Source organism: Zosterops lateralis (assembly GCF_965231275.1).
Source record: "Zosterops lateralis genome assembly, chromosome: 4".
Taxonomy (NCBI): Eukaryota; Metazoa; Chordata; class Aves; order Passeriformes; family Zosteropidae; genus Zosterops; species Zosterops lateralis.
Window position 1 is genome coordinate 17435201 of NC_139765.1, and position 243793 is coordinate 17678993.

The 243793-nt window shown below is 41.5% G+C and overlaps 5 protein-coding genes across 13 annotated transcripts; 1 reads left to right on the forward strand and 4 right to left on the reverse strand.

The window, feature by feature from the left end:
• Positions 1 to 11280: 11280 nt before the first annotated feature.
• Positions 11281 to 29787, reverse strand: SVOPL (SVOP like; the record flags this gene model as incomplete). Its single annotated transcript, XM_083860134.1, has 15 exons — positions 11281 to 11292; positions 12188 to 12301; positions 12578 to 12667; positions 18040 to 18121; positions 18521 to 18632; positions 19178 to 19380; positions 21380 to 21453; positions 23042 to 23170; positions 24491 to 24616; positions 26011 to 26074; positions 27212 to 27336; positions 27441 to 27512; positions 27974 to 28072; positions 29082 to 29173; positions 29709 to 29787. The coding sequence occupies 15 exons, from the start codon at positions 29785 to 29787 to the stop codon at positions 11281 to 11283; spliced, it is 1473 nt and encodes a 490-aa protein (XP_083716260.1).
• Positions 29788 to 36633: 6846 nt separating this feature from the next.
• ATP6V0A4 (ATPase H+ transporting V0 subunit a4) lies at positions 36634 to 63452 on the reverse strand. 3 transcript variants are annotated; one of them, XM_083859494.1, is made up of 21 exons: positions 62951 to 63452; positions 60891 to 61100; positions 60326 to 60404; positions 59431 to 59525; positions 58265 to 58390; positions 57798 to 57892; positions 56919 to 57045; positions 56253 to 56335; positions 51504 to 51597; positions 50647 to 50859; positions 50218 to 50368; positions 49325 to 49464; positions 48897 to 49054; positions 48356 to 48449; positions 45807 to 45925; positions 44620 to 44836; positions 42955 to 43062; positions 40904 to 41038; positions 39783 to 39900; positions 38610 to 38781; positions 36634 to 37553 (listed from the first exon to the last, which is right to left on the reverse strand). In XM_083859494.1, the coding sequence occupies exons 2-21, from the start codon at positions 61080 to 61082 to the stop codon at positions 37460 to 37462; spliced, it is 2610 nt and encodes an 869-aa protein (XP_083715620.1). In that variant the 5' UTR covers positions 61083 to 61100; positions 62951 to 63452; the 3' UTR covers positions 36634 to 37459. The 3 variants fall into 3 exon arrangements, with proteins under 3 accessions (XP_083715620.1, XP_083715619.1, XP_083715621.1); XM_083859493.1 differs by lacking the exon at positions 62951 to 63452 and adding an exon at positions 62832 to 62943; XM_083859495.1 differs by lacking the exon at positions 62951 to 63452 and adding an exon at positions 62667 to 62793.
• A 4630-nt stretch (positions 63453 to 68082) lies between these two features.
• TMEM213 (transmembrane protein 213) lies at positions 68083 to 72065 on the forward strand. 2 transcript variants are annotated; one of them, XM_083859889.1, is made up of 3 exons: positions 68083 to 68377; positions 70585 to 70632; positions 71132 to 72065. In XM_083859889.1, exons 1-3 carry the CDS (start codon positions 68299 to 68301, stop codon positions 71299 to 71301), a joined length of 297 nt encoding a protein of 98 aa, XP_083716015.1. In that variant the 5' UTR covers positions 68083 to 68298; the 3' UTR covers positions 71302 to 72065. The 2 variants fall into 2 exon arrangements, with proteins under 2 accessions (XP_083716015.1, XP_083716014.1); XM_083859888.1 differs by having other exon boundaries at positions 68097 to 68377; positions 70582 to 70632.
• A 5072-nt stretch (positions 72066 to 77137) lies between these two features.
• On the reverse strand, positions 77138 to 237654 carry KIAA1549 (the record flags this gene model as incomplete). Of its 5 annotated transcripts, XR_014589924.1 has the most annotated exons (21): positions 82751 to 82851; positions 83403 to 83489; positions 87698 to 87852; positions 89713 to 89858; positions 93225 to 93277; positions 94142 to 94375; positions 95961 to 96105; positions 97219 to 97442; positions 99233 to 99438; positions 103898 to 104022; positions 107356 to 107558; positions 121664 to 121848; positions 123954 to 124131; positions 131123 to 131268; positions 133879 to 133938; positions 140663 to 140846; positions 142223 to 142350; positions 143822 to 143999; positions 149692 to 149780; positions 151257 to 153935; positions 237543 to 237654. XR_014589924.1 is itself a non-coding variant. In XM_083859885.1 (20 exons), the coding sequence occupies 20 exons, from the start codon at positions 237652 to 237654 to the stop codon at positions 82597 to 82599; spliced, it is 5685 nt and encodes a 1894-aa protein (XP_083716011.1). In that variant the 3' UTR covers positions 77138 to 82596. The 5 variants fall into 5 exon arrangements, 4 of the variants coding, with proteins under 4 accessions (XP_083716011.1, XP_083716013.1, XP_083716010.1 ...); XM_083859885.1 differs by lacking the exon at positions 83403 to 83489 and having other exon boundaries at positions 77138 to 82851; XM_083859887.1 differs by lacking the exons at positions 83403 to 83489; positions 87698 to 87852 and having other exon boundaries at positions 82572 to 82851.
• Positions 158903 to 218275, reverse strand: LOC310908478 (uncharacterized protein). Of its 2 annotated transcripts, none has more exons than XR_014589861.1 (2): positions 208377 to 218275; positions 158903 to 159351 (listed from the first exon to the last, which is right to left on the reverse strand). XR_014589861.1 is itself a non-coding variant. In XM_083859552.1 (2 exons), exon 2 carries the CDS (start codon positions 212926 to 212928, stop codon positions 211594 to 211596), a length of 1335 nt encoding a protein of 444 aa, XP_083715678.1. In that variant the 5' UTR covers positions 212929 to 214688; positions 215846 to 218275; the 3' UTR covers positions 207821 to 211593. The 2 variants fall into 2 exon arrangements, 1 of the variants encoding a protein (XP_083715678.1); XM_083859552.1 differs by lacking the exon at positions 158903 to 159351 and having other exon boundaries at positions 207821 to 214688; positions 215846 to 218275.
• Positions 237655 to 243793: the final 6139 nt, after the last annotated feature.

Sequence of the window (243793 nt, forward strand, 5' to 3'; positions counted from 1 at the left end):
ATGCAATTGTGTTTTGGGTATTCAATACTCCTGTACATAAAAAGACCCTGTAATCATCTGTAAATTGCGGTGTGTATTTGGGAGCCATCCTGCTCACTGCCCAGCGTCATAATAAACATACATTTTCTAACTTTAAACTGTTAGAGAGTCTTTGTCCATCATAGTTGGATATTGGTATTAGATCAATATCCATATTTTTTTAATAAATCACTCGGTCCCTTTTCCTAAAAAGACAGGATATCTCTTTTTCTTAAAAAAAACCGCCTCAAACCACCCAGCTTCCTGTGAGTAGTTTCCCCCAAGCCTGCTGGGAGTAGGAGGTACTCGCATCCTCAAGGCTGCTAAATGCATTTCTGTGAGAGCTGCAGTTAAGTCTGGGTTGTGACTGCTGCTAACACATTCCATGGAGCACTAAGTATTGTGTGTGGCAAAATACTTCTTCATACTAGATTTTCTAGTGCTTTTAAATTGCTTTAGAGTATCACTTTGACTTTGTTATTAGTAGAAAAGGAGTGAATGAGGTGTTTGAGCATTTTTCTTGAAGACTTGTTTACAATTCTTTTAATCCTAACTACACTGTAATTTGTACAAAGAGGGGCCTGCCAAAGAGTGGCAACAGTCTTCCACCTCTACATTTATCTGAAGAGTTTGGCTTAGGAATAGTAAGACAGAGCTCTTACCACTGATGTGATGTTCTGAGAACCAGCCAACCCAGCCCACTAAATTTGCAAATGTCACACGATTTCTTCCAGACCAAAGCTGTCAGTAGCCAGGACTCTGGCTGCCCTTGGAGCCCCAGATGCCACCTTTGAGTTGACCCCGAGACACTGGGGGAATGGGTATTGTTTCCTGTGGAAAAGAGCCAGGCACCTGTGGCCTAACATGGGACTGCAGCCAAACCAAACCCCATAATCTCACTTCCTGGGGCTCCTGTGTGGGACAGGAAGTGGTGTAGGAGCTGCCACTCCTAGCTCTGAGCCCTGATCAATGCCACAGGTAGAAGAGCCATGTCCCATGCCAGGGTTTTATTGGAGGGTCATCAAGTCCTTGGGAATTGCTTGTGGGTAGGATTGAACTTGTTTCTGCACTGCCTCTCTGTTTCCCACATGAGCCAAAATGTTGGGTGTGGGCTGTTCAGCTGGGGAAAAGAAGCAATTAAATAGTTTTTTCTGTCTGATATGTCACAGGCTGGTTTAAACTTTAACAGAAACCTCAGGCAACTCCTCCTGCCTGAAACTGGGTTAAGGGAAGATTCCTACCCACAGACACATTTTTGCAGCACTTTATTAGGAATCCTGGCCAGCCACAGGATTTGAACTGCCTTAGACTTGGAAGTAAGTCCCTGTTTTAAAAGCTTTCAGCAAATTACTGAACTTTTCCCCGAGATCCAGCTTGTTAGTAGCAGCTTCCCATCCACCCTGGGAAACTGGGCACAGTTTTTTCCCTGGAGAGATGCTCAAGCAACACTCAGTAGAGAATGTTGAGGATGGGTCTTGGGTAGGGCACAGCAATTGGCTGTTTAGGAAGAGGAGCCACTGCTTCCCAGTGAGGTATGGGAAAGGGTGCCCAGAGGACATGGCTTGGGAAGGAACTGCAAGCTGAGAACTGGGAAGTGACTCAAAACCACCTTAAACTCCTGAAATTATCTGTGTTGGAAATGACCTTACAGATGATCCTGTTCCAACCATCTGCCATGGTCAGAGACACCTTCCTAGGATGTCCATGGAATGCACTCTGTGCCAGGCTGGTGGAACAGGTCCTGGAGCCCAGTCCCAGGCAAGATTGGGATTTCCATGAGAAGAAGCCCATGAGCTGCATTTCCAGAGCTGGGAGGCTCCATGCCTGGAAATATTTCCAGTCCTGCTCTTTGTTTATTTTCCAGAACTGGGTATTACGTTTCTCCCCAGAGCAAGGTGGTTTTCCCTGGATTGTTGGGATTACACACTGGGTGTTTAAGGGCTCTGTTGTCTCTTTCTCCTGAATGGAAAAGTGAGGAAACAGGGATAATTCCTGTACCAGAGGTGTGGGAACAGCCCAGTTCTAGTGAGGAATGTGATACCCAGCTCATGGTGTGTGCCCTGAGATGGTCTTTCTTCTTGTTTATTCTTTAGAGCCCATTGGAGTGCTGGTCTGGATTTGGGAGAAGCCAAACAGCCTGAAGATGTGAGGTTTTTCCTGTCAGAAATCCATGACATGTTTTTCCTGGCTGTTCCAAAGGGAAGGAACAGCTTTGAATTTGTTGCAGCCGCATCCTCTGAAAACCAGTTCAGGATTGTTCATCTGACTCTGCCCCTGACCTGTGGCTTCCAGGGAGCCTCCTGGTGTTCTGGATATTCCCAGGAGAAGATATTCCAACACCTGCTTTTTAAGCCAGGAATTCCAAGCCTGGTAAGTCAGTCACATTCTATGTGAGCTGTCGCAATAGTGGGATGGGAGAGAGAGCATCCCATACTGCTGTTTGAGACATTAATGCCTGGGAATTGGGGCTCACTGGGCATTTTAGAGCAGTGAAGCCACAAGGTCAGCCTTGAACTGCATCTCCAGGGACTGCTGTGGCATCCCATGCCTGTGACGCTTGGCAACACATCCCTGATGTGGAGCAAAAAGAGGAGGGGGGAAATTTTGGGTTAATGGGAGGAATGGAATTGGGATTTCTGGAATGGAATTGGGATAGGTGCTGATCATATGGAATCATGGGGTGGTTTGGCTTGGAAGGGATCACAAAGACCCTCTGGACTTTGTTATCCTATCCCATGGCAAAGGACACACCCAAAACCACTCCTCACCTTTATGGAATGGCAATGGCTGTTGGCAGCTCTGGCAGGAGCACTTGGAGACCAGGTAAAAATAGCAATGGGATTGTTTTGGCTGCTGTTGGGTGTCGTTTTCTCTTTTCAAGATGTTCCTCTGATGTTTTCACAGTAGTTTTCTAGGCCTTGTTTGAGAGTTATTCCAAGTATTTGGAAGTAGTTGCAAAAGACTGAGGAAAAAGTTGAACCCGATCCATTTATAGGAATTCCAAACTTCTCCCACAACACCATTCTGGGGGAAAGCTGGTTAAATGATAAAGACACAGAGGAACAGGTGTTGCAAACCCTCCTGGCTCTCTGACAGAGCAAACCTTCCAGTAATCCTAGTAGATCTCTCAGAAAAACTATGGGATCATGAGGTTTTCCGGGAAAGGAAAGAGATGAGGGAATAGGCTTCTAGTTAATAATGATTTGATGGGTGTAGGAATTATTCTTGTATGTTTGATGCCTCCTTTTATATTCCTGTAATAATTTAAAATTATTCCTTTAAAAAGAATTTAAATTTGGGAATTCAAATTGAAAGGGAATGGTGCAAAATAGATGCAGGGAGAGATTATGGAATCGTCTTGAAATTGTGGAATGGTTTGGGTGGGAAGGGACCTTAAGGATCACTTCATTTCATCCCCTGCCATTCCATCCACTAGCTCAGGAAGCTCCAAGCCCCATCTGGCCTGGCCTTGGACATTTCCAGGAATGGGGCAGCCATGATTTCTCAGCGTTTATGGGCACAAGGGGAACATATTTAGTAGGAACTTAGATGTTTTCATTGCTCTGTCCAGCCCCAGCAGGGCTTTGGAAGGCAGAGGGTATGGGAACAGGAGCTTTGCCCACTGCCTCAGGGTAGTCTCTGATGTCCCAAACCCCAGCAGAGTAAACATTTGTGGTTCAACATCCCATTTAAAGAAGATGTCAGTCCAGGAAGGGGAATGGACTGTGGAGCAGGGATTGTGCCCAGCATAGGGGTGACTATCCAGAGGGTGCCATCAGTCTGTCTCTGCTGCCCAGGTTTGGGATGAGCAGGCTGGCGACTGTCCCTGTGTTTGCTCCACAGAATGAAGAAGCCAACCCTGCCAAGGAGGGAGATGAGGAGGTGTGGGATTATGGAGACAGTGGCCACCAAAAGCTGGGGAAGACACAGGTCCAGGTAGGAGACGTTGCCTTCCAAGGAGAGGGATATGTCCATCCTGTTGGAATTTGGGGTGTGACACCAAAGGAAAAAAAGGTTAGATTTGAATTTCTTACTTGGTTTCTAATGTGTATTAAAGAGATTTGTAAAAAGCTCATTATCCCTGATGGAACCTCTGAAAAACAGGAATTGAAGCTAAGTGGCCCGAACCTGCCTTCACGTATCTACATGCAGATGCCAATTCAGGTTTTTGAATAGATTTGGGATAAGGCCACATGGAACTGGATGGGAATGGTGGCCTTTTTCCATGGGGAAAAAACCAATTTAATCCTCCAATGAAAAAGGCTCAGCTCAGAGGTGGCATTTGGGGCTCCAAGGGCAGACAGAGTCCTAGTTGCTGGCAGCTTTGTTCTGGGAGAAATCCTGCAACATTTGTAACTTTAGGAGGCTGTACCCAACTTTGGCCAGAGCGACTGGATGCGAACGGTGGCCATTTTCCATGGGAAAAGAACTTATTTCCCCAGTGTCTTGGAGTCAGGTAAGAGATGTCTTTGAAGTTCCAAGGGTAGTGAGAGTCTTAGTTGCTGGCAGGTTTGGTTTCAGAGAAATCCTGTGAAGTTGGCAACTTCAGGAGGCAGCATCCCACTGTCAGCCAGTACAACTGAACCTGAAGAGTGTGCATTTTCCATGGGAAAAACCTCATTCCCTCAGTGTCTCAGGGTCAGCTCAGCAGTGGCATTTGAGGCTCCAAGGACAGTCAGAGGCCTAGTTGCTAGCAGCCTTTGTCTTGGAGAAATCCCGTGATGTTTGTGATTTTAGGAGGCTTCACCCCACTGTTCCAAGGTGCGACAGGATGCAAACAATGGTCATTTTCCTTAGGAAAAATAACTCCTTCCCCTCAGTGTCCTGGGGTCAGGTCAGAGGCTCCAAGAGCAGAGTCCTATTTGCTGGCAGCTTTGCTCTGAGAGATCTCCTGTGAAGTTTATGAATTTAGGAGTGATTTAAATCCATGTGAATGTGATGCTTGGGGACATGGGACAGTGGTGGCTTTGGCATCACTAGGGAATGATTTGGCACCATGGTCACAGAGGGCTCCTCCAACCTGAATGATTCTGTGATTCCAAGGACACTGTATTTGGCCAGAACAGACACACCTGTGCCTGCTGCAAATGTCATTTACTTCCTCTTTCACTTGGCTCCCAAGTATTCCCTGGTGCCAGGGAACATGGGAGCAGTCCTTGCAGCTGGAGAAGCCAGCAGAATTAGATCAAATTCCCTTCAGAAAGAGCTGACAGAATCCATCCAGTCCTGTCCCCAGCTGCTTGGGAAGCTCCCAGTCCCTTCCATTAGCAAAAGAGAGAGACATCACCTCATGCAGAGGGACAATGACATGAAAGCTGTAAGGGAAAGTGGCAGAGGCAGGAGAGGAACGACAACACCAAAGCTTTCCAAAGGGAACACCTTCCAAATAAACCTCCAGGACTTATGGAAAATGTTTTCCAGATGAGTTGTCAGTCCATCTATTCCTGTCTTCCACTCACTGACCTTTCAGTCATGGCCAGGAGCAGCTCTAGATGGAAGGACCCCTCTGTGTCCATGGATGTGGCTTTTCTCTCACTACCCCTGCAGTCCATGGGCAGCTAAAGGAGAAGGAAAGGAATGACCAGGGAATAAAGTATCCATAGATACAGCAGATACTGCCACATGCCCTCACCAAGGTCATACAAGAGATAATATCCTAAGACTTTAATGTGATTAAAGTCCCATTTAGCTGGAAAAACCAAGAGGAAAGATTCCTGGTCCTCACCTCTAACATCTTCCTTTTGTAGTACCTGTCACCATGGAGTGCCAGGACAAGGGGGTATGGCTTTCCACTGACACAAGGTAGGGATAGATGGAATATTGGAAAGAAATTCTTCTCTGAGAGAGTGCTGAGGTCCTGGCACAAGTTGCCCAGAGAAGTTGTGGCTGCTCCTGGATCCCTGCAAGTGTTCAAGGCCATGTCACACAGGGCTTGGAGCAAGCTGTGATAGTGGAAGTTGTCCCTGCCCATGGAACTGTATGGGCTTTAAGGCCCCTTCCCACCTAAACATTCCAGGATTCCATGATTCTACATAAGATGACAGGTGCTCAGCTTTGAGCTGGGAAGTTTAGGGAGTCAACTAAATAATCAAATTAAGTCCAAGCCTCTAATACTTAAGGGAACGGCAACCTCTAGACAGTAATAAACACTTAGAAAGTCAAGGAAAGTACCCAAATTAGCAAACATCCCAAGGCTTTAGTGTCTCAATATTGGATTATAATGAGGTGAACCACCCGCTTGACTGGTGACAGCCTGGCTGTGACACAGCTGCATCTTCCCAGTACGGAATTCCTCAAATGACTCCATTATGGACCCTGTTTCTACTCCTCCTGAAGGGAAAATTACAACAATAATTATTAATAAAAATTAAAAGGTCACATGTTACAAACAGATACCTATGTATCTATCCCACATATAAAATAGAAACTCAGTTAAACAGTCAATTTGGCTGAAAGTTTCAAAACTAAGAGGGAAAACTGCTTCTCATCCTGAGGCTTGTTCATGCTGTGGATAAGAAGTCCAGGTGTGTTTTTGAAAATGCTGAAGGGCTGAAATTACTTGTTTTCAGTTTTGGATTACCGGAGGAATGGGGAGATGGTGATACCTGGTTTTGTTTTCCCCAAATATGTCATGGACGTGAATAAACCAGAAACATTCAAAAATGGACAGCTCTGAGTCCTGCAGCATGACTAAAATGATTAAAAACTATTTCTGCAGCTTTTAAAATAAAAGCAATTATTCAAGACCTGTCCTAAAGGATTTTCATCCAACCAAGACTTGCCTTACGTGGTTCCATGTAAAGATCAGACTCATTATAAAACCCCACCCCAATAACTGAGCTTAAGCAGGAAAGAGAAATAATGAAATGCTGACCTTGAAGCAGCTTGTCCAGTTCTTTGGAGCCAGTGGTGATCTGTATTATCTCTGACCATTATTAGTGGAGTTCTGTGGCTTCGATAAAACCCTGGGAAATAGTTTGGCTACATCAGCCTGAGGCAAAAACCATCTGAGCAGTGCTAGGAGAGCCATTTGTTAACCCCCCCTGTAACTAATATTTCCTGCCTTGTGGAGAGGTGTCTCTATCATTCCATGCATATTTTATAGACCCTGCATAAGTTGGTACTTCTGAACAGAACTGAAATTGAGGAAAAGAGCTCCAACATCCTTTTTGTGTGTTTTACAGAAATATCCACCACTTCATTTCAGTCCTGTCCTTGTGCATTTTGCCTCTTCCCAGCACAAGCCACGTCACACCCCTAATCACCTTTACTGCCCTTTGGAGATGTCAGGACTATCCACAAATGCCAGAGGTTTATGTCCATAAAGGAGACGGGAGAATCCTTCAAAGTTATTCAAATTAAGGGAGAGAGTCCACTGGGGCACAGACATGTGAGGTTTTCTCTCTCGAGGTTTTGGAGGACACTGGCTCCTTTTAGCCTAAACTCCTGGCTGCAAGTTGCCCTTTTCCTTTCCCCACTGGCTGAGGTACAGGGAAGGTAGAGCCTTCCAGAACTGCCTATTACATAACAAGGCCAGATCAATGCTGTGGCACAGCCATGGATCCAGGTGCACCAGTTCTGGAGGTACCACTGTTCTGTGGGCACCTCTGGTGCAGTTCATGGAGCCTCCAGCACACAGAAGGAGTTTTCCTTTCCCTGAACCCCTGATTTTCAGTAGTTCTTGTCTCAACACTCATTTCTGCTGTGCTTTCTGCATGGCAAGCAGATGGAACCTTCCCAAAGGGGATGCTCTCACTAATGTATCCTTCTCTGCCCCTACTCCAGGCAGAGGGAATGCTGACCCTCCAAGCAAGACCCCTGAGAGAAGCCAAGTTCATTGACTGCTTCCAGAAAACCAAACTTGCTTTTAATCTCTTAGTAAGACATGGAGGAGTTTCCATCCCATGCAGGGACAGGGCTTTCCCTGTGAATCCTAGCAGTGAGTGTTTAGAGTAGAATTTGAATGGAAAACACTGCTGAGGAGGGAAAAAGGTGTGAATTCCAGATTCTTCAGAACGCAGGACAAGCATTGTGTCAGGTTTGTGCAGGTTTTCTGGGATAAGCTGTTAAACCAAAACTGGAAGCATGATGTCCAAGATAGGACAGAGCAGCCAGAGGGTTGCAGTGCTTGGGTCTTTTCAGATCCAGGCTAGGAAGCCTCTGCTTGACAGTAACTGAAGTCCCTCATTGCCCTGATATTCCCGGCTCTTCTCTTTCTCCCCTGCCAGACCCTCTGTATTAAGGAAGGGATGAAAAGCAGGAGCATAAAGGTGTTCCCAGCTCTGCTCAGTTAAACACAAGAGACCCAGGAGGGGAAGGAGCCAGCGGGAATTCTGTCAGTTGTGTCCAGCGAACACATCCTACAAGCTCCTTCCTGGGCGGTCATTAATAAGGAAACCTCAGAGATTGTAAACAGCCTTAATGCAGGATACCAAGCTCCAGCCTTTCCCTTTGAGAAGAAAATACAGGCAATTTGTGTCTGCTCAGGATCAGAAAGGGAGGAGCTGATCTGGCAAGAGCCCAGAGTTGAGCATGGAACAGAGCTGGGCCTCTGTGGTGGAGTCCTGCCACATTCCTCCCCACGTGGCCGCCAAGTCCCAGGAAGTGCCTGTTCACCTGGGCCACCTGCCCCCAGCAGTTGTTTCCCACTTCCCACTCCACATTCATGTTTCATCTCCAGCATTTCAAATGCTTTGCACTTCAGTGGGAATTGGGAGCGTGTCTCCCATGGCAGCAGTGCCAGGAGCCCAGGACAGGAGAAGGAACTGAATGAAAGCACAAACTGGAGAGGTTTCTCACCGCAGCTCAGCTGATTGCTGCTACCAAAACCCAGTTCTTGCAGTAAATCAATCCCAAGTGTTTGCTCCTCCATTCTGCCACAGTTCACCTCTAAGACCACTGGATTTGGAGCATTTCAGTGGCCAGGGCAGCTCTAGGTGCCACAGATAAGACCTTGGTGGAGATTTTTCCTTGTCAGCAGTTTGCCAAGGGACCCTCAAAACACCAATCTTGTTGTTTTCATTCATTGAACTAGTGGGATTCTCAGCCCTGCCAGAGGAAGAAGCAACAATAATCCTGGCCCTTCCTCACTAGGACTTTCAGCGTAAGCCAGATTTTTCTGTGTCTGTTTACCTTCAAAGGCACTGTTTTAACAGAGAGGGTATTCCACATCACCTGAAATTCATTGGGAATTGGATACAAAATAAAGATAATGATTCCTATGCCTTACATCACTTACTCTTCTTATCAGTCTGCAACACTGTCCCCAAGTGGCAGAAAAGAGAAGGCACACTCAGGTTAGGGTTAAACTGGATTTCCTTTCTCTTTCCAGGCCAAACTGAGGGAAAGCATCCAGAACCCCCCATACCCTGGAGTTGGTGCATTTCCTATTTGGGCCACTGGGGCTGGTCAATCTTATTCGCAGGTCTCACTAGGAACTCACTTTTTATTTCTAGCTCACACTTACAAGCAGACAGATTGTGCAGAAGGGTTAGAAAACTGCTCATGCTTGTCCACAGCTTTCTCAGGAACTTCCAGAAGTGATGCTGGTTGTTCCTGGCCTCTGATCCAATTTGCAGCTTGAAGTAAATACAGGAACCCCAGCAAATCTGAATCTTTCCACTCAATCAATAAAGCCTTACTGTGAACAAAAGGGGTAACCAGTCAAGTTCCTACTGGGAATCTCATTTTCAGGAAAACACAGAACAGTATTTGCACTGAAAATAGGAAGCATAAATCCCAACATGGAAAAGGAGACAGAAAGCACACAGGAATAGCAAGGCATTTTCCATTTTCTGAAATGTCAGCTTGTGACATCTCTAAAAAAAATTAATTTGTAGATTAGACCTTGATTTGACTCCAATACAAAAAAATTCTCACATTCCCCTGAACTGTCCAGTTTCATTCAAAGACTTAGGCTGATGTTTCTTGAGGTGACTGAACTAATTGAAGGATCAGTTTTGTCTTTGATTTCTGCTCCTCTGTGTGTCCCTAGTTTGACATTTTGACCATTTCCTGCATGTTCTCTCCTGCTTTTGACTAGCTGTGTAGCCCTGGTGTGTTGCTGTCCATAGAGAGAGCATTGAAGAAACTCTGTGCCTCTCTGCTGTGTACGTGTGTAATGAGAAAAAGGCCTGGTTTTGCCTCTCACCTGCTAGCCTACCTGTCTTTGTCATAGGGTGACACTGCACACTGAAATATAGTGGATACTCCCCAAAAAATACTCACTTGTGTTTGCAGCAGGCCTTTGACATAACTTCTGATCATGTGCTGGATTTTTAGGCTGCCCAGAGTCTTGTTTGTTTGTTTGTTTGTTTGTTTGTTTGCTTGCTTGCTTGCTTTTTTATATTGCTGTTGTCATTGTTGTTTGGTTTGGTTTTTTATGGAAAGTTTTTACTATCTGGAGAGAGTTGCTTGTAAGTGATACCATCCCAGAGTACCAGAAAACAGTACAGAGAAGTTAAGGGGCAGAAAAAAATGGTAAGGGAGTCTGTTCTAGCAACATAGGATGTGATCAGTGCATGCTACAGTAGCAGAGAGTTAAAAAAATAAAGAGGCACTGCCACCACACACTTGAAGTCTTAAAGAATCCAACTTTACACTCAAGTTGTTGTCCCAGAGGAAAATGCTGAGGAGAGAAGAGTGGATGCACTCTGCATCCAGTTACTTACCTGTCTGCTGTAAACTGCTTGGAATTCTCTCTCTTTAAATAATCCACTTGAAAAAATCTGACTCACTTTTCATTTTGCAGTCTTAAATACCACCCTAACAATGATCAGAAATCATCACTGCAGTGCAGTTTGAGATCCAGATTTTACTACTTCCACACAGATCGTATTTGCACAAAAGTTGACGAAAGTACATAGTCCTTTCAGGCTGCTATGGCAGAGACTGTATCTACATAGTATTTTTCTAGTTAGTATTTTTCCTGCTCTGCCTCATTTCACCTAATGATTTTCCTTTTTTTTTTTTAATATTATGTATGCAGTGTCACTACTGATGGCACTAGAAATAAAGAGTCTTCATCTCACTTCACAGGAAGGGTAAAAAATATCTGTTTATTGAATCATAAGAAAGGAAAGGTCCTTGAGAAATGTACCATTTGTCTACACAAATTATAGCTCTTACACTGTTCAGTTACATTTTTTTTAATAATGGAAACACTATGGAGAAGCAATCAACATCAAATGCAGCTCACAGGAAGTAACAGATTCCAGGGGTTTATTTTTCTTTCCTACCCAATCCAACATCAAACATTCGCTCTCATTTTACTTGCTAAAAAGGAGGAAAGAAAAAATAATACATGAAATTAATAAAATGCACCTAAAAACCCAACAGGAATGGATACAGTGGAAAATAATGTGTTTGGACATGTCCAAAAGATCTCACTTCTGACAGGCAATCTCTGTGTTTGTAAGGATGGGTGTTTTGAAGTCTGGTTTGGATAAACTAGTTTGATCAAACATCTGCCATGGTCTATGCTGCTAAAGAGTATGGATTATTCTTAGCCTATGGGTTTGTGGCCTATGCAGGTCAGACTGCAGAGTGGTGTGACCATGCTGCTTCATGCCATGAAAATCTCTATGCTGGTACAGATGAATTTATTAGAATTACAGGACTGGTCACCACCTGCTCTAATTTAACTGGTGTGACTTGCACATGGGAGACTGATGAATTTAAACTTTCCCCCTTAACCTTTGGGCTTAGTGTTTTGGCTGATTGCTTTATAGAAAACACTGAGCACAAGGGCTTAGCTGATGGACTGATGAAAATGGGGCTCTTGCCTTGAATTTGATTAAGAAATTACTTTGGTAGTTTAGGTGCTCCATGCATCTACTGTTCTCTCTCCTTGCAGCACAGGCAGAGCAGAGCATGTGCCTGGGAAGCTGCACCTTCAAGTCAGGATTGGAGATAGGTGTAAAGAGGGTCTTGCACAAGCTAAAGCTCACACATTTACATGAGGTGGCAGCCTGGCTTGTTCTTTCACAAGAAAAAAGCTTTTGGCAACTGGGATAACAGTGCTTGAAGCTGCAGCAGCAGCACATTCTGTGAGTACCTATCAGGCTTGTGAAACGTCAGGAGAGTTGGGTTTGGTTTCTGACTGCATCATCAGCTACAAGTCCCTAACACCCTTTAGATACACAGGAGCTCCTGGAGTGGTGGTACCCACCTGCAAGGCCCTGCCCTTGGTCTCAATGGGCAGTGTGACTGCAGAAATGCCACAGATGATGCACACAGAGGAGAAGAGACACAGGGCCCCCATGAAAGAAGCATTCATAAGAACCTGCAGGCCAAAGAACTTTCAGAAAGTACCAAATACTAGTGAGCTGAACTCTGTGATGAGAGTTACTCAAAGCTACATCTGGCAAAGACCACCTGAGTACTCTGTATATGGGACTGGGAGGGAATTGATTACATCCTCCTCCTCCTCTCTGCCTTCTTTTTTTTTTTTTTTTTTTTTTTTTTTTTTTTTTTTTTTAATGAATTTCAGGGACATCTCTCTGTATTTGATGGCAATGTTCAGCACAATATTTACCAACACTATCAAACATGCTCTTACTTGTGATATAAATGGAGCCATCATTGCTCCCACACGGCACAATGACCCACTTGTCCCCATCCCCAGCGCTCGCATTGTGGTGGGATAAACCTAAAACAGGCCAGAAAGAAACTGGATTAGTGTAACAGCAATCCACAACATCTGTACTTTTCTTTTTAATTTTTTTTTTTTTTTTTTTTTTTTTAATGTTAGAGACCCATTGTGTTACCAAGGGCAGCTAGTGGGATAAGATTTAAAAAAACCCAAAAAACCCCCAAAACACAACCACAAACCCAAAACCAAAACAAACAAAAACACCAAAAAGCCTCCAGCTCCCTTAGGCCTCATTTGAACCATTACAAGTCTGTCATTTTTTGCCTCAGGTAAAGTTTTAGGGCAAGTCAGAGCTGGATGTGATTCCCCTTTGTTTAGCATTTGTATAGCACCGCTAAGAGCAGGAACTACGTCCCTTGCTTACTTGGTGCAGAAGAGGTAAGCAACTGGGAAACATAATAACGAGGACTCAAACATTAGGAGACAGGAAATTAATTTTGGACATTTTGTTAACAATGTTTTCGTCACCAATTTCGCAGAAGAAGGGTGCTGGATGCGGAGAGCGAGCGCTATGCACTTTGCTTATCCGGTACGAAAGAAACAGAGTAAGGCTACACACTTTGGCTATTTGCTACGAAAGAAGAGTAAGGCTACGCACTTTTTGCTTATTCGCTACAAGAGATAGAGCGGCGCTACGCACTTTCCTTGTTTGCTACAAAAGAAACAGTAAGGCTACGCACTTTGCTTATTTGGTACAGAGCGAGGCTACGAACTTCGCTTATTTGGTCTGAAGGAGATGGAGCGAAGCTGCGCACAGTGCTTATTTGGTACAAAGGAGTGGCTTGGGAGCAGACACACGAACTGCCTTTTTCATTAAAATGTAGACGGGTTCCAGCCGGGCCTGGGCCGGTGCCGGTTCCCCTGGACCGCTGCTGGTTCCCCGGACCGCCGCTGTGCGCCGTAGGAGCGCCGCGGCCCCCGAGAAGTGCGGGGGAAGGTTTGCTGGGTCGAGCGCTAGAACAAAAACAATGTGGAGCTCCGAGAGGCGGAGTCGGAGCTGCACAGAAAGCACGTAGGAGAGGCTTGCAACAACCAACTAACGCAACAAAAACGGAAAAAAAAAAAAAAAACCCAAAAAACAAACAACAACAACAACAAAACCCAAACCACAAGGAATTGAAGTGGCAACTTTTTTCAGTGCTTTTCCAGACGCTATAAATCTTGACATAAACAGCTTTTGTTAAGCAACTTCACTTTGTTCACAAGACGTGCAGACTAAGTTGGTCTAAAGTATTGCTGGAAGAGAACTGATAATTTGCAGATGGCTGCAGCTCTGCAGGAATAACCTGATACAGAAGGTTTACCTGGAATAAGGCGGGTTCATAAATTTAAAGTCTATTTCTTAGCTCCTTGTTAACTATGTTTTTAGCCATCCCAAGCTGCTGACCAGAAACATGCTGCTCTTCTAACATGTGGTGGGTCAGAGATGCTTTTGATATCTTAATGTTGTCCAGACATGTTCTGGGACACTTAAGAAAATTATTTGCAAAGATGAACAGATTACATTCAGTTTGATAGTGCCTCAAAACTTATGGTTGGATAGGGTGATAATATATTCCAGAGAAACAACAGACGCCTGACCTGAGTTTTATCCTAAAGAAAAAAGGGTGTACATCAAAGCAATGGATGAATGGGAATTTTCCTGATATGCTATGGAGATTAAAGAACAGAATTTTATTTTGTTTGTCATTGAAGATAAACAACATGATCTTCTGCAGATAAAGGTTTACATGACATGGTGTAATTTACTTAGTGTCAAGGCTGTGTTCAGAGTGATGTGCGTTTGTTCCATAAATATTTGCTGTGTGTTTGACAAAGGATTATAACTTGGAATTAGAAAAAGGAAAACGAATAATGTGCTAGATCTTGCAGAGAGTGATCTCATTGAGGAAGCTGTTATAGGTCACTTGTGTCTTCTTCAAAGCTCTAAGTGTGACTTGTATTGCAAATTAATAAATATGTGTCAAGACAGAGTGGAGTATGGCACAATAAGGTTACTTGGAAAAGGTTATGTCAAGCCATTGTATATATTCAGCTATTTTCTTTGCAATCCTGCTCTATTTTACAACCTAATCTGTTCCCCACTAAGATGTGCTAGAGATAAACATTGCAGATGCCTTTGTGTGCAGAAAGGAAGGGGAGAGAATTAAAGGTCTGCATGGTGTGAAGGCTCTGGGTGTCAACAGTGATGGGGCAGGGTAGGATCTGGTATCAGCCTCCATCAAAGACAGGGAAAAGCACAAGAGGACAAGACTGCTGGCCATGGTCTAAATCAAACGGGGATGCTTCCAAGAGTAGCAAGTGAGAGGACTTTTCTTTGTCTTGACTTGCTCCCTCCTACAATATTACTGGGATGAGTAAGGGAAGAATTTTCTTTTGAATAATAATAAATGGGATATTTGGGATTTGAGGTATAGCATGTGACAATGTTTACTTGTTTGAAATTTGATTTAAGCCTAGATTTCTCCCACTGAGCATACAAAAATTAAGTTTTCAAGTCAGTCATGTTTGCAAAACCATTGTTTTGTGGACCTTGTATTGTCTTTTTGGTTCAGAATATTGTATTTCATGTGTAGTTTACCAATTTAGTTGGCAGCCTTCTCAAAAGGAAAATCAGTAACACAAGTAGATTGTAACATTTACTGCAGTTAAACAAAATCAGAACTTGGTGTATGATTACTTCTTGATAGGACAGTGTGTTACAGTGCATTTTGCTAGATTTCTCTTTTCCTAACTTTGGCATATACATATTTATATACATAGCCTTAAAACTAATGCAGAGCTCAGGAACACTGAATGGTGAAAAAGCAACTTATAGTGTCTTGGAACTCAGTACAGTATATGGAAGATGTCTTAGTTGCTGCACCAACTGTAGAACAGCCCACTGTGGCAATGCCTGTAATGCAAGAGGCTTTAACAAGTTATAGTTTGTGTGTTACTCCTGGGAAAGTACAACAGCAAGCTCCCTGGAAGCATTTAGGGATGACAATCTTGGACCAAACTGTTAAACCTCAGACAGTGACTCTTCAGCACTCAATACAAACATTGAATGAATTGCAAAATTATTAAGTACAATTAATTCGATCGTACAATTAATTCGATCAAACAATTGTTGGAATTATTGAATGTGCTGCTGGCACCACTTTTTAAATCATTAAAAGGTAGTCCTTGTTGTCTTCCAGGGGCTTGTCACCAGAAGCACTTGCTACATTAAGGCAAGTAGAATTAAGAGTACAAAAGGGAAAAGCTTGGAGGGTGGTTATCTCCATACCCCTCAGTATGTATATTTTACTATCTCTGGACGATCCTGTGGGCCTCATAGTCCGATGGTGGGACAGTTAGTACAATCCTTTGCATTTCTTACAATGGGTATTTCTATCAGCACAGAAAGACAATTACCACTCACTCACTCACGTTTCTGTGGACACTTATTCTAATGCCTGTTGAGCTTCTGTACATACAGGAGAGAAGGCAAAAAAATGTGATCTTGCATTGACGTGGTGCTTTTGCAGCTTTAGGTGTACCACATATTGTCAAGGTTAATAATGGAACTAGTTATGTAGTTCAGGGCACCCAACAATTCTTATAATCTTGGGGCGTTCAACATGTTACTAGTGTTTTGCATTCTTCAACTAGTCCAGCTATTATAAGACATTTCCATTCTACGCTTAAAGCCTTTCTTAAAAAAAAAAAAAAAAAAAAAAAAAAAAAAAAAGGGGGAATGGTAAGTGAAACCCCACAGGCAAAGAGTTTGGAAAGCTGTGTTTACATTTAATCATCTTACTATTCCTCCCTCCTGTACAATGCCTATTATTCCAACACACTTTTGTTACCAAGTGACAAGTAGCCCTATTCCAGTGTGGGTTCATAATTTGTAGATGCCAGCCTGGGAGGGCCCATGGGATCTTGTTACCTAGGAACGTGGGTATGCCTGTATCTTCACAGATACTGGAGTTTGATGGGTGCCTGCACATTGCATTCCACCTCTGCTGGATAATGCCCTCAAAGCGACAAACCTGTCTGTGGCTCACCTGACTCCTTGGAATAAGCAAAGATGTGTGGGTGATGGGAACACATAGATTCTATCTTATCCTTGTGTGTTACTTTATGGAACTCTATAGTTGTTAAGGTTGTATAGTTATTGATAGAATTACATAGCTGTTGATTTTGTTAATATCCAAACATGCAGCCTTTGGCTTATTCATGTATGTTGCTATTTATATTGTCAATATTCTCTAAATGTAGGTATAAGGATTTTGATTGTCAGTAGTCCATAAGTGTAGGTATAAGGATTTTGATGAGACGTAATGTAGATTTAGGGAATGAATCAAGGTCACATAGACACATTCCAGAGCTAGTGGAACCTACATAAAAATATACTTGTACCATGTTTGCTATTTCTTTTGCAAGGGCCCTGTAGAAGGATGGTAAACATGGCATTTATTTAAAAGAAAAAGAAAGAGGAATTGTAGGCACACAGTTGTGGTGATTGGGAATGAGCCTGTGGCCAAGCCTCATCCCTAATAGGCTACAGCTGTGTAGGACAGGTGAACAATATTGAAGGTAAAGAAACATGGAATGCTGAGGTGTACCTGACCAATCACAGAAAGGTAGATAGGGTCCACAGGTGGAATTCATGTAAGATAAAGGGTATAAAAAGCTGTACTGGAGAGCGGTGTGGTGCTGATTCTTAAAGCCTTCTTTGGTGTCAGTTGTACCTTCTGTGTCAGGGAGCTACTTCTGTTTGCTATGGATCACTTTAGTCAATTAACAAGGAAATCCATTTAACTCCATACAATTGGTTTTTTTTTAAAAAAGAACAACAAAACCCCCCAACAGTTTATACTTAACTTGTGGAACTCATGGCTCCAAAGTTGTATGAAGGAAAAGCTCTTTAAAGGGTCAAAACTTTTTGCAGACAGAACATAGCAATTTCCATTAAGTGAATTGAATCATATATGTAACCCCATATACTACCACTTAACCCCATATACTACCCCTTAAATGGTGGAAAACATTTCTTTTAGTGGTAGTCTGTTTTCTCACTGTGGGGATTAGGTCAGGGAAAGATTGTGGGCTTTGGAAGACGATGGTACCCAACATCCTCAAAAATAGCGTTTTATAGGAGCGGAGCAACAGCTGGCATAATAGGGCACTCTTCTTCCATCTACTCCTGTCATCTCCAGGCTGTTTTTCTGATTCCTTCTCTGATCTTGCAGATAAAAACACTGTTGCCAAGATGCCAGAGATACATAGTTCAAGGAAGATGATTCTTAACTAGTCCATAAACTAGCAGGCAGCATTCTTGGGTATACACAAAGGGTATATGAAGCCCCCAAGCAGCTCAACATACCTCACAGAGAACCCACCTCTGCTGTGTAAATGTAGATGGTGTTGAAGTTTGCTGAAACCAGGGCACGAAGCATGAAGAGAAAGCCAACCATGCCTGCACTAGAGAGAAAGCCATGTGGAGCAGAGTTAATGTCACCCAGCAGCATCAGCAGAGATGCCAGAAAGAGAGAAAGGGGAAAAAAGTGAATGAAAAATATAAGTTCTTTCCAGTGCGTGTTGTCCCCACATTTTTTAATTCTCTGGACTGCGCTAGAAAGCAGCTTGTTGGATGCTTAGGGGAAGCAAGGCGGGCTCAGTAATACAAGTGAGCTCCTCTGCACACTACTGCATCACAGAATCTACTGACACAGCTTTGCCAGGAAAAGGAGAGCCAGTCAGAGGCTTTCCTCAGACCTACAAGAATTACTGGCCTGACACGCTGGTGACCTGAGAATACCAGAAGTCCTGCCCTCAGCACTGCATACCCTTGAACAAGACCCATAGTCTGAGCCAGAGTACCTTGAGGTGCAGATATTAAGGAGAAGAAAGAATAGAGCTGTACATCCCATGGTGATACACAGGCTTAGACGTCTTCCAAGGAGATTGATGCTGAGAATGTTCACAGGATTTACTGGAAATAAAAAGGAAAACCATAAATCATTTGATGATCTAACTGTAATAATTGTCTGCTTGACAGATTTTAAACAGTGTGACTCAAAGATACCTGTCTGCATCCCCTGTGCCTACTAAACATCCTGTAAAATGCAGAAACCATACCATTCTCTTCCTGCACCCAAAGCTTGTGATTTTCCCCTCTGCCCCTTTTTCCACCCTTTCCCTCAGATGATGAAGCCTGTGCTTCTCTGAAACTGGCTGTGCTGAGTCAGGACACCAATGTCTGCCCTGAGCCATGCAAGGAAGGCACGGCTGGGTGAGCAGCGAAGGCCTGGGTGGTTTTGCTCCCTCTAACCACAACCCAGCCAAGCACCAGGCCCTGAGGTGTGCCTCATTAGTGCCCTGCTGAGCCAGGAGCCATAGCTCATGGCCTGTATCCCAGACCTGCCAGCAGCGTGCAGTTCATGTCAGCCCCTGTCACCAAGGGCACGCACAGCTCAAACCTTTGCAGTGAGCACTGTGAGCGGGGGATGGCAGGGCAAGGATGGGGGAAGAGGTTACATGCGATCTCCCCGATGGTGCTGATGATCATGGTCTGGTAGGCAGCAGGCCCAAACAAGTGACAATGGCAGGGGCTGTGGCTCCCCTCAGAGTCATCACTGGAGTCCTGCAGTGGTGAGGCTGCAGAGGCACAGACCAGGTCCCGCTCCAGCAACTCAGCACTGGCCAAGATGACACCGTAATAAGCAAAAGCTATGCCAAGCCTGTTAGGGAGAAATGCTGCAGTGAGGTGCGGCTATGATGGGGAAGATGAGGAAACTAAAATGCAGCAGGTTTTGGGTGCCCTGGAATTTCTGCTGCTGCTTTCACCAGCTCTGCATGATGGAACCCCTTAGCCTGAGCAGAGATGTGGCTCAGGCATCCACCAGGCCACTGGTCACTTGTCCCATGGCACTCCCCTCCTACCTATGTCCAGGCACTGTTCTTTCTCAATAAAACTCACCCAGCTCATAGTTCAGCTTTGTATTTGGCTTGCATGGCCAGATTTTGATAGTAGGTGGGCACTACAGGGAGTGGCTTCTATGGGAAGCTTCTGGAACCTTCCTCCATGTCTGACAGAGCTGATGCCAGCTGAGCCCATCAGCAATACTGGTAGTGCCTTGGGGATAATATTTATTAGAACCGGGAGAAAATTGCAAGAGCAATATCAGCCAGAGAAGGAAGTGAGAACATGTGTGAAAAACATCTCTGCAAACACCCAAGTCAGTTCCAGGTGCTGGAACAGATTCCCCTGCATCCCATGGTGCAAACCCCACCCAGTGAGGCTGCTGTGCCCCTGCAGCCCATGGAGGCCGACAATGGAGCAGAGATCCACCTGCAGCTTTTGGAGATTCTCATGCCAAAACAGGTCGGTGACTGAAGGAGGCTGTGACCCCACGGGAAGCCCATGCTGGAGAAGGCTCCTGACAGGACCTGTGTGTCTGTGCAGAGAGGAGCCCATACTGGACCAGGTTTGCTGGCAGGACTTGTGACCCCCTAAGGGGACCCACACTAGAGCAGCTCATAAAGTGCTGCAGTCCATGGGAAGGACCTACACTGGAGCAATTCATAGAGGACTGTTTCCTATGGGAGGGACCCCACACTGGATAAGTAGAGGAGTGTGAATGTCCTTATCCTTTCTACCCAGGGATTTTCAAGAGGAGTTTTCATTAACCTGCCTGAGAGGCTCACATTGCACCATGGCTGACAGTGAAAAACACAGCATTGGTGGTGGCAGCCTTGTTTTGGTGTTGTTTTTTTTTTTTTTTTTTTTTTTTTTTTTTGTTTGTTTGTTTGTTTGTTTGTTTGTTTGTTTTTTGTTTGTTTTGGGGTTTTTTTTGGTCATTATCAAGTAACTCAGAATATGCCTGATCATAAGCAGGCTGAAAAATAATTTTCACTTTTTTATCTCCCTGGCAGTTTCAGAAATGAGCAGCAGAATTTGGGCCACCTGGGAAGGTAAGGAATGCTGAGGGGGGTTGGGAATGCAGACCTGAGAACATTCCAGGAACTCCTGAGACGACTAGGAGACAAAGAAAGATAAAAAACCAAAAAGATTATTCATAACACTCATAGAAGTTATGGGGAAAAAAACGTTAAAAATTCAAGGCCTGACTTCACAACATTTTAGGTTAATGGGTTCCCACAGACCTATTATTTATACATTTCCATTCCAGACAGCAAAGTCAATGAAACATGTATTACCCTTGCATACAGCTATTGGGAACACTGCATGTGAAACCTATCTCCTCAATGTACATTTCCCCCAGCGATTAGCACTGGTAATGGTGAATGTATCTCTGTCAGAGCCCTGTCTCACTGGTCCTTTGGCTGTCCTTGGGGAGAACAAATCTACCCCGAGCAGGGAAGGAGAAGCTGCAGGCACACGGCTGGTCCTGCTGCAGTCAGGTGTGGGTTCTGCCCCTTGGCTCTCCCTTGGCTCCCAGGAGAGTCCCTGTCCTGAGGAAGGACTCATGTCACCATCCTGGAATGCCCAGCCCTTTTCTGCCCAAGTTAACAGCAGCCAACAGTCAGGGTGCCTGAGGTGTGGTCTGAAACAGGACAAACCTATGGTGATCTATGTCCCTGCAGGTGCCAAGGATCTGCAGCCACCATTGGAGGCAGAGTGTTATCCTGTTAAAGGCAGAGTCAATGGGAGACTTCTGCTCCCGGTACACTGTCAACCAGGAGAATGAGCTAATAAGCAAGAGAAAAAAAAATTACCATATGATCCATATTTGCAAAGTGGTTCTGAGGTATTTGGAGTGGATGAGATCATTGAATCTTCCCCTTCTTTCCTGAAAATCATACAATAGAAATAGAAGTTTCTATAAAGGCATCTTTTATACAGGAGCAAGTGTTCTGTGAGAGCAGTTGGCACTCTGGGCCCTCGTGTGCTCCTCTTGTCCCCAGGCTGCTTGTGGCACAGACAGAGTCACAGATGGTGCAACACAGCACGCACCAAACCTCCAGAGAGCAAAGCCCCACTGCCCAAAAGATACCCACAAGGAAGTTGCACTGCAAAGGATGGAGGAGGAGAGAAGAGAACAAAACATCCTGAGTTCCCCTGGCCCCAAAGGACCTCCAAGATCTGAGCAGTCTAGTCCCATTGTGACTGTGATGGTGCCAGAGGTGGCCCTGGTTGTTGTTGGGGGGCCAGCATTGCTGGGGCTTCTCTCAGCTCCCACTGCCCCATGTGCTGTTCTGCCTGTGAAGCAAACTTCCGGACACCTACATCTTTCTGGGAGGCCTGAAGTGCCAGTGAGCAGAGACTGGCAGGCACTGGGGGCCCTGCCTGGCCTGCTGCTCCCCAGGATCCCACCACCGAGGGGAGACAAGTTCACAGGGATGGTGTGCGTTGACTTTATTTTTATTTTCCTCATCATTGGTTAAGTCTGACAGAGGGCAAAACTAAAAAAAGCCCTTCTCACATCCAATGTGGTCCATTACATAAATTCAATTAAATTACAGGGAAGCTTTAATCCTAATTAATTCCAATACAATAGCACCATCTTGCATGAATTGCTAAGAACAATACTTGATGCCCATGGGATTGAATATGCAGGAAAAAGAGCTGGGGAAAGGATTTATAAGAGCTGGATAATTCTGAGGCCCTGAACAGTGGATTTGTCTAATCTTCCAGTGTTGGGGGTCAAAGGAGCCACCTAAGTCCTCCCACCCATCAGTCAGCAGGGCCCAGACTGGGGGAGACGGGGAGAAGTCTGAAGGGAGACTGCCCCTCTGCAGCACCCACACGTATTTTTGGGCATTTCAGTCCAGCAGCAACCCTCTCCTGAGCTGCTCAGCTGCTTACAGGTAGGGCTTTCTGTGAAATGGTCTCTCCTGCTTTGACTCTCTTCTGCTGGTCTGTGGCTCCACACTCAGGGATCTGGGGTCCTGGGACACAGTGGACAAGCCAGGCCAGGGGCTGGGAGAAGCCTCTGGGTTGACCTCATGGCAGGAACCATTGCAGCCTGCGCAGTCACAGCCCTGAGACAGACCTCAAGGGACAGTTCCCAGATCTCATGGCAGAGGAAACACCTCTGCAGGATGGGCAATAAGGAATAGCATGCTTTGCCAGGAGCCCTTTTTGTGGCACAGGAAACAAATATTTTCTTAGCCCAATATTTTTCTGAGCAAACACAAACTGAGGAGAAAAAAAAAAAAAAGGCAGAAAACTCCATTCCATTTTGAAGGCCAAGATTACTGTTTCTCCAAAAGAAAACCGACATCTTCATCATCCCTTTCTGCAGTTGTTTGGAAAAGAGCTAGGCAAGGAGGACGAGAGAGGCAGAGCAAGATGTGGTTGACCGTCCTGCTCCCTCCCTGAAGCCTAAATGCTGGCAGCCCTGCCTGGGATGGGTGGGCTGGACAGCCTCCACTTACCTTGGCAGGCTCCCTCAGCTGCCCCTCTGGCATGGCCACCCCATTCATGCTGGCTATCCTCTGCAGCGTGACCAGTGCAGCCCCTGTGTTCCCCGTGGACACGTTGTACCGTGCCGACTCTGGGATGAACTGGAAGCAGAGCAGGAAGCCTTTCTGCACCTCTCTTCTCCTGCTCACAGCTTCACATCACGCCCAGGAGCCTGCTCAGGTTGGCACAAGGCACTCCATGAGCTGGAGCAGCCTTTTGCCTGTACTTCTCCCCAGCCATGCCCTGGGATACCCCATGTGCCCCAGCCCCCCATTCCCCATGTTGGGGGGCTCACCCTGCCCAACAAACCCATTTGTTGGTACAGCTCCCAGGGTCTGCCACAAAGCCATCTGTGTCAAGTGCTTATGAAAGGTGAAAGCCAAAGACACAGGTTTAACAAAAGCAATCCTGAATTAATTGACATTTTAAAATGAGATTACTTGCTCAAGCAAAAGTCTTGGAAGGCACAACAAGGCTGTTTTAATAAAAAGGAAGAAGGGGTTGAAATATAACTCATCACTAGCATTTGTTCTCTTTCCAAAATAAAATACTTTTTAAATTAAATGGTGGCTCTATTAAATTATAAAAAATTACATCTGTTTCACTCAGATATGAATTAAAGACTCCCTTTTTAACGGTCTTTTTTTTTTCCCTGGATTACAAACTTTTGCTATCCAATTTTTCTGGCAAAAATAATCAGGGAAACTAAACATTCAGGTTATATGAGTGTATGCTCACAGCAACATTACATTTCCCTGCCCAGGTAGCAGATGGACTTGTGCATTCACTCAGCTGCAGGAAGAGTTTTTACATCTATATAGCCTCCACCAGCCGCAGCTCAGCACTGCAGTGCCCATGAGCACTGTAAGCAGGGATTTTCCACTTCACCCTCCACAAATTAGATGGTTCTCATTTCCAAGGCTTTTTTTTTCTGAAGCAGAAGGAAACCTGGGGAAGCTGTGGTTTACCCTGACACTCTGTGAACCATTTACTGAGGCTACTTTCCTAAGACCTAGAAAATGGAAAGACTGAAGGGCATGTGCTATGCCCAGCATTAGACTGAAGATATTATTTGTCTTTTTTTTCACACACTATCTAGCCTGTCTTCCTCTTGGTGCCTGGCCTGTCATCACAATCCCTGGGTACTGCTGGCAGCCTGGACACTGGAACCTGGGCTGCTGGAAGATGGAGCAGATGAGTAAAGCCAAGCCATCACCAGCAAGGTAGCATCTCCCCAGCAGTTGGTCTGCAGCCCCACCAGGACTTCAGGACCTTACCAAGCCGCTGTATGAGAGGACTGAAGAGGAGAAAGGAGGACACAAGAAGAACCCTAGGATGAAGGGGGTGGGGGGAGATGGTGCCAGGGGAGACATCAGGGCAGTGGCAGTACAGCAGGGACTGGGGAGTGGAGATCTTCCTACCTTGAACACCAGGATAAGGAGGATGCCAGGGTTGGAGGCAATTCTGATCAACCACCGCCAGCTAATGGTTGAGTTCACCACTGATGCCAGGCCAATGATTAACAAGGATCCTGCCAACCAAAACACCTTTTCAAGGGAAAGAAAGGGGTTAGAACATGAACACATGACAATGATTTGTTTATTTTCTTCTCTTCTGGTCCAGTTCTGTGGATGGAGGGGAAATTGTGCTAGGTAAAGCTGAGGTTCAACTGAGCCATCCTGTGGCTGTCTAAGAAGCTGGGCTTGGGTGGCAGGAAAGACGGAAAGACAAGAGTTTGGGGAGGGACAGCAAAGGTAGTCTTAATTAGCTACAGATAAAACCCAGCAGTTTTCTGTGGGTACAGTTGTACTTAAAGCCACTGCTTTTGTCTTTCCAGTCACTTCTCTGCTAATGCTCATGCCCATGCATTTTCCCGTTCTCTAGGTCTCTTCAGGGAAGCAGCAGATTTGCAAGCTCAGAAGGCAAAATCAGGCCAGATTTCCACTGCTGAAAGTTGGTGGCTTTTCAGTGGACGCAATGCCAAGCTATACTAACAGAGAATCTGGCCTCTGATCTGCAAGTACATTCCTTTCTGATGTTCACTTGTTGCCATTAGGAGATACATCCCTTTCCAGGGAACCACCCAAAGGAGTTCAGCCAACACAAATCACAAAAGCTGCAGCAAGTTCATGAATAGCCTGTGGATAGAAATAACAAATTTCTGGGGAGAAATACAAGATTGTTCTTCCATAAATCTTTGTGTTTCTGATGATGCTTTGGTAATGATCCTCTGGAATCAAGGAGGCTGCAGTGAAAAGCAAATTGTCCCTGGCACGAAGCGTTTAGTTCAGCAGAGGGATGAATTTGTGCATTCAGAGGTGTCACCACTGATCATCTGTACCTTCAGCAACTGCCCACTGCAGAAGTCTGCAGTCAGAAATGACCCAGCAAGTGGGCGCAGCCCTCCCAGCACATGTCAGGACAAATTTGGGACTATCTGTACTAACCCTCTGCTGTGCAAAGCCCCTGGTAGAACCTAAGCAGGGAGAGGAGTAGATTAGGACCTGCGAGTCACTGCATAAACCACTTGTTATTTCTGGGCATGCAAAAAGGGGGGATACATGTCAGCTGTGTCAGGGATGGGCTGGGAATGCTGCTAGCTCCAGTGCCTGCCAGTCCATCAGCACTGCCCCCATTAGACCAGGCAGCCCCATTGTCGATAAGATAACAAGAGGCCGGATGTCAGCCATCACTCAAAGTCCCTATACAGTGTTTGGAGCATCAAATCATTTGAGAAGATATTGCCTCTCTCCTGTGTATGTCTTTAATAACACAGATGCCACACTCTGAGATGCAGGAGGCAGCAGACACTCGCTCAGACCCAGAAAAGGGTGATTTGTCTGGGAGAAGTGCTGATGCTGGAGACTTGGCTTCCAAACTCCAGTGGGACAAATCTTCTGGGACTTGGAGCTAGAAGAAATAGTGATGTGCTCACTTTTACCTGAGACAAGGGCAACATGTATCCCCGGTATTTGGTGGGCAAAAATTCCGTTTTTATGATAAGTCTAGACAAAAAAAAAACCAAAACCAAAAACAAAAACAAAAAAAAAAAACACCCAAAAACAAAAACAAACAAACAAAAAAAAAAACACAAAAAAAAAAAAAAAAAAAAAAAAAGAAACAGAAATAGAGCTGCAATGAGAATTTCCATACAATCAAGTAACAGTTCAGCTCAACTTGTAAAATTAATACCTTCCTCCTCCACCTTGAGCACTAGAGACAAAGAATCCCTGTCCAACATATCTCCCACTCCAGCACCAATTAACCTGGGGAGGGTGCTCATGGCACAGGCATCTCTCGAGGTCCCCAGTATGAATTGTGTTTCCTTAGCTGGACAGAGAGAGAGATGGGAAGACATCCTCAGTAGCTCCTTCTATCTCAGCCACTGAAATGTTTTATAAAATGTTCAATTTTCTTCCACCCTCATGAAGGTCATGAGCAGGCTCCATGGCCAGGAAATGGGGGCCCTCCTGTGAGGGAGGCAGTGCCAGCAGCTCAGCAGATGTATGACTGAGGCACAGGTGCCTTCTTCTCCCAATAGCACCTCTATCCTCCATGTCCTTTCCCTCAGCAAAGGACTTTTGAGTTAATGTGACAAGTTTGGGGCTTTCCTTTATGGGCAGCAACCATGTTTTGAGGAACCATGGAAGGCAATGAAATGTTTCATTTGTTTCCATAGGAGAGTCAACAAAAAAAAAAAAATTTTTTCCAGACTCCTAGTAAAGTGGTTGTTAATATTGTGAATTTTTCCTCTCCACATCCTCCTTTCTGCCCCAACAAGACAAAAATTTCATTTCAGTGGGAATGTTTTACATAGTTCAAAAGGAGCTTTCTACTTAAGCAGAATTGTTGTGACTTTTTCCTTTTTTTTAAAGGGGGAAGCAGCCTTTACTCATCTGTTACCTGTGTAATTGCTTTTATATGTGCTTAATAATCCCTCTGTCACCAGTTTAATGTAAACCAGCTGCCCCCTCTATTCCAGGCCTCAGGAGCCCTTGGGAACTGCAAATTAGGTCAATTGACTAGGATTTAGTGAAATTACAGGATAGCTTTTTGTTTCAAGGCGATGTGGGAATTTCGCCACCTTTCCCCTTCCAGCCCCTCCTCTGCCATCTCTGGGAAGGTGGCTTGCACAGCCTTACCCTTGTGCGTGGCCCGACACGCCACCTCCTACCATGGCCCGCAGGAACACAAACCAGATGTAGGATGGGGCAAACGAGGTCAGCAGGGAGAAATAGGCTGCCCAGAGGAAGGAGAGCAGCAGGATCTGCAAAAGGGCAAGAATTAGGGTCATTAAAGCACAGGCTTGGCCAGGCATGTGGCTCCTGTGGAGCACAGGAAAAGGATGTGTGGCTCCCGGCAGTCACTCACCTTCCAGCGGCCATACCTGTCGGCCAGGAGCCCAAGCACTATGCTGAACACCATGTAGCCAAAAAACACCATCTGAGGGGAATTGAAACACAGCTGTGGAGGGCCATTCCCAGCTACATGGGGCAGCTCTGCTCTTTGAGCTGAGCTGTGGGTGAGACGTGTGTTCATGGGCTACCAGGATGAACTACAGTGCCCAGAACCACAAGCAAGCAGCTTTCAGGAGATGGCTTCCTTTGTGTTGGCACTCATTGCTGCAACCCTCAAAGCTGGGAGTGGATGGCAAGATTTTCAAAATAAGGATGTGGAAGTGGGGATTTGCTTTGGCTTTGGCATTACTTGCTCTGGGCATGGACATCTGCTCTCATCAGCTTCATTTCTGATGTGTACAGTTGTGGCACTGTTCTTGTCCCTATAAGGAGGCCCTATGAATTTCTTTGGTTCACTGAGAAATGTGCTTTCCAAAACCTGTGGTGGTGCCCATGACTATGACCACATCATGGATGACCTGTCTGGGGAAAACATGAGTCACTCACTGTTGTCACTAAAGCCACCTGCCAGTCTTGGAGCTGCCACTCGCATTGGATGAGAGGGGACACAACAGCTATCAGCATGATCTCCATGGCTTCAACCACCTTTGGGAACAAGTGTGTACATTAGCAAGAAGGAAACCACAAGAAGCCCACAGGCAAAACCCTCTCAGTCCTACAAGGCCTGCCACCATGTCAAAATAGTCCTGTGAAGCCATGGTGCCTCCACAGTGTTCTGAGCCTTTAGCCTGACCTGGAAGATCTTTGTGACAGGGAGAGGAGGAAAGAAAGGTCCACCTAGAAACCAGGTACAGTTACACTGTATATCTGTGAAGTTTGGAAAGAGTCATCCTTGGCAGAGAAGACTTTTACCCTAATGTGTTAGTAGAAGATCTTCAACAATCTCTGGAAACCAAGCTGCTTGGTTGGGTACCTAACCCAATGGATGCTGTTGGTTCAGGCAACTCACATGAACTCTCAAAACTGTTTTTGGTTAAAAACATCATTGGTCCATTGGCTATTTGCCCCAGCAGCTGTCTTCAGTTAGGAATGAGTTGACTGTTTACACACAGCTTCAGACTTTTTCACCTCAGCTGCAGCAATCTTTATGGATAGACCCTCATTACATCTTTACCCCAGCCTAGCCTCTAGCTTTTGCCCAAGTTCCCAAACCAGATACACAGTTAACCCAAGACCATGAAAGTTAGGAGACTTTTCAAGTAGCCAAGGGTGAGAAGATGCCAGGCCTTCTGAGCCAGGTTGCGCAGGATTTGGGTGCCATGGGGATGACATGAAAAATTCCATTGTGAGGCTGAACCTAACCTTCAGTTACTAACTGAAGACATGCCCTGACAGTGCTCCAGAACAGGGGCCAAACCATAACACTCTGGGCCAACCTACTCAGCTTTGCCCTGAAATAGGTCTGATATCAATGAGGCCAAAATCTACTTTTATTAATGGTGAAAATAGCAGAAATCCTACTTGAGAAAGTATGTAATGGAAAAAATAGGAAAAAAATGGGCTGCCAGCAGTGCTTATGGTTCTTATTGCATGGTAATGAGAAAAATGTGAAGAAAGCTTTTTTAGGCCAGCGTAGATGGTGGCAGATACCTACCCCAGTGCTGCCCATTATGAGGAAAAGCATGATATGGAACCTCCCAAACCCAATGGTTTCTACAGCTTCTTCCACTGTAAATGTCTTCTGGCCTAAACATGAAAAGAAAATTAAGACACAAAAAGTGTCAGCAGTCAGATTGTACCTCGTCTTCATAAAAAATATTTTTCATGCTACTGTGGGACTACACCAGGAAAAAGCCTGAAAACATCTACCAGTGGTATGTCCACTGACCAGCCCCTGGATGTCCTGGTGGCACAACAGGGGCTTGCTGAAACAGCAAACAGTGCAAACCGACTAGGATAGCCTTGTACAATTTTAAATGCTTTTGAAAAAGAGTGAAATTTTAAAAATTATCCCAAGTAAATGAATCCTCAAATTACCAATATAATAAAATGTTTACACAAAGCCTGAGAGGCCCGAGAAAAGCCAAGCCAGCCAGCTCTTCCCACTGCCACAGGCAGCAGTCACCAGCCAGGTAGGTGTGGTGGGAGGGGAGCATAGGATGCTGATGTTGTAACTCCATGTACAGAGGTTTTAAGTAGCTGGAGTGGCACAACTGAGGATCCTCCCTCTAGCTGAGCTAAACAAGGACCCAAATTTCTAGTCCTGTCAATACAAACCCACCTTTTGGTGGTGCTTTTCTCTCTGCATGAATTTCCTCCAAGCCAATAGCATTTTCTGCCTCTTTTGGTGCAGTGACCATCTCAGCTCCTGCTGGGACCCACTGTCACTGTGGGCAAGGCTAGGAGTTACCTGTGAAACTTCACAACAGTCACAAAATCACCTGAGCAAGAGAACAGCAAAGCAGTTTCTCACACTGGAGTGGAAATATTCAGATACAGTGAAATATGAATTTGTTTCATGCAGCTACTGGAATCCCTTCCCATTAGGGTTTTGGTAAAAAAAAATGTAGAAACATCACAGAGTAGGTTAGTTGAACTGAGAGACATCAGTCATCACATCTTGGCACAAAACATGGCTGTTTTTATGGAAAGTCCAGGGATTGCCTTAGGGAAGACTGGAGACCTGCTAAGATGAGAGAAGTGACAACTTCCCCAGCCCAGAGGTCGGTGAAATACAGTGCCAGTCTAAAAGATGCTGCATCTCCAGGAGCCAGGACATGATACAACCAGTAGTTGCCCCTGTTGGAGGCTCCCCAGTTTGAGTGGGCAGTAGAGGTTCTGCACTCAGCAATTGCACAGCCTGGTGGGAGGCCCCCACTGAGGCAGAGCCAGGTGACCCAGCCAGCTCCCTAATCCCAGGATCTTGCGGGTGGCAGGGGTAGCACTGAGCTCCTCACCCAAGCAGCACAGTGCTTCCTGCTGCAAATCAGGGTTTCTGCCTCATCTCTTGCTATGCTAATCCTCATCCTCTCAGGGCATCCATAAACACTGCCATGCATTCTGGATTTCAGCTGGAAGATGGATTCCTCTGCCAGTGTTTCTAGCTTTCAGCACTGGATCTTTTGGCTTCATCACTGTTGCTTTTCCTCATCAGAAAAAACTCATTTTAATCCCAGGGCAGGGATTAAGCACACTGATTGCTTAAACCCACAAGCTTTCCTGCTGTGTGCATGCTCAGGCACTGTGGAGTGGGGCTCAACACATCTGCACTTTGCTGACACCCTCCCTTCAGGAGTGCTGGGCTTGGCCCACACTGCATTCACAGCCAACCAGCAGAGACTGGGGAGGCTGCAGAAGGGCAAGAGCTGGAGGGAATTAATGGCTGAGAGCATCTAGTGAAAAATACAAAATTCCATTTGAGATAGAGGGCAGTGTGAACACAGAAAGCATGGAATTATAGCATGGATACCTTGATCCTGTACTGAGGTACAGTTAGAAGGAGGTCATTAAGGACTAATGGCAGATTAGTCAGTTGGGTCACATACACTGACCTTGCTGTCACAGATCATTACAATCCATCCAAGAAGATGCAAAGTTACATCTGTCTCTCAGCAATGTCCTCAGAGGCAGCTATAGCTGCCAGCAGCACACAGTGCCACCAGCCAGATTGTGATGGGCAGATTGTGATGGCCAACAGCTAGGAACTATTTTCAAGGGGAACTGGCTCAACAGAAACTAAACAAGGTACCTGGAAGATCCCACAGGAAGAGGTAAAGATTTACTGTGTGTTTGAATCTCCAAAGGCTTTGCAATAGCAAAATTTTGGCACCTATTTTTCTCCTCTTCTGTTCTGTTATGACTAGGGATCTGCGAACACATTCTGTCCTAAGCTGCCACATCACACTGCTGTCAGAGTAAACAGACAGTCTCCTCCAAAACATCTGTAGCAGGCACAGCCCATGGAGCTGGCAGGACAAGCATCAAGCCCTGGGCCTTTGTCCACCCTGGGATACCCTGCTACTGTTTGATGAGGGGTGTTGGAGCATTTCACTAGTACCCCCTCTGGGCTACATGCCTGCCTTCTGGGAAGTGCCACCACTCTTCCACCAAAGGGGAGGGAACCCTGATTCCTGGTGCTGCTCTGTAGAACTCATAGCAAGGGTCAGGTGCTCAAGCAGAAGGCTGCAGTGCTGCCTCCAGCACCCCACAGTAGCCAGACACCCTCAGAGGCAGCAGGATGGTGGGTAGTACCTAATGCGAGAACCACACTAGTCTCAAATAGCAGCTGGTAGGCAAGTGGGATACACTCTCCAGCATCTCAAATAACACCAGAAATCTATGCAGGCACAGTAAACCTCTTAACAGTTCCTACCAAACCTGTGTTTTGCTCATCCCAAAACTTTGCATGCCTGTTTGCTGTGATGGAGCAGCTAGTGTCTATCTTCAGGTTGTCACAAATTTCCCTCTACCTGTAAATCCAACTAAATGCCAATTGCATGAGCCAAAAGAACAGCAGTGACAAAGCTGCTGCTGGCAGGGAAAATAAAAATCCTCCAACTGAAGGGAACAACCAAGAGTACAGTGAAACTGCTGCTGGGGCCCATTGGAATGATGTGACCCCCACCAGAGGACTGTGAGGCACAAAGGCCGCACAACATGCAGTGCTGCCTGGGACAATGCCCAGTGACACCATCTGGGAACTTTGTCAGTCAGGTCAGAGACCTTCATTGGCTGAGAATTTTCCCCACAGGTGAGAGTGGGGGTATCTGATCATACAAATGATCTGATGCCTCCAATATTAAGCAAGATTTTACTAATTTATTATTTTTTTTTTAATTTGGTGAAGTTTTCTTACCTCTGTGGTTTCTCAGGCTCAGAGGAGAAGACCTTGTCTCTTTTCTGACCGTTTCACCTCTGCTGTTTACTTTTTACTGTGTTGGCAGTGCTTGGTGTTCATTTGGGATCCAGCTCCCAGGGGTCAGGTTTCCTCCCTGCTGGGCATGGGCAGGTCCCTCTCCGCCAACCTCCATCGCCCTGAGGTAGGTGATGCAGGCAGGGTGCCCAAGTGCTGACCTCTGCTTGTCTCATTGCATCTGCAGGTCCTTCACCAGCACTGCCCACCATGGGTGTTATCCATCTTTTCTTGTGAGGATGACTCCAAGTAGGTGGAAGGAGAGTGCTGGGACACATAATTATTAAAACGCCAGGAAGATTTTAGCTCACAGGTTTCAGGGATGAGTCATGCAGCTGTCAGTTCCCACACAAGGAACCTCTCCCAACCCCTGGCTGGGCACTGCAGACACCAGCTCCTCTTAGGCTAGATGAAGCCAACTCAGGCACCAGCACCGTGAGGAAAAGAAGGTGTGCTTCATCCTTCTAAATTTCTTGACCAGGTAGCAAAGTGCAGGGAGCATTTGTGGCTTTAAACCACCACAGGGATCCCAACCTTGCTGTGCAGCAAATCTCAGTGCCATGATAGGTCTGGGCTCTTGACTAGGAACATATGTGCTGACCTTTACTCCTCAGTGTTGGTATTGGTCTCACAAGGGTTTCCAAAATCCTTCTGTTTGGAATAGAACTGGCAGCAATGGTGCAATAGTTTTATCAAAGTAACTCCCACTCTGAATCTCATGCTTCCAGGCATCTGGAAGATATTTGCTACCAGCCAACATATGCTATCTCACAGCTTTATTTTATATATTCTTAATAACATCTAATATTCAGCCATTATTGGCATCTGCTGAATGAGCTGCATTATCCAAGCTCTGACATCCATACCATTATGTTTTCATTGCAAAAACTCAGATAGCGTGTGTGCAATGACAGGAGGGCACAGATGTCTCAGCATTCCAGCTACTCAGCAAAGAAGGGAAAAAAATTACCAAAATTCCCATGAAGTTCTAAGCCACAAAGGTGACCTTTCAGGCCCAGGTGTTTGGGATTGCACAAAGAGATATTATGTCTATGACACTTTTTCAACCACCTCATGGTATTTTACTTATTTGCCATGGAAAGGCAAAGGCTCCTCAGAGTGAAGAACAAATGGAAATGCCAACATTTACGAAAGGTCCAGGAGAAACAAAAGAGTGGGAGAGAGAAAAGAAAGGTCTCCATTCTGGCAAAGGACATGATGGAGAGCCATCATATAGGTAAAGACTGAGGAAAGTGCTGTTTGCTGGAGGAGCCAGAGGTTGAACCCCAAGAAACTGTTGAATCCTGGAGTTTTTGAAACCTCACTCCATAAGCTAATTTGTTATTACCAGTCCAGAGGACATAAGAGACTGGACAAGAACTTGATACCCAGCTTTCTTCATCTTCCACATGACAAAGTTTTCCTGGTGGGAGGGCATAGACACACACAGCAATGGCTCTCACAAAAAGGAATAAGAAACTTGGGAAAGAATGGCTGTGAGTGACTAAAAACAGTTTGCTTGACTTCCTTTCTACATGGTCATTCACTAAGTTTTGTTTAATGTTTGTTCCCTACAAAATTACTAAACTCATGCCACCAGTCCTCGGAAACAAACTACTCCATAGCAATGGGATGAGCTTTGGATCCAGAAGCACCCATTCCCTCCTAGGCACAAATCCTAAGTCTGCTGCAGAGAGGCATGCTGAGGTCCTGGCTTGGGTCAGGTAATCATAAGTCACACCTCTTCCAGCACTGGGTAAAGTTCAATTAAAGACACTGGTCTGTTGCATCAGGAAGGCCTATTAGTCTCTAACAGTGGTCTCTGATGGACCTGACCATACCTGATGGCCACTCTCAGAACCAGCTAAACAACATGTTCCACTCAGCAGCTGTGCAGGGAACAGGCAGCCATTGCTGTACTCCAAAATCCTCCTCATCTTCTGCAGGAAAACCTTTTAAAAGCAAAGCACTCTCTGGCACGTTTCTGGGTTTTAAAAGAATTCTTAAAATAACCCAGATGAAACCCAGGCCTCTCTTCAAAGTGTATAAGTGCGACCCTGCCTCTCAGCAATCTGAATGCTTCCTGAATATTAGTGGGCTTGGTCTTCTTATGGAGTGGGGAAACATCATTCCCATGTCACAAATGCTCAAGTGAGACACAGGCTGTGCTGTGTCATTTGGTCACACACAGAGAGAACTGAATACAGAATTAAGCCCAATGTTCAAGTTGCTGCTCAGTACAGTAAGCAATCTTGTCACCTGATATATTCACAGGATAACTTGTTTTCCTTGCATAAAATGTAAACCTTAGACAAAGAACAAAACACCAAGAAGCTCTGAAAGGAATGGATAAGCTGTTTCTGGTAATTATCTTCTCAGTTACATTACAATCACATGGAAGGCTGCAATTAAGATAAAATATGTGTTTGTGCAGGAAATTTACCCACTGTTTCATAAAACTAATTGTTTTCTCTGTGTTTGGTAATGCATCAAACTACTCTGGCCTTTCTTTCTGCAAGACAGCTTTTCTCCTGAGTAGGAACAGACAAAACAAGCTGGAGGGAAGAAACAAAGGTGATGTGCATATGCTGAGCAATTGCAGTCGTGTCTGTGTGGCTTTTTCCTGTATTATATTACCCAATTTGAGCATACTGGGCATAGGTAACCCAGTATGAGTTACCTGTGCCTAAAGAACTGGTGACCTGGGATCACACATAGGTCGTGGACACACTCCTGTGCCCATTTCTTCTCTGCTCCAGCTGCTGCTCTGAACCCAAGCTGCTGAAAAGGCCTCGTTATAACTGCTGCCTAATGTCAGTATGGTTCCTGAGGCCACAAGGGAAAAATTGAGACAACTGCTTGGCTTGGGCCTGTATTTTCTCCCCTGTCACTGTAGCTGGAGGCGCCTCTCAAGCCTGACTACTGCAGAAACATTACCTGTGTGACTAGAACACTGTGTGTCCTGCTGGGAACACTCCCATGTGATTTTTTTGGTGGAGCTGGATATCAAAGCAGTGAGTTTTGAAAATAAGAGCTTTTTTGGTCACACTCCTTGGAAGGGAGCACTGTCCACTCCAAATCCCTTGTTGTACTCTGTTTTCTTACATAGTTCAAGGTTAAAAAAAACATAGCTGTTATGATTAACACTGTTCAGTCTGAAGGATTAGTAATTCATGAATATTTCAGAAGATTGCAGTACATCAATACTTCAAATTCATGCCAACTGATTTGATTCCACTTTGCTTTCTGCTCATTAGGTATTAGCATTTCTACACAATCTGCTTTAGCAACCCATCTTGAAAAATACAGCACAAGGGGAGTCATCTTGAGTCTTCAGTGACAAACAAGTCAATAGAGATAAATAGAATGGCTGCCAATGTGGAAACTTTTGTTTACACAGCTCAAAACTAACACTTTCGTTAAGTAATGATGTATGTACATTTCTATAATCCAGTGTTGTCAAGCCCTGGATCAAATCAGATAAAAAGGGAGTTATTCTAGTAAAGCATGTAGAAAATTGCAAGCCTGCAATACGATCTATCTTTGACATGGTTTGCACTGCGAGCGAAATGAAGGGCTGAAATCTTATAAAGGACTGTCCTGGGCTGACAGTGCTCTCTATCCCATATCGTGGACTCCTTTGTTATGTCTAACAGTTGTTCCTTCCCTGTAGCTGGGCGGGCACTGTGGGCTGGCTCTGCTCTCTCGCTCTGGCACGGCTTTTGCTTTGGCTTCCTGGCTTTTAGGCATGCTTCGCTGCCTTGCAATTTCTGCTTATATTCTTGCCCTTACGTTTTTCTTTTCTCTTTCTGCCGCCTCTGTGCTCTGTTTGTTTGGTTTTTTTTCCTTTCCCTCTTCTCCCTTCGCCCCCCCCCCCCCCCTTTAAGATTTAGGACCGGCACCCGGAGCTGATCTGACTGGAGGAGTCCGAAGAGGATCGCCGGGGCTCGTGAAAGAAGCTCTGCGCCCTCCCCCTCACAGTAACCTGAGCTTTTTCTGTTCTTTTTTTTTTCCCTTGTGTCAGCGGGGATGGGGGGGGGGGTGTTTATTCATTTGTTAATAAACCGGTTTTTTCCACTTTGTGTTCAAGAGATTCCTTCCCAAACCCAGGGTTGGGGGAGGGGTGGTAGAGGTTTTGTTATTAGGGGATTCCTTGAAGGTTCTCCCCTAATTCAACCCAAACCAGAACAAGGACTTAGTCACATCATATGATTGACCACAGACAAAACATATTTTCCTTGGAAAGAAATATACCACAACAACAAGGCAGCAAATGGAGCAAAACACATGGGAGTCGATTGTTAATAACCAATTTAATTCCAAAGCTGCATCTCCTATTTTTAACTAAGCAGTAGGCAGCTGACCCCATCAAATACTGAGGTACTTGGCAGACATCAATAGAGTCTCAGCCAAGGGTCCAGCCAGCCCAACCGATATAGGTCAGTATGGTTTCTTCTGAGCTTCTTCCACTGGCTAGGCTTGCTTCCAGAGAATCATATGATGCAATATTTGTGGGTCTGAACCTCAGACAGAAATGTGGTTACGGCTTGAAGGAAGGAGGGCTCACACATGGGGAGTAAGAAGGTTTATTTCAGGCTCTGGCCCACGTGCTGAGTGCCTGGCTCCAGGCTTTTGGCTTCCCCTTAAGAACCAGGGGGACGTCCCCCAGGAGAGGAGAACCCAAAACCAATAGCAGGGGAGAGAGGGTGTGACCCAGAACAGGGGAACTTAACAGAACAAAGGAAAAAGGTGTTGCCCTCTCACCTAACCGAATCCCAGGGCTTTCTTCCCAGAAGTTTCCAGATCTAACAAGGTGATTGACAGGGTACCACAGGGAAGAGACTATCAGGGGGTTTGGGGATAGGGGTGTTAGGAATAAACCATTACAGAAATTAATAACAAAACATACAGAACTTTAGGAAATCCAAAATGCACACTGCAACAAGTCAGCTCTTAGCTGATACAGCAGTATGTTGGAATGTACTAGGACATATTAATCTACAGCTCTTCTTTCAAGGGCCACATCCCATTCTCTTTCATCCCATGTACCCTACTCTGTGGGTGAGCCACCACAAGGAAACAGAGCCTGGTCTGAGGAGGGAAGCAGTGAAGCACTGGTTTTACTCTTCTGCAGTGCCATTGATGATGTGACTGAAGGAGAATGGAGAAAATTTGTACCCAGCTCCCACGTAGAACTTGTTTTGAAATTCCACCCTAGGGAGGAGCAGAGAGAGGCATCAGTGTTGCCTGAAGGCAGGACCTACAGCCAGCCAAGAGGCTGAAACCTGGCACCCATTGGAAAAGGGAGGTCACAAGATGTTAGACTCTAAGCTGTGAATGTAGGCCTTTTATGGGACCAGAAGTGAGACACTGGCAGCCCAGGGAGCAACGTGGCGCATGTCACCTCTAACTTAATATCAAGCTGGACTGGAAATCATCATCACAAGGCCAATCAGCAGGACCTTGCCTGGTAACCTGCTTCTAGTAGCTCTGAGAGCTGGGATAACCTCCTGCTGGTTGCACACTGGTGGGAGACAGACACCTCCTCCTCCCTGCACAAAGCACCTGCACCATGGTTTGCCTTGGCAGTGTTTATGACTTAAGCTGGGACACTACCTGGTGGAAAAGATCATAGCTTGGAGCTCAGGTAGGATGCCTAGTTGTGGTGGTGGGGAAGGGTGTTTTGTCACCTTGTTCTCACTCACATGCTGATGGTGTGTCCGCACTGCTGTCCTTGCCTGCACTGATGATCAGTTAAGACCAACATGGGCTAACTTGGAACTGGTTTGCCACAAAGCCTAAGCAGCCTGAAGCTCAGCTTGTGCTGATGGCACAAGCACAGACCCAAGTTTTCACCAGGTTTTGCACTCCCAGCTGAACTGTTGCTGCCCTTGGAAGCTGTCATGTTAGATCCTTGAGTGAGATACAGAGCCAGTGGAGTGGCTATGCTGCCTTTGGGCCTTGTCATGCAGCTCAAAGAGGCCTCAGTGGCTCTGCATGTTTACTGGGACAGAACTGCAGGTTGCCATTTGCCTCACATGCTGAAAACCACCACAGGTGCAGGAGGACAAGCAGGTTGCTCCAGGGAGCAGGCTGAAGCAGGGATCTCTGAGCTCCCTTTGGAAGAGTCTCCCTCACTTCATTTGCCAAAGGCAACTAATGATCCAATGCACTGTCACTGCATGTCTAACACTGTGCCCACATGTTCCCGCAGCCTATTCCCTCCTAAAGACTGATCTGGGAAAAGCTCTAGAGGACCACTCCATGTACCAGTGCAGGCGCAAGGCGTGTAGGAAGGCTGAGAGCCCCTCCATGACCAGCAGGATGGCCACTGTCAGCACTGCAAATGCTGCAAAGATGATGAAGATGGCAATGAGACCTGCCCAGCCACTGCTGCTGAGCCCGTTGTGCATCACCATGGTCCAAAGAACCTCTGACAGCTCTGCAGAAGGAAATAAAGGGAAAACAGTGCTGAGCAGCAGCTATGGGCATATAGTCTGCCAGCTCAACCATTTTTCATCATTTGTAAAATACATATGCCCTTAGCTAAGCTTTTCAGTTGCTTTATTTTATTTAGGTATCTGTTCTCCATGTAAAGCTAATGTGTATCAGCTTCCACTCAATTCTTACTAAGCTCATTTCTGTGCCAAGGAGTACAGGTCACCCCTGTCAATTCATGGCACACCACACCGTAGGCCCCTCCTTTCTGTTTTCCTTTTTTGTGTGCACAATTCTTTAGGGCAGGTGCAACTCCTAGCCAGAGGCATTACAGCAATATTAATAAAAAACATTTCAGAAAATTTAGAAACATTGAAAATCTAAGTTCCCGCCTGAGGCAATTTCTAGTATTTGAGCATCTGTTTTTATCATGAACGAAGACAAAAGACATTGAAATGCTATACATTTCTCATGGAATGTGATGTTCCACTGAGTGTTTCTGGGAAAAATCCCAGTAAAAATTACAAATTCCAGAAGCTCTTGAGCCAGATCTTTTCTTTTTTGTTTGCTGAACAAAATCAAAATAACCATTTCAAATTATTTTGGCATTTATCTGCATACCCTAAGGCTATAGCAAATGCTTCTTGGGAAAGGCTGCTATGGCTCCCATACTTCCTTCACCTCCATGGACTGGACTGCACAAGTGGACTACACCTCCCACTGTGCCACACACCATGAGGACTATTCCAGAGGAGTGGCTACAGAGCAGCACAGGAAAGGGGCGACAGCCAGTGAATGCAATCAGAACTCCTAGGGATCACCTCTGAAAACTGAGATGTCCGCCATGAAACCCTTGGAGTGATCTAATCAGAAGCAAAACATCCTGATAGATAAATGTCTGCAAGTAGAAACTTGGATTCCATGAAGAAATTTGCAGGAATAGTAAAACACCAGTAGAAGCCATGACCAGCATGGTGAGGGGACCAAAGGGGGACAATCACTCACGTGCGTGGGCCAAGCTCAATGCCCAGAGCCGCAGGTAGGAGGCTGTGTTGGAGATGCAGCCAAGGCAGTACTCAATGGTGTGGATAGCTTGGTGGACAAATATGTCTCCAAAATTGAACTGAAACAACATATAAAACGAAAAAAGTTTTATTCGTTCTCACGTCACAGCTTTCTGGTTAGCAGGGCAACACCCCACCAAAGGCTCTTCATACTCCTTTCCTTGCTACATCCTGATCAACACAAAGGTATTTCCCTGGAAAAGAGCCTGCTCTGAAAAGTGTCAGTTTTGTATGATCTTCCCATACATTCTCACTGGAGAAATACAATTCCAGTGAAAACTAAATGTTTGGGGAACAGCTCATGTCCCACTCTTACGATTCAAATCCTTCAATGTCAATCCAGTAGCTGCCAATCTCTGTGATTTTTTATAGAGACAGAAATTCTTATGTAAAATAAGACCTTTCAGACTATCTGCCTAAGGACATACACATTTTGGGAGATATCACTGAATAACTGTATCTCATAATAATGAATAAGCAAAGCTGTGAAGATTCCCTGTGACTGGGAACAGCCAGCCATATCCACATTCAATATCGTTGATACTCCCAACTGCTACAAATATTTTTGTCACTTTTTCCTGTGTTGCTTCCTACTGTAGAAACTCTTGACAATATCTCCCCAAGGAAGGATTCTCTCCCTAGTCAACATTTCTGGCTGCCAACTTTAAATGCTCCTTTGCAATTTAGAGGAAGGAAAGCTCACTGACTTGGGAAAGGGTTGACCTTCTCTGGGTGCAATGTGAAAGTGAAACAACCTGAGGAACAGTGAAACAATGTGAAAGTGAAATGACACCCTTGAAGAAACAAAAACTTGAGGCTTGTAAAAGCTTGAGGTTTGTGAGAATGCCTGCAACCGCCAGGCAAAACCAAGGGAAAAATTTAGAGGAATTAATTCAATGAAAGTTCAAATCCTAATCTGTTTGAAAACACAAACTCTTACAAGAGTATGTGTTAAAATCTTGTTAGAAAGAAGGGCTGGCAACTCTGCAAAAGCCTTCTGCTTAACTTTGTGTCTTCTACTGTTGTGTTTGTCTGAACAATTTTCTGCCCAGATTTTCTTACCTCTTCATCACCACCGTCATGTCCTTCATGGCCACCGCTGTGGTCTCCATGGGAAACTTTCTTGGAATGATTGGACTCTGGGACATCTACCTCATTTTCACCTTCTGAGTTTTCTGAGATGGCTTGAGAATGGATCTTTCAGAAACAAAATGAAGTCTGCTTGATTGATACCAAAATGAAGAAGTCCATAGAACAGAACTCCCTCAATAATCTCATGATGAAGGATTATATCATGAACATGAAGACAGTTTCAACAATAGTCATCGTGGGCCACAGAAATTGAATATTCCCACCAAATGGCTAATAATACCTAAATATTTTCCATTCTAGAGCATTTTCCAGTGATTCCAACTATTTTGTAGCTAGTTTCTAGTGTTACAATACACTCTTTGTTCCCACCATGAGAAGATCCATCACTTCTGGCAAATGAGAAAACTGAGGTACTTTTAAAGCTGATGATCCCAATTAAATGGGTGCAAATCAAAGGAATTAATGTCAAGGGAAAGAGCAACAAAGCCTGAGAGGATCATACGACTTGATGAAGGTCACACAATTCTTGGATACAGGCAGAAATAAAATTCAAAGCTCTTGATTTACTTTAAATTGACAAAAACCTTGTGGCAAGCTCTCTGCAATTATTATTTACAGGACTTTTCTAGAGGCCTGAACAACCTGATTTAATACTCCTATTACACAGCATAACCAAATAGAGACCTCACGGCTTCTGTCAGGTTCTGCCTTGTCACCCTTTATATCCTCCAGCAGGTCTCATGGGAAAGGTCGCCTGACAACATATTGTTTCCTATTGCAGCAGTTATGATTGTCACACCTGCTTTATCTTTGCTTTACCTGAATGTCAGCATAGAAAACAGACTTTGCTGCAAACATATAAATCTAGGGGAATGTAGGATGTGATCAGACAGCTAACATATGAAGATTAGGAACAGAAATATGGGGGCACAATAGGAGGTGGGTAAAACCTGTCAGATGTTCCTGGCATAAGAGCAGGAGATGGAGACAGCCATGTCAAGCCTTCATCCAAATCCCAGAAGAGAAAGACAAAATAAGAAATTACAGTGCAGAGGCAGGGCTGAAAACATCTCTCAGGGACCTGGCTTTCAATTATAGGTGAGAAGTGACTGGGTTGGAAAAGGTCAAGCAGCAAAACCAGCATCTCTTTCTTCAAATGGAAGCATCTGTGCCCTATAAAAGGCACTCCAGGCACTAACTATGTTTATAAAGAGAAGTAAATCTTGGATGACAAGTAAAGTCCTGTTAGTGTAATAAAAGAGAGAATTAATGATCAACTGGGAAACTGCAGCTGCTGCAGTTGTATGTTGAGCAGCTGCTGCAGTTGTGTGTTGTGGGCAAACCACAGAGCCCATGGGAAGGAGGGCTCTGTTAATGTGAAGGCAATCACTTAAGGAAGAAAGAACTAATAGAAAGCAGGCAACAGCTTTTAAATCAAGCCTCTCCTTCAAGCACTGTTGCTCTCTCCAAGGCCAGGACTTTCACATGTCCCATTTCTACAGAGCAGCCAGCTAATGGTTAGTGGAGATTGTGGACTGACAACTGAGGTCTCTTCCCTGTCTTGCCTTTACCAGCACTTCAATCTTTGAATCTTCTTTGATTTTGGATACAGCAGGTGAAAGAGCTTGGTGTCAGCTTAACAAATAGGGTATGTCCTTGCCAGCAAAGCTCCTGCTTCCAGGGAAACGTTTCCTTCACTGGAGATATTCAAAAGCTGTCTGGACACAAACTGGAGTAATGAGCTCTAGGAGACGCTGTTTGAGCAGGGAGTTTGGACCAGATGACCTTCAGTGATCCCTTCTCCAAGTTTAGCCATTCTCTGATTCTAGTCTAGATGGTTTAGACATGTCCATACACATGTCCTAGGCATATATGGCATAAAAGCACACTTTAAAATTGTCAGAGAAAGCCTGAGGTCAGAGAAATGCCTAATTACATCACTACAAAGAGTTTTCAGGGTCTGTCTCCCCAGCTTTGTCTTTGCTGTACTGAATCCCCCCCATCTGATCCACATCCCTTACCATGTGCTGCGCTTTCTGGTGGTTGGCTCGGAGGATGAAAGGTTTAATTAGGAGCATCCAGGGAACAGCAATCAGAGCAAATATGACCAAGAAACTCTGCACTTCTTTCTAAAAGACAAAACAACAAGAGCAAGAAGTTGCTTTACTTCCTTTAGCCAACTACATTTATGGTTAGAAACCTGAGTCTATATGATGGTATTTTTTTAAATACAACAAATACAACTCCCTGCTGTATTTGGCTGTGTATTCTCTGCTTGTGAGAACATAAAAATAAATGTATAGTGCTTAAGGCTCAGAAAGCACATTCAGCTAGAGATGGTTGGAGACCTGGAGATGAAAAGCTTTCATGCTGAAAACGGTTAATTTACCAAAATCCCGTGCTACTGACTTGAACCTGGCTGCTCAGTGTCCCAAGTGAATGTCCTAACTCTGTGTGAGTCAGTCAATCTGCCTTGCTTTGATCCGTGTAGAATGGCTGCAGCAAGAGCCAAGTCATTCAAGTCTTGCCCTGGATTTACTCCACATTTGCAATTCCAGAAGGAATTGAACCCCATAGCTTAGGCTTGGTAACAGATTGTTACCACAATATAAGGTGTTCTTATATTGCAGAATAGCACCCCTATTGCTGTCCTGTCATCACTGTCTGTACTTCCAGAAAACAACAAAACAAACAAAGAAAACCTTAAACCACAACTTCTGCAATTTTTTTAAAGCTGGCTCAGATGTCTGATCACCTTATGATTGGGCTCATACAATATTTTCATTCAGACTACCCAGGCAGATAGCACATCCTGTTCCTGGTGGGGCAGGGGGATAGGAATATGAGAAAAAAATTGCCACCTTGGGAAAGCTTTGGGTTGTTACAAAGCACAATGTTATCTAAAGAATGTTTGAAGGCTAGGAAGACTGTGTTTTTCCAAATTCGCCTGAATCCTTAACACAGTTACTTGGAGCTGATCAGGGCTCTCTACTGACTCACCAGCTGCCCCTAAAACTGAGCTCATGTGGGAGTACCCAGTGTGCAACTTATAGATGTGGGTGTACACATGTGGCTGGATGCAGTACTTGCTTGCAGATTCTTCACTGATGCTGCTGATGTAAAATCAATTAAAAAAAAAAAAATCATGTTCTGAGAATATAAATTGAGATGACTTTAGAACAAGTTTTTTCTTAGGGGAGATTTTTTTGCTTGCTCTTTATTTTTTTTAAAGTGAACTCCCAAGATGAGTTATTCCTGAAAAAAAGCTGCCAGAAAATCCTCTAGCTACTTCTACTTTTTTTAGGTGAAAATGTAAAGCTTTCCAAAGATGAAATAGGAACTTATCAAGAAAGGAAGATATCTCTAGCATTGTGGCCAGACTGCAGGACAGCATGCCTGCAATACACAGCTTTATATCTCTAGTCTTTGATTCTTTTCCCCCAACAATATCTTCAACTGCATCATTATTCTTGTAAGAATGACACTATAAAAGAGATTTCCTTTGCAACTCTGCTGATCTGTCCTCCCCATTGACAAGGCCAACACAAATACCAGAAAAGTAAACTTTACTTCTGTGACTTTCACTTGTGTTCAAGCTTCTGAGCCTATATCTTTATGCCCACTCACCAAAACACCCATTACAAATACAAAACTACAGTGGATTCATGATCATGCTTGATCCATACCTGATGCAGATACAATGGAGCATTTGAAGTGTCACTATAATTGAACAGAAACATGTTGATGAAGTGGATGAGGATACTTGGTGCACTCTGGGATGAATGGACATCAAAATGACACCATTTGAAAATAATCATGAAGACCAGGTAGCCAAAAAGAGATATAATAAAAATCATCTCTGGAATGAACTGTAGGATAATGTTTATGTATTTCCTGAAGTAGCTGGGAAGAATCAGGAAAGAAAACTACAGTTAATACATTAGATATTAATACAACTTTGCACCCAAATCTGGCAGTACTTAGTTTCTGGAAAACAGCCTAACAAATTTACAACTATCACTAGCCAAGAAAGAAGTCCCTTATAAGCTTTATCAAAGAAAGCCATTGTTTAAATACAAAAGCTTTGTTATACTGACTATCTTCAGATTTTTGTATTTGACCTACCAGTATCTCAGCACCTCAAAAAATTATTACATTGAAATAAAATCCAATTTTCAAAAAATGTCTTATTCACAAAGTTGAGCATTATATGCTGAGAAAGGTCAAAATGAGGTGTAGTATCAATCCTGTAGGGTCCTCTCAAACACTTTCTGTCCTTGAAGGTCGATACACATATTGCAGCTTTGGAGAGTCTTTCAACACTACAGTGTCAGCCCCTTCACTCTATCACAATTTTTTATTTGTTGTTGCAAAACATAGAGGCAGAGATATAGACAAGTTCACCCACAAATCCTGACCAAGGGCTGCTAAGCTAGGTGAAATGCACATGCACATGCTCTGTAAGATTTCAGTGTGTTTTGGTTTAGGGCAAAAGAGCTTGTCTTTCAAAAGGAAATATGTCAAATAGTAGGAGGTGCTACACCTTTTTAATTTAGTGTGCTTCAATATTTCTGTGGAATTGAAAATATAAGAATGTGATAAGAAAGCAAGTTAAATATAAGAAAATATAAGAAAGTAAGTTAAAAAGAGAGTTTATTGAAGAAAATACCTGCAATGTTATGGCTGTCCTTTGGACTTAGCACTACATATCAGCCGTTGTGTGAGTCTGTCAGTGTATGGGACATTTCTACTCACACCGGGGAAAGGTCAAAGTTCAAATCATCAGTCCAAAAAATGAGGTTTTCTCTGAATGAATTACAGTGATGAGGACTTGTGTGCTGCTGCAGCAACAGGTTTGGTGAAATAAACTTACATGTGGTTGAAGAGACTGAGTATCACTCCAAAAATCATGTGCACAATCCCTATGACAACCGACATCTTCATTTTGTAGGAGTTCAGGAAAGTCAGCTTGTTTGATGCAACATTCCAGATCTTTGGGTAAAGGAACAGGGAGAGGGAAGAACAAGATTTTCAGGTGTTTAATTAATGGAAGGTTTGTGGAAGTTGCTGCTTTGACACCATCAATTTACGCCTACCAGTTCTAGTAAGAGGGTAACAAGGCACAGAAATCTAGATGTTTCTTTTATTACTTTTCACTCTGCCAAGATATTATTCTAAAATGTATAAGTTATTAAACTTGTTTAACACAGGAAATAACAGGGATTTTAAATTATCCTATGGCTTTGCTACAGTCCTCCAGGAACCACTGCAAAGGCTGGTAGCAGAACCTATATCTTTTCTTTGTCATTTCCCATCCTTAGGCTGGGTCATCTTTAGCAAGAGTGGAAAGGCATGAGAAAACCCCTCCGGCTTGCAACCAAAATTAGTTCCACCCTCACCACAGAAGTACATTTTCAGACAGAGCATTTTCAAACTTTTTGAAACTTTCTGTTTGAACAGAAAAAACTCTTTTCAACTCTTTGGCCATGGAGATCAGCTTATTGCCTTCCTCTCTGCACTAACTATTTAGTTATGTTAGCACATACAGCTCTTCTCAGTCCTGCCTTTTTTTATGCTACAGAGCTTCAGGGTTGCTTCTCCTTTCTTCTCAAACTTCCTAGACCCCAAAGTCTTCTGTCCTCAGAGACAGTGAGTAGACACCACTTTTCAGACACTAAGTATAGTGCCTGAAGAGAAAGGAGGAGGACAGGATTGTTTGGAGGGTGAAACATTGGCCTTTGTGTGTTTGTTTGACATGCTTTGCCTCTTCACTGGATATCCAAGAGACTGCCTAGCTTCTTCATCTCAGACCTCAGTCATCCCAGCAGGATTTGCAAATTGCAAAGTGCGATCCATCCTTCAGAGCAGGTAACACAGATAATCTCCTCAGAGAGGGCCACAAAAGGGCTGGTACTTCCAGTTCACCCCTTCCCTGCCAGCACTTGTTCAGCCATTCTTCTCTCCCAGCCAGGACTTTTATGCTCTTGAACAGGGAGAAGCCAGGTTCTCCCTGGAATAGGTGGTCTAGGTCAACCTAAATTAGAGATGTATCAGGAAAAGATGCAGAAAACTCAGCTGCTTCTGACGTGATTTTCTGAACCAGACTGCCCACATACTGGGCAGAGCTTTAAAGATGAGTTTATAAAAAACTGACTACAAGGTCAATGTCTCTGAAAACCAGAGAGAATAGAGTTTCTTTGGATGACCAATTGAAATGAGTGTGCAACCAGCAGGGATGGGGGTTATTTGACTAATAGGAAGATTGAAACGGGAAAGCTTGATGTTAAGAAGTACATTTCAATACATGATAAAGGCAAAACAACAAGAAAAAGGGAAACAGGACACAGAGAAGAAAATGTGACAAAGTTAATACTGGCATTTACTTCACATTTCATGCAACAAATAGGCTGCATGAAATTTGGAAGTCTGCCTTCAAACTGGTGATGTCTCTCTGGAATGGGTTATGTACTCAGGTAAGGAAACAGAGTCCAGCAGATGTGTGGTAGAAAAGAGACTGTAGCACAAGACCATTCTCCTGGAAAATCAAACTTCCTTCCTGCTTACCATTTTGCTGCTGCCTGGTACAGAACTGTTAGCAATATTATTAATTGCTAATTGCTAAAGGAAAGCCTCACAAGGAGTGATGAATGGGAGGGGGAGTGGTGGCACCTGAACACGATGTAAATAGTATGGAATAAGGGGTGGACTGTGCTGATTTTGCCTGGGTTGGAGATATTTTTCTTCATAGTGGCTGGTGTCGGGCTGTATTTTGTGCTGAACACTGGCTTGATAGTGTAGAGATGTTTTTGTTATTGCTGAGCAGGGCTTACACAGAGCCAAGGCCCTTGCTGCTTTCTGTACTGCCTGGCTGGTGAGGAACTTGGGGGTGGACGGGAGGTTGGGAGGAAACACAGCCAGGACAGGTGACCCAAACTGACCAAAGGAATATTCCAGACCATATGACATCATGCTCAGTGTATAAAGTGGAGGGAAGAGGGAGGAAGGGGGGATGTTTGGAGTGAGGGTGTTTGTCTTCCCAAGTCATCCTTGGATGTGATAGGCCCCTGCTCTCCTGGAGATGGCTGAACTCCTCCCTGCCCAGGGAAGAGATGGCCTAATTCTTTACTTTGCTTGTGTGCACAGCTCTTGCTTATCCTGTTAAACTACCTGTATCTCCACCCATGAGTTTTCCAGCTTTCACCCTTCCAATTCTCTCCCTGATCCCACTGGTGGGGCAGTGAGCGAGGGGCTGTGTGAGGCTTGGCTGCTGGCTGGGGCTAAACCACAACAACTATGTAAGGAACAAAGGGCAAGAAATGAAAAGCAAAGTTTCAGGAGAGAGTGCAGGGAGCCACTGATGTGCCTGATATGTAAAAACAGGATTTAAATACAAATTATCTTAGAGCAATTTAATTTAATTACCGGATCTATTCCAAATGGATATGGATTTCCAGAATAGACTCCTGGGACTGCTGGATCCAACTGCAGCACTGTGTTGTCTAGAAGCACATCCTTACTACAAGAGAAAAGGGAATGACCTTTGAAGCTTAATGTCACCATTGAAGCCCACAGTATATTTATGTGAGGTGTGCTGAAGACTACCACAGGATATCTGTAGCTGACTCCAGCCTTTCTGTGACCTGTTATGCTACACTTGTGTGCATGTAAATGGGCCCCACACAATGGCAGCCTCCCTCACAGAGATAATTCTCTATGCATCAGTCCTAGACACCTGCAGATTTTTATGCACATCAGTGCCTGAACAAACAGGCGTGTTCCTGGGGACTCTGCATTTCCATTTCAATAGCGAGTTAATCTGTGTGTATCAGACAAAAGCTCTGATTCATTCATGACTGCATCCACAGTAGAGAGTCCTTCCCTTCCTCACACAGGATGCCTTTCTTTCCAAGCCTACATGCTCCATTTGGTGTGTTTCTACTTCCTTCCTATATTTAGCACTTACTTCCAAGTGTTATTTTTAAACATGGGGATGATATGCCAGGAAGAACCAAAGAAGTTGAATGATTTGGAGAAGCAGTCATTGTAGATTAAGCCAGTGTACATGGAGAATATGCCCATGAGCAGGATCAGGTAGCGCCCGCTAAAAAAGGTGTTCCAGATCTGCAGGGAGAGAAGGCAGAGCCAGTGACCAAAGTACCTGCAGGCCCATCAATTAGTGGGCCTTAACTAACAGTAGACATGATTATACTAATCTGTGTATATACAATTATTCATAGAAAATTTTGGGTCCCTTAGGCCCTCTGTGTATAAGTAGGTAGAATTACCAAACCTCTGCCTCACGGGTATCTTTGAACCATCTCCACACAGCCTTTGAGGGGCTGATGAGCCTTTCCCTATGCTGTTAGGGTGCACCAGTTCCCTGGTACTCACCTCATTAGTGCTTTTCTGGGCCAGAAGGCTCTTCTCATTAATGACCATCCAGAGTGCGAAGCCCAGCATGACAGCGCCATGGCCACAGTCCCCAAACATCACCGCAAACAAGAAGGGGAAAGTAATGATAGTGTAGGGAGCTGCAGGAGGGAACGGCCAAGAAGCTCAGCTCTCTCTGAACAAAAAGGCCTCATTAAAGAAGCAGTCTACTCCATCAGCTCATTCCTTACAGGTACTTCCCTTAAAAGCCTCCTCAATCCCTCCTCTACACACCAGGCAGTCAGATCTAGTGCAGAACTAGCTTTAGCATCACAAAGAATGTTCAGTTGTATGACCTGTTTTATCCTTGCAGTTTTATCCTTTGTTTCTCGCCTCACCATAATAAACACCACCTGTAGATAACTGCATTCTGTTTTGCAACACAAAAATGTATTTGAAGGTTACTATCATGTTTCTCAACTGCTCAGCCTCAACAATCTGAGTTAATCTCTCACATAGGTCCCAATTTCTAGGTTTCTATTAATTCTCAGTGGTCTGTCTGAGATTCTCTACCCTTGTTTCAGACTTTTGTCATCCTTTTCATCTTCTTTGTCTCAACACAGGGAGCTTAATTTACATTTCCCTTATGACCTTAATTCTTTTCCTCAGAACAGCTACCTCACCATTTGTTCTCCATCCTGTATTTGTATAATTCCTAATTTTCATCACAATCATTCACTGAAGACCAAGAGGCAAATTATTTGCCTGAGAAAATCCATGACTACACTAAAGAGTTCCAATATGGTTCAGATTTCTCAATCAGCAGCAAGAACATTTTTTTAGGATAGCGGGAGAGCTCAAAGGCTTTACTTTGGCTTATACAAACCAGATGCACATAGGAGAGTGATTCTCACCTGGGTTCATCTCCTTGTAGTTGCCCACACCATATGCATCCACAATGTTCTGAAATCCAGCTGTGAACTTGTTGGTCCTGTTGAAGGTGGGCGGTGCCATCTTGGTGTGTATGACAGTGAGGATGGGGGCAATCGTGGAGCCACTGCGTTCCTGCAAATCCAGTGACAAAGGCAGACACAGAGTGGATAGAAGAATTGGCCCCACAACACCACTTCTAGCTCAAGGGTCTGTCACAAACCTGCTAACATTTAATGTTGACCTTAAGATCTGTCAAAAGATGAAAGGTCAAATGACATTGGAACAGCCTCAACTTAAAACAGAAAAGGGAGCCCCACATTACAGTAACAGACCTGTCCGAATGTATGCTCAACATATAAACAATTCAGTGCATGTGAGAATTTCAAGGACCCAAAATGTTGCTCTCTTACCATTCCTTGATGGAGAGCTCTTTTTATCCGGTCAGCATCAGCCACTGGGAACCAGATCTCTGCAATGACACACTGCTGGGTGACGTCGATGTTACAGCAATTCAGGATGTGGTAGATGGCCTTGATCTTCTTCACCTTGATCTCCCAGGACCACAAGTTGGCTGCTGCCTCATGCAGCAGTCGTTGGCGGTGGGACTCGGTTTGTGTTATCACCTGAAAGCACAGCATAGGGCAAGACTCAGGGTGGTTGGCTCGGAGGATGAAAGGTTTAATTAGGAGCATCCAGGGAACAGCAATTAGAGCGAATATGACTCAGGTTAGGGAAGCACAGGGGGCATGATCTACTCAGTTAATTGGAGAGGGCAGGTGGAAGAAGGTTGATGAAAAGGAACTATTTGTATGAGTGCATGGGAGAGCAGTGTATGCAAGTGTGGACACAGGATCACTCAACACCAGGTGCACAGTGCTGCTCACGAAGGACTCTCCCTGAATGGTCCTGAGTCACTGTAAGTGTAGAGGAGACCACTGGGGGTTACTGAGCTGTGGAATTGGCTCCCTCCCCAGTTGTTTACAGACTGGCCTCATCTCACCATGTGCTCCCAAGCTGCCATCTCTTGCAGGCAGCTCTGTGCCACGAACTTGGGGCATATCACACCCAGAGTAGAACTACAGTTCATGGTCTTGGGACTTGACCATGTGGCCACCACAGTGCTGCTGCATAAATGAACGATGGAGATAATGAGATAAGGTGTCGGGAAGACAACCTGTGTGGTCTGCAACATGGTTTCAGACAGGACAAATATCTGGGCAGGTCCTACTTGTAGGGTTCAGTCCTCAGTAAAGCCATTGCCACTTACTGTGTTTAAATCCTCAATCCTTGTGTTGACTCCATCAAGCATTTCTCGGCGCTCAGTGGCAGACTCTGGACAAGGATAGACTGTGGCACGAAATCTAGCCTCAGTAAGAGAGAGTTGAGAAACACCCATTATTTGACTGAGTTTTCTTCCTCTGTACTCTTCTCAGCTCAAAAGCAGGGAAACTGGACTTCATTCCTGACACAGCAGGATGCTCTTCTCACATACCACAAAGCTATACTTGGTCTCACAAAAATATGCAAATAGGTACCTTTATCCCTTAATGAGAATAAGGATCCTTTTGTCTGTTCTACCTGAAAAAAATCTCCTTGTCTTAGGTGATACGCAGGACCTGATGTCATACAGAGGTCAGGGCTAACATGCAGGCATCTCCCTTCTGTCCACAAGCTGCTTGAATTGCAACAAGACTCAACAAAAACCATTCTGGCAAAGGCAGCCTCACTAACACAGCAGCCAACAGATGTCCCTCTTGCACTGAGGCTGGAAAAATACCCTGTCCCTGTCTGCACTATCCTCCTGCAGGCACTGGGAAAAGGCATCAGCTGAGCTAGTGCTGCACTGCAAGCAAATGCCCTTTGTGCGGGCAGGCTGCATAAGTAAATAACCCTGTAAAAAAAAACAAGCAAGTGAACAAACAAAGGGACTGTATTTCCAGGATAAACCAGGAGAATGGCTGTATGCTTCTGGTTCACCTATTTGGCTAGACACCTTGGGAGCAAAAGAAACATGGGTGAAAAGTTTTAAGCACCTGAGAGCGGTATCTGCTACATTGGCTTAGATAAACCAGTAAAAGAGCTTTTATAAATTCACCTCCAAAGTTCTGTTTGGAAGATTCAGTGGGTTTCTTTAGTGTGGTATAAGAAGGACTAATGTGGGATTTTAATGTGAGTGAAAGTCTTGGCTCCATGCAGGTACTGCTTCAGCTATGGCACAGGACTCGACCTGCTCTAGTTCAGCTGCAGGTCGCTCTGGTGTAAGGGTGCTTCCACCAGCATAGCACATTGCAGTGTTGTACAGCTGCTATATGATCCCATCACAGACAATTAGAAATGGGTTGCATGTCTCTCTGAGAAGTGTGCAGCTAGCTGTCCTGCCTGCAAAGCAAGTCCCAGAGTACTTGTCATGCACAACAGTAGGCACAAGGAGTTCCCTCTGGGACCTTACAGGCCACAGGGTGCACTGCTGCTGCTCTCTGCCTGCAAGCTTGAACTGAACAGAGCTGCTGCAGTAACTAAAATAGCAGACATCCTTCCTTTTTTTCCTGCTTGGCTAGTTCAGTGATATCTAATGCATGTGCCACCCTTGCCACTTTGAGAGTGCCCACGAGATTTACAGGAAAAGATCCCTCCTCTCTGCAGAGCAGAGATCTCCTGGTCCTGACCTAAGGCAACACATTTCCACCATCCTGTCATGGATACACTGAGTTAGGGTTGCTAAAGGGCTGTCTTTCTGCATGTGAGATGAATTAAAAGATGTAACAGGGTCATAGGGGTCTATCCCTGTTTAAGAGACAAAAGTGTGCAGGCTCTTTGTACAGATAAGCATCATATTCTGGCTTTGTCTGAGCGCAGGATATTTCACCACCTGCTGTGCAAAACCAGTTCCATCACACATCCAAGTGAGGACAGTTGCAAATGGAACAAAACATGCTGCAGTTTCCTAGAGATCAGCCCAGAGCTGTTTGTAATGACAGCACATGCTCTTCAGCTAAACTTCCCTCTCCAGAATTGAATTTCTCCTCACTCAACACCTGGTATTTGTTTCCAAAGGTTTCCACCCTACCTAATTATTTCCATCTTCTTATTCTTCACAGATCTTAGTTCATCTTCAATAAGGATTTTTAATCAAACTTGAAAGCTTATTCCTCTATGCTGCACCATCCCCCCATTCCTAATAACGTTATTGCAGCAGTGCTGCTTTGATCTTTTAACAGCCATTTTGCATACGGAGTATCAGCTTTGCCCTAATGGCACAGACATCTCTGAAAGCTTCAGGAGAATTCAGCAGGGAATCCTTCCATTGATAAACCCAGTTTAGTATTCACATTAGTACTGAGACAGCTGCAAGAAAAGGAGAAAAATTCTTACGTTTTCCTCCTTCCTGCTCCCTCTACACCTTTCACTAATAAATTTGTGCACGGACTTAATGCTCATGAAATTGGCAGACTAATGTTACCATTTAGAGTCAAGCAGGGACTACAAGCATAACCTGAGGCACACAGCTCTGCAAACAAATCTTAGCCTGTCTTGTAGGAGGTTGGCTTAGACTAGTGCCATGACTTTTGCAGGATATTTATTTGTCATGAATGATGACTTAGTGTTAAGCAAAAATATCCTGCTGAGGCTGGAATGACACTGCCATCTGCTTCAGGTATAATCAGCCCTGCCTTAAAGGTGGATCAGACTAAGATGCCTTGGCCTGGGTACCAGGGATGGCTGATGGCCCACAGAGCACAAAAAGTGTCAGAGAATTAATACATTTAGAAATCTGCCACACAGGAAAACATCCATGCATATGGAACCAAAATTTTGAAAGGAAGAAGGAACATAAAAGATTAGTTCATTAGCATTGCAAGGAGTGTCCTATGGATTTGTCTTTAGTAGGTGTATTTTCCTTCAGTTACAAGGGCCTGAGAGAAACCAGTCTAAACTCCTTTCTACAAACCTACCACCACATACATCTGCAACACTAGCTCCTAGAAATTTTGCACATCACAACCTCCCTGCAGGGATCTGCTCACATTTCCAGCGGTGCCTGACACCTAGCTGAAGAAGATTGTGCCTATAGTTTGGGTGATTTTGGTGTCAATCAACAATAATTATGTTGACAGGCATTGCATTGCTTGCTCCTTTAATCCCATCCCAGAAAAAGAGTCTTTGGCTTTTGACTGCAGGGAATTTTAAATGCTGCAGGGGGAAAAAAATTACATCCAAAATTAAGAACTTTCAGCACTCTGTGGGCAACCCTAGCCAGTTCTAACAGTATGACCTGGTGACTTGCAAGGCCATCAGCACAGAGGAAAATCCAATGGGAAGCATTCACCACCAGCAACTGCCCATGCAGAAAGGGGAGAAGGGTTCTGAACAGCATTTAAAAAGCAGGCAAAGAAATGAGACATAAGAGGGACATGGGCCTGATGAAGCAAGTCCAAAGGAGGGCCATGAAGATGATCAGTGGGATGAAGCACCTCTGCTATGAGGAAAGGTTGAGAAAATTTGGATTGTTAGCCTGGAGAAGGAAAGGCTTCAGGGAGACCTTACCACAGCTTTCCAGTACCTGAAGAGGCCTACAAGAAAGCTGGAGAGGGACTTTTTACAAGGGCATATAGTGACAGGACGTAGGGGGAATGGCTTTAAACTGAAAGAGAGTAAGTTTAGGTTGACTATTAGGAAGAAATTCTTTACTGTGAGAGTGGCAAGGCCCTGGCACAGCGTGCCCCAGAGAGGTTGTGGCTGCCCCATCCCTGGCAGTATTCAAGGCCAGGTTGGATGGGACTTTGAGCAACCTGGTCTGGTGGAAGGTGTCCCAGCCTATGGCAGAAGAGTTGGAATGAAATTATCTTTAAAGCTCCTTCCAAGCCAAACTTATTCTATGGTTCTATTATATTGCAGGAAATTGTAATCCAGAAAGAGAAAGAGGCTTGCTGAAAGCTCAAAGACCACTGGCAGCAGCAGACTGATCCTGCTGCCTGACAATGGCTATAGGAGAACTCTCTGTATGTCTGACCTTCAGGATCAGAAATCAGTGACGGAGAGCTGGGAGTCTTCCCTTCCATGACTGCTTTATAGACAGATGCTCACCTTAGGAGGGGGGAATTTCTCTCTGGATGGGCACTGCCCTCCATTGCTCATAGGAGGTATCTTGAAGGACCCCATTTCGAATGCAGGAATTGCTAACAGACCTCAGGGTTCTGCCACCTCTTGGGACTGAAGTCAGTCATGCCACCTGGATGATCTGATGATGAACTGATCTGGATCTCCCTTCTGATTAAAGGGAGGATGTAAGGAAAGACTTGCCTTGAATGCAGATGTCAGGGAAGAACAATTGCTCAACCTCTCCCTGCAGGCTCTTGGCTGGCTCTGGCTGGCTGAGGGGCTATACCTGAAATGGGTTTGGTGACAGCAGACAGATCCTCTCATCAAATCTGATTTACACTGCAATGAAGCTCATTGGTCATCAGCATTATGAAAGAGTAACAAAATATTCAACCTGAATTATCTTTTCAAGATGCTTAACAGGGTGGAAACAAATCAGGTTGTATGAAGCTTTCATTTCTCTCCTGGGCTCTGTCTCTGATTACACAGATATTGCTCAAAGGCCTTGGGAAAGGGTTGAATAAACTACAGCATCATCTTTTTATGAAGAAATGCAGGAAGGCTAGAGAGCAAGCTGAGGATTACCATGTTTCCAGTGCTCAAGTTAGGGCCCCTGATTTTCAGGGAAAGAGCACTGAGTATTTTTAAAAAACAGTCCCCTTTTAGATGTCCCAAGTTAAAAACCTAACAAGTGAAGCTCTCAAGAGTTGTATGCCACTTTGGACAATGTAGGATCTCGAGTTCCAAGTACCAAGGTGATGGATTCCTTCATGATTAGGAGTGGAAGGGAGGTTGATTGCAGAGCTGACAGCTGGAGAGCTGGAGATCTGATATCAAGCTCCAAATTCAGCCAGCTTGGACTGCCAGTAACCACCTCTATGGGAGTCATTGTGGCTTGCCCAGAGGCCTGCCTTACCCATCACAAATCTTCTTGATTTTTAGTTTAAGCTGCTCTCCTTGATAGAAGATAATGAATACATTCTTCTTCACTTCTTCTCTCTGCAACACACAATTCAAGCAGAATTTAACACACCCAGAGTCCAGTGCAGATAAGCTGATATCTTTTCTTGGGAGCCTCTCTACTGGTTGCTTTTATCCCCCATTCCCAGTTTCCCATCAGCAGTGTTTTCTCCAGATGCTCTTTCAGGAAACAGGCATGGGCAGCAGCTCTTGGTTAGGGGGAAGGAGCAGTGTGGAACAGAGGGGACAGAGTTCCACTGGGACACGGGGTTCACCCAGAGACACCAAGGGAAACTGACCCTCCATGGCTAATTCCAGGTGGGGACAGACACAGTCCACTTCCATGGTGGTCTCTGTAAAACAGCTGCACTGTGAGGCCTCATGTGCATCTTGACAGGCAGGAAAAGGAACCCACTTCAACAGTAGCAAGAGGGGAAAACAATGTCAGAGAAACTTCTCCTACCCTCAAACTCTCCCACCTTTCCCCTACAGGCTGCCCTCAGACCCCAAGCTCTGGAGAGGCAGCACAGTGCTGCAGCACAGTCCAGATCACCAGTGTTGTGTCTGCAGGTCACAAGCATCCACACAGGGCAGAGGAGAGCAAAACCAGCTTGGTACCTACTGTCACAGGGTCCTCCATGGGGGTGTCCATTTCTGTGTACCTCAGGTAGATGTTTCCCCTGCAGACTCGCCACAGTAAACGCTCAAAGGGAATCATCCTTTCCCTCTTTATTACCCCTGCTGTGAATCTGAGCAGAGTTACAAGATAAATAAATTACAAGGCCATTCTATGTATTTTAGAACCTGTAGCACATATGATTTCATGACCTCTTGCATTCTAGTCTAGGGCTAGCCAGGGCTCTGCTGCTGCTGCAGGCACTTCTAGGAAAACTTTCCCTGCTCAAGCCTAGCTTTTATCTCGATCTACTGACTTTACCCTATGGTTCTTTCTTTAAAGAAAAGCTTTCCTAGATCAACAAGTGAAGGTCAAGAGACAATTCTCACTAGAAATGGAAGAATGAAGAGATGCCTAAAGTCACACAAATGACAGTGCCTGAATGGCAGAGGCAGGAGGAATTTTGAAGTGGTGGTTTATCTTCATCTCTTGTTTTCGTTTTCTGAGAAAGCATTAGATTGCAGCCCAGTGCAATACCATGGCTTTTTCTGTGGTTAGACATCCATCCACAAGGACTGGTAGCCAGATACCTGAGCCCATGGGTGAGATGCCCTAAGATAGCAATTTTCAGTCAATATGTATTAAGGGATCACTGGAATTGGTGGCCTGCAAGTAGAAGTCCATTTATCCCACTGACCCATAACCTGACCCTAGTTTTGATGATAATTTCTGAGGGCAGTCACTCTCTTATCTTCATAAAGCAGCTGTGCAGAGGAGGCTGGTGAGCACCCTCTGGTAAGAAGCTGAAGGAAGCTGTGCCAGTGTCACAGCAATGCAGAACAGGTGGGAAATCTGGCCAAGCTGGAGGCCATCACCAATACATACCCCAGCTTGGCAGCTGCAGCAGCAGGAGTGCTCCTCAGCTCCAGCAGTCCAGATGTGTCTTCACTGAAGAAATCATCTGGCAGATTGGTTTCTGCCTGGAAAACATTAATTTTAAAAAACACTCTTCAGCATTGCCAGTTTGAAAACTATTTTCACATTTTTCTCTTAACAGTTTTTTCCCAAAGGTAGCTTTCCATAGAGATTTGGGCTGAAGGAAAAACAATAAAAGTAAGCTATATCTTAGCAATGGAAAAGCATAAATGCTCTTTTCAAAGAGATGTGTGAGCTGTTTTTTGAGCCCCACTGACTCATGGAGCAATGCAGGCTCCAAAGTGACTGAGGTGTTTTTGCAAACCTCATAATGGCTTGTTGTAAAGACCTCTAAAAGCAACATACACCAGATGAAAAATGCAAGTATCTTTAAGAACCTTCCACATCTCTGTTGGAAGAGCAAAGATGCCTCTCACCTCGAAGAAGTCCTGAGTTTTCTTCAGCAGATGTTTGAGCTCCGTCAACTCAAGGAAGTTTTGCTTCAGTGTTTGCTGGTTCTGGTTGGCTTCCAGCAGCTCAGCTTCAAGTTTCTCCAGCACTGTCTGTTTAGGATCCAAGCACATCCAGAAAAACTCTGAAGCAAATCAATGGCTCATTCCAAAGCTGATCCCAAATCTTAAACAACAGTTCCATTTGGTTTTTTGCCCAAGGGAGAATACAAAAATATTCAACAAACACTTTGATAAACACTTTTTCTACGAAGATATTCATCAATGCCAATGCATTATTTTTCCATTGCAAACATTCCCTGATGGGTGTGTTGTCTTCTTGTGGCATTGGAGTTCTGATGGTCCTGACCCAAGCACAGGCTAGTAGTAGGTGTGTGTGTGGTGTGGGTGTCTCAGCCTGTCTGGGTATCTCTGTGGTTCCTCACAGACATCTCAGATCCCAGGCTGACTGGCTGTCAGTTTACTGACTACAAAAGCAACCTACATTGGTTTAAGTTCATTAGCTATGGGCCAAAAATTAGGTGATGATGTGGGGCCAGGAACACACCAGGAAACCAAATTTCTTGTTAAGCTGAAGCTCTTGGAAAGCTTGAATTTTCCTTTCTATTCACCTATGTATGCAGCATTTTAAAATCACCCTGCCAATAAACTTTGCTTCTAGCTGGACTAGAATAAAGCATCCCTTGCACATCCAAAAGTGAGGCTCAAGTATTTGTGTCAGGCCCCAGCATCAAAAACATACTCCCAGCAGGACAGGCAGTCCTGGGTTTTTTATTTAGTGAAGTGAGTTCTAACATCAGGTCTCTTGGTAAATCAACAAACCCTTTTTATTGTCTCCTATAGGATGATGGGGGCATTCTGTGAAAGCAATACTTTTTTCATTAATATGTGGGACCAGAGGGATGTTTCACAGGGGATGGTAAAAAGACTGGGCTCCTTTAGGAACCTGCAGCAGGATCAGCCTCAGCCTAAGTGCTGAGGCAGCAACTTAGGGAGCACCTCCTTGGGCAGGGAGAGTTGTGCCAGCCTCAGGCACCAGATTCTTCCTTGCAGGGAGGGTTCTATTGAGCACATTACACAGAGAACTTGGTGCACAGCCCTTCTTTCTCCTGGGTCCATTCCAAATTCTGTACCTCCATATCAATCATTTCCCGAGGCAGAGGGGTCTCTGGGTACTTTTCTCCTTTGACTATCTCAACATTTTCTTCCATCTCATTTTCCAGAAAACCTGCAAGGAAAGAGCACAGAAGTCTCAACACAGAATCATCCCCGGTGCATCATCCTGGTCACCAGCTTGTTGCTCAGCCAAGACCAAGGCATCCCATGGTGGTGTGACCAGATTAAGTGATATACAAAGGCCATCACACCAGTTGCATTCACATAGTCACCAAGGAATTAACACCCCCAGCCTCCTTTCTCAGTGTAGATGCTGTTTCTTCTGAACTCACAGTACCCACTTCCATGCGGGCAGCCCTCAGCCCTGGCATAGGTGGCCACCATGGCCCCCTTTATTTGGGGCAGTGAGTAAGGCACACAGAAAGCTCAGGTTCCACTGCTTTGCCCAACAAGTGCTGCCACCATGACTACTGTGGGCACCGGCATTGTGGTGGGAAGAGTGCAGAGCTCCCACAACACATATCCACAGGACAGTGGGAATCACAAGCTCTGCTGCTTGGGTTTTAAGGATTTATTCCAAGGCAGAAGCCCTTGGCCACAAGAAGTGTGTGCCAACAGCTGGTGCACTGATGTAAGTCAGGTTATCTGGACCAGTCTCCTGCCCAGCCCCAGATTTACCTTGTGATTTTATAAAAGCTTGTTAAACTCCTTTCGGTTTGCTTCAAAACAGGAGCAACAATTTATTGCTCATATGGGGTGAAGTGGTAATTAGCTGACGTATGGAAAACGTTTCCAGGGGCTCAGATGAATTTTGCCACTAATTCTGCTCCCCAGTGTGAGGGCACTTAAAGAACTAAATCCCACACCACCAGTTGGCAGGAAGCCAATTGCATTTGACAAGCATTTACTTACGCAGGATTCTCTCCAAGGATTCACACCTTCTCACTTCATTCACAAACCTTCTCTGGAAGCTGTTCACATTCACATTCAGCTGAAAATAGGAGGGAAAACAAGCCTGGGGCTGAAGGCTGCACAGTGCTGCACACATTTTTAACATCAGCAGAGAACAAGTGCCTTTGGTGCAGACAGCAAACACCACTGTGTCTGAGAGGGTCCTACTGGCAGGGCAATACCATGGGATTCCTCATGGCCTAGGACCTGTGGCTTTCCACACAACTTGGCTGTGAGAGCAGCAGTCACAGAGGGGCCTTCATGGAGAAACTTCCTGCATCTTAGTGATGCTATAGATTGCTCTACGGTTGTGCAGAGGACATGCGGAGCACTGGATGGGGCTCAAGGATGGGTGGGGCCTTGTCATGATGCATGGGTTTCAGAGCAGCCTTGGGGAAATCCAGCTCTCACCATGAACTTTTTGGCTTCCCTATAGGTGCATCTTTCCCAAGTGCTTTGAGGAAAGGACAAGCACACACTGGGACACATCTCCAACAGCTCAGCATGCCAGCCAGGCACTACTCACATCTCTGAACTGGACGAGCCCCAGCTCCCCGAGCTCAGCCACGCAGCAGTAGGCAGCCTCCACCTGCAGGAAGAGCTGCCTCAGGCTCATCTCCTCACTCCGGAAGACAGAGGCCATATCATCCGTTCTTCTCTGACCTGGAAGGCCCTGGGAGTCTCTGTGGTAGCAGCACACTCTTCCTTGCCCAAGCATGCAAGAAGGTGCCAAGCTCTGCAGGAACATTGGGGTCACTGAGTAAAAGTGCTGGATGATAACCCAGTGCTGCCCACTGCACCCCCCAAAAGGGTTTCTTCACCTTCTAAGAGCCTCCTTGAACCCACATGAGGCTTCATCCCACCAGAGCAGTGATAGATGCTAAGGAGTATGTGTGTGCCACAGGGAAAGGGGAGAGTCACCAGTCTCCTGTGATAAATGATGAGCAAATACCCTGCCTTGTCCTCTGCTGGACCTAAGCACTTCAGACGACTGCACTCAGGCTCTGTATTTTGGTTTTGAATGCTGTGATTGGAAAGAACTTGATTTCTCTTTGCCTTAAACATGCAGACAAAAAATAACCAAAACAAAACAAATGCCAATAATTTCAACTTGCAATTAAACAAGTGGAAGAGGCCTGACTGTTTTTTTACCACTTTCATTGATAGTATGAACATTGCAAACCCATCCGGAGCATATTATATGGGCATGGGGAGAAGACCAGTCTATTTTCTTTAAGTTAAAACAACCTATAAGATTTCAAAAGAATTTTCTCCTTATAAAGGACTGTTTTCAAAAGAAGAGATATGAAATAACATGCATTTGCACAAAATCTCTATGCTTACTATTATTTACTTTGAATAACATGAACATAGAAATTATCTTTAGTTGTTCTCACAAAAAATTAACTGACTGGCATGCACAAACACAGTAATTATCTTTTTCCAGCGAAAAACCTGCAAGTAGAGACACTTCTTGCATGCATTTAATTCTGTACCAAGCCTATGTTTTATAAATAGCAAGACAAAATCCCTTTGTAACCTCACTTCTACTTGCTTACAAGGGTAGCAAGTCAACTGTCTTTAGCCCCTTCTGTCTCTATCAACTTTGTCTTTCAGCATTATTTAAACAAATTGTGGATTCTATGAATTCTCTTTATAACATACAAAAGATTAATCTTAAATAGAAGAGAAGCATTTCACAAGATATTAAATGCTTGTTTAACAGGAGCATGATAGTCACGGGTCTGTATTTGCTCAAATGTCCTGGGAATTTTCCTTCTCTTATTCTCCATACCTATTCACTCAAAAATTTAAGATATTGAAAATACAGTATATGATAACTAATACCTTGTTAAAAGAAAACATCATGTGCCAGCTTAAATGGGTTGAGTATGCACATTTTAAATTTGTTTGGACATTTTTCAGCAAACTGTATTTTTCACAGGAGAAACAGACAAAAGCTGCAAGAGACTCACTATTCATGCAAAGTAAATCTGCAGGAAGTAAATCAAAATTTTAAGAGCCCATCAAAGTGTCCAATCTTAATTTCTTTAGACTAAAAAGTGTGAAGAAATGATAATCTAAAGCAGTTTGTATTTCTAAACCTGCAGTTAACGTCCATTTAAAAAGTGCTAAATCCTTAGAAGTAATAGAAAAAATCCTCAAATAAAATATTTAGAAATATCTTAATTAAGCTGCTTCAAACCATCCAAAACCAGGGTTCTAATCTTCTTTGGTAATCTATCAGGGAAAACTCCAAAAGCCCACTTTCATTTTGATTTGGAATGAGAGAAATACCTACTCCACGGAAGGCAGAGCTGTCACCCCTCCATTATACCTATAAATGCAGGAGGCTCTCCCAAAACACCTGCTGGCCAGCAATACTTCTGTCAAAATCACCCTCCCCCCTTCCCTCACCCCCAGTTTTTGCTTCGGCAGAAAAAGAGTTAAGTGAGAAAATCCTCACGTTTCCCCCCGCCGCTATTTCCATTAAAAAGCTTTAAAACGCGCCGGGTTTGGGCAGGGCAGATCGCGGTGCTGTGAGCTGCTGGGCAGAAGGTGCAGAAGGCGCCAGTGGGGGTTTACCTGTCAGCCACCACGCTCCTTTCCGTCAGCTCCTCTCCTCGGGGCAGGGGCGAGCTGTCCCCTGGCTCACCCGGTGTCCGTGCGCCAGGTGACAATGACAGCAGGGCTCTGCAGTGCCGCTGGGAGGGGAGGGTAGCCCTGGCCGAATGTCCCGTCCCACAAAAGGCACGGCAAACTTTTGCTTTTAAGGTCAGAACTGGTCTGGACCAGAGAAGGGAAACCCCTTCTGTCCCAAAACAGCCCCTAGGTGGACGGGACAGAACGATTTCTGGCACGGTCACCACGCCTGTGCCAGGTGCCAGGCGTGTTGTGACAGCACGCGGCTTGTTGGGACTGACAACAGGTAGGATAACCTGGCTGTCACCGCTCCGGTCACCCGAAGGGAGCGAGAGACCTTGCAACCTGCGTGTGCGGAGCGCTAACACCTCATTTGGGAGCTCTGGGAGGAGGATGACTGGCCAGGGAGGTGGAAAAAACTGCTGCGCTGTTTCTCGCTGTTTTTTCCTCGCTGAAGGCAGTCTGGGAAAGGACAGGGAAACAATGGGAGATTAATGATTTTCCTGGCGCGGGGGGACGGGCAGAGCGATAGAGCAGGGAGAGAGGGCTGGGAGGGCAGCGGGCTCTGTAAACCAGGGGCAGCGCTGACAGGGAACTTGATTCCCACCCCTTGACATAACAAATGCCAGGGGGGAAATGGGCTCTATAGACTTTGCCACTTCAGCTGCTAAAGCAAAGGCCCCAGAGAGATATTTAGCCCTTCGTAAAACCAGTGGCTTATCTCCCACTGATGAGGCAGGGCTTCTCCCTGATGAAAACAGCTGGCTGGGACACTACTAAGTCTAGCACCCAGAAGAAAAATTTCCTCTCAAAAGAAGAACTAATGGTCATGCATGGCGATATGCAAATTGTAAAGTACCGTTAAAGAAAAGCTTTCTCAGACTTGTTCTTTTAGAGGTACCCAGTAACCCTGACCCAACAAGCCAAAGGGTTTAGTTAGTCCGTGGAACACTGCCAAAAAACAAGCAACAGCAGAGGGCTTCCCAGCACAGGAGTTTTCTATTCAAAAGCAACAAAGAGTTGCCCCATTTCACAAGGTCAGCTTGGTGAGAAGGGTCCTGCCACTTGCTCAAGTCCAGCTGTTTTAAGTTATGTGACCCAAAAAGGAGATATTAAAAATGACAAGGTCATTTTCACAGGTGGGCCTAAAACATGCATTTTGCTCTGGAAACCACCCAGCTGAACTGGCTGTGTGTCTCTCACCCGCTTTGGCTGCACTGTTCTTCTTCTGGGCCAGCCACTGCACATGGTCAGCTCTGCTTTTTATATCAGTGCTACCAAAGCAAGGGATCAAAGGCTGATGAAAGTCAGCACCTTTGGCTGGGAAATTTGAAATTTTGATAAGGCAGATGTGAAGTCACTGCCTTTGACCACATAAATGCCATGCAGGGCTGTGGAGAAGCTGGTGTGGCAAAGGAAGGACTTTGCCTTCTAGCCCATGCTGGAAGTGATACTAGTGCTACTAAAAAACAGGAGTAATCATTCAGTTCCAAACTGGTGCATATTGACACAACTAAATGAAACAGCTTCTCAGGCTACTCCCAACCACCTCTGAACCACAGCACATTCTTCCTCCTGTGTTCATTTGATGACACCAGGCTTTGCTTCCTCTTTGCTCCTTTGCTGCTCTTACTCGGCCCCCCAGTCACAGTCAGTTCTCTCCAAAAAGCTGTTGGGGCTGGGGGAGCAAAAAGGACCCCCAAAGCACACTTCATCGTCAAGGCAAGCTGCACTAAGCTGGCTGCTCCATCCTGTTAGCCAAGGAGTGAGCAAGGAGGGATAAAGCCATCTCTGCTGCCCTCCTCCCATACTTTCTGGGTGAGAAGCAGAGAGAAGAAAGCATATCCTATTTCATGCCTCTGGCATATGGAAGTAAGAACATTATTTTATAATAATCCTATTAATGCACATGAGATGATGATGGTGGGCCATGAGGCAGTATTTGGAGAAGCCCCATCAGTGGGCTCTTTGTTGATGCAGAAAGGTCTGCCTGGGTGAGCTGAAGGCAGGGTTTCACTGCCTGGCTGATCTTGAGCCCTCTGATTGGGGTCTCCAAATGAGCAGCATGGGGTTGCAGTAGGGCCACAGGCTCAACATTTGTCTAATACCAATCCCAGCCTGGACTGGAAAACACAAAAGGCAGGGTTGTGCAGTTTTCCAAAATGCTACACTTGCTTTCCTGTGTGTGACAGAAAGCACAGCCCCTCTCCCCTTCTTTCATTTAAAGAGTAAAATCTTTGTGATTTTAACATTTTTTCCTCTGAGTTTTAAAAATCAACCCCCTTGTCACAGGTAGCTTTATCTTAGACAGCTTTTTTGCTTTTTTTTTCACATCCATGAAGACAGCAAACAAATTGGCCCCCTTCCTGACGGACACATTACTGGCAGCAAGTTTAACATCTTAAGCTTTTTTTTTTTTTTTTTTTTTTTTTTTTTTTGCAACAGCAATCAGATTTCATTTGGAATGAAAACTATAAACCAGTTGCCTAAACAGAAAATAAATATATATATATATATATATACACACACAGAGTGTATATGTGCGTGATAACAGTAATAACTTTCTGAGAGCCACACCTGGTGATGCGTCAAGGGCAGTACTTCAGTCACCAGAGAATCTTAGCCATGAAGCTCTCTGTGGCACAAAATCTACTAAACAGTAAGTATTACCTCCCTTCATCAGGGAAAGCTGCTCAGCAGCCCTACACACTGTGAAAGGAATCTTCTAGAGGAGAAAAGGGGCAAGTACCTAATTTTAGGGTAAACAGTCTTGTCTTGAGAACTGCACGAAAATGGGAGCCCAAGGAAAGCAAACACCATCTCTGCAGGACCTGAAGTTGTTCCTCACAGGCCAGGGCACCCTCATGGAGGCAGACGGGGGTAGAAATTAGGGGAAGGCTCTGGAGTGTCTTATTGCTCTTTGGGCAGTCACAGCACTGAAATATAAATGTGTTATAAGGAAGAAATGGAACAAATCCAAATCCGTGTCAGGAAATGATTTTGCAGGACTACCATTGTGTCTGAACTTATCAAGCTAAGCCTTCATTTCCAACGCGATCCAAAAATCACTGGAGCCAAGCGCAGCCTATTTGCTGCTTCAGGAGACTTTGGAGCAGCCCTTTCTGAACCACAGCGGGAACACATTTTGGGAAGGAAAAGAAACACATTATGTTAATTGTGCAAATGCATTTTCAGCATCCCTTAGAAATGGGGACATTTGCCTACAAGCTGACAAAGAGTATTTAGTTAATAGCTAAAATTCAAAAGAGATTTTGTTAAAAACTCAATCATTCATGCAATAGCAGAGCAGTTTTGTCTTTTTGTTTCCCTTCAAGCATTTTGTGCTGCACAGAACATTGTTGAATTCATTTACTTTTGCAAAATGAATTGCCAGGTCGATTTTTAGTGGGAATAGAAGGTGAGAAATTCAGAAGAGAAAGGTGAATCTGGCAGACAGCAGAAGGCCTTTCCCATTTAAAGAGTTGAGGTTTTGATGCAACAGGCAGCTCCAAAATTACACAAATTAAAGGCAACCTCCACAAAAGGACTGAGACACTGAAATGAGCCAGAGATGAAGATTATCCCAGAGGCGAATTTCAAGCAGCTCTGAGCATTTCACAGCATCTCTCCTGCTGTGACTCTTGTCTACCAAGACCAAGAGCAGTGACTGCTGGGGTCACACCCCCAGTCCCACTGCCAGTGGAGCACGACTCACCTCGTGCCACACCTCAGGTATCAGGTGAAGGACAGAAGGACAGGGCTGTGTATCCCAGCAGTAGCAGGAGGTGGCTGTCACAGACCAGTCAGCACAGCCCCACCTCTGCCAGCTCTGGTGGCATGTTGACATGAAAACAGAGAGACAAGGTGGGTAAACACGCCCGTCTCAGCTGACTGGCCTTCACTTGTGGCTCAGTGTGCCCTCTGCCCTGATGCATCATGGAAATATTCACAGCTGAGTGGGAGAAGAGTGTTTTTGGTGGTGAGGACAAGTGGGTTCACCCCACAGAAACATGGCAGGGCTAAGCCTATGTGGGTTTTGCTGTCAAGATTTTTCTTAAATGAAGGGAGACCAAATCAACCTCACAGCTTTGCAGAGGTGTTACCCTGGTGTCTGCCATTCATGTGGGAAGCCTGTTTTGTCCTTCCCTGTGGGTTTCAGCCATGTGGAAGGGAAAAGAGAGAAAATTGTTAAATGCTCTCTGTCCTACAAAAAACTGCTGCCCCACATGCCTTGCTCTATGCGTCCCCTAAGATGTCTGCAAATCCACAGCAAGCCCTCAGACAGGTCCCTTCTAACATGAGCACCCAAAGCCACGAGTGACCACTGCAGAAGAGCACCAGCAACCTGCTCCCTGTGGAGCTCAGCTCTTCCAGTGCCTTCCCACCTGATTTTAATGCCTGATGTTTTCTGTAACAAAGATATCACCACATCAAAGATAGGAGCAAGCACAGCCAACAGCCTGGGGAAGAACAGCAATGTGTGATGCTCATCAGACCAGGACAACACCACACACACTTCAACAGTGTCGATTTGCCAGCCAGAATTGCAGAAAAATTCCTGCTCTCCAGCGAGCATCATTTTTCTATCAACTCTCCTGGTCTGCAGACAGAGCTATGCTTGCAGGAAGGCTCAGCTTCTGGCTTTGCATATCTCAAGGAGGAGGTGCAATAATTACCAGAGAAGAAAGAACAGCTTTTCCAAAATCACTTTGCAGAGGGTGATGCAGCCAGGGAGAGAGCTGCACTCACAGGGAAAGAACAGCAGCAGACCTAAGGCTGCTGTTTCTTGGGATTCCACACAGCCATTCCAAAAAAGCATTACTGCAGAAGTCAAGCCAGTGAACATACAAAAAAAAAAAAATAGCCAATCTGGAAGACAGTCTTGGCTCCAATTCTCTATTCCTTTCTGGCTCTATTAAACCATCTTGACAGGACCAAAAAGAGACTCAAAAGGCAGAAGCTGCCTGGGACCCTGTTGGGAAGGGCTGGATCTGGAGGCCTTTCCTTCTTCCAGCTGCAGCATATCCTGGGGAGAAACCTTCAGGCTTAACGTTCAGGGGCCACCTCCTGGTATCCACCTCCCACTGAAGCTGTTTTGGTCAGAGCCCTTCTCTTTCCTCACCTGGTTGTGGCAGGAAAGTTCAAGGTGTCCTGGCAGCAGGAAGCTCCCTTGCTCCACCCTCTGCCCAGCACAGCGGCTCCCTGAGCTCAAAGAGAATTTGCTGCCCCAGAGCTGCCAGTGACAGCAACCTGCTCCGTGTGGACACCCGGGTGGGAGAGGGACCCTCGGCATGAAGCACTTCTCCTGTGAGCCCTGGGCAGCCCTCGCTGTGCTCCTCACCGCTGCCCTCTGGGATTCCTGCTCGGCAGGTATTTCTCTTCTTTTATGCTCCAGTTTTGATACCCTGCCCTTTTCCTCCACTCCTCTCAATACCTACATATATTGCCCAGCGACAGCAATTTGTTCTTTAAAAATGAGGGGGCACTCCCTTGTTTCACCTAAAAGGTATAAAAGAGCTGGAATTAATTAATAAGAATTACTGAACATGACTGATCACAGCATCATTGTAAAGGGATGTTCTTTTGCCAGCTATTTACAGAGCCACTGTAAATGTGACTGAGTTGCAGGTTGCTCCACTGGATGGCAAGGAGACAGGAACCACAGTTACTTGGCCTTCTGCTTGCTGAGGCAAAGGATCACCTGCAATACCACCCATTAGGATCACTGTAGTCCAATTTAGCTTTCATTACAAGCTTTTTGCAGAAAACGTGCCTTTGGTGCCACTTTAATTGTAGCAGTTGCCTGAAACCAAAATGTAAATGAAACCAGCAAGCTGCTCCTTTCCCACCAGGCTACTGCCTGCATTTGTATATCAGCACCAGATGAGATGTGCCAGCTGCTTAAAGATAGGCTGGCTTTGACAACCTGTTCTTTGGGCTGCAAGATCTATAAACACAAACCAGCACTGGACATTCTGCAGTACTTCCTTCCACAGGTCATATGCAGGGTTTAATGATTTTTCCCAGTGCTTCTGTGAGGTACTTATTAACTGAGAAAACAAATTATGGGCTTGGGCAAGGTCATTCTGCAAATCCTATGAGAGTCAGACAGAAGAATGAGGAATACTCAGACCTTTCTCTGAAGCAGGTTGCCCAGGGGCCCACTCTGAGCATGGCAGAGGCCATAGGGAAAGCTCTGGTATTGCTGATGGTGGGTCAGCTCAAAACACAGAGCCGGGCAACACCAGGTGGCCCCAAGGGGAACATGTCCCACAGGACAACCTCAGTTTACTTGCTGTTACTTGGAAAACATCAAACTCAAAGCAAATCTTGGCTCAAATGTCTCATTCTGTTTTGTTTTCCTCACCTGAAGCTAAACCTGAGCTATTATTTTGCAGTCTTTGGTGAAATGAAGCTGGACCTGATTTTCTCTATTACATTCCAATTTCCCAGCTCAGAGTGGCTTGACTGGAAATAGTTCTCTCATAGCTTCTGCTTGGTCTGTGGCAGCGTATTAAACCTTCTCCATGCAGCAGGAGTCCTCACTACTGGAGGCTCCCTAGGCCATTTTTCATCTATTGGTGCAGGGGGTACTCTACCCAGCTGAACTTGAACTGTGCTGCTCATGGCGGCACAGGAAGAGGTATTTCTCTGACTCCCTTCCTTCTGCAGCAGGGGACAGACAGGTGCTGATGCACAGGCATTAGTGCAGCTTGTGCTTTTACCCCTTCAGGCATCCTGCAGTTGTCCTGGTTTGATCCTGCAGTGCTGCAGGGAACATGCTGAGGCTGAGGGGCAAGGCAGTATTAGGAGGACTAAGGAAGGTTTGGCCTGTGACACCAAGTGCAGATTTGGAGAGCTGGATATCAGCCACAGCTGTATCAGAGTGTGTGTGTGTGTGTGTCTGCTGATTCTGGGTAGGAAGCAGGATAAAGAGGCAAAAACCTTCATCAAAACTCCAGGCCTCTCCCTCATTACTTATTTCTGGATGTTGTATTTTCCAACCTGAGCTGGTTACCATGCTGGTATGAACCAGAGTCCAGCCAGAGCAGTTTCAGATGCTCTGACTTGCAGCACAGCCAAAGCTCCCAACTGGTGAACCTGCTGAGGCTCCACAAAGGTGTGCTCAGCCCTCAGCTCTGCCAGACTCCTGTGCACCCTGGGATTTTTCTAAGGGCAGAAGGAGGCAGAGGTACAGCCTGATGGCCATGGATTTCTTCATGCCACTGAATGGTGTCTCCCATTTCTGTGCTTGCTCATTCTGCCCCTGTAGCCTGGGCAAGGACAGTGGTTGATTTGAGCTCAGCCAGGGTCACGCCAAGGCAGAGGTGCAGTGATTCACCTGCTCCTGAGGGATCCTGCTAGAGAAAGTCTCTGGAGCCAGCATTAAAAGCGGTGGGATAAGGAAGCATATCCTAATGCAGCAATGTTCAGGGACAGGAACTTACTTTCTTCAAGTTGTTTCCGTCCTACAGACTTCTACAAGGCCAGTGGCTTTCAGATTTTCCTGCTTGATGACAAACATCACTTTTCTAATCCAACTTACATTTTCTCCTGTGCTTTCCTTCTGGCAGCAGCTGAAGACATCTCCAATGTTTCAACTGAGCATGAACCACCATGTCTTAGTAAGTCTTCATAAATCATTACTACCTCTTAAAGTTAGGTGATGACTCTACACAGTGACTAAAAGGCTATCCTGGAAAGGGATTTATCTCTTTCCAAGCCTTCCACTGTACGTCAACCTCTAGGATGCATTTCTAAGACTCCTCCACTGCCATGGTATGATAGCTTAGGTGACATTGAGACAGACTCATAGCTTTGAACAGACTAATTGAGAGCTAACTTGTGTCCTAAAGCTCCCTGCCAGACTGTTTGCCTATAGGCACTATACAGGTTCCCAAGAGTGCCTCTTTCCCCTGCCCTACCAGATCTTTCCCAAACAATCAGCCCCAAACAACCCGAGATCCCACCACTACTCCAGAGTCATCCACTAGATTAAGAGTCCAGCTTAGGGGACAGATGCCAAGGCACAGTGATAGGGCAGAAGCCACCTGCCTTTTCTAGTAAAGGAATCCTGTTGCACACTTGGCCTCCAATGAGGTCACTTCATTTCTCCCCCACCAGATGTGAACTTCTGCCAACAGGCAGCTGTGTGCTGCCCCTCAGGCATGGATGACTACGGCTGGATCGCAGCTGCCGTTGGCTGGAGCCTCTGGTTTCTGACCCTCATCCTGCTCTGCATGGACAAGATCATCAAACTCCGGCCTGATGAACCCAAATACTTGGTGGCCTGAAGCACAGCAAGCCAGCAAGCAGCAGCACTGGGGAGCAGTGAGGCGCAGGCAGACTGACAGGATTTCAAACGCTTGCTAAGGAACTAAAAAGAAGAGAAAACACCTTCAGCCAAAAAAGGCCAGATCTAAGCAGGGCTGCTTCACCCTCTCTGGCAGGCTGGAGCTGCCAGCCAAGGTGTGGAGCAGGCAAGTCCCTGTAAGCCACCACATATGTGCCACAGTGCAAAAATCCTCATTTTTCCCTGAGCCCTCTCATGCTTGCTGTGAGCACAGCAGCAGGAGGAGAGGCTGAGGGACCAGTTACCAGCCTATAGTACATGGCCTTGAGACAATCTGATGCATGACCTTTGAGTTTGACACAGAAAGTGGGCAAATAAAGCTATTTTCTGGAGCACCAGCATTACCAGAGCCAATACTAAGCTATAGGCCAGGTTACATCAGTAATTCATTGACTTTACTGAGTCCTTCTCACTCACTAACCTGCGATATTTAAAGTCTATTGACTGATACATAGGAAGACTTTCTTATGGAATCTTAGGGATTGTTTGGGGTGGTTTGAAAGCAAAACTAAATTTCCCAGAGCCATTTAGATGTGAACTGTGTCGCAGGAATTGAATGTTGGTTATATTTATTCATCTTCCACTTGCCTGAGAAACTAAGCCAAGCTGAAGTGTGACAAGCAGGTTTAAACCAGCACATCCAATCCATGCACAAAACTGTTCCTATTTATATGAGACAGTAATAAACACTCTTACTGATTGAAAGACTCTCACTGACTGGTTTATATGGATAAAACATATATTGGCAAGGAATTACTCAACCCAAATTGTTAGAAACAGGATTCTAGGAAGACATATTCATGCAGGAGGGCTTGCCTCACTGCAGTCAAACTCTGATTTGATGCAGTTGCACCAGTTTTATTTCTGTTATTAAAACAATAAATCAGAATTAAACCTACCTAGGCCTACACAAGGTTAGCAAACCTGCTAGAGATCAACTGAAATGAGACATAAAAAGCTACTTTTAAATTTAAAAAGCACCATTGGAGACCTTTATCTGCTAGAAATAATTATACTCTCCCATCAGCTCATCAGTTTGTAACATCATGAGTGAGAAAAGACAGAAATCAGTCTAAGACTCTTCCAATTGATTCTGGCACAATTAACACTTCCATCAGGACATTTTGGCCACTTCAAAGCCACGGGCAGTTGTCCCTTATCATCCACCCCCCATCAAGAGGAACAGGGACGAGTTAGACACTGCAGAAAGAAAATACATCCTTCCCTATCACTACTATCACTTAAGACAAAAGTCTTCAGGGTGAAATGTTGAACAGAGATGCTCATATCAGGAAAGTAAGCTTTGAAAGGGAGGGGCTTAATTCTCAACATTTCAACATACAGCAATTAAAAATAATTTTCACACAACAAATCTCAGTGTTGAAGACACTCAACTTCTTTCTACAGAAACCTCAACAACCAAGCAAAACAACAAAGTCCCTCTCATTTATGTACAAACTTACAGAAACAAAGGGCTCTCAGTCAACACCAAAATGTAAAGAGCAGTGAGTTGACTGTTAAACCACTGCAATCACTCATGTACTACAGATCTTCTACCTACATACATAATTTTTCCCTGTTATATTAATTTTAATAACAGAAAATGTTCAGCGGTCTGAAAGCAATGTGAAAGATACTGGGAAAAAATCCACTTACTGCCTTCACGTCTACCTTCTGCAGATCTCTTCCTACAGTTCTCCAGACTTATGGGCATTTTTCTCTCAGCTAGGGACACAGAAGTGCCTGCTGGATATGGCACTGCTCTCCATCTTTGGGGGGATGGGTTTTATAGCTTTGGCATGTCTTTGAGTTTTCAGCATGTAATGCAAATTCTAGATGTCCTACAAAAGTAACAGCCACAAAGGGCTTCATAACAACTGGGAAACTAAAGTCTGCCTTTAGAAGGCACAGCTTGTTCATTCTTCAGTCTCTCAAAAAATGCAGCTACCTTCAAGGATTGTAGTAGACTTAAACCTCAGGTTTTGCTTTTTGCAGTTTCCTTTGAGGATTTCCAACTCAACCAAATGGGGGAGAAAAGGAAAAAAAACGTATTTTGCCGCATAATGTAGTGCCCTCAAGGATTTTGTGTGCCTGTGTTCAAAGGTGATACCCAAGCCTCCACAAAATCAGGTATAAAAATGGAGTACCTTACAGGTAATTTTTGCTGTAAAATGCATACTTTTTCTAGATCAGTGACCTGTAAAACTCTGATCTAATATGACAGGGTTGTTTCTTACTGCATCACCTACTCTGACATCTGACATTGTCAGGTTTGATCCACAGCTGCTTCCTCTCAAGTCATTTGAGGAGTCACTTAGAAAAACTTCGTCCTGTAACCAATCTCATGAAGGAGCTGCTGTTCCTAGTTGTGTCTGAGATCTCTAAACAAGGTGACAGTATTCCACAGGCTCCCAGGCTATCAGTGTAAACATCTGCTTCCACATAATAGAGGGCAAAGCCCCAAAGTACTATTTTAAAGGGACTCTCCAAGGTACACACTATGTGCTGTTCTGATCCTATGGGCAATCACAAGTACAGTGAAAAACAACCCACTCTGCAAACGGAGGAGAAAAGCCCTAATGGTGTTGTCAGTGTTCCAGGGGCTTGTCCAGTTACAGAAAGCACTGAATTAAAAATTTGCATCTGAAAGACTTGAGAAATTGATATAAAGACAGAAATCAGTAGGCAGAAATGGATTATACATATCTGATTTCTAAAATGTAAAGATTATCTGTAGTCTGCTGTTACATTTCCTGGAATGATTTTGGCCAAGGAACACATGGGAGCAGAGGCTATGGGTTATAACTCCTCATTTAAGAGCAACTGAGTCACAGTTGAAGGCTGTGGTCTGGTTTTGATGACAAATTAAACATACAAATGCACAAATTAAATATACATATAGTACAATGCCTTATAAAAGTGGTCCATGAGCAGACTTGCAGACTGATGTTCTCATTTATTGTGTATTATTTCATGCTCTTAATATTATCACTCACAGTTTAATCTAATCTAATCTAGATCCCAACTCGTGCAACGCTGTCCAACCCCTGCTGACTTCAAGGGAGCTACACAAACAAACATCCAGCACATGTCTTGTTTTGTTCTTTGGGATTTTTTTCACTGTAATTCAGGAAGCCTGTCATTCCTGTTCCCACAGGAAACCTTGGAGGCAAAGCATAACCACTGATTTGTCAGCATGCATAAATCATTTTTGTGTTAAGCCTGGGTGCCCCATCAGACTGCTACATATAACCTGATGGCACTGAACGGGTGTAGGCAGTTGCACATCTCCAAACATGTAAAAAGTAAGGTGATAGCTCCAAATGATAATGGAAATGTTAATTGTCCAGTCATTCACAGTTATTGTCTGTCCAGGACCAAAAAATTCCTCACTGATATGAGATGGAGAAAAAACAATCTAATCTGGCTCTTATGATTTAGTACAAAGTAAAACAAAACAAAACAAAAAAATATTGAAACCTGGATGATTGAGGGAAAAAAAAAAAAAAAAAAAAAGTGAATAAAATTCAGAAGTTTGAACGTCAGCACTGCTGACCACATCAGCAGAGTTCTTCCTATTTTCTGCACTAAGTTCCTGAATCTCAGGCATGAAGATACATAGTACCTGGAAAGGGAAGGAAGATGCAGATGGCATCAGGGAAAGCTGCTGGTCTGCAAGTGTTTCAGACAGACAAAAAGAACACTGGGGACATGTAACTGAGCAGCACTTTCAGTAACATAGGAGAGAAACAGCAGCACAGCTTTGCAGGGTAACTGCTTTTATTTGCCTGGAGATAATATCAATCACATCTAACTAGTGATTTTTAAAAAATTCTTAATTCAAGACTAAATGGATTGGTACTTGATGCATGACTCTTCATCTTTTCAGATACCACTGCTCTGGTAATGACTTACATTACTCACTGCCTTGATCCTTGGGGTTTTAGTGAATGAGCTACATATTAAGGAATTGCACTTTACAATGATTACACTTTGCCAAATCACTAGAGGAATGAAAACTGGCAAGCATCTGGGCTCCCTATTCACATGAAACACACAGACAAGACAGAGTTAAATTCATAAGAAAAGGTGCTCTGTACCGGGACTCTCTAGGAAATTTGATAAAGTCATTACAAAAACTGGGATTTCAAAATCTTACTGTCATTAATTACTGCCAAGGAATGGAATACAGGCATTCTTGGGAAGCAACCACCCTCTCTTATCCTTACACTCCAGATTCTGCTAATTTTGTGACATCTGTGGCACCAGTATCTGTTGTGAAATTCAATGCTCACTGCAGGTTTCTGTCCCAGAATCAAACATGTTCAATGAACTAATTTCCAACTCCTAGTTTGCAATAATCATCCAGAAATAAACCACAACATGAACAATGCAGTACTGTCTCCCAAGTCTGCAAAGTGCTTGGGAAAAAAACAGCTCTAAGAGACTTGTGACAGTTCCTGTCCAATTTGACAGAATGACCTTGACAGTATGACTTCTGGAGCAAAAATTGAAGTACTTTCCACAGCTCTGTCTGCTTTGTCTAAATGGGAGAAAGGGAGAAACCTGCAAAGCCCCACCTCCACTAGACTGTTCCCCCTTCATGGCATTCCAACATATTGTGTATGTAAGCCAGATCAGTTCAAAAATATGCAAGTTCTAATGCAGCAACCCTCTGGGCTCAATTACAAGAAGCTCAATTACAAGTTTTAGCTGAGCAATACTAACATGCTATACAGATGTGATAATGTTAGGTAAGAGAGGTTAGCTCGTCCTTAAGAAGAGTAAATAATGCTCATTGCCACTAGTGTTGAGTGCCTTTTCAGCTGCAGGAAAGGCTACTCCCTGCTCCCTTGCAGAGCAAGATTATTGTAGGCAATGTTGTGTCAGTGATGCTGTCTGCTGGAAGTGACAAAAAACTTCTCTTAACTTCACTGCAGTTCTACTCTGCAAAAGCAAGAACATTGTTTCCAGCACTCCAGCAAGTTTTCTTCCACACAAGTAGTGAAGTTATGAGACGGAGAATGTGGCAGTAATGTAAATATATGGCTGCACATCAACGAATCTTCTAAACAGGAGATTCCTGTGCCACCATCAAGCCTGAAGACAAAAATAACTGTCAGGATCAAAATAATCCATGGAAATGTTGACTGGGAGTGTTCCATGCAAAATACAAAGCAACTTACCTGAAACCAATTTATCCAGGACTGCATGGACACAAATCCAGCAATCAGTTCAGAAGTCTGTGGATGCTCCGATTATCTGTACTGCACTGAATTTGAACTATTTCATATTTGGTGACTATCCTGAATTACTACTGACAGTGGCTAATTCACAACTCTTTTTCCTATTTCCTCAAGTCCAAGGATAAAAGCTTTCTGCTTTTTCATTGTCACATATTTTTAGAATTTTTATTTCTTTAGTCAAATTTCTTTAAGATCTGTATTTCAGGACCAAAAGAGCGCTGTGCATTGCCAAATATAACACAGCATTAATTCTCCTTGAATACAAAGAAGTTTTTCCTGAAACACAAACAATTTGCAGCTACTGCTTTTAAATCATGCCCAGCACTAAAACCTTCCAAAAGCCTGGATGAGGAAACCAACTTCCAAGAAACCTTAGTATGGAAATATTTGAAAAGGCCTCCTGGGAGCAGGAGCTCTTAAGAGCTCTTAAGAAGTGTGTATATTTCAATGTACCTGGAAATGTAAACCAATAATTTTCATCTTTCAACTCTACAGTTCTCATTTCACTTCACCTACACTATATGTGGCAATAAGAGGATTTCTGCAAGTGAACCTGAAAACCACCATATCAGGGATCCAAGGAGGTTTAGCATTTGTTTCAAAATATTCCTCAGAGCATTTGTTCAAATGTGCCAATACTTTATTCCAGTTTAGATGTAACAGCCTGAACACAAACTTTCAGTTATGGAGTAAGAACTACTCAAAACTAAACAGGAGTGGGTGGCCATTACAAAGGAAAAAAAAAAAAAAAAAAAAAAAAAAAAAAAAAAAAAAAAAAAAAACAAACCCACACCAAAAAAAACACCAAAACAAGATATGTAAAAGGTACCAAGAAAAAGTAACACAAAATCAAGACAAAATATTCCATCTCTACAACCTATGAAATGCAAAAGAAATGTATATTTTCCTAATGCTAATGTAATTTCTTTTTAAATCTCAGTCTTCAGTGGAATTCATGGGACTGCAGCTCTACTCCAGAAAAGTCTCTTTTAAAAGGCAGTGCAACTCCACGGGATTGTTGCTTCTCAAGTTTCTTACACTGTGTGAGTAAACTCACCCTGGTATGTCAAAGCTAGAACATCTTGCCAAGTGCATCCCAAACTGCACTAAAGAATCTGTAGGATGAATTCTTCCAAAGCATACATGTGACTATATGGTTTTCAGTGGAAGTCATGCAGATGCAGCCAGGGACAACATGCAGAGCAATGTTTGGATCTGAATTGCAATCCTATGTCACAACCTGAGCGTGCTCTGCCCTCGCTGAAACATGAAACTGGTGACAGCAGAATACATCCCCATCCTGTCACCTCCACTTCTAAATAAAATCTAACAGGAAGAGAAAAACATACTCTCCACAAAAGGGAACTGGATTTTTATTCCCTCATTTAAGTGTTTCAAAGCTGCTGCTTGTCTCTAGGCACATCTAAACAGTCCTGGAGAAACTCTACAGCCATGGTGAACTACTTTTGGGAGTCTTGCTGATGAAAGATGTTCCTCACCCACACAAAACAGCACAAGTGGTGAAGGACTGCAAAGAGGGGCTGCCATGGACTCTGCTTGAGTCGAGTCAGGGGGAATCCCTAAGATTTCTTCTCTCTTTGCAGAGCACTGTCACAGGTGGTCTTGGAGATCTGGCTGAGGCCCTCTGCCAATCAGATGCCATCCTTCTTTTTAATCAATTTCCAGTTTTCTGTCCACATTTAGAACACATCGAACTGGTGCTATTTTCAAAAAAAGAATCCATTAATTTCTTTGCATATGCAAAAATATGGCCCACAACACATCCCCACCTCAAAGGTAGAAATGTTCTTTATCCTCCCACTTCAAAGCTCTTAGCCAAAATTAGGAATTTTCAAGGACTGGTACCTATTTACAAGGAACTTCTCGTTAAGGCACGCAAGAGAAAATGCACATTTCTTCCTTGAGTTAAAAACTATGATGGCTGGAAAAGTGAGGAATGTAGTGAGGACAAAAGTTAAAAAAGCGAGTTCAGCTGCCTACTGTCATCCATATCACACAACTGGTGACTTCACTTGGGCTTGAATATACACCCAGCTTCCTTATGTAATCCATCAAATATGCTTTCAAGCCATGAGCTATCAACAACAGTGTGAGCTGTTGTGGTCCTTGGGAAGTTACAATCGCTGCACACAGCCTCTTTCTAAGACAATGCCATAACCTTGCTGTTCATGGTCTAATTTAGAGGCACTGGCTTGGTAGGAACATGCACTTTTGGGTGATCACTCTGTGTATTCACCTGTGTTCATAAATGTGCACCATACTGGTGTAGCCAACACCACACCAACCTTTTGGTGCAGGGTGATACTGACAGACCTTGTCTGACACTGCTGCTCCCCAGCCACTAGATAAGAAGCCTGATCCAAACCACTGCAAGTACAGTATATTGCAAATGGTCACTCAGATTCCACTTACTGCTCCAAAGTGGCCATATTCAACATTACCAGTCCAGCACCTATGCAATTCGTTCCTCCTAAAAGCAAAGTTTTCTTCCCTAAACCAAAAGCCCACAGCCACTGGCAGGACCATGTGTTACATCCTCGTGGAGAATATTTCCTTATACTGAAACACACCCCACCTCCTACATGGCATGTATGAAAAATAACTGTAACATTTCACTTAGCTCCAAAAATAATCAAGAAGCAGGCTGGAGGCCAACATTTTGACCACAAAAAGGAAACCAACCACACTAAATTATGTAGCTCTCATCTCATCAAGTTCTTTTATATGCCAAACTAAATACAGACTAAACACAAATGTCAAGGAAAAATTGTGAAGAAAGGGAAGAGCCCAAGGATCCCATGAACCAGATGGTTTACTCATGGAAATGGATGCAACAGTTGGTAACAGCTTTCTGTGCCTGTACCAACTTTTCATCTGATTGGTGTTTTCAGAAACTGGCAGATTCATTAACAGATACTTAAATACAGGATACTTAAAGTTTCAGGGGAAAAAAAGGTTTGTTGGCTTTCCCCCTCCTGCCTTTTAATAGGGCAATTAAAAAAATTGGCAAAAGAAATCAAGCACATGGGGATACAGAAGCTTACAGATTTTCTCCCTCCAGAATTTCCAAGTGGAACCTCATTCTGGCACTCATTCCACAGAATCCTTTTGTAGCACATGAAAGAAGCCAGCTTTTCCTGTAGCTGCAAAAAGTGTGAGTCTCCCTTGTTAAAGCTGTTCTTGAAACTGGTGGCTGGTAACTGGTGTTACTTTTCCTTCTACATGAAGATGCAGACTAGGCCACACCAATTTTTGGGACACTGAACATAACTTCCAAACACAGCTGTCTGACTTCTTATATTTTACTATACTGTTGAAAGTCTTAAAGAGGGTTTTCTTCATCAGAAAGCCTCTTTTATTTACAAGTACATATTTGTCCTACGTTCTTCATAAGATTAAGGACTGAAAAGAGAAATGATACACATCCAAATATAAAAGATGGAATTTCACAATAGTATCACCATCACTAGCAAAAAGATGAATGAGAAGTGGCTTAAGTACATCTAAATTTCAAAGCTCTTATTTCACAGAGAACATATTGTTCTTAAATAGTTGGAACCAGACAAAATTAATTTACCTCCTAGAAGACCACATTTTCTTGAAATGAAGTCACAGTAATGTCTTAATATTACAAGCATTGGTCTCTGAGCTCACTACAGAAGTAAACTGGAGAAGGATGTGGGGTCTGAAAGAGATGGTTTTAACGGGAACACATAGCAACAGTCAGTCTTCAGCACTGTCAAAATGACCAAATGAACACTGCCTGATACACTCTTTCTTCAAAACCTGGCATTTTGCAGAAGTATTGGCAACATTCATGTTTACAAAGTTGGCAGAAAACAAATGTTTATTTTTATACTAGAATTATCACACAAAAACCTTAAAAAATTCAAATCATAATGACCTTTTGGTACTGCTGTTACAACCGTGCTGGTGTTCTGATTCCTTTCAAACCTCAACTGGTGCCCATGAGGGCTTTACACATAGGCCAGGGAACTGGAAATTAATTTACACTTCTTCATTACTCTAGATCCTTCAAAACAGTTTCATACAGCATTTCATACATCATTTATGATGATCATAGGTAAACAGAAAAATAACTGAGCTTTCTAGTAAAGAGGGAAACATACCACTTTTTTCCCACATCAGCAAGCAACTTTGGCTACAAGCATGATGGACACACTTCACAAATAAGGTACGGAGGCAACTTTTTCCAGCACATCCTCCCAGCTGTTTTCATTTCAGTCTGAGTTAGTCCTGTTGCCGTTACTGAACTGTGCACTGGAGCCAGGAGCAGATGTGACAGCCAAAGACCACCACACCATTACCAGTGTTACACACCTGTACTTCACCACTGCCATTTCTACCCCAGTGAGTGAGGCAAATGCAGCCCCTGCGCCCAGCTACCCAATGTTCTCTCTGGCAGATCTCTGTCCCTTAGACCCTTGACCATTACCATCTGCTCGTGTTTGAAACATCTACACTGTAGCACCTAATTCTTCTGCTGTCCATTGCCTAAGGTAGGGCTCCCAAGCCTCCTCACCAACACTGAGCCTGCCCTCCATCTTGGTGCAAGTTTAGTACCTTTAGTTCACTCTGACCTGAAAATGAAAACACTTCAACCAATTACGACTTAAGCAAAATGCCTGTATGTATTATGTCAGTTACAGTTATGCAGTGGCCAATATTAGTAAATTCGTAGCTAATTTTAAATTAAAACTCTGAAAAAAACAGTGACAAACAGTTCCATGGCATGTACCATTCTTACATGCTTACCCTTTGTCCAATGGGACAGTGGAAACAAGTATAAATATAGAAACTGCCTCAGAACAGCAAATCTAAGCCTATGTTAATGCTCTAATCTGTCACTGACTTCCACTAAAATTATTCAGATCCAAACATAAGCAATGTTTTAGGACATCAATTTATAACATAATGCTGGTGACCCTGTACCAGTCAGGCTGGATTGGTTTCTGTCCACAAAGCAAACTACAGAGTGGCAATAGTTTATCGCTGGTCTTGCAAGAGCATTTGGTATGCAAATAGGTTTTTTAAAAGATATACATACATATTTCCCCAAATTCAACTGTGGCTGAGTATTCCCCTTCCAGTTTTCAATAATTATTAAACAAATTAGATACCAAGCCTTTTCTGTCTGCATGCTTTGCTTTGTTTTTCCAGCCTGAATAAGTCTACAAATATTTTCTTAATTATACAAGGCCAACGTTTCACTTTGCAAACATTGAAGATGAAGGAACACTTGAAGCTTCAGCACCAGAAGGAAAACAAGGAAGAGTGCAGAGGGTAGCTCCATTCCGAACCACGGAGCTGTAACAATTATCATTCCAGTTTGATACAAGTAACTCATAAAGACTTTTATTCTAAGAAGTCTCATTGTTCCTGACAACCAAAGTGATTCTTATGTGAAATCAGACCTTCAAGACCCTTGAGTTGATGCAGTTAGTAATCCTGCAGAACAGCAACACAAACCGGTCCCCATAAGCACTGGAGAGATAAGAATACTTGTAATCTCTTGCAAAATGTCATCTCAGTTCATTCAAAACTTCACCTACTTCTTTAGAAAAAGGAATCTATTATTCTTGGAGATTGTTCCTGTCTTTTTTGTTGTTGTTGTTGTTGTTGTTGTTGCTGGAGTACTGAGTTTGTGACCTAAGGTTTTATTTATGTATTAGCCCAAATGAGGGTAAAGAGAGAAGAGGGGCACCCTAATATTAGCATTAGCAGATTAATTAATATTACTTGTGATGACACCGATGACTTTCCCTGTCTTTCCTCCATCTCTCCTTACTATTCTCATTTTGCTGCTTTTTTTAGACTTTTCCAGAGTGCTGTCAACAGAGTTGTAGAAGTTTCTTCCTTTGTGAGAACAACATTGCTGATTTCCTCTACATCTTTGCTTCCATAGGAAGCAGATACCTGGCAGATTTGCAGTGGAATGGAATGCTAAATCAACTATGGAAGTTCTGCACTGTTGTCTGTTTCTGAGAAAGTCGCAGAAGTTCTTCTCTAATTGCTTTGATAAGAGAGGCTGACGAGTGACCTGGCTGGAGGTCCTCAGTGGAACTGGTGGTGTAGCAAAGGCCCTGGCCCTGAAGGCTGTTGTGTGGAAGCTGAGCAGGAGGTGCTGAGGGCTGCCTGGCTGAAGTCCTCGGCATCTGGAATACTGGTGAGGAGGAATATTCTTGGTGTCCATGCATATACGTCTGGAAAAAGGGAGAAAGCATTATTGTACTTTCTGAATAAACATGATTATCCCAGAAAAGACGAGAAAGCAAAATGGCAAAGAACAGGAGGAAAAGCAACATGGTGATGCTTCTTGTCTGCTGCAACGGTTCTTCTGTTACATAAATGAGTGATGTCTCTTATGGAGCACAAAACAACAAGTGTACACAAAATTGCTGGACTGCCTCAAGTACAGAGACCCCTTTTCCAATCTACAGTATGTTTAAGAACTGAAATGGAAGGAGGAGGGGAAAAACCCCATGGGACCGGAAATCGAAAGAATTGGTTTCTCTTACTATCCACTTCCATCAATTTCCTAAACTTCCTTTCCTGGCTGTCATTTCTCCATTTTATTTATAAGCAGAGATACTACTATTTCCACCTTCCCTTTTTCTGCCTGCTTGACCTGTTCAGACTGTACACTTTTGAGGACCCTGTGACTGACCAGTGCCCAGGAAAACACTGTCAACAGAAGAAGCAGCAGAAGAAAACTACATGGATTTGAAAGATTATATTTTTCTGTACTCAATACCTGATAAATGCTATTCCAGCTTAGGGACAATCATTGTTTCAGGGCAGGAAGGGGTTAATTCTCCCTTTGTTCAGTAACATACATTTTCTAACAAAACAAGAGAGAGAGAACAGAAGTCTGACTTAATGGCTTGTCTTTCTGCAAGACAATCTGCTTACAGTAAAACAAAGCATGGATTTACAGTATACTGGGTGACTGCACCAACTCCCAGTATGGACACAAACAAGGTACATTTTGAAAATCTAGATTCCAGCTGACAACTCTGAAAAAAGTGTTTCCTCTTGCCTGGTATTGCTGAAGGCTGAGAGACAGCCTGAAGAAAACACTGGACACGGAGGACTTTAATGTACAAGTGAGAGCAAAGCAAAGTAATCCCCTTTCAGGGGGAGCAGCAGATTCAGGCCACAGCCATCACAAGTCAGCGAGCACTACCCTTCTCTGGGGATAAGCCTTAAGGAGTAGCAGAGAGGGCAGCCTGATGGGGGAAGAAAGGACAGCAAGGTCAGCTAGAAGAGGATTTGGGAGCCAGGGGAACACATTACAAAGGCAGAGCCTGCAAAGGATATGGGGGACGTAGAGAGACAGTGGCAGTGGTGTGCAGGGAACACAAAAATGCATGGGAGCAAGTTCCTTAACATCTCTCATAATACAAATGAGTAACATTTAAGCCATTTTGTATAAAGTAGAATTAATTATAGATTCTGAGTCTCTTGTGCAGCTCACATACAGCACTCCTTCTTTACACAGTTAATTTTGGGAGACAGATTAAGGGGAAAAGAGGCTTTAATAGAAGACTGACAGGTAAAGGTTCTTCAAGTAACATCCTGTCTTGTTTCTTATAAAAGAGAGGTGATTTCTGTATCAGAAAGGAATGAATGGGTCTCTTGATTTTCAGAATTATTCATTTGGCAGTGAAACCTGAAACTAATTCATATGTGCAGTCTAGAGTTGGCAAACCTGACAAGTACTCTGGGTTTATAGAGAAGTGATGAGATAAAAAAAAATATTAAAAGGAAACACTCCTTGATACATGAGTCTTAAGAGCAACCTAATTATGTTCAGGTTACTTTCACATTAAAATGCACTATGGATTCAGCTCATATCTCACGCTGCACTAAATTACCACCACAAGAATGGCTTCTTAAAGGAAATTAGGGAGTCTGATGACCACAGTGGCTGTTTTTACACTAAGTTTATCAAGGCTTTCTTAGGTACCTCATAAAAAGAAATGGGTGTGTTTCTGTAATTTCACATATAGCATCAGAATTAAACAGGCCTGTAAAATTTCAATACTGCATTGGTTTAGAAAACTAACTTCTATTAATCTACAAGAGCAAAATAACAGGAGCAAAAAGGCTGAAATAATTTCTGCTGGTTTTTTTAAACTTCTTTACTAACAGAAACACACAAAGATATATTATATATCATTATATATGCAAAAAATATATAATTCTATATAGTAGCTATACATTTTATATTTTATCTAGAAACTTCTGGGTAATTAACAGTGCTATGAAACAAGTAACAAAAGTATTTTTATTCAATCTTTCTTCTCAAGGAATGAAGATTTATGAGAAGAAAGTGTAAATTTGTTAATCTCCATTTAATACCAGTTGAACTCTGCCCAATTTCAACTGAACAAGATGTATAAATATATACAAAGATATACACGTGTATATGTGTATGTATGAACAGACACATAAATTTCACAAAACCAGGTAGCTAATTAGACATAACCTGATTTGTTATAACCTTATTTGTTATCACTCAATCTATTTCTGAGTGGCAGAAAGGCCAAGTTAGGGTGTGCTCTGCTGGATCTCTCAGCCAGCACGTATCTCACAGGGCCTATCTTGGGGACTTGAGAGACAACTAAATTTGGTGAGATTTTTTTTAGAGACACTAGAGTGGGAAGTTGAGTAGAAAAACAGAGTGAAAGGGTAAGAGTATCTTTGGGGAAACACTGGAAAGCTGGAGGAAGGCTTGGGAGAACAGTGGAAAGCTACAGGGGACTGTAGATGGGTAGGAGGTGATGCCAGGTGGTGGAGGGAGGTGGAGATAAGCAAGACACTTGAACCCATCTGTAAGAAGCCAGGCTTCATTTGTTCTGCTGCTCAAATGAGCACTTGCTCAGGACTGTATTTTGTGTCAGCTCAGGAAATGCTGTCATTCTCCTGGCTGCCCTGGGCCTTCTGGATGAAGAATTAAGGTGAATTGATGGTACCCTGCACACTGGCTTAGGGCCGGGAGGTACAAGTGAGAGGTCATATTCTATGCAGGAAATCAAGTATTGAGTTCAGGAATAAAGGGAAGCACAAGGAAAAGCACTATTGCAGGAAGACAAATGCAGATCCCTCTCCAGTTTGTGGACAAGAAGAATGCTCTAGATTTCAGTCTTCTTAAATGCAGAATTTAATTCTAGAAGCTTGCTCAGAATGAGGGAACAGTAAACAAAGTTTGCCTAGGATCAGTTGAATAGTGCACCATAAGGAACATGACCATCATTAAGTAAAGCCTCATTGCCAAAATGAGGAAAGACAAATTTAGAGCTCTGTCCTAGTGAAAAAATCCAAACTGTGAAGGTAATTATTTAACTACAGATAGCTACAAGACCAAGTTGTGGGTTTTTTTTGTTGTTGTTGTTTTGTTTTGTTGGGTTTTTTTTGTTTGTTTTAAATGGGAAGAATTCTTTTCAAAAAAAACCCCAACCAAAAAACAACTGCTCACAGGAAAAAGAAAGTTCAGGCAATATGTGATCTCTCCTACAACTGGATGACACCAAATTCAAACAAGTTTTAGCTCATGATCTCCTCCTTTTGCCTGTTTTTTAACAACAAACTGAAAAGGTCATGCTGCACTAACATATGAACTGCAGCAACCAGTGAGCAAGATGTTCTGTCAAAGCCGAGAAAATCTTTAAACTGAGATGAACCAAAAGAAAAAACAGCCTGGATTTAAATTACTTGAATAGGAACACGTCCACAGGTCTAGAAAAGTCATTTTCAGAAAAGAGAGACAAATTTAAAGAAAGGTCAATAAATGGTAATCCAGAGATTTCTCTGAAAACAAAAGTCAAGATGCTAAGATCTCTCATGCAAGTGCTATTTCTGATGTAAACTGGAATTATGATCTTGCATTCAAATGCTAGTTTCAAGCACAGAAAGCACATTAAATTAGGGAAATAGATATTTTGGTTTTGACAGCTGAAGTTTTGAATAGTATCAAACAGTACATCAAGTTCTCAAAAACCTTATATTGCTCCTCTTGAGTTTATTTGGAGTGGAGGCAGCTCAATTTCACCAAAATCTAAAGCTAAGCCCGTCTTGTTGTGTTTCTTTTCTGCAAAGTTATGTCATGATCATGCAATACTGCAAAGCAACTTTAAGTACTGTCAATACACACTTCCTAAATATGCAAAAGGAGGAGATCCTGCCTTCTTTCCTCAAAGCAAAAACCAGAAAAAGATAGTTTAAACTAAGAAGTAAAAGAGGAAGCTTAAAGTTGTCACTCTCGAGAGTACTGCAATAAACCTGTCACAGGTCAGTCTGGTCCAGGACACAAGTACACCAAAGAGGGACTGGTAGCAGGCAAGTGTCTCTCTCCTGGCAAGGCCATACACTATCTTCAACCTCACACATCTGGTTGAATCAGAAATGTCAACCTCTAGAAGCACTCTAGAAGCATGCCAAGAATATGAAATCACCATGGCTGCCTGGGCAACACAGGTGAAGGAGTATGTATTCATTTACCATATTCTGCTGACTTAGGGCAGGAAAGTAACTTGTTTACAGACACCTCTAATGTTATGTGCAAGTATGTACCTTTTTCTGCTTCCACGACTCCTGCTGTTAGCATTGATACAGAAGATAAAAGAACTTTATGCATACAAAATAGGATGGTAGCCTGGGACAACTTAATTCAATATTTTCTAATGACAATGATCTCAAAATACAGAGCTGTATTTCAAAGAAGGAATGGAAAGCAGTATCCACCTCAGAAGCTGGAGCTCAGAAGCAGAACTGGATGAACTGCAATTGATGGGTGAGGGCCTCAAGCGAGGAAAAAAAAAAGGTTAGGGTAAAATGAGAGAAAGCATTTAGAGAAACAAAGGTGACAGAACAGCAAGCAGAAGTCAGAAGAGCTAACAAGGGTTCAAAGAGCAAAGCAAAGAATGTCAGAGAAGCAACTAAAAGTATATTTTCTAGAGGGAAAAAAGTTCCAAACAGTAATGCAAGAAAAAAATACCCAAACATATCACTACTTTGGAAACGATGCAAATGTGTAACAGTACTCACTGCATCTCGCCTAGCACATTCATCCTCTCCACGATACTGGAGCCACCCTGGCCCCCCCGGCTGGCCATGCCCTGCTCTGCCTGAGGGGATCTCCACTGGTTGACCTCCGATCCTGCTAGCAATTCCCACCTGAGTGAGGTGCTGTATCTGAGAACCTTAAAAGCAAATATTGGTTTTTTTCATCTTTATACACATTCAAGTTTGCAGGGCACACACATGATAACATAAAACTTTGTTGGAAGCAGGAGACAAGAATAAAATGAAGCTCTGTTTCTGTGCAATTAACAAAAATCAGCAGAAAGAAGGCTGTCAGTGTGGAATAAAGGCAGAAAAGTTATGTGCATTTTGTGCAGTTCATGTGAGCGTGATGCATTCCATGGCACTGCACTGAAAGAAGAGGTTGAGATACATGCATTTCTGACATGGGCTACTCTTCATCCCAGAACCATGCCAGCCCTTTCCAAATGCTGGTTACTGAAAGCTCTGGCAATGCTTTCACCTCAATTACTCAGCAGCAAAGAGAAGACATTTGCTCCTGTAACACACCTTATTTGCATCACACTGGCAAGCAAGGCCCTAACTCTGCACACTGCCTCCTGTTCCATGGCTCTGAAGAATAAAACACACAATTCTATAAGAGTGCTTCTCTCAGCTTCGCTTTGTGGTTAAATATTAAACCATGCTGTCCTTAACTAGGAAGAAGGTCAGAACACACTGTATCTCCTTCCAGCCTGAAAGCCAACCTCCTCCTTTCTCCTTTTTCTTCCCTTCCCTCCCTCCTGCTGCTTTCAAACATATGCAAGGATGCTGCCACCATTAACTGCAAGAGATATATAACAACATGCCAGCTTTCCTTCTTCATTATTTTTCTCCCACAGGGAAATGTCATTTATATTTTTATTCTTAAAATTACTAATAATACTTTATTACTCATTAGAAATGAAACACATTTAACCCAGAAATACATAAAACTGTGTGTATGTACAGAAGGGGAGGAAAAGACAAAAACAGCAGTGTGATTTACATGATGGACAGTTAGATCACTTTCCTATTTTCTCTCAAAACCCCCCAGTATTTGAGAAGTTCAATATTTACACACAATTATACTGAGGGATAGAAACTAAATATGTGAAGTACCTTCAAACTTTAAAGCAGAATACATATGAACATTTAGACAATAATGTTAATCAGAGAATAAAATAACCATCACTAAGCTTTAATAGTTACTACATTTCTACTATTCTCATTCATCTAACATGTACAGGGAGATGAGAGCAACCATCAAAACTGGGCTTCTGATGTAATTATATGATCATATTTCCAGTCTTTTTCAGGGAGAGAAATATTTATCTGTGAGAAAATAAACTGTAACGTTTGTGTAGCAATAAAATATTTTATTCTTAGAAGTGTTTGCTGCTTAGCTGCCATGTGATGTTACCATCTTATTCATTATAGCATTGGTGACTGCTATGAAAATTACATCAACCAAATCAGGGAAGGTGATTTCATGTGGGAAAGCAAAAATAGACGATCACACAATCTAAAACTAAGAGATACTTGTTTTAATGCATACAATTGTACAAAGAGAAATAAGAAACACAGATGTAGAGGAGTATTAAAAATTTTTTCTATTTAGCCTGCTGATTTGGGATGCATCAATTAGTTCATTTAGCACAAAGGAAGGAGTTTGAAATGGAAAGTTAGCATACATTGTAATCTCTAAAACAAGTAATTTTTCATGCTTAAGGAATAAGGTTTTGTGAAAATATGCTTTGTGATAACCAGTTCTTGTAAGATACTAAAAAACGGGCAAAGCACTTCCTTTTTCTGCAAGGTCCTATGAAAAGTAAAGTTAACCTCACTTTGTGACCATTTTTTTGGGGCACTGAGGACAAGGACCACATATCACATGGAGCAGCTGAAGGAGAATGACACCTTAATGGTGACCTTGGCATAAGAACAGATACAGAAAGGATCAGTTGTTTTTCTGCATATTTAACTTAAGTGAAGCGTACCTGCAGTACTTCCAACTGGTCGTGGCCGTGCCAGTGATGGCATTTCCTCTGAATACATCTCTCTAGAGGAATACTGAACCTCAGGTGGTGGCTGCTCTCCGTGCAGTAACTCTGCAGGCTGAAGAAAACCTGGCCCAAAGTTCTGCCTGTGGAAAAGGACTCAAGATTAAAATAAGTGAAATCCCTAATCAGAAACAGTAACATACCTATGTTACTTGTGTTACTTGTGTTACTATGTGCCTTGTATAGCAGTTCTTTAGGCCTTTTAATGTAATCATAACCTTCAATGTTGAGAAAAAAAAATTACATCTGAAGAATATATTTTAACAAAATTTTACATGAGTATTTTTTACATGTTGCAGTCTCCTCAATGCAAGAAAAAAGTTCATAGATCTTGAGATCCTGTTTTCCCCTTGGGGAAAGAAAGTTTATTAAATGAAAAAAAACAGAAAAGTAAGACTTCAGCAGTGATGTAGCTGATTACCTCAGCAACAAAGCTGACTCTACCCAAAGAGCTTCTAGGCATACACTTTTGGTCTAAGCCAAAACATAAACTGCATTATATGTGTATTTTGTGAACAATTATTACTTTATGAAGTATTCTGATAATTTTTCAGGAAGTTGTCAGAATTGTGCTCTTTAACATTTGTCAAACGACTCAAAGCTGTCATTAGCACATATGAAGAAATACAATGTATATTGAAATTAATGTTTCCTATCAATCAGGCTGGTGTTGGTAGTCATTGTTACATTGTTACATCTAACTTCACTAATTGTGTGAGTGTAAATGAAGCAAAGTGAAACAAGCAGCCAAACTCAGGCACATGGGACTACACAAAGTGAGGGCTAGGGATGAGTTTTCCATGCCTTTTACCACAATGGCATCTTAGCCTTCCTGGGCTACAGTCTGCAGTGTATCCTATTCCTCAAGATCTCAATTTTACACCCCTTTGTTTTACCACAAAATTCTGTGACTGCATCTAATTCAGACTATTCTTGATTTGTATTTTATTTGGAAAACTACCGACCTTCACATGACAGCCAGATAGCAAAGAAAGCTGATATAATAAATTGTCTAATAAAGCACCAAAAGTAATTGTAAATTAAAGTACCAGCTATCTGGCATGCAGTGTTACTAAATGGAGGAGGTTTAAGGGCCTCAAGCTGTAACAATCCCATAGTGGAAGTGCTAGAATCTCCCCAGTTCCCTCATGTACAATCCCCACCTCTCCATTCAGCAGATCCAGAGGAAACCATTTCCAACCACACAAGCTAGTTAAAATAAATGCTTCAATGGGTAGGTAATATTTAACAACATCACTTCTGTTATGTTAATCAGTGTAATCAGTAAAGGATGTGATCATCTGGCCCTTTATGCCTGCAGTGTTGAGCTGGAATTTTGAAGCTGATAAATTACTACAATTTTTTGATGTTGTCTAAAGAAAGTATTTTCTGAACATTACTGCAAATGTATTCTTTTTGTGCCAATTTTTCAGAGGATAGGAAGTAAATTATTTACTGCTGATGTGTTTGCACTTAGAAGGTTCACATTTAATAAGGTTTCACCCTCTCTATCTTTTTATATTAGATAGCTATAGTTTCTCTTCAAAGATCAACTTAGGAGTATAAAACCAGAATACAGCTCTGCATCTGTATCATACAGGCCTTCCAGTGTGCTTTCCTATTTCCAGACTGAAACTCAGCTTTCAATTTTTGCACATCCAAAAAAGTCCCCAAATTATCTCCAGTCATTTAAGTCAGGAGATACCACTCCAAAAATCAATTTTACACCACTAATCCACTAAAGCTCAGTATATCTATCTCTGTTGCATGATTCAATATCCATTTTCTGGCAAAAGCTGTTCATTGTGCCTTTATGACTGCCTAGCTGTTATGTGACCTAGGTCTTTTACATTTAATTTTTTTCCTCAGGTTGGTTCCACCCCATTAAAGATGCTGATGGTGTTATTACAGAGAAGAGAACAGTATGCTCACCCAACTATTATTCCATACACTGGATGTTTAACCCAATAGACTATGACATTGATACATACCACCTAATCACACTATTTTTCCTTCCTCTAACTGGTGCACTGCTTCTATCAATTTGTTTATCATTATCTTCAGATTTTGAGAATAACTCCCACTGCACAACCATGATAACTATTTCTTTGTTTTCTATTGACCAAGCTTTAGGAAGCTTTCTATTTTAATGAGAACTTGGAGGAACTCTTTCTGTCCAGATCAGTGCCTTTGCAGATTGTTAACTTAATCTGTTGACACTGGCAAAGCCAGGACTTGAACTTTTGTGATTTACATAAATTCAGACTGCCTATGCCAAAGAATGAACAAAAAATGCATTGTGAAGACACTATCTTACTCGTGTATTAACATGGACTATGGTACTTTCATGATTAATTTATCACATTTTCTCTGAATATGTAACAGGACAACAAAGGCAAAATCTCCTCAATAACAAACAACTGGTTATGCTTTATACTGGCAGTCTCAAAGCTCATAATCTTCAAGGTAACCTAAATTACAAAGAGTATACCACATGTCATACTGTGTGCCATTTCATGTATGCTCCACTCACACTGAAGCTATCACCTCCAGCCAAGAACTAAGCAACACGTTTAAAAACTCATTTTCTACTTGGTCTTCTCAAAATCAAGTTGCAGAACAATAAAGGAAAGTTCTTCACAGCCATTTTACCATCAAGTTTCCAGGGCAACGAAGACTTTGGTGAAGTCTGATGAATGACATGAGTAGTGGAATTTCACCCCATATGTTGAACTCTAAGAAGGTAATGAGAGAGCAGCACAATGCCACCATTTTATCAGCCTGGCTGCAGCAGCCTGGAGAGGGTGAGACAAGTCTCACCCCAGTGAGTACCAAGACTCAAGTGTCCAATTTCACATGTGGTTAAAACACATGAACCAAATGTGAAATTAACAATCACCAGGACAACTGCTTTCCCCCCTTTACACAATTCTCCCACAGCAAGGGCAGAAGATGGAAAATTTGCTCTTCCTCTGATTTTATAATAATAGGGCTGCAAGGCAGATTTTCTCTGTGAGGGTCACTGTGCTCCAGCATTTATTCTCAACTCAGTTAAAAATAGAATGAATCTGTTAGTCATATGAAAGCTGTTGTGAGTGAGTGTTGCCCTGAGGATACAGAAGCAAGATGAAAGCAAGAGTACCGGGAGAATTACACGCATCTGTGTAACTGTTTCAGGCTTTCCAAAAGCTCAGACTCAGTGGTTTACTGAATATTGGAAGGATATCTCTATAGCTGAGGGGCTAGAAACACATTTCTTTTAAACAGAGGCTTGGATTCCATACAGCATGCATATGTCATTTATGCTTCATAAATAAATAACACAGACTGGATCCGGACTCCTGTGTCATTTATGCAGTACTTTGCATAATAATATACCAGTGCCAGTAAGAAATCTGGAGTAATTGCAAGGAAAACAGTAAATGAAAATTTTATCAGTAAAAAGCTACCTTGGTAAGAGACTTGGTGCTGCTGGTGGAGTCATTCCGAATTCCATGTATCTCTGTCAGAAGAATAAAAAAACCCACCAAATTAAAATCAAAATTCATACCTTTGGAAGTCCACAATCAGCCTTTTAAGGTATGAATGGCATAGATCACTAAGCCTGTATGTAGGACTTGATTGCGGCCATAAGAACTTAAGTTTTACAAAGGACCACAAGAAGATCTGGGAATCACTGCTATTGCAGGCTACAGTCTCTTTTGTGTGATCGGAATCTTAATTTAAAAACCTTTCAGAAATACTTTTTCTCACTTGCAGATATCAAGAGCTGCTCCAATGTCTACTTAGCAAGCTTTGCATTTGGAAATCTCTTTTGACCTCAAACAGCATCAGACTGCAGCAGAGATACCATAGGGCTCAGACTCATCAGGACTTGGGATGACCTACAAAATTATCCATGTGTTTCAGGGCTCCATCAAAAGAAGTAAATGATACACAGAAACAGTGCTTCCCTATCACTCAGTTCCTGAAAGCTTTTGGCTATCCTGCTGAAAATATGACTCATGCCAAATAGAGTCTTTTTTCCACTGTCAAAATAGGAACCACCATACATAAAGGAAAACGCCTATCTTCTCTTGTGGCTGACATGGGAAAAGGGAAAAGAAACCAAACGGCTCAGAAAGCAAGTCCACCATCTTGTGACAGTAATTTCTGAATTCTCCTTTTTCCAGGAATGTTCTGTACTTGTGGTAAGTCTTGACAGCAAGGGCACAACAACAGTGGCGGTGGCTCAATTGGTGCTAACTCCCTGCCCACAGACACTTTCAAACTGCATCATGAATGTGCTGTTTAGTGCCTGAGCTGGCCCATGAAGTGATCCCCACTGCATGCAGTGCTCCTGTCCCTGCCCACAGCAGCTGTTTACCGGCTGTCCCGTGGAGATCCCAGGCGGGGCCACAGCCGTGGAGTTGGCAGCCTGGCTGCTGGGAGCCACCAGGGCGAAGGCATCGTCCAGCAGTGAGTGCATGGTCTGCCGGGCCTCCTCGATGGACGGCTGTGGGGGCACGTACTGCGACACCAGTTGCGAGGGCAGCCCGGGGAACTTCCCCAGATCCACTGAGGATGATGTCTGTGGTTCAGGAGGCAAGTCTGGGTCAGACTGGAGGAAATGGAAAGTGAAGGGCAGTCACAGAGAAGATCTAACCAGCTTCAAAGCCCCTGGCGGCCTTCAGTCTGAGCAACACTGCCTTTGCCAGAACCACAGCACCTGCCCCTTACCCTCCACACTTCTGCATGCACACACACAACACCAGCAGCTCAATTACTTCATTCAGTGTGATCTGAAGGACACTGATCTCAGGTAAGGCAGCAGAGCTTAGTGCAAGAGTTACTCAGCTATAACAGAAATCTTGTGGTTTGCAAGCACGTTATGAAGTCATACAGAGAGCATATCTCCACCCAGAAAAAAACCAATCGGCTCTGCCTACATCTTTGACTTCTTTGCAGCTTTTGCAGTTCTGTGAAACTGACCACATCAGCAGTAACATTAAACAATTATCACCTCCTAGAAAAACACAGAAAGGAAGCTGTTAATGAACTAAGTGGTTATCTGCATGGAAATTGAACTTGGGTGCACCACCTGAATGGAATTCATGTAAGTGCTTCATTGCAGCAATACCTTAGACATGCATCATAATTACTACCTGGGATCTTACCACATGGGCTTATTGTTCATCACTGAGAGGAAATTAAATGAGCTTTACAGCAGCAGACTTATTATCAGAGCTCATTCTTACCACTGCATGCAGACTGCAAAATCAGTCGTCAAGAGGCACAAGCCTCTACTTTATTAGGAACTTAGCATTCTGAGCACTTTCATTGCAGATGCCAAAGGGGCTGAGCCTGCTGTGTGCCATGTCTTAATTAAACAGCTTCAGATGATAATTCATTCTACTGCAGCATGACATTAAAATCATCACACTCATATTTGAAGGCAAAGGGAAACTCCAGAAATTGACATCAGAGTCACCTGACCATGTATGCAGCCAACAGTGAAATTCTTAAAATTATTAAACCATCTTTAAAGGTAAGAACTGTCCACGGGCTTCCAATATTAGCATTTGTCTTCATGAAACCTGCTTGGAAGTGGTTAAAGATGCGTAAATACTGTTTGTGACATGGATATGATTGAACAGAACTATTCCCCAGCGTCCTTCTTTTTTAGATGTGAAACAAAATTAATTTTCAAGACATTGCACTAGAATTGTTTCAAGTTACTGTAGTACAAAGACTTGTTTCTCTATCATTAATAATTAATTCCTGCATTTGAAAGATGAGAAAACTTCTCACAAAAAGACCTGAATCTTCCACTCTATAAGAGCAAAGGATGAATTTTTCTGTAATATATCAATATATAACATCCAGCAAATCGGACTAGAGTGAAACTTATGTTCAAGATACTGTGGAACATGTCAAGCACACTTTTGTGTGCGTAACGCAGTGGCATTAATGAAAACAAGGCTTTGGTTCTTGGCCTCTGTAATATCAAGGAATACTCAGCAGAATTTTTCTGCTTAATAATGACAGACTGTCAATGAAATCCTTATTTCACTTTGATTTGCATGCTAACTACAAGACTGAAACTAACCATATCATATGGACCATAAACAGAAGGCCAAAAACCTGTCAATGTCACAACTGTCATCATTATCAAAACATTCCTGCCATTCAAGAGACATACATACAATATAAGCAGAATTATTGACTCCTGGAGGCCTTTTGTATGTCCCATCACTGTCAGTTGTGATTAACCTGTCCTTTTCGGCATCAACTGGACTCGCATTTATCTGATGGCGACGGCGCTGCTTGGGAGAACGTTTTGCACGAGAACTTAATAGGAAAAAAACAAAGAGAGAGAGAGAGAGAAAGGTAATCACATTTATTTTTGAAATTTCTCTTCTCATCCCACTCAGAGTTGAACTCCTCTGCCCATTTCCTCCAAGTTATCCTTTCCTTAGCCATGTTTCTCTTCCCTTTCCCAGTTTTCCATGCCAGTCCCATTAGGTAGCTCAAATCTCTTTCCTCAAGCTTCTCTTAATAACACTCTTGTTGGCAACTCTCCAAAACACCCCATTCTTCCTTTAAATTCTCTCCAGAGTCACCTCCCTCGTACATTCATCTGTCCAAGCTGCCTGCATTCCAGTTCCCCAGCCCAACGTGTAACACATCTGCAGCCATGGAACAGATCACACTGCCAACAAGGCTTTGTGCTTGCTACAGAGGGTTTAACCCTACCAGGCAAACCAGATGAGGAACCCACACCATGGGAGAAAAGCTATTTTCTATCAGTGCAAAAGCACCCCAGTGCTCCAGGAACAAAGTGCCTGTATTCATAAGCCCGAAACAGAACCCAGGGAAAACTTTCTCGGCAAATACAAGGCCAGGAAAGCAGATCTGTGAGGCTGACAGATGTGCCTTATAATCTTTTATTTATCCCCCTCTGGGTAATCTCATTGATTTCTGAATTTACCTTTAACATTCAGAATCTTCATGCTTTTTAGGTTGCTTAAGATTTTCCTTACTTTACATATTCCCCTCCCCCACTCCTGCTTTCTAAAAATATTATTACTTGCATATATATTACTTGCATGTTTCTTCTCTAGTACTGATATTGCAGTTTTGATCCCTCTATACCACACAAGAATTATTCAAACCAACAGCAGAACAAATACTCAATTGTTTTAAGACTGTATTTATACATTTGGACTTATTTATCAAGAATTCACTACTGAGAACTCGTAAAAAAATAATCTGAAATCAAAACATAGTTGCATATACTGAAATAAATGAAAGTGTTTAGAACAACCCAATCTTTTTCACCTAGATAACTCAAATTCAACTCGTGATCAAAATGATTTTAAGCTCTGAGAGTTAAGAAGTCATGATGTAGTTTGGGCACTGACTCTAAAAGAAAATTATTCATTCCATCTTTGAAATCCCTACCTCTTCCTGGGCTCTATGAAGACAGTAGGCACACTGCCTCCAGGGTCCAAGATCTTGTCAATCTGCATCTGTGCCTTGCGATATATCCTGTGCTGCTCTTTAAAGTCAACCACCACCACGTCATCCACCACTGGAAATTCATAGTGCCCTTTTCGCTTGGCGCGGAGGCGAATCTTATTGCGGTGATGCTCGATCTCAGATTTATGCCTCAGGGCTGTCTGTATCTTAAGGAAGGAGAAGAAGAAGAAGAAAAAAAAAGAGGTATGTTTTTCCAGTTGTATATCTTTCACAGTGGATTTTGCTGCTCTTCTGTAAACCTCTCCTTCCCACCGCTCTGCCTGCCCCTGCCTCCCTCCTCCAAATCTCTGAAGAACTAAAATATGTCACACAATTTATGACACACTTTCCTTCCTGGATATTTTGCAGTCTCCCCATTGTCTCCCCAGGTAGATGTACTATTATATGCAACACAATTGCCAGCACAGCAGGTACAATTAGAGGGAAGTGGCAGTTTGTTAACAAAAAGCAGGAGGAACACAAAAAACTCCTGCTGTCTGCCAGATATAACACCACTCTGAAAAAATAAGACTAACCATAAAAGACTAACCAAAATAAGTCTGTAGTTAGCTATGCTAGGCAAGCAGATAGATATTTGATCAACAGCGTTAAAATCTGCCACCTTTTCCCTTTAAGGACCTTCATCACATAAGAAAGCAAGAACTTCAAGCGCCAACTGAGCTCATAACTCAATGCCTCTGCTGTGCATGAGAAGCTGCCATATGCTATACAGGAGCACAGCAGAAACACAAGGGCCCAGATCCCCAGATGAACATGGCATCACCAGATCTACATCATCTTGGAGGCTGAATTTTCAGGCCTCTCTCCTGCTTTTTTCAAATTTCATGGAGTGCATCTCATTATTTGGGAAAAGCTGTTGTAACACCACACTTTGTAAGTCTGGGCCCAAAACCCACTGAAATAATTCTTGTCACTGGTAAGCACTTGAGCAGCAGATTAGGTAGCAACAAGTGCTCTGCCTGTGCTGGACTAGTTCTGGAACACATCTGCATCAGCAAACTAAGAATCAAATAAAAACTGATTTTTATGTATTCTGTAATGAAAATAATAATAAAAAAGCATATATAGGACACAAGTCAGACTTGCTCTTTATGTTTATAGTTAGAATCATATGTCTTCTGCCTATACAGACAGATTTCTGTTTTATGGCTCCTCTTGCCTCTGTATCCTAGATCTATGTATTTGCTTCTATTCAGTAAGGTACTGAGAAACACAGATTCTTAATGAAGTTCAGTTACAGGTTTGAGTAATCTTCCACTCTAAATTATGAAAAAATGTTATCTTACATCCAGTACCGAACCAGGATGCAGGCAGGTGCTACTGTCAGGCAGGTTTTACAGTGCATCACCTCTCCTCATGCCCCAGACATGCTCATACTCTGCTTACAGTAGCATAAGCTTCAGAGAAAGCAGGAAATTTTGTATGTTAACTGTCAGGTAAACACATTAAAGTTGAAAGCAATTAACTGGGCTGAAAATTCACACCCCAGGATGTTTTGGGATAACTTCTTTTTATAACCAACATCCCGAGTTCTGAAAAGTAAAAGAACAGTGTAGAATGAATACCAAGGCAGGCCATATGTTCCAATTCTCATACATTAATTAGCACAACTCTCTTTAAGTCATGTCCTGCTGACTAACGAAAGGATGCTAACACAAAGGTATCCTAACCATCAAATCCTCTGTGCTTAAATTTTGGTTCAGACATCTCTTTAAAACAGGTTGGATAATTTTTCTGGATGGAAATAGGATTATTCCTGTAACTTGTCAAGTTTTAACTCCTCCGGAATTTATAAGGAACTCCTGATAACAAGAAACTGGATACTTTTCGCTTCCCCTGGGCTAGGCATACAATCCTCCAAAATTCTTTGCATGTGAGAATTATGCCCCCTTGCATATTATTCCTCTAAAAACATTCAAAGCACTTTCAAAAATACCTCTTTATTAATTTTGTTGGTCTCTGCTACTCTATCCGAGAGCACCGAGTTCTGAACAGGAGGTGCTGCCATGGGCTGCATAGCAATCAGCTGGATCTTGCTTGGGACCCGTCTGCTGGCATCTGAGGAATGGGACATCCTGTCCACATGTTCAAAGATAGAGGCTGAGGAGTGCTGCTCGTTTCCACTGCTGGTCTGAGGAGGTCCTAAATCATCAGAACCAATGCAGATTGAAGCAGTGCTGCCAGGGTTATCACAGTCAAATGTTAAACTCTACAGATGCTGTGCTACAAAACTATACCCTGACTTCCATCTGTGTCTAATGTGCCCTACAGGCCTTCCAGCTGACTCGTGTTTAGAGTAGAAGAAGTTTACCCCGTGGTTTGTAAATTATAAACATTTTCCCATTCTATTTCCAGAAGGTGAGCTGTCATTCTTTATTTCTGTAAATCAAGCACTTGGCACTTGCAACCTCCCAAAATCTCAATCTACTTTACTCCATAAAAAGCTGTTTAAGTACATTCTGCTAATGATTCCTCTTATCAATATTTAAGGAGATGCAAATTGCTCAAATGGGGATTCAAAGAGAAATGAAAGATGTCTCAATGCAAAATGCATTTCTTAAGTGATAGGAGTGATACAGGAACTAACAAAAAACCCCCTAGAAATCCCTAGAAAACACAAAGAATTTTATAGACATTTTAGTGATTAAGGCTTTTAAAGTAGGTTTTTTCTCAGTGACAGGATAAATAGTTCACATAATAATAAGTCAGCTGCATAAATACTGTCATGTTGCAATTTGTTGAACGGCTTAAACCAACTCAAATACCATCAGCAAAAGACGTTATGAAAACCAGCATGCATGGAAGTGCACCCCAGGTCCTGCCAACAGTGAATTATTTCAATAGAAATGGGTCATCTCCCTCAAAAGACTTGAAATATACAGGATCACCCCAGTAATTTGCAGCTAAGCACAAATTTAATAATTTTTTTCTGAATTAGACCTAAATCAGAAACTGTTATGCAGATGAGGCTTGCAAAAGCTATTGAAAACTTCCAAAACTTTCTGTCTAATCCACATGATAAAGCCACACATTCTCAAGCTGCTTTTCACCATGAAATACAAGCAATGAGAGATCAAGACTTGTGACTCTCCTTATGAAGGAATACAATAGTGTTGAGGGACATAGTCCCAACTTTCCACAGACTTCTGATAAGTGGATGTGGTTCTCAGTATTCAAATCAGGAGGAAAATCTAATTTGATTCTGATACAGAATCAATTGTTGATCAACATGATCCAACTACAACAGACAGGAAGGGAAATAAAATAGTCACTGCTGTGATCCTGTTGCAGCATGTGCTGGTGACACAGGATAGGGTTCAGAAGAGCAGTGAATTCTATCTTCTGTAGAAGCTTACAGTAAATGACTGGCTACTTTGCTTCCCTCTTCCAGCACAACAAGGGAGCAGGACAAGAATAGAATAGTATGCTTTATTATATTCACAGCATACTACTTTTGGGCTGGAAAGCAGTCCGGCCACAAGTTAAGCCGAAATACCTATTCATATTTCTAAAACTTGATCAAAGCACTGTCAAACATAAACGTTTATAAAAGGCATGCATCATTTATAAACGTGATTTCTCTGTATAAATGCTCTTAAAAAGGAGGTAAACAGCTCCATTCAAGACCTCTGTGTCCCAGTGTTTTGCAAGACACAGGGCCTAAATAAAACATATCTCTCTCTCTTCTGTAGTTATTTGTATCATCTTAACCATTTGTCATCTTCACAGCCCCATCTCCATGCATCTCTCAGAAGCGTGCACACAATTACCTCTCACAGAGAGGGGCACAAGATATATTAAGGAGTTAGCGTGAATCCCTCAGAGCAATTGTGTAGTCAACAGAAATCTGAACTTCGGCATCCATCTTCCCCACACAATCGTCATTTTTTCCTCACCTTTTCACTCTATCAGCCATTCCCAAGCTCATTGACCTCCAACGTAAAATTTTAAGGAATATTTTTGTATTACTTGGTAAGCGAGGCCCAATATTTTCAATTACACTGAGCATTCAGTCTGAATCTTTATCATTTCATCTATAACTTTCCCTTGTACACATATAAACGAGTGCTTGGCAGGGGCCTCTTAGCTGAATGGATTCTTAAATTCATTTTGTAAAACAGAAGTCCCACTGATAAATTTTGATAAGGCTCTACAGTAACATCATATGGTACTCCTTTTTGCAGAAAAGATACACACAAAAAACCCTCATAAGCTGCATCTGACCTTTAAATTCTCTCTGTGCACCTACACTCAATGTGTCCATAAAAACAAACCAAGATGGAAGTATAGAAAAAACAGGTAAAGTCAGGAACAGCATAGCACTGTATAAGTACAACAAAAGGAAAAATGGTTTCTAACTCTACACATGAACAAGGTCCCATAGTAGTTTTAACAGAGAGAATAAGCCTAATTTATTTCAAAGTTCTTCTATTACACTATTATTCACATTTAGAATATCTTCCTTATAAAGCTATCAGATGAATGAAATTTTGATTTCAGAATAGTTCAGCTGAGGCTAAAAAAATAATGGAGAAATACTAAATACCCCAATACTGGTCAAATCATGTTTTAACAACTAGTCCATATAGGTCACATGCCAGGATCAATGTTCATCACTGCTCCCTGAGTTGAAACCATTGACTGAACTGAAATGTCAGGAAGCTATGAGACAGAGAAACACTATTGCTTCCTGCATCCTCAAGAGACACAGTAGTCAAGGTGCATAAGGCCCCATCAAAATCAGATTAAGTCAAGGGGATGCTTCAACTCATCCACTGGTATCTTAACCATGCTAGAGCATGCGATTAGAAATACACTTCACAGAGTTTCTTCGTATCCCAGTGGGTGACATCCCTAGGACTCATTACACCCACCAATGGAAAGCAGCATAGTACAGAAGGATGGACAGAAAGTTGGCTACTATAGGATGGTCAGTGCTATCAGAGGACACAGTCATTATTTTATCACTAGATGTGTTATATATTATCAAAGACAGGATCAGCTTTCTCCTGCCCTATGCTTCCATGTCTCAAACTTGGCAGAGAAGAAAACACTAGTTCACAACAAAATATTTGTGTTTCTTTGCAGGTAGCTCGTGTTTTTCTTGGGCTTCCAGCAAAGATGTTAATTCAAATATTATCTCCAACTTGTTTATAAAAAGCTGGTTTCGGGACCAACAGCTGCCTTAGTTTTGCCTCTTTCAGTGACCTTTTCCTCAATAATTTGAAAGAACTGGGAGGAAAAAAATTAGAAAAATGCGTGGGATTACTGTAATTTGTGTTACTGAGACTCTTTTAAGACTTCAAAAGCTCAAAAGCAATTTTATTTTCTTAGACTCAGAAGACAAACTCTTCCATCTTTAAGACGTAATTGCAGCTACCCCAACAGCTTTATTCATATTGGTACTCAACTACCAGCTCTGGTTACTTACCCACTCTGTTTGCTCCTGACAACATAAAGGAAAAAGAAGAGACAACACAGTAATTATGACAAATAATTAAGCTAGAATGGCAACTGGAAAAAAACCACAGCAGTAAGATGATTGCATTTACTTTTGAATGAAATGCATGAACTTGGATCAAACTGCCAAATCTCAGCTGCACAAAAAGGGAACTGAATCCTCCATTTAGTAGAGAGCTCTCTGCAGACAGTGGCTCCAATTCTGAATGCTAAAAATAGTCCCTATGATTTGCAAACTAGAGGCATCAAATACTGAAAAATAGTGCATTTTACCCAGGAAGGGCATGATAGATAAAAAGGATGCATTTTACAGTCTCTCTGCTGCCTTTACCAGGTAATTCAGATGCAGTAACAGTAACATTTCTACACCAAAAGGAAATGTTTAATGTTACATCAAGTTTTAAGGCAGACAGAAAATGAAGAAATGAATTTGGAGTTCCCAGGTAAGAAGAATGGGATGACACTAAAATAGAGCAACAGAATTCAAGTCAGATAGGTTGGAGGAACTCAAATCCTCCTGAGGTGTTTTCCCATCTTTTCAAATATATAAATATATATATTTTAGAGTACCTCCGAGAATAATAATGGCACTTTATCTGGAAGTAAAGTGGCTCTTTATAAAAAAATACCAGTGTTACTAACATAGTAGCACTGAATTTTGATTGTTCTAATGTACAATCATGCTGGCTTTTTGATAATTGATTTACTTATTTGTAAAACTTTTACCTCTCTGCTGTCATTTTTTTAATAACACTTTTTCAAAGTTACCGTTACAGACACACTCCTGTGGTTGGAAGTCCTGCTGTGACCTCTACTGTCCATGTAACTGCCTGCAATTCTGCTACCATGAGAGACACAATTAGGCCTAGCTGGAAAGAGCTTTGCTGGAGGTGTGTGTGGACCAAAGGTTGGCAAGATTCATTCCTGCTAAGCCTTTTGTTTCAAAAGCTTGCTGGAATGAATGAAATGTACGGCTCTTCAGAAGAACAGAAGAAGCTAAACCAAGTATGAAGGTATTTTCTGTGGGAAGAAGCAGAAAAATCAACAACCAAAGGTGAGTTTAGAAAAGTTACAGCAACAGAGTAACTCAACCAGAGTAAAGCACTAGAGCACACAAGGAGAAAAAAATAAAGTAACAAACCCTTCTTCACTGCTCTGCGTGGCTTCTCCTCGTTTGCAACAGTTGATGGTCTTGTACTTTCTTCTCCTGTCTCTCTCCCGCTGGACTGTTCACTTGCCGTGGATTCAGCATCTGATGGTGAAATTCTGCCACAAACATTACAAAACAAACAAATCAACATGTAACACAAATTTGCAAGGGGGCATAATTCTCACACACAAATTCTCACATATGTGCTAAAATACCTTGTGAAGTCTGCTAAAATTTTGCGCTGTTTGTAAGTAAATTTGTAATACATTATCATAGCTATTCATTGCCACAATGTTACTACTGTTGTGTGTGAAAAATGACTGCAACACAATTCACATGTGACAATATTATTAAGTAATCTTTCCTTTAAAGTACACTACAAGAAAAAGCTCTGCATTTGTAACTAGCAATTTACCTCTCAAAAAGAAAATTATATTATGAATATGAAACCCACATAGGTAACTAGTTAACATTCAGCCTTATTAACTTGTTCTCTTGCTAACAATACAAATCTAAGTAAATATTTTCCTGACAAGTCAAATGTAAGGCCATTCAAAAATGCTTCTTTTATGTATTTATTCCATGCCGTCACAAGATGCTTAAGAACATTTTTTAATCTAAAAATTACAATCTCATTGCTCGCAGCTTTTGTAGGCAATACAGAAAAATAAAAAATACCATGATCTTCTTGAACAACATACTTCATCAGTAAAATTATACTCATAGCATAAAAATAGAAAAAAATACAGGGCCCACTCCACTGCTTGATACCAAAGCCTGTCTCTTCACATGGGATCAGCCTTTGTGATAGTGTCTCTAGTGACCATTTGGTCCTGTGAACACTCCTCTTCTGGCAGGAAGTTAATCATGGAGAGTGTGCACATGTCTGTGCATTAACCTCATTAGTGAATGATTCGCTTGGGCTAGATGGGTATCTGAACTGGTTACTGAAGTTCTTGGCTAAATATCAACCTGTCTAGAGCTCACAAACAAAGATAACTATATGCAGCCTGACAAGTCCATTGACATTAAATTTACTCCTTGCAGCTCTGGATTCAGCTTCCCTTTTTCTCCTCCCTAAACAATGCCCTGATCTGCAGGACTGTAATACTAATGTCACATTCCAATTAAAAAAATAATACCAGGGAAAAGAGAATAAATGGTCCTCAATGAGCTTAGAGATCTGCATCACTGCATCTTTTTCTATGGGGGGGAGGGTGTGCAGAGATATCATCTCCATCACCTTTGTCTTGATTGAGCAGAGTATGAGGCTGGAGTTCTGTGTCCAGATCTCCTACTGACTCTCTGTTTCAACTCATTGTGCTCTGCATTTCCCTTCATGCTCTTTTCTCAGTGTATCCAAATTATCACCAAGTATATTTATAGGAACATAAACACTGTTGAGTCAACGTCAGCCATTTCTTGCAAGTGCAGAGGGGTATGCAGTTGTATGCTCTCAAGTCAAAACAAGAGGTCCAACTCTTAGCTGGAGCCTAGGGATCTTGAGCTTTCTAAACTGAGCCAGTTTTGTTTGTTGTTTCTTACAGACACAGAACGTGCACTCACATCACTGCCAGATTTCCTGGCATGTAACACACAATCCTGAGCTGAACTGTGATGAACTGAGTTCTGTATTTCCTCACAAAATATCCAGCAGCTAAACCCAACACAACACAGTATGATACCATTTCACATTTCAACTTCTTCCTCAGGGAATAAATGTTTCAAGTCACAAGCTGATGTGGGCACCTCAGCATGGGTAGGGAGATGATGGCAACATCTCCAGGCCTAAAGGAAGATTTATTCTTAAGGGAATATGAGGGAGAAGAGATATATTCTCTTTTGAAAACATTTCAAGTGTTTGAACTGCAGGTCAGTCACTCTCACCTCTGTGCCTAGTAAGATCATGGAGCAGACTGTCCGGGAAACTACGCTAAGGCACAAGAAAAATAAGAACGGGCTTGGTGACAGCCACCATGGCTTCATTAAGGGCAAATCACACCTGAATTACTTGGTGGCCTTCTACAATTGCATCACAGCATATTATTAGAATATTGGTTTCTGAAATTTCACCTGCTTAATTTTCTGAATTAATCTAGATGAAATACAGTAGAAACATCAAATTTAAAACTTATTTCTTATGCTTATCTGCATAGAAATATAGATGCCTTCCCTTCCCCCATGTACCATCTCTGTCCTAGGCCACTTCTACACTTTTTAAAAGAAACTTGTCTTTCAGATTTATATTACTTTGTTTCAATTCATGTAAAACTAGTATAGCTCATTTTTCTTCCATTATTTTCCAGTTTTGCCCACCTTCCACTGTACCACTGGCAGTCTTCTACTTACAAGGCCTGTAGGGAGTTAGGAAGACAGGCTTAGCATCTGGAAGGGGGAAACTGAGCTTTATGAAGCCCACATGGGGAAGTTGAAGCAAGATCTTAAGAAAATTGGGGCTTTAGAGGAAGCACAGAGGGCTGAACAGAGGAGCAAGCTGTGTTGCAGAGCCCTGCAGCTCTGTCAGAATCACCATTAGTTTCTTTCTCAGCTCATCCAACCCTTGACTGTTTGCCTTTTTTTTTCCCTCCCACTGTGCAGTATCACATAGGTGTAAGCACAGGGAATGCAGAGCGGGAGACAAAGTCTGAGAGTGAGGGAGAGGAAGAATTACTGGAAAGTGTAGTTCAGAGGGGGTCTTCTCAGAGTTCTATTTTTTTTCGCATGTGTTACTTTCCACATTTTTTGTGCACAGATCCATCCCTAATGCACAGCTTTGTTACATCACGTATCCTACAAACACAATTTTTTCCAGCAAGGGACAGTCACATCATGTGATCATTGGAAAAGGTTACGAAAATTCTGCTGATGGTTGACAGACCCTTTTCCATTTGCACAGCTGTGAATAACCATTCCTTTTTCTGAATAAAGTTCATTTGCTATGAGACCCACCCACCCCAGATACCAATAAAGAGCATTTCTGCATCTTCCCTGAATTTTGGAGCTATGGCTTCGTTTTAGAAATCCCAACTCTCCATACATGTATTAATCACTATTAATGTGATTGAAACACATTACTCTTCATCAGTGGCTTTCATTTGTTTTTAACCATCCACCAGCTTATAGCTAGAGATTACAAAGAGACTGCACTGGAAAACACAGACTTGGTGTTTCCAGTGAACAAGCAATGACTTCACTCCAGTCAGCTCAGAAGTGTCTTAAATACCCCTCTTACCTGGGTATGTTCCCTTTAAAAGAAAAATGAACACTACATTTTCACAACTCTGTACTAATGAGTAGTGTGAGGTGTAACAGTGCTGGCTCACCAGAAAATGCAAGTTCTGGAGCTCTGGAACAGTCCTTTCCACTGAAATTGCCCTAAAAATACAGCAATTACTGGCCGTTAATAAACTGCTGTCTACTACAGTTTGTTTTTATCTCTGTGAACTGACCTCCCTCTGTGTCGAACAGTCTTTGAAGGCTTTGTGGAAGTCTTGGATTTGGGGCTGGGCACATCTCCGTTTTCAGATGGGGTAGTATCCTTAATAGGTCCTGGTAAAGGAGCTGGCTCATGGATAATCAGAACATCATCTTTATTGTGCTGGCCCAGATGCTGCTTAGCAAAATCAAAGCCTTTCACGCTGGGGGCTTGTAGCTGTAAGAAAAGAACAAAGACAAGAAACAGGAACAGTAAGTGACAATGAGTACAAAGGCTTTGGCTCAGATCTGCAAACAAGGGCCTGATGGTCAGGCTATGGTAGTCTCAGGAATGAACACGAGAGCGCCACGGAAAAGAAAAAGAAACTCTCCACAATTCTGTCACCTTACTGAAGTACATGATATGCAGTTTAAAATCCCAAATCAGTAAATCTAGTTAAAAAATAGACTTCTGATGCTGCTGCTATTTTTATTGATATTTCTTTAGATTGAGCTTTTTGTGTACTTTTGAGTGCAAGGCTGTAGACACTGTGTACCGTCTGAAATGGCTACTGTTGCCAGTTCATATTTCCATGTCTTCCAGCCAAAATGGATGCAGGATTTAAAATAATTTGATTAAAGTCACTGTCGATCTTTCTCATTTTGAGCTCCGCAAATCTGGGAGTGCTTGTACAAACACTTAGTTCATCTGATGAAAGATAAACACAGTGCAGATCTGAGTTATACAGCAGACTGGCAATGACTTATCAGCCAGTACTGATGCCGCCAGAAAAAAAACTGAAAATTTCTTAGAAATTTCATATTGAACAGACAGAAGAATATACAAAAGGCTTTGGAGTTTAGATAAATTATCCTAAAGATCTTATTCAATGGGCATTTTGCTTGAGAAAGACACAGAATTCGGCCTTTTAGTTTCGTAACTGTATTTATAAAAAAACCTAGTATCACCTTATCAATGACTTGATTCAGACTTAATCAAGGCTCCAAGTTTCAAGCTCTCTGCTGATTTTTTGGGGGCTCTGGAGTAATTAGAAAATCTGAAGAACTAACTAAGAGCAAGTTTTTCTTCAAACTCCACTCAATTTTATGCAATTTGGAAGTTGAAAGTAGAAAAAAATGTTGACCACTCCAGTTTTCAAAGCACAAGCACACACAACCTGCTGCACACCACACACATAAAATTCTCTGTGGGTTCCTAGAGCTGATTTCCTGCGAAGTGAAGCATGTGTTGGAGTGCATTTATGGGTCCATCAGGTTCCAGATGTTTAAATAAACCCCCTTTCATAAAGCTGGGCACGGCAACATAGCTAACTGCACACAGACTCGTCTAATATCATGCCAAAGATAAGCCTGCCTGAAGAATATTCTGAAACAATCTCTTCAAAATATTTTCTCAGTAAGCAAACATTTTCCAAATGGTTCTTAGAAAGAGTGACACAGTCGAACAAGCTGCCTATTTAAGCCAGTAGATGGCAATAAAAGCTCTTCTGTAAAATCCAACAGCTTATCTGCTGAAGTTTTGGAGTTAATTTCTTACGAAATGAGTAAGTTTATTATTTGAATGGATCTGAATGTTGTCTTCTATGTCCATCTGTCCTGGGCTTTACAAGAGTCCTCTTCAATTCAGCATTATGGGTTATTCAGTTATTGAATTTATGCAAATAACTGCAACCACGGATTCAAAAAGGCACTGGGGAGCTATACTAGGTGAAGAGGTAACTGTGTCTCCATTTTTTTGAGTCACTGTCATCTAGTGAAGCCTTCCTGAAAATTTCCCCCCTTCAGATGTCAAACATTTCAGGATCTTGCTTACTTAATAAAACCCCTCCCCCTAAACCCTCCAAAAATCCCCACCCCCTCCCCCAAATACTTCTGAAGACAAACTTTTCACTTCTGCTGTCAGAATTATAAGGCCAGTTGCACTACTTTGATTACTGAAACTTCTTAGTTACCCTACCTCACCTATGGCCTGTTTGCAGTTATGTCTATTCTCCTAGAAGATATTCCTCTGTATGACACTTTTCATTTGAACCTTCAGGGGCCTCCCTTCTTTAACCCTTTCATATTACCCCCTCCCGCCTGCACAGTCCTGGTGCTGCTTCCTGATAACCACTTCCTCTATTCCCCTCCACAAACTCTAGTCCCCTTAGCTCCAAAGGTGATTTCTTCACCATGTGCTAGGCACAGTTCTTCCACAAAAAATCTGGTGGTGCTCTTTTCTTATCAACCTGCAAAGCTACTACTGCTTTTTGAATAATGTGATGGTTGGGGTGAGGAAGGACAACTGAATAGAAACATTCCAGGAATACTGGAGTACGGTTTTCGTAAGATTGCTGCATGTCGGAAGCATGAACTTCAATCTATCTTGGAATTGCTCTAGCAGACTGAGTTTGTAAACCTGTTTGGGAGTAAAAAACCATACAAAAATATAAAATTTTCATCAGTCACGGGAACAGATATATTTATGCGTACACACATGTGCCATAGCATATGTATCTACAAATGTTTATCTGCAGACAGACCACACAGCAGCTGAATTAAAAGGGTGCTAGTACTGCGAAGACCAGCACTCATACTGTAAGAAATGGTAATTAAGATTATCTGAAATAACCACAACTGGATCCTCTCACACAAAGGCATTGCAATAAAGTCTTGAGTGATAACATCATAAATTCAGTTCTTCCACAGGAACTCTCTTTCTCTCTCCCACCCTGCTGGATCTTTGGCATAGACTGAGCCTTCTGCTATTAGTCAAAGTTGGGCAGAACAGAAGAATGTTATTTGCAAAAGCAGGATCCCAATTTCATTTCGTGCAGAAGTTGGCAATCACACACTAAAAAGAGAAGGGGATGCAAGGTGAGTCTTTTATTCATATAAGTTTACGGCTAGGGTGGCTAAGATTTTAGGGTTTCATGGACACTTGCTGGCAACAGAGGAGTGGCCAATCTCAGCTATCACCACCCCAGGCACCACAGAACCTATAGCTGTATTTTCCTTCAGTTGGAGCCAGGTAAGCTCCTCAGCCGGTCTTACTCTTCCTTGACAGGCAGAACCTGCCCCACTCTCTTGTCTCTCCCTCTTCCTGCCAGCTCCCAGGGCCAGTTTACAGCATCCAAGAACCTGAGGCTCATCAGTCTCTACACTTTCAACACCTGGCATCATAACAAGCCCTGTGTAACACAACAGAGAAAAGCCCTTTTATGGTACAGTTCTACAGACCTTATAAGTGCAGAACTGGCATAATCCTCTGACTATTTAACTGGTAAATCTAACAAGTCTTTGTCAACCCCATGCAAACATTTTCCTAAAGTTTTAAAACTTAAGCCAGAAACTAGCAACTCCCCACAGAATCAGCAAAAGCATTTCCCTCATACCAAACAACCTTCTTGTTCTCTTCCCTTCCACACCCTACAACCCCCTAAGGCTCAGAATGTGCACTAGAACTTCTCCACAACAATTTTTAAAATTTAGACAGAGCATTTTATTTTCTCTTAACCTTGTTCTTTGGAAAACCAACTCTTCTTCTCATCTTAAAAATGTATGAAACTGACACTTGAACAAAAATGGCCTGAATGCTTCAAAGTCTTTCAGAGATCTGTACAGACAAACATTTCTAGGTATCTCCTGCTAAAATACTTAAGTTGGCACTACCGGCTCCAGCCAATACAGAGACTGTATACACATATGTATATGTTTGTGCATATGAATGAAAAATATGATAGAAAAATGTGACAATACATACATATAACACATGCTACATGACGGAATATGAAAAGATGGCCCTTAAAAATGATAAAATCACTTACTGAAAGTAGTATTATTTGAAAAATAGAAATACTAATTGGATTACTACTGTAGAAATAACATTGACATAAGCCTGCTTTGTTTTCTTAAAAACACAATCTATGCTTCTCATACCTCTCCTTGTAGACCATGGCAACATTAACTGAGAGATGACAGCAGCCAAAATCCACATTTTCAGTGAGAAGTGTCTGAAGGACACTGAACCACAACTCTGCTTTCTTCAAGACCAGACAGTCAGATCACTGACTCAGTGAAATGAATGGTGTTGCTCTTGACTGAAGATGTTTCCAACATTTTTTTAGAAAATTCTGTGTGCCACCTGCTGAATTCTTTCTTTTCTTTATATCAAGTTATGTAAGAGGTTGCATCACCTCTGCCCATCTTGCGACTGGTAATGTGGATCAGTCATCTACTACTCATATATATATATATATATATATATATATATATATATATATATATGAGTATATATATATACCACCAAGAAAACAATGCAGTATCTCTGTAAGAGCATTTTAAGTTGTGTTGATATTGTTATTTGTTCAGGTACTGAAAAGGAGCATCTTTTCACCATCCTCAGGTGCCTTTTCCCAGGACTGCACAAAACCAGTCTTGGCAAAGATTTCTTGTTTTAAATATAAGTTGTTAGAGGTTTTGTTTATCTTCAGTATATTTGTGAAAGGGAAAGAGAGAAACTACTCTAAAGCTTACCACCAAAACAAACATGTCTAAATTACTGCATTCATAAGGAATTATATTATTATATAAATGCTCAATCTGCCAAAATCTTAGAGAAAGATGATTTCAATATTGCTAAGTCAAGAGTGTTTTTAATTCTATTGTTACATACTGAACGAAAAAATAAAAACCCAAACCAGTATTTGAAACTCAATTAATAAAAAACCAAATAATTTCTACAGAAGCCTACAAAGTCTGTGCACCTCAGTCAATTCTTATTGCATAAAAGAAGATAATAGTTTCAGTGTTATTCAAGCCACTGAAATATAAAATGGTTGCCAATATATTGTTTTGTTGGATGCAGAGACACATCAGGAATGTCAACAACTGTCATCTCAAGAGAGCAAATGCTTCTCACAGGTCAGTGAGTAATTTCAGCAGAAAGCAGAATAACAGAAATACACTTAACTCAGTATTCTCCCTGTAGTTCCTACAAGCAGAATTTGAATTTGGACATAGCATGAAGAATAATGTATTAAGACCATCTTCTACTGATTTTATACCATGGTCTTACCTTGTTCTTTGTAGAGCCAGCTGAATTGAGCAGAGGCTGTAACATACATTTCTAAGTAAATAAAGGAGTTAAGCATGTACTTTAGTGTCAGTGCATAACCTGTGAACAGGACAAGAATCCCTGTGAAGAAGTCCTGCTGACTTACGACCTTACCATCACGCTAGCATATGGAATGTTACAGGCTGAAGAAACTTTTCAGAAAAAAAAAAGCAAGTCTACAAGCTTAAACATAGCAAGACAATGAGACACACTGTTCTTAAAATTAACGTGGGTTGAAGATGCAAGTCAGTGTGATTTAGGACAGCTTAAAGTTACTACGCATTGCCAACTGACTCTGCAACCTGACATTCACACCACCAAATTCTTGTCCATATCCCCAGGGCACCATTACATGAGTTAGTGTGAATTCACTGTCTTACTTTCATGATTCATCAAAAAAGATAGTAATTTTTAGTTGTTTGTGTGCTTGGTAGCGTCTTCTTAATTTTAACTCTTTTTTCACTATGACTACTGTCTTATCCAAGAAGTCATCTACATCGTCTTCCCACAAAGATCATTCACCATATGGTTTGCAGTCACTGTTCCACAAGATAGTCAAAACACCTACCAGTCTACCAATAAGTAAGACTTTAGAAGTAGTGAGGCATGTTCACCTTTCAGAGTCTCATTTTCTTATTCAGCTCATTTTTATATCATCATTCTTACATACCCTCCCACATAAGTGCAACCTCTGTATTTTTGTTTACATTGCTCTCCTTCATCATAAACTCCTTTGAGATAATGGCCAGGGACTGCCTGTAAAGTATGAATAGAATTTTTACATGTGATTATTTAATAGCAATAATGTATATCTGATTTAAGACACAAAACCCTTTCATTCCTGAAAAAAGCGTATTAGAAGATCACATAGAAGGAGAGTTCTGACTCCACAGCCACCTTCAAAATACTGAAAAAAGACCCACTTGTATCTCCGGAGGTCCTTTTGTGGCATTGTGTCTCTTTTCTGACATGGGATATGATGCAACCTATTTGTACCATAAGCCAAACTTCTTCCAAGTCTACTTTTAAAAAAACCCAACACTAAGCAACACTGAGAAATGTGCAAAGGGGTTCCTTCACTGTTGCTGGTTTAGAAAATATGTTTAGGGACCCAAAAAAAGAAGTCTCTAATTTAAATATCTTCATTTGGTAACGGTGTTTGTATGTAAAAAGAAGTGCATGTGCAATGACAGTTCCCTGTATTTATTACATCTTACTTGGGATGCCATCACCCTCCCACTACAGCAGTGTGACAATCTGTGCCCTCTATGGCAAGCCTCAAACCAGAAACAGGGTTTTGAGACCTGAGGGCCAAAAAAGAGGTTGCATGCACAAAATACCACCCATTTTCTTATCTTGGGACCAAGTATCCATACAAATCTCTTTCCATTTGTCACCACAATAGCACTTTGGTCAAATATTACCATTCTGGGAATAGGTAAAGCAGTTGAGCAAACCTTGGGGAAAAGAAATATACCTAGAGTTGCTTGGGTTTCTCCCATCGAGTTGGGAAAACAGTAACACACTGTATAGCCAACACTGGCACAGAAAATCAGAACAAGCTGGTGTACAGCCTCTGGTTCTCTTTCCCTGTACTGGAAACTCAGAACTGTGTTTCTGCTTACCACCAAAAAAATAGTAAGGAAAGCAGGAATCCTGCAGAAAATACCACCTCAGGAATTTTTCTTCTGGAGTGGAATTAAAAACAAAGAAAACCCTGAACTTTCAAAACTTTATAAAGCCTGAGATTCTCAAGACACCTGTGTCCTGAAATACTTTAAGAAAGATTCTTCTCGTGGATTTTCACCATCCCTCTTCTTCCCCTTTGTGCATTTCTTCCTGCCACACTAATATTACCATGACAGCTCCGTAAATTTCACCAAATACAAAAGGGATCATGGTGTTGAAAGCCCATAACTCTGAATACATATATGCCCACAGGCTGCTGAGATAACTGCTGTAACAGGCAGATTTTTGTTCCTGAATCACACACAGTTTTAGCTTTCCTTCTCAGACAGAAATGCCACTGGGTGGCATTAATCATAGTTTGTGAGGTTTCTTTGCACACTGGTTGGATGGAAGTGCCAGGAGTAAGTCAGAAGAAGATTGGCAACTTTATACAACAGGCAGGTCACTGCTGTCTCAGTTTCATCAGACTTTCGTCCCTATGTTATGTTAAACAATTACTCCTCTACAGCCATGTAAAGAACTCCAACACCAACTGCAAACTCTAAGAGAGATAGTACAACACATAAAACTACAAATTAAGGGAACTCTTTTCTGAACCTGTGAAGCAAACATATACATTCTAACACAGCTTTTACCATCTGCACAGAGCATATAGACAGCACAGTAAAAAACACATCCTCTCTACAAATAATGAGAAAAGTGCTACCACTTTTAATTAAAGACTTCCAAGATAGAGCATAGGTCAGCAATTTTCATTTTTTTTTTATGCTGGTATTTTGTTGGGTTCAATGATTCACACATTTATATACCTAAGAGGAATTTAACATGCACAGAAAGTACATTCCCATATACTGCAGAAATATTCTGCTTACTGAAATGAAACTGTAAGTGTCAACCACAAGTGGGCAGCACATTAAAACCTTATGCAACAATGATTTAATGTTGATGCATTTCCATGCTTCCAAAACATTGGGAGCTAAATTCTACAGTAAATTCTCTATCGTCTTTTGCTAGGAGAGAAAAACTTATTTTCCCAGTATTAATCTCAGAGGTTTATTATGTTTAGGATGGCACAAGATTTAACCTGTATCTTGAAAACAGATTCTTTTTGTTTAACTCCTTTTGAAAAATAACCACTACATAAACATGACTCTATAAATCCATTGATCACCTACATTTTGAATGTCCTATTCAGTTCTACTCTCCCCCTCTCAAAATGGGTGGAACAGAATTAGAAAATGTCCACACTACTCAAAGGTTCAAATGCCAGTTCAGAAGAAGGGATAAGAAAACTGGACCTCCTCTAGTTGGAAAAAGAGATGACAGAGATAGCAATATGACAGAGGTCTATAAAGTTAGGATTGGCAAAGATGAAGTGCCTAGTGCCAGCTATTCCCTGTCCCCTCCAATACAAGGACTAAGGGGCATCACAGAAAACTTAGCAGTAGCAGGATAAAAGCAGGGTGAAACAAGATGATGTGACTCTTCATGTAACATGCTGTGGAAATCCCTGTCAGCAGCTCAGATAAGTTCAGAAGGAGCAAACAAGTTCATGGAAAAGAAGTATGTTGAGGGTTGCTAAGTATCATAGCTTCTAGACACAGTCCTCAAGACACAAATAACTGGAGGCTGAAGAGTTACTCAAGGCAAAGCAATCCATATATCACCCTGTCCTTCTCCACTTCTCTAGGCTTTTCCTTGTGGCATCTGGGCTAGCTGGCCTTTTCATATCTATTTGTATAAGCAGTATAACTAAGTGTAGTATTTTATTTCTACCATTTGTGAATAGTTAATCCTCCTATGGAAGAGTTACAACAAAAGAGCTCTTTTAGAGGAATTGCCATCAGAGAAACGTGTTGAGAAGTAATAAAGATGTTGAATACTACATTCCCTTGTTAGAATCCAGCTATTGACTCTGAAGGAGATCCTGTATGCCTTTCCCAAAAAGACAACAGTTTGGATAGATAGTCAAGGTAGCTATTAGAAATGAATGGTATTTGTTATGCAAACATGAATCTCTTGCATAAACTCATAAACTCAGTTTTCAAGTAGGTTTTATAAAATTGGTGTCAGCTGCCTTTCTTAACATGAGTTTCTTTTGACTGAATTTTTCTGCAGTGCAGAGCTGTTGCCTCAACATTATACAGATGAACAAAAGGATTACAGGATGTTGAAACATCACAAGAATTCTTTGCATCAGAGGCAGAAGCTTAATATTTAGCCTCCAGCAGGGTTGGCCTCTGATCTTAGGAACATCCAAGAGATAGTCTACTGACTATACAATAGTAAGCAAAATTCTCAATTCAGAGTTGTGAAGTTACACCTGACATATGACATTTGGATATTAGATATTCCTGCTTGGAGGTGAGGAATAAAAATCCACACAAGTGCCTCTCAGACATCTTGCAGGAGGCATGACTCATTACCTGTAACCGTGAGCAGATTAGAGCAGACATGTAGGGGCTGGTGACAGCCCCCAGGTGATGATGACACTTCAGCTGAGCTGTGCTGGCACATGAGGCAAACTGGTAGCCCTCCAGCTCTGGCATTACCTGTGCTGCAGCTCCAGGAGAAGGCGCAGTACTTCATCCAAGGCTTTATGGGGACCAACCCACTCCACCTCTGCCATGTATAAACACACACAGGAGGGACACTGAACCAGAAAGGACATACTCAGTCTACAAAAAGCACAGTGGCATGCAGAAGGCTGCAGAGAGGAGTGACATCTCACTGGGTATCCTTCCCCACGGGTTTTAGGATGCACCCTTGGATAAACAAGGAACTGAGCAAGCCATTCAAAGCTATCACTGCAGAAGCAATGACTTCAGCACATCCAACATTTACAGGAGAACATCCAAGACCTTATAAACTGCCAATTAGCTTATCCAGTTCTTGCCATTAGGGCAGGGAGCCTTTCCCTGAATAATTGTCTATAGCTGAAATGATCTCTGAGAAGTCCTAGGAAGGGATCTGACATTTTTCTTCAAATGCTTGTACACAGAGAAGAGAAAGTGAAACCCCTAGAGAGAAGCAGGTTCTATTTTAATTTTTGAATGTCCCCAGAGAAAGAAATAATACTGCTGACGCTGCTTCCATTGTGGAGAACGCATAAAATGGGGTTTTTTTTGCTCTCTGGGGAAGAGAAAAGGAGTCGTTTTGCAAAAAAAAAAAAAAAAATCAGAGGCCGAGTACGAAAGAGTACAGGTACAGAGCAAAATGATGGTTTGGGCATTAAAGAAATTCATTGAGTTTTCCATGAAAGAAAAATAACAAATGGCGAAAATACAGTTGCCCACAAAATACACAGCTTCTTTTCAGGAAAAAAAAAAGCTTGGGACAAGCAAAAGGTTGGGACAATGTTATGGCAGAAATAGGCAATGGGAAAAGAGAAAATCTTGTTATTTAAAAATACCACTTGTGCATCTTTTTACTTCATACGGCAAAGATATCTTAATCCAGTTCAACAACCCAGTCACATCAAAGTGAATTTCCAGTAGGATGCTATGGCTTACAGAACAAGTCATGAATATTTGATGTGCCCTTTAAATATCTTAGTATCATCTCTTTAAAAGAATTTCCTTGCACAGACCAATGAATCTTGCATAGATTCACTGCTCTCCTGTTTCCTTAACTCTCAGTTTAAAAAGCATAAAAATAACTTTGATCTAAGCATGTTTTCCCATTTAATCTCCCCAATAGAAAAAGAAACTCAATATTTTACAGGTATTATTAATCCTGTTTTGACGCAAATGGATGGATGAGCAAATCACAATCTCTTCAAGACACTTTATTTTTTCCTACTTTATGATGGAACCTGGTTTTGCTACCATCAATCACCACAAAAGTTTTCTTTCCCATGTATTTATGTTCATATTCACTGAAGCAGCAGATAAGTAAAAAAATCCCTTAATAATAGGCTCCCTTTCTATACTACTTGCAGGAAGTAACATTGTAAGCCTTTTTAAGCAGGATCTTTGTGCCATCCTGTCTGCAAGACATTGATCCTATAATGAAGCTGGAAGGCCAGATGCAAAGAATACAAACTGGTGGAGTGGTACATCCAATGTGCAGAACAGGCCTTTGCTGTATACAGTCCACCTTGCCTGTGTCATTACCTCAGAAGAAACATTATCCTTGCTATTATCTATACTACTCTTGAGAATGATCAGGCCTTAAGGGTGGGGCCAAGCAGCACAACTGGACTCAAGCCCAGCTTCAAGGCTGTTGTGGCCCATAAATATTGATGCAATCTTGGGTTCTTCTGTGGACTTGTCACCACAGGATCTGGGTATTTTTCAACACAGTCATGTGGGAAAACTCAAGTGGGAAATCTGCTATTACTGACCATCACAAGTGAGGGACTGTGACCCAACCATTCTAAAGAGGTGTGCACAGAGCATTTAAGGGACCAAAGCCAGTTAGTTGTGCTGGCATGATATGCTGGCAGTATGACTGAATTGCTGTGTAGAACATTGACCTTGTGACCCTCACCTCACCAAGGTGTACCCAAGCAGCCATACCCCATAAAACCAAAAGTCATATAGGGTCTAACCAACGGCAGATACTAGTACTGGGTTCCCTCATCAGAAGATAGACAGTTAAGTTAGGAAGCTTATGACTTATGTTTAATGGTGACCAACACAGAAATCACACCAGCTCTGTAGAAGTGAACCTTTACATAAAAAAAATTAAAAATAAAACTTATATTGTCTGAGTGAATACCAAAACACTTCAGGAAAATCCAGGAGTTTCAAAGCAGAATGAAACAATTAAATGAAAAAAGAGAAGAAAGGAAACATGACTGACACATGGGGCTACAGAATCACTAAAATTTGTAGGGTTTAAGAATCTTTCTGAAGAGGATAATGCAACTTTGTAAGAGAGATTCTAACTAAGAATAAATGCTCCTACATGACCTGTGGCTTATTTACGCAATCTGCATTTACAGTATATTTACAGGGTTCTCTCTCTTGATGTTCCAAGGAACTAGTCTTTTAGTCTTGCCTCTGCAGCACGAAGCAAACAGGCTTTTTCCCCTCACTCCCAAACCCATTCCAGGCTTTTAAGCCACAGGTAACATAATTTTCTATCAGCTGCTACTGAAAATTCTAATGGATTATTCTACTGCCCACTGAACTGCTACATTAAAGTGGATAATTGAACACACTGAAGAAAGACTGGTGACACCCCTGGAGCTCCACCAGTAGAGTATATCAGGTATCAGCTGAACAAGAAATAGGTGTCTCAGTTTCTTATCTTCCAATCAACACACATTTTCAAGCACAAAACGTATTACAGACTTATTACAAGGTTGAAAAATATTGTCTTCTATTTCTAGTATGGATATGCCATACATATGCTAATGAAAAACTCTGCATTTAAATGAATTTTTGTTAAGTATTAATAGAAGTGAGAAGAGCTAGTACACTATAAATACATCTTTACAATTTTTACAAATTAAATATAGATTCCAAGAGAAAAAACTCAGATCTCTAACCTAAATATCGTTCTATTTACACATGTAGTGCAGGCTTTCACCTTCCTTCAGTACCAAGGTCAAGCTCTGAAAATAATTGTGGCTGTGGTGAGGAAGAGGAAGCCTGGTCCATTTTTATGGAGTTTATTTGCAGACATAAATTCCTGAACACATGATGACACTCCTTTGATCACTTCTTTGCATTTACTGTAATAAAAAGTATAAAATTTACATGCAATTTCAGAAGGCAGGATCAGGCCAAATGTCCCTAGTAACTTGTATGCTGTTTTGACTGTCTGAGGGTCTTTGGTGGTGGTTAAACACGCCCTATTCTGACCTGGAATTCCAACCCACTGTTTGAAGACATGAAATCCCAATGACACTCTGATAGTAAGGAAGCAAGAGAACTGCTTTTATTCTGAGGAAAGGAGGAAATGGTTTGCAAAGTAGGTTCTTCCAGGTTTGCTTGATGTGCAAAGTGATAAAAATTTAAGACACTTTTTATTGCTTTACCTCCAGTGGCACAAGGATTAAACTAGATGTCCTTACTGGTTCTTTCTAGTTTGCTTACAGCAACTTTCCCAAAGAAGGCAAAGTGACAGGTTCCCTAGGCAATCCAAAATGAGACTAGCATATAAACAAGGTTGAGGCTTCTGATCATTGAATGATTGAGATGAAAAATATTGTGGAAGCTGTGGGGAAAAGCAACTGAACCATTTTCTTAAATGGAAGTTTATTATATGAAATTACACAAAAGATGTTTCTGGCCTTACAGCCAATACAACCCAACTGCTTCCTTACAAAAATGCTTGTGATAGCAGAGAGGTACTGAAAATGTGATCAAACAGTGTACCAAGGGTAATGGTCTTCTCTTGCTTCTTTTGTTTGACCCTTCTCAAAAATTACTCAAAACTACTGTAGGGAACTTCCTTAGTCAAAAATATGTGTTACATATTACCACAGCAGAGGTGAAACAAGGTACTGGGGGTGGCATTCATCAAAGGGTCCCATTGTTGCCAGCCTGGATTCTGACACACAATTTGCAGTTGCAAGACAAGTGCAAGTTGGTACTGATTTGTTCTGACTGCTTTGGAAGTGCAGGCGCTCTCTGTTTCTCTCATATTTCACATCAGTAATTATCTTGAAAAAGTATGGTATACAGACAAGGCTTGTTATGGAGAAAACTGTGTGACTGAACATGAGGTCACAGTGCAGAACATGAATGCAGTACCACAGGATTAGCACAGGCAGATTATTTTGCCTTTATTAATGCCACTGGAGGTATAGTCAGTAACAAGCATTTCTGACACACATAGACTCGCTTTGGCTGTAAAAAGAAAGTAACCTTTCAGGCACTGTATCGTTCTTTTTACTGAATATATCCTTCGTGAAAAACTTGAATCACAATTTTTTTTGATTTACACTCTTGGGCAAGAAAAAGACAAGAGCACTGAATATCTCACTATCCTAACCAACACTGGGCAACAAGCTCACTTATGCAGGCACACACAGATCCACAAATGAATGTTCTAGCACTGCAAAAGGTTCTCACAATTGCAAAAAAAAGAGACCTGGCAGAACACGGAGCAGCCAGGATAGGTTCTAGCAAATTCTAGTTCCAGTATGAAGTATGATGGGTGGTACACTTTAGCTGACAAGATTTGGTTAGCAGAAGCTCTCCAAAGAAAAATTCAGCCTTCTGGGGAAAACAAGGTCAGCAATTCAAGACTCAGTAAATTTCTTCCTATTCAGTCCCATCCACAGCCTTGAAATGAAGTGATAAAGAAAGGTTCATTTCAGCCTCAGTGCCCACATTTCAGAAGGATGGATTTATCTAATGCAGTATCAAGTACCCAGGAGAATAAATAAAACACTATGGGATTCTTCACTTCAACTATCATTAGACTACTTTCCTCTTTCCCTCCTGCTCCCCTCTCTGAACTGGAGTGCTCTGAAAGTGTGTTTACACATGCTAGTTAAGGATGTCAGGTATTCCTCAGAGTCTCACATTTGTTTATTCTCAGAATGCTCAAGCTCTTCTCAGCACAGCTTCCCCTTTTACCTTCTGTCGCTGCTGAATGTTGCTCACTGTGTCTGGCTGAAACTCCAGCTTGTCTGTTCGGCAGAGTTTCCAGTATAAAATAGTAACAATCAGAAGTACTACGGCAACTGGGACTGCCACCCCAACGATAATCCAGAGGTTGCTGTTCTGTGTCTCTGAAGTGGACTCCTTCAGCTTCTCCACAGCTGTAAAGTTAGAAGGAAGACAGCAATATTATGTTGTTATGTTTTAAACTAAGGACACTTCAAGGTTATTTTTATGTTCTTGTAAATGCTAGTTAAGGAATTTATCAGAAACCAGCTGCAGATCACAGGAAATGGCATACCACTGTACATTAAGGTATGTCATGCTCAGGAAGCATGGGGCAGGAGATCAATTGTCCTGGCTCACCTTCTGAAGACCTGTGCTTAAAATAATAATGAAAATGGCACTTCTGCCACATCATCCTGTAACCCAAAACTAAGCTGACATAGTGTAACGGGTCTAAAAAAATTACCACTAGCAAAGGTAAGGGACTTTCCAACACTTCTGCCTGTTTCCAGCTTTAGGCACTATCACCAGGTGCCTCTTTAACATTTTGTTATCAAAACCAATTTGAACCTCCTCCACAAGGTGTATAGTTCTGCACTGGTGATTACTTTTTTCTTCTCTCTGTTTCATTGTCAGTGTATGAGATACTTTAGCCCCAAGCAGAAGACAAAACTGCTGGAAAATGTAATCAAACAAGTCATTCTTGTAAAAGGTAAACTGAAATAAATGACAAAACATTTATTTGATAATTTTTCAAAGTGGTTAATTATGGGACTAAAAACTACAGCAATAATACATTTCTAGTCAAATTGATGCACTTTCTAAAAATGATGTTTTCAAATTAAAAAGAGTATTTCTATTTTTTCAATATATCATTTTACTAGTAGCCATTCCAATGAGGAGTCTAGAACTTAAAGGAATATAGAAGTCTTATATTTTTTATATCTAACAGCTCATTTCTAACATTATGTTTTCTGGTATAAAAATAACCTTTTCTTGGTCTAGTTTCTTTCATTAGAAGCATTTAAAGATTTTTATGACTCTGTGAGTCTGCGAAGAATTTTCTAATACAGGTCAAAGATAACAAGTTTCAACATGCACAATAAGCTATCAACACTTTATGAAGTTTGTTCAACATTTATCATTTTTGTAAAGAGAAACTTTTTTCACTTCTGTCTAACCAGCATTACAGTCCATCAATGGATATTAAGCAGATGTATATGAGCTACTGATCTATGTGTGCACAGCTGTTTTAATGAGGGACAAAATTTAGAAACACATACAGATGGTACAATTATTACTATTTTCTATTTTTTCTTTCTGCAGAGAATTTTAAATATCAGACACATTCCTGTTCTGTTGGCAAAACACCCTGTGGTACCATGTAACTCATGCCTCCATATTGCACAGAAGTGAGAAAAGGCAATTAAACATTCATACCAATGAAGTATTTTGCAGATCATACTTGTCTGTTCCTAAGACACCTTTAAGTTTCTTTTCTGATTGTAACACAGAATTTTGAGTAGGTATTCTGTCTCGCTACTAACTGAAAACTCTTCATATACCAGGTCTCCTGAATAAAGTAATTATATGACTTTGCATGACCTATCCTATCTATTCCGATGTGTATCTAATAAAAAAAATCACATTAATTTCATATTATATTCATTAAAAGATCATATTACTTATATATTCCTGATGGAAAAACAAATAAAACCAAGGTAAATCATATTCAGTGGAAGAAATAAGTGCCCCAACTACCCTCAGTGTACATCTTTCACAGAGAAAATACTTTAGACAAAAAAGCAGTGACTTATGTTAAACTACACTTCAGCTAAAGGAAACACTCATTTCATACCAACACCCTCCCATCACACAACTGTGGGGTTTGTGCAAGCTCCTGGACAAGATAAACTGAAAAGAAATACTGAACTAGCAGGATGAGATGAAAATGGCAGGAAGGTTTTTAATCAGCACAGTACTTTTCCAGCACAAGCACAGAGTAAATGCAGTGAGGCTGGACTTAAGGACCCTGCTGCAACCCTAAGCTCAGCAGGGTTCTCAAAAGGCAAAACAACACTGCTAGCTCACTGCAAGGTTGGTAAAACTGATTTCCTCAGGAGTGTCAAAGCTGTAGCACTCCAAGAAAAAAACATTGCAACAGTGGGCACCATGCAGTGCCACAACCTCCAAAGCTAAAGACACCCTTCTCTCTCCTGTTTGCCTTTGCTGGTACCAGTGTGGATTTGACAGGGCTTACGCTGTGCAACGCTGCCTTCAATGCGGTACCCAAGGATGATGGCAGCCCGCTGGATATCCACTCTGTTCATCAGGTCTGAGCACTTCAGAGCACTCAGTCTCTCCCCATCTTGGTCCTCCACGAAATAGATCAGCTCCACAGGGTTGTCAACACCAACTAAGCGTGACACATTCACAATCTGAAAAGAAATTGCAAAGCTTTTACATTTGAAGTTGTATTTATTTGGAGCTCCCATACATTTGGTCTTACAGTTCATATTCTCTCTCCCCTACTGTAACTGAACGGAAAACTTCAAAAGAAGTGATCCCTTATAAAATACATTTTTATGGCAAACCTTTCCTTTTTCCCTCTCCTACTTGTATCTTAACAATGTACACATCTGGTAAGCAAGAGAACTATCTTCACTCTAAAGATGACAACACTGCCACTCTGGAAGCCTCTACTACCTTTAGCAATTGTTGGTTAGAAGAAGTGTGACTGCACTTTTTCCTTCTCTAAATACCTCCTCTAACTTTGATTTTTTATTCATTACACATACACCTCTCCTCTTTGCTCCAGTTTTTCTAAATGTTAAGCAGCTACACAAGTGAATATTCTGTTAGCATCAAATAACATGTTTGCTCTGTTTCAACTTAAGCACAGTCACCTTCATCCTCCAAACAGATCCCCTTGGCATCCACCTTTCTTCAGGAAGGAATGTATTTGACGCTGTGGGATGCAATTCTTCCTACTTACATCTAAAGATATTAATAATCAAAAGAATGCATGCTATGAGGAAGCCTTGTAGATACTCTCTAGCCACCAAACATCTACATTGCATATGAGAATCACATAACTTTGAATTCCTGTAAAATTACATCTTTTTATATAACAAGTCTTCTCTGTTTAACCATTTACCATGTAACGGTGAGCTCTAATAAGAACTAGGACAAAAATAGTAGGAGGTATTCTTTCTTTTTATTTTTTTTTTTTTTTTAAGACTTTGAAGGGCTCTGGAAGGAGCTGACATAAATAGAGCAATGTACTTTGCTTCCCTCCAAATTATCCTTCTGCTATAAAGTACATATTTAATAAATTATAATCTCAGAAACTGCCCATACTTGCTAAAGTAAAGCAAACACACAAATGTTTGCATGTCTGAGGCTTACCAAAGCAAATCTTCGTATTGTTTTCTTTCCTAGTTTCCAACTAAACAAATCATGTTGAAGGAAACAAGTACAATTTCTAGCTCAATAGGAATGATGCTCTGGTTTTGGGGAACAGCAACTCAACATGTCCTAAAAAAGCATTTCCCAGGAATGGTAACAGCAAGATGTGTGTGTGTATGTGTGTGTATATATATATATATATATATATATATATATATTTTTTTTTTTTTTTTTTTTTTTAAGAGGGGAGAAAAATGAAACAAAAGAAAGCACAACTGACATAGAAGTCTTCTAGGACAAATCAGCTGAAAGCAAAGAATAATGTTCAGTGTCAGCCACATTTGATTCAAGAAACAGTATCTACAAATAGAGCAGAAAAACGTGCAGATCTCTGAAACACATCAAGAGCTGCTAACAGGACCTATTAAATGATGCTGCTGATCACCTGAACACATTCCCTCTTCTACCAGCTAAGGGAAAACAAATCCCTGCCTGAAGATAACAAAACAGCATCAATAAATAAGGTTTCAACACACATATTTGGTGGCTGCAAAGCTAAATTTGGCTTAATGAACCTCAAATATACAATTAGTTAACAAATTCTCACAGCTTTATATTATGTCTGCTTCAGGTGGGTTGCCACAGCCTGGTCTCAGTGCACAGAGCAGCAGAGTGTACAGACTGGTATCTGCTTCCAGCACAGATAAAACCTTCCCAAACAGCATTTAACTCACATGGAGGGTGAGGAAAGGCCATTGGGACTGAAAACAATGGGTTCTTCATTTTAATTTTATGAAGGCCCTCTGTGCATAGCAAAGCCACAGAATCAGAGAAAATTAGAAAATTCTTAAACTGAACTGTGACATATTTTACAGCCTGTGAAGAAGCCAAAGAGGAGTATAATTATGTGTTAAACACACCAGGTAATGGTCCCAAGGTGACTGAATGGGTTAACAAAGGAACTTCTCCACAGCTGCCTTTAGAAAAGGCAGAGGGTAAGAAGGACAATATTCCAGTGCAAGTTGTCACAATTGAAACTGTACAAATTTTAATACAGAATTAAAAACAACAGCATATGGCTCTCAATGCTGAGGAACAGGGACGAGTGAGAACAGTGAGAATGGAGACAGAAAGAAGTAGCTGGAGGTATTTCAACACAGCATAGAGAACATGGGAACAAGCACAAAAAAGTTCCGTGGAGGTGCAGGCTGGTGCTGATGAGCTAAGCTCACTATCGTAAGCTAAGTTTTCTCTGAAATAATTCACTTTGAATACACAGTATTTTAGGACTGCTTACACCACACAGAGAGAGAAGTTTCACAGAGAGAAGCTGCAGACAAAATTTCAAAACCATGGGGAGATAGTTATGGATTTCTAGTCTGGGAAAGCTGATGACTAGCAGGATAGTCTGGAAGCAAATACAAAACAATTAGATTAGTACATAAATGCAGTACCTGTGACAATATCAGTACTTCAGTTTTCATCTCAGCCATACTGAGTCACTAAATTTTACTTACTGATTTTTGTAACTAGCCTAGCCTCTGAGTTTGCTGAAACACAGGTAATGGCATACTGAGTCTGAACTGTTTTATATCTGGTCACAGAATTGAGGTACACAGTCACTGTACCTGTTTTTAATAGAATTTCTGTATTGTAAGTTTTGTGACACATGGTTCGAAATCATACTCTTTGTGTAGCTTCAGACTGGTTTAGTCTATGTCCTTGAGAATGCTAAGAATGCAAGCAGAGACAAATACTATTTGCCAGGCATCCAGCAAAGCAGCCCACATGTAAGGAAGCATTTAAGCATTTTACATTTATACTTTGGCAGTGCGGGATGACATAGGGAGGGAGGAGATTGATTTTTAAATGCAGGAGGCAGAAAGTTGGCGGGGGGGGGGGCGGGGGAGGGAGAAAAGAAAAGAAGACTAATTCAACTTCTGTGTACATAAATTATACCATCTTTGTTGATGCTAGATGTGCATTTAACCTCCACAGAGGAAAGGCTTAACTGTGTTCAGATAACAGAATCTGGTTTGTAAGTTCAAGCATGGAAATTCAAGTGGAGAGGAAGCTTCCAAGACATTCTCAGAGTCCCAGCCAGCCAGTGGGATATCCTGGTCAGCAATCCCCACAGGAGCAAGAAACCCCTGGGTGAACTGCTTCAGAATCTTGAAGGCATGAGCATTACTTAGAAACAAGCAGATATGCACACACAATCTCCAGTGTTTGTGCATGAGGATTATTTTCCTTTTTTCCCTTCCTTCATCACTTTGGGGGAAAAAAAAATATCTTCCTTCTGTCTTATTAAAAGCGTGATTTTAGTGTATGAGCAATTAATTCAAGCTGTACTGTGGTCAGCACACAGGTACAAATAGGCTCTGAGCAACCTGACAAGTTGCTGCCTGGGACAGCAACTGAAGGGGCCAAAAGCCGCAGAGGAAAAGGTGAAGCAGCAGCAGTGTACAAAGGCTTTATTTATAAACCTAAAAACTCACAGCAAGCCAGGCTTTCCTCAGACAGAAGAGACACATAAGCTGCCAGCAGAAATGAATTTTTGCCTTAACAAAAAGTTCAATTCAGTCATTACATTCTCCCAGAAGCTGCTACTTCCTCACACACACTGCAACTAAAATGCTGCCTAACATGTAATTTAAATCAGAACATTCTTCTTCGTTTAATCTGCTAGGATCATCTTTTCACTTTCTATTAGATTTAAAGGACCAAGCACATTGAAATGAAGAAAAAATAAAATTTTTTTATTAGCTGCTGGTGCATTTTTAAACTACAATTAAGCCATTTAATTCCTCATTATATTAATAAAAATATAATTATTACAGTAAACTATTGACAAAATATAGCACAGGCCTCTGTACAGGCAATGCAAACCACAGTAAGCATGTGCCTTCAAATCTGCAGCAACAGAAGATGCATATTGAAAACACTAATACAACATCACAAAAATCAATGGAACTATCAGAAGGGTAACAATCAGGTGTGAGGCTTTAGAGGGTTTTTTGTACAAAATGGTTACAGGCTTTTTTTCTTTTTTGTCGTGGAGTGCCACTTGTTAACAGCACAGACAGTCAAATAGGAGGGGGAAGCCTGCTATTTGAGTACCCTCCAAAGCTCTTTTTCAGACTGTCTAGGTTTAAAGCATAATTTTTAACATTCTTAGGTACTAACACATGCCTTTAGAAATGAAACCTAAATCTCACAAAGTATCACTTCTATTTCCTGAGCATGTGAAAGGAAACTAATATGCCTGCAGTAACATTCACAAATAATTGCTTCACCTCTTGACCTGCAGTCCTGATTTTCCACAGAGCTTAGAAATGTCACACTTCAATACACTATAAATATTTTTCACCTCAGGAAAACTCTGGTCTACAGGCTTGTCCTGGGTTGCAGTGTAGGATGTACACAAAGTATTTATTCTATCACCATCTTCATGAAGTGTTGAAACCAGGTGGGCTAGTGTTTTCCCAAGCCCCCTGCCTCTTCTGCTAATGGCCTTTGGAGTGTCTTCTGCTAATGGCCCATTAACGCCTTTGGGGTGTCTTCTGCTAATGACCTTTGGGGTGTCTTCTGCTAATGGCCCATGACTCACAGGTAACTCCCTCCAGGGGTTATCTCTGTTAATGGGCCATCAAGGACCCATTTCACACTTCTCATGCTATTGTGAGATGCTCTACTCAGGGGGAGGAGCCAAGCATTCTCACCTGGATATAAGCTGGTATGTGGGACAGTGCAAGGGCACTTATCCACTGGATTCCCAGAGGAGCAGGGCTGCCAGACCATTCTACAGGATCACTGCTTCAGGAAGAGCACCTCACCTGGACTGCTTCCACCATCCTGCTCAGGTTGTATTCTGACTCTGTCAGTGATCCTTCATGTTAGTGCATTTATTTTATTTTAATCTTTTTACTATTCTTCATATTAAATTATATCTCTGACTTGGAGCCTCTCATTCGTTTTGCTTTCAAACCATAACAAGGCTCACAACACAAGTGAAATGTGAGTCTAGTCTTTAATGGATATATACATGTTCTGTTAATAAAACTATGCAACACTTTTGGTACTGGCAGCTTTTGTTCTTATCATAGCAGTCACTGATATGTGTGCAAGAAAGATATATTTCTGAATATATATATAAAATATGTATATCTGAATATAAAGCACAAGAAATGTTATTAGCTCTCCCAGAAGACACAGACACACTTCAAACAAAGCTTATAAAACTTGGCTGTGAGGAAGAGAATTAACAGTAGTAAAAGGTTTATAAACAGATGCCTATGGACAAGATCCTCAGCTAACAGGGGAACACCCTTGAAAGAGACTATCCTCCAGTATGGAGCACACTAGGAGGGTGCATCGGCCCAGCAGCACGAAACAGCCTCTCAGGCTGTCTCACCTGCCACACACCTGAACATCCTGCCAAGGAAGCCACCAAGGTGCTGTAGTACCTGCACGTACCCACTGTTGTCATGCAGGAAGGAGGACACCGAGCATGCATCGTATCTCTTCAGCCTCCCTTCATCCACATCTCCTTTATTACAGTTCTAACCCTACTTGAAAGTGTAGGCTGGGAGCAGCTGGAGAAGCCCTGTGATGGTAAAATGTGCTGACTGTAATGAATAGAATCCTCCTCTGCCCAAAGACAGCAGTTGGCAGCTCTTTGCACTAATTAAGTGGCATAAATGAGCAGCACCGCTGTCAGGAACATCACACAAACATGGCACACCTCATCTTATGTCCCAGTACATAATACAAAGTCAAAAGAAAAATGCTGTATTTTCACTTTCCAAAATACTACTCCTTATCTAAAAAGGATGTGCCCATAATTTTGTGCATGAAAAAGATAAATTACCTGAGCTTTATTGTGCAGTCATAAAATTGTAATCTAAACATACACATTTTATAGGCTGTGGTACCTAGCAACATAAGGAATATTTGTTTAATTTATATGCAAAGGGAGGACAAAGGCATAATGAACAAAGTGCAGTAAGAGGTGCCAGGAATAGGAGAACCGAAGCAGACACCTATGTGCAGCAATTCAAAACTGTACAAAAGAAAAATAAAATAAAATCTCTATTACTGAAACAGATGTTTCTGAGACAGGAAAGCAGAAGTAAAAATATCCCAACATTTGGAATTCTAAGTGGTACCAAAAACTGTAGGATTAAATTAAATAAAGACAATAGGTCTGAAATGCAAAAAGGGCACCTGGGAGGTAAACCAGCTGTCAATTAATTAGCTGGAAAAGATAATTTTTAAGAAGATGAGCCATTAAAAAAGTATTTTGGCTTTTACATTGTTGAACTGACTAGAAAGAACCATCAGAATTTAAAACTTTCAATTAAATATCCAAGTCTTCTTGGATTTATGTGAATAAATCCACCTGTGGCAAAATTCTAAAGCAGCACTGGAATCCAGATAACAGATGTTGCTATGTGTGCAAAATTTGGCATGATTATTAATTTTAACCTGAAATCCAATCCTGTGACCAGGACTACTGTGACGAAGTAGTTAAGGGGTAGAATGTACTACTCTACTGCTGCATCAAGTCACACACAATTCTACTCTGTATTTCTACACCACTGGCAAAACATCACAGAGAAGCATGAAGTAGCTGTCCTAGGAGATTATTTTTTTTCAGATGATCATCCTGTCTCCTTTTGCTAGGCACTCCATGAAAGCCAAACAAGATAGAACATTTTTAAAAGAAGATGTTGGTGAAATAATAATTTTCAACGTTGTTTCTAAGAAGCCATCAAAAATTTTTAATAAGCACTTAATCAGTTATTTGCATTTCTTATGTTTAGCTTAAAGGATATATGTGGTGCTTAAAAGAAGAACCGTATTTTAGATGCAAAACACAAGTATCACCAACTAGCTAAAGGTGACACATGCCTTTGAGTTATACTTCTCAACTCAAAACCTGAACACTTTGTTAACACTAACTTATTCAGTAATTTGTTATTCTTTATTTTTCATCCTCTGATTTTGAGCTCTTAATACCTGCACGATGTTGCTGCCTGCAAAACTGGCCCGTCTCCATATCCGACCTCTGACCAAGGCCTCGTTGAACAGGTGAGCGAGTTTCCGCTCCATCTCAGCCTGGAACACTTCCTCCTGAACTCGCTGGTCCACGACGCCCAGGAGAACTGCATTGCACAGAAAGGAAGCCAACAAAACAAAGTCATTGGTAAAACCTTTCTGTTTCTTTGCCACAATTTCTATTACAAGCTTTGAGTCGCCCTGTGACAGTTCAGGGACAATACAAGAGCACCAGTATTTAAATGGGAATTCTGAGCTGTTCAGATGGAGGTTACAAGTTGGAAAAGGGAGACATTTGGTGGGGAAAAAAGTCAAAATAGGTAATTTGGGGAAAAAAAAATAATTCAGGCAGAGGATTTTTTTTGAACCTTACCAGGTTAGACAGACCCAGGATAATAAAGAAAATATTTCAATTCTAAAAATGCCTAAATTCATGAGCCTTCAATGAATTTTTAAAAACTACTAGGAGAGAAAACTTAGTCTAAATTTTCTGCTTCAACTAACTGCAGTCAAAACTGTTGTGTTCAAAAGTGATACAGAACTGGAGATGGGGTAGGCAAGGGTTCAGAGTCATGGAGAAAAAGTAGAACAGCAGCACATGAATGAAGCTGTGTATTCAAGTGCAACTTCCCCTGATAAGATTAACAAGTATGCCAATCACAGCACAAAAAAAATGGTTTGCGGCCCTGCTCACTTGGCAACCAGGTACCCTGAGTCACTGGGGCAGCTAATGCTGAGAGGAATCCCTGAAGGAAAATGAAAAAAAAGAAAAAAAAAGGGTGGACTTTCACTAGGAAGATGGCATCCAGTTAGAGAAATGTGGAGTGAATGGAGCAATAGTCATTCAAATGATCCAACTGAAAAGTCCTCCAGGACGGCAAACCAACTCACTGCTGACTGCATCAAATAAATTCAGTTTTAATTATCCTCCACTAAAAATGCTTGTATTGTTAGAAGCTGCTTTTTCTATGTTTCCACATTTATTTCCTTCTAAGTGTGGTGCTTAATAAAAAGCCACCATAAGATAAAAATTAATTAAATAATGTATATTTTTTTACCTTTTTTAAAAGTTTTTTTTTTTAGGGTTTTTTTTTAGGTTTTAAGCCAAATATATTAAAGCCACTTTTCAATTTTAAGCTTTTCACTGCAGATGTCAGAAAAAGGAAACATTTGCATAATTTCACACTGAGATCAACAATATCTGTCTTCTAAATTCAATCACAGATTAAGTATCTCAGAATTAAATAGCAAAATAGACAGCAACCTAAGGCTATTATATACACCAAGCTGAAAACTGTTCTTGCCTGTGTATTGGATTTCAGTATCAATAAATTATGTTTAATAGCATGAATTTTATTCTACATCAGAGGGAGAACACTGTATATCCCACCTTTTTATGACTACTGGGATACATACACATATATCTGGGTAATTTGATATTAAAGATCTTTACATGCATAGATTCTATCATTTTCCCATGGCATGATTCATTACCCTTATGATACAAAACACTGACTAAAAGCACTAACCCAGCCAAAGTCTACTAGCTCTAACCAGAATCCTGCAAGAACTGAGACTACAAAAAATTCCTCTACAGAAAAAAAAAATAGTTGCTACAAGTGGCTTTCAAAATCTTACAGGCAGGAAGTTTATTAAAACCCAAGGGAATGTGATTTCAGAGCTGGAAGAACCCATTTTTTACTGCAGAAGCTAAGGGAATTTTCAGCAGCAATGGACAAACCTAAGGCTGAGCAGGAGAGGGAGAAGGTGTAGCTAAAAAAAGCCAACATGAATCTCTAAGGAAGGATGCCACTGGTTACGAGACACACATAGGAGCTTCTCTCACATTAGTGAGCATTATCTGAAATTCTACACCTTTCTTCTCTAAAACAAATCAAGCGGGCTTGAGAAATTAAAGTGCAATTTGGTTTCCGGCTTAAAGAGTAAAGTGGTGACCGGTGAGAGGAGACATGAAAACCTGGAAAAAAAAGTCTATACAACAGGTGAACTATAGGTGATAAAAGTTGTAGGAAGGCAAGAGTGTATCCAGTGGGGTACCTGCACCATAAGAACAAGTTTGGGAGGCAAAGCCTCCTCACCAGCCAAGCTTAAAAGCAGCAGGTAAGACCTACAGCAGGTAGGCAACCTCAACAACCTTTGAGCACACAAACATGACAGCTCAACCACATCCGTAAATTACAGAATAAAACATTCAGAAGACTTTGTGGGGAGGAATCTTCTGTGAATGAATCAGAAGAGATCAATGAAATCTGATTAAAGCCTTTCATGTACTCAGAATTCATCTATTTTCACTCTGTTTTATTCTGGGCATGTTTTGGTAGAAAGCGTAACACAAATAAAATTTTAAGTTTCATTTAAAGTAGATACCTAAAAATCAATGTGGCATATTGACAACATGCAGAGTAGACACTTTATGGCTGACAGTCTGAGTTGTTTCACTAAGAATGAACTCCCTTACAGACAAGAAGTGCTTTGTGTGCATTATCATGGAATTTCAGTAGTTAATTCTAGACCAGGGATTTATATTTCCCAGATATTCCAGGTCACTCGGCCTTTGGTTTTAGAATTTATTCAGCTCAGACATGTCATTACCTCATAAAAATGGAGCACCCCTAGGCTATTGATATTTATGCAGGCTAGTTATCCCACAAACACAACTAATTGCACTTTTACTTACTCACAGAAACTCTACATACCTGTTCTCACCCAGGAAGATTTCATCAACTGGGACACATTAAGCTTAGGATAATGAAAGGCTGAAAGAAAAAGAGAATGCAGGAAAAACATCCATAAGAATAGTATTCTGAGCAACATACACAAAACTAGAAGCCACTACATAATTTATACTGTCAGCAAGCATCTTATTTACACAGATGCATTACTGCTCCTGAGGCAATGCAGACACAATGGCAAGGGGAGTACTCCGAATGTACACTGCTGAGTTTGTCTCTAACAAAAAGAAGCTAACTGAAACAGTCAGATTTATAACGTGAAAGACTTCAAGCTGCTGCACTGAGGTCATCGCTCCCAGGAATTTAAAAGCTCACTGTCTGAACTGTGACTCTTACTGAGCTAGCTGCTGGATCAGACTCTTGCTTGAAGGGCAGTGAGGCAACTCATGAGTGTCTCAGGATGAAAATAAGACCTTCTCTGAGGCAGAAACTACAAGGAAACAATAAATGTAAAGCAGAGAAATAAACACGTGAGATTTGTGTTCCAGACTTGTGCAGGGAGAAGCATTTAAAAAAAACACCACCTTGATAATATTTTTTTTACAAAACCCACAAATAACTGCACATGGAAACACTGCTGTAGACAAACCTCATGGCTTTTCTGTTTGATTTGCTGGCTCCAAGCTGTCTTAATTTCTAAATTAAAAAAAACCAAAAATCCTCTGCTCCAGAGGGAAACCCTTGCCCCAGTAAGGAAAAGAGTCTATTTCCACTGACTTCAGTATAGATAAGATTTTTCCCAAGGTTTCCACTGGAGAGCAGTAAAGACATGTTGGGAGAGAAGAGAATGTGGGAGCTGGGCCAACAGTTTCCTCAAGGGAAGTCTTAAGCTTCGCTATGGTAATAAGGAAAAGGAATGGTCTTAACTTTCTCAAAATACTTAATCCAGATGTCGTTTGCTAAGCATTATATAAAGGTTAATTTTTAAACCATTTCATAGTCAGAAAGAATGCAGCACATAACAATTAAATGACCTGGCCCATGCTGGATCAATTTAAAATAAAGATGTCTACAGTTGCGGAATAATTTACCACTACTCCACGTTTCAGAGAAATAGAAAATGAAAGTTTTTCAAATTTAATGATGTAAGCATTTGTAGACAAACTGTTCTCTGTCAGTGTACCAAAAATCTGATTCTTTTGCCTCTCAAAAAGTTTAGGAATTTTTTTGGTTAAGGTAAAAGCAAAAGAATCATTAGTTACATTTTACCTTTTATTTTCACAGATTTAAAACTAACTCCTATTGGAAAAAAAAAAATTTGGTTATTCCACCTTTATTTCAATAACAGCACCACTAGCTTCAAGATGACCATCTGGCTGGTTCTCTGTGACTTAGTATTCAGAAGGCCGCTAGGACATGGTCCTTTCTGAACAGGAAACACTGGCACTCCATGCAAGTTATCAGGATGCACTAAATTTCCAAAATTCTCAGACAAGCAAAAAGCATCTGAGTCCATTTAAACACACCCACTTATTTTTGGCATCCTGCTACTCGATTCTTTTGATTGTAGCTTTTAGATTGAAATTCTATTTACTTTAGTCATGCAATTGTTTACTTCAATTTAGAAATGGAAGCTGAACAAAAAAAGCATAAACTAAACTGAAAACTGATTCTGTTGTCTTCTAATACATGGAAAGAGCATGATAAGGAAATCAAAATCCTTCCAGTGACCATAATGGTTTGAACTCCTAGCAATTTTGAATTTTTTCTTCTTTAACTCAAAATCATGTTTTGCTTCAATACTTTATGTGCTCTTCTCAGTTTTTCTAATTAGTACTTGAAAACTATTTAATTAATGCAAATTGCTGGGTGACTTTTCATTAAACTTTCCACGGAATTCATGCAACTTAAAAACAAACTAACTTGAGTAGAAAATTTTGACATTGAAAATGAATATGTGCTGTGATCATTGCCAACTAAGGCTAGGTTTTAAAACTCGACGACGAATGCTGAAAATTGTCAGAAGTCGTCAAACCCAGGTTCCAATTCTTATACCACAGGTCACTCAAGTGTCTCACTGACACACAGATCTTGAGCTCATCTGGAGTCTCAGCACTGTAGCAAGATCATATTTGCAAGATTTCTAATGTCTTCTGGAACTAAAAATTATTAACAGCACTGACTGATTGTTATTCTGAGGGGGAAGTTGGATAGACAAAATGCAATTATTAGCTAGATTGCAGCTGGTCTGCTAATGACTCTGGATGCATTAATGAAGTAGATGCTGGCATCATTAGAAGATTGTAACACACAGCGCTGGAGCACCATACTGTTGTCGTCCCTGCATTTCTTGGTTTCAAGTGTTTGAGTCCTTGCAGCAGCTTCTCACGCTGCTTCATGTAAACAATGTTATATTCTTGGAATTTATCTGTATGTTTTGCATTCTTGTTCTCTGAGAGAGAACTTGACTGATGGTCATATTGACCAATGGAGTCAGGAGGTTGTAACCTCTTTGGGCCAATCTTGGCCCTCTGTACAAAATGTATATAAGCCCATTGGAGTCAGATAATAAAGAGCTTTCCATGTTTCACCAAGCTGCTGCCTGCTGTCCTCTGTCAAGGTCCACTCCCACGTCACAACTTGTTGCCCCTCAAAAGGCGTGGGGTAACATACTGTGTAACAGCATCAATTTGATGCCGAATGAAAAGGGAAACGGTCACCTGGTCACCCAGAGACCTACTGACAGCAGTCTAAAGCACATCGCTCAGGCAGTATGGCCACTGCCAGATGTTCTAAGGATATCTAACTCCCTCCTACAGATGTGTGGGACCATGCAGGATAGAATTGGTATCGTGCTGATCATTCTTAGCTCTGATAAATGGAGAACAATAGTGGAAAGCGTGGAGGGAATGCAGTATTTCAAATGAGAAGGCATTAAATGAAAAATAAGATTCCATGCAAATACTGGGGTGTGGGCAATAGCAACACAGTGCCTGTTTAAAAATCTGATCCAAAATCCACCCAGAAAAGAATTGCCAAATATTTCTGCAGTCCTTGGACCATATCATACAGTTTTATATTTATGCTATTGGCCTTGTAACATCTCCAAGACAGCCCAAATAGATGACACGCATCAAAGTGCTACTTAGCACTGAATAAATAGCAAGTCCCAAGGCAACTCTCTCTACTTCAAGTCCCAATCAAAACAAAGAGCTTTATTCAGGATAAATTCATGAAGGCAAATATTGCCATCTACTCCACAGCTAGCCTTTACCTGTCCTCCAAGAAATCTGCTAGCCATAAAGAGACACCAAATAGATAGTTTTCTGTAATTTTAATGAACTAGCACCCAAACCCTGTGATTAGACTTGGTTTTCTTTCTTGGTTTTCTGACATGTAGGTCATGACCATCTAACCAATTTACAATCTGAAAAATGAGCCATAAGGCAGACAATGAAAAATAACCATGGGAAAGGTGTTAACTGGACATCTGAATAGAAACATGTGGCTGAAGTCACCTAGAAGCCTTGTGAGGAAAGAAGAAAGTCTGGAAGTTTCCAGGTTTGGCCATTTTCACAGCCCTATTCCTGCAAAGAACAGTCCAAATATGTCAAACTACTTCCACTTCTAATCCTGACTCTACATGAGTGGGGAAAAAACTGACAAAGAATTCCTGGTGTTAATGATGTACTACAGGGGACAAAAGCTACAGTTAAAATCATAAACAGGACATTTTATTTATGTGAATAAAAACCATGAGAGGACAGTGTGCGAAAGGCAATGCAAAACAAGTGGCAAGGAACAAATACATTCTTTGGAACAAGGCTCACATTTGGCATATTGATGTCAAAGTCTCACTTAACAATGCTGACATGCACAAGTAGATTTTCTTGGGTATGATCAAATTCAAGCCCCCAGGTTGGGGGTTGAGCCTGGGCACACAGCTCACCCACATACAATTTCTTCAGATGCAACTATAGAACTTAAAAGATCATGCACAGAGTCCTTAAAGGAAAAAAGAAAGTCACCACCAAGAGTATTAATTGTTAGCATGCCTGATAAACTAAGGCACAAATGGCACAGAATAGTATGGCATGGAACATTTCATATTTACATATAAACACTAACATGCATAAACTGTTTACATGTAAATATCCAACTTTTCTAGAAAAGGTCACACTGAAAGCCGAGGTTTGCATAATTATTTGCACAGACCAAAGCAGCTATATCTAAGGTGTTGTAACACCTCCCCTGCTGCAGTTGCTCTGCAGGGCAAGGGAAAGCATGAATGCAGAGTTCAGGGCCTAGAAAACAAAAACATTTAGGCATCTCCCTGCCAAAGTAGCTTTGAGGATCTGGCTTTTGGTCACACCCAACAGTCTGTTGAATAAAATGTTTCAGGAAGGATCTGCCCAATGCTGCTGAGCCTTTGGACAGGATTTTTGGTTCTGAATCTCAAGATCTAAAACCCTTAGGCTCAAAATCCAGTCACAGCAGCAATGTAAAAACCTGCAGGAACAGCTAAAAATAACTGGCTGTGGTTGTCTCACTGATAAAAGAATCTGAATTACATTCATCATTTCTGTGCTTGCTGACAGAAGGACCCACAGCTCCAGTAATCTGAGAAACAATGTTACCACTTGGCCAATTTACCAACTAGCACCATAGCTGGTATTCCAGAACAGCGCCTATCAAAGCACTACTGAGACCAAACTAGACCAGTGCAAACCCAGATGTGCTGTCCTGCAATGGGCTCAATCTATAGTAAATACAAGTTCCTCTAACAGCAAGCAAGTCAAATGCTGACAAGATGTTCCTGAATTCAGGACACCTTATCCACTAAATCCTCATGTTTTCTGGATTGCAATCTTTGGGAAGATCTCATAGTTCCTAAAAATCCTGACCTCTCCACTCATTCTACTTTACTTGGTTTTGTAATTGACATGTGAATGACCACAGGACTCCACTGGCACTGGCCTGGAGTCATGCCCACTAACCAGGCACTGTACGCATGCAGGTAACACAGGGACAGCTCCTGATACAAGCATTAAGGTGATTTCAAATTTCCTAAGTACCATCAGGAAACAAAAATAGAATCATAAAATTGTTTAGTTTGGAAGGGACCTTAGAGGTCATCCAGTTCCAACCCCAAGGAGAACCATGTACATGCATGTTTAACAGGAATGTCTTCCCCCTATGACCAGCCTCTCTTTCAGGATACACCAGCCTTGGTAGAAAGTCTGTTATCCCTTAATTGCACCACAGCTCTACTGCACAATCCAGGAGATAGATTCTCAGCAAGGGGCAACCTGCAAATACACTACAAATATAATTTCAGAATATGTGGACAAAACTAAAAGCTGTAAGAGCTGATGTAGTACATCACAGGGAAAAAAGCATCCCTCAACACCAAAAATATTACCTAAACTCAAGTGCAAATGCATAAAAGGTATGACATAAAAAGAAGTGTATTTCAAGCAATCAAGAAAAGAGCAACATTTTATTTTAATTCAGTGAGCAATAAAGACCACAGCTCACAGTGTGAGATGTTCTGTGGCTTCCAAGATAAAAAGAGATGCTAGTCATCTATGGACAGAGATTCTCAAGACTTTTGGTCCTGGCTCCACTAAACAGACCTACCACTGCTGAGAGCTCACACTCTGTGTGAGACCAAATGAGAACACAAATGCTTAACTGAAATGAGTCAACGACCTCATACATTTTTAATTGATTATGGGAGCAGAGGGATCAAAAATGGTGAAAAAAGTTAAATAAAAAGCTTCAAAAAATTAGTATGTTTAAACTGCTTCCAGTAAATGGGGAAGTATCCTGTGCAATCATCTTACCTAGATCGAAAGGCACTAAGGAGAGCAATTTTTCTGCTGACAGTGACTCTACAGTATTTTCACTGACATACACAGCTGCATAATGAACATCAGCTACTATTAGACCTGATCTTCCACTAGATGTTTAACTGTATTGCAAAACTCACTGTGTCACGTGTTATGCACCTCTACAGCTCACAGAAACGACTCCGAAAATTAAAAACACAGTGAGATAGGAGAAATGGGGAATTATTGGGCTGAGTCAATAACACCCACCAGCAGGGAAAGGCAAGTACTATTCTCCCATGATCTTGCCTACATTCATGAGTTATCTGAAAAATCTAACCAAACATAAGTTGTCAAGGCCCAATGTCAAGCAACCTCTGTTATGCAGGCAGTTTCCATTCATCTATGTTTAGGATGACAGTGGTCCAAATAAAGTGCCTTGCCACGCAAATGTACATAAAAAGTGAGAAAGGTAATACCTTAAAACGTAACAGACTGCATAGACAAATTAATTCAGACTATATGAGCAGATATCAGTTTATGTAGCCAGTGTCCCAGGCCTTCTAGAAGACACAGTTAAGAGCAGCACAACACTGAAAGCAGTGAACACTCCTGAGAATTGGCAAAGGCCTCTTGTAGACATAAGCATAGAGACATACCTTGGACTGCACTCCACAGCAATACTGATCTACGTGATTTTTTTATTTTTAGATCTGGACTAAGACCAATGGACTGACAAAGCCAGGTTAAGTACAACTGACCTAACACAAAAGGCAGGTATGATGACAAAAGCAGCGAGATGCTGCAACACCAAAATGTGAGTAGAAAGAGGCATAGATTTGCTCTGCAGAACTCACATTACAAGTTAGGTACTTGAAGCTGCATTATCACTTATGCACAAAATTATTTTAAAATTGTAGAGATGGAAGATACTAGACAAAAATATTTTGCAGTACTGGGTAACAGCAAATACTCACGTTCAGCAATCTGCTGCACAGGAAAACCCAGATAGAAGCTGAATTCCACCATGGACAAGTTTCTGAGCTGCTCGCTGACTTCGGACCCATTTAGAAAACCATGCCTGTCTCGGATGGCAAAAACAATGCTCACAGGGCCCTGTCGAAATGCCACCCCAGGCCTGCTTAGAGTTATATTCAGTATCTGGAAAGACAGTATTGAAGCAGAGTCAGCAAAATCAAATCACTGCCATGTCCATCTCTATTTCCATCCCTTCCCTGACAGACTTTTCTTATTCCTCTAATATGAAGAGAAGGGCAATTCACATCAAGACAGAGAAACATCTGTTCCAGATTGGTTCAGCCAACTGAGTCTTGGAAGAGGCAAAGTTACATGCAAATTCCTCTTCAAAGAGTTATCCTTTAGGGTCAATCATTGTCCAGAATGATCTGAAAGCTACAGCCCAGGAAATAATGAGGGAAAAAAACACATAGCAAGACAGTCAGCAAAATAAATCTAGTCATAAATAAGCCTTTAGATGAATGCCAAAATGCATGAAACAGAAGAAAGAGATTGATTACAGTAAAAAAAAGTTCTGAAAATGGATGTTCTTTGCATTTACAAAGCAACTGTATTCATGTAGATAAACCTCATCTGAAAAATAAGAAATATTTAAAATAAGTTGGCTAAGCTGACAGCCTAAGAAATTGTTTTGCATGTTCTGTCTTCAGTCTATGCAGTGACACTGTGTTTGAAGTTCTGAGCACTTTTCTATATATACTACGTAGTACTTTAGGTACTCTAAAATTTATGTCATTTTTGTTCCTGAATTTATTTTAGGGTGCCACAGTTGGGTATTTATGGTGTCAGTTAAACAGCATAATAAAATTTTTACTGAGTTTGGTATTACAACAAAGTTAGATTAAATTTAAGAATTCAAACAGAAGAGGGAGTTGGTCTCATTAAACTGAATTACTGACTTTCCAGGGAAGCTCTAAGCTCTGCTGAGTGATTCAGGGCTCTGCACATGTGTGATACCCTTCATGTGTGAAGTTCCAGTAGCAGCTGTCACAGGCATCATATACTCTAAGTATTTCTAGACCTCAGAAGCAACTAGCACGTTTGCTCACATGATGGCAGGGTCATGTAACTCCTATATTCCCTAACAGGCTTTCCAGCATGGCAATGACACCTGAAAGCTTTCTTCCAACAAAAGCCTTTTAACCACACCTTACTCTTTTATAGTAAACTATGATGAGAGTGACTGTAGTAAGGGTTGGAACAGTTTTTATTTGAGAAATTATAAACCTTATCATATTCAATAATGCTTTTGAATATAAATTATCACCTCAGATCTTTTTTTCAAAAGGCTTATATAAGCTTGTAATATGTGGTGCTGTATCATTTTGTAGGGGAAAAAACCCAACTGACTTCATGACAAAGCCTCATAGTTCCACATTACCTAGATTGCAAGTGATAGCCAGTGAACACCTAACTCATTTTACTGTCTGGATGAAACACAGGACAAGCAAAGGTCAGGAGGGAAAAAGGACAGAAGGAAAACGTGCTCATGCTCTCACCTGCACAGTGAAGTTGTAGAACTCCTGGTGTTTGTTCACCTCCAGGAATGCCATTGTCAGCCCTCTCTCAATGCGCTGGCTGAAGGTGCAGAAACCAATATCCACATTCCGGGGTACAAACTGAAGCACTGAAAGCAAAGGGCAATCATTCCTACAGACAAATACTTCCATGAGAGAGAATAAAACAAGCAACAGAATTCACAGGGCTCTCATCTTCTTTCATGAAGCTCAGGACACATTCAGTGAAACATCAGATAAAAATACATTTTGTGTTGGTGCAGTAAATTCTCTGCTCACTAATATTGGTTTCAGCAGTATTTAGATCTCTGAAAGATACTAGTGACAAAATACTCACTGTTTCCTCTCGTATACTAAAAGGCCTTCACTATATACATGTGGCTAACTTCACCTGACCTGACCACTGAACTGGCCACAATAAAATCTTGAGTACCCAATCAATGAAAATCTTCAGAAAAAAAAGCAACAAATATCTCTTTATTGTAGCCTGAAATACAGTACTTAGCTTGTCTTAAAGATTACATATTGGATTAATTAATGCACATTAGTATTGGTCTAATAATTTCAAAACACTTAATAAGCTACCTGTTAAATTTAGATACAGACATCTTGAAGTTCGGAAGACAGAGAGAAAGAGCTCAAGATAGAAAGAACGAGTGTTCAGAAATGTGATCAACACATAGACCTTTACATGCACATCTGTGGATTTCCAGATAGTTTTACCCAAAAAAATGCCAGTTAGCTTACAGACCCTAAAAGCAAAGTCATACAAGGTTCAAAACCAAAAATACATCTACTGTCTATCTATATAACCACATTAAGCAGCAGAAAAAGACATCACATCTGCACAGTTAAAGTGATGTCTTGCCATACAATTATTAATATAGCATAAACAACAAATGAAGTGTACCTGAACTAAAGCACCATGTTGACATTTATTAACTCTCTATGCTCAGTCTCTGTCACTACCTCATTACACAGTCAACCAACCAGGCAAGCAATTTTATCATGCAAACAGAGCCCAAAGAAGATTTTAAATTACAAACTGACGCTCAAAATCTACTACATGGGTACTATTTTGCTTTAGATTATTAGCAGTCAAACTGCATAAACTGCTGCAATACAGCAGCTATGGAAAGCTGAATACGCAACCCTCCTCCTCATGTCATACACGAGCAATCAATCCTCCTCCTCACCAATTCTTCTACATCACAACAACATAAAAAGGCAGCTTTTAACAAAAACGTAATCTGAAATTGACACAAGCGTTACAAAGTAGCTGCACTGTGATTTTATGAATAAATATTTCATGGATTTTTTTTTCTTCTCACCTTTAGAAGCAAGAGAAAGAGCACACCTATTTTGTAACATACAAAAAAAAATTCTGGAAAAAAACATGAAGTGATGGGGTTAACTGTTTACAATTTATCACCTCTCTGTCACAGACCTGTAAATTATGTCATTAACAAAAAGAATTAAGATTCACAGTAGAACACAGGGTTCTAAACACTCAACCTTGCATTGCAAGTGAAGTGCAAATCAGTAGGAAGCTACCTTTTCCCTTCTGTGTCAAGAACTCACCTGTCTGAACTTGGAATCTATTCTCTGGCACAGTGAAAGAAGGATGCAATGACAGGATTATGGGGGCCTCCCCATGAAGAAGACTGCTGTTCACAAGCGTGTTTATGACAGCTATTGCCGTGTAAACAAAGGGACCGGATGTCACCAAGAAAGAAAATTTGGGGGAAATTTTATAAACCTACAAAAAAAAAAAAAAAAAAAAAATCAGAAATAAAAAAAAAATCAAACACATCAATGTTAAGTTTGCCAACATTTTCAACCTACACAGTCTCATGCAGTTCAAAGCCACCTCATCAAGAGGTAGGAAAATGCAGTTTTTATTTTTCACAGAGCAGCAGAAGCACAAATACAAGTGCTGTGCTTTGCAGCCTCTGCTCTAGTGCATCAGAGGCAACTCCCCTGTGCCAAGTGCACCTACTGGAATCTCTTCAGTACAACATGCCTATCTCAGCACTTCTTGATTTATCATATTCCCATATATTAGCACTCCCCCTTGCCTACATTGCCCCGGTGTACATAACATTTCCCATGCAAAACTCTTGTTTACTTACTGAACTGTTTGCATAGCTTCTGCATTTCAGTCATACACCACACAGTGAATACATCCTGTACCATTCATATGTGGCACACAAGGAGTGAAATACACATAACCAATGTTCTTTAGATATAACTTTCACACTCAAAAATACATTCTTCCAGGGAATACTTCTATATGCTTGTTTCGACACAGTTACCACACTACAATTCTCCTCTTCCAACTCATGTCCTGACTTCAAGTCTTCTTAAAAACCCTGAGGAGCCTCAGACATCATGTAAAAGACATGAGACTGCAAGTTAAATATAAACCTTGAACCATGCAGACACTCTTATTCACCATTTCTTGGCCACCCAAGTAAGAGCAAATGGAAGGGTTTTACTTATTTAAACATATAGCAGTGTCTTCCCTCCTGCAGAGAAACTCTCTCAATATTAAGATTGCCTGTTTCCCCACCATTATTTTCTTCCTTTTTGGTTTACTCCCCCAGTTTGCTTTATTTGTCTGTGGCAGTCACACTTCAAAAGTATTTTGGGATATCCAACATGATGGCCTCACGGATAAATAATGTAAATCAGAGACTCAAAGTTTCTGGTAAATGTGGACCTCCTCACTGAAGGGATGATTCACACCATGCTGGTGAAGGGATATTTTAGATAAATTCAGCTTCAGGAAGAGCCTTATAGAAAACCATGATGTCACTTAAATTGCAACCCACATACTCCTTATTGGTGTTTCTGCTGTAGTATAAAGTGATGGCAACTCCTATTGAGACAAGCAAGCAGCTCTTTCCTGTCTTCTAAAAAGCATGCATTTCAGAAAGCTCATCTTTACCAGAAGAAACTACGTCAGCAGCAGAAGGAAATGAGAAAAATAATCTATGCTGCTCATTATGCTTTTCTTCTTTCTTAGCCCACAAATACATGCAACATTTTAAACGGATTTAGATCCATAAAACTCAAATTTGTTTGATATGAATAATGTGCACAGCTCTTTTCAGTTCCTCTTATCTGAAATTTTATTCCTTTATCTCATGATGAAATAATCTCTGCAGCTTCAGTTTGTCAAATGGAAACAGCACTTAAAATGGGTAACACATGCCAAAAGAAAGTTGCCCATTACTTGCAAATGAGACTACTTAAAAGGCAAGAAGAGGAATTAGAATTACAAATCTCAGTGACAATTTTCTGGTGATTTCTGAAGCAATATATACTGAGGAAGAGAGGCCTACTGCAGCCAGCATATACTTACGCACTCTAGTTGGGTATTTCAGACACAAAAGCAAGCCTCTGTAACCAGCTCAGCTGACTTCATCTCTGACTGGTGGTGCTGCACCACAGACAACCAAGAAAGCAGCCCACCCTGCAATTAATTTTTCAGCTCAACAGCCAACACTGGTTCCCTTCTGTGCCTCAGTGCATCAGAAAAGCAACAGCAACTCCAGCATGGACATCCAAAATAAAAATCTACTTTTTATAGTAATTTTGAGGTAGGCAGATTAGAACCACTACAAGTCAAAACAATACCTATTTCTGCTTGAGATATTGCAGGGTTGTCTAGAATTAGCTCTCTTCAGCCTAATCAGTATGACAGAAATAACAGACTCATGACAGCATAACACTGTCTACAAGCTAATTCACAGAGAAGTCTACAAATTTATCTAGGATATTTGAGCACAGCTCATAACTCTGGAATCATGATTCATGAATGAGAATAGTTACTCTTGACACAGCTCTAATGGTTCACAAACCCAGCCATCCATCCAACTCTGTCTTGGAAATTTCACCTTTACTGCCAGGACAGCTAGATGCTACATTAGGTGGCTGAAGCACCACGTTTTAGAGCATCACTACTGAAGTACACAAGCATGGATTTCTTATACTGAAAAGCACAAATATTCTAACATTAACACCCTGGGCCAGAAAGCCAGAGAAGCACACAAAACTATGTGCAGTTTGAAGCCATGCCCACTGCAAAAGCAGAAAAAAAACCCTTCAGTAGAAGCAGAGAACTCTTACAGCAGCTCAAATTAAGCTATCCCTGCTCTGAAGTGCAACTCCGCTGTTTCCAAGACACAACCTATCTCATTCCAAGCTACCCTCACAAGAGAGAGCATGTCCAGTACAGGAAGTTTTTAAGCCTCAGTTTACTAGAGGCTAGAAGAGTATTTAAGATAAACAAGATTGTATCCCTTCTCTGTCTCTTATGATGTTTCCTAAGCATTTGCTATTGATTATTGCCTACTAAAATACTTGATCAGATGCACATTTGCCGCAACCTAATCCATGCCTACACTCCACTGTATCATGCTGAGTAAACATCTGGCAGAAAGCATCAAAAACTGATATTCTCACCACCATCTCATTAAAAATCCTATAAAGAGCCTGCAGAGGGTGTTTTAACTTCCTGAAGATGGACTACAAAGGCTCACGGGTCTTAAAAATAAAATAAAGCTTCTCCTCCTACGCACTTTAGCATCTTGAGGTAACAGTTCTCACTGGTTTTACACACCTTTATCAGAGGTGTGTAACCAGCCAGAACTTCGGCAATGAAGCCACTGCAAGTCCATGAGGTGGCAACTTTGAAAGACGCATTTACCTGGCAATGACCCAAACTCCACACTTTGGTGGCAGAATTCACTGATTCCAGATTATAGGAACCAGTAGGTTAAGGACACACCCCTAGAACCACATTAAATACAATAACAAAGTGGCTAAGGTAAAAATCCTAAAATGCATGATAAAATTTCCAAGCACAAATGAGGCTGGCAAAAACCCTTTTCCTGCTGGCATGAACTTAATGGTACCAGGGGTCCTGGCAGTGAGTCACTGCCAACACTATTTTATTTCACACGCCAGTGCAAGTCAAGTCAAGAGAACATTGTCTAACAGATCCTACCCAAGTATCATAAGGTTTATATTACAGAGCGTTGACTAAAATTACTCTTAATCAGACAATGCGGTCTTATTCTTTTGCAGATGCAGTATGTTGAGACTAACTAGAAAACACTTTGAATTTTTTGGTTATTCTCACTTTGCTGTAAGGATTTTTCTAGGAAAAAAAGTGACAGAAGTTTTTTTCATTTGGCAGGATTTTGCCTCCTCTTTTTTCCACTTCAGCAACTCACAATGTTTGAAATAGCAAAGTAGCAGAGACCAAAGTTTCAACTGAAAAAATTGAGAGCAAAAAATGTTTTAATCCTCCTTTCACTGCTAAACTTGCCTCTTATTTAAAGTAAGCAGCAGTTACAGACAGCACTGCCATGGATTTTATTTTTAAAGCATACGTTACTACAAAATTAAATTTAACTAGACTGTCTCCTGATTTACTGTACATTACATCACAGCAAGAGAACATCTGTGAGCTGTAATAAGAGACACAGTAAAAAAGCAGCTTAGAGAAGTGCACTGCTTTACCATAGCTTGCAAACACACACATGGATTCTGGATTCTTCCAACTAACAAAAGTCAGGTCTGTTTGATTTATTACATTTAGCAAGATAGAGAAATTCTGTTTAAAATATTACATTACATCACCACTCAACATATTGCTATTATAGACAGCTTTTTTTCAAAACAACAGTTTTGTTAGTATTCCACAGTTAGAGGTGAAAACGTATTTGCTAGTGATTATTTTTAGTGCAAAACCCATATGACAGCACTATTCTAGAATAAGCAAAACTGATTCAGGAAAGATGTCTTTCATTTAGATAAAAAAGGTTTTCCAAAGGATGAAGCTAGACTAGCAGCATCATTTATAAGAACAGTTCTGAGAAGCCTCAGGACTTCTTAGAAGCTTTCTCCTATTGAGAGCTTTACAAGGGAATAGTAGGCATGAAAGACAGGAATTTAAAGCAAAAAAATATAAAGTGAAATATCAAATGTTTGTTCCAATTAACCTTCAAATATTAAGCAATGGATTTAGTCCTATGGCTGTAAATATTAAGAAAGTAAGCACTTCAATATTAATGAGCTGTGCAAAGTCACTGAAAATTAAGTGTTTCTATCATGAACATCTGACTTCTTGACTATTCCAGTTTGCACAAACTAAATGGATAATTTAAAAACTAAAGAAAAATCTCTTATATATTAAAAAATCTAAATAGCTCATGAGCAGGTGTTGCTAGAAGGACAAACTATGCATAATTTACAGAGGCATCTAGCTCACTGTAACTGAAGTTTGGCAGGAATTTATAACACTCCTGTCTTGACTGAGTAGTAGAGACATCCTTGAGTGTTTGTACATCCTCAAACATCAGACAGGAGTTAATTACTGAGTGCAGTGATCATGGGAGATGCCAAAATTAAAGGTAGCTAGCAATTCTGTGCATGGAGAAATGCAAGTTATGTTCCATGAACTGCAAGTTAACTTGAGTTAACTACATAATGAAAACGAGACCACTGACTCAGTAAAGATCATCTGGTGCTGGGCTATGACAACTAAGTGAATACGGACATGCAAAACTGCAAGTGCAGCTGAACTTCACCTACACCAATAATTCTACTGAAGTATTTCCTCACCACTGAAGTATCTGATTATACAACAAAGGTACCCCCAAACTACCCATATGTCTTTTCCTCTCAGAGGGTCTGAGACAGAGGTGGGGAATACAGCCTTTAACCCTTATCTCAACTAGACAATGACTTGCAAGTTAGAAAATAATATTGAAATCTTGTTCAAAGATGATTCCTTGACTATCAAAGCAGAGAAAGCTTTCAGACAAACCCAAGAGTACATCTGTTCCTGTGAGGGGAGTAAGGACAGGAGTTACACCTACCTGAAGGCTTAGAAATAACATCTTACTATTACACACCTGATTTTTTCCCCCTACCTTTTTCATCTGCCAAATCAGGCACTGGGAATTCCACCACCTCCCCTGCAAGCGTTGATGGTCTCACTTATAACATAAAATGGCACAAGACTGTGCAGAAGGTTTCATTTTGTTTAAAGTGCTAAGTATGTAATCAGGTAGCAGAACAAAGACCTGCTTAACAGGTATTTTGAATACCTTCAGTTTCAATTCACCAGGAAAAGGTGGTGAGCAATACATTCTGGACAATGCTTACTCACCTCCAGCAAAACCAAGAAAGGTTTGTCCTAGAAAACGATAGCATTCTAAAAGTAGAAAAAGTTGACATCATGTTCACATTAAAAAAAAAAACAACAACAAAAAACCCACAAACAAACAACACTAACCAAAATATGACTAACACTTAAGATAAAATAAAGCTCTCTCTGATATAGTATCCATGGATGATTTAGTTCAGCCTGTGGACTATACCCCTATTGTATTACATGGATCAAAGAGTACTTGTACACACTTCACACCACTTACCTCTAGCTCTACTGATCTCCTGAACTGAACTCTGAGCACTTCTCTGATGGATTCTCTGACATTTCGTAGAACAGCTCTTTGGGCCAGCACTAGAAATTAATGTCAGTCAGAAAATACATTTTAGCTTCATCTCTTAGCTTTTGATTCAAAGCTGCATTTTCAATTTTGCAGTGCATGAAAAAGCAGGTAGTGAGATTAGCTGCATCAAACACGCAAGATGAACAACAAGGACATGGGTGAAAGTGTGACTGTATCCTAAAAAGTGTCTGTCTGTAAAGTTTAAGGAATTGTAAACTTATTTTCTCTGGTTGTGTTTTTCCAAAGCTAATATCTTTAGCATTCTGATAAAGAACCTTTTAAAGAGCCACTGAGGCATTTAAATGGGAAAGTAGCAGCATATTTGGTCTGATCTGTGAGTCTGTCTGTTGTCACAACACAGAAGTTTTGTCGGCAATGCATGGAATGCAGATATGGTCAGAAAAAAACCACAGAAAACATGCATCTACTTTTCTCTTAAATAAAAAGCAAACAAACATGGCATTAATTAATGAAAGGGATATCCATGGACTAAGAAAGAGCTTGAAAATCCCCACGTCCCAGTGGATGTCATGTCTGTTACAGTCACACTTGACACTGACTGTTGATTAAGCAAACAACTGAAAAGTGTGTTGCCATCCTGCATTTACTTTCCATCAGTAACTTGCCTACAAAAGTATTCAAATTACATTTTGAAAAAGGCTTCCTCATCACTAGCATAGCTAGATCACCTACATACCTGGAGGATGAGATTATGCTCATTCTGCTTTATCTCTTGCAACTAAATCATAAGAGTAAAAAATACTGCTCACCACGAAAATGCAGCACTCTGCAGCTGCCCTGGATTAGTTTGCTGGCACTGTTTTGCTAAAAAGCTAGGAAGAGGCAGGAAAACACCAGAAAAGCAAACACATATGCTAAGGCAATTAATTTTGAAACACAGCAATGTCACTTTTTCTGGTTACAAACACACCAAATCCAATTGAAAGTAAGTATGAGAGGAGGTAAGATACAAACATAAGCTAGTAAGGTAAAATTATAAACATAGTTGCAAAACCCAAACATTTTTTAAACCAATTCTCCTCTTACATATAACAACATTACCTCACATGCAGGTGTTTTTTTAATAAACAGCAGCAACAACTGAAAGGAGAAACTTACTCAGTCAGAACATTAAACAGTTTGGCAGAACAGTACCACAATAGTAACATTCATTTACAACCAATGAAATGATAAAGCAACCTCTAACTCAGCACACTTGTACTTGTGCATCAGCAATTTGTGAGGACGATTTAATTCTCTGTGCAGTGTAATGTATTTGTAACTCTCTCTCACAATAGACTTTGTTCAAATGAACTCTACTATTTTAACAATAAATGATGTATCAACTCTTTTACAGCTCTTGGTCTAAATTTATGCCATATTTCTTTGAAAGGTTCACTCAGTTAATCCAAAATCTGCAATTTAGCCAGGAGGTCATATTACAGTAGCTTCTGAAAAACAAAATTAAAATGTTGGGAAGATCTTACCCGCAGTGACTAAGTAGGCATTGGGAACGGTGATGTCACAGATGTATGGCTGCCTGGTAGCAGTCACAGCAGAGGTTACAACCACCACTTCAGATGGAGCAGTGGTCCTCAGAGGGGTGGAGGAGAATGTCCCTGGGCTGCCCGTAGCACCGATGACAGTGGTGGAAGGAGTTGATGCATCAGCACCAGCAGTTACACTGCTTCCTGATGGAACTTCATATCCAGTGGGAGGGCTGGCAGTCAGAGGAAATTGTGTGGGATCAAATAAAGAGGTCACAGACAGAGATGCTGTAGGAAAGGGCATTACGCTGATGGTGTCGGCATCTGATGTGTGGCTGTCAGAGTCTGTGGGAGGAAGGGCTGTGGGGGCACTGCCCCTGCTGCCAGATGTTAAAAGCAGCGTGGGGTCAACTGTAGCACCAATATCTTCATCAGAACCCAGAGCAGTTGAAAGTAGAGATGAAGATACATTTAAGACAGGAGTTGCTGGAAAGGCAGTAAACAAAGAGATCAGATGTGTTTCACTGAGCAAGATGTTGCTGGTAACAGACTGAGTGTCAGAAGTGGGCAGCACCACAATAGGAACTACAGAGTGAGAGGTGAAGAGAGAAGGCTCCAACTGAGAGGTAGCTCCTGTGGCAGCTGAGGTAAACACAACTTCAGAGCTCACTGGCAGTACCAAGGATGCTTCCAGAAACACAGATGACTCTGAGTGAAAATCTGATGATGGCATGATTTCAGGAACCTGTGCATCTGGAAGGGATGATGCATTTGAATAGAAGTACGATGTTTGGCCAAGATGTAACTGAGAAACCTCAGTTTCAGTGGCAGAGCTGACAGTGGTACCTAAGTCCCAGCTGGTAACATCCTCAGAAAGTACTGATGTCTCAATCAACAAGGTCTGAGGTAAGAGTGTTGGTAAGTCACTTTGCATGACAGAGTAAGAATTTTGCATGGTCAGTGACAAAGACAAGTAGCTAGAGTCAATAAAAAATGGTGTTGATAAGAGATTGGATGGAAAATCGAAAATACTTAAAGATGGTCCGTCCCTTATAGATGGCTTGCCAAGCAAAACCACAGATTCTGATGGCATTAATTCTAGCAATTCCAGCAAGGTTGTCTGACTGCTTGCAAATGGTGCTACTGGCTCACTCGGGATGATGGTAGAGTCCAAGCCAACAGTAGCAGCACTGGGAAGTTCCACATAAGTGCTTGGAGTCAAGGAAATTGTTTCCAGAACAGGGAGGGTCTGGGAAACAGAGCTGTTCAGTGACATCTCCCCAGGGAGCTGATGGTAGGAGGGAGATGTTGTTACAGGTATTATAGTGTCTGTAGCGCTTAATAGAAACATGCTTGAGTCAGGGATTTCTGTGAATCTTGAAGAAAGTGAAACAACTGGTCTTGATGGAAAAGAAGTATCAAAAACCGCCGGTGTAGGTTCCTCTAATTCATACCCATCAGTAATTATAGTTGTAAGTGCAGTTATGCCCTGTACTTCAGAGGCTTTGATGGACAAAGTTTCAACAAAATCGCCTGAGCCCATGTCATGTTCTGGGGGAAAGCCTGCTTCTGGCAGAAGTGAAACTGAGTCACAATAGAGACAGTAACTGTATGATCTCATGAAAGGCACTGGAGTCTTGAACTCACTGACAAGCTCTGATTGACTTGGTATTTCTGGACCTGCAGGCAAATTTGCTGCTGTAGTGGAGAATTCATGTGTAAACAGGCTGGTATTAAGAATTGTATTAGAGTTCACAGAAATGGCAGCTGAATCAAGAGGGAAAGACGCAAGTGGAAGACTAACAGGAAAAAAAGCATGCTCAGCACTGGCTGCTGAAGCTGGCATGGTCCAGGGAATGCTTGGAGTAGGGTAGGTCCTTCGGCTGAGAGATTCTGCTGCCCTGCTACTCTCATGGGTGTAAACATCACCATACAGGTCTGCACGTTGCACTGTGGCATCTGGGGTCCCAGGGCTGGCTTCACCCAGCAGCTTGAGATGAAGGGGCAATCCTTCTGAAGCAGCCCCGAAAGGCAGAGCTGTTAAACTTGAATTAATGTTTTCCTGTGCCACAACTCTCATGTCAGAAGGAATGGAAGTTAAAGGAACAGCTGTATTTGGAGGGTACAACAGCAAGTCTCTGCTTCCTGTTAGCATTTCATGATCTGGTACAAGAGGCTTTTGTTCCATAGGAGTGTAGCTGCGTTCAGGGACAGCACTCGATGGAGTCTTCTGCTGTGCTGTTCCTGAGATATCATACAGTGAAGAAAGGAGAGATAATGACGGTGTTAGCAACACAGTTACTAACATTTCTCTTGATGGCTCTACTGCATTAACTGAGTGATGATCTGTTAAAACTGCGGAAGACTTCACAGGAGGAGTCCACTGTGCCTTTGAAAAGGAGCTAATAAACTCATCATCACTTAGGAATGCCTCATTGCTCCTTACAGAGACATCTACCAACGGCGTACTTCTCCCTTCTGAAATCCTGGCTGTTTCTTCTTGGCTAAGTAAAGTCCCATCAAAGGAAGTGGTAACTGATGATAAAACTGTCTGAAGCAAATTACTTTCCTGGGACTCCAAAATACTTTTTGCTAAGGCCATTTTTGTCCTGCTACCTGATATGCTTTCATGCACTGTTGAGAAAAAGGAAAAATTCCGATGTTCCAAAGATATCCCATCTAAATCAAGAAGGAGAGAAAAACAAAAGCCAAAACACGACAAATCAGCACAAGTAGTAAGATCACTATGAGCAAACCTCACAGAGAATATTTCTAGACACAACTGGCCAGATTTCAAGGGCAAAGACAAAGCCTCCTAGTAAGTAAAAACCCTCCACAAGCAAGTCAGCACAAATAGTAAGATTTCTTGTGAAACTCCATTCCTTGGGAATGAGCAGGACAACACAAGCTCCTCTCAATGCACTGACATGTCTCTCTAAAGCAGCACTCCAGTAAGCTCCGTGGAAGAGCAGAAAATGGCTCCATCTTACCTGTGCAAGGCTACACTGCATGGCAACTCATCATCTCACAAAGCAAACAAACCAGAAAGGGTAACAAGGAACAATGCAGGGGAAAATCTACATAATTTTAGGTGCTTTGCTTTCCTTTAGTATCCTTTGATTTCCTCTGATTTTATTATTTCTTAATATTAAGGTCACTAGAAGATCTACTCTGTTTCATGGACCAGATCCTCCCTCTCATATCAGAAATGAGTGACATGAGAGATGAAGTGGGGTTCCCTTTTTCATAAGGCAAATGTGGACCTGATGTCAACAAGAATTTGCTAACATGTTGTGATGTTGCCATAAGGCCTCCGTTAGCAGTATTTAGGCTAAGGAGTTGGTCCCTGTGCAGGCCCATGGGAACCAAACCTGAGAAATGAGGCCTGAGAATCTGCTGATGTAAGGAACAACGTTTAAAGGACTTAGTAGAGCATGTAGTACATATAGGTATACAAATTACTTGTGAAATATGATTACATGGTTACCAGTAAAATGTTTTCTATGGTGGGAGTTAAACTTAGAGAATTAACCTTTATTTTAACTAGAGCAAGCGTGCAAAATTTATAGCCTTTAGAAAGGTTACCTGTAAGATGAATAAAGTAAAATACGTAGGAGACTGCACATAGGCTGATGAAGTAAGACTTGTAATAAAGGTATAAAAGATAAGCATCTTTTGTAACCAACTTGGAACCCTGACTTTGAGACATTAGTCCTCAGGTCCCCGGGCCCTGAATAAAGCACCGCATAAACTGACACTCTGTTGGTTTGTGTTTTCTCTCGGGAACGGGCAGCAGTGACACGTTTGTAACTAGTTATGTTTACATTGCTCACCATTCATCTGAAGTTTGGCCTGCTAGCAGTCACTAACAAATTGCTTCATTACACAATTGCTATGTTTATTCACAGCCCTCTAGAGGACTGCTCTATTGATAGGCCACCTGTAATCAATATTTTGCTCTTCTAGTTTGCAGAGTTCAAGTAATAACGGCCAGGTTCAAACATAGAGGAGAAAAAGTTGAGAATTCACCACAAATTTCAACAACTAAAATACTCTCCTCTCTCACAAAAGCATTCTTGGGTTACAGAGAAGATCTGTATGTAAGCTTTTCCAAGCAGATATCAGTTTGGCAGAGAAAAGGCTGATTACTTTCCTGAAATGCTGAGACTGGATTAATAGCATTCAGAGCTGAATTATTAAAGGAAAACAAATAAAATTGCAGAATAGTTTTCAAGGGTACACACAAAGTGTTCATATTTAAGTTCCCTAACATGCCCCCCGATCACCCTATTTTCATATGGGAGTATCTAGGCAGTGCTGCTGGAACCTACTGGCAACACACATTAACAAGGCTGGGGGGACAGGAATCACATCCAGTTAAGCCACCAGGGACCAGTTTAAAGTAAAACAAGCATACACACTACAAAGTGCTGGACAAATGATACAGTACCCAGCTCAACTGCAACTACATCTGTAACCCTTTAGAGGATGCCTTGAACTCAGTAACCCATGGAAAGTCCTGCAGGAATAGCTCCCCTATCTGCTTCCCAGTGTCTAACACCGCTTTCCAGAGGTGGAGGTGATAAACTGCTGTACTTATCCCCTTCTCCCTGGTCTGTTTGCTAAACTCCTTGACACAACTCTTCAAGTGCTAACACACTGACTTGATAAATTTTGAAGGTGCTGATCTGAAAAGCACAACTAGGAGAGCTAATGCTAATGCACCACTGATCACACCTAACCAAGTAAGTGCTGTGATTATATCCTTTATATTACAAATTCCATGCACAGCGCTTTGCAGCATAACAGATACTATTCTCTCAAGCAGTCCCAATCTATTTTTCCTGCCCAAGCTCACTGTAGGCATTACCAGCTTTATGATGCTTAGTTGGGGTGTGATGATCAAATACACTGCCTTACAATGCTCTCAGGTGAAGGAAAAAAAAAAAAAGAAAAAACACTCTTGTGTTAGCTATGTAAGACAAGTAAACAAGTCTATCCTCAGCCTCTTCAATAGAGATGCTTGAACACGACGCAGTGCAGAACAGTGCAGCAACCATGGAAAAACAGCTTTCACAAGGAGTTAACGTGAGTACTAGACAAAGCAGCTTCCAAGAAGCTCAGAACTGTGATAGATATAGTGTATAAATTCGTGTATAAAATACTGTATTAAAAGACTGAACTATTAAAAGCCACTCAGAGGCGTCTCCGGGATTTCAAGGCCCATTCTGCAGCTGTGAAACCACAAAATTTGCAACAGAAATGACATGGCTGGACTGGATGGAGATGGCCCATTCATCCAGGATGGACTTCTACTTCACGGCTACTCAAGACCTGATATCAATCTTGGTGGAGGATCCGGAGGATGATCAAATCAGCACCCCAAAGGAGGAGTCTGGGAAGACTCTTGAGTCTTCTTTCAGACTTATGGGAAACCCTTTCAAAACCTTACTCGGGAATAAAGAAATGCACGAATATTCGGACTTTTCAATAGACGTTGCCTCCGGACAGAAAAACTATAAAAACTGCACACGAGAGACTCAGCATTTGTGGGCAAGGTTGGATGGCACCCTTACTGCTGTCACCCTGTCCACCCAGCATTCGATCGATGTTGTCCTATTTTATTGAGGCCTTTTAATTTGATCTTGGAAAATTGCTAAATAAATTCTTTTATTTTGGATTGGCTTCTAATCATTTATAACAGAACCAAAATGTAGCCTGACACAGCTCTGCTAGCTGACCAAAAGTTGCTCAACTTTTTTCCATTGCTAGAAGCCTCCCTAGCCTCATTCTTTTCTTTGACTTACGCTTCCAACATTTACTTTTCTCTTTATGACATTTTGAGTAAGCAGGGAGCTACTAAAGGAAGACTTACAAAGCTATGAAATAAACACTGTCAAAATGAATCACTTCTCTCCTTATATGGATGTGCATTTTCTTTTAGGAAGCCCTGTAAAATCTTGCCCAACTTGTTACTTTGGACACCTGACCCTTGCTTACAGTGAATTCCACACTGCAGACAAACATGGTAAGAGAGAAGGTCACTCCTTGTTCACCACAGCTTCATGTTGTATATCTCTGCAGCGGTACACAAGGCAGCTGTGACAGCTTCAGCATAATGAGCATGCCAAACACGGAGCCGATACAGCTGACAGTTAATATGACCAGGCAGACCTGAATACTAATACTAATTAGTAACTGCACTTTTGATCAGGTATCTCCACAAATCTTTGACTCAAAGCTAGAGGTGATTCCACAAAAACAACTCTACTGCCTGTCTATGCCTATGCTGTGTACCATCTCCTTCGTTCACTCAGAGAGCTACTTTATTTTTGTTAAGCTTGACAGGGGAGCTAGCATGTGGCAAAATCCTGCTGGAAGTTAAGTCAACGTCACAGAAAAGATGTTCTGAAGAGTTAAGTGCATAACCCTAAGCTGTCCAACAGACATGCAGACCAGACTAGGCTTTAAATTCTTTCTGATTTTAGAATATAGTTTTTTAATTTTTTTGGATGATCTGATAATATTTTTTCTTTGAAAGACAAAGGAATAGTAAATAATAATTTCATCACACACTTGTGCCTTGCCTCTTAATGTAAAGAATCTTGCCACTGATGCCAGGAAGGAAAGAACACAACCTCTGAAATAAATGTTTCATTTTTTGAAAGAAAACACATTGTGTCTTGAAAAAGTTAAAAGCTCTAAGACAAAGTAAGAGCAGTGTTACCTACAGTAAGTGGAATGGGAAAAATCCACCTATATATATAGGATTTTGAAAAAAACCCACCCGCAAGTTCATAAGTTGATGTTCCACCCTATTTATTTTGCTTAGTGTTTTGGAAGCAGGGAGCATTAGTGATATGCCATTAATAATACAAATTAGTGTTTTCTGTCAACTCCACAGAACAGTGCACCACTTGAATAGTGCACCACTTGAATAGTGCTTGTCAGGACTGAGTGTGCCTCTCAGGGAGAGCAGATGGGATGTGTGGCAGATGTGTTTGGGAGCAGCCAGACAGCCCACAAAGAGGCAGGAAAAGCAAAGGAAAAAAGGAAGGAGGCGAAGGCACATCACAGCATAATAATCGACCTCATCAGTGCAGAGTGGCTGATCTGGCTGTACAGTGGGACAAAGGAAGCAGATATATTGCACATGTTCTGGAGCATCTCAATGCCACGACTGCACAAAGCTATTGATGAATATCAATGCTGACTTGTTTGTTTGCACAGCTGTTACCGTCGGTGGTCGAAGGGCTCACATCAGACAAACCAAACTCTGCCAAGCTGATAACACTATGAAAAAGAATAGATAGCTTACGGAACAAAGCTGTGATCCCAAGCTACAGCAAAGGCGAGGAAATGCGAGCACTAGTGGCAGGGGCCACAGGAGTCACAGATGGCACCAGCACAATGCCACAGCTCAGACAACAACATTGGGTGGGACATGGGAGGAGCAGTAACATAGGAAATCTGCTGGTGGCCTTTGAGTGTGTTATAAATGCAAAGGCAAATTTCAGGTTAATAAATGACAATTTATTAACAACAGAATATCGAGCACCTGAAAAAGAGAAAAACCACAAAAATAGGAAATTGTCAGCGCCGCGCTGGGTGGATAGAGGTCCGCACCGATGTACAAGATGCCCTAGTCCACGCCGGTGCAGCTTTCAGTCCACCGTTTTATAGGATTTTTCTGCCCTTAGGCAGTCCAGGTGTCCAAGGTGGGTTGAATAGTCCGGATTTCTTTTCGATGGCCCTCCCGGATCTCATCAAGTCTAGTTGTCTCATTCCGGGAAGGCTCCTTTCTTATGTCAATTCCAAGAGTCTGTCTTATGTTGATTTCATTCCGCTTGTGGCACCAGAAGGTTGATGAGATTGGCATCGTCTTCAGGAAGGAATTTCTCCTTGCCTTGGCGAGGAAGTGATTCTTATCAGGGTTGGCCAGTGTCTTTGTCTAAGTTGATGATCTTCGTCCTGTCTTTGCAACTGAGATTAGCAGGCTGAGAGAGAACGGTTACCCTTCTACTGGATTTTACAATTTTACTTTAGCTTTATTTCATTATACATCGAATTATTATTTTATACACGAATTTTTACCCTATTTTTATCACAAGTGGCAAGCTCTCTGCTGCTCCTGCTGCCCCCCAAAACTAGTAGGAGTCACAAGCAATTCACAAGTAATGAAACCTGTCGCTGAACAGAGTGACCCCTGAAACTGCCAAATCCATATTCACAGAAGCACAGCCGTGCCCCGCTAAGGCTGCTGCAGACACGTGTGAATTTGGGAAGGACAGAACTTTCTCACAACTACAGCAAAAGACTGCTGCAGTCCACAGTCTTCTCTGGTGACAAAAATATACCATACATGTGTGCCAGAAATCTACAGAAGTTCATAAACCAGGAACTAGACTGGTCATTTTTCCAGAAAACAATTAGAAGGATGCAGATTGCATCCTTCCTGTAGCTGCAGTGCTAAAAAGTAATGTCTGTTCTAACCTGTAATAAAGAAAGGATGTTTTAAATATATCTTTGCAATAATATACATGTACTGATATGCTTTTCTATTTTCCTCATTTTTAACAAATATACTTCCATGTATTTTTTAAATGTACGATCCAGATATAATCTCACCTCTGCCACTGATGTCTCATGTAACTTCAAAAAAGTTGCATCAACTTTTCTGCACTCTGCTATTAAGATATGGCAAATGTACACTACCACAATTCCCAGTATTTATTAAGGAGTCAGTAATTCTCTATATTATCAAGATGTTAAATCATTGGCAGGTACAGGCATGACAACAGGAAACACAGGAAATCTTTACTTGTAATAAAAATTAAACCTTAACAACACAACTTGTAATTTTTATTTTATTATTTTTTTGAGAAACTAAGTTATGACTAATAGTTTGCAAACAACAGAAAATGCAGGCAGACTAGCAGCAAAACAGTTCAAAACAGTAACCATCAGTAACCATCTTCTGTGTACTAACACAATTACCAACAAAATTAAATTTTAGTAGCTATGTTTTTTAGGTAAGGAGAAAAATTGCTCTTTTAGTGCTGCCCATTGTTTCAAAAAGATGCATTTTAGGTAGAAAGGCAATCAATACAACATATATTCCAAATATTATGGTGAAATTCCCGACTAACTACATAACAGCAGCTCCCAAATCATTAAAATTAAAACAATGACCTTACCAGGAATATTCACCACTTGAAACATCTCCCTGATAATGGGATGGAGCAGCATACCCCATTTAAGAGAAGCTTTTTGATAACATATATTTTAACTTTTTCTTCAAGAAATGGGAAGTAGGAAATTGAATGCAGCATAGGACTCTAGATCACCCAAAGGTAGAAAGAATGTTAGATGCAAATGTATCTGAAAAAAATCCTAACTCTTCCTCCTACAGCTTAACATTAATAACTTCCTAATTTATTTAACAGCATTTAGTTCAGCTTCCACCAAAAGAGCTTGTATGCATTAGGTCATTGCAAAAAATTTATATAGTTCCCTTGTGTAAGCCCTAACTAAATTTCTTAGGTGTCTGGCTTGTAGGAAAATACCAGTCACAGAGGCATGTGCAGACAAAAAGCTGTCTGCTTTCTTCTCTGGGAGGCATTAAGCATGGATTTAACAGTGACAATAATTACCCCTGGCATACAAAAGCCAGGAAGAGGAGGGGATGGGAGCCTGAACTGCCCCTCTGTTCCCAAGCTCCAGCTCACTGCTCCTCTGCAGGGCTCCCTGCAGATTTTGGACGGTTCTGTTCCCTGGAGCATATGCTGCACTCCTGCCCAGTGCAACAAGCGACACAAACCATATGAAGTCCCAACAGTTCTTTCTCAAAGATACTGATTTTCTTATAGTAAAAGAATCTCTCATCATTTACCAGATGCACATATGAATTTTAACTCATTAAGATGCTTGTACCACCTGAAAGGCTAAAAGAAAGAGAAAGTAATGAAATTGAAAAATCATGTTGTCTCAGCCCTCTTTCTCACTGCAGTTGATGAAAAAATTTTATGCCAGAAAAATCTGAATTACGAGGAAAGTAAGTGTTACGAGGAAGCAGCAGGCGAAGTGAGTGCCTAGGTACACACATGCTCACTTTTACATATTTCATGTTTGAATATGTAGCCAAAAAAGCAGAGCAACATCTTAAAGTCATTCTTCACCCATATGCACAGCTGTGGCTCAGCTGCTGCCCAGATGCAAGTAGACAAGAACCTCCTGTTACTGCACAGCAAATAAGCACAAGTTTCCACCTCTGTATGAAGAGAAAATATGCACCAAAGCACAAAGGGGCAAAGACAAACCCGTGCCTGCTGGCCAGCAGAACGCTTATGAAGGCTTTGTAGAGAAAGACTTTTAGTAGAAGGCCATCTAACTGTATTTCATACTCCAGTCAAAAAATACCTTATGAAATCTTCATGAACTCTTGTATGCGGCAACCAATACCAAGGTACCTGTAATACCAGGCACTGGCATTGACATTTTCTTCCTTCTCCAACTTTAAAGCCACCTTCTGAACTTCTTTTAAGATGTTTGCTGGTAACCATCACCTTTAGCCTACAGGTTAAAGACCCGTAGGCAGTCTGAGATTCCAACCTTGGCTGCATGGCTGATGGAAGAGCTCAGGAGAAAATTTGTGATCTATGCTCTGATTCAGGAATCTTTTTAACATATCCACTGCTGAAGCAGAACAGGACCCAGTAGTAGTTTACAGTAAATGGTAGACTAAAAGAAAGAGAACCCACAGCTTCTCTAAATTTCATACCACTGTAACATATTGTGTTTTGCATGAAAAAGATCAAAACCCATGCAACTCAAGGAAAGCTTTCCTTAACAAAAGGTAACAAGCAGACCATGGAATTGGGCACTAAGGGCAGGGGAACAGAGAGAGGGGGTAAGAGTGAGCCACCCCACCATCCACTTAATAAACACAAGCACAATGCAAGATCCACCTCCCAATCATTATTATAACATTTGGAAAACCATGACTCAGCTAAGAAGTGCGCTGGCAACAAAGCCCATGCACAGAACAGTTTGTTATGCCTACATAACACCTGTAAACCTCAAAGATACAGAAATCCTCACTTGGGGAACTGCACGATGCTCTTACAGCACCAAGATGCCTCGAGCTGACAGTGCCTCTCTAGAATTCCTCTGAAGCAAATTAGCCGTGTTTTCACACCCTTTCCAACACATCAGAGAGGAGAAAAGTAGATATTTATGACACAAAAGCCTTCCATGGCCACTGTGCCTTACTGCACACTATCACCCACAGGTGAGGAAACCAATAGCTTTGTGCAGAGCTCAGTGCTCTAACATGACTGGCTGTCTGGCCACGCACACACAGACACAGAAACCACAGATCAAATCCTAGTTCAAAGTGTAGCTTTTCCTGGGAGCATTCACGCTTTTTTTGGCACTTAGTTGTACATGATATCATTGTGTGGGACGCCATATGTTGAGATAAAATACACACAAACTTGAATTGACTTTACAAATGTTAATTCTAAGAAAAACTCTCATCAGATTTGCTCATCAGGATAACCAGGTCACATTTTTAAAATGGGAAAGCCTTCCTTTCCCCCATGTCTTTTTTTTTTTTTTTTTTCTTTTTAATTGCTCTCTGCACAGCAACTTGATTTTTAGTCTCTAAGCAGCCAGCATCAGTTTTCATCCAATTGAATGACTAGCAAAAAGCTTTACGTTTATACTCAACACTGCAGTGTCCACCAAAATGCAGATCCTGGAAGCTTTTGAACAGATTAAATTTCTATTAGCCTCTTTTTTAGTGCAGATGACAGATCAGGGAGTGACATTTTGCACACAAGCAAAAAATACAAAAAATATATCCTAAAACCAAAATAAATTTACTTCTTACAAGCAATGAAGTGACAGAGAGCCTGAAGAAAAGAATAGCTGTCTAATTAAAACAGAACATATGCTGTATTCTAGAAACCCAGTTATCCACAGGGACTCTCTTCATTGACACATATCCTTAACTGTTCTGTGCTATCCACAGAGGAAAAATACCCTTGACTGAGCGTCAAGTTGCTCAGGTCAGCAGCTTCGCTGCTCCAAAATCCTGTTACTTCAAGGAATAAATGGAAGTCCCAACCTGCAGCACCTAAAAGCAGCTCCTATGAGAGGCTAATTCACAAGGCTTCCATTACAGACAGAAAAGCACGATGAAAAATCCGAAGATGAGATGTTCAGCTGGCAGGGTACCATCACTCTGTATTGAACTGAGAACAACAACTTCATTGCTCCAGGGCCAGAAAGCAACAATATGCCTGTACATGCTTAATTTTTCAAACAGTTGTATATGAATAAGCAAATAATACCAAAAATCTCCTGCACAGTTGGATATGAAGGCATTTAGTGGTACTCGCAGCATGTATCACTTGCAAATCAAGGCACATGAGAGAGAATCTGTCAACGCATTTTCAAAGGAAAATGAGATTTCAAAGAAAAGCTGGGAAAGAGAACAGAACACTCTCAGCTACCCCAGCCTTTGAGGCTGAAAATAAGTGTTTCACCAAAAGAGTGCTGAAAACATGGAAAGAAAAGTGACATTCAAAGAAACAGAACAGAAATTCAAGAAGTACTCATGTACATTTAAGTAGAGCTTACCTAAGCTTTTTCTTTACAATGTGCAATTGTTATTGACCTTGACCTCACCTGAAAAAAAGAAAAATTAAAAAAAAAACCCAAAAAACTGTAATAAATAGAGCAACTGCATAACACCAAAGATCAAACTTCTGTCATAATTCATACCCATAGAACTTCCAGAAGACAATTTCCTGGCAAAATTACTAGAAAAGAAGAAAGAAAGAAAGAAAGAAAGAAAGCAACAGAAGAATTATTTCAAACAGTAAGACCCATACAAAAACTTAACCAAAACAAACAAACAAAAATGACCTTCTCTATAGGCAGTCAAGCTTAGGCATCCATGTACAACATAAACAAATCCAATGCAGATATCCTTATTAGAGATTCTGGAACTGCACTGGCTTTAAGAATAATTATGGTATCAAGTAGTAAGTTTTCCTGGGCAAGTATCTCAAGATTTAGCAACTTATTCTCGTGTTTTTGTCTATTTCTCCTTAGCAACATACTCAAAAGATGACAAGTAAAGAAACTGCCGTAGCTTGCATCTGAAGAGAAATGAAACTTGCCCAAAGCCTTTTCTTACATGTCCTTAATGTAATCCAACAGCCCTAATCAGTGCTCTCAGAGCACTCTGCTGGAAACAGGTTATTCTGAGCTACTGCTGCCTAAGCCTCCAGACCCGGGACCAACTTCATCAACAACATAAATGAGTTCAGCTTGAGCCAGGTTGGACCCTCTTTTCCTAGTACAGAAGTTGGTGAAGCTGTGACACCACCAGTTTTCAGACACACCTAAGATACCCAGGATTCTAAGGTGTGAGTCTTCTATTCTTAGTACTCTTTTTTGCTCTAGAGTCACGTGGCGCTCCAAATTCAGCATAAAGAAGCTATGGACACTGAAGTCTCCAAGTCATGGCATTAAGACTATCCTGTAATAAGAACTATAGTTTCTCCATGGCCCTAGAAACTTCATAGCCTCAGTTAACAACTGGAAAAAAGGAGAGTAAACATTATGTTACTAAGAGTAGCAGAAATAAACCATAAAAGGATCTGCTGGAGGAAACAACGAATATACAGATAATCCAAAAAGAGGATCTAAGCACAGATTGCATATTTCTTCCTAGAATATGTACAGAAGAACCAGGAAGGTAACAAATCAACTGTGAATAGAAGTATATGGGAAAGAAAAGCATTTCATAGCCTTACTTTATGGGGCAGTCTGCTCACAACATGTTTTACAGGAACAGTATCTCTTCAGGAACACCACAAAGTAAAACCTTCTAATTCATATATAGGGAAATACAACACAAAAACAACAATTAAAAGGGTAGGCAAGGAATCTCTTCTTATAAAACTTAGTGAGAAACAATCTTGGGAAACAGATCCATTGACATGCCTTTCTCAGGCAAGACTACCAGCAGAGCAACTGAAACGCATTTCAGAACAACTGAGCATTAAAAAACCCAAGAAGCCATAGCACAGCTTGGAGAAGATGTTTGTGTTATAACTGACATTTGTTAGAGGCATGCCTTAATGCAGGAAGGACAAAAAAAATGGGGAAGGCATCACACACAGGTGGATAAAAACAGTCAGACTGACAAGATTCAGTAATAATCACTGCACACTTCCCACCTTGGCTGACAACGACTACTCAAGATCCTGTAGTACAGCACCATGTTAGCTTGGCTGGGAATTGTTACCAAAGCAAATGATGACACTAAGAAATGATCCTTCTAAGTCTTTAACAGGACCTTTCCTGGCCCTTAAACTCCCTGGGTCATCTCATCCCTCTACTTCTCTAGTGTGCAAGACTGTATAAGGTTCTGAACTCCTTTACTGCTCAGTAAAGCTACGGACATGAGACAGTGAGGGTTGGAAACTGCAGCACGCATTGATCAAGCACAGGTCCACAGGCACCACTCCATGTACCACACATGGCAGTTAATGAAAACAAGTCTCTACTGAAAAAACTGGGCCAGGTTTAGAAGCCACTCAGCTGAATCTCACACCTGGTTAAAACCACACTCATTCCCATGCACGCTGGAGAAAAGTAACTGAGAGACAGGACTGAGATGCATTCTGGCTGCACAGTCTCCAAGACTGTAAAGAAAGACAAGTAAAAAGAATAATACCCAGAACAATAGAGCATGGGTGTCATGAGAAGAATACAGACGTCTCTTGAATTCAGACCTTGGTACTTCTTTTGACATAATCTGACTTACATTTTAGGACAACCTACAAGTTTAAACTAGTGAAGTGTGATGAGTTCCCTCATTATGTGGGACCCCTCAGGACAGTACACAATGTTTTTAGAAGCCGAAATACATACACTTTAGATTCCAAAGAAACTTAGAAGTGTAGATTTTTCTGGTTTTGATGTGGTCAACCTATCTAAATTCAATCTATCTACCTATAAAAATATTGTCACATTGAACCTGGTGAAATGCCAGGTTCTTTTCATACGCGGCACACCTCAGGACAGCACACTATGTTTAGAAGCTGAAACAGCTACCCATTGGATTCTAAACTGAATTTAGAAGCTGGGGATTGATGTCACAAATAGCTACAACCTTTCTACTTAAAAAATACCACTGCATTAAAACTGAGGCTGCCAGTGTTCTCCACAAGGTACCACACATAAAATATTTCCTTTCCCTTTACAAAATTTTTACAGAGGAAGGAAGTAAATTCAGTTACACCTGTAATGAGACAGAACTGAAACAGAATGGGAAAGCAAAAGTTCAGTTTCATGGAGAATAATGACCTGAGTTTCAAGAATAAGAATACAAAATAGAGACAAGACTGATGCACACTTTATAATATGCAAATAGATGAGATTTTCCAAGATAAAGAACAGATCCCTTTCTGATCACAGAGCTATTCTGCTTTACTGCATGCTTAGTATAATTTAAAATAATTGCTTCTTCTGTCGATTTTTCAAAAAAAATTGGCTTACCAACACAATGTCTCCAAACAAAAATGAAATTAAAATTACTGCACATATTCTTAATTTCTTTCACTTTTATCCAAGATAATGTCAGAATACACAATATCACTGGATAAAGAAATAGCACTGATCTGATAATTTCCATTGTGCATCAGTCTTAAGAGACTTAGTGTTCAGGAGAGTCCTATTTGACTCTGAAATGGGTTCAAAAGAAAGCGGAAAAATATATTAATGTTCTCTAGTAATTAATCAGTTGTTTGTGGAGTATTAACAATGTATATAAATGCTCTTTCACATATCCCTTACAAAGTTGGAAAATCCACACCTGCCTTAAAGGACAGAGGCTGCTAAAGGAGAGAACATCAGGTATAACCAACATTCTCTCAAGAGCCAACCCCAGCTCCTGTACACTGGGATCCTTCCCTTTTCTTAGGTGGAACGGCTAAATTGAAGATCCTCGTTGATTGTCGATGCATTTTTTTCTAATAATTTAATCCCAAGAAATAAGAGTATAATAACACATAATACACATAATAACTATATGCCCACACCTTAGAAACCACCAAAAGTGCTGAGACACCCCAAATGAAATTTTTTGAAGCAACTACTTCAAATACAGTTAAATAAATAAAATTATTTATGAGGAAATACTTTTCTATGGAGAAGAGCAGCCACAATCAATAAAGTCTTCTGTATGAAGTTGATTTCAATTATTTAAGAGGCTGCACTATGCATATGGCTATTTTTTCCCCTTACCAAAGCTTGGCTTTTCACAAGTCACAATGCCTAAGTGCCCATGTTCAAAAAAGGCCAGTGTTTATGGATCACAGCACACACACTTTGTACTACTTTGGCCTGTATAGTCAAATGAGCATAACATTTTTATTTATGCTAAAAGAAAGCAGATCAGTCTCACACAAGTTATGAGCTGCAATTTACTCTACTTCATTCCTGTGCTTTCAATTCCCCCCACAACAGTCACTTGGGAGTGGACATTTAGCCTAATTATCTTCAACTGTGATATTTCCACAGTCCCATGAATATTCTCTTGCTATAAACTGACCTAATATAGAGACTGGCACAAATATAGACTTAAGACATAATATCTCCACTCCCTGGATAGAAAAAAACACTTCAGCAAGGATTTTTCCCCCAACAAATAAAATGAATAAATTATTCTGAAAACACAGTGGAGTTTCTATATCCTTTTTAAGTGGACAAGATGGGGCTCAAAATGGTCTAGAGAAAAGACTTCAGAATACATGAGCTTGGTTATCCTTTGCTTTTAACCTTACACAAGTATTCACACAACTGTCAAGTGCTGTTATCCTAACCTGAGGAAGTTAGCATGCAGAACTTCAACTACACAGAGAATTCAGTTCATTAACTAATATTGCACTCACCCAGGAAAGAATCTGGTATAGACAGAATCTGCTAATTGAAATGAAAAGAGAAAAAGCACTGCAAGCATGATAGTTTGAGCTTTGCTTTCAAATGCATGATATTGAAACATTTCCTTTTGCAATGCCTTATTCAAAATCTAGAATAAGAATTTTATTTCTGTGCAGATCTTCTCCTGCAGGGCCAACGTGACACGGCATCCACCACTGTGGTACAACTCAGCTTAGCAGTCCCAAGCAAAGCCCCTTGAGTGCTTTAGGAAACAGTGTCTCTCATCCAGCTGACTGCACAAGATTCTTCAGGAAGGGATACAAATCCAAGTGGGTAGTCTCATGTTATGATACTAGAAAAGGAATTAAATGAGCTTTTTGTGTGACTTTGTCTCGTTTTAGATGCTGCACTTAAGGAAAAATACGGACTAACTATAAACAATCCAAAGAAAAGTACAAGAGTGGAGGGACAGAGGTGCTCCACTGAGGAAACAACTGGGATAAAGTTGAGATTAATCATCCTAAAAGAAAAGTATTACAGTCTAAAGAGAAGGCGCAGACTAAAACACACCAATTGTTTTCAAGTTAATGCAAAATTATAGAAAGGAGGAATAATCTCTTTTCCACATCTATATTGGTCAGCTCAGCAATTTACTAATAGCCATGAGGATGTTTTCCAAAGATCACTCTGTATCGGAAAGGACTGCACCAGATGGTCCAGGAGCCCTCCATCACAACAGGTCTTCAAGGACAGTTAGAACAACCACATCACGAATTACAATTTCAGCTGATTCTTGCTTTGAGACTTCTTTCAGACCTATTTCCTCTTATTTAGGCTGTTCAGATGCACTGTAGACAGAAATCAATGTCACATTTTAAAGTTGCATGGCTGAACATTCTGTCCAGTTTCTTAAAACAAAGCAAAAGCTGTTTAAAACAAAATAAACCAATTGGCTGTGCTTATGAACATCCAAATCTTCCTGCTACTTGACAAAGAAACCTCTCCAGGATATGTGAAACCAAAAATATTATCTTATATGTAGTGAGATATATAGATCTAGATAAAAAATATATATATACATAGATATATATATATAATTCACCATAAACATAAGGTTGCCAAGGAAAAGATAAACTAACACACTTAAAGGTATGCTGAGCAGGGATTTTAATAAGTGATTATAGGGAATTCCCTAGTCCTAACTGGCAATTTGTTGCCCGTGGGTAGTAAGCAAAGCGCATATAACTATAAGAGCAACAGAACAATATGTTCTGTATCCAGCCGGATAAAAGCATATACAAACAACTTCACACTACTGAGGACTTGGCAGTGAAAGGGACCAGTGTATGAAAGCAGTATGAGTAGGACTTAGTCACCAGTTGTGCATCCTTTGTGGTGAATTTGTTATTTACAGTATCTCTAAACAACTACAGAAACTCATTATAGAAGCACAACTTGCCCAGCTGTGCTGTCAGGGACATTTCTCAAGTGAGGCAAGCCTCCAAATTCTCTTTCTTGCCTTCCAGCATTGCCCCATTTCCTTTCAAAGGCCACACTGTTTAGTCCTTGATTGCAACTGGAATAAAAAGCCAAATGTTATTAAGGGCTCAAATAAACCAAACAGCATCTCCACCTGTAAGCAAATCACTGCTGATGTTCAGCTCCTCAAAATTTGTTTCCACATCTTCTTGCAACCATGAGAAAGGAGAAAGAAATTATAACCAGTTTCTTAGTTATAACCACATACATTTTAAAAGCATTCAGTACAAACCTCCATAAAATTGCAAAGTCAAAAAAGTCATTGCCATCATAAACATAGCACTCTTTACTACATGGGGCTATTTCATCCTTTCTTTCCCTCCCCTGCTGCTTCCCAAAATACCTACAGCAAGGATGAAACCAAAATAATGAAAAATGTATTTTGAGCTGCTTTGGACTCCTACAGCTTGCAAAGTTTCTTCAGCAGCCTAGACTGTGGTTATCCTCAGCTGCACTCCCAAGACCTGCTTGGACCTCCAAATCTACACACATTTTAACAACTAGTGCTACCCTGCTAACTGAGAGTAAGAGCACAGTAGGACAGATCCTGCTGCTGTGGAATGCTTCAAATTCCTGTAATTGCTGACAAAAATGGTGTGAGATAAATTTCCAATCATAAACTGCATACTGCACTGAAAGACATCCCTCTCCCACAAACTTATAAAATATGCTGCTTCCATCTGAAAAACTCAGATGAAAAATGGACACAGACAGTTACACTTCTGTGCTGTAGGGCCAAGGCTCTGGCACTTGCAGCAGTAGTGGTTATTTTAGCCTCAGCTGGGAAGGCAAGAGAGGCTGCCCTTTATGCAGAAGTAAAACTGGAAGAAAATCTATACAGGTCTTGCCCTTAGAAATACAGCTGCTTTAACATTGCCAACCTAGGATCAAAGAAGTGTGGTTTGCCTCCTCCAGTATAATACGCTGGCCCCCAACAGGCAGAATAGTTAAAATGGGACCCTTGGTGACGTTTCAAGGTACAGCAGGTGGAAGATATTTTGCTGTTACTTGCTTGGTTTGTAGCACCATGTATAGGTGGATTTCTGTCCCACAATAGAAATCCAGACTTCAGGCCTTTGGCAATGCCTGTTCCATGAAAACCAGCTTCACAAACGTTACACTAAGTGCTGGTAGAAGTTTTGTCTCAGTCATAACATCATAAACTAAATTTATTCTGAACTACTGAAACTATTCCAAAAGATTTTTTTGTCTTGCTTCTTATTCTTCCTCCTTGCAAAGTTAACTACCTGACACCATTTCAATTTGAGATGAACCTAGATTTTATTCATTCATACACACACATATTCATTCTTCATTAATGAGGATTTGTAAAAAGCTAAAAGCGTATGGTCATGTAAGATTTCTACAGATTCAACAGTAATATCTGAGATTATTTCCAGCAATATTTTCCATTCTGGCCCATCAGATCATTAAATCAGTTAACCCACAAGTGGTTTTGTTTATTATTTCCTAAAACTGAATGACATTAAAAGACTGGAATACTAAGTACCAAACTCAGCTGGGAGATGCAAGCAGTGAAGTTTCTATCCAAGAAAACTTCATTCAGAAATAAATAGCCAGGTCACACTCAGTACACATTTCAGTCAAAACACAACCTGCTTAATAAAGAAACAAAACCCACAGAAAAACAGCCATATTATCACAAATATTTACAAAGCCAGAATAACATCATCTTCATAGGCAGTTATGTCACTAAAGCATGCATTCAGCTTCTAAAAAGCTTCCTTGAGATCCTCAAAGTCCAGGCACCCCCATAATCTTCTTACGTGCTCAGAAGTCCTTGCTAACACTAGTTGTCAAAACCCCCCATGAAAAATCACTTTCCCATATCTTGCAGCACTAAAAACAGTAACCACAATTTGTGGTAAAGGACCAGTAATCCTTTTAAGAGACAGTAGAAAAATGCTGACACTCAATGCACTACCTGCAGTTGCCTGTTCTACTTTTAGCAGTTTCCATGCCAAGAGACATGTGGATTCCTGTTTGCCGGGTCTTTGAAATATCACATTAAACAAATCACCATGAGGATGAATGCAAATGGAAGATGTCTCATGCTATGAAAATATGAACAGCTAAAGGTCTTGAAAAAAACAAGTGAAAAGAACACTAAACATATATACATATATATATATATATAAGCTCTAGTATTTATATACACATAATACATCAATATGTTTATGTTCCATGTAATTTCTAAGTGTCCTCCCTCCTATATAGCTGAGCCTAAAGCTGTGATCTTTCTCCATTTCATAGCCTGAGACTCAGCTCTTACTTCAGTAATATATTCTTCACTCTGTCTTCACACAAGAGATCAAAGTACAGGGACTCACGTAACATTCATATCCAAATTGGTATGATTTCATGGAGACTTAAATCCTCACCTCCATCTCTCTTCTCCCTCCACTTCCCAATTTTCACTCAGCAACTTAAGTCAAGATGAAGATCTTAATATTCCTGTGAAGACTTATAACATCCTGACCTACCTCTGGAAGTTCTACGGTATTTTGGCATAGTAAGTGAAATGATCACCTTAAGGAAGGCTACAAGAAAAACAGCTGGCAATAATAACCGGAAGCACATAAACAAAGCATGCTGCTCCTCCTGTCAGAAAGCAGTACTGGAAACGGACAATTTGAAGAATACAATTCCCAGCCAGTCTCTGGGAGATACTGCAGGAGCCTCTTTTGCAGATCTAACAGTTGCCAATGATGCACAGACCATAATCTAAAAATGACCAGACTAAGCCTGCTTTCCTTTCTTAAGCAAGTATGGAGTAAGTTATTCTACTTCTGCCTTCTCCAGCACCTTCTGAATCCAACAGCCATTCAAAATATACTCAACAGAAGTCTAAACATGCAGAAATAACCACTTTCATATTTCATGAACATAAGCATCTGAGATAAGGACAGTAAAAACTAATCATTCATCTGCCCTTCTCTCCACTGAGTGAGGCTCAAGCAGAAATCATGCTTTTAAGATGCCTTTTGGGAGCAGCTGGCTAGCAAACTTGCAAATCCACAGTTCCACACATAGCACCACATGTACAGTTTGCTGCCCAGTTCAAATATCTCTTTGACACTGATCTGCTGTGACTGTCCTGGTTGGACAGAGATAAAGAGAGGAAAGGGAAACAAAACACTAATGTCAAGGTATTGGGATTCATAAATTCTGTCCATCATGGAATATATTTATTTGAGATCACAGTGCATTGCCATTCACCCACCTAGTTCTGTCCTGTGCAAAACTCCCAAATCCACCTAGTCACAACAGTTTCTCAATTGGCTGCACCAAACACTGAACATAGTCACTTCAGAAAATGAATCCTACTTCCAAGTTATTTCACCACATGGTTTGAGCAGCCAAACTTCCAGACTCAAAGCTCAACCTGGCAAACAATCATAGAACTGGTTAGGCTGGAAAAGACTTTTAAGATTAAGTCAAACCATTAACCTAACAGCACCAAGTCCACCACTAAACCATGTCCCTATGCACCACAACTACACATATTTCAAGTACCTCCAGGAATGGTGATGCAACAGCATCCCTGGGCAGTCTGTTCCAGAGCTTGACAACCCTTTCAATTAAGTAATTCTTCCTAATATCTAATCTGAACCTTCCCTGGCACAACTTGAAGCCACCATATCCTCTTGTCCTGTCACATGTTACTTGTGAGAAGAGACAAGGTGATGAGGTGCCTCCTTTTCTCCAGGCTAAGTATCTCCAGTTCCCTCAGCTGTTCCTCTTAAAACTTTTGCTCCAGCCCCTACTCCAGCTTCATCATCCCTCTTTGGAGGTGCTCAAGGTCTTTTTAGTTGAGAGGTTTATTCTCAAAGTCAGTCCATTCAAGACAGGCGTAAGAAGGAAAAACTGCACAGGTTCAATCTATGGTGTTTGGATCACCCCAGGGCTGCCCAAAGACAGCCAAATGCCCAACACAAATAATGGGTTTTCCCTCAATGAGAAAAGGGGGAATCTTGTTTTCTCCAAATAATTATTCACTTCTTAGATAAGTGAAAAGATTAAAACAATTTCTTGACAACAATGATATTTTGAAACTGTTACACTATTTCAATTCTGACTCCTGTTCCCATTACAGAAAGAACCCACATGAAATTATGGCAGTCCTACATTATGGCAGATTCTGCATTACTCAAAACCAAAATTTTCATTGAAAATTACAGTATTTGATACTCCCCTCTTCCACTAAAACTAATTCCTGTATCTCTGAGAAATCTGCCCTTTTCAAAATCCTGTTTCCAGCTCTAAACACTGCAAAAACTCAACAGCAAGCATGGTTTTTTTCTTTGTTTAATAGAGCAGCAGTAATACTCAACTCCAGCATGGCTTTCACTTCAGTCTGCAGCTTGAAGTCCTCTGAAAATTGATTTCCTTTCTCATTCTTATTGAATGTTTTGTTCACTTCACAAAAGAAGTAATTCGATTAGTACAGTGCAAAGTGAGCATCCTATGTGACATGGATAAAAGAAAATCAATTGGAGAGGAGTATGGTTATAAACTAAACACTGAAGTAGGCTGAACTACAAGTATAACTTGGACTGAGGGCTGGAGTTACAAGATGCTCTCTTCCGATTTACAGAGATTGTGAGTCAGATTTAAGTAAGAGCTGGCAATTGTATACATCACTGTGCACTAGTCAGAGCACTCACTAAATTCAGCATCACTCAGGATAGAAGGCTAGAGAATATGAATCTTCATTATTCTCCAAAGTCTTCTGGCCCTAATTTACGTGCACAATTAAATTCTGTGTATATTAATGCATTTAAGTTACTTAATAATTTGACTTGCAAAATCTGTAATTAGGTGTAGCAGTCCTCATCAGAAAATTGTTATTTCTGGATACGTAAAGCGGCACTGTATTATTTGCGCATTTGGAATCTAGTCGGTCCTCTCAGCATCTAAGGATTAGAAATTTTACTTCTATTTCCAACCACAAGTGAAGTTCTGCACAATCTGTTATTGTATCTTGATAAATCATAGGATCATTTAGTTTGGAAAAGAGCTCCAAAATCATTGACTCCCACGACTACCCAACACTACCAAGTCCATCACTAAACCACAGCCCTAAGTGCCACATTCACATGGTTTTACCACTTCCAAAATGGGCAACTCCACCATTTCCCAGGGCAGCCTGGTCCAATGGCTGACCATTCTTTCAGTAAGGAATTTTTTTCTAATATCCAATTTAAGTCTCCTTCGGCACAATTTGAAGCTATTTCCTCTTGTCCCACCACTTGCTACCTGGAAGAAGAGAATGACCCCCATCCCACTACAATCTCCTTTCAGAAGGTGGTAGAGAGTGATAGGGCATCCCTTGAGCCTTGTTTTCTCCAGGCTAAACATTCCAAGCTCCCTCAGCTGCTCGTCATCAGACTTGTGCTCCAGACCCTTCACCAGCTCCTTCCCTGGACACCACCTCAATGTCTTTCTTGTAGTGAGGGGCCCCAAACTGAAAACAGCACTCAAAGAGTGACCTCATCAGAACCAAGAACAGAGGGACCATCACTGCCCTGCTCCTGCTGGCCACACTGCTGCTGATACAAGCCAGGACATCAGTGGCCCTTGTGGCCACCTGGGCCCACTGCTGGCACATGTTCAGCTGCTGTCAAACCAGCACTCCCCATGTCCTTTTCCACTGAATAGCTTTCCAGCCACTCTGCCCCAAGCCTGTAGTGCTGCTGCAGGGGATTGTTGTGATCCCAGGGCTGGACCTGGCACTGGGCCTTGCTGAACTTCACACGGTTGGCATTGGCCCATTGAGCAGGTCAACATTCCCAAAAAACTTGGTGTTTCCTACAAACTGAGGGTGTCCTCGATTCTCTTGTCCAGATCATCAATAAAGATAATAAACAGGACTGGTCCCTGAACACATCAAGAGGCCAGATCTGGCCTAAAGGCATGGCACTGAGCTCTCCTGCTCGTGTCACATTTGAGTCAAACAACCTGAACTTCAATATGCACAGGTTAGATTCTGGAACTGATAGAGACAGCTATGGTTGGGGGTGGGGGAAAAAGGCAGAAGTCTAAAATCGATAAGGTATTTTCCCAAATCAAGTCACATATGTACAAAAGATTTATCTGTAAGCTATATAAAAACAAAATTGTCTCCATCATTTTATCCATGTCACATCAGAAGCCAGGCTGTCAATACACCAAGCTGCAAAATTAATTTAGCCCTTGAAGAGAATGTGCTAAGACAGCAAAGAAAACACACCAAGCCTCTGCTAAGTGTCTGTTTAAAGAAAAAAAAATAATTAAAATCCAACAAGACCCTACCAGGAAAAGATACAGTAGGCTATTTTACAATCCCACTGTGGCGTACCTTCTTCTCCAACAGTAATTTAATTCCCATAAGGAATCAGAAAGGCTAATGAATTAACCAGCTGCACAGCACTGATTTCCACATTCTCAGAGCACAGTTCTAGCTGCTTCTCTGCAAGGACATTTCAGTGGGAGGAAGAAGAGGAGGAAAAGGCTGAACAAGGAAGCCAGAATTTGTCTGCTGCACCTTGCCCTAAGAGAAAATGAAATTAGGTGAAAATCCAATTATATGTTGAACACTATAGTGACAAGAACCAGATTTTTAAAAATCCTAGATCCTCTAACATTCTATGGTTTGAATTTTTGAAATAAAACAAAATTATTTCACATTATTAACAGTTTAGGATTTAAGTTTTTCTTTTAAACACATGAAAACAGCATCAACTCTTGAAATTTAAGCAGTGATAGAAAATTCCGTAACATAGGTTATTACCTTCAATTAATACTAGTACTCTGTTTACATTTAGAGGAGAATAGAGAAAAGACCACAGTTCTTAAAACACTCCACACATCCACCTGCAGCAGCTTAAAATCATATGTGCAACCAAAAATGAAGACACTAATTCTTCCCCAAGAGATAATAAGGAGTAAAACACAGTACAAGTTAGAAGTCAAGGAAAAACATGCCCCTTTTACATCACTGAGCAGCAAGATAAGATGAAATCCCAGGAAAGAATAAGACTAAAGAGATGCTCTGTCACTTAATTATGTAACTGAATAGCTAGCTAAACATAAGGATGATTTCTGGCTTGATATTTGCCCAACAAGCAACAACAAGTAAAGACAAATTGGATGTAATCTCTTCCTCATTTTCTTACACACAGCAGTCTAGAATACATACAAGATGAGATGGAGAGGGAACATCTCAACATGTTTATTGAGGTGCCAAGAACGGAAGTACTGAAGCACTGCAAATACAATAAATGTAAAGTCTGAAACTGCACAGGATTTCAGATGACAGTAACCAGGAGGACACCAGGCTCAGTCTGGCTAGGCTCAGTTATGAACGTGAGACAAACACAATTGGTGCTGATTAAAAGAATCTCATCTCAACCTTCCTTCTTCTGCATTTGATTTCAGAAACTGAGGAATGAAATAATGTGGGCCTTCTATTTATTTGAGTGTACCTGTAGCTGTTGTCTTCTGATCTACAATTTATTTCCAATTTCTGGTGTTCAGATTTTAAAAATCTAAAAGCAGTACAATAATTATTACAATTCAACAGCAAATTCCGCTTGTGCTGGGTGATCTGAACACTTTGAGTGCCTCTCAAAATCAGTATAACTACTGCAAATTCTGAAATTCTGTAAAATAGATTTAATGTCCTGTCTCTGAAAGTGGCAACAACATGCAGGGGAAAAACAGGATACAATTATTTCAGCAAAATTCCTTGAAAGGTATTAGGCATGTCCAACAACATTTAATTTACGCAAGTGAGTAGCCTACAAACAGCATAGACCTGGCAAAAACAAAATGGTTTTGCTGCATTAGTTGCATGAACCGGCTCAATGAAAAGTCCAAAGTACATCAGAACCACTGAAAAAGTGAAGCTGGCCAACAGTCAGAACATTGGAAGGAGAAAGTCAAGTGAGATGTCCTGTTTCAGCAAGAGTAAACAAATTCAGCCAGCTCAGTACCCTTAGCACCAACAGGAAGCTAACACTAAAAAGATAGAAAAAATCCTAAAAAAAATTAAATGAGACCAGGTTCAGATCATGAGCAGGCAAAATCTGTTTAGCTTATGCTCTACTTATGTAAGTAAGAATGAGTGATGTTAATAGTAGCAAAACTGAGCTGTTGATGCTGAATGATTTATAAGTAAATTCAGTATTAAATTTGTCCTGCCTTTTGCGTTCTTCTATATGTTAACAACACAAATTTAAACCTCCCAGTCCCTGGATGCAGTTTCAAAGGAGATCCTTTTTCATATTTCATTTAAAAACAAATCACTGACATCAGATTGACATTCATTAGGACCACTGCCACAATAAAATATTACCTGGCCTTCACAATGAGGAAAGCCATGAAGAAATCTGAGTGAGGCTCAAAACATCAGACAAAACATTAGAACTTGAACTGCACAGGAGAATATGCAGTTTTGCTTTTTAATATGCAAAAATCCACTTTGATGATTTCATAATTTTTGGTAGATTGATTCATTGTGCAGTTGTTTTTCTTTTTCATCCCATTAAGCTCTACGCTTGACATACTTCCTCTGTACCATAACTAAATTCTGCCATCTAATATAACTTTCAAGTGCTACACGGTTCAGCACTGACCTGGTTATCAACACAGCTCTATCACAGTATCTTCCTGCAGTTTTCATGACAGGCATGAAAACTCCACATCATTTACAATTTGCTGGTTTCAAAGTAAAAATTCAAGCCACAGTCTTCAGGGTATTACTCTTGGCTAGCCCAGCAGTACAGCCGAGAGTGCACCATATATGAGTCTGCTTTCAGGAACACAGGTTTGAAGTCCATTAGCAAAACCCAAACCACTTAAATCCAGTCAATTTGTCAGTACCTTGAAATCAAAACCTTGGAACACAAGCATATGAATAAAATCTCTGCATTTTTTGGACTTGCAACTCTCAGTACTCCTAGGTTCCCTGAACCCCACACACCTGGCAGCAGAAAAAACCACACCCTTACACCTTTGCACTTCCTTCTCTTTCTCCATGTACCTCCATCCTCTCTTCAGAGCACTCTTCTTTACCTCATCTGTTAACTGGGATACTTCCTTTGATTCTCTACTTAACTTCAAAAATGACGTCCTGGTTTGGATGATGCCAGCTCATTAAAGCTTCTCCCAACAACTGTTATTTTGGCAAGTGTTATTTTAGCCTATCTAAAGCAAAGCTCCTACAGCTACTGATCTTCACCACCTTTTTCTTTTCTAGCCCTGATAGAGTCACTTCTAGCACTGCATCATGAAAACAAGAAAAACATACCTGATAAAAAATAACTCCTATTTTCTTTTTGTCCAGTTTGTTGCAATCACCCAGAAAGATTTCTAAGCCTTTCTCAAGTCAGAAGTGTCGTACAGGCTACATTTACTGCTCCGTAAATTGTGAATGTTCTACTTTGGGTTTTCATATTCCCCAAACTCATTAAGACCACAATGTAAATATTAAACAACAATTTTTTTTTCATTTATATTTGCTTCAATTTTATTTATTTTTACTTATATTTAAAGCTGTAGCATGTTTTAAAACATGACATTAAACCCTTGGGAGCTTAAAGGATCACTTGGTCTAATTCTTTCTCTCCTCCTGTAAAATGTAATCATGACACAGTATTGCAATGTAACAGCTGTGTTGACGGTACAACAGGACGTAATCACCCAAGACTGCACAAAAGCTACTATGTATTTTTCCTCAATAGCCTCCCACCTCACACTACAATTTAGACAAAAAGGGAGAGAGAAAATTGCTTTCTGAAGTCTTAAATCTTCAGATTTACCTGCCATCCCCCTTTTCTTCTTTACTCTTCCACATAAACAAGAATAGATCTTTTTAAATCCAACACAGTCACCACTTAGATGTACTTACCTACATCTATCTAGATACAATGCAGCACTTCATGGTTTGCATCAGCTTGTCAGCTTTATAGCATAAAAGAGTATGATTTTTATCTATTTTTTAATGTATTAAAGACCTTCATTATGCTACTCTTAAGCTAATAGAGAGATTCCAGAAGAGTCTTACAACTAACCAAAATAAAAATCCACCAGCCTTGGTTACTACAGTAAAGAATATCTTGAGTATTGCATAAATATCAAATATGCACATAATTCTAATGAATATATCAAATGCAACTTTAACTTAAGTACTAGGTAACCTGTTTCAAATTAAAGGTTCTTTATAGTCATTCAGCTGGGAAGATACAACCATCCACACAGAATGTACATACAACTTGTCACTACCCTGTGAAATCTGCAATAGTTCCTACTTAGAAAGATCCACTTATTAGTGGTTCATACATGAAGCAAGTGCCACTGTGCTTCCAGAAGACACACTAATCACTGCCTAGAATTCAAACGTGTTTCCCTTGGAGCTAATCAAGGTAAAACCTGATTGATCTTCTCCACCTATATAATTATTTCATGACTCCACAGTAATAGTTTGATATTTGTATAGTCCAAAGGGTTTTGCTTTTAACAGACAGGTTTAATTTATGGATTCCAGCATCACATGGTTATAAGTTCAGCAATCTGGCATTCTCCAAGCCCTTTCTATTCTTCTATTCTCCAGAAAAAATGAAGTCTTAGAAGATGAGCATTTTGGTTTTTTGATTTTTAGGGCAGTTATGTGTGTTAAAGAAAGAACAAAACATTTGGAAAACTCTACAATGAGAACCACATGTTATTTCAGAAAATGTTTTAAGTGAGGAAAAAAAAGAAAACTTCATTCTGTACTTCAACTCCACATGAGAAGTTTTTGTTCAAGGCAGAAGTCTTTTAGTACATGAAATTTACTTGTATCCCCCACTCCCTCCATCAACAATATTTCGCATAACCAGATGTTCTTATACACTGCAGTTTAAAACTGCCCCATATGGAACTGCAACAGTAAATCTGCATAACTATGGAAACCAAAGCAAAGGTCAGAAAAAAAATTCAGCAGTTTTGTAACCTGATACCACAATTTTAAGTTACTCAAGACGCATCTTTCCCAAACGAACTTGATTACAAAATACGTCAAATGCACCTTGCACTCAAATGCCTCTCTCTCTATTCTTAAAACCTAAAGATTATTTACATTTTACTTGGAAAAATGTAATTTGGTTTAAGACTGAGCTTCTTCCTACAAGCTTCCAAGTGCTCTCTGCCAGAAAAAGTACATTAAATACTGACTGAATGCAATAGGTTAAAAGTGGTACACCTCAAAAACAGTATCTCCAAGATTATTCCCAGATCTTAATGAGCTACATCTTCCTTTGAATAACCTGATGTTATACTGTTCATACAGCAAAGACTTGGTGAATAAATATGTGTTGTTTTTTCATTTCAAACCATCCCTCTCTTTTGGTTACAGAACAAGAAGTGGACAGTAGTGCTAGCAATTAAGTAACACAACAAACATAAGGTCTCTTACCTTTAAAGTTACATGAAATGTTAAGTAGAATATTTGCACATATCACCACATAATCTTTTAGTGAGGAACAAAAGTAAAACACACCTGCAAAACCATGTACAGCAAGTTGGTTTATTTCCTAAACACACCTAACCTGTCATTCATCCTAAGCTAACAAAGGATACCCAGAAATATGTACAAATTCCCTTTCTTATTATTGGCAAGAGATAACATGAGGAGAAATAGTTTACTACAAAAATACTTTTCTCTTAGCATGGCTTATGATTTCAAAAGCAGGACTGCCAGATACTGTCCAGCTGAAATTTCAAGGAATTATTTATTTTTAGCAAAACTGTAGTTGTCTCAACTCTGGTAACCATTACAGAATTAGCAAATAGCTAATTGAGTAAGGCTTTTAATTCTGAAACCTATAAGGCAATTAAACCACTTTACATAAAATTTTAGTAGTTTATATCAGGTCCTGTCCAATATAAATTACAAGCTTTAAACACTGGACTTCTTGCAACAATAAAGTTGGCGCACAATGGAGAAGTTTAAATATTTAATTTAGACTGAGCTGCAAGCCATTAATTTTTTATTGATGCAAATCTGCAATTCATCTAGAGCTAGACAGTTGCAACCCATTTTGGCTAAAAGCAGGGTGAATTTTTCCAACACAGAATGGGATATAACTCCCTTCCTTCCAACAACAACATTTTCCATGGAGATCTCAGGCCACGTTAGACAGAGTCAGAACAGCATCTGGGCCTGGATGAAGGTGCATCTGCTGCTCATCATTTTGCTCACTACTCAAAAAACGCTGTCTTGAACGTGCATCTGGAATATGCAATTACAGCATTAATTTACACAACACTGCTAAGAACAGTCTATGCTTTGAGAATGCCATAGGTAATCAGAAGATACTTTGCGCTTAGTCCTTGTCGATGGTGGCAGGATATTATTCAACTGTCAAACACTGAAGAAGCAGTGATATTAATACAGAAAATTTAAATATAATCTGCATTTTTTTATGCACAGCAAGAGAGAGGTTTTAGCTGCTAGCACATCTAAAACTAGAAGCAGTCTACTGAAAGCAGTTGAGGTTCACTAATTCAACTGATGTGCCAAAAATGGAAAAATTCTAACCTCTTCCAAGTCCAGCCATTACTGAAGGCAAATTATTCTTTTATTTTTCTTTTTTAATGGTTTTTAAATATTCTGATGAAAGCTTACGTTGAAAACTTAAGTCAGGCTTGCTGCGAAGTACTAACAAGTCTTGACACTACATATATTCATAAAATTTACTTCTTTTCTGGGAAGCAATGGGAGACCTGATACCTGATCATACTTTTTCAAACTAAGCCTTGTTCCAAGTTCAAAAGCCCAGTACTTTTGTCAGGACCAAGATTTCTAGATTAGATCAGACGGTCATCCAGCTGGAAGTGAAAAACCTGAACTGATGGCATAAGGTATGATATTATTCAGATTTTTTTATTCGTCTCAAGTCTTTCTATAGAGAAAACAACTATGAGATTGCAATGGTGTACATGAGAGTATATCAAAGGTGCAGAGGAAACAACAAATGCAAAGTGGTAAGTGAATTTCAACTAAACAGAAAAAGTGAAACTACAAAAGCAAGACACCTGTGCTAACTTCTAGAACTTAATCTTTTAAATATTTAAGGTTACTTACAAAAAAAAAAAATAGAAACATTTTCAAGGCAGGAAGTTCCTAAATGGATAATAAATATTGAAAATCATGAAAATTTACTGCATGCACACACTAAATATATATTCATACGTCTGTATACCTACGAAGACAGCAATATCTGGACAAATAAAGACTGAGCCACCAGCATAAGTAAAACAAAACTATTTTCTGAGTAACGTTTTTAGTTAGAATGACCTTCATGATTTGGGGATTCCATTTTACAAATGTCTTGACTGGGGGCAAGTAATTAAGATTCTTGCTAGTTGCATTTCAGATTTATTGCTGAACTAGAAGCTACAACAAGACATGTGAAGCATGATGCTGAGATAGAGGTGACCTGATTTCTTTTCTAATGTATATAGGCCTACCAGCCACTGGAAACAAAAAAATAGGACAGCTTTTAAAGTTCAGCTGGACAAGACTGGACTTCCTGCCTTGAAATCAGAACTCTGAAAGCTGAAATTATTTTGTTCATAGAAGTTTGGATTTCTTAAAACTCTTTATATCATCATTTAAAAAATAGGTTGCATCTCAAGTGAAAAGCGATTTGAAATATTTACCACGACTTAAAAAGAACCCTTAATCCCTAAAGGGTAGAAAGATTTCCCTAGTTAGTAAAAACCAGCAAAGCTTCAAAAAATTTAAGCTTTAATAAGAATAAAAATATCACATGAAGTTAGTCAAGCTAATGACAACAATGAATAAAAGATGATGCAGCAATATTTTCACCAAAATATTAGTCAGTCTCTCACTGAGACATCCTCATCACTTCTGAGGTGTGATTTGATGGTCAGCAATCCTGGCTAACCAGCAAGGCCCTGGGTGACTGGAGATTAGCAAATGTGGTAGCTGTCTACAAGAAGGGCCAGATTTATTTCAACTCAAACTCCTCTAAGATTAAGCCGCACATTGTGGTATAAAACCAGGTTTACTCGCTTTAAATGTTAAAAAAAATAGGCCACAATCATTGAGAAGATACGTTTGCAGTAATCCTCTTTTCCTTCAAGACTTTAAGATTGCTTTTTTTCCGCACATGCAAAATGCATTCCCAAGCATCTCGTTCCCAATGCAAATGAACTGGCAGACATCCACAATGCTGCTGAGTTGGTACAAAAGCCATCCTGCCTCCTCTGCAGCCCCAGCTCTCACCACAGACATTAGAGACTTTTTAGAACTCAGTGCTTATTATTTCTTCCTTCCTCACTACTATGATGGTCTGAATTTACAAGTACAGTGGAAACAATGCTGGACTAAATCACCTCTTCACTTCAACATTATTTGGGAAAATTTCCCATTTTATAGAACACTGTTTTCATAAAATTAATTCATTTAGTACTTGAAATTTAATTTTTGCCACTAGCTCCATGACCAACAGAAGTGAGCCAGCATTGTTTAAAATACAATAAACTGATGAGAAAGGGAGCTAAACCAACCCCACCCTCCCCTCCAGATTCCCCTGAGATAAGGTTGCAGCCAAAATCCTATCAGATGTACTTTGATCATTCTTAATTCTTCGGTGTTTCAGGCATGAACTCGGGCACATGTGCATTTCTTTATTGTCAGAATAACGACAGAATAATGGTGCTGGCACTAGGCCAGCCACTTTTTTGAAACATTGTTGGCAGAGACCATATTTGCAGCACAGAGAGTAAAATGGTCTTGCCTGACAGTTATAGAACAAGTCAAGGAAATACTGTAAAACAAACTTATCCCTAAGTTTCCTGCATTTGTAAATAACTCCTTATTAGTTAAAATCTTTGTTATTAAGTAGCCCACATAACTGTTTTAAGATTTTTCTGGAAAGTGAGGCCTCTTCTATACAGAGCTAGCAGTCCTGTGAAAAGAAAAAAATGGGCCTCAACTTCCAACAATTAAAAACTAAAGCTGTACCTGCAGAAACACTTGAACAAACTCCCAAAACCCTTTTGTACTGACTTAATACCAATGTATTTTTAAGCTGTGTGAGAAGTGTTATAAATGCAATGGCAAATATCGGATAAATCAAAGACAATTTATTAATAACAAAATATCGAACACCAGAAAAATGAGAAAGCCACAAAAATAGGAAATTTTCAGCGCCGCGCTGGGTGGATAGGGGTCCGCACCGGGGTACAAGACTCCCAAATCCACACCGATGCAGCTTTCAGTCCAACATTTTATAGGGTTTTTCTGCCCTTAGGCAGTCCAGGTGTCCAGGATGGGCTGAATAGTCCAAATTTCTTTTCGATGGCCTTCCTGGATCTCGTCAAGTCTCATTGTCTCATTCTGGGAAAGCTCTGTCTTATGTCAATTTCACGGGTTAGTCTTATGCTGATTTCATTTTGCTTGTTGCGCCAGAGAGTTGATGAGATCGGCATCGTCGTCACAAAGGAATTTCTTCCTTGCATTGGCAAGGAAGTGATTCTTATCGAGGTTGGCCAGTGTCTTTGTCTAGCTTGATGAGGTTCATCCTGTCTTTGCAACTGAGATTGGCAGGCTGGAGAGGAAACGATTAGCCCTATACTGGATTTCACAATTTTTATTAACATTATTCCCATTACACATCGGGTTATTATTTTATACACGAATTTTTACCCAAAATTTTTCACAAGAAGAAAGTTGAAAAAACTTTGTCACATACAGAACATGTCCTTGCAATGCACTGACAGCCCACAAATACATTAAATAAACTACAAAGTAGAAGTCATTCTCTCTTCCTTTACCATTTCAAGGAAGCACTTCTGCACTTCAAGTTTGCTTAGTTTTCCCTCTGAAATAAGTGTAAACTGATGAGGAAATGGCAAACCGGTTAAGTTCAAATCAATACTCACTTGAAAGACCACAGGGCTCTAAAATAGGAAAGCGACTGTGCCAAGGCATTTGTGAAATTAAGAAAGTGACAGCCAGGCAAACCTGATGCTTTTAGCACCACAGGGCCTTCAGACTTCCCGTATATGAAAGTATTTCTTATTCATATAAAGGCTTTTAGCCCGTTATGAAGATACACAACCTAAATAAGCTTGAGAGACACTCACCTCCAGGTGCTCATATCTCTAACAGGCAGCTACATCCAATACTCTAGTGTTTAAATAGGGCTGTCATAGAAAAGTCCCCCAAGTCTTATCTCGTTGCTGCTCAGGCAAAATATAAATTTCAACAGTAAGTGGTTTGTTTTTTAAAATTAGATATTTTAGCATCTTGTGGGTTCAGATGGCATTACAAATATTACTTTGTTTAACATATGAAGTTTGTCAAGACATCCCATCTAACACAAGTGTACTTAATGAAATGGTGTTTACTTGGCTTATATTTACCTATACAGTCAAACTACCTCTTTGTTATAAATTACCTCAATATACTTCAGCTCAAGTAGTTTCAGAAGCCATATGAGCTCTCTCCATCTCTTGAAATAAACAAGGATAAAGATTTCCTGAAATAAATAGGCTTATCGACTTGTAACAAAAACTCCCTATGTGTGGCAGTGGGTTGATGAGTGCTAATGGTTATCCTTTGCTGATATGTTATGTGTTAATGTTGCATAGTTCATGCCTGTTACCCCTTATTCTCCCTATTCTTAGGACCATAAAGCAGTTACCTGTCAACCTTGTTGTTTACATGGCACCTGGCCCTGCCATTCAACCAGAGACCTCTCCCAGTGCCTGGAAACTTCTGGGAAGAGTCCTGGGTGATTGGTTAGAGTCAAAGTTTCCCCCTCCTACAAGTTATATTATGCACCCTGAATCCCTGTCATTGGTCCCCATGCTCTGCCGTCCCACGTGTTCCTTCACCCTTTTAAAAACTGTAACGTTCAGGTGTTCGAGGTCTCTCCGTCTGTCTCCCTATTACTTGGAGCCTCGGCCCTGAAGTGGAATAAACCTCAGTTGCTGTCTCAAAGGAGGGTCCCGTCTCTCAATTCATCTGTGCCTTAGTAGTGACTTTGCTTCACTGGCTCAAAGACCCCTGTGTTGCAGTGGTGCCAGGGCTGGCCAAGCCAGCAACACCTGGGAGGAAGCCACTGTATCTATGAACTCTCCACAGCCAGCATAATGAGAGCTGCAGACGTAAGAATTGGCTAGAACAAAAACCCAACAGGATTCATGGAGAGAAGAAAAAAAAACCCACCAGCGAACAACAAGAACTAGCATAGAGGATCAAGTGCCATTCAGTCAGAAATGTCGATACCATTGAACAGGCTTCAGTCAGTGTGCCTCTGTCTGGGAAGGTGCAAAAAGCACATACATTTTGTGGAAGTTTCTCCAGTTTAGGCAGCACGAGAGTAGCACCTAGGAACTACTCCTGAAACAAATATAATCACTATCCTGTATCTTGCTAGATTGAACAGAGTGAAAAAACAAGCTGCACTCAGCTTCATCACTGTGTCACCACCACACAAAAGCATAGATTAGGGAAATTTCTGGTCTCAGAGCACATAAGTGACCCTTAATATAAAGGACAAGGCCTGTAGAAGCATCCGTGACTTACAGGGACAAGGGACTCTGCAAACCTGAGATATTCTAGAATATGTGGTTTTATTGCAAGGGTCGTGGGTAGAAAGGGCCTTCCCTTCAGCCACCAGCCTCAGCTGAAGGGAAGTCCCAGAGAGAGAACGAGAGAGAGAGCAAGAGGGTAAGCTGGCAAAAAGAGGGGAGAGAGCTAGAGAAACGTGGCAGGGGTCAGAGTGCAGGGGGAAGAGAGAAGAGAAGAGGGGCGAAAGGTAGGAGAGCCAAGACAAGAGAGCAGGGACCAGAGAGTGAAGAGAACAGAGAGAGCTAGGGAAAACCAAGAGAGTAGGGGCCAAGAGAGAAGAGAAGAGAGGACAGGGCGAAGAGGAAAAACCAAGAGCGTAGGGGCCAAGAGAGAGGAGAAGAGGAGAGCGAGGTCCTGGTTACAATACATTATATCTCCTTTTGTGATGAATATTCTAATTTACAGTGACCAACCAATACAAGACACAAAATCCTATAGAATCTACATACAGCCTATAAGAACTACTACATTACCATGTGTTATATTTTAAACTCTAAAAACTACTCTTTAGACTTTTCTGTTTTGCTACACTGACCTTTGGATCCCTTAGCCAGCAGAAAGGTATTGTTCAATCAAAAGGGATTCTCCTTCAGCTGGCTAGGCTATTGTCTTTAGGTTATATAGTAACTAAGACTCGGTATCCTACAACTCAAAGTACGCTTTCATTTCGATTACAGGTTTCACATTTTCAGAATCTTTTGCTAAGCAATCATATTTATAAGGTTTCCCTGATTCATCTTTCCCAACAAAGGCCAACTTCCACAACACAGAAATTATATCTATCTGTGACTTTTGACTGCCCTTGAGCCTGGAACCTGCTTGGCCTGGCTCTGCCAAAACACATCACGAGCATCCTGCACAAGCACTTCTGTGGGGAAGAACAGACATGCACCTGATACAGGTACTGCAGCCATAGCTCAGAGAAACAAAATCGCTTTCTTCAAGAGTGGATAAAGGCCTTCCTCAGACTTACCCTTCAACCTGGTAATCAACCATTTATGTGCTGCACAGTTCAGGCACTCGGCTCTTCTAAGCTTAGGAACTTCATTAGGTTCCAAAATGTTCTGCTTAGTTTTGAATGCAGGTTTACATTGATTCTGAAGACAAGGCTGCTTATTCAGCGTCTAGAGCTGGGTTTGATTCAAGACCTCTAAAGAATTATTGGTCAACTGGCAGCACCGGGGACAGACAGAGTGCCCCTGTGAGCTGCCACCATCATTTTCAAACACAGTAATGTTTACTTTCAAAAGCTTTCAAGAATTTTATCAAGAGGAAGAGCCCGAAGATTTAGGACTAGTTGGAGCCATACTTGTGGCAGTACTGCCAGGTATTTCTAGCTCATTCCACCCTCCCATGTAACATCTATGCATTCCAATACAAGAAGCCTCCCAGTGCAATGACTTTTGGCGGTGCACATCTTCAGATCACTGCTTAGGACAGGCAACAGGGAGAGGGCCTGTAAGACAGTGATAGAAAGACATTAAGATGTCCCACCATACCTGAAGCATACTAGTGGCCTCAGTTCCTAGAGCTCTGCTGACTGCTAGCCATAGGTGGTTGTTTTTTTTTTTTTTTGTCTTTTCAATTAGCACTTGCAGTTGAAAACCTACATAATAAATCTATGGAGAATAAGGAGGCCTGACATTACCAGTCTGTCCCACTCATCACAAGAGGCGAAGTTCCCATCAGCAATGTCTTGCATGGGAGCATTTTCTACCCCCACTATACTTCAGTGAACTAGGAAGCATACTCTTTATTAAGAAGAAGGCTTATTGTAAAGAATTTACAGAAAAGCCAAAGATAAATGCATGTTATTGTACATTTTAAAATACACTAGTATTTTAGCTTTAAAATGTATTTCATTGTTCTAAGAGGCAAGTGCAAGCTTCCATTTAAATAATGCACTTCCAAGAAATGTCACAAATGGTGAAGTGTAGTTCTTCACTCAGAAAACTTTTATTCTACAGAGCTTTTGATGTATTTTCCTACTCAAAAAAATACTTCAGAGTGGGAATCTCAGGATAAAGAGGGAGACAGCCTATCAAAGCATTTATTCATGTGTCTTGGTTTGAATAGACAGGTATCTGCCAAGGAAGACTGGAGTTTTTTTGGAATGTAAGCTTTCTTTCTCCTTTTTAAAATTATTATACATTTGCAATTAAAAGGCTGTCAGGCAAAGATTTCTGGAATAGGTATAGCATCTCTTTACTGGGAATATTAAAAATTCAAATGTTGTAGTACAAAAGAATAAGCAAACAAACAAACGAGGAATTCCAGAAAAAACCCTGACAGAGTCAGAAATACAACCCGACGCCCTGTTAGTCAGGGCGTTGGAAACAGTCCAAAGTCAGCCCTCCTGGAGTGGCAGATGTGGTGCTGTTGGAAGCAGAGATGATGATCCTGTGGAGCCAGGGGTTCCGAAGTGGGTCTGGTCTTTCTTTGGGAGTCCTGTGGGAACACCAGAGTGCCTGGTGATACTTGTGGCTTTTTTTTATCTAGGTGGAAATGGTTGCTCTTTTGCTCCTTAGTAGAGCATTTCACAATAGGATGATGAGATGTGTCATCTCATTGGTAAGCTTTAATAGCAAGTTAACAAAAGATATTCCCATGGGGGTAGTGGAAGACTGAGAAGAGATAAGAGACAATACTCCACTCCATTTTTAACAGCTGGCTTGTTATCAGGGAAGGCAGTTACTTCCTCCCTTCTGGAGTTACAACAGATAAGAAAACAAAACAAAACAAAACAAAAACACTCCGTGGTAACTTATGGGGAAAAAATCTTTAAAGTAAAAAAAGAGCAAACGTAACCCCTGACATCATGTAACTATGACAAACATGAACTCAACACTGACAAAGTGATATTGAATTGTTGGGAGGTACAGAAAACTGCAGGTCTTCAACCCCTCAGCATTTGTATGGTGAGAACCTTTATGCTCAATATAGTTCTCACAGACAAAATCATGCCACATCCAGGAAATGGACAGTTGAAAGAGACTTCTGAAGAAGTAACTAGAAGTATTCAAAGTTACTCTACTAAGTACAAGTGAAAACCTGAGTAGTAAGGATGGCTTTAATAACAAAAACCTTGACAAATGCCTGATATATAATTAAATTAATTCATTATTGGAGAATCTTTTTTGGAAAAGGGTAGGATGTTTATTTTTAGTGAGGAATGAGATGGCTGAAGAAGACGTCGTTTATGAATATTTTTTAAATAGTCTTTAGGTGTTTACAAAATTACAAATTTAATTGCTTGGCCCCCATGCAACATACTGCTGATGGGAAATTCACCTCATGTGATGGGTGGGAGAGAGCAGTAGAGTCAGGGCCCCTTATTCTCCATAGGTTTGTTATTTAGGTTTTCAACTGCAAATGCCAATTGAAAAGACAGAAAGAGACTGTGGCTAGCAGTCAGCAGAGCTCTAGGAACTGAGCTGAGACCTCCAGCATGCTTCAGAGAGGGTGGAGAGGGTGGGACATTCACAAATTAATTGCTCATTCAAGCCTTAGTCATGCAACAGCAGGATTCTTCCTCTCCACCATCTGAGTTACCACAAACCATGAATTTGTGATAGAGTTTTGGAAAAGCCAACTTGGACCAATTTACAGAAGCAATGGTATAGTTAATATAAATACATGTCAAAAGGAACAAAACTGTGATTTTTATTAGTTTAAGTTTCTGGCTGAGTTTGAGCTGACAAGTTTAGAGAGCCACAAGAATGTAAAAGGCACTACTGGGAATTGTAGGTGAACAGAGAGCACTAAGAATTCCTTGCCTACCTCTGAAATATTTATGTTATATCAAGCAATATCTCAATTAACCTGTAAAGCAGTAGTCAGACAAGCAGGAACTTACAGTTTCACAGCACTGCTTGCTAAAGAAAATCAAAAGACAATTTACCATACCTTTTCTCATGTGTTAGGGTATGCACATTAGTCTGCCTGTAACTATAACACACTAATAGGAGAATGAGGCTCTTTGGCAGATGAATTTAATAAGGCTTCATACATAATATGGGCCATTTTAACCGTCACCATTTACAGAATGGATCCTCAGTCTCAAAGTAGTTTCTACAGAAATCAATCTTCTGTATAGCAAGGTTTGATTTCAGGTTCATGATCATTTTATTTTCCCAGGTTGTTAATCAGATGACATTTTAACAGATAATTTTAGAGGCAGGTTACACTCTGATGCAGGACACATATTCAACAGGAGTATACAGAGCCAAAACTGCTCAAAACTCTCACCAGTGTGATAAATGTGACATCGGGTAAAAATTCGTGATAAAAGAATATAACAAGATATGTTAGATTGGTGTTAATATAAAAAGGTATGGTCCGTAGAAACTATCCCCCCCCAGGTTTCCACGGTCCTCAGTCCTGAGACAAAGAGAACAGGACGAGGACCATTACGAGAAACAAAGACACTAGCTAACCCAGATAAGAATCGGCATCGCACCCAGACAGAGAAATTCCTCTCCAAACGAAAAAGAGAATTCTCCGCCGAGGAATACACATGGAAATAAACATGGACCAGCGAGCTCCATCCGCATGTGAAAAGGATTTTCCTGGAATATGGTCTGCAGAATCCGGCAAATCCGGGAAGCCCATCCGAAAATTATTTGGACTATTTGGACTATCCTGGGCACCTGTTCCACCTCGGGACACGAAAACCCCTGTAAAACCCCGAGCTGCGACCTGCTCCGTGTGGATTTGGGAAAACCATGCCTGAGAGTGCGGTCTTCTCTTCCACCTGGCGCTGCGCTGTGAATCCTTTTGTGGTTTTTTCTTTTTATCAGTGATTTGGATCATTTTATTAATAAATTGTTTCTTTGTTAATCCGATTTTTGTCGTTGCGTTTATAACAGATTTGGTGCCATGACTCGGATTCGAAGGAGCTGCGGGGACCTGCTGTCCAGGAGGGTACCCCTGCTGATTTTGGCGGCCTGGTGAGTCGGGAAACCCTGTAGCTCCCTCCAAACACTCGAACCAAATTTAGGAACAAGAAAACCACAAAAGGATAGAGGGAAAATGGATCCAGGGGGCAAAAGAGAGCTCGGGAAAGGCAGAAGGCCTTCAAAAGCCGCGTCTGATTTTGATCGTAAAACATCTAAGTGCACGAAGACATCCACGCAGGAAAAGGAGCTGTAAGTACTGCTGGTTGAGCGGGTGATCAGGCGAGTGTGTGAGACGTGATCTGATCACGAAGCGAGTGTGGACTTCAAGGTCGCAGTTCCGTCCTCTCGCGAGAGAAGCGGTTGGCCGCGAAGGAAGCAATTCTGTGTGAAAGTTCTCTCTCATCTTGCTCGTCAAGCCTGGGACTAGGGAAGTCACAGGGGACCGATCACGGGGAGGGTAAAAGGGGAAGGGTACGTCCTATTGAGCTCGGGAATTGGTAAACCCTTTTAGCCAACGGACCAAGGTAAAGGTCCAGGTAAAAATCCGTAAGGAGATAGAACGCCGATCAGGGGACCTCTCGGCACAGCTCGATGGAGGGGTGAGCAATCGGCAAAAGCCTCAATCCCTCCAAGAAAGTCGAAACACAACACAAAGGCAGAGAACTGACTCAGGAAGGAGTCGAAGACTGGTAAGAAATCACATTACACAAAAACATGGGACAGAGAAAGAGTAAACCTCAGAAAAAGACATCAGGGAAACCTCTCTCCGAAAAGGAGGAGGGAATGCTTGACATCCCTCGAAATAGCCCCTTGGGCTGGATGTTAGAGCATTGGGGACAATCTCGTCCCCAGAGGAGAGAAAAATCCAGAGAAAAGATGATATATTATTGTGTTGATGTGTGGGGAGGCAAAAAATTGAGGAGCCACCTTATGTGGCCGGCGTTAGGAACATTTGAAAAATGGACGTGTAATGAATTAAATCTCTATGTAGAAAACAAAAGCCCCTCAGACCCTGAGGAGAGGGAATATGCTCGGCTCTGGCTGAATACCCGAGCAGGATTGTTCCCGATAAAACAGAAAGGGCAGCCTGGAACTGGGACTGAGCCCTGGGAACCTCTAGACCATCTCCCACCCCCTTACAATGGGCCAGACTCACCGCCCTTGCTGGATCAAGTGGTGCCTACAGCTCCCTTGGACCCCCGAAACCAACCTATGGGGGCACAAGTATCCCAAGTGGGAAGCCCTATGTCTATAACGACACAGGCTTCCCGTCCCTTGTCCCCTGTGGCAGTTTCCCTGCTGCCACCCCCTCTTCTTCCCCTTCCGTCCGGTCTGGGTCCATTGGCGGCGCCCCTGCCAGTGGACGTCATGACCACTGGAGTCCCCTCCGAGATCCCGTCTGCGCAAAGACGGGAACAGCCCTACTCGCCCTTGCTGGCACTGCTGCCGCAACCAGGGTCCGCCCGAGCGGAGGAGAGAAACCCCTCTGCCCCACAAACGGCAGTTCCACCACCACAGCCCACAAAAGGGAGACAACCCACGGCCATCAGTTCCCCTCCTGCTAGCAGAACACGTTTGAAAGCTAGGCTGATGGGTGATGAATGGGGAGAGAGTGAAAATGAGGGACATAGTTTACTTCCGTTAAGGGAAGTTCCGACGGCCCCCGGGGTTATCGGGTTTGTGAATGTTCCTCTCAATACAGGAGATGTGAGAGCTTTTAAAAATAGATGGGACGGTTGTTGGATGATCCTTTTGGTGTGGCAGAGAGGTTGGATGAGTTCTTAGGAAGTAGTATCTATACCTATGATGATCTCATGGCAATCCTAAGGTCTTTGTTTAACAACGAGGAGAGAGAAATGATAAAGCAGGCGGGTATTAGAGACTGGGACTGGCGCAATCCGCAGGGGACGCCAGGCGACCAGAAGTGGCCCAGCACTAGCCCAAGTTGGAATGCGCAAACGGAGGATGGGAGGCGGAATATGGTAGACTTGAGAAATATCATAATTCAAGGTATAAGAGAAGTGGTTCCAAAGGGCCAAAATATTAGCAAAGTTTTTGGTGAATGTCAAGGGAAGGACGAATCTCCCACTGAATGGATTGAGAGATTGCGGCGGAGTTTGCAGATGTATTCTGGAACTGATCCAAATTCTCTGGAGGGGGAGGTTCTGTTAAAAACTCAGTTTGTTGCTAAATCTTGGGAGGACATTAGGAGGAAATTAGAAAAGATAGATGGGTGGCAAGACAAGAGCTTACAGGAACTCCTAAGAGAGGCCCAGAAGGTATACATGAGAAGGGAAGAGGAGATACAAAAGTTACAGGCTAAGGTCCTAATGGCTGCAGTAAAGGAAGTTCAGAAGCAAGAACAGGTACAGGGTAAGTATAGAACAATGCCCCAAAAGCCTCAGAGTTTTCGCAAATTAACCCCGGCCACTCTGAGGGAACTTCCAGAATGTTACTATTGCAAAAAGACAGGACACCTTCGGCGGGATTGCCGAAAAAGGATAAAGGATGAGAAAATCTTTCAGGAAGATTAGGGGTGTCAGGGGCTCTTCACTTTGGGGACCAGAACATCCAGAGAGCCCCTGGTAAAATTAAAAGTGGGCCCCCAACGACAAGAAGTGATTTTTTTGGTAGACACTGGGGCAGAGAGAAGTACCTTACAGAATTTGCCGTCTGGATGTGAGACTAGTCGGGAAAGAGTGATGGTGATTGGTGCCAAGGGGGTTCCCTTTAAAGTAACTGTAATAAAAAATGTGGAAATTGAGTCTGAAAATAAAATTTGCTTGGGAGATTTGTTGCTGGTAGAAGAAGCTGATTATAATTTGTTAGGAAGAGATATGATCATTGCATTAGGAATTAGTGTGATTGCAGGAAGTTCACAACTTGTGGTAAAAATGTTTAGGCTAACTGTGAAGGACGAGGAAGAGATTAATCCAGAGGTTTGGCACTCAAAAGGAGAAGTAGGGAGGTTGGAAATCGAACCTATTCACATTGAGATTGAAAACCCTGAGGATCCCACAAGGGTCAAACAGTATCCCATCCCGATAGAAGGGAGAAAGGGGTTGAAACAAGTAATAGATGATCTCTTGAATGGAGGTACTCTAGAGCCATGTATGTCTCAACATAACACCCCCATACTGGCTGTGAGAAAAACCGACGGAAGTTTTCGATTGGTGCAGGATTTAAGAGCTGTGAATGCCAGAACCCGCACTAGATTCCCGGTAGTAGCAAATCCCTATACCCTGCTGAATAGACTCTCACCTGAGGATGTATGGTACAGTGTGATTGATTTAAAGGACGCCTTTTGGACTTGCCCTTTGGACGAAAAAAGTAGAAATTACTTTGCTTTTCAGTAGGAGGATCCGGATACAAACAGAAAGCAGCAGTTAAGGTGGACAGTCCTCTCCCAGGGATCTGTGGAATCCCCAAACCTTTTTGGACAAGCGTTAGAACAATTGTTGACCCAATTCACCCTGAGGGAAGGAACAAAGCTTCTGCATTATGTGGATGACTTGTTAATAGCTGGACCCACTGAGGAAAGTGTGAGAGAATGTACTGTAGCTTTGTTGAATTTTTTGGGAAAGAAGGGTTTGAAGGTCTCAAAATCCAAGCTGCAATTCACAGAGCCCGAAGTAAAATATTTAGGACACTGGCTAACCAGGGGGAAAAAGAAGTTGGATCCTGAAAGGGTGGCAGGTATCATCGCACTACCTGCACCAAAAACCAAAAGACAAATTAGGCAGATTTTGGGGCTCCTGGGATACTGCAGGCAGTGGATTGAGGGCTTCAGCGAAAAGGTAAAATTTCTGTATGAAAAGTTAAACACTGACAGAGTAAAGTGGACTGAACAGGATGAATCAGATTTTCAGAAATTAAAGAATATCCTCATGACTGCTCCGGTACTGACGTTACCAGACATAAATAAAGAATTTCAGTTATTTGTGGATGTGAGTGGGCAGACAGCACAAGGAGTCCTGACCCAAGAATGGGCAGGAAAAAGAAAACCTATAGGTTTTGTGTCAAAGATTTTGGATCCTGTCAGTCAAGGGTGGCCAACATGCCTGCAGGCGATTGTGGCAGTTGCTCTTTTGGTTGAGGAGCAGAAGAAGGTAACCTTCGGAGCGCCTTTGGTAGTTTATACCCCTCATGATGTGAGAAATATCTTGCAACAGAAAGCAGAGAAGTGGCTAACTGATTCCAGGCTTCTGAAATACGAAGCCATTCTAATCAGCTCTCCGGGTTTGGAGCTAAAAACTACCTCTGCACAGAACCCAGCTCAGTTTCTATTCGGAGAAGCCTCGGAAAAATTATTACATGATTGTATCGAGATTGTGGAGCTTCAGACGAAAGTAAGACCTGATTTGGAAGATCAGGAATTGGAAGGAGGAGAGAAGTGGTTCATAGATGGTTCTGCAAAGGTAGTGGAAGGAAAGAGGAAGTCGGGGTATGCGGTTGTGGATGGTAAATCGGGATAGGTGGTGGAATCAGGTCCCCTAGAAGCGGGTTGGTCAGTCCAAGCCTGTGAGCTTTATGCTCTTTTAAGGGCCCTTCGGCGGCTAAAAGGAAGAAGGGGAACTATCTATACTGACTCCTGGTATGCCTTTGGAGTGGTACATACTTTTGGGAAAATTTGGGAAGAAAGAGGGCTGATAAATACAAAGGGAAGAGGCTTAATCCATGGAGAAATAATTAAACAAATCCTAGAGGCCATTCAAGAACCAAAAGAAATCTCTGTGGTCCATGTAAGGGGGCATCAAACTGGACTCCAATTCCAAACCCATGGTAACAATCTAGCCGACAGGGAAGCAAAAAGAGCAGCTCTGCTTATGGTGAGTGCCCCTGAGGTGACAATGGAGGAAGCCCCTGAATTTCCTCTACCCTCTTCTGAAAAGGAAATCGAGGAATTCAAGAAGATCGGAGGGGTCCTTGAAAGGGGGAAGCGGAGGCTGCCCGATGGGAGGGAAATAATATCAAGGGGAGTGGCGAGAAAAATCTTGCAGAGATTGCACAAACAAACACACTGGGGAACTCGGGCATTGGCGGAACAGTTTCTGAAATTCTTCGGGTGCAAAGGGATTTTTGAACTTTCCAAACAAGAGGTACAAGGGTGTGTCATCTGCCAAAAAGTGAATCAATCCAGATCCAGACAAATTGCCTGGGAGGGGCCGTCCTCTCTCATATAGGCCATTTGAAAGGATCCAGGTAGATTTCATGGAATTACCAAAAATTGGGAGATACAAATTTCTATTGGTGATAGTGGACAAATTGACTCATTAGGTGGAAGCTTACCCCAGGGCAAAAGCCACTGCACAGACTGTGTCAAAAATTTTACTAGAGGAACTTATCCCTCGGTATGGAATAATTGACTATATTGATTCAGATCAAGGGACACATTTTACTTCAAAAGTTATTAAACAAACCTCAGAAGCCTTGGGCATCAGATGGCAGTATCACACCCCTTGGCATCCTCAGAGCTCGGGACAGGTGGAAAGGATGAATCAAACCCTAAAGTCTCAATTGTCTAAACTTATGCTGGAAACAAAAATGTCTTGGATCAAATGCCTCCCTCTAGCTTTGCTTAACATAAGAACTATGCCGCACTCTGAGACCGGGTTGTCCCCCTTTGAAATGTTGTATGGAATGCCCTACAAACATGGAATGCCAGTGGGACACCCTCAAGTCGAAGATGTACAATTACAACCTTATCTCATTGCTGTAAACAAAAATTTACAGGATCTCCGAAGGCGTGGACTTATCCCCCAAAGTGCTCCCCTGGGATTCGCAATCCATCAGATACAGCCGGGAGATAAAGTGTTGATCAAAGCCTGGAAAGAACTTCCCCTCACCCTACACTGGGAAGGACCCTTCCTTGTCCTCCTCACCACTGATACTGCGGTCTGAACTGCAGAAAAAGGCTGGACTCATTTATCAAGGGTAAAAAAGGTTGAGGACTCAAATACCTCGGATTGGAGGATCACCACCCCTCCAGGAGAGCTGAAAATTAGGCTTCAGCGTCACCATAAATGACAAATCAGATAAGTTGTACCACTCCTAACTGTGATTGCTTTCCTTTTATTCATTTCGAATGTGTCTATTGTAATTGTTGGGGAGGGAACAGACCGAAGGGACTGTGTACCAATTGTCTAACCGAAGAAGAGGAAAATACTAGCCATCTCTTAATACTTGCCACATGGGCCGGACTTTTGGAACTAGACTCTCCTGAGTGGTACGAAATTTACAAAAAGGGGATAAAAGGGAAATTGGATGCCAAGGCAGAGATTTTGGCAATTGAGTGCCGAAAGACTATCAAAGTACCGTGCAGAAGTGATACGATTAAGCTGTCTCGGTGGGTGATCTATAAAAGGAGATTCACTATCAGGACAACAAGGGCCCCTGAAGCTTATCCTTGCTGCCGAGAAGATGGTCTTCCCCGCCATATGTTCACATATGGGCGAAGGGCGAGGCAGAGGGGTACATCTGTGGGGAATCCTGACTGTCCTGAGTCTAGCCGTGTGCTTGACCAAGGGGGCCATCCCCGAGGTGCCTCTGGGGGTGAGTTCCCCAGGGAAGTGTGAGCAGTGCCTGACTGCCACATTAACCGGACAGATAATCGACTGCCCTCCAGGGCAACAAAGAGGTTATTGTTGGTCTAATGGCACTCGATTCAGTCTCTGTGAATTGGAGGAGGAGGTCCGGTGCCGACACTCAGGGGTAAGTTTTAAGGACGGTCAGTCAAGAATTCGTGTTGTGGGAAGGGAAAAAGCTCCACATGTCATACGTAAATAGAGAGTTAGGATGCTTTCCCCAATCCCAGTTTGTGCACAGAGCAATAAAACCGTATGGGTGAAAGAAAAAAGACAACCAAACTCATTGGTAAACCCTTTTGTGGTACTCTTCATAGCCTGTTCTATTGCAAGTATTATTATTCTTCTTGGCCTAATCGCTTGCTTTATTAGAAACTAGAAGGAGGGAGGAGGGAGCGGAAGAGCAGCCAGGACCTTGAAAATATTTAAAGAAGGTGAAACACTCCCAGGATGTGGTGAGATTTCTCAAAAGGATTATGATCCCAATTGGTATTAATAGTCTTCTTCACAGGAAACAAATATAATAAAGAAGCACGAATTTTTAATTTAATAAAATTATTAGGTGGGGGACTGTGATAAATGTGACACTGGGTAAAAATTTGTGATAAAAGAATATAGCAAGATATGTTAGATTGGTGTTAATATAAAAAGGTATGGTCCGTAGAAACTATTCCCCCCCAGGTTTCCACGGTCCTCAGTCCTGAGACAAAGAGAACAGGACGAGGACCATTACGAGAAACAAAGACACTAGCTAACCCAGATAAGAATCGGCATCGCACCCAGACAGAGAAATTCCTCTCCAAACGAAAAAGAGAATTCTCCGCCAAGGAATACACATGGAAATAAACATGGACCGGCGAGCTCCATCCGCATGTGAAAAGGATTTTCCTGGAATATGGTCTGCAGAGTCCGGCAAATCCGGGAAGCCCATCTGAAAATTATTTGGACTATTTGGACTATCCTGGGCACCTGTTCCACCTCGGGACACGAAAACCCCTATAAAACCCCGAGCTGCGACTTGCTCCGTGTGGATTTGGGAAAACCGTGCCTGAGAGTGCGGTCCTCTCTTCCACCCGGCGCTGCGCTGTGAATCCTTTTGTGGTTTTTTCTTTTTATCGGTAATTTGGATTGTTTTATTAATAAATTGTTTCTTTGTTAATCCGATTTTTGCCGTTGAGTTTATAACACCAGGAATGATCAAATACATTGCTACAGGCACAGAGGAATGACTTACCAGTTAGCTTAAGACATCCTTCCTGTAACATGCTCTTTACTGTGCTCTAGTAATGCTAAATATAGTTTGCATTTATTCAAACTACACACATTTAATGACTAGAACTCACTGCAGCTCAAGTTTCAAAACATTTCTGGAGTGCCACAGAAATGTATTAAGAGGAAAAACAGGCAAAGAAGGGGGGCACACAGGTGACAACCTCCCCCTCACCCCACTTTTACACATTAGAACAGGCCACAAAGCACTGTGGTCCTTTCCTCTTTTTGAACTTCCATTACAAGGCAAATGAAGTAAAAAACCCTACCAACATGACAGTTCTCTGTTTTCTTCACATCATAAAACTGTGCAAGTAAGTATGAATGCAGACAGCTCACTTCTCATTATCTCCCAAAGAGTTGAAGTCAAAATAATGCCACTCACTCTGAACAAACAAGCACTCATACACTCCCTTGCCCAGTTCTAACCAAACCAGCAACTTCAGTTTATAATGCACATCTCAAAGGGAAAAAAAAAAAAAAAAAAAAAAAAAAAAAAAGACACACATAAAAATTCAGGACTGCCATCCATCTCAACATTTTAGGAAGTTCTGAACTAAAATACTCCTTTGCCTTATAAGGTAACTTTCTGCAGAGCTGTCACAACCACTACCACCACTCCTTCTCAGTGCTCTTAAAGGAACAGTGGCATACATGTTGCAGACTACATACTTGATACTATCACACCTCGTTTTACGTCAATTGCTTCGGTACTCTCAGATCTGAAGTTGGCAATCTTATCCATACTGGAATCACATATTAATTAGAAGATACATCTTTTTAAAAAGAACATAATTTCACATGGCATAACCTTAGATTAGGCCAAATACGGTTATTTCAAGCTTTTGAAAAATGCAAGTGGATAAAAAGAAGAGATGAGTTCTCTTCCTAGGAAAGCTATCACTTCTACAAGCTTTCTTTTGCTTCAAGGCAACAAACACAAACAGAATGACAAACCTCTCCTTGTTTAATAGTTTAATTTAACTGACAGCAAAATGCACCCTTGTAATCACAGAACAGCCGAGATTGGAAAAGACGTCTGAAGGTCATTTCATCCAACCTCCCACCCCCTCAAGCAGGTTGCCCAGGACTATGTTCAGGCTTTTGAGTATCTCTCAGGATGGAGACTCCACAACCATCCCAGGCAATCTGTGACAGCACTCAATCACCATCAGATATAGAAAGCATTTCCTGATGTTCAGGGAAACCTCCTGTGCTTCAGTTTGTACCCACTGTTGGTACTTGGGCACCACTGAATAGTGTCTGACTCCATCTCCTTTGCACCCTCACTCCAGTTACTTACGTACTGGTAAGATTCCCCCCCACAAGACCTCTTGTCTCCAGCCTGAACAGCCCCTGGCACCCTCAGACTGGGGAGATGCTCCAATCCCTTTATAAGCTTAGCAGCCCTTTGGTGAACTCTTTCCAGTGTGCCTGTATCTGTCTTGAACTGGGAATCCCAGAACTGGACCCAGTATTCCAGTGTGGGCTCCCCTGAGTAGAGGAAGGGATCACTCCTTTGGCCCACTGGCAACACTGCAAACAGAGCCAGGGAGACTGACAGCCTTCTTTCAATCTCAAAGGCCAGCATCATCCTCTTTTATGCCTACATAGTCAAAAAAAAGTAACTACAAAAAGCCAGTTCACAGTGAACAAACATCTGTGGCTTTAATTTTCTTTAAATACTAGGTTTTCTTGAAAAGAGGAAAATTCTACCAGGACAATGCTATAGCATGCATCTTTCACATGCCTATACAAAATAAAATGCTAGTGTTCAAAGCTACATAAGAAAGGGGAAGATGAAGCTGGCAATTTTTCAGTTAAAGGAATTCATGCCATATACAGTGAAGTAATACTCAAATGAAAGTGATTTATAACAGATGACTGCAAAATTACCTTTGAACACTCTGTTTTTCATTTGGAAAAACAGGAATAAATAGCAGAATGTTTACTCCTAAAGTCATTTTTTCCTACTAAAAAAAAGAGAACAGAAAACACCTTTGACAAATCCTTTCTAAGACTCAAATTTTCCATTAATTTCAAAATATTAACGTTTAGCAAATCCTTGGACATGCAAGAACAAATGAGAGCTTTAACTTTCTAACTAAGGTTTTAAACAAACACAAGTGGCAAAAGATGTGTCATATCCTGTGTTCCACTAGAACACATAGTCTGTTTCACTGTAGGTTACTGTGATGCCTTTATCCCCACATCTTTTACTACTTGTTTGTTCATTTTAATTTTATAAATGGACTGTTTTGCTGCAACTAATTCCATCAAGGCCAGCCACAAGCTAAGGACATATTCCTTGTTCCACCCTATCTCTCTATTTCAATAGACCACTCTTGCTTATGAGCAGTACTACGTAAGGGAAAACCTCCACAACTTTGGTGTTTAAAACTCATCAATTCTTGTGAATTACTAGCTGCTATTTAGCCAAGCCATAAACATGGCATTTAGTAATTTTATTTAAAAAACAAATCCCTGAAATTATTACCCTGGAATGAAGTAAATGCAAAATTCTTTCACAGGAGTAAAAAAAAAAAAAAAACAACAAAAAAAACCCCCAAACAACAAAAGCCTGGTTCAAAAGTAATCTGGTGCTCTGACAGCTGACGCTGTAAACAAGCCTGCCATTAAAAGGGACTCTTACAGCCGCCAAGTCGTGAACAATGGCGAAGCATTTATTGAAGTACTTCCTATAATTGGATCCACTTTATCTTACCACAGTGTTGTGCTTCTCCATTCCCATCAGAAGGAGAAATGGGACAGAAACAGGACAATATAGTGTCAAGAGTCTTGTGTGATATGTCTTATCATCCAACGTGTAAAAGAGGCACAAGAAAACTGCCTTTGTGTTGATCATTTGCCCCAAACTGACATATTTAATACTCTACACAATTACCTGTTATGTAACATGTCGTTCAGTCAAATCTTCCAAAGTAATATAATGTCTTGTTCCAAAGTACTAAATAATTTGCTTTTTGTGTACATCTCCTGTTGCATTCAGTAAATCTACTTAAGGTTTCTTTCCATGCGACAAGAAATTGCCTTAACTCACGCATTCCATTAAAGCAGACAGCCAGTGCTTGGCTTTCAATTGGGCCTTTGTACAGTCCATGGAACGATAAAATGACAACTCTACTGTATCAACACGTACTCTACAGGCTAAAGGAAGTCATATTTAAGCAGATGACTCACAATAAAGTGATGTCATATCAAGTCTGCTATGTAAAGAAAAATGCAGTTTAAAGATTGCTATTAGCAATTTTATGTATATGTATGTAGGCAGGTGTTGAAGTATTTAGGGTCTACAAAAGCCCTATTATGCCACATCCATTACTGCTTATTTTTACTACTCAGGAATCCTGAGGATCCCAGAAAGCAATTTTCAAATATCAAACAAAAGCCAAACTTCAAAAATACTTTTCCTATACAAACTGTTATATAACAATTCCTATAAACAAAATTGTTTATATACAATAAATTCTTGCATTTAATACAACCATACCTCAGTTTCACTGTGGAATCAAAACCCCTATTCTCTTCCTAGAGCACAAGCAAGACAACCTCTTGGTTTATGTCGTACTATCATACCCCAGTTGCCCTTTAGCTAAAACTCACAAGTCTGGATAAGCAGACAACACAGTTCTTAGTAACTTTCTGGTCTCACCTTTTTACACTTTAAAGTTCTGCATTTTTGGACATAACTCTTACATCATATTTTTATATGTTTCACAAAATACCAATGAAAGGTTTTATTACACTCTATCATGCTGGTAAGATTTCCTTTTCAATCAGATTTGATAACCATGGATTCTTTGTCCCAGCTTTTCAATGTATTATGTAAATCAGTTTTTCCTGAGAACACAGCTTGTTTAGTACTTAAAATTTATGTAACTCAAGTAACATCACTTGCCAAGACCTGAGGTCTGTAGACAGGTTGTACCCAGAACCTCAACACAGCCTGCTAGCTCTGCAGCACACGTATCCCTTCTGAAGCTTCACTAACAGTAGCATAATGTATTGAACACAGCAACATGAACAACCATTCTCCAAATTTCAGAATATTCTGTTTCTTCAATAAGTCTGTTAAAATTAGGAAATTTAAGACATAGTGACTCATTAAGGGACTTAAGTGAGACCATAGGGAACACACGAGGAGGCCAAGGGCAGTCCTTTGGTTCCAGCTTAAATGTAAAGACAATTTTTACATCCAGACAACACTGGAAGTAAATGACATGGCTCTCAAAGTAGTTTACAAGCAAATGTCAATTTAAAAAGAGAATCGTATACTTCATATGAGCCTATGTATGCTTACTAGTTTCAAAAGGTTATAATAGACCTGCAAGCAAAATCAGTCCATTTCCTCTCTTTTGTATATACAACCATTGCTACTTTTTAAATGTTGCTTTTAGCTAAACATAGTCCCCTTCCTCTTTCATTCCAAGAGCTGGAAAGTACATTTCCAGACACTACAGTATTCCACAGATGCAATGTTTTGCAATTGCTTATGCTACCCCATCATTCAGATACACTGATTTATTAAAGAAATCTTACCCAGTGTCTTCTGTTCTTCCAAATACACATGTATATTAACATCAAAATATTTTGATTGAAACATTACCTATTTTCATTCATGACTCAGCTACAAGATCTCATTAAGTATCGTGTGATTTGCATAACAATATGCAGACAGTTCACACCAGCTATACAGAATATATAAACAATGGCTAAATTCAAGTCAAATTATTTTGCCCTTGCCAACACCTCCAACTCCCTGACTGCTTCAGGTTCATTGACTCAGGATAACTCATGAAGCCACAAGACCTGGAAACATTCAGTACTAAAGACACATGATCAATCTGATGACTCCACACCCCATCAGAGAACAGCTGCATTATAAGAGGGTAAAATCTAACCGACATTTTGCCAGATGAAAAGTACCAACTGCCTTAGCTGAGCCTTTGATATCAGCAAGGCAGCCATTAGAAACACCAGCAGGCAACAGTCTGCAATCCCCACATCACCCCCAGCTCTAACCTCTGCTAAACAAAACAAAACAAAACCAAACATACACTTGAATCTTTCAGAATTCACATATTAACAAATCTGTGACAAACTCACTACTAATCGACATGGGAACTCTCAGTAAGACTCTTTCCAATTGCTATCTTTTAACTCCCTAGAGGATGCAGAAATTGATGTTTTCAACTGTACAAGGACACAACATGGCATGTTTCTCTCTAGCAGCTGCCACCACACACATAGCTAACAGATTCATGAAACTCTGCACACAGTAAGCAACAGCTGGGCAACCAGCCCAGCCAACAGATTTTTAAGCCTTCAGCAGCTGAGGCAGCCTTATACTGGGGTAATTCAATTCTTCCAAAGCTTGATGGTTTATAATCCAACTTCTGGGAGGCCAGCTGAAGTCATACATAGCCTTCAGAGTAAGAAATCATGGCAGCATACCCCATGTGCTCCCTGCACACCAAAGGGTAGTGAGAGGAGACATCTGCTGAGACCTTGGCTAAGTCAGGACAACTGTCACTTGTGATCAAAAGAAAAAGTCCATTTAGAAAGCACGTACACAGGAGCACAAATGCTAAAACTACTGCTGTTCTGCACGTCCTCAACATCACGTTAAGATTTGCACTTTAAACAACTGGATAACCTGGAAGGTATGCAGAGTTCTTCAATTACAGTCCGTAAGCTAGCAAGCCACCTAATTAAAGAGATTTCTATCAACACATTTTTGTTCCCAATTCTGCAGTCACTATTTAGGCAAATAATCTTCTCAGCTGCTCTAACAGAAGTCACTGTGAGACAGAAGTAGTGTTAGGCTACTTAAACACAGGTCTCATGTATCTCCCATATTAAGAATACAAAACAATATAAACAGGGAATCCATGCTACTAAACATAGCTGAGAAAACGTAAATTCTCCTTGCTCAGGGGTTACAAAAGAAAATAGCACACTGCAATTATTATACAGTATACATTATATATTACATAGTAAAAATTAAGAACCCTGTTATCAACAATGTGATTTGGAAAGCAAGTAAAATGGCACCTTTGCAGAAGCTAAATGAGAAAAGCTACTCTAAGTCAATGCTTTAGGTAAAACTGAAGTTTAATTTTACTGTCCAATTAAACAGCAGCAATCATAACCCTATTAAGTCTCATAATATTTATACAGAGCAGTGAGCTCATTCCCAGCTGAGATGATGAAAAGGTTGATTGACATCAAAGAAAAATTAACCTTAATATTTAAATTCTAATATAGTAGGATTCATTATGCACCTAGGGATACTTAAGGAGATTCTAGCATGATACCTTTCTGACGTATGTACTTTCATCAAAAAACACAGGAGTATGTAGATGGTGCATGGCACCCTGCTGGGCTGTTGTCTTAAAGAACATCAGCCAACCTGAGCCAAATGGAATGTTCTCAGTATCTAAAATGGAAATTTCTCCAGTATCCTAGATGCAAATAGTTAAAAATACTACTTTCAAAAAGGACTTTCCCATTAGGATGGACACGTTTGACAAGCTTTTATGAACATTATGTAATACTTCTGCAGTGAGGGAACATAGAAGGGATAAGGAACACCAACTTCTCAAGACTTCCAAAAGTCAGGATCATAAATACAGCTAACAAGTGCACAGTCACATTACAGCTTCTGAAGGGTGATGTTTGCCCAAGTCTTATTTCTCCTACAAAACCACTTGCTGTCTGCTACCCTCAAGAACTACAAGATCTGGTTTCAACTCAACAGAGGAGGGTCAACACAATTACGTTGTTTCCAAAAAATACACAACACTTGTAGAAATAACTTGTAGAAAATAACTCAGACCAGTTTTTCTACTACATATTACATATGTTGACCTTACCACTAACAATGAATGCACCTATCATTAGATCACTGGCCAGCACTGCATCAACTCTGTTTTCTTTCTTACTTCCAAAATCACAGACTGCAAGAGTTGAAGATGGATATGTCACTCTTCCAGTATTGACTACTCCCACAAACCACCCATGGAATCTTTCATTTCACTGAAGAAACCACTGGACAATTTAAAATTTCAGGTATGTGGTTAAATAGGGATTGTTCTGTAACACTCCTCTTATTTCAGTCAGGGCACACATGAAAAATATCTTCAGGCACTGACTCTTTGTACCAGAATTTTAAGACTCCATTTGGCTGCTATGTGGAAACTGGAAAAAATAATGACAAACTGTACTACTCAATTAATCTTTCTTCTAGTAAACAGATTATTTTCTTTGACACAGTTCACAGCTCTGTAAGAGTAAGGTCTTGAAGACAGAACAACAGAATACCTCTGATAGTTTCAGGACGTTTTGTCTGGATCAGTTTGCATTCTGTCATATATTATGTAAGTTTCCAGAAATCAAAATTTGAGTTTTATACAGACCGGTTCTGCAAAACTGTGCATGAATGCAAAGATACTAAAAAGTGACCAGAACCACAACCAAAAAAGCCATTCAATATGCAACTTATTTTCAGAAAACAACTGTCAGTGTATTGCAAGTCAAGGTTTTTAAATTAACTTAATGTGTCAAGGGTTTTCTTACTGTTATAAATGCAATGGCAAATATCGGATTAACAAAGAGACAATTTATTAATAACACGATATCGATCACCAACAAAAAGAGAAAACCACAAAACAGGAAAAAACCAACGCTGCGCCGGGTGGATAGGGGTCTGCACACCAGGGTACAGGACGCCCAAATCCACGCCAAACGATCCTCAGTCCACCGTTTTATAGGATTTTTCTGCCCTTAGGCAGTCCAGGTGTCCAGGGTGGGCCGAATAGTCCAAATTTCTTTTCGATGGCCTTCCCGGATCTTGTCAAGTCCCGTTAATCCATTCCGGGAAGGTCTTTTCTTATGCCAATTGTACCAGTCAGTCTTATGTTGATTTCAGTGTGCATATCGTGCCAGGGCATTGATGAAATCTGCATCATCGTCAAGAAGGAATTCTCCTTGCATTGGAGAGGAAGTGATTCTTATCGGGGCTGGCTAGCGTCTTTGTTCAGTCTGATGATCCTTGTCTCATTTCGCAACTGAAGCTGTGCAGGCTGGGGGGGGAACGGTTTGCTACCTACTGGACTTTACATTTTATTAACATCATTCTTATTATACATTGGATTATTATTTTATACACAAATTTTTACACCAAATTTATCACATTACTCCCAATCTTCTCTATCATATGAGTCAAAATAGAAAAAAACTTTAACATGATCACACATTCTTGCATTGTCCGGGCATCTCAAAAAAAGTAAAATTCTTCTCAATCAGCAAACATGGCAAGAAAAACAGAAACTTAGACTTCTGTATATCAAGTACTTCCAAGGAAAACACCAAGTTCCAGTTTCAGCTCTCTATACATATCAACCCAAAAACTCTATGGTCAGCCTTAATTTAAAAGCCCTAACTGAAATAAAAGCCTGTCTTAGCCAGCTGCATGGCTTATCAACCCACTGTCATCTGCAAGGATTGTAAACATCAGTTGGGATGTTGTGTATGGTTAGTAAGGAAATTATATGATCCTGAACATAACTTCCTCTGAGGATTTCAAGATGAGAGATGGCTCCCATTTATACTGCTCTCCCAAATCTTTGTTAATAAGCAAGAACAGATGAAAGTGACAACTAAGTTTATGATATGTGACCTTGTTTGTAAGTGGCCCTGACAAGGAAAATATTCAGTCTTTTCAGCAACCTTTCTGGTGCCTTCATGATTGAGATTACTATAGTGGCTAGCACAATTTTTAAAAATGCTTTGCATACTGTTTTCATCTTTGGCATACCTCTAGCTGCTTGGGCATGACAAACAATCCAGTACCTACTTTCACACCTGCAGCAAGCCTTCCTCAAGTTTTGATACTAACTGCAGCTACATGTGAATAAGCAAGAACTTCCCACTCCAAAGGCCATGGAAAATCATGTATAGCCAAAAATAATTAATCTAATAATGATGCAAAAATGTTAAGCACATCATTCTGGAATAGACAACAAATCATGTCTTCACTGCTTCCAGATACCTCCTCCTAAAAATTCCTCCACAGCAACAGTTGCCAAGATTTAGATGCTATGTATGCACATATGCTGCACATATCTGATAGAAATGGGTTTCCTATACCAAGAGTCCTCTCAAAAGTTGCAGAAAACTGTACCCTCCATTTTTTAAGAGAGTGATTTCACAAGAGACGGTCCACCACTTAGGATGATGTGATGAATCACATCAACTCAGCAGCTTGAAGACAGACTGGAAGGTTATTAAACACACTTTGTTTGATTTTAAGCTATGAGTCAAAAGTTTGTTGAAAATGTTGCCTCTGGTGTGAGGCTGGTGACCTGGTAAATTGGGGGCCACGGTGAACTTACAAACTAGCCAGACAAACCACGTGTGACACCAATATGATGAACGGTGGAATGCGATTTATTTCCCATGGGCACCTGCTTAAGTAACCTCGGTGCGCCCACGTGACTCTCGGAAGGGGATAGACAGCAGGGTTACGGGGCAGCAGCATGGAAAGGAGGAGGACCCTATTCTCCTCATCCATCGCGTGATCTTCCGTGCGATTTTGCTAACTACATTTCCCCCCTCTCTATGACTAATAAAACTTTCAACTTATACAAACTGCATAAACATAACAACAACAAAGAACTGGAACAACTTGTTAGTAGAATGTGCGAGCAAGTTAAACTTGTTAGCCAATAAATGCTGACGTTGTTGTCTTTTCAAGCTAGCTGTCTTTGCTCTAAAAGCATAATGTCAATTCTGCTTAAGCGAGCTTTAACAAACTGGGTTATTTTGTTAAGCAAACAAGGGCCGAACACGAGGGCAAGCAATATGGTAACCATTGGTCCGATCAAGGTGGAGACAACGGGGGCAATCCAAGGATGTTGGCTGAACAGGGAATCAAACCAGTTTCGCTGCTGGAACTCTTGGCCACAGCGTATAAGTCTTTCTTTAAGTTCTGCCATGGATTGCCTGATCGGACCTGAATGGTTAACATATGTGCAGCATTCCTCGTTCAATGCAGCGCAAAGTCCTCCCTGTTGCATCAGCAACAGGTCCAAACCTCATCGGTTCTGCAGCACCATCTCCGACAAGGAGAACAGAGATTCTTCCAGTTTTAAAATGTTTTTGTGAATCTCAAGGAGGTCTTCATCAATTGCTCGCTGGAGCTGCAACAAATTCTGTTTCTGTGTGACCAGCGAAGAGATGCCTGTAGCTGCTCCTGTTCCACCTAGAGTTAGAAGTACTGCCAAACTGACAGCTGTTACCAGTTCTCTCTTTTCGCGATAGCGTGCTTCGAAGTGGAGCATTACCTCGTCATCTGTGTGGTACAGGATCCTAGGGATGACAGCGACTTGAACACAGAAATCGTTAGTTGCATCAAACTGCCTGATGGAGACACATGGGGTGATACCTGTGGTATGACAAGCCCACACACTCCCTGGTGCTGGAATGGCCCATGACTGTTGTTGGTCTAGGGTGATCGAGGTGTTACAGTGCTGTTTGTTTTGAGTGGCTAGGGATCTGCTGCCAATGCACAGTCCGTACCCTGAGATCATTCCCAGAGTAATTCCCTTGCGGGAAGTGTCCCACTTACATTGTTTGGGATTGGCTCTTTTAGAATATTCAAACATTATGCTGACACCTATTCCTTCGTAAAAGGGTGGTTTGGCGTCATAGCACAACCAGCATGACTTGGTCAGGTTAGGTTGTGAGTATTTTAGTGACGCAAACGCAGCGTATAGCATTCGATCGAACAGACCCTGCGAGGCTACTTCGGGTCTGGGACTGGCTGGTACTGAATCGGGCTCTGCCGTTGCAACGAGCGTTTTCTCTTTTTGTGAGGTTATCAGCTCGTTGGGCCCTACTGCAATGTATCGTGTGGGTGGATGAGTTCTGATGATCTGTATAACTGTGCCACGGTCAGGGGCCAGGCGTATTGGGTCGTCTTCACGCCTGTACACTGACCACAATCTGCCGATCGCCCATGTTGGGTCTTGGGGTCGCAGTACTGTGACTGTGAGGTGAGAGCAATTTCCCGGGGATTTACCTTGGTATGTACTTTTTGATATACAGCCATGAGGCCAACTTGTTACTTTTAGGAACTCATCCTCCCTTGGAGGTTTCCACCGGTTACCTGTTACTATGGTTTCACAACCCCAATACCTACAAAACCAGTAACCTGATTTAGTGCAACAACTCTTTCCGGGGTTGTGGCTTGGACACCAGTATGTCCCTTCTTCAATAACTCTTGCCTTACCGGATCGGTCTCTCGTAAAGATGTCTGTCAGACGCACCGTCCACGCGGGTGAGTTGGTTTTGGACCGACCTATCACATCGCCGGTGATAAAGTTCCTAAAGGTCCAAATGCTTGGCTCTTAGGGATGATTACCTGCGCCTAGGTGAACTGATGGCAGCGCAAAACTGATACACAAGAACAAAGCCAGAAGTTTGACTGGCAACCTGTAGTGGACAACCTGTGGAAAGACACTCGAAGGCAGATTGTTATCTAGTCTTCTCACTGGAAATATTCGTGCTGCAACCTCTGGCAGGTCTGCAAGTGCTGTTTGTATCTTTCCCCAGTCTGTCAGGGGCATGGACTTAGTCTTTTTTCTATGTGCATGCCTCATGGGCAAGCCTGTGTGTTTAAAGAAAATTGCTGGTGTGTCCTCTGTGTCTGTACTAGAATCTGAATCATCACTAGACTCCCCACTGGTGTGACACTGTCCCTTGTATTCAATTCCCTGCCCCTTGTATTCACGTCCCTGTCCCTTGTATTCACTTCCCTGTCCCCTGTATTCACTTCCCTGTCCCCTGTATTCACTTCCCTTGTACCACCCTTCTCGGACCGGCTTTGAGACCTGCTTGACCTCCTCCTCCTCCGAGTGAGAGGAAGTGGAGTAGTCAGACACTTCCTGTCTCCTGTGGTTTTTGCTCTGACTCCGCACTCTGGGTTTCTGGTGGGCAGGTGTGCCACTCCTCCTGCTCCGCCTCTTTTCCAGGGGCATCTCTGCCTTAAAAGGAATGGCTGGGGAACCCGTTCTCCGATTGGGCTCCGATTTCTCCTCCCCTCCGTGGACCACACCTCCCCCTTTTTGGTCCCAACCGCGCGTGTCTGTGGCGCGAAATTTCACGGAGCTACGCCCTTCTTCTTCAGCCTCGGCGCCATGTTGTGGCACATATGGAGGTGGCCTCACGTCTATTTGCCTTAAATCTGCACTCACAACACTTTCCCTTGGGCTCAGGGGGTTCTCCGATGGGTTAGACCCGACCGCGGAAAGGGACTTTAGGACCGGGGATGAGGATCGCGATCGCGAGTTAGTTTCAAGCGCCCGCCCGCTCTCCGCGCCAGGACTCCCGAGCATGGACCACGAAAGGTTATCGGTTTCAAGCCCCTGTTCTTTCTCAGTGCGATCATTTTCAAACGCAGTCTGTGTGGCTGCTCCGATGCCCAGCCTGGGAGTTAACCTCAGGCATTTTTGAGCCGCAGCCCACGTCTCCTGCTCCTCCAGCACTTTCTGCAGTGCTTTCATCACTTTGCCCCAGCTTTTAAGATTTTTGCTGGTAGCAGAGACTATAACGTCTCTCGCAAGTGCATTAGTACACCTCTCCCAGCATTCTGAATGCAGAATATTAATTCCCCACTGTCCATAAATCTCTGAAATTACCTTGCTCAGCATATCCATCTCAATGCCGGTGGTACTGAGGAGCATCCCCCTCCACCAGGGTCGTCCGTAGCGCCCTGGTCGCCTCCCGTTACCAGCGTGTCACCCGTCGCCCGGAGCGCACACGCCCTGTGTGTTGGGGGGGCACGTTCCCGGGTTTCGGCACCACTTGTTGCCTCTGGTGTGAGGCTGGCGACCTGGTAAATCAGGGGCCACGGCGAACTTACAAACTGGCCAGACAAACCACGCGTGACACCAATATGATGAACGGTGGAATGCGATTTATTTCCCACGGGCACCTGCTTAAGTAACCTCGGTGCGCCCACATGACTCTCGGAAGAGGACAGACAGCAGGGTTACAGGGCAGCAGCATGAAAAGGAGGAGGACCCTATTCTCCTCGTACATCGCGTGATCTTCGATGCGATTTTGCTAACTACATGAAAATGTATGGATTTTCATACACAGCTTTATTTTGTGGGATCTTAAACTTATGGGTCATGTTGCCTACTACCATACAATCCTTAAGTTCATTGATAAACAATTATCTCAGAGAAACACATGAAAAGCAATGACAAGATAAACTGAGTTCAGACACACACAGTATCCTGAGGTCCAGCTACTCCCTTTTAATTAATTTCAACTAAATCCTCAGCCCCCTTAGAACTGGTATAATAACCATACTGATTTTTCACTTCTTTTGTTTCATGGCTGTACATACACACAGAAAAAGAAACGAAAACATTTTCATTCACACAATCTTTCCCTAGTGATACAAATAATTTCAAATTGCTTACCAACTGAATGTAAATAGGTATAGCATAAACCAAATAATAAAACATTTGTAAATGGTTGCTGATCCCCAAGAAAGACAAAAGAATAAGTAAAATTACTTTTCTTTCCATTAATAGCAGCCAAACACTTCAAAGGTAAATCTCACAAGGTGCACTGCATATAAACCTAAGTACTGGATGTATAACAACGACACACAGCCTCTTCTTGGAGTTGGGTTTTACTGACAGCAGACAGAAGCCCCCAAGCTTATCCTGAGAGTACCTCCAAAAAGATCTACTTCTTGAATAAACCCACTTAAAGATTACTCTTGTTCAGGCTGATAGTTTCAAGAGAATAAAGTTCCCTATAATCCATCAACATTTCTGTCTTGGATCTGCTACCTAACTGTGTTGCACGGACAATGATCTGTCAAAGAGTTAATACTTGCAATTTCAGTTCCCAAGTAATTTTAATAGAAGTAAATTGTTTCTCACTTGTCAGTTGCAGTACTGCAAATAGCAGTCTGTACACAATCTTAATCCACCTGAAACAATTTTAACTAGATTTTCAGAGTCTTTAGCAAGGCTCTTAGTCAAAACTCTTAAATTTAACTACAATGGAGTAAGTTTAGAGTGTCAGCAGAAATCAATTAAAAGTTTTAGAATGCAAAAACATTTCCAGCAGAGGTGCAGCTGCAATGCTAAATGTCCTCAAAATGTGATCAGAAGCAAAGAGGTAAAGTTGACACCATCTGCCAACAGTGTTTCAGGAAAGTCCCAACTGGAAACTGAGGCTGAAAACCAGTGGAAGGTTCTTCCAACACCATGGGTCTATGCCAGGTTAAGTAAAATTCAAGACTGGTGAAGGCAAAATACAGAAAGGAAGAGAAACAACCCTACCTACAGATGCAACAATAAGCTCAAATTAACAACTACTACCTTGGGAAAAGAGATTGTAGTATGATCCACCATGATTTCAAAATGTCCATTCAGTGCTCATCAGGAATCAAAGATACAAAGCAAAATACTAAAGATTCCTAGGAAAGGAGTAGAGAATGAGAACAGAAATGTGTTATTATGCCACACTATATGCAAACATTGTGATCTCATCTCAAGCACTGCATGATTATAATTATCATCCCCAGAATAGAGAAACAGAGGTGTCACAGAGATAGTTATGGATAAAGCCTAGGTACAGACTGACTCAATTTTAAGATTTTTCAGACTGGAGAAGAGACAACAGAAGTGAAATGATGAGAATGAGGCTTTTAGAGCCACAAGCAGGACAATTGTGATGAATTTAAAATAAAAATTACTAAGTTTCAGAATAAATTGTTAAAAAATTCAATAGAGGTACCAGTTTAAGAGCAAGAAATCAGATTCCTCCCAAACATAATGAAATTGTAAAACCCAATGCCATAGGATGTTAAGAGTCTAAAGAGCATACGTGAGTTTAAAAAAAAACCTAGACAAATACTTGGAACATACTACATTCATACCGCATTCAATTGCAGAAAACTAGAAAAAATCATCAGAGAAATGAATACTACAAGCTTGCTCTGTTAGTTATGAGTAACAATAATTAATTTGACCTTTGCTACAAAACAACGGAGACAGGAGTAATGCAGGAACAGATTTCAGGATCTGCCCTGTGATAAAGCACACTAAACATACAGCCCCAGACATGAAAAGTAGATGGGTATGTTATCAAAACACATGGTGCTTTTTAAACTGTCATTAGAACACTTCTAATACTGCTGGGAATTAAAGTTTTGCTGGTAAAATATTATCTCTTCTTAGAACTCTGTTCAGAAATTAGTCTGAACCTTTAGAGTAGCAGGAATATAATTCACTAAACAAAGTAATTTGTTTAAGAAATCCTCCTTTAAAAACCCTCCTTTCAGAAATCTGCAGCTGATTGATGGAAGTCAGCTTTCTCCTCAGGTGACCAGGCAAGGTTTGAGAACTTTTCCCCCAAGAATTTTATCTAAACACTAGCTTGAAAACTTGCCCCACAACTTCCATGGAAGTGCCATAATTCATTTCAACACTATGAATCTTCACATGATATATATTCCATGAATTTACATTACTTTAAAATATGCTGTTCTGTATGCAACATATTGCAACACAAGTTACAGCCCTCACTTTAACAGGAATTCAAGTTTCACTAAGTCATGAACACACTGCATACCTTTAAAGGTTTGTCAGTTTTAACTGACAGTTAGGTTCTTTGTCATTTCAAGAGAAACATAAGGGACACAGACTTGTCTTGGTTTCTTCCACACTGGCAGTTCTTCTCATCAAATGCTCCTATAAATAGCAATATTTTTTTGTCAGACAATTCTTGTACATTAATGTATTTGGGTGCGGCAGTGGAGCTTTTAAATAATTTTACTGAAATGTATCACTACCTATAGAAATGGAGGGTTTTAATTTAGTTTCAAGGGAACACAGATTCCTAGACAAACTGATTTTGAAGACCCTATTTTTAGTCTCTGTTCTTTCTTTTATTGCTCTTTTTGATCCAGTTGCACCTTTTTCTGCAATGCCTTTTTCAAGTCTGCCCTCACCTCTCAGAACACAATCCTGTTCAGTCACACCATCAGACATCTTTCCCCTCCCACTTTTTACGTTCTTGCCCAAAGTTCACATTTTCTGTCAACTGTGACTAAAATAAAGGGCACCAGCAATAAAAAACACTCCCTGAGACGCATTCATTTCTCTAAGGAAAAGCCATAAAAGTCACCTCATTTTCATTCAGCTGGTCTTTTCCCACTCATTCCTTTTCTTGGTCAATCATTGCACTAAGTTTGAAATCTAGTGTACAACTGGATTCATGAATCCCCAGAAGTCATTACAGCAAGATTTTTCAACCATTATTTCCCAGTCTCCTGGGGAAGACCATAAAGCACCCACAAAAGCAAACTCAGAAGGGAAAAGCCTATCACCACCAACTTTTCCTGTCTACCGGAAGTTTAAACGTTAAGAAGAGTCACAGCTCTGCTGCGTATGGCCTGTAGAGCAGTAAATTCAGTAAGGATTTCTGAACATGGTAGAAATTCAGCAGTAAACTGAGCTGAACAAACACAAACTAGTTCAGCTAGCAATCAGTAAATGAGCTTGGCCTGAAGGGTCCAGGTCAGATGATGCCATCTTCAGCACAGCAACTACAAGATGAATAGGACCTCTCCTGAGAACAGCACAGCAAGACCCTATGCTACCCTTTAACTTTGCAGAGACCTTTAAGGTGACAGCTGAAAACCACACAAAACTACTGAAACGCTGCTGTCCCTCTCCAATCGTAGATTAAAACGACAAATACTCCTGTTAAATGGCTAACAGAGCAATGAAGCAAGAGAGAATCATGAAAATGATTGCGAATGTTCACCACAGATATCAGCTTCCGTAGTCCTGCACTGAATTATTTATTAATAAGTTTCCATTGCTACAAAAGTGTCAGCTGAACTCACTCCAGCTCCACCACTCTGTGCACACTATCAACTGCCAGTGTGCAAAATATGCTTGAGATTGGCCTTCTGCAAATAATACTGGCCGGTAACATGTAAACCTTGTATTTTTAAAGGAATACTACAAATAATCCAAACAAATCAAACCTTTGCTATACAAGAGTCACTCAGTAAGGAAACGAAGTGGTGTTATCTGGTCTACTTCTAGTTTTATTTCTAGAGCTACCTCTTACTTGCAGTGGCACACATCTCTGGGGAATTTCTTGTTTGGTGGAAAAGCTGACTCCGAGACTTCTTTTCTTTTCCTTCTTTCTTCTTGCCTCTCCACGGAAATTCAGAACATCATCCAAACACAACCATCTGCTTTTACACCCACAGAACCCTTCCTATCATGGGTACACAACAGTCTGTGTAACACCTTTACTCCTCTCTGGCACCTCTCTATTGTTCTATGTGTTAAGTCACATCTCTATTGTTCCCAGGGCATGGTAACTAGGCTGGTATTTTTGACATTTTCACCTGGAAACATCCTTTCCAAAGTATCACAGGGATATTCTCTGAACCATTCCCACTTAGTCAATCAACATCCTTCCTGAGCAGTTGACATTCGTAGCTACCACACAGCTGGCACAGGTGGGAAAACTTCCCAGCTTCCACTCGTTCATTTAAACTGTTTTCCCAACCATACCACTGCACAGTGAGCTCCTCTTCAACAGCCCACCTAACTCTTCCTCATCCTCATACATTCCCCTCCAGGCCCACATGACTGGTTTTCAGAAGTTTTTGCCATCTTAGCAACACAAACTTTACCGTTAATCTCTAGAGAAATCAGTTCAGTCTCCCTGTGCTATTCATACAAAACCTTATCCATAAAAACAATCAAACTGAAATTTCCTACACATATTTTATTCAAAATATTAGTGAACAAAGCTTGGTATACCATGCTGATGTCTGTTCCACTGCATTGTAAAACAAATGGCTTTAATAAGCTTTTTAATCGAAAGCTAATATCTTATCACAACAGATATACCTTTGTGGAGTACACTTTTAAGGACTCAGCTCCCATGGGACATGTTATTCCCAACTCCTAATAACATCTCTGCAATCCAGAAAGTCACCTCATGTCTCTGTCACACTCCCAGACCAACCAACATCCCTGACACACTTAATGAACCCCAAACCAGCAACATCCCTCTCATATTTTCAAGCAGTGTCCTAGATATATCATGCACTGGCCCGGTACCTTGTGTGACAGTTTGTAATAGTTCATGACAGAACTGCAGCAACGCTGTGTAAATGAAAATACACAGAACACCACCTGTAAAATGCTACCCAAGGATTAATCTCACAGAAACTGGTGGAACTGCCATAGCAGGTTTTTCTCTAGTTGTAAAACAAGAAGATATACTCTAAATATTAAATTGTTCGTTCATTAAGCTGGGCTAAAACCACTTTAATACAAATGCAGATGCTGCTGTAAACTAAAAACTGAATGCACCTCTCCCTGCAGCTGAAGAATAAAAGAAACATACTCAGTAATGTTTTTCACTATCAATAATCCAGTTGTGGTAAATGAAAATGTTTGTGATATCTTTCATTGAACACAGTTAACAATTGCTCCTCATAGCAAATATGAAATTGGATAATGCCTGTTGAGAAAGATGCGACAGGAAGGGCTTGCGGATATGATTGCCCGGCAAGAAATACTGGAGATGTAAAACCTGCAAGTGAAGTAGAAATGAAAGTCAGCTTTGAGATGTGATCATGGCAGGCAGGAAGACTGTGATTAGCTGGAGATAGGTTGAGAGTATAAAAACAGAAGGACTCAAGGGTGTAGCCCCTCTCCACCCTGCCAAGGTATCAGGGAAAAAGTAAGTAAGAAAAGTAGTCTTTAGAGTTTAGAATATAGGATGATATGGTAATATAGTAGTTCTCATAGGCTGCATGCAAAGTTTGTAGCTTTTGTATCTCAGGCTGATTGGTCACTGTAAATTAGAATACTCAACACAAAAGGAGATATAATGTATTGTAATAAGGTCCTCGCTCTCTTACCTCATATCCTCCCTCTCCCTCTCTTTGGGGCTTCTCTTCAGCCAAGGCTGGTGGCTGAAAGCAGGCCCTTTTTACTCACAACCCTTGAAATAAAACCACGTGTTTCTAGAATATCTCAGGTCAGCAGAGTTCCTTCTCCCTGCCATCCACAGATGCTCCTACAAATGCCAACTATGCCAACAGAGACCTGCACAGGATTCCTTCCCTCTCCTCACCATCGTTTTATCAACTATCAACTCCTGTTACTGGGGAAGAAAATCAGTTAAATATGGCTTTAAACAAGTTAGGGTAAAAAAACCCAAACAAAGCACCCCTCCTTCCTCTGTCATTAGGGATCTAAAATAGTCCAAACCACCTGATTAAATATTTAATATTACAATTTTTACCCTACTTTAATGCCAAGATTCAAGCATGGTCCATGTACTTTTAGTAAGTTAAGCCAATCAACAAAATGTTTCATTTCCTCTGCCCTTCCTCCCCTCTTATCCAGTACACTTACAGGTTTAACAAGCTAGAGGATTTTAGAAACACTGCCTTCTCCCCTTCATCAAGAAACATTTCACTACATGCACCAGATAAATTCATGAATGGTAAGATCCAGTTCAATAACGACAGTGGACCTTAGCATAGAAGACAGTTTCCAAGGGCCCTAAATACTGGAGATTATTTCTTTTTCAGCATTTCTGAGGTAAATTACATTGCTTGGAGTGTTAATCTCATCATAAACTGAAATATATGTAAAGGGAAAGAAACTTTTGTATTTAACAAGCCAAAATTACACTCTCAAGATACTAAGCCTCTAAAAAGTAGCCCCCAGTTATCAAATGCCAGTAGTATGTCAACACCTGTATTGCAGGTACCATAAAATGATGGTGCTGACAGAAGAACGAAGTTTATCTGAAAAGTCAGCACCTGTGTATTTGACTCAAGCTTGGTCTAGGAAGAAGAAAAACCTGTATATTAAAAGACAACCTATTGATACCATTTTTTCACCAAACATCTGGGACATCTCATAACATACTTACCTTTGTGCCTGCTCTGTAGAACTTAAGTGACTGATGAAAAGCACCTCACAACATCAAGCTTGTGCCACAGTTTCCTTACAGGAGTGTAATAAATCTGCACGTAAATTCTTACGCCCTCCTCAAATTTGCGGCACACACCACTGTTTCTACAACAGATACAGGAACATGCCAGGGATATTAAAAAAAAAAAAAAAGCTACAAACATCTGAATATATCACTGCTCCAGGGCTGCCCACTGGCTAGCCTTGCCCTGTGGTGGTGTTGTGGTTTGAAAGCAAAATGAATGAGAGGCTCCAAGTCAGAGATATAATTTAATAAGAAGAAAGGTAAAAAGGTAAAAGTAAAATAAAATAAATGCAATAACACAAAGGATCGCTGACAGAGTCAGAATACAACCTGAGCAGGATGGTAGAAGCAGTCCAGGTGAGGTGCTTTTCTTGAAGCAGTGATCCTGTAGAAAGGTCTGGTAGTTCTGCTCCTCTGGGAATCCAGTGGATAAGTGCTGCTTGCACTGTCCCACATACCAGCTTATATCCAGGTGAGAATGCTTGGCTCCTCCCCCTGGGCAGAGCATCTCACAATAGGATGAGGAGGGTGAAGTGGGTCCTTGATGGCCCATTAAACAGAGGTAACCCCTGGAGGGAGTTACCTGTGAGTCATGGGCCAGGTGTTAATGGGCCATTAGCAGAAGAGGCAGGGGCTTGGGAAAACACTGCCCCACCTGGTTTCAAAAGTTCATGAAGATGGTGATAGAAAAAATACTTTGTGTACATCCTACACTGCAACCCAGGACAGGTGGTATGATGGAGTTCTTGGCAGGTCTGGAATTTCTGGCAGGAGTGTCCTAGCAGGCGTGAAATAGAGAGTGGACTTTTGCTTGGGTTACCAGGCTTTACTGGTGTTCCGGCTGGACCTTGTGCAAAACATGGCTCATAGCCTTGGGTCACCCCTTTTTACCTGGGTGGGCGGTCCCCCAGAGAGGGGAGCCCAGAACCAAAAGCTAGCAAGGGAGGATGTGATCCAGAACAGGGGAACTTAACAGAACAAAATAAAAAGGTGTTGCCCCCTCACCCATACCGAATCCTAGGGCTTTCAGCTTCGAATCTTACAGATCTAACAAGGTGATTGACAGTGTCCCTCAGGGAAGAGACCATCAGAGGGTAAGGGAAAGGGGTACCAGGAACAAACCATCTCCAAACAAATATAACAAAAACCATACAAAACTTCAGAAAACTCAATCACACACCACTATATGAATATTCACTACATTACCACTTCTCAGTAAAGACTCTTCTTGGTGTTTCCTTTACTGTGAAAAAGGTTCCACTAAAGTCCATCTAACCCGCAAAAATTTAATAAAACCTGGCATTTCCAACACTTGCAGTTTTCTTTGAAATGTCAGCACATTCAGATTTGTATGGTGCTCTTGAGCCTTCTGGGTTGTTTTGTGTTCTTTTTTCTCCCTTTTTCTGCAAGAGATGAGGAAACTGAGAACTTGTCAGTTCCCAAACTGGTTTACATAAACCAGCCCTAATTAGAGCCTAAATCTGCTAGAGTCAACATCATGAGAGATCTCCACATTTCCCTGAGTATCTCAAAGACTACACCACCAGACAGTGTGGACAGAGTAACAACTATTACTGATCTTCAAATAGTTATTGAACAGAACCCATGAAAATTCTCAGTGTGAATTAAATGAAATTTGACTAAGATTCTACGTTGAAATATATACCTCTGGAAAATTTTCCTGAATTAGTTCTTAGTGGCAGCACAAAATTTTAGTATTGAAGCTAACTACAGAAAACAGCCGAAGGTCTAAATCTTTTACACCATTATGGAGGGTCATATCAGCAAGTCTGCTTTTCAAAGAAAGACCATTCTGGCAAAAAAGTCCTCCTCCATTTTAGGTACCACTGAGAACTGCAATCATGATTTTTTTAATTGGGTGCCACAGATGCTTTAGAATTTTTAACACTTTACATCCACCACGTGATAATACTGAAATCATTATAAAGAGACCACAAAGGCAATGTAGGAGAACAGATTATAGGACACTAAGAATATGGCCATGGCCAAGCCTCATCTCCAATGGGGTGCAGCTGTGCAAGACAGGTGATCAGCATTGAAGGAAAAGAAGCATGGAATGCTGAGGTGTATTGATCAATCACCAAAGAGTAAAAGGGCATACAGCTGTTATGCATGTAAGAGGAAGGGATAAAGAGTTAGTTGGGGCTGTTGGAGCTAAGAAGTTGTGCTGTGAGAGGAAGGAGTCAAGTGTTGTGTGGCGCTGCCTAAGGGTCTGCAACAGAGAAAGGTATGAAGGTTTTAATAAACTGCTGATGCTAGTTACCATCTTCTGTGTTAGTCTTTTGAGCATATCATCAATCAGGGGAAGATTTTAGATAATAAGGAACTGATGCTGGTGTCAGTTGTACGACCACCGCCAAACTGGTGCCCCGTTTAAGGGGCAAGTGACAACAAGGCAACACTTCCAGTTTCACACAGATCTCTCTAAAGTGACCTACAATATGCACTGCCTCAAATAACTCACTTTTATTAGTTCTTCTCTGATGAGGCTTCCTCTCCCCAAGACACTGTTCCATCACTAAGCCAACACACAAATTAAACAAAATACTGAGTTTTGTATCATTTGGCTTTAAAAAGACCACAAAGACAAAAATGAAAACCATTTACACTGTAGTAAACAACATGATGGCTTATCCTTTTCTCCACAATATTTCAGTATTATTTTCTGCTCTCAATCCTCCACACCTTCATGAAGACTCATGCATTTTCTATTGTAAAATACATTCATTTCCATCAAAATGAGCTGAGAACTGACGTGCCACTATGCTGCCTGTCAGTGTCCCTCCTGCCCCACACCATTAATTCAACTCCTCTGCTCACAGGAAAGTTGCCACAGCAGCCACTGCCAGCAAGATCCTGCTAAAAAAACTCAGCAAAAGTCTGCTGGAATTGATGAGTGTGTTCATTACAAAATATTTTATCTCCACTATTGACAGTGTTTTCAAATCCTGTCTCTCACATGGTAACATTGAGTCAGGCAGGAAAACAAACATTTTCACTACCTACTTAAAGCTGAAGCTCACTAATTGGAATCTTGCTCTCTCTTGGAAATGCAGAAAACATCTTAAGCAGTAGTAGGCAGACAGCATGATGTATGACAGAATACCTGATTTCAGTCAGGTGCTAGACCTTTACCATTTCATATTGGGTCACCCAAATCCATACTCCCAAAATTTTCTTGCTTTTCACATGGTCCTGTGTATAGACAACTCTCTGCTCTCCTCCGGGGGCTTTAGCTAGCTCAGTTGTTAGGAGGATTTGGAGAGAACTATACCAAGGACGAGATAAAGATATCAGAAGAGGCCCTTTCCCCACAACCTTTGTCCCAGGCGTTTATTCTTCGAAATTCCAGGGGGGAAAGAGAAGGAACAAAGGAGGGGGAGGCATTATATAGCCCCCCATTCAGGGAAGAGATAGCTGGACTACAGCCAATGGGGTCAAAGAAGGAAGGAAGGGTCACTCTATGTGGTAAGGAACTCCAGGGGGTCAGAAGGGAGAAACCATTCCCCTAGAGAATTACAACAGTCCTGGACAGCGTAGCTTGCTGTATTAGGAGCACTGAGATCTCTAAAGATGTGCTTGATTCACCTCAGAACACCCAGGCATGCTTTTGCTGCCCTACTGACAAGCTTGGCTCGTTAGACCAGAACGAATTTCTAGCAGTGGCCTGATTTGCACACACAGTAACATAGGTGTAACTACAAGGTGGTTTCCTGTTTGATAACTGAGTGTACAGAAACAGAATAGAGACAAAACTGCAAGAGCAGCACTGGTTTAGCCAGTAGCCCAGCTAGTCCTCCAGGACCACAAGGCAGGAGCAGTGCTGTTGCTCAGGGCAGCAAACAGATGGAGGGAAGCTGAGCATGTTGGCAAAGCTCTGGGCCTGTGAGGCTACACAGGGAGAGCACATGCAGAAACAGTGTGAAGAAAGGAACTGTCACATGGGGACTGAACAGTAAATAATTCTGAGGCTAGGGCAAGTGTTGAAGCCAGGCCTAAAACAGAAGGTATCAACTGTAAAAAAAGAGGGAATAAAATGCATTAGCAAGAACACTGGTTCTCTACACCAGTCAGTTAGAAAAGGGAAAATTTTTTATCTAGACAATTTATGGAGCTTAAACTTACTATATAAATCATAATATGACTGAGGACCAAGAAGACATTTTAATTCAATCATTAATAGAAATGTTTCCTTAAAGAAAAAAATTTTACTATGTACTCTGAGTTGAACAAAGATCCACTTTCCTTTCAGCTGATAAAACTTCCAGAAAGACCAACAATTCATAAAAATTACTAGTAAGTTATGCATTTCAAATAAGAAAGGAGTTGCTGTTAAAATGAACATTTCTCAACAAGAGAGGCTATTTAAGCCTCAACTATCAAGCAAGTTCAACTTCAGCTGCTCCTTAAAAAAATCATTTCAGAGTAAAAGAGAGCTGTGGTGCCCTTCTGTCAGTGGCAGCTGTGTTTTGAAAGGTTCTTGCCACTCCCTTCTATCCCTTGATACTCATTGCTGCACTCAGAGGTCCCAATATAATTGTTTGCGTGACTGTGTCCTATTCAGGGTTTTAAGAACTATCCCATTTAAAGGGGAAAAGACAAAGCCAAAACAGTAAAAATATCACAATAAAGTACTTTCAAACTAATACAGCCTATAAAACAACCATACAAAATCCCCAAAACTGATGAGACAAGTTAAGACAGAAGTGACAGAAACATCTTGAATCATTCATGTCTGGCAAGAGACTACACTACTCCTTTCTCCTCCCCTTTTTTTCCAAGCATTCCCTTTCCCAAGAAGAAAAAACCCCACCCATGCCTAACAAGTTTTACTGTTAAGAGCTTGGAAGAGGCACACAACGCAAAAACCAACACAAGATGGAATCAAGTAATTTTTCTTGGTCTTCACTAGGAGGCAAGATAGAACTCCCTGCAACTTTTACACTATGACACAAGATGCAGGAAATTGGATAGAATATATGGGGAGAAATAAAAGAAGCATTGAGGAAAGTACAAAAGGGAATGTTTGCTCAAAAAAGCATTCCATAAAAGGATTTTCTTCCCCCATGCCCAAAAAAAAAAAAAAAAAAAAAGGAATTTTATTATTAAAAAAAAAAGGAAGTTTACTATATTGGTTAGAATAAACCATATTACCATGTTTGTGTAGCAAAAACTCTTGGTCTTGTGTCTCTATTTGAATAGGCACATTTTATGAGAATTCAACATTCCAGACAAACATAAAACACTGATATGAAACAAGGCTGAACTCAAAAGACTAACTTTGACTATTATTGCTGTGTCTTCTGATTAAATACACATAACACCTGCTGTAATGAGTAAAACCAGAGGAAAATCTAGAGAATTTACTTGTTTAAAATAGAAATAGATTCCTTCATGAACAGCCCACTTACCAAATCATGCATTTAATTTAGAAATGTGACATTTTCCATAAACAGCTACAGGGAATAGTATGAGGAAGCCCGCAAGATTTTTTGGATGCCAAAACAACTATTGATATGGCTATCAGACTACATCATCACAAGTCATGCTACTCTTAACTCAATTACACAGCCACTGAACAATTTCTGCATGAACATAAGTGTTTAATTAAAAATAAAATACACTTAGCATGTCCTTTTCAACTGCTCAATATAAAAAAATATCCTACACATTTAGGAAAAACCCCACCTGTTCCCTCAAGAGACTATGAACAGGAGTTTGAGACGTGCACAACCTTTATCGTTAATAACATATTCCATTGGCTTTGATATTCTTTCATGAAAGCAAATCAGGGAAAACCTGAACAACTAAATGTTCTTTTGAAATATTTAGGTTTCAAACAAAACTTCTACTTCAGTATTTTCCACCTAGCTTGAGACAACAGACCTCCAATTTAAAGGCTCTACATTCTTTAGACTGGAAGAGACAAATGAAATTCCTGCCTTAACGGTTTTGAAGCAGTAAGGAATCCAGTCCCAAAAGTTACAAAGGATATACTAATGCCATTTCTCTTAACACTGCAGAAACAAATTAGGAAGCATCAAGAAGCTTATGACCTTGCAAAGTTTGCAAGCAAGATGAACCATACTAAAGTTAGCACAATAAATACATTGCAGCTTTTAGAGAAAGTCCAAAGGGAGCTTTAGTCATTTGGGTTCCCCATCTCATGAACTTCACATGGCTCTCTGTTCTTTCCTGCTGACAGATTGTGTTCATGCTCTTTCTCACTGCAGTAAAAGAAACTTAAGGAAGGCCTTGTAGAATTACCAGAGCAAACTGCTATCGGGTTACTGTATGAGGTAGCTCCCAAGGCAAACACAACAGAAACAGAATTTGAGACAGCAGTTCCAATTAAACTTTCTGAGAGTTCATACAGCCAAACTAAAACAGATAGTCTTCAACCTTTATGCACTGCTCAGTCATGAAAATAAACTACCTTGATTTAATACTTTCCTTTACCTCCCAAGGGAGGGGGAAAACCCCCCAAAACAAACTCCACACACACCTGTTAATGCATTATGAGCATAACCCAGCACTACATGCCTCAGCCTGTATGAGTGTTTCACAAACACCTGCTGTTTTGGGTGGTTGCTTTCCCTGTCTACAACAAACTATACTTAACATGCACCTGTCCTTCTACAAATAATTCCATCCACAAGAACTGATCTTAAACACTGAAGAATCGAAATAGCTGCTATTTTATTTAATTAATTACTTTCATTCTACCGGTAATTCTCAATTATCTAGCTCTCTCAAAACTAAAAGCATCAAATCTCAAAATATATTTTCATAACCCCCAAGTCCACTAGTTCATTAGCAATGTAATTTCTGATTATGAGAAATTGAAGTAGGAGCTGATAGTATTCATCTAATTCAGCACACTTGGCTTCATAAGCATATTAACTCTTGCACCTATATTTGAAAGATGTAAAATACTTATTTCTGCTTTTGAAAATATCTAGAAAGCTATATAACATCATATTTACAGAGAACAAGTTTTAGATATGGCCTTCAAGGCTGATACTATTTAGGAATGAAGGAAAGTAGTGGGGAATATTTCTGAAGTATCTTTCCTAAGTCACATAGATGTTTTTACTAAATATATGATCCAACATAAGGCTGCATCCTATTCAAGGGCTGAGCTTTTTTTCCAAATATAAAATACAACCATTCTAAATTGTTAGTGCAACTTCACACATCAATAGCATGATGGCTTTGTAGCTCATAAAAAACCTCCATCAAAACCATAATTTTAGTGTTATTTTAGAAAAAATCTGAAATAGCCTCTTTAAGGTTTCTAGACCTATCTTCACCTGACTTTTCCACTTAAACTTTAAACTTATCATAAATAGCAGCAGTAAATACTAAAGAATCACCAAGAATACGTCCATACAGAAACTATATTCAGTTTTGTTTCGAAGTTTCTAATACACAGGACGTTAAGATTATACTTTCAAGTGATACCGTCTGCTTGGAATCCAGTCAATTCAAAGAAAAAGAAACTGGATTTACCTTCATTTCACATTCCTCAGCTTTCCTAATCCTTCTGACAAATTTTACAGTTTTAAGAACATGGTTGTGGTAGAAGCAGTGAAGTACTCACAGAGTCAAAAAATGTAAACTGTCTAATACTATTTATTTTCTTGAAACTTCCCTGCTTGTACTAATTTTGGATAAAATATTTCTTGAGAAAACTTTGATTACCATGTTGATAAGCATTTACATAATTTTTTTAACCAAGTTACTATAAAAAGCACATGCACTCTGGAAAGACAAAGGAAAATTATCTTTTTTTGTTCCTTCAGAATGGAACAGATTACATCTTCTAAAAATTAAATGTCAATGGCTGGAAGCCCAAATCTGTTTTATCTTTCACCATAAGCACAGGAAGTAAGGTCACTGACAGATTTTAATTGAAAGTATCTTCAAATCAGACTTCTGCTCTAGATCAGGATTTTGTTCTGCGACATGCAATTCCTATCCTAATATATCACACAAGTTCGTCCCAATTCAGCAGCAGCTCCAGTTTTAAATACAATCACCACTGGAGAAGTTACCCACCTAGAATCCAGGTGGATTGTAGCTGATAAACAAGTCTGTCTCCCATTTAAAAAGTAACCTAATAATAGCCCAGAGGAGTCTGCTACATAAATGCTTGGAGCTTTGTCTCCAAGTAACGCTCAACTGTACCGTTGTGGTTTTGTGGTTGAGTAGTGCTCACTGCAATCTGCATACATGAGGAGGAATTTATTTACAAGAGAATTAGAAGCCACAGGAAAAGGTGACACGGGCTCAACATCTAATCAAGTTCACACCCTACTAGAAGAATAAACGCTCCCTCCACCACCCTGCAGCATCAAACAATTGCCTTTAAAACAGGAAAGAACTTTACTCAGAGACTCTCCACGAACTAGTTCAATAGACTACTAGCTGGGGAGCAAAAAAGGGAGAGCCTTCTTATCTTATATGAATTCATACCGGTTTAATTTTCTTATTCAGCATCAAAAGATTCAATAAGAAATTCAGCCCAGTAGGGTGTGAATTAAGAAAAAAGAGGTTGAAAACAAAATCTGTAAATTGTATTAATACTACTCAAGAAAAAAGATCTTTACTTGTACTATCTGCCTCTCCTATGTGACCATTTATTTTCAGGTGCATTTAGAGTTCTTGAATTTATCTTACCAGGCATCTGAGAGTTTTCTATTAAAACTGAGACCAGCTACCCGTTCAGATAATGCCCTTCTCCGCAGCTGCAAGGCAAGCTCTAAAGTGAGGATGCTCAAATCAGATGCTCAGGGCAGCCACAAAACCCCTTCCAAATCTGCAATATCAAGCAGCCCTCCTCTTACCACAAGCCTTCCCAACTCAACCTTCCATTATCAATATCCTAATCTGTATTCCCAATTTCACCCATACTTACCACAGCTCCAACCCCAGTGTCATCTCTGCTGTTCCTTATTTCAGTATCCTCCTGACCAAAGTCTGTATCCGCCCTTGCTCTCACCCTGCCACACCAACTGATTTCATGTAAAGGGCACACTGCCTCAACTCCACACCGCCTTAACTGTCCAGGAAAGTTTTGTCAGAACACACTCACTGCAGAGCTGAGAACTGCGCATACCTGAGCAGAGCCCAGCAAGCTCTCAGCTCTGGCCAGGACACCCCTGCTGCTATCCTAGCAATTGCTGATCCAGTCAGAACATCAGGTGGGAGACCTGATGTCTCTCAGCTACTGAAGAACCAAAGATTTGTCTTCTCCCTTTCACATAGGCCCACAGCCAACAGCACACAGAATATGGCAACTGAAAGATTTGGTTTGGTGCCATTTATTTGCCCAGTCTCCCAACTGTCTTGCATCAATTAGGACCTCTTGCTTGCACCATCACTCCCTTTGCTAAGGACAAGGGCATAATCCTACATTCTGTGCCAAGACGAAGAAGTTCCCAGCTTGCCCAACTACACATTTCCTAGAAATAGCAATAAAGTGTTTTGAGCACAATACTGCCTCTCTCTATCCCACCTCTGAGATATAAAAATGCCAGTAATAATTCAGTTAATGAATAAAGACATACAGACTCACATCCATACCACTTACTTGTAGCTGTTGTCTCAGTGATAACCTATGCAGCATTCTGAAATGCTTCACGAACTGAACTTGCATGGAGAGCAACTTACAAAGTTAGTGTGCTCATCCTTCCTGTTAGTATCATGGATAAAATCTCTATAGCAAGGATTACAAAATATTCTCTGAAACCTTAAAAAATGTTAATCCTAAAAATCAACCAACATAAAACCACAACTTGTTTCTTCACTTGATCAGTACACCAAAGTTCTCAGTAATGAAGAGTATTAGTCCTAATGCTGCAATCTGCACATAAATTACATTATTTGTTATTTATTATTTGTAGTATCTCACAAAAACAGAACTGCAAATTATTTCATATCACTGTTGCAATCCTCTTCTGTTAGATCATTATACAAGCTCATCTGTCAACTACAGTAACATATTACATTATTGCCCCAAACTATGCAATTCATGGTTTCATTATCCCCACTGTTAAAAAGATCAGCAGTTAGAAAACCTGTCTTGTCCACTTGAATTCAAGTCTTCTTTCCTTCTTCAACATAAACAACTATTTATTACACTTCCTTTATGCTTAAATTTTTTTACATTTTAATAAAGTCCTGTCTGCCTGGCATGTCTTCTAGATCAGATAGTCAGTCACAACAGTTTTGCGAACTGAACTGTCTCTTCCTTGAAGAACAAGGCCATTTAGTAGACACAGCATTCCAGCTGGAGCTCTTCTGCAACTGAAGAAAACGAGTGAGTTATTACATAGGATAGGCCCAAGTTCAAAACCAGTGTGTTCATGAGGTCCAGCACCACTGTGATCCTGTTGAATCTCATTCTGTCCATGATCCCGATAAACACCAGGCCCCTTAATATAACACTACTACATTGTCTAGTCCCCACGCTAGAGCTATGCAGGTTTTCAAGTCCTTCAGTATGACACTATTACGCATGTTCCTTACTAAAAGCATGGATTTCAGGCCCTTGATGTACTGTGTTTCCATCATTCCTCCCTCCTCTTCCCCTTACTTGCAAGTGAATTTTAGCCTCCTATCTATTGCATACCACAAGACCTGACATGCTGTCTTGGCTAGATGGCTAGAGCCAAATCAAAATTCTATACAGGATATTAATTCACAGAAGACAAGCCTCTCTAAATCAGAGAGGAGAATGGAAAAGGACTAAAAAAATTAAGAAAACAGTTTGAACATTAAGAATAAACCAGCAGGGGATGTAAGCTGAAACTGCTAAAACTGAAAACAAGTGAACATCAGTAACCATGCTTTCTTTTAAGGATATTTGATTTATAAAAAAGCCCCAACATCAAAATCCTACCGCATTTTGATACAGTGTAGAGATCTTCCCATCTCTAAGGCCGGTTACCTCACTAAAAAAGTCTTAATATGATAAAAACATCATGTCAGACCATCACCTGTTACCTTCTATTTGCTTACAACCAGTTTATTTCTTATACTTGTTTTCTGTAGAGTCAAGTTCTGCAGACTGGTTTATTATCTACTGGATCTTTAGCGTTCTCAAGACAAAAGTCAGGCTTTCTGATCAACTTTTTTGCTCACTGTTATTGCATCTGGACATTCCTTAGGATGTTGAAAATCAAATGAGGAACTGTATCTGAGAAATCACATTTTACAAATGGTGAAACTAAGAAAGAAAGTGAAATTCTGAGAGCATAATTTGAAACATTAATTAGTATTTAGAACTTAAGACACAACATCTATTTAAAAACAGCTTGCCCTGACTTCTTTGGCAGCTGGAAGCACTCAGCATTTCTGCAACACATATCCCAGAGGTCTGACATCCAGCAAATGAGGAACACACACAGCTAGTGAAGCTTGGTTTAAGCAACTTGAGCATCACTGAAACTCTGCAACAGCAATACAACTCAGTTGTCTAGCACAGCATTTAATTACATTAACAGCAAAACCTTTATTCAAACTTCCCTGTCCCTTCCTTCATATCACACCTTCTAACATCTGCTACAAAAGGAGCAAGAGTCCTGCAGATAACTTCATTTGCTATCCAGTTCTCATTTTTCCCCAGAGCAGGATCAGTCGCTGAGCACAAGGATGGTCCTGTCTGTGTGTAGGTGTGAGCATGTGGCTCTGCAGCTATAAGTATTATCTATATGGATACATGGTTTGTGACCACATGAGCACAGTTGTACAACAGCTTACAGGTACAGAAGTTTAAAACTATATGGGTTAATAGGTTATTTTAATATCAATATTTCCAGCGTGCTGATTTTTGCCTCTCTTCATATGCCGCTACAATTTTTGTGGAGGATTTTTTCCAGTTCTTAAAACAAACTCAGAAAAACACTGCTGTCACAAGGCTGATTCATGCACATTCATGAAATGTTCAAAGGAGCAGCAGCAGATTACCATGTTTCTGGCTAAGAGGAGAAAAAGGACTACCACTCTGAAGCCCTGAATTCTGTGCCAGATTCTGAAGGAAGTGTCCCAGAGCACCAGGCACACGTTTTCCTATTCCTAAATTGCAAGCTTGATGCTTTTGGTCACATCTCCTCCAGTCTTGTTCCAGTCTTCTCCACTTCTGATTCATCCTTTCAACATGATTTTTTTTGCTGTTTTTTTAATTTCCTTTTTTAAACTGAGTCCAGTCCACCTGTGTTTCCCAATGTGCTTATCCTACTACCAGACTGCTTTGCTTCCTTCATCTAGGACTAATTTCTGAATTGCAGTTTCCCACATCTACAGATCTTTTTTACACTCCTGACCTACTGTCCTGCATCCTACTCTTTCTGCCCTGCCAGTTCCAATTTCTTTCATCTGACAAAGCCTCTTGCAATTTGTGTTCCCTTCCCCTCCTACAACTTCAGGTTTCTGGACATATCTCATCAACATGCAGAAGAATGACTGGAAAGATCCTCAGACTCTTACTCCAAACTAAACCTAAGCCCCATGTTGTCTCCTCCTAAAGCCTTATTTCTGTTTGCCCTCTTGGGCCTGATGCAATAAAAGACCCCCACACAACAGTGCACCAGAAGGCAGATGCCAAAGATGCCCTAAAGAAGGTAAAGCGTTACATAGCAGAGACATGTCTTTAAACACACAGTAGGCAGGTGCCCAGTTCTCAGTCCTGAAGCTCAATCCAGTCCCACTTTTGGAGCAGTTTAGATAGACTTTCACAGCAAACTCCAATCTTTCATGTAACACTTTGGTCTGTGAGAAGCGTGCTGAGTACATCTGCCCGGACAACACATATACTCCTGGTCAGTACTAACAGGTAGGTGGAGTCCCACAAGAAATAGGCCATATTCAAACTTCAGCTGACCAAAAAAAAGTCATCTCTGTTGTAGCCATGTCTACCTAAATTCAGCCAAGCTTACAAAAAAGAATAGCTTTACAAAAAATTAAAAGCTTTCAAAAAAGAAAAATCACTTTTGAAGTGGGAGTGGACAAAACATCCCCTTCGGAGCAGACACAATCCAGCAAAGTTTAACTGCATGCTCCAAAGCATAAAGGTATTTAAGTTGTTCAGAAAAGAAGCTGGCAGAACTCTAAGCAGAAGCCATTGTTTTCCTCTTGCCTTAACATCAGAAGTTGCTGAACTCTTTTAACTGATATTTTGCAAAGAAGAAAAAGCTTCAGCCTACAGCTAAAAGCACACTTTACAAAATTTTAATTGAAATATTTAAGTTTGTTCTCAACTCTACTGCAAAGTAGAAATATTTCTTAGACAATCTTACAACATCTTACAGCTTAAGTAAGATCTAACACAATCAGGCCCATTTTCCAATATTTATTTGGGCATTTTACATGTCATTAATTACATAGAGGAATGAGTGATGTGAGTACTGATGATGTCTTATCTTTTCTCTCCCCTAATCTCATGTGTCAGGGAAAAAAAACCACCACTAATGCATCGCTCTTAGAAAAAGTTTTTCCCTTAGTCTTCCCAAACAGCTGTCTCCAGTAACATCAACAGCTGAAAACACCGTGCATATAAGGAGTAACAATCAAATTTGTTATTGAGCTCATGTGTGTTTGGCAATCACTGCAGAAAAGCATAGAAATATATGACTTTTCAAGAGACAAAAAGGCATCATATCAGGTAACTCCAGAGTGAAAAACTGTCCATACTTACCAGGACTCCATGAGAATAGGATTGTTATACATGAGCCAAAATAAAAACTGTCTACATAATTAAGTTTATTTAATGCTACTGTTTTACTAAACTAGGGGATTCTAAGACAATATTTAAAAGATAACAATTTCTTTGTAGCTTTTTTCCTTATACCCAGGTTCCCAGGACACACTGAATTTAATAACTCTTATGCAATTAGCATTCATCATGCTGTATGCCACAACAGGCCAGGCTGGAGACACACTCCATAAGGACATTATCCATAATAACTCTTACACAACTTGTGTTATTCATACTGTCTGCAACAATGGGCAGAGCTGGAGACTCTCTGGTAGTTTAGGACATCAGCCACAGATTTACTTTCAAATGAAGGAAAGCCATGTCTCCCACAGCTGAAGTGAGACTGTGTTATTAAGAAGTCTGTTCTGCTTCACTTCTCTCCCAGGCAACTCCCACACATACACATTCTGAACTAACAAGCAAGAACTGGGATGTCAGAACCTGCCATTGACCACAATCGCCAGCTTCCCAAGACTTCTTGGAAAAGATTTGTGCTTCAGCAAGAGTCACTGCTCTTTAATGTGCCCAGTTCCTGAAATCTATCACCCAAGGCAGGTCAAAGTTTTAAAGCCTGCTTTGCCAAAGTCATGCTATATTTCAAGTCCCAGCCCTGCCTGAGAAGTATAAGACCTTGTTTCACAAAAAGTACTCATAAAGCAGACACCACTGAACAAAAAGCTGCACTGTCCACTAGCTTGTTTAATATTCTTACTTCTTGAAAGAACATGCAAACAAAAAACACATTTCCTCTGGCAGGACTACAAGTGTAGCTTGTAGACACGAGGCTAACATAAATAAAGCCAGCGCAGCATAGAAAGCAGTCATAAAAAGAATCCTCCAACCACAGGAGTCTTCTGTGAAAATGAACTGGAAGCAAGCTTGACAAGCTCAAACGGCCACAAGAGACATGATGCCAACTCAAGTGTTTGCAACAGACTAATGCAATTAAGTTGAATAAACAATATCCTGCAACTGTCCCGTAAGACAGCTACATCTGATTCCTTCCTTGACCTCCACAACTTGCCTCTGGTCCCTGAGTCTCCGAGGAGACTCACTGCAGTCTTTTCAAAGTCCACAATACAGAGTTCTCCTCCTTCTCATGAAAGCAGCACAGCGAGACAAGATAAATCCTTCTGATTGTCAGTGTGGGAGTTGTGCAGATTGTGCAATGGAACAAAAGCAAAAACACAGCCTGTGCTGAGCAGCAAGACATGCAAATAGCCTGGCCAAGGCCCAGCTTCACTGAGGTGCTCAAACACAAACCTACCTTTAGCATACTGGCAGTCCAACCACATACTAAGAGCTCAGCATCTGCTTAACTGGGGAAGCTGAAGCCCTGATTCAGCAACATGTGACTTTTGTGGGAGCTGGATAAAGCATTCCAAAACCCAAGTTGTTTAACTACTAAATTTTTTTAAGTATTGTCTTTGCTATTTCAACTGCAAGTATGTGGCCATTCCACTCTTACAGTATGTTTCTTCTGTGTATCTCAGAGCTGTAGGAGTTTGCTCTTGCTGTTCCTAGGCTGGTCAAGACCATATAGCACTGAAAGGCAAATGAACGGCACCCTATAGAGATTTACAAGAGTTGTAAATCTGTTGATCAGTTAACTGAATGCTGCCCAAATCTATGGCATTTGGTCAGTGTGTAGCTCTTCTGTTTCACACCACCCATTACGCCATCAAAACATTTCAAAACTAAAGACAAGATTTGGATAAAGACACTGTTTTTTAAACCTTATGTCCGCCCCCCCCCCCCCTAGACAGAGAAATCAGACTCCTGTCATGCTTTTAAATAAAGCATTTCACCTTAATGAAAAGGAACAAAATATCCTTGTTCTCTTCAATCTACAGATTTTAAATCTCTGCAATCAATGGACAGTTTCTGAGATGCAAATAAAAAAGCATCCTCTGAAGAGCAAATTTACTCTTAGTATCCTCAAGTTCACTGCACATGATTCACATGCCCAGCAGAAACTGAAAACATAGAGGGCACTCAAATCAAAACAGCTTAAAGTCTCCTGCCCTAGACTGAATATGAAAGCGTCGCTTTGGGCAAGATCTGTTGTCTCTGAATACTCTCTTCCAGCAGCTCAAACACTGGCTAAGTTACATAATATTTTTACTGGTGTGTTTAAGTTATACTAGAATGCACAATAATCACACAAATGTTTACAGAAATTCACAGCCATGTTTAATTAAAACCTACTATGTATCAGAGAAACAAACAAGCACCTTCACTGACTTACTATGAAAATAAAGAAGAAACACAGCCATTCTCAGAGGCAAAAATCCACAATTTCCAACTTATGAACCTAGTATGTTGCCTTCTACTTGTATGCAAAGTCTAATCTATTTAAGAAAAATCGCTGGTTTACTATGAACTATCAATTTTCATGTAGCCTGGAATGGAACATCTCTTGTAGGCTACGACAGGAGCTGGAGGAGAGTGTAACTTCCCTGACAAGCTAACTAGTCACCTTCAAAACACGAACTAGTTTCTGAAGTGGAAAAAAGGATTATTATAAAGAGATAAGCATGTTTTATAACCAAGGGTTCTTAAGCAACCCACAATAATCACCACAATCCCTGTGTTTGAACAAAAGAGTCAACACTAATGGGTCTGCTCCATGAAAGAGGTTACTGCAGGGTCGTATCACTTCTTGCTGCTTGTCAACAACTTTCTGATATTGATTAAAATGTTCTACTTTATACCTGTTATCCAACAAAAAAAACCAAAAAAAAACCTAATCACAGCAAAAATGTACCTTTCCATGAAATAACAGTTTTTGCAATTTAACTATAAAGATGAACCAAGAAGTGCTATGGGACCAGAACCAAATGACATCTTTGTGATTAAACTGTCTGCTTAACTACAGACTAATTTTGATACCTAGAGCCACAAGAGAAAAGACGAAACAAAAAAAAAGGATCACTGATTCATGTTTTTTCTGAAACATCTACTGGATACACCACCCACTGGAGCCCAAACCATTCTCTCCACACACAAGTCATGCCACAGCGATGCTTGGCAAGTCGTATTGGGCGCTTGGGAGGCTCCGAATGCCTCCTCACTCGAAAGGTGAAGAGCTAGGCTGCCCTGCGTGTACCCTGCAGGTGCTACCGCAGCCCGACACGGGGCACCTCCAGACGCCCCAGGCGCTGAGGCCACAACGCAGGGTTACCGCTGCCTAGCACAGGACACCCTACAAGCCCGAAACGCAGGGTGCCCCCTCTGTCCCCGCACCGCTTCTCTCCTTCGCTTCCCCGGGTCGGGTCCCATCCCCGAGCCTGGGTGCTGCCGTGGCCCCGCACCGTAGCGTTCGCCGTCTGGTCGCGAACAATGCGCGCCTTTTCTGGCGGAGCTCCTCCGCCGCGCCGGCCCCCGCCCGCCGGCACCACCGCATTGTTACCGGTGCTGCCGCCCCCCGCACCGCCCCGCTCCCGGCACGGCCCCGGCCCCGCACACCTGCCCCCCAGGCCCTCTTTGTTCCCTTACCTGCGGCGGGAGAGCCCCGCAGCGCCGGCACGGCAAGCAGCAGCGACAGCAGGGCGGGCAGCGCCGGCCGCCACTGCGCCGCGGCCACTACGAAGCGTGTCATCCCCTCCATGGCACGGCCCGGCCCGGCCCGGCGTCAAGTCATCACGGCGGCCCCCGCGTCCCCCCCGCGGGGGGCTGGAAGGGCTGGGCGGGCTCGGCGGCTCCTCCCGGGCGCATCCACCGGCGGCAGGGCTGGGACGCCCGCGTCTCTTCCCCACGCCCACCCCGTGGGGAGCGTTCACGGGGGCAGCGCCGCGGCGCCTCCCAAGAGCGGCGATGCGGGAGCGAGCAGTGCGGCTCAGCGCCCGGAGGGCAAGGCAGAGGGGAAGTCCCCGCACTGCGGGGTAGCGGGGCTCCTCGGCGGAGCAGCTGCGGTCCTTCACGTGAGAGACGGCGGCGGCGGAGGAGGCAGCCCGGACTCGGCACCCGCTCCGCTCCCCGCCCACCGGCGACGCGCAGCCCCCGGCAGAACCCGGCACCCGGCGGCGCGCACAGCCAGCCCGCCCACCTCCCGCGCGCTCCCGGCCGCGTCTGCGCGGGGGCGCGCCCAGCCCGCCCCCTAGGCCGGGGCGGTGGGGAACGGAGGGGCGGGGCCAGGGGCGCGCCCCGCGGGAGCCGCGAGGGGCGGGGCGGCTGCGGGTCCGCCTGGCGCCTCGCGAAGGCGTCTGGAAGTGCTGTGGGGTCGCTGTTGAGTGCCGCTCTCTGCTCCGTGAGCGGCATGACCTTGGGCCCGCTGCTCCCTGACTGCGCTCTCTCTATGCCACTGCGAGGCTGGGAAGCTGGTAGTCCCGTCCATAAGCCCTCACAGCAGGCTGAGTGCTGCCTGGGATCTTGCTCCAGGCTGTGCACGGAATTTTGGGGGCTGAAACGGTAACGGCGGGAAGGGGGAAGGCGCAGCAATGTGAGTAGAGCTGTAAGGCAGGGCATCCACGCAGCATTAGTTGCTCCAGGAGATTGCAGACATAAGGACAGGGGACCCTTTCACCAGAGGGTTTGTCCTGAGCCCTGCTCTTCTCAGGGGCAGCGGTGAGTCCAGCAGTCATAGAACCACAAAATATACTGAGCTGGGAGGGAAACCCTGCACAAGAACTTGGCAGCTCCAAGAATCACACCATGTGCTTGGGAACGTTGTCCAAACACTTCTTCAGTTCTGTCAGGCTTGGTGCTGTGACCACTTCTCTGGCGGTCTGTTCCAGTGTATAACCACCTTCTGGGGGAAGAACCTTTACCTAATACCCTGGCCAAACCTCCCTGACACAGCTTCCAGGCCATTCCCTCTAGTCACCAGAGAGATATCAGTGCCTGCCTCTCCGCTTCCCCCCACAAGGCAGGTGTAGAGCACTATAAGGTCTCCTCTCAGTCTCCTCCAGGCTGAACTGACCCAGCAACCTCAGCTGCTCCCTGTATGGCTTCCCCTCAAGGCCCTTCACCATATTTTTGGCCCTCCTTTGGATGATTTCGAATAGTTTTAGATCCTTTGTTATATTGTGGCACACAAAACTGCACACAGGACTCAAAGTGAGGTTGCAGCAGAGCAGAGCAATCATCTCCCACATTTTACTGACATACAGAAGTAAAACAATAAGCTATACCTGTACCTGACACAGTGAACATCACATTGTAGTATCACTCAGACAGCAAAGGAAAACAAAGCATGGTCAGTCCTTGGCAATGGAAATAAACAAAGCTGAAATTATATCAGCTGAAGTTGTGGCTCAATGTAGACACAGCAAGTAAAAAGAGGATGTGAAATCTCAAAAAACAAACCCCTGGTTTTATGTTACACATTTTCAGGGTCAAAAAGTTCACAGATGTCCATTTATGAAAGGCAATCAACTATGATGAGTATTTCAGACCTTCTAGCACAAGACCTATACTTTCATTCTAAAAGTCATTCTTGGTCAGCAAGATATAATTTTCTTTCAATTTGTACAGCAGAAAGACGTTTTATAAAATATTTCATGGGTGTTTACAAGATATATCTTCAATCTAAATCAAACATCTAAGGTATAAAATCCAATGCAAAGATGTTAAACATCATAAATAGAAGACCATAGTAGGAAAAAACCCTCCACCCCATAGTTTTTGAAATAACTAACAGAAAACTGAATGCAGAAAAACTTGAATCACGCCACCTTTTTTCTCTTTTATCTGAGGAAATAAAAAATCAAGGCCTGAGGATTGCTTCTGTTGCATTAAATTGCTGATAGATGGAAGAATGGTTTTGATATTCCTTTTAATTTACTAAAACCAGAACCCATTAGGACATAATTTTTTTTCTTTGCTAGTTGCCAGTCCCTGAAAACAGCTCAGCTCAAAAGAGCACTCTAGCCTTTTGTTATAATTCCATACTCACAATTTGTGGATACGAGCCTTGTCAGGTACTTCACTGCTGTCATCTCTTTCAGTTTACTCTTGTCCATCCTAACCTCTCCTGCAAATCTGCAGTGCAGACTAAACAATAGCCACCAAAAGTTTAAAAAAAACCCCACATCGTTCCAATATGACTTCATTGTAAGCAGCCGTGTGCATACACTTTTGGCATTGGAGCATGCAGTCACATACTCTTTCTGTTTGCAAAATGTGGTTTTCTTTTTCTTTTAATAAGCTAGCCCTCAGCAGGTGAAGAGGAATCCAACTCTCCTTCAGATTCTGTGGGAGTTTGGCAGTTAAGACCCTTGAATTACTTAATTACAAAGCATATTTCAGACCCTGCCTTTCATCTTCAGCTAAAGATACTACATTTCATTGTTGTCCTAACAGTTCCTCTAATAACAGAGCAACATAAGGCTACCCTTAGTACATTTCAGATTGCCTGTAGATAATTTGTTTCACCAGGATCCAAAGGTAATTTTCCAGACTAAAGTGTGAGACTTCTCTCACATTTCTAGGATGTCACCCATAACGAAATATTCTGCAACCACTAACTCATTCACTGTCTCACCTAACACGATTTCCTGCTCCAGTTCCCAGAGTTTAGTTCACAAAAATAATCTCTTTGTCTTCTGTTTGGATTCTTGTTCCCCAGTTTCTGTGTCTTTTGAGACCAAACTGGTATTTATGTTACTTTCCCGCTTCCTGGGTCTGTTTAAGAACTGTCACATTCCATCACATATTCTCTATTCCCTTGTAACTTTGCATATTCCACCAGACACCTCCAAATTAAAGTCCTGTTGTTAAACAATAACTAGCATTGAAAGAGGAGCTCTGAGGCAGTTACCTGTTATGCTACAGTTCATCCTCTGTTTTGGTCTGCTGTTTCCCAGAAGATGTGAAAGAATTTCCCTAATCTCAGATGATCCTCTGTCCTGTTTAGCCTCTTCTTTCACCAGACCCATACTTTGGAGGAATGCATTTGCAGTTGTAGGTCCTACTCCTCTTAGAAATCACATTAACTTCAGTATTTTTGTACTGTTGTTTAGTTTCTTTAATTTTTTGCAGCCCTAGTCCCCCTTTTTTCCTGGAAAGCCACATCATTTGTGTCAACCTGATTAGCATTTACTTCACCCATTTGTCTTGATGAACCAGGGCAGGATTTATTCATATGAACTTGGCATCTTTGTGGTAGCTGGCTCCCACCAATTTAAGACCGAGTACCTTCTCTCCCTCTCTTTCATCTCCTTTTCACCTATTGCAGAAGCATAGATAAAAGGTGCTACAGAATAACCAGCAAGAACTTCACACAGGTATCCCTTGTTCAGATGACATGTTGGGATTTGTGGTGAAGGCTGTGTTTTTCCTTTCTCTTTGGAACAGCAAGAAAACCAAACCCAAAACACCTTACATGCTTCTAACAAGTATCTTAAGTCAAGAATGACAGTTAATTATGTCAATATAAACAAAACAAAATCCCCAAAGACCTATAGAACATTTCAGGTTCCACTAAAACAGAAATCTGAAATAATAAGTCACCTTTTGTAAGGACATTAATACAGTCCAGAAATAGTGGAACTTTGCAAACTCACAAAGTGAAAGCAGCAATAATTCTAACTAAGTTTTACACTGCAGCTTGCAAATGCATTTATTTACTGACTTGGAAGGTGAGAAATTCTTTTCTGTGGTGTCCTGCTGTGATCCATGGTGATAGGGAGCAAGATATGAGACATCCTGCTCAAGGGGAGAGTAGAAGCAATCTTTTCTAGCAGTGTGACTCGAAAGGGTTATTTACTTACTGCTGAATGACTTCCCATTGCACATTCACCAGGAAGCTTTTGACATTACTGACCTTTCCACTACAGTGACAGCTACTCTGATTTATCACTAAGTCAAGGCTGAGGATGCAAAAAAAATCAAAGGCTGTGCAAAGTATGATTAGATTAATGATGAAGGCTTCACCTGGAAACTGAGAGTTTGTTTTTTGAAGGATATAAGGAGGGGGAAAAAACCCACAACGATTTGAATAGGAACCTCAGAAGTGAATACACACAGAGGGACATTCAGAAGCTGCATCCTCAGCCGTGGAAATGTGCACCCACATTGCAGTGATAGAAACAAAAGTGTCCTCCGAAGGCTCTTTTTGGAAGTGCCTACTTCTTATCGTTGCCTAGGTTTTGCTGGAAAGAAAGGTGTGGAATTAGACCTTCTTGCCAACTTGGAAGCACTTTCCAGTAACCTTAGTTTTTTGTGGCAAATGTAACACTCAAATCCAGAAACATGATTCTCAAAATTGCACATCAAAACCCTGGTTCAGAGAAACTGAAGTGAATCAGAAATCATCAACATTATTTCCAGTGGATCCAGATAACTGCCCAGTAATTTAACTTACAGTTACTTCTAGTTTGGGCCTCAGTCACCAGAGCTACTGCTGATGTATTTTCCTTCAGTGAACAATATTTTTGTAAAAAAAAAAAGGTTTGTTTTTTCTCCTGCTCTTTTGCTGCTTCTGAAACTTGTGCAGAAATAGATTTTTGAATGTTTCCAATTTACTGAACTACCCATTGAAAAAATATTTGAGGGCAGTGTTCTATCCTGGTTTTGTGAAGACCTTCAGACATTTCATTGGACTATTCCAACGCTCTCTAGTTGGAATCTAGTTTTCTAGAACTAGACATCTAGTTTTCTTACCAACACTTGTGTCTAAGGAGCAGAGAATGCTTTTTTTTTAATTAATGTTTTTCTTTCACTCTCTGAAAAGCTGTGTGCTAGGGAAAGTTGCATGCTATGGGACAAAAAAGACTCCAGCCTTTTAGAGAACAGTTCAGTCTTATTGTGTTCTTATGTTCTATTTCTGAATTCTCACACATTGCTTGTTGCAAACTTGTGCTCTGGGTTCATTCTGCTCTGCTCCTTTTAACTAGCTGAGGAAGTACAGTAGCAACAACTGCTGGCACAAGAAGAGAAAAAAGCCAACTTTGAAACAGATTGGCTTTATTCTAGAAAGTGCAATGAAAGTACTAGAAAGTATTTTTTCTAGTTTAATAAGTAAAAGGGAAAAAAACAAACTTTATAAGGGTATCAATGTTTGTATTTTGGTAGCTTAACAAGACTCTCCTGTATAGTCTCATGTTGTAACAGTGTAAGAAGTGATATTAGGAATTGGCGCCAGAAATGCCCATACAAATACCAGTGCCAAATATCAGATTCTCCCTACGTTAAAAGTAAAAAGGCAAGAGATACATGTGTGCTCTGTTTTTAATCCTGATCTTCTAAGCTGGAAAAATACATAAATATACAGAGGTAAATGAGAAATAGCCTTTCATTTTAAAAAAGTAGGTGTCTAATAAATGGCTTTCTTTCACATTTTCCACTATCAATTTCATTGAGACATTAGAGAGACTGCCCAATGCATCTCTGTTTTCTGATAGGCTCATCATCTTCTTGCAAATACCTCAGGCTGTCTGTTTAATCAAGTTCCTGGACCCCTGGCATTGGGTTTGCAACACCTCTCTGATATACGGCTTCATATTTCTCCTCCTAAGATTGGTTACTCTGACTGCCTGCTCTGACTCCCTCACTTTCACTACCTGCCAAAACCTTTTATCTCAAATTCATGCCTCTTCAGTTTTTCAAGAAAATGCATTACAATAATGGGCTTTGTGTTCCTCCAGTTGAGGTGTGTAGATCTCTGAATTGCTGGTCTCTTTTCCTTCATACCTTCAACCAACCTCACCCTTAACTACCCTATTTTGTTCATAATCTGTCATTTTGTAACACGTAGACACACCATATTCAGAAATTATTGCACCACAGATATATTTTGCTCTATTGAA

What these genes read in the sequence shown, in the direction of transcription:
- LOC310908478 (XM_083859552.1), bottom strand. Translation starts at nt 212,928, where the DNA reads ATGCTCCTCAGTACCACCGGCATTGAGATGGATATGCTGAGCAAGGTA.
- ATP6V0A4 (XM_083859493.1), bottom strand. Translation starts at nt 62,855, where the DNA reads ATGGAAATAGCGGCGGGGGGAAAC. An exon ending in GGGAAATGATTGATATGGAG is followed by an intron (nt 58,391 to 59,430) that starts GTACAGAATTTG and finishes GATCCTAAACAG; the next exon opens with ACAGTGCTGGAGAAACTTGA. An exon ending in AAACTCAGGACTTCTTCGAG is followed by an intron (nt 57,893 to 58,264) that starts GTGAGAGGCATC and finishes AATGTTTTCCAG; the next exon opens with GCAGAAACCAATCTGCCAGA.
- TMEM213 (XM_083859888.1), top strand. Translation starts at nt 68,299, where the DNA reads ATGAAGCACTTCTCCTGTGAGCCCTGGGCAGCCCTCGCTGTGCTCCTC. An exon ending in CTGGGATTCCTGCTCGGCAG is followed by an intron (nt 68,378 to 70,581) that starts GTATTTCTCTTC and finishes TCCTTCTGGCAG; the next exon opens with CAGCTGAAGACATCTCCAAT. An exon ending in GCATGAACCACCATGTCTTA is followed by an intron (nt 70,633 to 71,131) that starts GTAAGTCTTCAT and finishes CTCCCCCACCAG; the next exon opens with ATGTGAACTTCTGCCAACAG.